Source organism: Melopsittacus undulatus, chromosome 3 (assembly GCF_012275295.1).
Source record: "Melopsittacus undulatus isolate bMelUnd1 chromosome 3, bMelUnd1.mat.Z, whole genome shotgun sequence".
Lineage (NCBI taxonomy): Eukaryota > Metazoa > Chordata > Aves > Psittaciformes > Psittaculidae > Melopsittacus > Melopsittacus undulatus.
In genome coordinates this window covers 66447500-66735857 of record NC_047529.1, presented here as the reverse complement: position 1 = coordinate 66735857, position 288358 = coordinate 66447500, and the positions used below count along the sequence as shown (strand labels likewise).

The 288358-nt window shown below is 36.8% G+C and overlaps 1 protein-coding gene across 1 annotated transcript; it reads left to right on the top strand.

Annotated features, from left to right (window-relative positions):
* The first annotated feature begins 45113 nt into the window (after positions 1 to 45113).
* On the top strand, positions 45114 to 272031 carry TRDN (triadin). Its single transcript, XM_034060756.1, has 16 exons — positions 45114 to 45330; positions 74071 to 74280; positions 80291 to 80332; positions 86868 to 87005; positions 88902 to 88928; positions 101610 to 101660; positions 108963 to 109022; positions 111616 to 111675; positions 113037 to 113096; positions 116269 to 116328; positions 117708 to 117902; positions 123246 to 123305; positions 139519 to 139590; positions 150611 to 150673; positions 151466 to 151528; positions 271496 to 272031. Exons 1-16 carry the CDS (start codon positions 45309 to 45311, stop codon positions 272029 to 272031), a joined length of 1719 nt encoding a protein of 572 aa, XP_033916647.1. The 5' UTR covers positions 45114 to 45308.
* The last annotated feature ends 16327 nt before the right edge of the window (positions 272032 to 288358 follow it).

Genomic DNA, 288358 nt, shown 5'->3' with positions numbered 1-288358 from the left:
ACCTCCTCACTGATTTTGTAAATGAAGATCAAGATGAATTCAGAAAGTCACTTTGATATGTAAGAGTGAAAGATTTGATGCTTTAAAGAAACAGCCCTTCAGTCAAAAGTCAAAGGAACGCAGTAATGTTTTCAACATTTTTTTCCAGTTATAACTATATTGAGCAATGGGTTATTATTAGACAGATTGAGGTAATCCTGAGAGTCATCTGACAAAAAAGGATATCTGACAAAACCTCATACAGGATCTCTGCACTCAACAGAGACCCGGCAATTACAATGAAAAGAATCTATCGATTCACTTCCTCCTCAAGTAGACTCCACGTTGACTACACAGACTTGCTTTGTCTGTGTAGTTTGTTTAAAGTGAATGTTTCATATATAGATGTATACATTGTGGGCAGTTAAACTTTGGGTCAGGGAAAGATGCTGAATGTGAGAAGACAGATTTACTGACTAGTGGTAATGTATATGGGATAAAGACAGCCTTTTTCATGTTCTCTTCTTTAAAGCTATGGAAACAAAATGTCAGGAGAGAAATCACAGGGAAATTGTCATGAATATAAATGCCTTTCAGTCAGTAGAGCATCAATGGAACTAATATAGGAGCTTGGATGTTTTCCTTTCAGGTCAATTGGCTACAAACTGGCTTCACTCAACTTCTCTCTGTGTGCTAAGATCAGGTATTTTCCTCTCTGAATAGGCTTAAATCAGTCTTGTGGCTTTACTGTATTGCAAGGATATACAATGACACACCTTTGAATCACACTATTCATAGAACTGTAGAATGTTTTGGGTTGGAAGGGACCTTAAAGATCACCTAGTTCCAACCTTCCTGCTGTGGGCAGGGACACTTTCCACTAGACCAGGTTGTTCAAAACCCCATCCAACCTGGTCTTGAACACTGCCAGGGATGGGGCAGCCACAGCTTCTCTAGGTAACCTGTAACAGTGCCTCACCACCTTCTCAGTAAAGAATTTCCTCCTAATATCTAATCTTAATCTACTGTTTTTCATCTTAAAGCCATTCCCCCTTGTTCTATCACTATATGTCTTCGTAAAACGTCCCTGTGTGGCTTTCCTGGAAGCTACCATCAGATACTAGAAGGCTGCTATGAGGTCTCCACGCAGCCTTCTCTTCTTGAGACTGAAAAGCCCCAACTTTTTCAGCCTGTCTTCATACGGGAGGTGCTCCAGTTCCCTGATCATTGTCATGGCCCTCCTCTGGACTTGTTCCAACAGTTCCATGTCCTTCTTATGTTGAGAACACCAGAACTGTACACAATACTCCAGGTGAAGTTTCACAGGAGCAAAGTAGAGGGGCAGAATCACCCTCTTTCAAGCTGCTGGTCACGCTCCTTTTGATGCATCCCAGGATACGGTTGGCTTCCTGGGCTGTGAGTGCACACTGCTGGCTCATGTTGAGCTTCTCATTGACCAGCAGCCCCAAATCCTTCTCTTCAGGGCTGCTCTGAATCCATTCTCTACCCAACCTGTAGCTGCACCTGCTATTGCCCCAGTCCATGTGTAGGACCTTGCACTTGGCTTGGTTGAACTTCAGGAGGTTTGTGCTGGCCCATCTCTCATGCATGTCAAGGTCCTCTGTATGGCACCCCTTCCCTCCAGCATATCAGGAAAACCACATAACTTAGTGTTGTTGGCAAACTTGCTGAGGACACACTCAATCCCACTGTCAATGTTGCAAACAAAGATGTTGAACAGTGCCAGTCCTGATGCTGATCACTGAGGAACACCACTTGTCACTTGGTCTTTACTTGGACATCAAGCAGTTGACCAAAACTCTTTGAGTGCAACCATCCAGGCAAATCTTTATTTGCCAAGTGAATCCGTCAAATATGTGATCTATGTCTCTCCAGTTCAGAGACAAGGATTCCATGCAGGACCTTGTTGAATGCTTTGCACAAATCCAGGTAGATGATGTCATGTAATAGCTGTGGCAGGTGCAGGAAAAATTGCTTGTACAGGTCATATTTACTCAGATGCATTGCCAAGCCTTGTAGTATTCATGAGCCTGTAATATAGTCCAGAAGAAAATGTCTCCTTCTTGAGAAAGGAGTAGGCTTTGCAGAAGCCAAATTGTAAAAGCCTTGCAGGGGTTTTGAGCCCAAAATCTGGAAATATCAAAATTAAGCTGGAACAGATAACTAAATAAGTAAATAAGTTATGCCATGATGGCCCATTAGAGTTTAACAATATGTTGTCTTTTAGATAACTTTCAGTTTGCTAATTTAAAAATTGCAACCATATGAAAGCTTTCAGAGTGACAGCACATTTGTTTGTAGTTCAGTATTTGAATATGCCAAATATTGATTCTATTAAGCTATTATAAAGCTTAACATCTACATCAGACACATTTTCTCTTTGCATGAACACAAAGGCATAATGTTCTATGTTTTGCTGATATCTGCATGATTAACTACATTTGTTTTCTATTTACCACAGAAAGCTGTGCTCTGAGAAACTTATTTGAAACATTCAAACTTTCACTTGGGGACCTTTCTCACAATGCAATGACCAAAGAGCAGTAGATCTCAGTAATCAGAAATCTCCAAGGACCCCAATTCTTACAGCCTCATTAGTAGTGTCTTAATTAGTTGTCACCCAGACAAAGATGGGTGACATTCCATCTGAGCATAACAAGCATTGACTTGTTAAACTCATAGGGAATGGGCTGAAGAGCAGCTAATGTGCTCTCAAAATGTCGCATTCTGTATGCAGGCTCTATTATATGGTACTTTTGTTTAAAAAGGTTAGTCTAAGTAAAAGACAAGTGGTCTTCTGACCTCTTTTAGCTCTCTTAGTAGGCTCTGTGGCTTTGCATTTATTTCAGGAGGATAAGAATATTGTTTCAGAATATTTCATGTAAGCATATTCCTTTTTATAAGTGCAATTTCTGCTATATATGTATATTTACACATGCTTTTGTATGTCTTTCCAAATGAAACACATTATCTTTATATGTGGTATTTATATAATTATGCATGTAGAGAGAAATGTGTATATGTTAAAAAGGCAACTGAAAAGTGGTGTTGCTTAGTGTACACAACTGCAAGCTACTAAATTACTTAACATGAATGTGAGTCTTTTTCATAGCTGTCCTGATGCTAATAAAAATGAATAATTTGCTGTTTCTAGTTTAAGTAGTGAATGTACATCTGTCTTGAGCAGGGAGGCTGGGTAAGATGATCTCCAAAGGTCTCTTCCAATCTAAATTATTTTGTGTCCCTTGTTACACACAGATAATTGTGCTCACATGCACACACACATTTCCCAAGAAAAATTGGATTACAAAAATGTGTTGATGATAAATAATTGCATATTTACATGTCCAGGTGTCTTGATAAAATAGAGATTAAAAATACACTCATTTAAAGGGAAGATAGATACAAGTGGTATATATACAGCAGGGTTAGGATCAAACTTTCTGGTACTTGGAGAGATGGTGCCTTTTGTGATTATGAACTTTGGTGTCCGTAGTTTGGAAGAAGAAACTTTTTCACAGAGTAAGGTGTTCCAAAAATCTGTACAAGAGAAGGAACAAACTGTTTTACTTCAAATGCTTGTTCAACATCTTTGTCAGTGACATGGACAGTGGGATTGAATGTGCCCTCAGCAAGCATACCGATGACACCAAGCTGTGTGGTTCAGTTGATATGCTGGAGGGAAGGAATGTCATCCAGAGGGACCTTGACATGCTTGTGAAGTGGGCTGATGCCAACCTCATGAAGTTTAACCATGACAAGTGCAAGGTCCTACACCTGGGTCAAAGAAATCCCAGGCACAACTACAGGTTGGACAGAGAAGAGATTCAGAGCTGCCCTGCAGAGAAGGACTTGGGGGTGTTCTCTTCTCAGCCTGGAGAAGAGAAGGCTGTGTGAGACCTCATAGCAGCCTTCCAGTATCTGAAGGGGGCCTACAGGGTTGCTGGTGAGAGACTATTCATTAGGGACTGTAGTGATAGGACAAGGGGTAACCGGCTCAGACTTAAACAGGGGAAGTTTAGATTGGATATAAGGAAGAAATTCTTTACTGTTAGGGTGGTGAGGCACTTGGAATGGGTTGCCCAGGGAGGTAGTGAATGCTCCATCCCTGGCAGTGTTCAAGACCAGGTTAGATGAAGCCTTGGGTGATAGGGTTTAGTGTGAGGTGTCCCTGCCCATGGCAGGGTGTTGGAACTAGATGATCTTAAGGTCCTTTCCAACCCTAACTATTCTATGATTTTATGATTCGTATTAAAGTTATACACAAGTTTAATTATGATGATAATTATGGTATTATTGTTAGCATTATTATCATTATTATTAGTGTTATATCCTGTTAGACTTCTGAATGACTTCAGATCCTGATTTGCCTGCATTGGCAGGAATCTCTGTGTCCCTATGAATGGATGAGGAATTTGTCCAAAAAAAGAAGTCAATTTTTATAAATAATTTAGAGCAACTAAAATGATAGAATCTCAAAGATTTTTCTAAAGGTTGCTACAAATTTGATCCTTATATGTTTACAGGGCTGTGTTGAAAGGTTTTATTTTTGATTGTTTTTTCTAAATGATATTTGAACCTCACTGATACAAAATTTCCCCTATGTATTTTCTGACTGTTCCACAGCTACCCCTGAGATAGACTGGCCATACATTCCTTTAAACCCTTTAACCAGTATGGTAAAATTACCTATGAGATGAAAAAGCTATGCTTCTTCAGACAATAAAATAGCTCAGACTATTATCAGCGCATGACTCACACAAAAATGTGTTATTGTCATCTTCACTAGTTTGTCAAATGTACTGAATGAGGTAGGTTACTGAAGCAAGGGAGAGAATTTCTCAATGAGAGAAAAGGTAAAGAATAAATTAAACCGTACTTGAAAGAAACGAGTAGAAGAGCCCTTCACCTGCTCCATCATCATCTGCTGGACTGACACATTGGGTGATAACCCTCAGTAATCAAAAGTGTCTCCTGGGTTGTTGATCTTTTAGGCAGAATAGTAGCTTGCACTAAAACATACATTTCTAGTAAAGAAGATTTTTTTTTTCTTTCATGGAGAATACAGTGATGTGTTTCAGAATCCCATAATCACATAATATCTGAGGTTGGAATGGACCACTGTAGGTCATCTAGTCCAACCTCCCTGCTCAAGAAGGGTCACCTAGAGCATATTGCTTAGGATTGTGTGCAGTTGGCTCTTAAATATCTGCAAGGAAGTAGACTTTAGAACCTTTCTGGGCAACCTATTTGAATGCTCAGTCACCCTCACAATAAAAAAATTCTTCCTCATGTTCGGGTGGAACTTCCTGTGTTGCCTCTCATGCTATTGCCTGGCACCACCAAGAAGAGTCTGGCCCTATGCTCTTGACATACTTCCTTCAGACACTTGTAGCTGTGTCGTCAATATCTTGAAGGCATTCCACTCTAAAATATGCTCCTTACTCTCATAATTTCTTTCGGTAAGGATTTGCATTAAGGAGAGTAAAGGCAAGGTAGCTAAGGTACAGGAGCTTATTTGCTTGCTTAAGCAGAAATACTTTATTAGAAAAAATAGCAAAAGAAAGAAGGAACTCACTACGTGACAAATACCTAAGCAACACTGGGATTGAAATTGTTTGTCATATGCCTTTTTCCTGAAAACACCTCTCATACATTTATCTTGTATATCAGTTGTCAGCTGGTATGGTTTAAAAGGTCAGGTGTGTTAGGACAATTGTTAGTACAATAAATCAAGATCTATTTGGAAATGAGAGGCAAACAAAAAAAATATTCTGTTGTTCCACAGTAGTGATCTGAGTCTGGGGTGCAACAGGTTTCTCTTTTCCTGCACGATGTCACAATCAAGTAATTTTATACATTGTGCCCTGCAAATGAAAACACCTCATTATTACTTCCGCATTAAACAAACATTTCTATGTGTAATGGTTCGGCTCTTATTTTGTGGACCCAGATAACAAATCTTGAGGTAAACCTCTTCTTGCCTTTTCAGATCACAAAAGGATGACCAGCTACCAGAAGAGCATTTGCAGCCTTGCACACTCAAACTCGTTTCTGCTGTTGCTATGGATTTTTCAGCAACTATTTCAACAAGATTTCTAAATCTAGCTGACTTCCAGGGCAGGATGAACTCTTGCACTCACTCCTGCATATAGTCCTTTTAGCCTTCTTTTACAGTCATAAATTCAGCTAAGCAAACTGTAGTGAAATATTTACTGAGAGTTGATGCTATTTTATAGCTTACTTAGTCCAGTTAATTATATTCAGTAATTATACTGTTCTGTTTTTATAAACATGAAGATTGTATTATGTGTAGTCAGATCTACTATAGAATATAAGCTAATTGTTATTTCCTTGTGACAACTTCTTTTTTTTTCCATTTTTAAGGCAATAGACCATCAATAGATAATAGATATTGGTGGTAATTTCCTGTGTTGACACACTTTTCATCCATATTTATACAGGCTCTGTCCTTTGAGATTCATTATTCCATTCATCTTTTTACTGGAGGTGAATATGCTCATTTTTTGAGTGTTTTGCATGGTCTCTTAAATCCCATATGGGAATCCAGAATTGTGAAATAATTACATAGTATGAGGAATTTTATTTACTCACCTGCTTAAAGATTAATAAATGCAAGAACTGTTGAGCAGATGACTGGGGTTTTACTATGTCAATGTCCTGTTAAAACAGTCTTTTTGTACATTATGTAGAGAAGGGGTTTTTATGCTCAAATGTACAAATTAATGTGCATGCTACTTTCATAAAAGATGTTGCAAAAACTAATCAACTTTTAAAGTTATCTTTTATTTTATTAGTAGAAAAGTCATGGTTTTGCATCTAAATGCATGCTGATAAATATACCAGCATAAAAATGCCTTCCTGAAAGAATCTCAGTATATGAATATGAATTTGATTTAAGTTTGGGAGTAAATTTTAATTATGAAGTTCTACAAATTCAGCTGATATTTTTGATTGCTATTTTATCTCTATTCTCTTGATGATTTTGATCATGATGAGGTTTTTAATTTCATGACTATATAGCATTAGTGAATAAGGCACCTTATTATTCAATGAGAATTTATTTTTAAAGAAATGCGGCTTCTCCAAAATCTTATAAAACTGAATTCGTCTCATATACTATGTAATCTTTTAAGAGAAGATATTATGATAATGTACATTGATATAGTCACATAAATGGATTAACCATTCATAGAAATTTTATTAACATAATAAAGATAATATAGGATAAAAATCGACAAAAAATTGTAAGCAGATTTACAGAGTGGCTTTATACCAAAGTTTGGTACACAGGTTTGCTGTAGTACTGCTTCTGTACTGCCATTGCTCATAATACTTCAACCTTTTACATTTTCATACCTCTGAAGACACCAAATTTCAACATCTAAAGCAAAAAAGAAAATAAGAAATCTCTATCATGAAAGACAAGAAATGTTAAAATTGTGGACTTCTAGGTCTTTCTTGAAACTCTTTTGATGTTCTTATGCCAGCACAGCCCATCAAATGTTCTATAACCAGGTACAGAGGAGAGTACATACTACAGAGGAAGTTCCAGTCTTCATGGTGGGAATGTAAAAACATTAAGCAATGCCCATTGTGGTTCATTATAGTTGGGTTTTTTTGTCTTAAGACAGTCTTCACTACAATATATTCACTACAATACTGCTTGGGAAAGGAGCTTGGTGGATGGAGACATGAAATTGGACAATGAGCTCTGTTAAATGTAGTTAAGATTTAACAAATACCATGCTCGAGAATTTCTGACTTCTTCCCTGATAACCCTTGTGTTTATCAGGTAGAGATGAAGATGTTTTTAACTTGGTATCCGTATTTTAAAAAATTTTTACTCTTCTCTCCTTTCCATCCATTTTATAATACATTAATTCATGATGTAGAAGTTTGTTGGCCTTTTTTTTTTTTTGGTTGTTGCTTTTTGGTTTTGTTTTTTCATTCTTTCTTTCAGAGAGGATGTTGCATTAAAACATATTGATTCTGACACAATCAATGTCAGGAATAGTTACAAGTTAGGGGAGCTTTTAGAAAATAATGAGTCTTATAGAATAAAAGGTCCATGTCATTCCACACACTGTGTCTACACAGAATTAATATTTTAGCATGAAAATCATGACAAAGTAGATGCCAAGATTTTCCTTGCATCATCTGGGACAAGATGATGTTTAATTCATACCTAATGACCTGCTAATTTCTCTGTTTATGGCCACAAAGAAGTAATTCAGCAGATTGGGTTGTGTTTTTATTTTCCTCTAGATTAACTGTAATTCTATAAATCATTAGATAGGTATGTGGGTAGATACAGAGATATGTGCATCCATATATCTACAGAAAATTACTATTAGTGCAGAATAAGATTGATCATCTGTGGTACAGATGCACCTGAACTGACCTAATGGAAAACAGGTGATGTTTGGCATGATCAATCAGCTGACACAGCTTCTGCAGCCTTGTCCTCAAAAACCTGGGAATTGATGGCAAGGAAAAAAAAATTGTCTACTCTGTAAGAAACAAGCTCTAATTAGGAAGTTCTAATCAACTTCATTTTTTTGCAGACCCTCCCAGACCCATATGATCTCATTGGACCTATTTATATATCACAGTCCTTAGCTGGTTTTGTGCTGGGAAGGAGTACCAGCTTGAGAACTTTGCTATGCATAGGGCAGATTGTTTCTGGACCCAAGGTATCCATACTTAGAAGCCATCCCATAAACTGAAACAGACAGGAGGATGGTATCGAGTTTGTGGAAGAGCAAGAAACAGTAAGCTTGTGACTTCCACTGTCAGGGACTTTCTACCATGCTGTGTTTTCCAACATGCCATTGTTGCAAAATAAAAATGGCATTGACTAGTCAGAGCAAATTCAACTGAGGACCACCACCATGATGATTAAAAGCTGGAAAATGTAATGTATGAGAGGAGGTTGAAACAACTGTGTTCTAAGGAGGGATCTTACTGCTGTCTTCAACCACCTAATGAGGGTGTGTAGAAAAAAGAGAGCCACACTGTTCTTGGAAGTCAGCAGTGAAAGGACAAGAAACAGCAGGGCCAGTGGAGGAAATTCTGCATATATATTAGAAAGAATAAGATCAGAGTAAGTGCAATCAAACACTAGAACAGGTTTCCCAGAAAGGCCGTGAAATTTTGTCCTGAACAACTTGCTTTAAGCTGCTTGTACTTTAACCAAGTTTGACCTTCAGAGGTGGAAATCCAAGTGCAGAAATGTTTAAGTATGTGTAGCAGATGACAGTTCCACCAAAGTGCTCTGCTTTTAAGTAGATCTTTATCAGCACCATAACAGATACTTCATTGGCTAGAACGTTATTGAAACTTATGAGTTTAATGCTTTATTTTTTTTTTTCCAAGAATGTTAGTGGGAATGCTTCCAGAGGAGACAGCTGAGAAAATAGGAGTTTCCAAATCCCCAAAACAAAGCACCCATTTCCAACCAGGTCAAAAATAAGAGAACATTGCTGACTATTTTCTTGAATACATACATATATGCATGTGTATGTGTGTGTGTGTTTGAGAGAGAGAAAGAGATGGAGTAACAGAACAATAGGAAAAGTAAATAGCAAAATTAAAAAGGGGTGGGACTTCCCAGTACTGCAAGTCTGCTGAAAAAGAAAGCTATAAAGTCAGGACAGTAGCTGAAAAACGCCTCGGGACTGTGAACAAATAAAATTTGTGGTGGTTTAATTCTTTATATAAACAAGGTAACATGATGATTGCATTCATATTAATAGGATATAATGAAAAATACTTGATTTCATCAGTACAGCATCCTCTGAATTCGAGCTACCCGCTAAATCATTATTTTATGGATATTTAGGGGGGAAGTAATAATGGGTATTTATTAGAACTGAGAGAAAATATCTCCATACCCTAAATTGTGCATCCAGCTGTTTCCTCTGATCCCGCTTGGACAAGTGAATCCTGTCATTTTTTATTCAAGCTTCCTAATTTTAAGATGCTCACAGTATTTATCTAAAAAGTGTTTCTTTTAACCACACTTACAAAAGCAGTTGTGAGGCAGTGGCCTAGATTGTGCATCTGCCTTGGCAGACAGCTCTGAGCTGTTGAATTCCAGCTGCAGAGGGAAAAATGTAAGTTGCCAAAAATATTAACCTGTCTTTATGGGAAAAAAAAAAAAAAAGAAAAATTACATTTTTTTTAGATGAATGCTTTTCTTTCTCTGTTTTCTCAGCTAATGCTCTTAAGCTGGGAGGGAAAGATAGCATGAGAGTGACTGCAGAAGAAAAGGAATAATATTCCTTTTTTGTAGTTCTTTCTGACTCACAGTACAAATCAGCCAAATCTGGAAACTATTGTTCTACTGTTCTCCCAAATCTCGAGAATCTAGTCTAACAAGAATTCCTGTAAACATGGAATTTGGCCTTAATTAAGCATTTGTTTAATTTCAAATATGTGAGAAGTCTTACAAGATAAAAAACTTTTCTAGACCAGTTTTTTTTTGCAGATTTTTGTAGGCTTTCGTCCTCAACAAAAAAACATTCCTATTTTTAGCACAACCCTTTGCAACAAGGAAGCCATTTGAATTCTAAGATGACTGATATCAGTATACCTTTTTCTCTTAAGTGGTGAAATCTTTTGCCCTTCAAGTTTTCCATTTCAAAGCAGAATCAGTAGTCAGGTCCTTTACTCTTGAAGGATTCTATCTGATTATTAAGGGAAGCAGGATTTCACCTTCTGTCATACAAAAGAGCTCATACATACATTTACTGGCTGCTATATTGCACTTCAGATGTAAGAAATGAGTCTCAGCAGTACATGTGCATAAAAGATATTTCTCTAAGAGAGCATTACTCTTATGTCCATAACCATCCATCCTCTCCAAGACTACAGGTCTTTTCTAGTTGTTGTAACACTTTAAATTTTAAAATAAAATATGAAATATAGACAATGAGTCATATCTAAGCAGACTAACAGAAAAATGGAATAGTTCTTGTCTTCCTCTCCTTTTCCACAGAGGGTTTGACCAGATAATCTTTTCAGGTCCCTTCCTCCAGTATTCTGTGATTCTGTGACTTTCAGTTACCCCTTAAAAACTACAGGTGTCCTTTTATTGCAAAATTCCGATTGAAGTCAAAAGGAATAGGACAAGGTCTGAAAGTTATAAAAATACATTTCCAGACAGAACAGAATGGAAATTTAGGTAATGATTTGGAACTTCTGCAATTGTAGGTTAAGCCTTCAAAACAACTGATTCCTTCTGAAAGTCATTGTAGGTGAACATGAAAATTACTCTTACAAGTATAGCAAGTTGACATCACGAAAGCATAAGTAATGACTTGTACACCAAAGAAAAAAACCATCTTCTGTTTTTTCTCTAGAGAAAAAACACAAAAACAAACAGAGGGCAGTCAGGTTTGTCTAGGTGAGCTATGAATCAAAGTTTATTTTGATATACTTCATTTTTTTTTTGCAACTGATTCTTTGATCCAAAAAAAAAAACCCTAAAGAAAACTTAATCAGACTTTTTTAGAATAGTATGCAAAAACTACACCAAAGGCAGGTTGATTTTAGCAATTAAGAATTTCTTTCAAAATTAAGAATATAGTAACCCTGAATCCAGATCATCCTTTATTTTCTTCTTCTCTTTACAGCTTCATCATAAAAAAAGAAAGCAACCATTGAGAGGAATAGTTATGTCTGAATTATCCTATCTGCCCTTAGAAGTGAAAGTGAATGTGAAATCATCAACCTGAATTTATCAGAAGTAGGAGCATAGAGGTTACTATACTGGAAAAAACAATTTGTCCATCAAGTCCTATAAAGTATATCTGCCTCAGCCCAGTAACTGAAACACAGAAAGAGGAATGTAGAGACATGGAATATTCAAATAGATAATGTTTTCCTTATTTCTGTCTATGCATGGTTTATTTTAAATATATTTTATTTATTTATTTATTTATTTATAATTGTGGTGCTTTGAGTTTGCCACTTAATATATTACAATAATCATTTGCTGAAGAAGCCAGCTGCTTTCACAAGCAGCAGTCATAGCAACCAATCTCTTCCTATGTTGAAAGCCAATTTCCACAATTTATAGGTAATTCTGTGGGGTTTTTTTTCCTGTATTATAAAGCCAGTAGAGCCATTCAGCAAAATCTTAAACTTCAGAAATATACATTTTCCTTTGCTAAGGGAATTGATACCATTTATACAGAAAGGAAATTCTGAATCAATAATTTCATTTAGCAGTGATCGTCTTCTGTTGTGCTTCTCAGTCTTGCAAAAGTTTGAAGATGGAATCTGGTTAAGATTATTATCAAAAGTGCATGGAAGACATCAGTAAAGTTTGTAAATGACGAGTTTGGGTCAGGAATCTGTGTGACTAATGTCCACTTCAGTAAAAATGAAAAGTGTTCAATCAAAGGCTGAATTGGATTTCTAAGCATCATATATAGTAGATGTCTGATGTGATGTTCAAGACAACAGGATCATTACTTTGCTAAATAGTACTGGCCAAAGAGCATGTTGTGACAATTCTTCATTTAATATTGCATTACCAAGTTAATAGCTGTTAGGGGAAACGTCTACATGTGGAGAAAATCACTTGTTTTCCCTCGAAATCTTGGTGCAGTGAAATCTTTTTTTTCCCCCCACTAATCCTCAGACAGCTCAGATATGCCTTAGGGAGAGAATAATTTGAGGGGAAAAAAAAAAAAAAGAAAAAGAAAAAAGAGGTGACTGTGTCATTTTTGAAAGTCTACTGTTAAAGGGTAATATACAACATTATTACAAGTATCAATCAGGTAAATTTATCTCAAGCAGTGGTGCCAAAAATCTCAATGCTGTTGATGAATTTGGATCAAATGATCACTGTGAAGATGCAGGTTCATGACTCCTGAGAAGAAGCTGTCCTTGACCATCTATTATATTGTGTTCTGAGGCAGGGGGGCAATACTCTGACTCATTTACTTCCATTTGCTTAGTATGAATTGAAACTTTGCCTAGATATTTGAATCTGGAAACAGGATCACCAAACCTCACAGTTGCAGAATATTTCTTTTAATCTTCCTTTCGTAGTTTCTGCTAGGTTTGTAAGGCTGGTAAAGAATTTGCATAATAATGTAGGCCGATTTCTAGTAAGTTATTATCACAGAGGGCAAGTCAAATCTAGACTTTCACTCAAGTAAGTCATTAGCAAAGATCTCTGAATCATATCAAGATGACTGGAATGTTTATATCTATGATAGCCCCACTTTACATGAACAATTACTTTAATAAGTGTCTGTGATAAAGCATACATTAATTTAATTAAGAGATTATATGAATTGAAAAGAACATTGTCACAGGATTATAGTCTCTGGCTTCTATATGAATACTAGGGCAATGGAATAAATGGTAAATGCACACAGAAACATTTCAAGAAGAGATGCTTTTCGTTATGTGGTTCTTGCTACTTGGTTATAAACATTTCTACCAATATTTTTATGTAAATCTGAAGCTTGAGCTACATCTAGGATAATTTGATGTTTGCAAAATAAGGCATTTAACCCTACTATTTTGCTTAGACAGAAACCAGAGAATGTTTGCCTCAAGTGAACTCCAAGTTCTCATTTTTTCAAAAAGCTATTTCCCACTTTTTCCTTAATTTTCCCCACTTGCAGAAATGACTCACTTGGGTCATTTCTATCTAATAAATGTGGTAATAGCCTCATCTCACTGATTCTGAACTTACCTGACTCTAGCAGATTTACTGAAATTTTCTAGGTAAGACATTACCATAATTTAATCTTTTCCCTAAATAGCTCTCTTTAAATGTCAATGTTACTTTGTTGTTATTTCTATCGTGTTAGTTGTATTGGATTCAGATTCTTTGCTGTGTCCAGACATATAGTGAGAAGTTAATTGCTGCTTGAAGCTTAAGTATATAATGATAAATAGCAGGCCAACTGAACAGTTGACAGGAGGGTTTGGAGTTCTTTGTTTGCTTGTTTGATTTTTGTTTTGTTTTTTTTTTTTTTTTGGTGGGGTTTGGTTGGCTTTTTGGTGTTTGTTGTTTTTTGGTTTTTTTTTGTTTTTGTTTGTTTTTTTGTTTTAGAGGATTTTTTGTTTTTTTGTTTGTTTGGGCTTTTTTTCACTTTCAGATCACTTCCCAGGATATGAAACTATCAATCAAGCAACTGCCCTCTTGGATTTCTGATGTTCCAGTGTAAAATGGATTATTTTTATGGGCCACATGCTGAGCCTTTTGGAATCCTGCTCTTGAGATGGTTAGGTAGCTTCTTATCTCCAGCTTGAACTAATTCCTCACCAATGTACACTTTTTTTTCATTTTTTTTTTATGCTAGCTCTTTCTTTCACTGTAAATTGCTCTTACTCTTTTCTTGTATTTACCCTGTGAGAGAACAATCAACTCTTTTCTCAGTCTCATGATTTTAACGGCATTTATTCTTTACTTATGTCTAGAAAATAAGGATTTCCTGTAAACTATTTCAGGAATTTTGCCATTATTTTAATAGTACAGAGCTCTCTAATGGAGATAGATCATACCCGTAAAACCTTTTAAAACACCGCTTAAAGAAATTTGACTCATGTTGATTCTTTTGTCTGTTTTTGTCCTGCTTATTTCTCTGCAGTCTCCCATAGCTTTAGCATCCCCTGTGGTCCCCTGTTACCTGCCTTTATTTCAATCTTTTCTGGTCGGTCTATAACCTGCAGTGCCTCTGCTCCACCACATTTATATAACACTCAGCCTTGTGTCAACAAGTATTAGCAGGATATTGTGATGACACAAGCACTGTAGTTCAGTAACTAACCTCTCATTTGAGAGATGTTTTTTTTAGGAATTAAAAAAAAAAACCCAAACAATGCAATTGGTTGACTCAGGGTGTTCTTCCTGTAGATGAAGTATGCACAGGGGAAAGTACAGCAGTGAGTGAGGACAATTGGATTAATAGTTAAAGAAAGGTGACATTATGGGTCTAAATTCTGTGTAGAATTGCCCTACAGATGGTGTTAATCTACATCTGTTCAGTTTGTAGGTATACATTAGCTCATAATTGCTCTTTGCACAAAATTCCTACCAGGAATTTCTAGATAGGACTTTCAAAGGCATTTTTAGTGGGACTTTAACATCTAAATATCCAGACAGTTTCTGAAAATACAAACCAGCGTATCTGGCAGGAAGCTTTAGTAGTGTCCTGGGTTCAGCAGTAGCAGTCATTTTTTTCCTTCTTGGTAACTGGTGCAGTGCTGTGTTTTTGACTTTTGGGCTGGAAACGGTGATAGCAAGTATGTTTTGAGTTACTGCTCAAATGTTTGGTTTGTCCAAGGCCTTTTTCTGAGCCTCATGCTCTGCCAGGGAGGAGGGGAGGCCGGGAGAAAGCAGAGACAGGACACTTGACCCAAACTAGCCAAAGAAGTATTCCATACCATAGCACATCATGCCCAGGATGTAACCGAGAGTTACCCGGGAGGGCTGGGGCGCTGCGGGATTGGAGGAGGTATCGGTCAGTGCTTGGTTGGGCAGGGTGGGGTGAGTTATGGGTCAGTGGCTGGTGAGGTGTTGTATTCTATTCACTTGTTATTTCCTTTATCATTATTATTATTATTATTATTATTGGTAGTAGCAGGAGTGATTTGTGTTATACCTTAGTTATTAAACTGTTCTTATCTCAACCCATGGTAGCTACATTCTTTGGATTCTCCTTCCCAACTCTCCAGGAGTTGGGGGAGCAAGGGGGGGAGTGAGTGCACGAGCTGTGTGCAGTTTGGTTTAAACCACGACAAGTAGAAAACTAAAAGAGATCGTTTCTAACACTTCCCTCTTTTACTTTATATTATTCTTCCATACTCTAGAAGATTTATGTAATTACTTGGTATTGTTATGTGAAATGTACAATTTTTATTTTATTTTATTTTATTTTATTTATTTTGACATTTTATGACCTTTTCCTTTATTCTTGTTCTTTTTAAAGCATCTTATTCTTTATTGTATTATGTCACTTTAAAATTCAGAATTGTCCAACAGTCATCTAGTGGAACTGTCATATTATCTTAGTACCAGAGGCCAGACAAATGACAAATCAATGTCTAAAATGCTTCAGATCTGATATGCAAAAATCAGCATGTAGAATGCAAATAACTCAAAAATAATCTTTGTAGGATTACTGTACTGCTAGAGAATATTATACATGAAGGAGCTGCATTTTAGAAATTGGGAGAAACAAAGATACTTCACCACTTAAAATCTAGAGCAATACAGAATGATCAAAATAGTAGTTTACTACTCTAACTGGAGAAAAGCAGTTCCTGACACAGCATCAATTTTCCATTTCTGCAGCTTATCAGTCAGCTGCTGAATTGATTCTTTATGCTTTGGGTGATGCCCAGCCAGGGAATAGATAAATGCTGTGGTACAGTTGCAAGAATGTCATTCTTCTTTCTCTTCTACTCCCTCATCAAATATCCTGGGTAGCAAATTGACCATGTATGTTGGGGTACGCAAACACACACACACAGGAATATACCAGCTAGGTTCACTTCATGTGTGCAGAAGTAACCCCAAAGAACTCTTTGAAAAACATGGATTAGCTGCTCATCTCGGCTTTACTGGTAAAATGTGAGATTAACTCAGTTATCATCATCAGATTTAAGATAGTCTACATCACTGTGATAGAGATCTATACTTTGGATTCTTTCAGTCCAAAAATGTACTATTACATTATGCTATAACTGGTATGGACCACAAATATTGTCAGAAAGGCTTTGGTTATGACTTAAATCTGTCTGTGTGTAAAGAAGTGTGAAGTACATAACATAGGCTAAATGAAGTTAAAAATAAAATAAAAAATGTTATTCTCCTCCTTCCTCCATGCACACAGTAGATGAAGAAAACACAGATAATTCTGATTTAATGTCAGCTCCTTCAAGCATTTGTGTTATTCAATTACAAGTCATTGAGCAATAAAATATACATAGCATACACATGCCATGTACAATAAAAGTATCTAAATAGGCTAATTGGAAACTTAGCTATTACAATGACAAATGGTTCCATCTCTTGCTTTAAATTCATATACCATTATATATCAATAGGGACTATTTTGTAAAATGCCTCACAGGCTTTGATTGACACTAACCGACTGGCTAGCTGTAGCTGCCTTAATGTCTTAAAAAAGACATTTGCAACAGTCTCAGGGGTAAAAGATCAGCATTATACAACTTTTGCTATAGCTCTTGCTTGCATGTTTGAGTCTTTAAAATATAATATTACAGCCATGGAATTTAATGCAGATTACCGTTCTCTTCCCAACTCGTATGTCATTTGAAAGGTTCATTTTTGTCAGAAATATTTAACCTCATTATCATTAAAGGCATTTTCTTCAAACATAGGTTCTTCAATTAATGGTTTTGGTTTGTCAATGTTATTATTGCAATTGGTTTACTATGCAAATTCTATGAATTTCTGAATTCATCTTATACATAGATTGTTTAACCAGTATTATACTGACTGTGCCAAGCTGTTTTTTCTTCCAAAACAAAACAAAATTAAAAAAAAAAAAAAGAATTACCACAAAATTATCCATGGAGAACTGTGCTAAGATCATATATGACAGAAAAGAATGTGGGACCAAAAACTACTACACTTTACTTGTTGGATAAATAAAGCTAATAGGATATTCCTACCATCATAAACATTTTTTTTTTACTGAAAGAACTGAAATCTTTGGGGTTCCATTGTAACGCCCAAAACATCCATTGTGGGAAATGCCCTGAACCATGCCAGATGGAGACAAGTGCAAATGCCAGCTTCACAGTATGAGCTAAAGCTCTAATACCACCAGTTGTTCCCTCACATTTCTTTTAATCTCCTTTCTCTTTTTCTGATTTTCTTTTTTTCTCTCTTGGCCTTCTGTATAAAAAAGAGCCTGGTTTTGCCAGCCACAGCTTCATCTCATAGGGGATGCTAAAGAAATGTTATGAAATAATCTGCTGCTCATAGAGATTTTCTGAACTGCACATGGAGATTAACTATCTGGTGAACAAATACTTCCTCCTCTTCTGGCAGACAAAAGTAACCTCTTAGGACAGCACAGCTGTGAGCACAAAAGTATTTGTGCCTCTGGTAGGGTGACCAAACATCATGGATTAGCTAAGGCAGCCTCTCAGCTCTGTCTTTATCCAAATAATAATGATTTTGAGGAACATTCATATTTTAGAAGGTTCACATAACTTCTCTGAAGGGCAGGTTAGAACAACATGACCTCTGTCCAGAGCACAGGATTCTCTTCTCATTATGGGCAAAGAAACTTACTCATTGTCAAACATCTTGGAAAAAAAAAAAAATAGGGAAGGGAAGCCCCAACCTGAGCCTTGAGTCTTGCACTGGGTCATGCATGCTCAGAGAAGGAATGTGCCCTTTCAGGTAAGCCAAAAGGAGATCATGGCCTTCATCACAATTAAAAAGTTGTTAAGCTCTAGTCCATAATTCAAAAGTGAAGCTCAGAAGCAGAAGCTGCATTTTTCTTTCTTTCTTCCTCCCCCCCCCCCCTCCCTGGTCCTTTTATCTTCTTTTTGTCAGTGTTTATCTTCTTTTGTTCTGAAGGACACAGATTGCAACAACAGGATCTATCTAAACACCTTTTTCGTTTTGTTTTTTTCTATTCCAAATGGACAGCTATTACCATCTAAAAGCAGTAATATAAGAAGTCTGTTTCTTAGAGCTTTATTGAAAAAGCAGAGAGTAATAGAAAAAAAAAAAGCCCAAACGTGTTTAAAATTAGCCTTGTTTAGTTCCGTATATGTCATACAGTTCCACTGCTTTCTCCTGATGTCTCTATATATTTAATAAAAGTTAAAAAAAATATTTTGGATAGCTTTCATTATCACGGTACTCAAATTCTGAACTTTATCTGTAAAAGATATAAAAAGCTGTTCACAATATTATAAAGTAACAAGGTTATGAGAACAACTTCATAAAGCCCAGCCAACCCGTTCCATCTGAATTAATGCCGCACTAGTAGCACTAGTAGCTAGGTTTTCTATTAGCACCTGTCATTGTACTATCCAAGCTCTTAAACAGACTTTTTAGGAAAAGAATACCATTAAATGACTTTAATAGCATGCTAGATATAAATTAACCTTATAAAATGGGTATTTTAAGGTTTTCAAATTGTAATGTTCTCTCTGCTTTCAGAATTGTCTTAATATATGTCTTCTCTTACCTCCCCTATGTAAGATTTAAAATTAATTCCTCCCTTAAAAAATACATTTATTTCAATCCCCCTGTCTGCATCTCTTTTTCCACCATAGAAGAAAGGGTTTGGATTAGGTAGATGCACACCTGTCTTTTTCACGTATCCACTTTTTATCTCCAGAACTGATTTTCAGAAAGTAAAATTATGATTTTAGGAAAGTTTCATTCTTTGAAAGCATTTATCTAACATAAACTAAACTCAGTTATGCTCAGAAAGATTAACCACTAGAAAGATACAGAAAGGATGTTATACTCTGAAAACCGTGGAGCTGTTTCCTTTCATAGACATTATTTATGGCTCAGTCTGCTGGTTGTTTTTTGTTTGCTGGGTTGGGTTTTGTGTGTGTGTGTGTTTGGTCTCAAAAAGTTAAATTCTAATGAGAAACATACTTCTTCAGCCACTGCTCCCAGCAGGACAACAGTGGCTCAAGGTCTTGCCCAGCTCATCTCAAGGGGAATAAAACCCCAAAATCAGGAATGGTATAACCTGGCTGTTTGTGATGGCTTTTAAAATTAGATAGACAAGGTTTGGGCATTTTGTCTGCAGTTAGATGAATATTAAAGTGCTTGATGTGAAACACCATGTTATGCATAGCATGAAGACTGAAAACTTCCCATATTGTTTTCTTTTACTTGACTTCAATATAGGTTAACAAAGTAAATTCTGTTATCCTACTGTTAACAATGAACATAATTAATAACAAATAGTATTATTTCCCTGAAATGCATTTCTTTTGTGTTTCTTTTTGATTTAATGAAATTTAATTTTAATTTCTTACATTCATTTTCTGCAAAGTTGAAGTGGAAAAACCTTCTTATTTCACAACTCTCATTTTTCCATCCCAACCTCCCCATAGCCACCTTAATAGAGCAACCTGGTAAATATGCAGAAAGGAAGATATTGACTGGAATGTAATCATTAAGAGAACAATTAGATCTTAAATAAGTATGCTCTAATTTAAGACCATTAATCTTTCTGGACTTCCATTTATGGGAATAGATTTTAACAAGAATTCAAAACATGAACTCAAAAAAATGTTCTTTTTGTAACGTGACTAGTAGTAAAAGAGCATTCATTTATTATGTAAGTATTTAAAGGAGGAATGTGGCTCTTGGGAGGGCAATAAGAAGATGAGAAGAGTACCTCAGCAAAAGCTATTAACACTTTGAATACTCTTAAGTGCTAGAATAACAGAAAACTTCAAAGTCTGCATGAAAGAAGGAGCGCTACTCAGAGACAGCAAGCATTAATAAAATGAATGGATACATTTAGTCATATGAAGACTGTACATTCACAAGGCTCTCAGGAGATACAGCAGGAGAAACCTTATATATCCAAACTTCAGATCTCAGATATACCAAGACTCGAAACTTGAAGAAGTGTTGGGACAAAATTTAAAGGTTTTCTCAATGCCAGATAAATCAGTATACTGGGCCATGTTTAATAAGAATGGCTCCTAAAGCTTAGAAGGTTGTAAGGTCAATGTAACAAATATGTAAACCAGTAATTTAAGATTTTAACAGCCAACAGGAAGTTGCTTCTCTGAAAGAAATAATTACAAAGAAGTATTTTTCATGTCTTTTAACTACTGAGGCAGCAAACTCTTGGTGAAAACTCAAATTTAGCAAATAAGCTAGAGCAATGGGATGCAATAGGTATCCCAAGTGGCTACTTTTTGGAAAAAGAGCATCAGGTTTTCACACAGCAATACTGCCCTGGTGTCTAAACACACCTTGCTTCCTTGTCCTAATACAAAACTGGGTGCTTTATTTGTCATTGCAGGCCCATAGAAACACTAGAGGCAATGCAGGCAAAGTTATTTGGAATTTACCTGTAAATGTTCTCGCTAAGGAGCACTCTATGACAACCATATATATGCATGTATGAGTGTAAGTATCTGGATATTCTTTTGTTCATTGTATATTTTGTGTGAGTTTCAGGGAGGACAGGGAACAGGAATGCTAAATATTTCCAGTCACAGAAAGGAAAAAAAGAAAACCAGCACAGAACTATTTCCAATAATTTGAAGTATTTTGTGTCATTTCTGTAACTCCTTAACAAAGATTCAATTTTTACTGCTTAACAAAGATTCATTTTTTACTTCTTGAAGATAATAATGGATAACAGAAACGCATTTGTAGAGTGTTTTTGATAAAAGTCTGGGAAGCATTTACATTGCAATCTAACTAGGATTTCATATGAACCAGAACTGATTTAAAACCAGCTAGTTCAGAGGCCAACACTTCTGTAATGTAGGAACACTCCTGAGTTTGGTCTAGCAGCATGACTCTAACTTAGAAGTTATTTTACATAGTTGTTTTGTTTTTTTTTTTCAACCTGTGCTTACTCTTTCCTGTAGAGTGGTGCACTGTATTACAGCAAACTGAATAATGGAGAACATGATTTTGTATGAGTTCTAATGCCTTCGCTGGAAGTTTTCTTTCAAACAAACAGTTTTCACTACCGTGGCAACCCTCAGCCCTGGTGGGCAGCTCAGCCCAAGCCTGCCACTTGCTCTTTCTCTCCCTGGTGGGAACTGAAAGGGTAAAAGTGAGAAAGCTCACAGGTAGAGATACAGACATAAGACAAAAACTGTGTATACAAGCAAAGCAAACCAAGGAATTCATTCACTCTTTCCCATTAGCAGGCAGGTCTTCAGCCATCTCCAGGAAAGTGAAGGCTCCATCACACATAATCATTATTTGGGAAGACAAAATGCCTTCAGCCTGAACATCCCCCACTTGCTTCTTCACACAGCTTTTTTTGGTGAGCACAACATCATATGGTTTGGAATATCCCTTTGGTCAGTTGGAATCAGCAGTCCCACCTGTGTCCCATCCTAACTTTCTGTGCACTCTCAGCCTGCTCACTGGTGAGTCAGCATGAGAAACAGAAAAGGCCTTGACTGTGCAAGCACTGTAGAGCAATAGCTAAAACACCTCTGTGTTATCAGCGCTGTTTGCATCACAAATCCAAAATACAGCATCATACAAGCTACCACAAAGAAAATTAACTCTATACCATCCAAAAAGAGGACAATTATCAGATGGAATTGAGAAGGAATATGGCAGTTGCTATGTGCCTATTTCTGGGAATGAAAAAGATGGAAATTTCATAAGCAAGCTAACCTAGAATTTCAGTAAATGTTTCTCTCCAGAAGACCAACCTTGCTCTAATGCTTCATTTTGAAAGGTAGGGAAAATTTCTTGCTGCAGTCCTAATGAAAACCAAAGACTGTAATTGAGTAATTCAAAAGAGAAAGCAATCATCTAGGAACTTGTAGTTAAGTCTTTTTCTTTATGAAATGACACATGTAACTGGAATTCAATGCCATCTTTAATAAAGATTATGTAATTGAGATCAGAAACATACACAAAAGATATACGTATGAAATCTGTGGTCTTGATCAAAATATTCAGGAAAGGGGTGATGAAAAATAAATGAATTAACTAAATAATCTTAAGTTTTAGAGAAGGTTTGCATGGGTCCTAGTAATATTAATGAAACATTCATTCTTGATTATTTGAACATTTTCAAATCTGAAGGATGGATTTAGGAATTGGACAGTAGAAATCAGTGTAATTTCTGCTTAAGTCAGTCCTAGCATTTTTCTAGAAATTGCACTAAAAATAGCTAACATTTGACACTAAAGTTTAAAAATTTAACTTTAAGCCTATTAGAAATGCTGAGTAAATGTATATAATAAGGGTTTAAAAAACTTTTTGGGTTTAGCAATATTCAAGTATTAATTTTGAACTTGGAGTTACCAGAACAGCAGCTTTTCATAAGGCTTATTGCCAAAATTGCCATGGCTTACTGTCACAAATGCAGAAGCACAGGGCAATTGCTTAAATAAGAAATTATGCAGTCTTAAGCCTACAATGTTTTCCAGGTCTGGAACATTTCCAATTAGGAGCCAATGAATATAGGTTTCCATGGTGATTAGCTAAAATGTGGAATGAACTTCATTTCAGGATAATTGCTACATATTTACAGCTGAAGTGCATCTTTCAGTTTCAGCCTAAGGTTTTTCAGGCCCTAATCACAGCTCTGGATCTAAATCTACTGATGAAACCTATAATAAAATGCAGGGATATCCTGCATTTGTTTGTGAGGCAGGAGGCTTTACAAGAGACTGAATGTAATTTTCATTAATTCATTTAATTCTTTTGACTTTCGTTTGGTTGTGTAATCTTTAAAGAAGCAGTACATATTCTGCTTTCAAAAAATAGAGAAGCACTTCTTACAACACTTGTGAAAGCAGCCAGTACTTTGATTATCTGTCAATAACACAGAGCTGCATGTTCCTGTTACATTTTTCTCAAAGCTTATATGTATCTACAGTAACTGAATTTCACTATAGCTCTTTCATACCCTATACTTCCACGTTTTACATCACAATACACTTGCGAGCAAAAAGTAACAGCTTACTCTGTCACAATTTTATGGCATTGAGAATGTGCAGCAATTAGACTGTAATAATAGATGTCAAATGCTTCTTTAACAGCAATTCTGAAAGCCATCTTTTCTTGGTGGAATGAATGACTATTTACAAATCCATTTATCTTACAATTTCTAGTAGAAATTGAAGAGAAAGATTGACCTGCTTAATTAGACCCTCCACCTGTTTCAAAGTTAAAGGGACTACTTTTCTGTTGAAGGAAGCTGACATACTCCTTCATAGTAGAAGTATGTACTCCTAGTTCATATCCAATTCTGGACAAAAACCTAGTTACTTTTTCCACTAGTCTCTGAGCTGTGTAGCTGATCATATAGAAAAAAAATGCTATTTCTTTCAGCAACTAAAAATTTTTCCCTGAACAAGCACATCTAGTAAGCATTAATATCAGGGAATTCTTCAGTGACCCATTCATTGTCATGCTAAATCTGATTTCTGTAAATGAAGGCACAGATCCATCCCTGGGGAAGTAAGAGACAGGCTGTCCCCACCTGTCTGTGGGGATGGCCCTTGAGAAGGACACCAGAGTCAGCTGCAGGGCTGCTGAGCCCCAAATGATTGCTCAGTATGCTTCAAAATGGCACAATAATTACTGCATGTGAATACCTAAAATGTTTTGTCATTATATTCTGAATTATGTTGGTACAGTATGAAGCTGACAGTATCTGGGAAGATAGGGTGGATTTTGCAAACTTCTGAATTTTTAAGCTCTGAAGTATTTGTCATTCACTAAATGATTAAGTTTTTTATAATTTGTCATTGTGTTATATGTGTGGAAGCTTCTAATATTTTTCACTCCTTCCTTTCTTCCTTCCTCCCTTTCTCCTTTCCTCCCTTCCTTCCTTCTTCCCTTACTTCTTCCCTTCATTTCTTCCTCCCTTACTTCCTCCCTTCTTACTGCTGAAGCGTAAAATACCCTTTATACAGAGATAAAAAAATTGCTAGACCAGATTGTTTAGAGCAATGACATTTTCGCAGGTTGAAAGGCAACAAAAGTGTGCTTGCAGTCGAAACCACAATGAACAATTTCTGAAACAAGCCTCTGGTACCCATTTTATCTGACTAATGTGTCACAATGATCAGTAAAAGGATGCACTAATGAAATAACAGCTCTCTTAATCACTTGATTAAAGTTGCAGTAGGACTCTGTGCATGGGGTTGTGAGCCAAATTAACATCTGGCATGTTATAAGAATAGAAAAAGAATAACTGAAGGTAAGTAGATGTCTTTGAAACAGGAAATTATGTTCCTCCTGTGATCTATTTTCTGAATACTTTTGAATTGTTTTTCCTTAAAACTTGCAAAAGAAAATAAGCATGTGTTTTGAGGAAAAACAGAAATGGAAATAATATGTAAATGAATTTGATCTGGTGACAAGCTTAGCACTACAATGAAATATCAAATGTACATAGTTTTTATCAGATATTCTGAACCATAGATGACAAAGTATTTCTATTAAATGTTTAATAGAGAGTATAAAGGTGATTAAAGAAATAACAAGAAACAGTGTGATGGCTTGAGACCAATGAAATCTGGGGTTTTTTTGCATTTGGTTTTCCAAATTCTCTTGTTTAGTAATGGATAACTTCAGTAAATATATATAAATATATATTCCTCTCTGTGTTTTTGTTTCTTGTGCCTAAAAGTGGCAAAAAATTTATCTCATAATGCAGAACTTTCCAAACAACCAATGAAAAGCAACCTGCAAATGACATATAAATTGTGACCAAAGTTTGCATATTTTCTACACTTTATTTTTTCTTAATCATGAAAGTTCAGTGTTATGTGCTGGCTGAAAATATGAAAAGTGTTTCGTTAAGTTATATACAGCTATATAGGAGTATTTTTTCTGAGTGGATTTCTGTTCTGGCACAAAATTACAATCTTAGAGCAGGAAAAAGTAGTTTCTTCTGGCATTTTTGCTGAAAGAAGAAACTTTAAACAAGTAAGTGGGGCTACTTTTCACATCTCCATGTAGGAGATACAAGTTGAAAAATTATAACAGGACCACTGGACACTGTCAAGCATTGTCTCTGAAAGCTACTGAGACTGTATATTTATTAGCATACATCAAGTTTAATCACACATGGTAAGCTGTGCCTCTAAGGAGGTCCAGTTTGTCATGATGCCTTCCCAGGATATATTTATGGCTGCTTTACCTTGTTATTTAACTTGAAAGTACTGAATTCATGGGTGGAAATACACATTGGTGAAAAGAACTAAAATACAGTTTGAATACTGTCTGAAAATCTGAAAATACTGTCTGAAATCTGCTTATCCAGTGGCAAATGATTCCTGTTCCTTCCAGCTATTAGAAACTTTTACTTTTTCTTACCATTTTTTTGTAAATTGATTGAAAACTCTCTAGCTTTTCCCGATTGAAGAACTCCCAAAGCTTATAGACAGCCTGGTGAACTACTGTTTAACACATTTTAAATCTATATTCTTTCCAACTGTCATGCAATGTTCTTTTGCAATCTGGGTACAAAATATAAACACTAATGGAAATATGATGATTATTATTAGAGTTTTGGTACTATAAATATGATTCAGAAATGAAAACACATTTTTATACTTGCATACAAAAGAAGGTGTGAGATTTTACATAATAGCAATTCCTTCTATTTCAAGAATAAAAAAAAAATTCCAAATATTTTTATTTCTAAAACCGGTTGCTCAGATCCCCATCTGAAATTCTGCTCATTTTACAGAAGGGCATAATAAACATTGTCAGGAATGTAGCCCTTAAGATTTGTGCAGTGATAATATGGAAAATGAATGCGAAACTCAGATGTTAGCATTTACTGTGATACTATTTCAGTTTTGGATTGAAAATGGCTGGGAAAGCCTGGGGGAATTATTATAATGGGATAATCAAATTCCTGTTGTATGTCATTGATTATTTTTGCTTTCTTGATATTTAAATGTATGGAAGTTTTCTATTTTTTTTTTCTTACATTCTTCTTTGGAGATTCCTGTATACATTCTGAGTTTTATATCTATTTTACCTTGTATTTTACTTGATCTGATGATAATAGACCGTGAGAATGGTTAATGCATTAATATATAAAAACATGAGACTGCTAATCTAACATAATGAATGATGACAAAAAGGGCATATTCCAATCTGAATATTATTTTATTTTTGTATTAAATGAAAAAAGAAAGCTAATTGAGGGAAACAGAGAAGAAAAGTAAGTCTTGGCTATTTGGCATGACCAGGACAATTGCTGTGACTCAGAAACTAAGGAAGACAGAAGCAGGCAGGCTTTTTACAAACTTCACACCAGTATGTTGGGGACAGAGGTAAATAGAGTATGGCAGGCATGTGATTGATCTGGGCCATCTCAGGGGACCACTGGAGGTGGACAGGCACCATTTTCAGCTTCTAGGAGCATCAAATGTGTTCAGGGATTTGTTATTAGCTATTACAAATCCTCAAATTAGTATGCAACTGGAAATAGAGTGAGACTGCACCTCCACAAAAGCTTTTAGACTTCTTTGGATTTTGTCATTCAGTCATTAATTCCATACTATTTCTAATAGCATTGGAAAGACTTTCAGAACGTACATACTAGTGCCTGTTCTTTTACACTGCATAATATGATTGCTGAGGGGAGAAATCCTCTGTGCTCAGGGTCCTGTAGCACTTCCTGGATCCCAATTCTTATTTCAACCAGGACGTCAGGAGACGCTGTTCTTTAAATTAAGTCAGTTGTTTCTGTTGTGGGGCTGACAAGAACCGCTCAATATCAAGGTACATGCTATGATTCCATAGTACTGACCCTCCTACTTGAGAATTACCACTCTAAGTTACACTTTTTCTTATCCTTGGCTCAAAAACAGGGAAATAAAGTGACCTATGCTTTTTTTTTTTTCTTTTTTTTTTTTTTCTCCTAGATTTCCCATGCACTGAGAACCTTTCTGGAAGGGCTCAGTCACAAGCTATGATGTGTATCTGAGAGTTTCTGGGAGCTGAAAATCCATTCCTCATTTTCTTTATGACTCATGTCCTGTGTGCAGGACAGTAAGCAAATGCTGCTGGCCAGCGATGACCACTTTGCCAGCACACGGTAAAATGACTTGGCAAGGAGGAGAAATAGTGAGCAACACAATTACTTATCCAGTGTGAGCGAATAAATACAGTCACTTACTTAATACTAATGTGTCTTCAATATGCTAGTCTTGAGCAGTAAATGAAAAATGTGCACAGTTTTGATCTAACGTGGAAGAAATGTTCAGTACTGATATATGCTTGGAGTTTGGAGCGCTGAAAAAAAACAAGTGGAGACATTTGTCTCATTTATAGAGAAATTCTCGTCCTTTCTTTTTCATGTGTAACCTTTTCTTTAGACAAATTCTGTTCCTTTGGAATTTAAGAACAAGGTTCTTACAGATGTGAAGCTACAGTTATTAATGAAAAATGATAGATCAACCATTACTTATGAAAGAAATAGCAAAAGAATAAAGTTCTGATACGGCAATATAGGATTTGGAAGGAAAAGATGAAAAATAAATCTCTATTTTATATCTGTTGTGATTACATACTCAAAAAGCAGTCACTCCTTCAAAGTTGCCAGGCTCAAATACATTTCAAATATATTTTAGTCAATGTGACATAAGGTATTTCCTAGTCTTTACTGCCTACGTAATACAGCATAAAAGTCTCTCCGTAGAATACTGACACTTATGCAGAACAAGTGAAATCTGGGTGCTTGAAGTTCTAAGAGGGGTTTTTTCATGTCTGCCATTGTTTTTCTTTGTCCAGCTGCCTAGAACTGAACATCTGTTTGTCTCTAACACATGAGATTAACCTCTTATTACTCAAGCTGTTATTTTCTGATACTAGAAAACCTAAAAATATCATAAAAAGTGTCAAGTGGAAAAAAGTTATAGACTGATAATAATAAATGCCATGAAGCACATGTGATGCTGCTGCTGCTTGATTTTCTCTAATCATAGAATCATAGAATAGTTACAGTTGAGAAAGACCTTAAGATCATCTAGTTCCAATGCACCTGCCATGGGCAGGGACACCTCACACTAAACCATGTCACCCAAGGCTCTGTCCAGCCTGGCCTTGAACACTGCTTCCCTGGACAACTGTCATGGGTTCAGCTGTGGCAGTAATTTTTTCTCCTTGTAGCTGGTGCAGTGCTGTGTTTTGACTTCTGGGCTGGGAATAGTTGCTTGATAGCGAGCATGTTTTGAGGGTGTTTTTGTTCAGGGCCTTTTCTGAGCATGTGCTCCAGCCAGGTGGAGGAGGGGAGGCCGGGAGGAAGGGGAGACAGGACACCTGACCCAGGCTAGCCACTGAGGTATTCCATACCATAGCACGTGGTGCCCAGGATGCATACTGGGAGAGAGAGAGCTGGAGGGGTGGAGCTCTAGAGGAAAATGGAGGAAGGAGCACGCGGTGCTTGGCTGGGCAGGGTGGAGTGAGTTATGGGTTGGTGGCTGGTGGGGTGTTGTATTCTTTTCGCTTGTTATTGCCTTTATCATTATTATTTGTAGTAATAATGGCAGTGGTGATTTGTGTTGTGCCTTAGCAATTAAACTGTTCTTATCTCAACCCGTGGGGGCTACATTCTTTGGATTTTCCTTCCTAACTCTCCGGGAGTTGGGGGACTTGGTTTAAACCACGACAATAACCCATTCCAGTGCCTTACCACCCTAACAGTAAAGAACTTCCTCCTTATATCCAATCTAAACTTCCCCTGTTTAAGTTTTAACCTGTTACCCCTTGTCCTATCACTACAGTCCCTAATGAAGAATCCCTCCCCATATATCCCTATAGGCCCCCTTCAGATACTGGAAGGCTGCTGTGAGGCAGCCTTCTCTTCTCCAGGCTGACCAGCCCCAACTTTCTCAGCCGGTCTCCATATGGGAGGTGCTCCAGTCCCCTGATCATCCTCGTGGCCCTCTTCTGGACTTGTTCCAACAGTTCCGTGTCCTTTTTGTGTTGAGGACACCAGAGCTGCACACAGTACTCCAAGTGAGGTCTCACGAGAGCAGAGTAGAGGTGTAGGACCACCTCCTTTGACCTGCTGGTCATGCTTCTTTTGATGTAGCCCAGGATATGGTTTGCCTTCTGGGCTGCGAGTGTACACTGCTGGCTCATGTTCATTTTCTCATCGACCAACACCTGCAAGTCCTTCTCCACAGGGCTGCACTGAATCTCTTCTCTGCCCAACCTGTAGCTGTGCCTGGGATTGCTCCCACCAAGGTGTAGGACCTTCCACTTGGCATGGTTAAGTTTCATGAGGTTGGCACCAGCCCACCTCACAAGTGTGTCAAGGTCCCTCTGAATGGCATTCCTTCCCTCCAGCGTATCAACCGAACCACACAACTTGGTGTCATTGGCAAACTTGCTGAGGGTGCACTCAATCCCACTGTCCATGTCACTGACAAAGGTGTTGAACAAGACCAATCCCAACACCAATCCCTGAGGGACACCACTCGTTACTGGTCTCCAGCCGGACATTGAGTCATTGACCACAACTCTTTGAGTGTGCCCGTCCAGCCAGTTCTTTATCCACTGAGTGGTCCACCTATCAAATTGATGACACTCCAATTTAGATGTTGTGTGGGACTGTGTCGAACACTTTGCACAAGTCCAGGTAGATGATATCAACTGCTTCACCTCTGTCCCTCAGTTCCATAGCCCCATCACAGAAGGCCACCAAATTGGTCAGGCAGGATTTCCCCTTAGTGAAGCCATGCTGGCTGTCACCAAACACCTTGTTGTTTTTCATGTGCCTTAGCATGCCTTCCAGGATAATCTGCTCCAAGATTTTGCCAAGAACAGAGGTGAGACTGACTGGTCTGTAATTCCGCAGGTCATCCATTTTCCCCTTCTTGAAAATGGGGGTTATATTGCTCTTTTTCCAGTCATCAGGAACTTCATGACTGTCATGATTTTTCAAATATGATGGACAGTGGCTTAGCAATTTCATTTGCTGGCTCATTCAGGACCCATGGACAGATTTCATCAGGTCCCATGGACTTGTGCACCTTCAAGTTCTGAAGACCTCCTCGAACCAGATCCTCTCCTACAGTGGGCCCAAGGTCTTCATTCTCACAGTCCTTGCATCTGCCTTCCAAGACTTGGGTGGTGTAGTCAGAGCCTTTGTCAGTGAAGACTGGGGCAACAAAGTCATCGAGAACCTCAGTCTTCTCCAAATCCTGTGTAGCCAGTTCTCCTGATAGCTTCCAGAGGGGGTCTGTGTTGTCCCTGGTCTGTCTTTTATTCGCTACATACCTATAGAATCCCTTCCTGTTATCCTTAATGTCCCTATCCAAGTGCTGCGGAATGGACTCAGTCAGAGATCAATATGATCATACAAAAAGCCATTTATTGCAAAGCATTAACTCCTTATATACTGTTGCTTACACACACCTACAGCAATTTGGCATATCATGATTGGATACTTGTCTTGAAGACCCTTAATAACTGGTTAAGCACAGGTGTGAGAACTTGACCTTGAAGGCTTGCCAACAGTCCACAGTTCTCATAACTCAGTGAATTCCAGCTTCTTCTTATCTTGCTTGCTTAAGCTTCCTTGGGCCTCTCACGGCCTTGCTGTATCTTTCAGAGTTATTCAGAGTTCATGTACCGAATATCCATTCTCCTGTGACAACACTGTCTCCACAGCCAAGTTTAATTCTAACTGGGCCTTAGCTTTCCTAACATGGTCCCTAGCTTCCCAGACAACATCACTGTATTCATCCCAGGCCACCTGTCCTTGCTTCAACCTTTTATAAGCCATTTTTTTTTCCTTTGAATTTTCCTCAGCAGCTCCTTATCCATCCATGGAGGTCTCCTGGCCCTCCTGATGCACTTCCTTCTAGTTGGGATGCCACACTCCTGAGCTTGTAGTAGGTGATCCTTAAATATCAACCAAGTCTTGTGCCCCCCTGCCCTCTAGGGCTATATCCCATGGAACCTTACTAAGCAAGTTCCTGAAGAGCCCCAAGTCTGCTCTCTCGAAGCCCAGGGCAGTGAGCTTGTGGCACACTCTTCTCACTGTCCTGAGGTTCTCGAACTCGATCATCTCATGATCACTGCAACCAAGGCTGCCCTGGAGCATCACATTTCCAATGAGCCCTTCCCTGTTGGTGAGCACGAGGTCAAGCATGGCACCTCTCCTTGTCAGCTCCTTTATTACTTGCAGAAGGAAGTTGTCTTCCATACCTGGATTGCTTGTGCCAGGCCATACCATCACTCCAACAGATATCAGGGTGGTTGAAGTCCCCCATGAGAACAAGGGCCTGCAAGCATGAGGCTGCTTCTGATTAGGAATGATTAGGAATGATTATAAATGTGTAGAAAGTATGCTGCCATTCCTGATACATTGAAATAAATGTTTTCTAACCTCTTTGAAGTCTTTAAATTCACGGAAGTCTAGTTGTGGAGTGTGGTGATGTGCTCTACAACTCAAAACTCTGATAAGCTCAGGGAAGGTCTATTACTCTTGATTTGTATCTAGCTCCTGTTAAGGTAAAGTGAAAACTGGTGTGTGCCATTTAAAATTAATTGATGAGCCAGCAGTTAGGAAGGCATATCATCATCTGCTAGGGTGGGATTCACAATTTCTGACGAACCATTTGAATAAGGATACAAATATCTATTTGTTTACTAGTGAAATGATCACATAAACTATCCTCCAAATCTAATACCAGACTCTTCAATAGAAATGTGAGCATGCTTGAGGACAGTGTCTTTTCACCAGCACAGTACCTTGCAATTCTTCTTGCTCAGCTCTCTCAGCTTACTTTTGTTATATTGTCCTGGTCCATAGGTAAATTTAGAAATTCCACTCTAAACCAGGATTCTAGCACTGGAGATTGCTTCAGTGAAACACATTTTAAAGTTACATTTTACTTTTTCCTGAGTAAATTTTATAGGTATATGCTATTTTTTTCTAGTTTTTTCTTTTCAGGGGATGAGAGTTTCCACAGTCTATTCCCTCTGTATTTCTCTCATCTTCTCTGAGAGGTCAGGTACAGAAATGAGGACTATTTTTGCAGTGTGGTAAAACCCACATTTTTTACCGTAATACTAAGCTCTGTCCTTCTGGATGTAGGTTTGGAGCAATACAAAGATTAAGAAAACAAGAACAAAAACACAAACAAAAAAATCCCGCACAACAAACAAAGCAAAATGTAAATCCCTTTCAGGTATTTAGGATTGAGCTACTCAATAGTGACTTGACAAGAGACTGCTAAAAACTAATCCTTTGCCTTCAAGTTTTCATCTTCATTCCAAGTAATTTTTTTAGTTCCTTTTTAGTTGCACTGTTATAATAAAAAAAATTAGATAATTATATATTAACTATAAGCCCAGTCAGCTTCTAACCACCAAGGACTTACATGGATAGTGGGTAAGATGAGTATCTAATGATTTAGTCTTTAGTCAGTGAAAATTAATAGGACTATTTATATTCAGTTCTCAGATATCCCAAGACATTTTCAGCCAAGTGGTTTGTGCATATTTAAAGCAGAGAGAGAGACCTTACATATTTTTATTTTAGGAAGAAATACAGCCGAAGTAAATTGAGTCATGAACTCTATCTTGGAGCAAAGAATGCATGTCAAGTTGAAATCTTCAGTGATTTCAGCAATAGACAAAATTATTACTACAACTTTTAAAAGGAACCTTGTCAGTATCGGAGTCATCTTCAGTATGCTCTGAGTCATAAGAATAATTTGAGTCAGGGGTAAGCTATGTGTAAGAATCTGCAGTCCTGAGAGAAGACTTAAATGAAGGACAAGGCCACAGGACTGGTTTTGAAGAGAATATTTCTATTTATCACAGTTCCCATGAAAGATTTTTTTTCCTCTTTGAAAAGTGTTAGGCTGCAATGAAGTGTGACATGGATAGATTAATACCACTACTCATCCACATTAAAGTTAAAACTTGGTATATGTCAGCTCCTTACAGTGAGAGCAAGAGTAGGTTCATAGGTCACTTTGGTCCTGATATGAAAGGTTAGACATTTTGTTACCTGACTGTATTAAAGTCTTTGCAATGAAAGACCAGCATAGCTCTGTACAGCCAATTAGTGGTGTTACAGCAAAAAACTTTTCCATGGAATTTTTTGCTAGTCTCCACCACTGACCATCAGGACTCCAACAGCTGCTTCAGAATGATAAATCTTCCCTTCTTATGCAAATTTTAATTTGATTTTTGACTTTGTCTTTCATTTAGTTTTTAGTCTCTACGTTAGATATATTTTGTGTTGTGCTGATCATCTTCTGTCTAAACAACCATGCCAAGGGTAACTGTATAGCTAATTTCTGATGGCCCTTGCAAGGCAAAGCAATCCACTGTTTTTCATCAGATTGTTTAAATTGAAATCCATCTTATTTCTATACACCTAAGGAATAGGTTTGTCTGGATAGTGGAGGGCTTTCACTGGGGCAACAGTATTCAAATGGTAGCAGTCTGGTAGTCTTCACAGGTAACAACTGCCACTGGATGCTCCCAAACAGGTAAGGCCAAAACAGAGGATGCAGATCTCTAGTATCAGTCAGAACAGCTTGCCAGCCTGTTCTGGTCCGTCTGTCCTTGCAACATACTCAAACTGCCAGAGGGCAGGGGCAACTGCATGAGAAATATCAGGGCAATATTTTGTTCCAGAATTTCTTTTGTGTCAGATGATTTATAAAGCTAAAGGAATAAATGGTAAGTTCAAGGGATTTTTAATAAAGACTTTGAGATAGACTAGTGAAATAAGGATAGAGACTAACTTCATCTCAAACTAAATGACAGAATCAATCTAACATTGTAAAGATTCAGGGGATGTTTAAAACTCTGGAAGACAAAAGATCTAATTTGTGAATACTAGGTTTTCCAGAGGGAAATAAGAAAAAAAAAGAGGCTGTCATTTTGTAAATAACTTTTAAAAGAAATCTTTGCAATCAAGTATGTGTGTTCCTGTTTCTGCAATAAAAAGGCAAATCCTTCTGCTGACAAGTCATCAACTGTAGTGATAGTAGATTTTCTGATCCTCCAAAATATGGTGAAGGTTTTAAAATTTCCCAGGAAAGGAATGTAGATTAGATATTGGCCCCTTGAAGTAGCTGGGGTTTATTGACACAATCTGACCAATGAACTGACATTTTGGCTATGGAATGATTTTTCTAGCAGCAGTAGAAAAACACCAGTCTGCTCACATCAAGTGTCCTTTTTTAACGCTGTTCTTTCAGTAATTCCTTGGTGGATATGGCCAGACAATTTGTTTCTGTGCTGTGCTAGATTCATGTGATAGATTTACTCCCCTTTTTATGAGGGTATTCTTGAGAATGTTCTCTCAAAATTAATTTATGAGTTTCACAGCAGCCAAAAGTTTAAAAAGCAGAGCAGGTGCACTTTTTCTGTTACCAGCTTGCCTTGGCAAATTTGGATCACAAGGACTTTCACACTAGATTATCTTAAATTTCAAATGATGCATTTTGTTTGTCCCTTTCTAAGTCATAAAGGATGGGAGAAAACTAAGTGTGCCACCCTTATCTTTTGTATACTGGTATATCATGTCCTTTTGGATTTGCATTTTGGCATTCAGGTTTTCTAAACATACTTCCTCTTACAACCAAGTTTGGTTCTTTCATTTTGAATAAGTATGAAATGCTGGACTATTTCTTAGCACTGATAAGGTGTGAGCAGCATCTGCTCTGACAACCAGCAAAATTACAATTGCCACTGGAGTTCCTCCACCTTAATGACATATTTCTTGCCCATGGCTAGAACTAGGTGATCTTTAATGTCTGTTCCAGCCCAAACCCTTCTACGATTCTATAATTCAATATCATGTGGCTGTCAGATGGCTCAGGTAGAGTATTCCCACCACCAGTGGCTCCTTCTGAACAGCTTCAAAATATGCTCCCTTATTCTGTGTATCTTAAGTATGAACAGTATAAAGACAAGGCATAGATATTTAGTTTTGCCCTGCTGGTTGTGAATGAGAAAATAACAGCTTGATTTGAAAGGGGAGCCTTAAAAGCTCTTTCAAGACTAAAGTGTTCATACAAATCACTATGTTAATTATATATCCTAAAAATTATGCAAATAATCTTTAGTGGTGAATTAATCAATGTTAATCACTTGAAAAATAGCTTTTAAGTGTTGGGTTTTTTTTTAATAAAAATCTGTCAAAGTATTTAAAATTCTCATGGTGAGCTTACATTTTAATAGTTCTATTTCTTTTCAATAGTGACAGATGGATACTCCCAATGTCATTTTGGTGTTGAGCAACAGACACAGTAGGTGATCACAGGTGTAAACTTCTCACAATGGGTTCCAGATTCTTGCAAAGGTTTATAAAATAATTACTTAGATTTCACATCTTAATGTTTTATTTTAGAAAACTATGGCACAACAAAAATCTTCCCAGTGGTGATGTAAAAAGTATATCAACTAAGTGAAACACATTCAGGTTAGGCACTTGACCTTTTCTTTAGAATTGTGGACATAAATTTTTGTCTAATTTGAAAATGTGGTAGAAAGCAGTACTCAAGACGAGGGCATGTAAACACATTTGGATAACTTTTTTTTCATAAATAATTTGGCATGCCCATATCTATTTACTGTGTCAAAGGTGTGTTTATTCCAAATACTTCCTCTGATGAAGGTTAGCATAAATGTAGAAAGTGAGATGGCTGGCTCTAGATCCTCACTGGACCTTTCTCCAGCTCTGCTGTAGCAGTAGACTCTGTGCTTTGAAACACTCCTAGACCCAGGAACCACAACATGGCTACTGTTCAAGCTGGGGCCACATATATTTCTGCATCTTGGCCCCTGTTTGAACTCCTGAGTCCCAAAATTTTCCAGTATTTTGACTTGGAATTTACATAACCACAATCTCACACATCTAGGCAGCCATTGCAGCCTCTCCCAGAACACATCCAGAAAGTGATGGCAGAAAGTTTTAGGCATCCTCTCAGCTCAAATTTTAACAGCAGGCTATTCTGACTAAAAGTTTAGGAAGATTTGGAGCAATGTGAAAGTTCTTATCCCACGGTAACACATGGCTTACGCATTGGTTATACACAGCACATCAGGATCTGGCCAAGACCTAAATGAAAATTATTAGTGTTGTATAACTGTAAAAAATGAATCCTTAGAAATTCTCTAGAAATCTATTTGATGTGTTTTTTTAGGAGTTTGTATTCAGTTCAGTTCACTGAGTTACTGCATTAGATACTATTGTTCTTCAGGACTCAGGCAAAAACTTTCTATTTTCTTGAAAGACTAACTTACCTATGCCACAGTCATTGGTGGTTAAAATAAATAGTTTATTTCTTTCTAAAATATTTTTTTATCTTCTCATACGAGATTCTGCTCAGGGAGGAGACTCCATACCTTTGTCTGATTCAACCCTCATCAAAAGGAACAATGTGAAGGAGTCTGTAGGTTGGGTTTTACATCTGAAAATGAAGGAGAGCTGGTAACCTCACAGAATCCTTTGCACTCAGGACTCAGAAATACTGATAAATGCTAGTGATAAAATCCAAACCACACCACAATGACTGACCCAGATGTTATTTTTGCAGACAAGAGTCTTATGGTACATGAAGCATTAGTCATGTCTTTTAAATAATTCAAGAGAATATTAATATCCTCCAACTGCCTTGTACTCAAGAGTGACAGGTGTGTTTAAATTAATCTCTCAAAAAACACCCGGACTATTCAAGACATGAGTTTACTTCAGGACCACCAAGTTTAAATGCCTGATCTTTTACTCCTTTTGACTCAGTGAAAGGGTTGATAGACCTTGCATGGCCAGATAAGCAAAAAGAGCTTTTGTTCTCTTACTAATATGTATTGATGGCAGTGTTTTAGGAGGAAGAGAGCAGGAACAAGTTTATTTCCCAGCTCACTTGTGTTAGTGTTGAGTGGAAGAACTGGTAATGTTACACTGAGTGGTTTAAAAATGCCATTAGGATTTAGTCTGCCCGTAGTGTTTGCCGGTCACTGTCAGGGCACTACAGTGACAAATGAAGGGTTGTTTTTTTAACTAAGAAAATAAATGTACTGATGGAGATAATGGGGTAAGAAAAACTCATGTGACAAATGCTGCAGAGAAAGCAGGACGGTGTCATTTTCAGAGCAGGTCTGTCAAGTCAAGAAGCAAATGAGGGGGGGATTGGGACCATAATCTTGCTTGTGGCATACACGTCTCACTACTTATGGTCTGCCTCTGTGGCTAACCTCCCCGTGGACTGTGCAACACCCTGATTTCTGTCAGGCATCTCTCTGCAGTATGTGAAACATAAATATGATTGTGAACATTAGCTCAAATTTGGTGATGTGTGAAAAATGCACAATATGGTTGGTTATATTCCCAGTCCTGTGTTTGAGTAGTTTCAATGTTGTATGGCCTTTTTTATTGCTGCAGCTGAACCAAAGGATTGCTTTATCCAACTGTCATGCTCTGCTTCTTATTTCTAGAACAGACAGATAACATTTTTTGTTGTTACCTGCAGTGTGGGGAATAGTAGTATCATTGTATCTGCCTTCCACAGAGATTAAGTAAAACCCTAGCTAACTTGTCTCTCTGAAACAAAACAGAACAAAACAAAAAGACCCAACTCTCCCTTCTCAATTATCTGTTACCTAAGTAACAAGAGACATGGCTTTTCCTTGTTCATTATAATGTACCATTGCTAAGTGAAGCAGAATACTAATATCTAGGTTATGTTTGCTTTGCCAGACTTTTTGCCAGGCATGAATTTGAGCAAAAGTCTGAACTGTCCAGGTAGCTCAGGAAAGGGTATGAAGAACAAGTGATAGGACAGAAAAATCTTTAAAGAACCAGGAATAAAAATTATTGCCAAATGACCACTTCAAAAAGTGTCCATGAATTTAAAATATACAAGTACAGTTACAGCTATTTCCAAGTACCCATAAAATTATCTCTAGCAAAAACCTTTATACTAGAGGCCAAATGCCCTGACACAGAAAATAATTGTGTCCCAGTCTGGATTGTTTGACAGTGGCACAACAGCTCAATGTGCTGCCTTGCCGAATCTGGCTACATGACCCCTTCACCCCACAGGGAACAACTGCCAACAGCTCCTTGGCAGCTGTAGTTGGTGCCCGTTGTGCTAGAGCTGCATGGTTTTCTCAGGCCCTGGGAATGCAGCTGGGAGCTTCCAAAAGTCCTCGATGTCCTTGCCTTGCCTTTCGAGCTCTGGGACGCAGCTCAGGATCTTCTACTCTGTAACTCCAGGGTAATACTTTTGTTTTCATTTAAAATGTGAATTTGAAAAAAAAAAAAAGTAATTGTTTAACTGTTCCTTAAGGATCATTGTAGTCCTCTGCATTTGGTCTGTGTTCTGCTCTTCAAGAGAGAGACAGGGGGAGGAATAAGGAAGATGTTGCAATTCTTTTCAGTAAATGCATTGCAGACAAATAGTCATTATGGTTTGCATTAGAAAGTTGACTTTGGACATGTTGGAGCTTGGACAGGAATCTAATGTGATCGACAGTGACAAATGGTGATGCATTATTCAAGAAAACTAGTATATATCTGCAAAGATAGGTGGTAAAGACCTTAATACTCAAATCTATTTCTCATTTTAAAAGATCCTTTATTTTTTAGACATACTTTTTCAGTGCAGTTGCAGCTGTCAGCAGTGACAAGGTTGAATTTACTAATTCGTATGTTCCACTTGCACTCTGTAAAGAAGCTAAATTGCTCAATGAAAAAGCTTCCCATTTAGATTTTCTATTTAAATAGAGATAATAATAATAATAAAGTGGGTTCCTCATCTGCAATTCTAGCTTTGATCTCTCCAAGATTGTGTTTAGAATGAGGAAGAAAGAAAGAGTAAACACAAAGAAAAATTATAGCTATTGTTGAAACAAACATACTTTTTTATAAATCTGCTTTCTCTCATGTAGTTTCTTTCTTATACCTCATAATTGCTGAAATATTTTGCCTGCTTTATATTTTTATCTCATTCCTTCTGTATCTGTCTCTCTGTGACAAATAACAGGTGCTAATTTTTCTTTAGTGTTTTGCATCATAGGTTTGTGTTATTGCTGAGTGGGAGACAGACATTGTGACACACAAAGGGTTAATTCCAGCTGTACACTTTTGTATTTCAGGAGTCAAAGAATAATTTATCCAGTGCTAGGAGCTGATATCTATCCCATATGTGGAAATGCATATAACTCAAGCAGGTCCTAATGTCCCATGGCAAACAGGAGCTCAGGAGTAAGAGAAAAAACCCCTTTTAAAAAAACCTAGAACACAAGAGACACACACTGTCTGCAGGAACACTCATAGAGATGCAACTGTATCACACACACAGGGATGTTGAGGACAAAAAAAACTGCTTAAACTTGCAAGAAAGGGCTAGGATGTATATAGCCTTCTATTGTCCAAGCCTATTTCCACATTCCTGTTGCATTTCCGAACAAAAGCCTCTTAGCTTGGAAACGGCTTTTAATTCACTGTGCCTAGATCCTGAATGTCACCTATAAGAAAAGCTAGGAAGGAGCCAAGATCCAGATGACCAAGTAGGTCATCTTGTGAAATCCTTGTTTCCTGGGAGCAGTTTTATAATCCGTGGGCCTGTTTGGATGTTAGAAATGGTTCTTTATTCAGTCATAACCAGACTGACATGACATCAGCAGTTTTGCAGTATGATGTCGAATTGGGAGTATTGTTAATGGAAAGTTGAATACTTGGCATCATAAATATTTTGTTTTATATCTGCTGGCTATTATGTAGCTTTGGAGTAATTTCTTTTTGTGAAATTTAACTTACCAAAAGCCCCTTAGTGAGCTCAGACTACCAAGGTGATGTGATTCCAGCTTGTCAGCTGTCCCCAGGCAGAGGCTTCTTTACATTCAGATCAATCTGCCTACAGAGACAGGGTTTCTTAAATACTTGTCAGTTCTTTGCATTAAATGTAAGACAGATCTACTGCAGAGTTAAACTAAATGTCTCTGACATATTAAAGAATAAATTGTTTAAAAGCACTATGTATGCAGCTCTTAACAAAAATATGATGCAGAATGATTTATGAGAATGTTGAAACATACACCAAGCTTTAACCCAGATCTGATGTGATACTTAGGCCTTGTTTACTTCTCTACTTTGGGTATACTTCACTATATCCAAAGTAAGCCCATAATTTGATCATATTGATTCAAAAAATATTGCAAGCATTATTCATAAAATATCAATTAGAAATGTAAAACAATTGCTTTAGAGTTGTGTAGTGGTCCATAGCAGGTCACAATTACATCCCTGATCAATCAGAACTTCAAGGACATCTGAATATAAATGCATGCTTCTACTCATACTGAAAAATACAGGGTTTTACCGCTGGGACTGGATGAAAACCTTATTTATTAGTAACAGTATTTCTAAACAAAGTCAAACAAAAAAAAAAAAGGAGTAGAAATGTCTGTTTCAATAGAAATCAGCTGATGTCTCAAACAAATAATAGTATTTTTCTTCATATGCACATCAAAGTCCAGTGACAGACTTCACTCTAATCCTCTATTTGCTTCTCTGTGTGTCTTTACTATTCACTGGATTGAGTACCATTCACCTTCTCTCTACCATTACACTTCCATCCTATATGTAGTTCTTATCAGTTGATTACCTTCTGTTTCTGATAATAGCATACTCCCAGAATGCATCAGATATATAGGAGTTAAGGTCAAGCTTCCTTTCCTTAACCCCACTGTGCTGCTGAGCATGGGCTGAGATACAAGGCCCTTTTATTTTTCTTAATTTGATTTCGTAGGACTGAACTCTGAGAATTCCTTAGTAATGTGTAAGCAGACAAGCTCAAACATTGTTCTGCATTTTGTTATTGGGCAACGGTTTTACTTAATTTCTCATATGCTTCTTTGCATCACTATGAAATTTTCTTCTCTCGTTATCTAGTAATTCAATGTGATCTATCGTCTTTCCCTTTTGCCTTTTTAATAATATCATTAAGGCAGCCCAGAAATCAGCTCATAAAGTATTTGTACATTTCTAATTTAATTATATGAACAGCACAACTTTTTATCTAAGAGCAGGAGTTTTTATTAAGGTCTGTAAAATAGTGTGATTCTGATAGTGGCCTAAAATAATATGTTCAAATAATGGCTTTTCTTTGATTCATCAGTTAAGATTCTTATTGAAATTATATGAGATCAAGGCATATGGTTACATGCAGACATCTGTAGCAGCATATAGTACTTCTTTGTCTCCTCTTCCTAAGTTTGCTGCTTTTTCCCTATCCAGGAAACTGTAAAGCAAAGAGAACCTTCATTTTATTTGTTCACTATTCATTTTCACTTCATTCACATTCACTTCATTCCCATTCACTTCACTATTCACCTTCATTTATTTTTTGACATAGACTTCTACATCTCAGGAATCTGGTGTGAGGAGGGACACGTAACCTGCTGCTACAACTCCTGCCATCACTCCTGAATGTGAGATCTGATCCCGGGACAGTTCATTTACAATATGGTCCCTGTGAGTGGGAAGAAAGTACCTAGTGCTAACTTGAGCAAAGAGCATTTTCACTTTGTGCCTGAGACCTGGTGGAAAGAAAATGAGAAAAAAATTGTGTGTGTCAAGATTTGGGTATCTCCTGCAAGAACCAAAGTAGTTTCAAATTTTTCAGTTTTGTTATTACTTGAAATATGAACAAGAAGAGAGAAAGGACATTTTACAAAAGAAGATTTCCAGTCAGGTTAAACAGACAGGGCTCCCACCAAAAACATTCTTGGTCAGGTTCAATATATAAGCTAGATCAGGGAATTATTGTTTCTTTATTGGATGAAGAAGAGCATAGATTTTGTGCTGGCCTTCTGCATAATTTGAATTTCACAGATTAGTGTAGAAGAAACTCCTAAACTTGGGCTAGGAACTAAACTTCAGATTTTAACAAAACTGCTAACCAGTACTAAACACAATTTTTCTTTTTCTTAGATTCCTAAAGAAGAAATTTGATTTTCTGTATAATTTTCAGATGGTAATGTTAATTTTTCAAAATAAACTTACCTGCACATACACAGTAACAGAACTTGGTTTACTTTAGTTCTGTGTGTTTTTGTAAAGGCCCTGATTATCTCCAGTAGATATGACACCCATCTCCTTTGACTTTGCCTCTCTTAAAGAAAGCAACTGTATAACTTCCAATACAGCTGCCTAGAGCTTTACTTGTTGTAAGATATTTGTGCATACGACAGCTTGATTTTGCTTTCCAGAATGTTTTGCATATACAAGGGATGCAGAGACTGCCAAGCAGTTCTCTTTCTGGCCACTAGGCTGATGTTGTGGAAAATTGATTTCCAGTTGAATTCTCCCACTTCCTCGGCCCTTATATTTTGGTTTTAGAATATAAGTCCATAATTGAAGGTGAACATAAATAGCAGCAAAGGAAATAAGGCATGGAGGCGAGAGGACAGGTGGTAGGAGCTAAAATGGAAACAGTGAGGGGCAGACAACCATACACATACAGTTATACAAATAGATGTCTGGGTATAGCCCACAGTCTCAGGATCTTGCTGCATAAACTAAAAACAAAATTCAGATGTGAATATTTTCCCCAGTTCTCTTTCCTTGTATACCCAAACTGAGACTTTGTCATTTTATTTCTGCTTGAATAGTAACACAAATGAAAGCAATCCTGACTTTGCAATATTGATGAACTCTGTGCTTCAGGTGTTTAGCTGAGATTTTCTCTCTTACATCACAAGCAAGTAACATAGCTGTCAAAATGTAGATGATCAAAAATATTTAACTGTTCCTTTAAAATGGAATTGCTTCAGCAGAAGAGAAAGAACTACTTAAGAAGTTCAACAGCTTTGCCTTAGTATCACACATCCCAGAACCCTTTACTAGCCACTGAGCTATTTGTGGGCAGCTATTTTGTTCATATAAATGTGATTCCAAGAACATTTTGGTATTCATGAAAAAGTATTTTTAAAGTAATAAAGTTTTGACTAAAATTAGTTTATCAGCCTTAGTGAGGATAATCTGAAAGACAGTCTAAAGGTCTTAGGAGGATAATCAGAAAAGCACTGACTACTGAGCATCAAGTAATCAAAACTTGTCAGTGGAAAAGATTTGGTTTTGGAAGAAAAAAATCTTTGGAGTAGACTTGAAGAAGAAAAGGGATGAGCACAGATTGTAAGCTTTGTCTACAAAAGGCTAACATTTTCAGACACGGGCAGGCTTGAAGGGTGTTAGAATAGAATGAAGAGTAGAATCCCAATGGTGAATGAAAGCTGTTCAGTTAACCTTCACTTCTGCATCTTGTGCACTGGATAAATAGATTCTTTTCCTTATACTTTGCCACAGAGCTAGGTGCTTGTATCTCCTGGGCCAGAAGATGAGAAGTGCAAATACAAGCCCATGTAGTAGAGACTACATGGTTCCCTAGTAGAAGAACAGTTCCCTAGTAAGAACAGTTTAAGATGGTTTCTGATTTCATGTGATGATGACATTTATGTAGAGGTATGCTGGCTCAAGGGCACATTTTCACTAATTTCATTTTCAAGCTCTTGCCCACATACGTAATTCCACAGCAGTGAAATGGCAAGCAGTGCAATAAAAAACATTGCTCAGGTTTTTAAATTATTATTCTTATTTAAACTGCTAATATTTTTGTTTTTCTAAATTGTTTTAAAAGCCTACTTGTCTTCAGCTCTATAAAATCTCGTTTAAAATCACAATTTTTGTTTCCACAAATCAGACCTAGTAAATAGCTGATCTTGACATATTTGCATATTACCTTCATACATTTAGACTATATAAAATACTATTTATATTTTTAACAACATTCCCTGATACTTAGATGAACTTTTCAGGTATGTGAGATTATTGCAAAAAAAACCTGAAGAGTACTAAAAAAATCCAAGCTGAAGAAGTTACCAATTTTATAGGTTTCAGATACTGTCTTAGTTGGCTCTGAACTGTGACTAAGAATCAAAGTGGAGAAAAATCACCTAAATTTACCCTCCCCCTTAGTCAGCAGTGAGCTTCATAGGACCCTCCCCAAACCAAATAAGGCCAGGAAGAATGTGCTAAGCACTGAGTGTGCTAAGAATAAAGTTGAGCTGGGATGGATAAGGTTACTTTGAACTCTATATTTCATGTTTTCTTACATACCCCCAAAGAACTGCAATTACGCTAGCAAGGCTGCAGGAGCATTGAACAGTTCTTTGCCAGTTCTTTTGCTTTTTGCTGCTGTGCATTCCTGTCCTGTTTATAGCTGGGACATTTTACTTTTTACTTGTAGTGTGCGTGGTTCTTAGGATATTAGGAAAAACATGCTGAAGATTCACCATAAAGCATGGCTATTTTTGTTAGAAGCTGATACTTTAAACTGAGCTTTAAGTGTTGCATCTGGAAGTCCTTAGTTTGCTCTGAGAAGGCAGGAGTCTGCAGAGGTGACAGAAAGTTCAGAGGGGCATAAAGAAGAAGAAACGGAATTAGAAAAAACAGAGGACCTTCCTCCTCCTCATTCTGCAGCTCCTGCAAGAGTCAGCAGCAGTTATATAAGCTTCCACAGTAGATCTTGACCTTTTAAACAGAGTATCTCTTACCATCATCATCATGGCCGAGATTACAGCAGAAGGTATGGTAACTACTTTTAAGTATAATTAACCAAAAATTATGCATATTTTGACAATGTAGATGATCAAATACAATTTGTTGCTCTTAGCAAATAACTCTTTTATTCCAAGATCATTTCATTTTGTTTGTTGGATTGCTTTCTACTTTTCTGTTGTTGCTTTTTTCTCTTTCATTCCTGTTGCCATTTACTGAAGCTAGATCTCCATACACCTCTAAAAATAGTGTTAGTCTCATTTGCAGAACAACACTGCTTAGACAGTTCTGTTAGAGTGGTATAAGAAGGGGAATGTCTGAACATCAGGTGATACTACCCTCAAGCCTTTGCGCAGGTAAAGCTGTGGTAGTTCTTTATAATTGGAGATTTGCCAGAGTTGAAATAGCTTAGTTTGGTTCCCCTGTTTTTTCCATAAAGAGCACAGACTGTGAACTCTACAGGATGTTACTGAAGGGTAAAAGATATCAACTCTGCAATTCTTATTCAGGTAAATGTCTAAAGGAGTCAGTGAAAGTTGTGCTGAATTAGTACCCCAGAGCTAGGCCTGCAAGAATGAAAAGCAATTGTATTAACTAGGAAATACATATTCTAAAATATTAATATTTAATATACTTTAATATTTTCTGACCATTCATATTTAAATAACATTTTAGATGCATAACAATATTTTATCAACCACAGTCAGACAGGGAATATATTTAAAATGCAGCCTTCTTTAAATTTAATACTGAATATTTTAGTTGAATTTTATTCCAACTCTTTTTTTTTGTCAGTGTTTACCAAAATTTAATAATGACACTACAAAAAAAAAAGAAAAAGAAAAAAGCTTTTAAACAGTCTTCTGAAAGTTATTTTATTCTGCTTGTCAAGGTTATATGGCATTTCAGTGTAGGAAAGTTATACTTTTCATCTTCCATTTTTCATTGTTATTATTCATAAGAAGATCTGCACTAAGTGCTATTAGAGACCGTTGTCTTCTAAAGGACTGATATTAGGACTATATCAAATTGTATGACAGTCCTGGCCTGATGTCTGATTAGCCACAAGAAGGTGATGCGAGTATGATTTTTGTAATCAGTGGCTGGATGGTTCTATAATTTGCTTCTGGCAGCAGCTACTGCCAGAACAGGTGGCTCAGGCGAACAGCCCTAACCAAAATGCTAGTACTTGATTATTTGGATATTCTTAACCTGGTTCAATGCAAACATTGCTTGTTTTGTAGCTGCTAGCAGGGAAATCTGTAAAATTCTATTTATCTTCTTGAGTGCATTAATACTATCAGCATCAGAGGAGCAGTACCTCTTGCAAGGTTGTTCAAGCAAAACAATCCCAAACTGGGAAGACTTTTAGTCCAAAATTAACAGCAAAAATTAAATTTTTAATTAGTTTGGAAATTAATTTTCAGTCATTTAGAGTCTGAAAGTGTTTTTTATAGTGCTTTTATAGTGTTTTTATGGGTGTTACTTAGCTGCAATATTGTGTGGTTTTCTCCTGTGTTTTTTTTTCTGTGCAAAGCAATAGGCTTCAGGTGATAATGGGCATCAGCTCCACAGTAATCTAACCTTCAGTATAACAGGTAAATAAGCCATATAATTAGTTTAGTTTATTTTGGTTGTGGGAGGGGGAGGTGTTATTTGTTTTTTTCTTACATTTGGAATGGACTTTGCTGATCTGCTGATTTTTAAAGTCTGGACCCACTAGATGGAGATTTTACTTATGACAGAACACTATGAATTCAACCAGGGCTAATGTTTCACTGCAGTTTATTTTCCTCTGGGGCTACTGCTGGTATACACAAGGCAGATTTAAACTTCAGCAACATATAGTTTAGACAAATAAAAAACAATTAAAATACCCCTTGCTTCACACAATTCCTTTTTTATTTTATTTTCTTCTATTCTATATCCCACCCCACGATTTATTGTCTTCATGAATTTATTAGAATTAAAGTGCATGCTCCTTGTGGTAGGTATTAACTGTATTTTAGCCACAGATCAGCTAAACTCTCTGGGTCCTTGCCTGTTGAGGTACCATGCTGACATGCCAGAGAGTACAGCACAACAGTGGTGCAGGTTTCAACACTGCCAATGCCAGTGTGGCTGCTGGTGTAGAGAGATGGTCCAGGTATCTTTTTCTAGCAGCCTATGTCAATGCCATGATCTATTCAGAGACAGACACATAAGGCTGATGGGGTGCTCTGGAAAGGTCAGCATCCTGGTAATGACAATGAGACTAAGTAGCTTGAAAATATAGCCACCAAGCAATGACCCTGGCCTGCCTACTTGCTTTGCAAGCCACATGCACTGCCTATTCATTTCCACAGCTACAATATTTAGTTGTGGACATACTGGTGAAGTGTACCTGGTGAGAAACAAAAGGGGACCTCTGAAGACAGCAATTTATAAATGTCCTTAGAAAATTGGCAGGACCTAGGTCTCCTGCTGACAAATATTTAGAAGATTCCAAAGCATTATCTTCAGCATCTTCATATTACATGTAATTGCAATCATAGAAATGTAGTATTAACATGTTTGGGTGACATGGTTTAGTGGGGAGGTGTCCCTGCCCATGGCAGGGGGGTTGGAACTAGATGATCTTAAGGTCCTTTCCAACCCTAACTATTCTATGATTCTATGAAAGACATTAAAACTGTATACAAAAAAAGTCTAAGTACAAAGTCCTCTGTCTTTGCAACAGGATCTTTTATTTTATTATCATTATTATTAGTAGTAGTAGTTGTTGTTACTGCTGCTGTTGTTACATTTCAGCTGTTACTGAGCACTCTGTAATGGCCAAGGACTTTACTGTGATTCACTTCAGAGCTTGTCTAAAAGCCGTGGGCACCTAACTATGCTACTCTGCTGTGTTTATGAACAAGGGGACTGGACTGGACTCAATGGCAGATGTAGTTTGAGCTGCCACCATTGAAATATGAATGCAAAAACCCTGACACCTCTGAGAAATGGCTTCTACAAAAGTACAGCTTAATTTGTATGTGCAGAAGATCTCCAGCAACAGCCCTGTAGTTGGCCTGTACTAGTCCCATCACTGCAGGTCGCAGTGCAAGGTTGATGGCTCTTCCCTAGCACTTTATGCTTCCTCACAGGGAAGAATGAGCAGAGACTTAGCTCTGCCTGCTGCAGTGCTCTAGAGACTGTGCACTGATCTAATCTGGGGAGGTGAGAAGAAGAGAAAGACAAGGTTTCTATGCCAGCTGTTTCTCTGCCACAATTTATTTCCCCAGTGGAGCAAGGGGGAAGCAGGAGTCAAACAGAAATGTGACAAGAAGTCACAATTTGGTCCTTATTTTGCTGCTGAGAGCTGTGCAACTACACATTTCCTTTGCCTCGGAGAAGGCTGCAAGGAGACAGGGTAGCCCTGAGGCCACACACAGCTTGTCAGTAACAAAATCAAAATTAGTTTCTAGGCTTCTGTGCTTTTTTCAGGCTATTTGGTAACTATGAAAAGTTTTAAGATATAAACCATTTCAAAAGGCAGATTTGACAAGATCTGTGTTCTTGAAGATTAATAGATGTGAAACTGATAATGTATGAGAAATAATGCACAAGAGCCAGAGAATAAAATCATAATGACTTCATGAGTGAGATGGCCAGAAGCTAACAGCAGTCTCCAGTTGGCAAAAACTTTAGTGAAGTCACACTATGGGCAGGAGGGAGATAGCTGCTTCTCATGGTAATTCATGAGTTGCTGCTTAAGGTGCTACATGTGCTGACTGAAAAAGGGGTCTAGATGAATAAATTAGATTAGATTATTCATTTTGATAGCTAAAGACATGTGAGCTGTTTTCTAGCATTCCGTTAGACTGCTACATAAGCACTGAGTTAGGATGCTTCTATAGAATTTATTTTCAACAAGCAAATTTGCAAAATGAAAAGATGTCTTATTTTTCTGGCTTTCAGTGTTGATGAGGAAGCAGATGGAATACCTTATACAGTAGGGTAGGGAAAAGACAATTTTGACACTGACTTTTTGAAGGAGTCAGTCTGCTCTTCTTTAGATGTCCCAGGTAATGTTAACAGCCTAATTACCTAGAGAGACAAAATGTCAGAAAACTCAGGACTGCCTGTAAAAAAGTAAGTGTCTGGGGGCAACAAATGCTCCAAATTCTCAATGAAATTCCTTAAAACTTGTATTCCTGTGTGCTTGTGGGCCTGGACAACTGAGCTGGTTAATTTGGCCACAGCCTGGCTGTTTTCTCATAGCATATTGAGTGTGGGGCCAAAATTGTTAGTTGAAGTTTTATGTTTAGGAATTTGTGGGCAATGTTACTCACAGCTGGTATGGCATCTATATGTTCAGTTGGTGCAGAGAAACTCTAATGTATTATTACTTTAGGTAGTCCCTAAGAAGATCGGCTAGGTATGGATAGCAGTAAGCCTTAAAACCTATAAATCAGAGGTTTAAGCTAATGAATTGTGTTGCTAGTCCATGACAGGCTAAAAGTATGTGGGTGCAATTATCTCATGTTTATGTGTATAGAAACAGCTGGACCATAGGTTTGATCATTTATTCACACTTTTTAAAAAAAGTTTGTGCCCATAAGTATCTGAAATGCATTTTAAGGTTACTTACATAATGAGTAGCATTTTCAAGTTACTGGGGTGATCAGTTCCCACTGATTTAGAAATTAAATCTATGCAGCCACTTAGATTCTCAAAAGTCCCAGTAGTTGCCTTCAGGTACCTAATCCTTGAAAAACATATAATCTATAAATATTTGAAGTGTGTTTAGCCATTGCCTACAGTGTAAACATTGAGTAAGAGGTGGATTCATGCTGCTCTTACTGTTCTGCCCTGAGAAGCAGAAACTGGCTTAGTTTAAAACATGTTTCATAATACAGGTTTGGCTTCAGTCCAGGACACAGTGATGACAGAGAAACCAGAGCTACCCTCTGAGTCAGGTCAGCTGTTAACAGAAATGGAGAAGCTCTCTTTTTCTTTCTGATACTGATGTTCCCTGTTTTCTGATATGTTTAGAAAGACTGATCAAGTCGACAGTGTTCATTTGCCGGCTTAAACCATATTTATAGTAGAGAGTGGATTGCTTTAAATAAAAAAGACTGAAAAAATATTTTAAAAATACTTTTAAATCACCAACTTTAATCAGGATTTAAACCAGCAAATAAGAAACCTGGATTTTGAAACAGCAATTTTAATGTGTTTTGCATATGTTTTCTATCATTCTTTCTCCCATATTAATGGGCATCCCCTGCACACCCTGATTACTTATACAGTGTCTGAATGAAACCTTTCTCATTAAATTTGTGAATTTTACACTTAGAGAGAATCTATTAAACAGCTCTAGGTTTCAGGAGCCATTTATCCAGATTCTTGGCTTTTACAGGTTTTTTGTTTGTTTTGGTTTTTATTTTTATGATAAAGAATGTTACATGATGCATTTCTTTTTTACTAGATAATAATTTTGTTTTTACTGTGACTTCTGTCAAGCTTCATTAGGATGGAAATTGGAATTCAATTAAAACATTTTAAAACTCTTTATCTGTGTATATAAGAAAAATCATAAATAGAACCTGTTTTGATAAGCTAAGTGATTTCTTAACCAAATATAATATTCTGTAATATTTCTATTGATTCATTGGGTGTCTTTTGTAATTTAGTCTCCATTCTACAAGAATATATAACTGATAGAGCTCATTTTCTTTCATGTAATATTCATTCAAATGTTAGTAAAACAAAACATATTTTCCATTTCTTTAGTCATAATTACTTCTTGACATAGAATAAGATAATAATTTAATTCAAATAGTAAAATAATTTGAAATTAAGATTATAGTCCTTGCATTCACAAAAAGGTTATACTCTCAAAAAACGTCTAGCTTAGTTCAACTCTGCCTGTTTTACCAGTGATTTCCAGTAGCTCAGTGATTTCTTTATCTTTCTTCACAACTGTAATAGCTTTTTGTTTAAATAAAAGTGATTTCTATAGACAGCAGTGTCAAAGTGTATTGAGGTGTAAAAGTGGAGTCCTTAGCACAGGTTTTCTTAATTTGTGATTTAATTTTCAAAAGATGTATTTTTAAAAGCATTTACAGAAAACTTCATTTTGTGATTCAAAAAGCACCAACAGTTATATTCCCTGCCTTTCCCCACTGCACCATCATTTGGGGCTTATACAGAATTATTAATGAATAAGATTGAAATATCTTCAATAGTTGGAGATGTATAGATAACTATAAAACAGCAGGACTTTTTTATACACTGTTTTCAAACCAATTCAAAGCATGGTCAAAGGGAACCTTACAGTGATGTGCAGACTTAATATTCTTATTGCTTTATACTGGCAGGTCAAACTGGTAACAGGAAAAACGAAGTAGCTAAGCAGATCTGAACTGTAAATTCACTGCATTTAAAGACTTAAAGCTATGGAAAACTAGTTATATTTCTTATCCATATGATCCCACTGCCATGTTTGATCCCACTGCCATGTTCTGTTGTTAGCCTTAAACATTTTTATTGGAAATTATGATTATTTCGTATTTTAGTCTTAACTGTTGTCGTGGTTTAAACCAAGTCCACACAGCTCGTTTACTCACTCCCCCCCTTTGCTCCCCCAACTCCCGGAGAGTTAGGAAGGAGAATCCAAAGAAAGTAGCCCCCACGGGCTGAGATAAAAACAGTTTAATAGCTAAGGTATAACACAAATCACTACTGCTACTACTACAAATAATAATGATAAAGCCAATAACAAGTGAAGAGAATACAACACCTCACCAGCCACCGACCCATAACTCACCCCACCCTGCCCGACAGAGCACTGACCAACACCTCCTCCATCCCCCCAGAGCTCCTCTTGCCCTTCCGGGTCTCTCCCGGTTACCTCCTGGGTATGACGTGCTATGGTATGGAATACCTCTTTGTCTAGCCTGGGTCAGGTGTCCTGTCTCTCCTTCCTCCCAGCCTCCCCTCCTCCCTGGCAGAGCATGAGGCTCAGAAAAAGGCCTTGGACAAACCAAACATTTGAGCAGTAACTAAAAACGTATTTGCTATCAGCAACCGTTCCCAGCCCGAAAGTCAAAACACAGCACTGCACCAGCTACCAAGAAGGAGAAAAATGACTGCTACTGCTCAAGCCAGGACAACTGTGAATCTTTTGATAAATATTTCCTTGGTGCACTGGAACATGACCATTCAGACTTTAGGTCCCTGAATGGGAATGTGTTTGAGCAGTATGTGCTCAAAAGAGATCAGTAAGATTTAGCTTCTGGTTTTGTTCCTAATATATGCCTACAGCACAGTTGAATTATGTAAGTTATTTCAAGAATTACAAAGCAAGTATATGGCTAGCAAATATTTGACTAATAGTAGAGAGAGTGACACCAATACGTGGCACAGATATGAGGTGGCACAGATATGAGATGGCACTGCCAACACATCTTGTCCTGTCCCACATTCTGTCCTTTTCTTCCTAGCTTCTGATGCTTTTTTCACTCTGTACAATTTTTCCTTTTTCTCTTCCTCTCCCAAGACTTCACAGATGATACAGCAGGTATTAACTTGTATTGTAACTTGGGTCCCTTCTCTGAATGCAAAACATAACTGGAAGAAGATTGTAAAACATACAGTAAGCAGCTATATTATTCTTCAGAGTCATTAGATTTTGAGGAAAATAGCTGAGCTGACAAAACAGACCATGTAACGTACAGAAACCTAAACAAAAAAGCTAAAGAGGATTCTAGTGTTGTTGTTTATGTTTGGCTTGGGGATTCTTTTGGTTTGTTTTTTTTTTTTTATCCCAAACTCTGTCAAATGCTAAAATTCACCTATGTTGCAATTTCAGTTAAATCATTTCAGTTGCTCAAAATCGTGGTCAGTGCTGGGTTTTGCCCTTAGAAATCAGAATGAAAAATCCATGGCTTTAAGTCCTGAATAAGCATCATTTGAGTCCTGCAGCTGATTTGGGTTTTCTTTTCCTTTTTTTAAAATCAGTCCTACAGCACAGCATGAACTTGTCTCTGGCCTAAAAGTTCTGCTTGGTGCCATATGAAGGCATTTACCATAAGAAAAGAAAACATAAAATGCCAAGCACAGAAAAACTTTCTCACTGGAGAAGTCTCCTCTTTCTATCTTCAAAGATAGTTTTAAATAATCCTTTACAAATATGTAATGAGTAAAGACCTGCTACTCCCCATATATGCTTATGTCCTCACAACTTCAAAAGTATCTCTGTACCTTTGCCTGGAGTCAAATTGTCAAAGACACAATGAATCTAAGCCTTTGTATCCTCCTTTGGTATGTAAATGAACCCAATTTTTTCCTATATTCCACTATGTAGACTGAAGTTGTGGCTCTCTGTGCATGTCAGGGAGGCTAAATCTTGTTCAGTCTTCACTAAGAAGTTATTCACAATTGACACAATTACCATAAATATAGTTTTCTGGTAATTATTTTACAGTTTTTAGAGACATAATTTAATATGTCTATTCAAATGTCAAGGTCCTCATTTTGCTTAGACATTTCCCTCCTCTAACAGGCAGGACATTAATTTGGCTTCAGGTCTACCTATGCAACTCTTGCTGGAGTCAATTGAATGGGTACATGAGCGTATATGATGAAGGATACAAGTTAACATAAAGAGGTGATATCATATGTATTTGATGCAGTTCAGGGTATGTACATTTCCTAGTTTTATAATGCAAATATTTAAACTGTAATCATAACATAAATTTAGTATGATTTCAATTGGTTTTCTTTTCTTAAGGGAAATCCTCAAACCCTCTTCTTTCTAAAGATTTTGTTGCATCATCATTCATGATAGGATTAAAAAACTGTGATAACTTCACAAGGAAATACCTAAAGTTAGGCTTATCCCTTTGATATTTACTGTTGTTAATTTTTGGCTTGTCTTAGTATTTTAAGAGGAGTATTGTTATAACATTAATTATAGTAAAAGGTATGTGATAGAGGTTAAATGTGAGCCTTATATGCCTGGGACAGCTACATGACTAGATGGCTGACCACATCCAATCACCTGGAGCAGAACCACTACATACTCTGCTCTTAATTTGTGCCACAACAACCTGTAAAGCTGAGGAAGATGTTATTTTGGTAGTACAGAATGAATTCTGAGGATAAAAGGATTTCTCCTGCTTCAAAAATGAAGGGCTCAAAAAGCTTATTTTGTGTGTTTTTTAAACCGTAACTACATTTGGTAAATTTATCACTTTAGTAAGAGGCATGCCAACTCAAAATTAAATAAAAGTTGGTTTTTTGTTTTTTTTTTTTTTCACAGAAAAAGTAGTCCTGTTATCAGATGCTCAAACAGAATTAATCCATATGAAATACAATTATCTTAAAATCCATCTCTTGTTCTAGACATTGTAATTTTGTATTGATTACATAAAAGCCACCTGAAGTTCTCTGGAGAATGTAATGCTCTATTCTGCTGATAGTAAACCAAATGAAGTGATGAATTTCCAGATCAGTAACCTCCAAAACTCTTTTTTGTTAGCCTACTATATCTCTTCCTTCCCCTTTCAGACACAAGGGCAACAGGGCCCTCTGCCCAGAGACATGACTCCATGCCTGTTTCCTTCATTTATCACAAGTGAGAAAACCATAGATTTTCTAATACAAACTCATTATATTTTGTCTGCAAGTTGCTATTAAACTAGAGATTTCCAGTGATTTGTAGTTATTTTCTTTTAGTGATCTATACAATGCTGATGGCAGAAAGATCACAAAGGAAACTTTACTAGATGGCTGACATTTTGGAAAGAAGGGAACTTGTTAACTTTGGAAATTATGAAGAAGACAACTACAGATATGTGAGAATGCAATTTCAGGAAGGCCTTTTGCTTTGCAGGGTTAGCTGCAAATACTGATGTGGCTTCAACACACATTTAAAATCAAATGCGATTTAAATGTGCATATGCAGATATTAGTGCATCAGGGTAGGGAGGCAATGTGCAATTTTGCCCAAGTTAATGAATTAAGATAATTTCAACTATACAGAAGAAAAACAATGATAAGAACTAGGTTTTTGTCTTAAAAACTAATTATCAGGAATCTTCTTTTAAGAATATATTTGCTAGCATTTCATTTGGCACCCAGTTTAAGCTAATGCATTTCACACTGTGAAGTGCTAAAGGCAGTGTCAAAGGAGATACAAATGCCTAAGTGAGTTTTACAACACGGTTGCTATCTGCTCTTCACTGTGTAAAAAAGTGTAGAAAAACAGAAATAATACTGCGTCTGCAGAGGCTACAAGAAATATAAAGACTCACATCCTCATGTGCAGGGAGCAAGGCGGGTGAGCTCCCCTGAGGCACACACTTCTCCAACCCACCTTCATTCGTCTCTCCAATTTTGGATTCTCCTCAATCTTCTCATCTATTGATTTCTTAGTTCTGCTCTCTCAAATCACCACTACTCCAAATGAGACAGGCAGGAGTAGTATTTTTTGGTTCTTGTACTTTTTCACCACAGCAAAAATGAGTCTTTAAATAAGTGTTTTCCCAAATGTGAACACAATTTTAAGTTCCAGTTGTTCCTTCTTTCCCTGAAGATACCCAGGTAGACAGATATGGATTGTATCTTCTCTTGATAATAGATGTACATCTATTGCGTTAGAGCAACTCCAGCATTAAACATATCCCACTGGAAGACGTACCTGTTTTTCAGGTGATGCTATTTAACTAGCAACAAAAAAATCTTATAATGCTATTATGTGTCTGTTTTCTAGCCCAGCAATCTCATTTTCAGGAAATTACACCTCCCTATTTTTCAATGTTTATGAGAATAGGCAGGAAAGGAGACCTTTGCACTTGTCCTGTAGGATATCTATAGAAAGTTGTGCAGAAATCTGAATTCCTGGTCATGTGGGCACACAGGACATAACAAATGGTTCTGATTAATATTAGATTCTTGTGTTAAGAATTAGAAAGGAACAGTGAAATAAAGCTTGCATTGGTATGTCCTTACAAAATTCCCTCAATCTTCCCACCCTACACTACTCATTTTCTCACATACGGATGAAAATCCTGTAGTTCGGCATGTAATCTGGAGATCAATCTCTAATCATAAATCCCCCAACCAACCAAAATACCAAAGACTTTTTCTTTTTCCCGCAACAATAGGTATTAAAACAAACAAAGAAAATGTGTAATGTATGCTAAAAAAAAAAAGAGTGTTTACAAAAGCCCGTGAAGTCCTGGTTTTGCACTGTGTTCCTCTTTCTCCTCTCAGTTCTCATCTTTGAATGTAAGTGATAACAGAGGTATGTACATTCTCTTTTTAGAATGTGCATTATTTAAGTGAATATAAACTAAACAAGAGATACAACATTATGCTTTAAAGTAGAATATTCTGTGTATTCCACAGACAGAGAAATGGAGGTGTTAAAATCTTCAGGCTTAGTGCACTTCACAAAGAACTGCACCCTGTCTTAAAGTCTGTGGTTTTCCAGAATGATATTGTAAACTTCATAGACTTCAACACACTTTTGAAAGTAGGTTTCATTATTTTTATACTTGTGTCAATAGTTTCTTCACTAAAACAATTTTAGTCAGCTGTCCCTAAGGAATACACAAACAAAAACAACTTTCCCACAGATTCACTTATTCAAGTTACTGTAAATGAAAACCCAGGTAATGTGTTCATGCTTTTACAGGAAGGATTCTCTACACTCATATGCTTGAAGATATCATTCCACCTTTTACTCTGTCTGAGTCCTATTTTTATTCTACTTTTTGTATTTACTGTAAACTTTATCTCTTTTACATTTGTGCACTCACTGACTATGTCAATACATTTGAAATTACTATTGTTGCTATTACTACTAACACAGTCCTTGTTGTCCTTCAGTTTTTTGTTAAGAATCATGTCACTATGTCTAATTGAATAATTCTAAGTCTTCAGAAATCAGATACAATTTCTTAGGTCTTAATGAAAATTACCTACATAAAGTTTGCTAATATCTGAATTTGGTTTTGGTAAAGATTCCCTTACTTTCAGCTACAGTCAGGACTTCATATCTATGTTTGCTTTCAATCTTTGTTCTTCTTTTATGTCTTTCATTCTTTGAATTAGAAGAATCAGAATTTTTGCTTTCACTAAATATAGAAATATTACCTTTTATTCTCACAGTGATTGGAAAGAATAATTTTCAGTGGTTTTGAATAAAAGTAGAACTACGTTAGTGTCTCATCAGCTGAAAAATAAAAGCACATGTTCTATGTGAAAGCGCATATACTTTAGTCTTTTATTATCAGTTAACAAGTTGCTGATTTACTTTTGGTTGCAGAAATATTTTTTTTTTGTATTGCAACCTTGCTTAGATGCAAGGGCAATTAAGTGGGAAGATAAGGAAATAATAAATTATTCTTTTCTTCATTGATTTTATAATCAGCATTTCATGAACACTTTTTTGGACGTTGTTATGAATAATATGAACTTCCCAACACACAGCCTATTAATTTTCTGCAGATGTCTCATACAAAAAAACATTTTAATGTCTTCTATGCTTCCAAAAGTATAATCTGAATTTATTCTTTGTAGAAATTACCAGCCCAAATTTCCAATATACGAATTTACAAGTGCTGCAACACTCTAACTCTTTTTAATCTATACTTCTTTCTGCAGAAAATAAGCTTCTCACTAAAGGTGATGTGGATTGAAATATCACTGCTGATGATACAAATCTTGGCAGTGTTCTTCTATGACAAGTAGATCTTACACTTTCTTATACTTGCAGACTTACTATCAACATTTTCAGCACTTGATCACAGAACAGTGACTTTAACAAGCCCCTGATGTTTAATGGTCTTCCAAGTTAATTTTGTAAGTGGTTTCCTAGAGAATAGCACCCCCTTAGGAATGAATACCTGAGGGATTCTTTCAGGTTGTAGTCCACCAGGTTTGAGTGTTTCTGGAAACAGAGGGAAGAAAATCTAACTTGCATGTGTCCATTTGGTGACAAGGAAAATGTTTTAGCTCTCTCCCAGAACAGGTATCTCCTTATGTCTTTTAAATGCTAACAATTCCACTCCTGCCCTGATGGGCGGGATGTTGATCGCACTTGGAAACAGGTTCAGCTGTAAATCGTATTTGACAGATTAGGTGGTGCAAACCTTTCGTTCACAGTTCTAAATGGTGGAAGAACTGTAGACACTTTAGCTTTTCCCCACATACCTGTCAAGAATTGCCTGCCTGTGCAGGTCTTGGGGAGAACATGGGATGCTGTGCAGTATGTAGATAAACTTGTTTAAGAGCATCATCCTATAGAGTTTCTTTCAGACTTCTACGTGGCATCTGGCCTAAGGTTTAAATAAAACACTACCTTACATAAAAGCCATTATAATTTCTAATAATTTATAACAAGTGTACTACAATGTCTTACATCCTACTTTTATTTCATATTATGAATGTTATTCGTTATTAGTCATACAATCATTTCAGATACATTTTGTGTCTATTCTTGTCTTCCACCATAATACTTCTAATAGCATTCTGTATGTACTGTACTTATTGGGGGATGAATTTTGTTAGTGAATGAAAGATTATGAATTACGTGACCATAAGAATATAGTCAATGTAAGATGTAAGGCTGAAATATCAACTCTAACGTAAATCTTCCTCTTCAATAAAACTGAAAGTATTCATTTTTTATTTATTAGCACTTATCTAATTACAGCGGAGGCTGCATTCTATTGATACAATAGAAAAGGAAATTAATAACGAAAGGTTAGATGATGAATATGCCTTTGACCAGAATAGAACAGCCAGCAAAATCTTTAAAGATGTATATAGAATAACTAAGTATTTCTCAAAAGCTTTCTTAAAAATTTAGAAGAGACTATCAACTTCTACATCTACAGAGGACATCTCTAACTCTTCATTATACCAACAAAGCTACGAGTTGAGACTGCTGTATTAATATTAAAAGAACTTCAGAGACTTGGTTTAAAGTTTACTGAAATGAGAAAGTGGCATTTTAAGAATAACAAAAGTATTCCAAAAATCCAAGATGGAAAGATTTCAAGAAAATTTATTCACATGTTGAACGTGTATAAATGGCTTGAGAAGATGTGCATAGATGATGATCAGCTACACTCAGAAGATGGCTATGGAATATTTGGCTTAACCATTACACGTTGTAGAGAAACAATGAACCAGGAGCTAGAACAGGATACCTGGTTTAAGCTCTGTCTCCTGCCAGACCTCCAGTATTGTCTTTGCTCTTCACTTAATCTCTTTCTTCTGAATGAAAATAGTATGGCCTTACATCAGAGTGCAACTTCGAGGGAAGATAAATGTTAGAAGACTAGGAGCAAAAAACATCAGATTTGAAGATCTATAAAAATAGTCAGAACAGAATTGCACGTTTTGAATATAACCTGAGACAATGTAAATGTTTAATAAATAGGAAAAATTGTGTTTATATGGATGTATGTTTATGTGTATATATGTTTGAGCATCAATAGAATATTTGTGAAAACAGCACAGGCAGTTTGGAAAGCAGTACTAGGCTGAAAAATGTCCTTTCAGCTGTTGTCTCTATTTCATTGACATGGAACAAAAAGATTTTTCAGTTGGATGGAAAACATGAGAAAAGACTTCATTATGCTAAGGGTGACAGGGCACTGAAACAGGCTGCCCAGGGAGGTTGTATACACAGGACAAGTTTCTGCATACCCTTCTCTTGGTGGCCCTGCCTTGACAGGGGGCTGGACTAGATGATCTCCAAAGGTCCCTTCCAACCCTAATGATTCTGTGGAATTGGAACAAATGTACATAGATATACTTTTCAGGCACCCTAACCCTAGAGTTAGAGTTATGCAATTTTGTTCTTCTCTTTCCCTATCACCATGAGGGTCAGTGAGCAAAGCACAAAACAACAAAAGCTAGTCTGAGATTCCAGGAGCATTATAGAGATCCTGCAAGTGTCTCATGTGCACACAAGGCACTCAACCTAAGTGCAAACTTTGCAGCACCTGCTGTTACTTGTGGGCAGTACTAGCAATATCAGAACTCCTAATATATGGATCTGCTATTACAGAGAATGTGTGGAGTTGTTAGAACTTGTGAATGAGAACTGAATAGTATTGCGATTACTTTGTGCATGCTTACAGCAGATGCTAAAGATTATTTAATTTAGAATCCATGGAAGGAAATAAGGAAACTATCATTCCAACCATGACAAATTTTTTCCCTAGTGTAGCTCATTTTCCCTTCTAGTTAGCAATAACAACATGGAAGGACTACCACTAGATGGAGGGGTTTTTTTTAACTGAGAATAATATATTGAGGCAAGACTTTAACACTACGAATGCTTTTTGAACTGATTGGTTAGGGTTGCTCAAAGTATCAGTGTCAGAAATGGCAACAAAAGTTTGGGGTAATTTTTGTTTTGTTTTGAATTAGTAGAAATTATCGCATTTATAACCAGGATAAATAGATACCAGTTTGAATTTCATATCTGTGTGGTCAGTTGAAGTCTTTATTATTTTATTTCACCTATTCAGAGTTCTGAAGAGGTGTGGTAAGAAGATTTAAATTGTAGGTCCATTTCCAGTGCCTCACAATAGAAGAAGATGGTCTGGGTCTTGGTTTCCAGGTCACATAATCAAGAGTCCCTAAGCCAATCTATATGCTCTTCATTGTGCTGTCAAGCAACTCTACTGGGTTTGTTTGTTCAGAATGTGATAGTGTGAAAATTAGATATATTAGAACTCCTCCAGACTTAGGTATGGCTACAAGACAGACTCACTAACAGTTTCCCTTGCTGTTAACTTATGTGTGGGTAAAAGTCAGGTCTCGCTAATGATTTCTAACACCTGGTGACAACCTTGTTGTCCTGACAGGTGTTAACTGATTTGGACTGGCAGGAGGAAGGATACAGAGAATGGATGTGATTACTGAAGCGATTTTATTTTTTGCTTGGGTAACCTTCAAGGAATCAGAAATCTTGTTTTTCTCTTCTTTTCAATGTGTAGATAGGGCACTACAAAAATATTGACATAGGGAGAAAAAGAGAAAAGAAAATAAAATACCCAAGACTGTACCTCTGCATGAATATTATGTAGTGATTTTCTCATCAAAGTTGAATTGACAAGTTTTTCCACACATTCCAAATCTTGGCCAGGGTATAATCCTGAATAAAATTGATTAAGACATGGCTAAGTGATGATAGCTTATGCAGGAATGAGTGAGTAAGTGAGGACACAGTGACTTTTTTCTACTTGGTCAAAGACTTTGCTAGTTAGAATGGATTTCAGTAGTCTCAAAAACATTCAATTTTCTCCATATTAATTAATACTCATTTGAAATAAGTTTTTCTTCTAAGATCTGAATATCTGGTGTAAGCTTCTATTAAGTAAATCTTTATTATATAGTGTAAAGATTTCCCAGCTCCTGAGACTTTTAGAACAAATTTTAGGTGACAGAGGAGTTGTGAATATGTACTCTCAACAAAGATCAACTATCCTCACTGTGACCTTGTATCCTATGTGTCTCAGCTGCCCCTAGAGATCACATCTCTTTCCAAATAAAGATCAGACATGAATGATGATATTAATTTAGTTTATAAAGTTTAAATTCAACTTCAGATTACCATTTTTTAAATCATTATCAAAAAAAACCAACCCCCCCAAAAAAAACATTAACTTTTATCTAAATACTGAGTTCTATTTCTTGGTGTCTGTTCAAAAGCCCTCTCGTCCCCCTAAAACTGAAGGGATATTTTCCAAAGAATTCTTTGAGACAAAAAAAAAGAGAAGAAAAGAAAAAACAAACCAAAAACCTTTAGAGGAAGCATTACTATCATGACTAGCACTGCTTCCTAGAATTCTTTTTTTATAGGAACACAAACTGAATAGTAATAGCATATCAGAAAGCATTTTGAGTGGTATATTTTGATAGCTCCATAAGTTCCAAAGCAGTTTCAGAAAACATTGTTTCCCTGGTATTTTAGGTGCCTATTAAAGTGGACTTGCCTTTAGCTATTCTCAAAGTTTGCAGGTGAAGCACTCTCATATTTGTTAGAAAATAACTTCCTGATCAGCCTTGGTTTAGAAGTCCCTGTTTATTACAGCTAAATCTTTCTCCCAGACAGCATGACCTGTGACACAGTTTCATAGTAAATTGCCATTTACAGATGAAATATATCAGTGACATAGATGACTGACTTGCCATGAGCCCTTATTTTAGTTTCCCCCTTCATATATATTTATATATTACTGCATAACTTTTAGTATAGCAATTTCCTTATTCGTGTTGACTAAAAATGCTTTTTTCTTCTCTCTTTGGTAAGACAGCTTGGAGCAAGTTTCTTCAATATGACTTATGCATATATACGTTCAAACTATGCATGTGGTGATCTCCATATTTGAGTGCTGTAATGACCGAATAGCTCCATATGGAGGACTTGGCAGACTTGTGATGTGAGATAAAGCTTGCACTGTAAGTTGTGGAGAGTATATTGAATTATTTCTAGAAGTACTTTAATTTTCAGTCTGTAGATATCAGTCCATTAAGACATACAAAGGAGATCCTTCCTCTACTGTCAGGTTAGATTAACATAAATGAAATCAAGCAAATCATCTTATTAATCATTCCCTGATGCACTTATTTGAGAGAAAACGGTAGTTCTATCAGAGAAAACACACATCTGGAATTATCTTTACAGAATTTCTTTACACTGGCACACTTGTCTAGAGTAAAGACAGAGACATTTGTAAACTACTATTTATCCTGGTGACTTTTAGTATCTGTTATGACTATCATTATTTTACAGATAGAAACTGATTTTTTTTTTAAAGAAAGGTCAGTGTTTTTCTCTAATCCCCTCAGGTTTCAGGAATGTGTAGAGCCAAGATTCCATAAACAAAAAACAAGGGGAATGCATACAGTGCTCTTGCTTCAGAAGATTTCATGCTATTTAAAGATAAATGATAATCATTTTCCTCCAACCTTCATTTTGACATTTTAAAAGATAAGATGTACCTCTCAGCTTATATTAACTCACAAGTATGTCTAAATATCCTTTTGGCATCTTTCTAAGATGAACAGGAAGGTAAAACTTCTTTTTACTGTTTTAGAACACCAATTTGTTTCCAAAGAATGGGATGTATTACTGATCAATAAGAAAATTCAGGTGTGGAACCAAACTGGATTTTTCAGGGTGCTGAGAGTTTAAGATGGAGTGTTCAGAACTGAGTTACAGTGCATACTGTAAGATAGAAATTAAACATTTGCTTTTGAACAGGTCTGAACATTTCTAAAAGGAAGTGTGAAAAACATATCAACCTGAAGAGTTATTTAAAAGAGACAAAATTAAATGCTCAACTTCCAGATCATGAAGAAGTGAAGTCTACAGCATTTTGGAAAAGGAGCAACTCAATCCCTTTGACATGCTTGTTTGCTGGTGCTAAGTGCACTAAATTTCTCTTTTCTTGTCTTATCAACTGTAATTCCAGCAGTTTTGATTTTATAGAAGTAATTTATTCTGTGTTTATTATTGTTAACCCCCGTGGTCTCCTAAGTTTTCAAGAAATTACTACACATATATATAGCTATATGGAAAACGATCTATAACATTTCCCAATAAAACCTGCAATCTTTTAAAAGTGCTCCTTAGGGCTTCCCTTACTTTTCTTTCCGAATTCACTTCGTCTATGGTTTACTGCAGAGAGGTTTGCAGCAATCAGTCATCTAACACTATTTCAGCAGGCTCAGCAACACAGAACATCTTTTAACTAACCACTAATCCCTTTTGTGTCTGCTGTACTTGAATAATCAGAATAATGTAAAAGCTCTTTGAAATATACACACACAAAAGAAACAACTGCACAGACAGAAGGTTAAGGGTTGTATCACTGTAATGTTCTTTACAAATAGTTTTGGAATTAAGGTATTTTTTACACTTCTGTGCAAAGATATATGAGACAAATTCTCCTCCACTTAATTTGAAGTATCAACAAGTGCCTCACTGGAGTATGAAATTCAAGCATGTAAGAAGAGATGGAAATTTGTTTCCAAACCACTGGAGTTCAACTTTTCAAGTGATTTAGGCCTCATCTTATATGTATTTGCAATGGGATGTGGGCTTCTAAATCCTGCCAATATCTGCTAACCTAGCTGGGCAGCCTGAAGTCAAAGGCTAGAAGTAAGTCAGATGAGAGGAAGTTAACTTATTTTACTGCTGATAGTATTTCAAAGCATGGTGCAATTGAGGTTGACAAGTTTCCACTTCTCCTCTTTGAATTTCTCAGATTGCTTCAAGATCTAATACTAAAGCTCATAACGTGGCCTTTTCCAGAAAAAGTAATAGCTTGTTCGTATTCTTTCAACAGGATCCAAAGATGCATTCCCCCAAATGCAGATGCTGCCTTTTGGGCTCAAGCATCAACAATTTTGTTTTTTAATTTTTTTTGCAATGATTGGGGGAAAAAGTGTCTGTTAAGAGTTTTGTTCCCGCTCTTGTCTGCAGGGGAAATATGCCTGGAGCAGAGACCTCTTCTCAGTTGTTTATTAATTTTCAAAATCTGAAGATCTCTTTCCTCAGTTAAACTTGCTGCTAGAGGAAATTGAATCTCCCATCTGTAGAAGACTTCTTTCCTCACTATCCTCTTCCATGCTCTGAGCTGTTCTAGACAAGCCATCCTTAATTGCTACTGCTTGGATTTCCTTCTTTGATCAGGAGGACTCCAGTGGGGGCAAAGTCCTGGTTATCCTCAGGGGATTCTGACTCCTTACATAGAACGATGGTGTAAATCCATCATTTGAATCTGCATAGTAAGGAATTAACCACATATGGCAACTTGTTCCAATCTTTTATATATACAAAAATATCTTTAAAGTAATCTTTGTAGCTGTCAGAAAAAATACAAAATTAGATACAGACATTCACATAATTCTAGCTATGTGGAAAATGTGGGGTTTGTGGACACTGTAGCTTGTTATTCTTCAAGTATGATGAACTGCTGTTCTTCACCTGACTAATTATCTCAAAAAATGATTTATACCAGGTATACAATGGATTGTATATGGAAGATCAAAATATAGTAAGAAAATTATTTTAAAATATTGGACCTACTTGCTGAGTTTTTCCACATTTCTTTTGTTTAGTCACTAGCACTTCACAGCAGGTTTTGAAAAATTGTTCTATGTAGAAAAAATCTGCCCAAATATTTTATATTCCTCCTTTCTATTGCAAAGTGTATTTACATAAAAATACTAAATTTGTTTCTTTTATTTTCTCTTGCTTCTTCCTCCCATTTAGAAGCATTAGAGATTGACATGGAAATGGTTGCAATACCACAATGGAAGAATTATGATTGCAAGTAGGGTATAAGAAGCAGGTTCTTAAAGTGAAAAGATCCTGTTTCATAAGAGTGTCATTGCAAATAAAGAACTATAGTGAAGCAAGAACAGAAATAAAATATTATTAAAATTGATTTTTCTTTGACTTTAATATTTATTTTTTATTATTTAACAAAACTAAGGTCAACAAGCACAGGTGGATAGACAGTGGGAGTTGAAGTCAGTTCATCCCACTCCAGAAAGAAAAGAGGGCCTGGGAGATGGTGTTTTAATATTTGGTTTTATTTCTCATTATCTGGCTTTGATTTGATTTGTAATATATTAAACTAATTTCCCAGAGTTGAATCTGTTTGCCTGTGTCAGTAACTGGAAAGTAATCTCTCCCTGTCCTTATCTTGACCCATGAGCCTTTAGCTATATTTTCTCTCCCCTGTCCAGCTGAGGAGTGGAGTGACAGTGCAGTTTTGGTGGGCACCTGATGTCCAGTCAGGGTCAGCCCACCAGAGTACCCTAAGATAATTCATTATTACAACCAAAAAAATATATATTAAACCTTAGAATATAGCATTAACAACTTTCAGTTTTCACTTTATAGTGTTTATTATTAGTAGTACTACTGTTTGTTAGTATTACTTATCAGTACTGTATGAAGTACGCTTTTTCTTTGAACTTGATAATGAAATGGCTTGATAAGATGTATCTTTTATTCTCAAAGCTCCTTAGTGAAATTGATGAGATCAAAAGACTGGTGTACATAATTTCTTAGAGAATGAATGGAAAGGATTAATACAATTCACTTCTTTAAATTATCACATACTGTGTATTGATCAAAATAGAACCAATACAGATATAATAACAGAAAAGGAAATTAAAAAATTACACAGCACCATGTGTGATTAGAAGTGCCTTTTCTGACTTCAATCATTCAGTTAATTTTCATGCATCATACTCTCCATATTCCAGTCTCTATTTCTTTTGTCATGCAGAATTGGTTTCTGCATAATCTCCAAACTTATTTTCCACATTTCATAAAGAATATTACATTTTTACAACTATCAGCTACCAATAAATCTGCAAATGTTTCATTGCAGACAGTACCAGGCACAGTTTTCTAAGCCTTTAGTGTGCAGAAATACTACCTGTTAATTTTGAGAAGTCTGCTGATATACACATTATATGTGTAGAGGTCTTTCTCTTTGCACTTTAGTTACATAAACTGTGCAGCAACACTTCAATACTCTGCAATGAATTTAGAAGTCTGTAAATTCTTGTATGAGTTGTGCAAATCTTTATTTATTATTCCCTTTTAATTATTCCAGTTGCATTCATTCATACGTAAAGGGATGTAAAATGATACAAAAGGAAAGAAAAGGATGAATGTCAGCCGTCTGAAGATTTATGCTGCAGCTATAAATAAATTGGCTTTTCTTAAAGAGGACACATTTCTGCTCAGAAATTTGCAGAAGTTCCTTCAAAATCAGAAGACCTACTCTAAGTGCCTGCCACTCATTTCTGGGCTGAGCTGTATATCACTGCCCTACTCAGAGTCTGTTGCAGAAAATGGTAAAAAGGAGTTTTCAAAGACAAGCTGAATTTGCCTGTTTAATTTGTCTTTCCCTGTTTTCATCTGCCTCTCTATCAGTGTTAGGAAGAGCCTTTATATTACCATGTATGTCCAGTAGAAAACATAATGTTCAGCAACGCAAAGTGCAAGGGCCTACACCTGGGTCAGAGCAATCCCAGGCACACCTATAAGCTGGGCCCAGCTCTGGGATTCAGAGCAGCCCTGCGGAGGACTTGGGGGTGTTGATTGATGGGAAACTGAACATGAGCTGGCTTCAGTGTGTGCTTGCAGCCCAGAAAGCCAACCATATCCTGGGCTGCATCAAAAGGAGCGTGACCAGCAGGTCGAAGGAGGTGATCCTGCCCCTCTACTCTGCTCTTGTGAGACCTCACTTGGAGTACTGTGTGCAGTTCTGGTGTCCTCAACATAAAAAGGACATGGAACTGTTGGAACAAGTCCAGAGAAGGGCCATGGTGGTGATCAGGGGGTTGGAGCACCTCCTGTATGAAGACAGGCTGAGAAAGTTGGGGCTGTTCAGCCTGGAGAAGAGAAGGCTGCATGGAGACCTCATAGCAGCCTTCCAGTATCTGAAGAGGGCTTATGAGGATGCCAGAAAGCGACTTTTCATTAAGGACTATAGTGATAGAACAAAAGGTAATGGGTTTAAACTTAAACCGGTGTAGTTCAGGTTAAGTGTAAGGAAGAAGTTCTTTATTGTGAGCTTGGTGAGGCACTGGAATAGTCTGCCCAAAGAACTGGTGAATGCTCTGTCCCTATCAGTGTTCAAGGACAGGTTGGACAGAACCTTTGCAGCATCATCTAGTGTGAGGCATCCCTGCCCATGGCAGGGGGGTTGAACTAGATGATCTTAAGGTCCTTTCCAACTGTAACCCTTCTATGATTTTATGATCCAAACTTTTAAATCTAACTAGGTTTCTAACCCATTGAAGTTTACCAGGACTGCAGATCCACCATAGTAAGCGGTTTTAAACCCACTGTAATTGTGCTTTAGCAGCATTTGGAGAATACTAAATGGTTTTGTTTGTTGTTCTGTACTCTCTTACCATCCCAATCTGCATCTCCTGGCCTCTGGTGCTGGCCAGGTAAGAGGGTGGAGGCTCTCTGAGGATCTCTACTCTCTGCTCAGTATTTTTTTCCCACATGGATGTATGTAAAAGGCAAAAAGCAGGAGTTCAGTGAAGTGTTTTCAACAACCTGTGCCTATGGAAATGCTTGTAAATTGGCTACATGCTCATGATGCAGCAGAAGCTTTCTGGACCACTTCGGGAAAGAATGCAGTTACTGATATTTTATTGCAAGCCACAGCAGAAATTCTGCATTTTCCTTTCCATTTGTGTAACACAAGAGTGCAGAAACCATAGAAAAGAGATGAAAACTGGAGGATGCCACAGTGAAACATAAGTATCACTTGAACAATGGATGTAGGTATTGTCTTTTCCTGTGATGGAAAGCATTTTGCCCACATGGGAAAAGAGTGATTAATGTGAGAGTTGCAGAGGTCTGTGCACTCACTAAGAGTGATGTGCTGGACATGAAAAAATGTAGCAGATTATCATATATCCATTGTCCAGTCCTTCATTGAAAGGTTCTAATCCCTTGTCCTCTTTTCCCTGTGGTACCCTCCTCGTAAACCGAGACTTCTGCCTCCCTGATCACAACAGTGGTGGATTGGTAAGGTCACCAGGTTAAAGCCCAAGGCTCGAGCTGGTGCTTAACGTACAGTGTCAATTTATACAGTCATGCTTTCTCTTTTCTGCTCCCTTAATTAGTATTTAAATATTCCAAATGAAGTGGAATAGGTCAAACAGGAGCCATTAATGACCTGAATACAGAATACTCTGTATTTATTGGAGTGTTCAGCTGGGGAGTGGAACAGACGAATTAAAATCTACCACCTCTCATTTAGAGCAGACAGCACTGAGCTGAATTGCCCTAGCAACACTATTATTATTTAAAAGACAACGACCTTTTTTTTTTAGTAGCATGACTGGAACACCTCCCATATGAAGATAGGCTGAGAAAGTTGGGGCTGTTCAGCCTGGAGAAGAGAAGGCTGCATGGAGACCTCATAGCAGCCTTCCAGTATCTGAAGGGGTCCTACAGGGATGCTGGGGAGGGACTATTCATTAGGGACTGTAGTGATAGGACAAGGGCTAATGGGTTGAAACTTAAACAGCAGAGGTTTAGACTGGATATAAGGAAGAAATTCTTTACTGTGAGTGTGGTGAGGTACTGGAATGGGTTGGCCAGGGAAGCTGTGAATGCTCCATCCCTGGTGGTGTTCAAGGCCAGGTTGGACAGAGCCTTGGGTGATATGGTTTAGGGTGAGGTGTCCCTGCTCATGGCATGGGGTTTGGAACTATATGATCTTAAGGTCCTTTCCAACCCTAACTATTCTATGATTCTATGGTTCTATGGCTAGCCCTTTGTTTTTAATATGCTCAGCATATTAAAAATGCATTGCATATTGAATATTTTACGTGATGTATTTATTTTGGTTTTGCTGCTATTGGCAGAACTAGGGCTGTTATACAAAATAAACAAAACAGAACAAAATAAAACCTATAACATAAATACAGAAAATTGCTTCTTTATGTTCAAAGAGTCTGAATGGAGTAGGGGTATTTTTTGTTTTATTTCCTCTTTGGTTTTACTTCTGGGGTATTGGAAGGTATAGTTGTTGAACTGTAAAATCAAGTGCCCATTCTTAACCATGGATTCCTTATGCCTTAAGGGAGCTCAACAAGTGCAACGAGTATTTTATCTAAGCTACTAGGGCTACAAGCTCACTCTGGATGCTGAAAGTCACATGGTGTTCATCTTAAAGTTGTCACCAGTTGTCAAGGTTTATTTATACTTACGAGACCTTATGAGTCTTCAGATTATATCCTAAGTGACAATTCTGAAACCACAGGAGTAGTTAGAATCTCAGAGTTTTAGCTGTTTGGAATTTAGCAAATCAGTCCATTGATGTAAATGTGACATTTGTGACCTGATGGGATAGTTTTGTGTGCATGGGAAACTGCGGAGTTAGAGGTGCATATCCCCAGAATAATCATTTTATAAAAATGTATGCATAATTGTTTTTAAGCTCCCATCCTCATTGCAAATCAATAGCAATCACAATCCAAAACACCAGGAGGCTCTAGCAGACATGGTGCTGGACTAGAATTGTATGGGTGAAATTGTAACAGCCTCCAGTGCACACTCCACTCCTGTGATGGATTTTGCCTCCCCCAGAACAGGGACAGCTGATATGGTCATGAATTTCTTGATCCAATGCAGTGTTCATTTAAAGTTAACTGACTTGGATTCTGGTTGGATGTAATACAGAGTGAAAATTGTCTTGGAAGAGAAAATATGTATTATATGGGCAGCAAGGATGTCTGGAAAACTTCAGTAATCTGATTTTAACCTGTTGCTGAATAACCCTTCTCAGTTGCAGAAGTAAAACTCTCTAGGCTCCATCAAATTATCTTAAAGCAGCAGAAATACCTGATTCTCATTCCCCCATGGGGCACCTGAAGACCCACTGACAATTCGGGCAGGAGCTCTGCTTAACTATGGAAGTGCTGGCTGAACTGTTGGAAACATTGCGTGTGTGTACGTCCCCTCTTTCTCTACTGGTCTTGTGTAAATAGCACTGCTGCAGGTTTGGGGAGATTAGCACTGGAAGAAAATGGACAAAAATGTATGCAACACCTGGACACTTCAAAGCAAGGAACAGGTTGAGAAAGGCATTAGGATAGTACCAAGCAATAACAGAATGGTTTTAGGGGGAAAGGCAGTCATCTTGGACTTTTTGGAATCAATCCCCCCATGAGATTGTGTAGCAGCAATATCAATATCTTCCCTGGGAGTTCTCAGATAAACTCCTTCAGCCAGTATTGTTTATATTAGTATCTATGGACATAAAAATCTAGTTTCTATTTTCAGTGGTTTAGGATATTCTGTCTGTGTTCTTACAGGAGATTCAGAAGTTAGTGTGCTATAGATGATGCCTGCCAGTCCTGTATGCCTCTAATATCGTGAAGCATCTTTAACAGCACTAGAGAACTTTCTTAGGTCTCCTGAATCATACTGCAAGCACTTGCATCAGCAAGCTCTGGCAGCATAACAGCATTTGTCTTAGCTTGACTTCTAGTTAATAGTTGTTCACTCCCACTTCAATGAATGTGATGGTGGTGATTTTGTTGTATAACATCCTGAGTTTTTAAGGAGAAATCAGCAGCCAAAAGCATGCAAAAGATAATTTTCCAGGATACTTGAGCTTTGTCACTATAGCATTGCTCAGACTGATAAATTATAGGAAGCTGTTTTCTTTATCAAAGAAGGCATATAGCAGTCTGGATTTGAAAGATTAGGTATACCAAACAGGAAAGAACAATTTTTACATAGCAACAAACCTGGAGGAATGGTCCTTTGAATGGTAATTTTAAGTCTTTATCTATATACACACATAGAGTTTTAATTGCTTGTATATTATAACTGTGCAAATATTTATCATTAGTATGCCCTTGGAGATGTGCTGTGGTAGTAATCAGATAGTCAAAATGAGACAGTGCCTTTCTATTCTCTCTTACATATCATAAACTCTGACTGATATCCCCAAGAGAAAAAAAATGCATTATGTGTTGTTTATGACCTGTTGCATGCAAAAATTACTAGCATTTTGTATGCAGTAGAATAACAAAATGCTGTTGATTTTGAATTTGACTCTTGGAATCAGATCTTTATTGCTAGTTGTCACTTGGCAGGTTTTTCCTCCTGCTGTGAAATGTTTGATCTAAAATTTATGTTTGAAGAAATGGAAATAGTGATGGTTTTATAATATTTTTTCTAAAACTGTGTATAAATTCTCTCCTAGTAGATAGACATTATTCATAAACAGAATAAACATTCTATAAATAAGACTAGATTTCAAATAAGTAACAGAAACATGCAATATGCCAGTCTTGTTCTGCTTTTACAACACTGCTATGTAGCAGAACAGCTTTTCAGTGCTTAAAGCAAGGCACCGATCAGTGTCAGGATGCTTGTGCAGAAGGAAGCTTAAAAGGTACAGCTAAGGGAAGAACACACAAATTCAATTCACTACATAACAAATAAAAGAATTGTAGAATAGTTAGGGTTATGAATTTGAACACCCTATGGATATGACAGATTTCGAGTTAGGGAGCCTCTGATACCAGAATTGTCTTTCGCAGTTCTACAGATATATGTGAGATACATTAAGGTCATTTCAGTAACACATTAGGTTACTGTTCTCACTTTCTACAGAAAAACAATATTCATTAGCATAAGGATTGGAAGACTTGTTATGCCTTTTTTTTTTTCTTTTTAGGGATTAATATACATACCTACTGGTAATGTCAAAGGTAATATCAAGGAACTAATCCTTCCTTCCTTTATTTATTTAAGAATATCAATATAGTGATTCTTAAATAGAGGCTACACAGATGTTGTGATGGCAAATATCTGAAAGTCCTCAACAGCCTTGTACCTTAACTCTTGTAATGGTTTCCAAATGAATATTTGCCATTTTCTATGTGAAAATTGAAACAAAATCTGCTTATCTGTGTATAAAGCAGGTCTGTCACCTTCCTTACCTCATAATCCTAGAAATTTATCAGCTTTATAAATTTTATCAGCTGTGACAGAAGATAGGTGATCTCAGTGCAAGAAGCAAAGCTATGAGCACAACAGGCAGCATCCGATTCTTTGAAATTTCACACCTGTGTTTGGCAAGGGTACCTGAAATCATTGGCGTTAATTTAAGACAGTTGGTATCATCAACCAGACCAGGAGTATATTTACTATATCTTTGAATACTTTATCATCAGCACACACACATATATTGTAAACCTAACTAAGTATAGATACTGTGCTCTTTGAGTTTTTGGCTGTGGAGTTATGTATGTTTTTACTACTGTTATTGTATATGCTGGAAAACAAATACCAGCCGTGATTCTTTAAGTCATCACTTTCTTTTGTGAAGAAGAGTAATTTGAGAAGTTTCAAATGTGGTCAGGTTTCCATAACCATAATTTTGGCTTGTGTCCTGAATTAACTTTTCTTAATACTTCAGGAAGAAACAGATTAAGTCACTATTGTTAACTGTTCATTAAACAGTTAATGTCACCTGTTTTCTTAGCTAGTGTATGGAAATAGCTTCTTACCAGCTTTCTAGCACAAACCTGTGTTTACTGGAATTCAGTCTGCTTTGGCACTGTTATTTTTGTTTCTTAGGAGACTTTATCATTAAGTCAGAAATAACACAAATATATTTAAAAATCAACTACAAGCCGTTTGGAAACTTGTAAGGATACTGGACATGTAAATAATTTGTGTTCATATTAGATAAAATGGAGTATATACGTTCCTATTGCTATTGATATGTGTCATTGACAGCAGAATTCCAGCCAAACCTCCAGTGGCATAGGCACATTAGCTCCATTACAGTCGATGGAAATACACTTAATCACATCACCTGAGAATCTGGCCTACAGCCCATAACAAGACAGCCCTTTGGAGAGTAATAATATTTTATGCTTTCATCAATCACTCTCCCAGGTCTGTAGCTATTCATGGCAGACTAAAAAATATCATCTTATAATCAAAAAGGCTGGTCGTGGCTGTTTCATTATCATTTCACTATTTCCAGAATTAACTTTACTAAAAGTGGCCCCAGTTCAGGAAAAACTCCTTCCAGAAAACACAATTGCCTGCCTTTAATAATACAATATTACATCTATGCTAAATATTCTGATTACAGATTGATTTCAGAACAACAATGATATTCTCAGTTTTTAGGCTCCAAGTGTTATATTCTATTTTCCTCTGATTTGTCTTTTTACCTAGGACATATGTCTACAACCACGACAATAATAGATGGTAAGAACGAATCTGTTCCTTCATCATCCATGAAAGTGGGCAAGAAATCTGTTACGGAGGACTTTGTGACAACGTTCAGCTCACCAGCAGTATGGCTTCTTGTCGTTGCTCTGATTGTTACCTGGTCAGCAGTAGCCATTGTAATGTTTGACTTGGTGGATTACAAAGCCTTTGCAGGTAAAATTCAGCATAATCTGTTTGACACTGTGTATATTGAAATTAAAAAAAAAAATATTAAGGAGCATGTATTATGTAAATATGCACATCCTTTACATTCTTGGAGACAGCACAGTGTCTCTGCTGAGTTTACCAAGAGAAGAGATACTATGGGAAAAGTCGGAACATACTAGTTTACACCCATACATTTTTATGATTTAAATGTCTTCATTTGCAGCTCATTGTCATCTTGGAAAATGTGTATGTTGACAGTAATATAATATGCATATGAGCACATATGGTCAGATTTCTGTTTTGCAATCTCTATATAAAAATATTTCAAGAAGAATAAAATAATTCACATTTTCTGTAATATATTTTAAAAACTTCATAGCTGCCTTGAGTATTCTGACATGCTTGTATATCTCAGTGGCAAGAAAAGTGCAAAAGATAATTTCTAAACATGGTAACCCTAAATTCATCTTAAAAAAAACATAAGCACAGAGGACCAGATTCTTAATATTAGCTAAGTTATGCCCTTGTTTTCAATAAGGCCATAATTCTAGCCTAGTTTAAGACTTGGCAAATTGACTGAAGATCAACTTTTGGGGTACATATTGGTTACTGAAGTTAAAGATGAAAATGAAGTGGGTGGCTCAAGGAATATGATCATGGTTGAGAAAAGAGAAGAAAGGAGGGAGAAGAGAAATTACCTCACTGATACATGATTTTTATGCGTTGTATCTGGCAATAATATCTAGTGAAAAGCAAAATAAATTGACTACCTATGTTTGTAAAGGGTGCATAGTCTTCAGCAAGCTAAACTTCTGTGAGGTAAACAGCCTGTAATGACTAGGAAACGTATGTACAACAGAAAACAAATGGTTATGGGTGTTTTGTTTTTTAAATAAGATCTCCAGGTCTAAAGTTATCACATCTGTAACAACAATTTGCTAGGAATTGAAATTAAAACTTCAGCCTTTTAATTCAAAACAAATTGAGTTGATGTTTCAAAGTTAATTTCCTGGACTTTATTCGTTTACTGATAAATCCATAGAATTTTGTCCTTCTATATATCAATATTGCCTCAAGATTTACTTAAAATGGTTTTGAGACAGATCTTGAAAGAAACCAACCTATCCTGTATCAATGGGTGACACAGAAGCTTGAAATATGGAGAAAACATATCATATACCTCTCATTTTTTTTTGCTTCTTATCTGTCTTCATTTTCAGAAGGAAGTCACTTGAGTCCCAGCAAAATATAAAGTTATTTTTGAACAATCCTCCCAAAACAGGCATCAGATTTTAATTATGGCACCACATGCTTAATGCTACAGCACAGGCAGATAAAAACCAAGAGACATCACCATATTCTGCTTTTAAATTTCCATATGAACTATCAGTCAATCAATCAATCAACCAATCAATCAAGTTCTTAACATTTTTTCAATGAGCAGTCAAGAGCCAGGGCACAAACTCTTACAGTAAGCAATTCTTGAACTGTCTGTGAGCTCAAACATGCTCAATACACTAGTAAGGGTACTGCTAAGCAATGAGAATCTGAATTTGTACTGCAGACTGTGGAAATTTTCTAAGCAGATGGAAATCTGATGTCCATGTTGTATTGGTTAAATGAGTTTAAATCCCACAGGTGTTGATGGCAACTGATATTTTCAGACCAAGCTGTAGACATAAAATAATGTAAAATTTAATCTGCAGGGTGAGTTTGTATTTTGTGGAGTTTTCTGCGAGATGATACTCTAGTATTTTGAGTTTGAATTCATGAGTTTGTTTCTTTTCCTCCCCAAAGATATTTCTGTTCCTAAGTGATAAATTAAGCTACCTTTTAAATTGGGTCTTAATGGTGAAATGTTAAGAGGAGAAACTGCTGTGCTCCTCTAGACCAGGATTCATTTCACTGTTATTTGTATTTACATACCAACAACAGCTACACAGTTCTTATCATGACCCTTGCTTTTCTACTCCTGAGTTCCTACTCAGTCTGTTATTTCTAGTTTAAACCCACTAACTTATAAAAAGTCAATGGACATAGCTGAAGATTTCACATAGGAGCACCTGTCAGGCGTTACTGACACTAAATGATTTTCACCCTCTTGGGAGTTTGGCCTTTTGTGTCCGTTGAAGGTAATCCTATCTTTTCATATAGAAAGCAAAATCTGAAGTGTATTTTTCAGGGACTCATTAATTCTAAAATCCAGTGAAATTTTCTCTTGGGTTTGTCACTGTTCTTTGAACAACCAGACCTGCATTAAAAAAGTGAATGATTATTTTCAGGACTGTAAGTTTAGTTTTGCAAGCATGATTAAAATTAATTTCCTAGTTTTCAAATGTAAATGAAGGGTAACAAAGACATAATATTCAACTGTACATTTTTAATCTATAAAACACAGAATATTCAGTGTATTTTTCCTTAAATAATACTTTCAGAATTCAGTGCATTCAGTTTCTGTCCCATTTCTTTACCTGAAGTTCCATGAAGTCCAAGTTTAGAAAGTATGCATAGCATATGAATGAAGCAAGCTGAGAGAGATAAACTTGCTCAGCCTAGAGAAGAGAAAACTGAGAGGTGACCTAGGAGCATCCTGCAACTTTTTAAAGAGCGGTTACAAAGATGACAGGGGACTTCAACCTACAGGCTGCTACCAGAAACTTTCACCACATTTCTGTGCAAGAAATGACTGTCTCCACAGCAGAGCTGCTAGTAGTGACTGTACTACACAGGACTGACTTCGCCAGAAAATAGGAGAGGCTTGACATAGCAAACCAGGCTAGGAACCTTGTGTCTGAGGAATATACAGTTTTGTTCCTCCTGATTACACTACAGAGCTGTTAGCCTCTGGCCAATAAAGGAAGTGAATGTCCTAAGTTATGGGTTACCCAGATACACAGATATTCATGGAGCTAAGTAGAAACACATCAGCAGAGTAGAAAGTAGTTTAGACTTGAACTCAAGCATTGTTTTCTTATTTCAACAATCAACAATATTGCTGTCATTACCTTTTAACAATCAACAATATTGCTCTTGTTACCTTAAAGGGAATTAATTCAAAATAGACATAAAGTATAAGTATATATATTTTACTTCTTATGTATTCTTTTAATTTATCAGTATAAACTTCAAGTTGCTTCTATGGTTAGAGTGCCACAACATAAATTTTTCTTCTCGATTACTATGGTTTTACATTCTTTCAGAAGTAAACTAGCAAGTTTGGGAATTTTGACAGTTTATATAAGATGAAATTTGTACCAGGAGTAACTATATGAAAATGAGGTGTTTGTTTTCATTGTAAAATAGATGTGCTAAATTAATTTTGGGGGGGGGCCCTCTCTATTTGGTATTTGAAAGGGAGCCGTTAGAACTGAGGTAAGATAAGGTATTAGGTAGCTGAAGTTACATTACCTGAATTCAAGTTCCACTCATAGAAAGATTTAAGGTATATTTTGTGCAATTTTACACATCCAGAACATGCTGACTGTAATTTCTGTAGTGCTCTGTAGTATTCAGGAGGTGCTGATTATGATGTAAAATATTGCAGGAGGACCCTGTGTTATGGGTTGCATGTGTAAAGTGGGGCCTCCTTGGTGGTTATGTGTCAGTTTGCTCAGAGGTTAGAACAGAGATAGGATGTGCAAATCAACTTTGGCAGTAGATTTTGAGGAGATCATGAGACAAGAATTAGATCAGTGCTGAAAGATTTGCTTTTGTTCTATCTACCCAGAAGGAAATTAATTTTTGCAGTGTTTCACTTTATTATGCCCATTCCTTTGAGGAAAGAAATGAAAGCTTGCATTCCTACCATGTTGAATTGTACAACTATAAACATGACTGAAATATTTCTAATGTGATATGAAGGTGACATGCATTACAGAAGTCTGAGATAAGAAACTAGGAATCTCATGAAGCATGTAGTGTGTATGAATAAGCAGCATTGGAAGATCTCATACATTCTCAGTGTTTTCAGAAATGCAGAAAATGATTCATTTTGGTTTGATGTGAGTTTTGCAACAGTTTGTTATTACTACCATCCTTTGTGTTTAGAAAATACATCTTAATTGGTTTCATAATTCAGGAATGTATTTCATGCATTTCTTGTACACATAACTGGATTATATATTTTAATTGGTAAATGTAACTAAATAATTTATTTCAATCCTGAAGATTGATTGCCCAGGAATCCACATTTGCTAATGGGCTAATAAAGTGTTCAGAATTCTCTGCCATCTCTGTGACCAATTACAGCTAATTAACACAGCCCTAATTTCAGATCCAGAGCTTTCAATATTCAGAGTAAATGGATAGTGATTTAGCCAGTCACCTGAAGGCTGAACTATATCAAACCTAATAAAACTCACTAAATCTATACAACCCAAGCCTATCCACAAAATAATCTAAGTGAAATTAGCAGACACACATAGCATGGTGAACTTGCCATTTTGTGGTGACTGCTTTCTTAAAAGAAAAAGGAACAGATTCTTTATGGTGGATAATTCCTTTTGCTTAGCCATAAAGAGGCTTTTTAGAGACCTGTAATGATGGCAGATCTCTATGGGGGCAATGCCTGTCAATGACAGAAGTGGAAGTCAACAAAATACAGCTATCCTACTGGGGTTTTTTGTTGTTGGGTTTTTTTGTTGGGTTTTTTTTTCTTTTTGGTGAGATAATAATTATTAGGAATGTATACATCCATTTTTCTCCCAGAGTGTCATCACTCTGTGGTCTTTCTGTTGAACTCGTAATCACTGGAAACTTTTAACAATTGCAAAAATAAGATGGTACTTATATTTACTATTGTATTTGTAACGGTATATCCAAAAACTGATACTACCTTTGCACTTATACAGGAGAAAGAATAAACTTCCAGCTTAGTTTAAAGCACCAGAAAACTTAATGGAACAAATAATTTTGTCTCTTGGTTGAAGAGGTGTTTCAAAGTCTCACCAATTTGAAATAACTGGTAAAAAAGGCATTGACCCTTACTGTGCTTGCCTTGGAATTTATCAAAACAGTGCTATAATCTTTTGAAATACAATTTTTACTGTATTTAAAGTTGTCAATCCATAGCATGAATAAAGAGTTTATACATTGCAAAGTTCTTAATGAGATTTTTAATTGAATTATATGGTACTTCAAATAATGCACTCAAACCTACAAAACAATTTGTTTTTCACTGTCTTCCATAATGATAAAACATAATGATATACCAATTAAAGGGATTTAAACCCTATTCTAGTTTAAAGAAGGGCTGCCCAGATGACATCTTATTTTCCGTGATTCACACTGCAGTAAATCTCACAGCTGAGCTATAAACCCCCAGAAGATTAAATTATGCTGGAAAGAATTACAGTCTATGAAGTACTGCAGTGCTGCAAGTACTGTGTTTATCCCAAATGGTCTAGCATATATAAGATGAAAAACTCTGATAGATCAAACTTCACGAGGTCATGAAGTTGAAAATATGACATTTCAGAAACTGTCTCAATAAATAGGGAAGGATCTAAGAAGAGAAAGTCCTTGTATGTTTAAGTTCACATCATGGGATACAAAACACAACTCAAATTTATGGTCCATAATGGTATCTGTGAAATTTCTAATTTTAAACAAACAAAACCAGTAATTCATTTCAGTAACAATTGCAGTAGTGTAATTCTTTGGTTACTTGCTGATGAAGAAATCTAAATAATTTAACTAAAATCCACTCTATGTCATATATTCTTTTTCAGCAGTAGAATGTTTGTAGTTTGTGAAAATACCTATGCCCTATTTAGCCATGTTTTACATTGCTCTCTTACTGTATTATTTCACATCTACAGTGTATTGTTTTCTTTGTAATGAACTCCAATTTCTGCTTCATAAAAGCAGACCCACAGAAATTAAATAATTCCTCACTTCACTTCTTAACTGCTTCCTTTAGTCAAGTGACAGCTGAGGATGTTCATTATCACTAACAGTGTTTCTCCCTTTTTTTCATTGGCCTTTCTGGGTTTCATCCTGTTGCCATCCGCTATAGCCACCTATTCACAACATTGTGATGATCCCTGTTTACCACCTGGTAAAGACTTTCTGCCTGCAGTGCTCTCAATATGCGTGTGTGCGTGCAGTCTGATAGACAGCAATAACAAAGCATGGGCACTAGTGGAGTGCCAGGATGTGGCACCACTGCTTCTCCACTAACCCCAACGCTGGCTCGCTGGGGCTTCAAAGTTCTTTGCAATAGCCTCCTCCCCATTTCCATACATGCTTGAAATAGATCTGTCAGCTAAGAGATGCTCTTAGTCAGGAGACTCCCAGGAAACGGTGACAAGCTGAGAGATACCCAATTTACCCTCCTAATTGCGCTTTAAAAATGCTCTTGTACAATTTTTTAACTGCAATGCTTTTTTAATCTAAAGTTGAGATCTGTGTTCTTAGAGAATTGAATACTTACAATGATGAAGAATAAATCTTCAGATTACTTTAGATAAAATGTCTTCCTGTTTCAGAAAACACAACCTTATTAGGGTCTGATCCATCAAACCAAGTCTTTGAGCTGATTTCAAATCAAGCTATCTACAACAATGTGTGACTATATCAAAAGTACCTGGTATTAACTGATAGATTGTGACCCTTTGTGAATTTCTTTCTGAAGTTTGGCAACTAGATTCTAGTTATAGCTACTTTGTTTTCATTTGGCTGATATTAGAGACAGAAAAGATTTACTCTACAAACTGCAGTCTTCATATTTACAACTTAAGTACCTATATAATGGAAATTACTGGGTAATATTGAGTCTGAGGGGGGTTTGGCATAGTTTTTGTATTTACAATTCAATATAATTAATTTTATATATTTATGCTTATAATTCAATGATATCCAATAGAGTCTGTCCTGCAGATTAGTGTCGTAAGCATGCCAGATGTTAGTATATGAAATAAGTAGATAATAGTTAAGGACAACTATGTTGGTAAACTACAATATTAATAATGGAAGACTTTATGTATCAATTGAATTTTATATGTTATTACCCTTCAGAAGATCACAGAGTAGAAACAAGATGCTACTACTAGGAACAAATATTAAAAATACATATAAAGTTTCAAATTAAAATACAGGTCTCTATAACAGAATATTTTACTAAAGTTGGATATGTTTTATTATTACAAATTAGTGTTACACTTTTGTATTTTATCAAACATGACAGAAATTCTCTGTCTTCATCAGCTGTACCTTGTCAATATCAATGTATTAGATTATATCTCATAGATCAGTCTTTACACCAGATAATTACCATAATTTATAATTTAATTGCATTCAATTCACTGGAGTCAAAATATGTAATTGATGAAAATCCAACAATTAAGTAACTCACTGTAATTCATTATACCCCCCTCCCCCCAACTTTTAAAAGAGATTGAACTCTGAGTATGTTTTTAACTATTTGACAAGCAAAACAGATTGATAGGAGACTACAATCATATCAGAGTTATTAAGACAGGAATAATGAATAAAGTGATTTGCACAGGTAAATCAATTAGTCACTTTTTGTTGTGCACTTCACAGGAATAAATGACACAAACCATGAAACACAACCAAATTGCTTGAGGTGCTACCATGTAATTAATTCCTGTTTCCAAAAGCCACTGATAAAGGACCCATTATCAGTCCTGATGAAAAAAAGGTTTCTTCTGTTCACAAAATACCTCAGTTTTACTGAAGTTGAAGTGACTTTGTCAGTTTACGATAATTGTCTTATGTCTCAAGAATGCACCTAATACTGATTGAAGGGCCTTTGAAGTCTGTCATTGGTTGATTTCATAAAGCTGTGTTAAGTGTGAGTTGTTAATTACTATAAAAGGGGCAAATTCAATTTTCAAATCAATTGAAGTGAAAATAATGATCCAAGCAGAGCTCAGAACTGAAGAAATCAGTTGGTTAGAATTTTTGTTGTCACATTTTAAATAAAATTATTGTTTTGAACCAATAATGCTGGAGAACTAAAAAGAATTGTAGTAGTTTAATTTTGATTTAATGATCATGACAGCCAGTTTCAAAATACATAAGGAGTTTTCATAAGTATGTACTACCTAAAAAATATCTGAAAGCCTTTCTTAAAGAAGTTTTAACCAAATTCGCATATGTTTCATAAAGAAAATTCAAACAAGCTTCGAAATTTTCTCACGGATATCTGTAACAAGTAGCAAACATTCCCAACAAAATTCAATTGGGTTTTCCTACAGCAAAGTTTTTTGAAAGGTAGTATGCAAAGTAAGTCACTCAATTTGGTGGGGATTCTTTCTCTGTAGCTTTAACTCTTCCAAATTTCAGCATTTACCAAAAAGTTTTTGAGAAAATAATTGGGGGGGGGAAGAAAAAAAAGGGCAAAACTTCATTATTCTCATAGCAATGAAAGTGCCAGCAAAGTAGTGCTGAACTTTTACTGAACTTTTTACGGAAAAACGTCTCTTATACTGTACCAAGTAATAAGAAAACATAACAAAACAAAATGTTATAGTAATTCATTGTTGGTGATACCAGTGTTGGTTTGGAATGCAAATGGTTTATCAAGGTAAATAGTCATATCAATTATGAATGCAAAGATACAAATGTAAGTGCCTAGCAAAAGTGCACAGTGAAAAGGATTCAAATATGAAGCAGCACTACTAGTAGGATCTATGTCACACATCTCAGTCACAGGAAAATGAACTGTCATATCTGTGCTAATTTTTCAGGTTTCCTTTCCTTACTAGTCAATGGAAAGGAACAGACATCTTTGGAAATTAATTAATATAACCCTAAAAATATGTCAGAGGAAAGCAAGAGTGGAATTCTGAAGGTCACAGTATGTCTTTCTGCACTGGTTTTTAAGGAGTCTAGAAACCACTAGGGAAACACCTGGCTTTAAGGTACATCTGGCAGATAGATAAGATAATCTGAATTTAAGGTGCGATTAAATGAAATTACATACTGACAGAAAAATTATTCAATATTAATTGCATGTTTCATCCCTGAGTTTAACCTGCTGTGCAATCATCTACTTCCTTCCCCTCCTTCCTCCTTCGACAGACATTTAGTTTTTTTCTACTACATTATCTAAGAGGAACTGGTTCAGTCCTTATTTACAAGTTCAGCAAAAGGTAGAACTTTACAGCATGTATCTATCTATCTGAGAAATACTCTGCATTCATAATTGCTGTTTACAGTTTAAATTCAAGATCCTGCCCCTTCTACTCCCAGCACAAAAGATTATATATGAGATTAAATATACAATGTATCTATCATACATTGTATACCATGCATAAAATATTAGAGCTTATAATTACATGTTAGGAACAAATGATATATTACATACTATGTAATGTGTTCTCACAAGAGAAGTATATTGTTAACTTAGTTTTGCAATAAATGATGTTCTGAGATCTGCCAAGAAATGAAAAGTCAGACAGAAGACAGTTAATCCAGTCTGAATGTGTGGAATCCAAGGATATTCTAAAGAAATTTTCCATACTGTACCATTGCTGGACATTTGTAAATTAAAAAAAAAATTAAATTACATCCAAATATCAAACTCAAACTTTGTTCACTCTTGAAGTAAGAGTATGCAAATCCTTTGAAAATAGTTATCTTTGCATGTGTGTGAAGTGACATCTTTCTCTTTACTTGTTACACCCTGAATTGCTTTATTTCCTTTGTTTCTTGTGTGTTTCGTTCTACTAGGAAAAGAACCTGCTATTGTCAAAGTTTTGGGGAGAGCTAGAAGCATGGATTTGACCAGTAATAGTTTTCACTTCAGCATTTCCTGGTGTGATGTTATTAAGCATTTTAGGACACATTGTTACTGTTGGCACTACTTTTTAAAAATTTAGGAAATACAACTGAAGTCAGACAGAAGATCTATGCACAAAGAGACAACTTTCCAGGCCTGTGCATTAAATTGCAAGTGGATCTTACAGTATCTGTTTGTATGCAAAATTTAATTTTGCAAATACCACTGAAGTGTCCTCTACCCAGCCCCCAGTTTCCAAAACTTTCTATGTTAAACAGGATTTGCAGCTTGGGCCCGTTAGTGTAGGTGTAGCTGGAGAATTTTTCCTCTGGACACTTACAATTTCTAATCCCTTTTCACAGTTTGCTATGAAGATGTCATGAATTAAAGACCAGGATAAGATGTTGAGGGCTCTGATTCACCAGCAAAGATGGCTTGCCTTGGGGTGGTTGGAATAATTTCCTCTGCTCTTGATCTTGCTCTTCTCTGAGCACTTCCTTTGCCTGCCCAAGGGGGACAGCTCTGCTATCTATGAAGAGGTTCTTGAACTGCTAGTTGATAGACCAGTACATTAAAATAAATTGACATCAATTCTTGACTAGTTTACAGCTGTAGTCCCTGCAGCTCTAAAAGCCTGTGGCTGTAAAAGTAACTGAGCCATCCCTATGCAATCAGTGGGTAAAGGGTAGGTGGAAAGCTAGAAAGAAAATCAAGGCATCTGTCAAAAGTTAAACCATTCGTACTTGTGAATCAAACCCTTGGTTATGCTAAGATCCCTCTGGTAATGCCCATTCTATTAGTCCCCTTGGATTCCTTAGCACCTCTAGATTAGAATAAAATGCAATAACATCAGGGGTCGGGTTTCAGAGTTATTTTTAATAACGTAAATATAACTATTCATTCTTCCTGTAAACAGTTGAGGAAAGTATTTCTGGCAAATCAGTTGAAAAAATAAAATTTCTACATCTCAATGCATGAGGCCAATGAAAATAAAATGCCTCATGAAAAGCAGAGTGCACATGCACTGTTATACTACTCAATCATTCTGAACACAATAGTGCAAACAATAGTAGATTAAATTAAGAGATCACACATATTTCTTTGCAATTATGTCATTTCATCATGGCACTTGATTAATTTATTTGATGTGCCTGATTGTTTAGTAGAATATATCTGTATAATACAACCTTCAAGAAAATATTAATAAAAATATTTCTTTGGTATACATCATTACTAAACAGATGCAAAATAATAGAAAGTCAGCCTGGTCTTTTGTGCTTCAGATTAACTAATTAGAAATAAATGGAATTATTTAGTGATACATTTGTATTTCAAATAAAGTTACTTGTATATTTCATTATAGCACTTTTAGAAAACAACTGTTCATACTGCTGCCATTAAAGAAGTTGCTTCAAGCCTGCACTTTGCCTGTCTTTGTAACCTGCAAGTCCATGTAAGAATACTTCTGATTACTGCTAAGATTTGGCTTGTAATCAGAATACTGCAACCAGAAGTAGTTCTGGAGAGACTTGTGTTTAACTTCCTACTAAAACATTTGCATACAGAAAGATAGTGGTAAACAGAGATACAGCTGCCATCTTACTACTGAGCATGCATTTCCATTGAAATGCCTAGAAAAAAAGATGAGGTGAATGATTCAAATCACATTTGTGATTTTTGTGATTGCTTACATTTGTGGGAAACCTTCACACAGATGGGGCAATCATTCAGGCTGCCTTTTCAAGCACAGTGAACAGTAACATGAACTGAGTGAGAGTTGTCCTTTTTCCTAAGCAGTGGTTGGTACAGATTTCAAGAAAATAAAAGTTTACTGGACAGAAAGGTCAGAAGATATACTCTGTCAGAGGCTGGAAAGTTCCTCTGGAACATGGTAGGGGGAAATCTGGTGAAATCACAACTGGAAAAGCCTTCTGCTGGTAATACCCACTGATGGTGGCTCTCCTTGGGTGTGGATACAGTAGGGAGCAGGGGCCTTAATTCCATTGGAGGTGCCACAAAGGTGAAGCACCTAGAACCTCACAGCTTCCTTGTTTGCCATCTTACTTGCCTGCAGCAGCAGTAGCACCAGACCTGGTTAAATATGCAAATGTGCACAAATGTGCATGAAAGAAACTCTGGAAGAGTTGTAAGAAAGAGAAGAACCACATACGCAGTAGTACGTGTTTGGAAGTAGCTGACCCTGTGTCACAATTGAATTTGTATTCCCCTTTATTCTGGACTCAGGTTTATCTTAGCCTGATTATACATAGCTTCCTTCTTCCCATCCTTTACATGTACTCCATGGCAATGATACGACCTGTCTGTGTGGTTAGCCAAGTCATTGTGGTTAGCAATTTCATCAGCCAGGACTTGTGTAAAGGAGGAGGCTCAAGGGGACATGAGAAATGAGGAGTGGGACACAGACTGCAGTGAATCCTAAACAGTCCTCAAGAGGCAGATGGCCTGAGCCAGAGTGAAAAAACTGGGCTGAAAGGAAGAGATTATCTAAATGGATGAAAAAGAGGTAGAATCAAATCTATATTTATACTTTGCCCAACCAAGCCTCATAAGAAGAGCCAGAACTTGGAGTGCAGTGTCAGCTCAAATTATCCACTGGGTCCCTAATCACTCTGCAAATAGCAAATATAGTAGGATACAGTTTATACCAGTCCTGGACAAGAAGGAGAGATGTCCTCAATTAATAAAAATTAACATTCACAATCTTTGTTTCTGTTAAAGGAGATAGTATAAGTAGTCCTGTATAAAATGAAGATGAACTTTAATCTCTGAAGGAGTATTCTTTATTTTTTTTTCAAATGGCTTTTGTTTTAAACTCTGCACTCAGGAAGATCTGTTCACAAGCTCAGCACAGAACCACTGAGAATCATTCATGAGACACTGGAAGAATCCACTGATTGGCTTTATGGCTTTTTTTCTTTACTGTCTGACCTCGTATGGAGTGATGATGACGACAGTGATGAAGGTATTTGTAATGTAAAGATTTCTGTAACTGCTCTAACTGCTGTTTTACATGCATTATGTTGGCTTACTCAGCTTTTAACCTCACAGACAAGAAGGTCAAACAAAATGAAAAGTGAACATTGTTGCTAATAAAGCATCTACTGGCTATTCCAACCAGTAAATTGATCTCCTTGTTAGCTTTCATTTCATGTTTAATGTACCATTACAGGAAAGCTGTCAGAACGTACTATTACCATTAGTACATCTTAAAGTAAAGAGCACTAATTTATACATACTTCAAAGCCACAACCAAAATATGCATCAGGATATTGCTTCAGAGAACGGCAGTAGCCACTTTCTTTTAATTGGCAAGAATTTAAAGAATTCCAATAAACATACAAGATAGACCAAGAAACTTACAACTTTTTAATTTGACATATTTATGACAGAAGAATATGTTGAATAAAAAAAGAAAGAAAAGACAAAGAAAAAAATAGCATTTTGGCTGAATTGACCAGATTTTGGATGGCATATTGCAAATAATTCAGTTTACTAGAAGCTATACTTCTGCATTATAGTAACATTCTTCATCTGACATCATCTGATAAATGAATATAAATTGCCAACCTTTCAAATTTGGAAATAAGTAGCCTTCTGTCATAAATAAAAATAGCTCCCTGGTATAAGTAGAGCAGTAGTGGATCATAAAGTCACATCGTATTGGTCATTTTGACAAGTTACGAGTGTAGGAGACACATCTTCATTTCATGGTAGTTTATTTTATATTCTGTTTGGCTATATCAGGATATAATTAAAAAACACATGTACTGAACATGACTTTGCCAGTTTGTTCATAAACTTCAGGTATTATCAAATTTCTACCTTTTAAAGGTGTGCATGAGCTTTTTATATTAGCACAATATATGAATACTAATAGATAGGCTGCTACATGTAAGCCTATGAACTGGGCATCCTATTCTGAGATATAATTTGCAGCTAGCAGAAAGCCAGTCTCTCATACAGCTGAGAAACAGAAAAGGTGAAATATGGCAAGCTTGCTAAAATTTGAACAGTTCATTTTTATCATTTCATAACTCCCAAAGAACCAGCAAACTTTCAAATGCTCCAGTGGGTAAGTGTTAATGCAAGTAGGAAAGGTCATAAAATACCTAAGATACCAAAATTCAAGATATGAATGCTCAGAGTATTTGAAAACCTCAGCCCTACCAGCCTTTGGCCCAAGTGGAATTTCATCAGTATCAGAAAGGAGTGTGAAAAGACAGCAGGCAACTTTCTGCATTGTATTATAAAAAGCAAGTTCGTGTGAACTCCCTGTCTGCTGTTGACTGGAGTCAGTGCAGCTGAGGCTGCACACTTGCCACAGTCGTTCAGGCTAACTCCTTTAAATTTGATGTCCTGCATGGAGGTTGAATACACACTGCAGCAATCAAGTGCTCATATTTCCACTGAAATTGATTTTTTTTTGCCTTGGATTTCACTGGAAGAGCTGCTAGATTTACAACCTTGCTAACCTGCATCTACATTTTATCATTTGGAGCTAAAACGGAAACACTCACTGGACCTTTCCTTAAAACAGGGGAACATGCATAAAATCAAGCAAATTGTAAATTGTAGTCACAAGTTAACATTCAGAAGAACAAACACAGATTTTGATGTTTCCTTGGTTACTACTGCACATTGAATTTATCTACCCTAAACCCAGGAAAACCTCTATGGTGAGATACATTATGAAAAATACAAAATCTCAGAATAGAGTGCTTGTCATTTTTCATATAAAGAATAGTTCATTGTTTTCTTTTTTTTTTTTTTACTAAAATGAGCCCACATGAGAAAAAAAAGTGATTTTTTTAAATGATGATACCTCTTCTCTGACATCTGTTCTTTTCTCTTGTCTTAGGTGAAGTGGAACCTTCCCTGACAAAAGGTTGGTCACTTGTTTTACTCTAGAGGGCAAATATTTTGCAACCATTATAAGAATTAACTAATATATTTGTGATATAGATCCTGTCATTAGTTACATGTCAGTCTACTAACCTTGTGAGTTTTTAAAAACTTGTTAAATGAGAAACTCTAGTAATAATACTAGCTGTACTGTTTTCTGCTCTGTGAGAATTCTTGATAGTTTCATTATTATCCAAAAAATCTGAAAAATGTTCATTAAAAAAATAGAATTGCAGAATATTGTCTATACCCCTGCCCTGCATGTGGGATTCTTATTAATGCTGATATGAGTTAGGTGTATGTCTGGATTAAAATAATGTTTAGAAATAACAATATAGAAAGGATATTTGGTGAGAAATAAAGGCGAGGTGTCTAAAAGCATTTTGCCTTGTGCCAAGACAGCAACCTAAAAGAAAAACTAAAAGGAGAACTACTGAATCTGTTGAAAAAGTTACTTAGCTATTGAAGTTTTTAAACAGACAAGTAGAGCAAGTAGGATTTACTATATACATCTTTTCAAACATTAAAATTGTTATGTTGAAACATAAAACTTAAGCTCAACTTCTATAATGTGAAAATGAAAATATATTTAAAAACTTGAGATATTGATGATAGGATGCAAAGCTTTTCGAAGCAAGGCTATGTTTATTTCTCCAAATCGAGCAAAGCTTGGTAAGAGCAAGATGTGTAACCAGCTGTATGTGACCTGAAATTGGTATCCATCAAATTCTCAGTAGGTAAATGCCTGTATTGAAGAATCTATCACCCCAACTGGTGCTGACATTACAATCCAGTTTTCTCTGAAGTTAATTGGAACTGGATCAGGCTTCTGTTTAATGAAACATTTTGTCAGTCTCAATAGAGAATTCAAAGAATTAATGGGCTTGAAGACCAGGGCCATTCATCTTTCTGTGGATGATCCTTCATGTTCGGATTGAAGACAATTTATAAACAGTGCAGGAGAACATTCTATGTCTTTATTCCACCAGTAAGAATCACAAAAGGTTCAGCATTGCTCTGTCTCTTCTCTCAAAGAGAGAAACACATTGTTAATTTTACAGTGGGTGTAAAGAGTCTAAAGATGTAGTGCTTTGTTGGCAGGGATGCTGGGTACATGGGCAGAAGTTGTCTATTCACCATGGGCCACTGTAGCTGACCAGGCTGGGAGTACTGTGGGATACTTCACTGTTTGGAAGGCTTAATCCATACAAATATTCTGGACAATACCATGTTCAGCATTGCAATGCCTGCTTCTTTGGAAATCAGTGACATACCTTACACTTTGCATTGGGGCACTAGGCAATAGAATAGAATCCAGCTGGAAAATACTCAAATTAGTCAGTTGGAAGAGATGAGGTGAATGTTCCGGCCTAAAAGTCCTCCATCTGAGAAGCTGAGTACCTAATTGCCAGCTTGAAATGTTTTCCAGAGTATTCAAAATTCTCAGACCTGCTCTGGAGATAAATGCTTGAGAAAGTCTTCTGTCTTTGGTGTGAATAAAATGGACAGGGAGCTGGTAATTCCTTTGGATTTACTATCTTACAGGGTAACTCAGCCACATGGATGTGAAAAGGCTCAAATTCTAACATATTTAATGAGCAGTAAAACAGATTTTGAATGGTTTTCTCTACTTCCTGGACCTGCACTCAAGATTTTTCTCTTTATCTTTCAGGGGACAAGGAGTCCCATCCTAGTCGACAGCTTTTCTGCTTAGGCACAGTGAGGTTAACTCCCGGGGCTGAAGCTCATAGGGTGCAAAAGGCAGTCCTGGGAAGTGAAGGCTCAGACAAGCTCATGCAAGTAGGACATACCTGTGGCATTTGGATATCCTAAACAAAATATTACCCAGACTGTGCAGAACACTAGTGATCTCTCCAGAAGATGAACAGTTTAATGGTTTGCACTTATTTACAGAAATTATCTTTCAAATTTCACTCTGGAAATGTACATTGTAGTTGCTGTGCCTGATTTTTAACTATTTGTGTTGGATCACATCCACAGTTATTGTGGTACACATGAATAGGATGAAAGTTTTTAAAAAATCTCCATAGCTGGTTTTGGTGTATGGACAAGACTTCACTCTTCTGCTTTGCTGACTAGGAGATATTGTGAATGCTAAAATATTAGCACAAAATTTACTTTACAATGGAATATAGTAACTGAAAAAAATAAGAAGACACAGTAGAACTACATATTGGAAAAACTTCAAGGGGAGTAGTAAGGACACTATAAGGATGAAGGAAGAAAAGTGTAATGATAATTACAAACCCAGGGAAAGCAAAGATCACCTTCCTAGAGATGTAAATCAAAAGCAAAGATAATAAAAGTACATGTAATGACAATAGGCTTGCACATTCAACAGGACTAATGTCAGTTTCAGAATCCTTTTGCAAGGATGAAAATTCCTCTCCAGTGCCTTTCTTATTACAATTATTTTTGCTAGTCCAAGTCTTATCACTAATATTTATCTTTAATAGTTGGAAAAGACTGAATATTTGATATTGTCTGAAGAAAAAAAAAAGTGTTCTCTGGTGGAGGTAGTAAAAGAATATCCTGTAGAGGACTTTGAAGTCTTTAACAATGGGCATTCTCGTCATGCTAAATCTGCAGAGCATTTTCACAAAAGATATTGAGAACCCTAATAACTGTTTCTTGCAGCCTTAATAAACTGTTGGCTTTATTTCTTTCTATAACAATTTTTATGACTGATAGTCTAGTTCATTTTTTTTGGGGTTAGTTTTATGTTTAGAGACAAATTCAATTATTTGACAGCTGTATGTTTTCTTACATTTTGTCCTTTTTACTAGAAATTATTTTTATACAAAAAAGATAAATATCATTTTTGATGGATATTACTGATATCAGTTGAAAGTTTGTGAAAGAGTTGAGAAACCTGGTGCACAAATTTAGAAATAATGATCTGTAAAATATAAGCAAGTGCAGACACTTCAGCATTGTCATCCATGGCTAATAATGTAATTATTAAACTATTCTGGAACTTCTCTCCAGTTTACATATGGATATCTGACAATTTAAAGTCTGAACATGGATTCCTCATTTAGGTAGTCAGGATACACCTGAAAAAAACTGCACACATAACAGTGGGGGTTTTTTGTATGTTAAAGTCAATGCATTCTGGCTGGGAAACATGAATTTGATATGTGGCCTTATGAGTAAGTTGCTGGAAACCTTTGGAAAATATTCTAAGGTCAGAATTATTTAGTTTTTTTTACTCTATTCTTCAAAGATTAAGAAATTGTTGTAAGACATCCTTGATTTTATATTTTTACTTAGATTAAATCCTCTGTCTTTCTTGAACTCACTTTCACACACACAAACATATGAGTAGGTCACTATGTAAGTAATTTTCATTTCAATAAATACAATTAATTTAGAAAACACAGTAAGAAATCAACCACCTTCATGATTCTGTTAACCACATCTGTATTACCAAATAGTTTCTTTATTGGCATAAGATTATTCTATATCAAAAATAAAAAGAAAGAATTTCCTTGAAGTAGGGATGGATTGCTAAATTTCTGTGAGTTAAGTTACGTATGAGGTAGAAAGATGTATGAAATAGTTCTATGAAATGATCCTTTTTTTACTTGGATATAAATTATTTTGTTTTAGAACAATGCAGTTTAAAAAATCATAGATTAAAACAAGAAACCACAAAACCACAGAAATTTCTGTTAAAGCTTGCAAGAAATTTTGTTAATTATAAATAAACTGTTCAGCAAAGCACCTTATTTTTCTGTTTTCAGTCTTCTATTTATTTAGCACAACAGCACAAACTACTTATTCATTCAGATCTGAATATTAATCTGCACCAACAACCACCAAAATGCTCCCAAAAGGAAGGATTCTGAGACCAGATCATTTCTCATGTCTCCTTTTAAGAGTAATCAACAGACTTATATGACAGCTTTCCCTGGGAAAGGGGAGAGGTAGGAACCATCTGCTTAGATAGCCTAGTGCTAAACTGAGTTTGATAGTGTTTTTTTAGCCTGTAAATACCTGAAAAGGCCTGGTTTAGGAATTCAGATAGGGTAGTTAAAAACATACAAATATTTAGGGTCCTGCAATTTAAAATGTGTGTCAGATAATTTTTATCTATTAAATACATAAAAACAGCTTTGTGGGATCAGACCAAAAGTCAAACTGACCCAGTGGATGGGACAGAAGTCCAGATTCTTATATATAAAATTCTTTGCTACAAGGGTTTTCTAAAGTTTAAAATAACTATAAGCTATAAATAAATATTTCTTATAGCTGATCTCAGAAGAACATCTGGAAAAATTCACATGGCTAGCTAAAATGGTAACTATATTTCTGTGCAGAATACTGAAATTCAAACATTGTTTTTATAATTTAGAAGTCTTTTTTCTATACAGTAACAAATCTGGAAAAATAAAACAAATGGGTTTTCTGGAGGTAATATTCATGTTCATAAAACAGTTTTCAAACAAAAAAATTACTAAAGTTCAGAATACCAAAGATGCAACCTAAAAACTGAGTTGCCAATATGGTTGTTATATGTGTCTTAGAAATTAATTATGCAGTTCCATTCAGCCCTAAAGTATATACCTGTTTGCACTGTCAATGCCTTCTGAATTCAGTTTCTTTTATGTTGCCATATGGTAATGTTCACTTTTCTGTGTATGAGTTGCTATAATAGGTCTCTCTAAAAGGCTTTCACTGTCTCCCTAGGCTACACTTTACTACAAAGCATTTTGCATATCTTTGTGTAAAGTACACCCTGTGTTAAAAGATGAAAATCATTGATAGGTTCAATTCTCAGATGTTAAACTGCTTTCCAGATACATATTTTTTGCATTTTTGTGGCACCCATTTCTGTTATTAATGTTCTTTTAACAATCTTATCTTGTTTTACTTACTCTGATCAATACAATAATAGCATACACATGAAAAATCAGCATTTTATAATGGGAAGAAACTATCTTCCATATTCTCCAGATGAAACAAAACTATATGCCACTAGGGAACAGGGAAGTTCAATTATAGTTCTTTGCCTACTGAAGAAGAGTGAGTATGTGTCAGCTTGAGCTTAAACATTTTAATCCAGACTTGCTAGCTACCTTTCAAAAGATACAGAATTTTGAGCCATAAGGCTAGTAGAGATCCTTGAAAGTGTAGCAGCACAAAGGCTTGCAGCTGTTTAAGCTATCCTCTTAAATCAGGGAAAACACTAAGCAAAACTATCCATGTTACCTTTGTGGAAAACATTTGTGACCCAGCAATGAAGCACTGAGGAGTTTATGACTCCCAGAGAAGATGCCTCCCTGGCTGGGAGCCTAGTGTGTCTGAGACAGGGTAAATACCTGAACTGGGAAGTGAGGGGGCCTTCCAAAACTAGTTAAATCCACAGCACCAAAACTGGAGGTTCCCAGTGTTTCTAAGTGAACTCAGATCCCCTCACAGCAACTGCTATGCCAAGCAGAGGATATGAAAAGTGGAGCCCCATGTTCACGACCCATAGAAACAGTATCTCTGCATGCCAGATCCCTAAAAACCACTCAAAAAAACCCACAGTTGGCTCTAGAAGTGATTGGATTTATATAGGAATATGTATTTGAAGACTAATTCATTAAAGTGGGATATGCAGTTAACAATTTTTAAAGCTGAGCAAAGGAACTGTGGTTAGTCTTGTGATTTCTTTTTTCTTGTTTTCCCTCCTTCCACAAAACCACCCCTATTGAATAGATTTATATGGGGAAAAATTTATTTGATGCTAATCAAGATTAGAGATTTTATGTATTACTGTATATATCATTTTACTCTACTTCTAGTCTACAAGTTTTGTCTGCATTTTTTGGGGCACAAAATAACATTCAGTTAAATGCAGACTCAGATAAAATTGATTATGAAAAACGTCATTTAAAACTGGTCCAATAACATCTTTGCATGTTGGAATCCATAAAAAGAAACATTTCAAGAAAATTTGACTTTCTACAGAAGGAAAAGAAAAGCCTGGTTTTGATCACATGGCTCTTATCTCTGATTTGTTTGGGTTAGGAGGTTTGTGGTTATTTTTTGTTTTGCTTTCTTTTAGTCAAAGTGCAATTAGCGTTCTTTTTACATTTCAGAACCAAGATACAGAACTGAAGTGTGGGAATGAGAAAAACATTTTTAACATATTTATATACTTGGAATAAAAATTGCCGCCATGTAAAAATTGTTTAGAGTTGAAAACCATTTAATATCTTCCACTTTTAATTCCTTCATACTTTCCTTCACAGCTTTTCAGGAAAAATAAATATTTTTCTATTTTGCTAAAAGACAATTCTGTATTAAAAGATGTAGTGGGATTAAGTTTTTAAGTAGACTTAGTAGGTACACAAAATTCCCAAACATATAAAAACAAAGGCAGAAGGTCAATGACACAATGACACAACAACAAAGGGAAATCACAACAATCAGTAATTTTCTGATAAAATAAGTATATAGTTAGATTATGATATATGCCTACTCACCTTTAATTGCTAGAGCTGTTTTATTCTATAAGAAGAGGAACGTTATTTCAAACATAGAAATAAGGAAAAGTACGTATATATTTAATTGTCTTTAACATAATGAGAAAAGGAGTGGAATAAGTTCAGTTTAGAAAATTTGAGATTATGGAAGACTGGCTTGTAATAAAATCTTTACAGGGACTGGGATGTTTTGCTGTTATGAAAATAACATGCAAACTGTTCTGAAAATGTCTTCCTTGTAATGCATCTCCTTTGATGTCTGTCTTGTAAAAATAAAAATAAGATAACACCACACTGGAATAAAAGCACATCTCAGCATTGATGATGATGCCAGCAGGTCATCTACAGTGAATTTTTATTATAGAGTAATGAAATTACAATAGCATGGGAACAATTGAATACCTGTTGAACTGGAATCTAATCTATTTCTTTTTGTCCTCTTCTGGCTTTACAAAGGAAGCTTAACCTGTATCTGGAAGGCCATGTTAAATCTCTGCATTCTTGAGGGAACATAAAACCTGCTTTTTTGCTGTATGCTGCTCAAGATAAGTAAATTGTCCAGAAAAATCTGAAGGTCATGTTCTTGATTATCTCCGATAGCTGTTTAGGGATGTCAAAGAAAGTATCAAGTGAAGGGAATAAAAACAGCTAAGGTGGAGTAGCTGAGCTTTTGCTGAACAAGTTTAGGAAAACCAACATCACTTCACAGCAACTTTTACAGTTTGGAACAACATGTTGTTTGAGGTAAATATACACCAAAGTGGAGGGCCTTGCACCAAGAAGAATGAGAAATAGTATTCTGTGATCTCTGTCAAAATCAGTCTTATAGAGCAAATGAAAGAAACACTATAATTTGGCAAAATTTGAAAAAAAAAAGAAACCTACATTCTCACTTTAAATTGTAGTTGTGATTTCCAAAAGAGACGGATAAATAATTTTGAAACCATATTTAAAAGGCATTGTGGCCCATTATCTCACACAGTGGATGAGCACACAAACTGTTCAGCATTTTCATTGGTAAGAGGCAATTCTTTCCCCATAACATTTTCAAGAAAGATCATATGACACATGACTTCAGGAAAAGTTGTTCTGCACCGCAGTGTGAAGCTGCCATGAATCCTCAGAACAGGGCAAGATCTAAGAAAACACTGGTGATAAGACTGTGCTGCCAGCAAGCTAGTAGGGAAGTAACCTAAATTGGTCATATGTGTCACTCAGTTTCCAACACTGAATGCTGGTACCTAAATCCTTCTGTTACACTGTCTTTTGTTGCTGGATATAGGCATAATATAGCAATCTAATTCCCCAGTTAAATATAGCCTGTTCTTTTGGGTTTGGTTTTGTTTTTTTTTTGTTCCTCCCTTTTTTTTTCCTGTTGCAAAACTTGTTTTGTTTTTTCTTTCCTAGAGTACAGCTACTCAATATATTACTAGATAGCTAGAAGTTGCTCTACTGTACAACTTCCTTTATTCTCCTCCCAGCCCCACAAGGATAACTGTCATCTTCACCAGCTGGTGTCATCTAGATTCAACATACACATCAGCTGCACAATTGCAAATTTCTCCAGAGGATACCAGCAGCAGGAGAGTTGACTACAATTCTTCATACAGACAGCATCTAGAAGCACATTAGAAATTACATCCTTCTCATCTTCTAAAGCTCTTAACATCACTCACACCTTGCCCTCAGTATCTATTTCCACCAACTTTTCAGGATAATCAGCTGCCTGCTACCAATTAGTCTTGATAAACTAGCAAGGATATCACCCCATTAAATTGCTGGCAATAGCTGTAACGGTTTTAACTGCTCAGGAGCAAATTATTAACCTCTGGTTCACCAGGACTCTAAATAGACTCATTTTCCTTTTCACACTTGGATGTTTGTAAGAGAAAGAATGTCAAAACACTGATGGTATATATTGCTGTGTTACCTGCAAGAGACTATGAAAAAAAGATGACCAACTGGTAACATTTTCTTAGAACAATATATTATAATTTCAAGTGAAATTCTATCTGTTCAGTTATACCATTAAAAGATACACTAAACTGATATTCCATCCTCACTACAGTATTTAAGTAGAAACAGGATGGCTTTAAGAATAGGGGGATAGTATTGAATTTCAAGAATCAGAGTTAAATTCCCAGTTCCTTTGCTGACTTTTTGTGTTGACTTGAGTGAAGCATTTTTGAGTTTCAGATGGGGACAATAATCCTTTACTTTTTTCACTTTGCCTTTCATACCATTGACACTTTTTGTTTGGTTTACTGTTTGGCTGTTGTGGTCTTTTTTTTTTTTTGTCTTTTTTTGTCTTTTTTTTGTTTAGTTTTGTTTTGTTGTTGTGGGGATTTGGGGGAGGAAGGGTGTTTTTTTCTTTTTAAGGTATATTTCACCATTAAGATGACAAGTCAGCAGAGGGTGAGGTCTAGGAGCTGTTTTAGCAATGCCAGATTGCTACACACCACTTCATCCTCTTAATGAAGCAAGATGCAGGCTGGGCTTTCCCAGTAAAAGAAGAAACGTTCCCCTCTTAAAGTTTCAACTCCTGTGTTAAGGAGATAGGATATTATATCATTTTATAAGTCCATGTAGTACCAAAAGCAATTTATGTAGGCTGAGTCTGATAGGTGCTATCATAACACTATACAATTAAAACGGCTAAGAATAAGGCAATATATTTTATTATACCAAAAAAAGGAAATAACAAAAAAATCAAAATGAGAAACACAAGAACAGATGAAGAAGGGAACTGTTCCAGGAACCAGGAACCTCATGCTATACCATGAGGTGCTGTGCTCTTCCTTCATACTGATGTAAACCTGCACAGTGCTGCATCATTAACTCACAGATTCAGTGAACTGTATTTTTTTTCTCTTTCTCCCACCCTGATCTTCCCACAGCTGGGGCTTTGTAACATGCAGCCAGTTTTGGGCTGTCATTAGACACTGTGAACTTCTGTTAATGAAGATTAGCTGGGTAAGGGGTGGGGGAAGCTAGTACACTAACTGAATGTTCAACAGCTATTTCAGTAAAGCTGCCTGTGATGCTGATCATCAGCTGATTGTGAGGGCCTGCTTTGGATCAACAGTACATAAATATACGGGCCTTCTAACAATATGGTCAAATATATCTCCTTTCAGTATCTTGAAATGGTCACTGAGGAGACTGCTAGCTTCCTTTCTTGGCATTATTTCATCAATCTGCATGTTCTGTATATCTGCACAAGACCTGCAGTCTAGAGAAGTCAGTGCCAAGCAATATCCATATGTAAGGAAATAAAAAACCCATTCAAAATCCAAGGAATGCAAGGGGAAAGATTATTTTTCATGTCTGCTTGATAACTGAAGAAAAGAAACAGTGAAATACAGCTTTTAAAATACATACTCCCTTGCAATAATTTTATAAACCATGCTGCCATCTCATAAAGTATCAGAATGGTTGCCGTGGTGACAAAGATTATCCTTGCTGCTGCTTGATTCTGTCATTTTTCTAAACACAAATTCGTAATATTTAGGATTTATTAACAATGTGTCACATTGATAGAGATAAATTACATGCTTTAAACTGGCCCTGTAAGTATTCTATGGTATTATAGCTGCTTTGTCAACTCAGCAATAAGATACGATGTGATTACTAGAAAATTAAAGCTATTTGTCATTAAAGATGAAACAAAGAGTATCAAAATTCTCAGAACAGAAAAAAACCCCTCCAATAATCTAATGTGTTTCCTTATTTTAAATATTTTAGAGTTATCAAAGAGTCACTATTTTCTATTTTGTAAATTGATCAAGATCAGAATATATTGAGACTAGATCTGTTTGTGCTGGGAAAATTTAGCTTATAAGGTATCGGAATTGATGTGTTCCTAGCTGCAATTTTTTATGATGGCTCAAACTATAATAGGAAGCTTATGAAGAGATCTTATTGATGCCCTACTTCGCGATATATTAAAACATATATGCACACACTGTATTTCACTTTAAGGAACTTGTGCAGGACTTTATATGATGTGTAGCATCCTAATTGTAGCAGCAAGTTAGATGAGATTCTCAGTGCAACTGTCTAGAAAGTGACATTTTTGTGTACCTTACTGAAGCATTTGTCTCAAGTAAGCTTCACTGCTGGCAGAATGTGAGACTGATTTAAATGGCCAACTCTACAATCATTGTTCCATACTATTTTGCAGTCAAATTAGCAGTGAGAATTTCTCTAAATCCTTAGCAAATTTAAAGACCTTTGTTTTTTTTCATTTCAAAAGAACAAAAGTTTATACTTATTTTTTTTTTTCAATAAAGAGAGGCCTGTTTTCTGTAGTGAGACACATGGGATGTGTGGGAACTCAGAAAATTTGAGGCATCTTAAGGCATTAAGGAACATGTGTCTGTGTAGATGACAGCATGAAGAATGTGATTTATCACTTAGTGAGCCATGTTCACTTCTGTGTGTAGGATGACCTCCTGAGCTGGGTAAGATATGTCTCTACTGCATGTTCCAACGCAGTGGAAGTGACAAGAAGAAACTTCAGAAAAGGATTTTCTATCAACTGATTTCTCTCAGTTGATAGAAAAAGAATCCTCACACAGCTGCATAAAGAAAAATAATCCAGGCTAAGATGAAATACAGTTAATCAATATGGCATGATTTCTTCCTAATCACAACCTTTGAGGTTTATATAACAATAAATAAACTACATACCCAGGATGCAAGGAACAAGATGAAATCTGAATAAAAAGTCCTTTAGCTTAATGTCATCATATAATCAGCTTAGTTTTGCTGCCATACATTAGTAGCTAACAGTATTTTGGACAATATTGCACTTTAGCTCAGTGAAATAGTATTCTCTTTATCTGAAGACAACATAGGCTGATATCATAGAATAGGCAAGTTTCCTGCAAACAAGACAATCGGTATTTCAGATGGCAAATACTATCCAATAAAAACATTCTGTATTTATTTTCAAGAACCTATACTAAGATCAGAACTGTGGGAAGTGAAAGTACCATTGCCTGGATCTCTTAAATAACTAAGGGTATAAGTGGAAAATTTCAGTTTTCTTCAAAAAGCATTAAAATAGCTCTTTAGAGTTGAGATGTAATATGCATAATATTTTCTTTGTTGGATTAATTCTGGGGTCAGTGTTCCTTGCTAATTAGACACTACAGGCCAAATCTAACCCTAAAATACAGAACCATCTCCACAGAGTCTGTTTGTCATGTGCTTTTGTCAAAGATGAATTTGATCCAGTATTTTATACCAGTTTCCTACTGCAGGAAATATATGCATAATCAGATAAACCTGGCACTCTGTATTGTCTTAATAACTTTATTGAGCACCTCTAATAAATGGCCTTTAAATTTCTACCACTGTATGCAAACAGTGCTATGCAAGCTTGATTTAATTCTGGTCTGTTTTTTCTCAAATTCAACACTGTGCATTTTCAATGTTATCCTTTTGTTTGCACAGTAGGCAAAAAAAATCAGTTGCAGAGGTATATAGTAGTAATTTAATATCAATGTCATAAGTGAGGAATTTTGTTTAAAAGAGATAGTGTAGCAACAGAAGGTAAATACTGTACCACTTCCTCTTCTAACAATACAGTACTCAATGCTTTGGTATATAGCAAATGAATCATTCTCCAAGACAATGATCCCTAACCTGGGAACTTTTATTTCTGTAATCTGTATACAGTATTGAATCTCTGCTTGTGTGCTGGAGTTATCAGTTCAGCATGTGAGCTCTAAAAATTTTAGTAAATGCAGTAAAAAGAACATTTTTTTTTGTTTTGAAGGTAATTTGGAAAACAAAATACTGGTAACTCAAGACACATTAAAAAAAATGTTTAGTAAAAGCACGGGTTTTTCTGATTCATGACCAACACATGTTACTGTATAGCTGTTGCAGACCAGCAAAACATATTTTTGACTTTAAAATTGCTCAGTTAAATCCAAAGTAATTATTAAGTCATTTAATGTTACTATTTTTTTGCCCATATATACCTATGTATATAAAATTGAACTATATTGTATATAATTCTGAATAAGCAGATGATAAAGACATGCCTCTCCTATAATATTTAAAGAACTTAAATGTTTTTATTATGAAAATGCATCTGATATTTTGTGTGTGAAGCTTATTATAATATTGCTAAATTTACATTGCATTGTTTTCAGAAATTCCCAAACAGAAGCTGGAGAGACATGAAAAGCAAACACCACCAAAAGGTAACTTTATACTTCTGTCTGATTATCTACTTATATATATATATAGATGCAATATACAGTGTATTTGTTAACTACATATGTTATCACTTTTATATTATAGAAGCATTCAAGCTGTAAATTATCACAGAATTATCTATACCTTAACAGTAGCAAATAGTGTCATTTTGTTTGTTTGGCTATATTGTCAGTGGGGAGTCATAAAAAAATATTTTCCCATCCAAACTTATCCAGAAATCTTTTTTTGTAGCAAAGGTGCAAGAAAGTAGAGTGCGGATGATCTTCCTATGGTACAAAAAGCATGAAGTGTGTTGGGCAAGTTAAAAAGCAAATTTATAGGCCAGCGGGTGCCAACCAAGTTATGAAGTCCTAGTTAACAGTGAGACAGGTGTGTATCAGAGATAAGAAAAGCCTCCATTTTAAGCACCTACTCTTTTTCAGATAGCTCAATCTTTTCTAACTGGCACTTTCTAAAAATCCACAGAGGAACTGGTTTGGACTGGGTTTCAAAGGTCAGGTAAACAAAGGAATTTCCTGGGATATGTGCAGATTTTTTGCCTAAGAAAACCTCCTCTGTAAAGGCTAGTTTGCATAAAATTTGATGCACATCTCTCTGATGCACCAGTGCTATGCTTAGTTATGACAGGAGGAAGCAAGAAGGGAGCTTATTAAAAGTAGTATCTATATACACACGTGCTTCTTCACATAATTATATTAGTTCTGTTCCTATTCCTAGCTTTCCAGTCTGCTAATCACGGTCATCTGGAGTGTCTAGACCTGCTTCCCAACTACTTAATGAATCATGTTGTATGAAAATGAGCTTTTCTAGGTTATCAGTGGTCCAGCCAGGCAATAATGCAAGGGATCCCAGTTAAGGTCTTTTCACACACAGTATTCTAAAAGCACAAATGAAGTTGCAGCCTTGACCAAAACAGCCTCTTGTGTACCATTTTATCTACACAGAAATTCATTGATTTACATAGAAGAACACAAGCTTTGCAGAAATGATTACTAAAATTTTATGAAATGCCGGAAAAAAGCATTCATGGGTCATAGAGCTAAGCCACTTTATGCATATGCCTGATAATGCTGTCTTTAATTATGCAATCACTTACTGAAGCACAGGACAGATTCTTTCTGGTTTTTGTTTTCATATTTAGTTCCAAAAATGCATCTTGTACATAGGAACAAAAATTGTAAGAAACCATTCCATCTGGCCTCAAGCTAGAGTATAATAAAGGCATGAATCTTAAGGGAGTTTTACTGTTACCTTCTAAAGTACCTCCAGAAAGTATGTGCAACTATATTTTATTGTTTTTAATAGGAAAAATACAGAGGTAAAATGGATGTTTTTAATAAATGCAAACACCACCCCAAAATATTACACTAGAGTTCTAAAAATAATTTTAAGTACATTTTTTGAATAGTCAGCCTTCCTGACTCAAAGTCCTAAGATTTACAAGGGATTTCCACCCACAAGCCTAATTTTGAAAAGATTTTACTGAAATAACAGGAATAGATATAATTACTGAAAACTCCAGATGGAAGTGGCTGAAATTATAAGAAAGATTCTTATGGCATTAAAAGCCAGAAAAACCTGTGCCCTAAAATTTGCTTTGAAATAAATATTTTGATAAAGTGCTAGTAATACTTCAATTATTGTACTTTTCAATTGTTGTACTTAGTCAATTTGATCCCGAAAGGAAGAAATACTATGAGAAATGATTCACCAAAGCATTTTCTCCTGCTTAAGAGCACTGAAATTATTTCACAATTATGTACACACATAAGCACAAAGTCACTATGAAATAGGGTCTTTCCAATTTGGTATTTGATTTATCAGTACTTTCACAAGGGCAAATGGGACCCTGGACTGTATGAGCTCAGCCCATCAGTAGCAGTAAGGTATTAATTATCCCCCTGTACTCATCTCTCAGGAAACCTCAGCTAGATGCTGTGTCCAATTCTGCGCTTCCCAGTTCAGGAAAGCCATTAGTAAACTGTATTGAGTTTGGCTTGAGGCCACTGTGATGGTCAGGGCTGGAGCAGTTGCCCCAGGAGAAAAGGCCAAGGGATAGGGCTTTCTCAGCCTGGAACAGCTGTCCTGTGAGTTTGTCATTTTGTGACATAAAACTCTAAGCTGTTGCTGAAGGCTGTTTAAGTAGCAGGTGTCATAATTGTTATTACTATTACTATCAATACAATATAACTATGCAATACTTTGTAAACAGGGAAGAACAATGATAAAATATATCAATATAAAAGTACATGTAAGTAGCTTCTCTAATGGAAGGTTCAATGGTAATCCAGATGGACTGATCGTTTCTGATTTTTATGGAAAACTAATTTTAACATTGAAATTAATTGTCCTGCATTTCTGGGAAATATATCTTATTACAACAGACATTAAGAAGGAACTGGAAAAGGCTGATCTACAGTGTGGCTTTTCCCAAATACACTTCACTAATACATTGCTGTTGGAGTGAGGGAGGGAAAAAGACAATGTGATGATTAAATATTACCTGTGGCAACCATATATTAAATCCCAGTGGTTATAGGACAGATACTTGTTTGCCTGCAAATTAACACTGATCTCCCTCTTTTGCTGCAGAAAGTATCTCTGAATTTAGCCTGATTTGACAAACAGATTCCAGGCCCTCCAGAACTATTTCATTTACTATGCATACCACATATTTGTCCCTCTTGCCTCTATTAAGTAATCAATAGGGCAGTACTGATAATCATAGAATCATAGAATAATGGAATGGTTGGGATGGAAAGACTTTAAGATTATCTATTTCCAATCCCATGACATGGACAGGCAGACCTCACACTACACCGTGTCTCCCAAGGCTCTGTCCAACCTGGCCTTGAACACTGCCAGGGGTTAGAGCATTTACCACTTCTTTGGACAGATTTTAAAGATCACAGAATAAAGGTGTCTATATTTTGGCACATGGATGAATTACAAGTTTATAAAGACAAGTATAATATGACCCCATAATTGAATTTGCTATAACTGGAAGACAAGGTATTTGAGACAGCTAAAAAGATAAATAGACCTGGACTATACAAATCCGCAGTACACTAGAAACACATGTAAACTGACAAAATTAGCAAATTAAATGGCATATTCATGTTTGACACAAGGCTGCATAATTCCTGGAGGTATGGCTACAGAGATACATGAGTTAACTTTGAACTAGTTAACATGGTACAGATAGCAGTGTAGTTATAGTGGTTAAGATACAACTGTCAAGTATTCATGTAGCTGTATGGGTTTACAGCAGCCTAGGATGGAGCCAGTGCTGTGGGAAGGTTGACTACCACCAATAGTTGTTAAACCTAAATCTCATTTCGGATGGATGTAACACTTTTTGACTGCTACAATTAAATCTAATTTTAAATTATATAAACATGTAACTCATGAGACCTTGTCTCGCTCTTATATAGGCATTTACATTCAGTGTTGCAAGGCTAAATCCAGCACAGGGTTAGGCACTGCAGTAAAAAAAGTGTGCATGCCTAGTGCCAGCTGTTGAGGACCTGAGCAAAGTCAGAGGCAAGCTTCTTGCACCTCCTCAGGTAATTGAGGTGATTTAGAGCGAGTGCAGGTGCTTTCATAGTCCATTAATTGCTGTGATTTTCTTAGATTATTGTTTTGGACCTGGAAGCCTGTGTCCCTTACCTTTTCTCTCTCTCTGTTTTTTGGGTTTTGGTTGTTTTTTTTTTTTGATTATTGAAGAAGAATTAACTTATAGCATCTAAGGTTACTACTAAGGTTACTTTACTTCCCAATAAAAGCATCTACACAGAGACTTAATGGTCTCTGACTAATGCACTCGAACTTCATTGTATTAGTTCATTTATCTTAACTTTCTGAGTGTTGCTGTATAAACGAGCACTTAGTAAGTTAGCTGGAGCAAGCAATATCTGCTTTGTGCATATCGTGCTCATCACCTACTTTTATACTAAGCATCAGACTTCAGACTTACTCAGCTGGAAACTTTTTACTTCCCTTAGGTAAATAAATAGTGCCTCCTTATTACATCTCTTCGCACTTGTTTGCTTTTTGTGGTGAGGATATCAAATACTTTAATGAGGAAAAGCTAAATTATATCCTACTTCACTGCCTTCCACTTGTTGCAAATCAAATATACTATTAGATGACTGAAATTTAGAAAAACGTGTTACATATATGCTACTTCTTGCTTTTAATTTTATGTGAATTAGATAACAGTATTCTTATACAATTAAGTTTGGAATATGTTGATAAATTACCTTTAAATTTTCTGTTGTAAACTCCTATTTTAGAGTATTTATAAATATACCACACCCTTGTCACTGAGAATAAAACTTTTCATACTCATATTTTTGCTTCAAGCTGATTTTCATTCAAAGTAGTATAAAAATGCTTCAGTGATTTTCAAAACCTATGGTGCGAAAATCATTTTGGGGTGTTTTATTTTTTTCAAAGCTACTAACAGTTCAGTCAGAGCTTATAATTTTTAAGTATTTGCAAGGAAGTCCAAGAAAAATTCTTTATGTTGTGGGAAAGATTTAGCTTACACAATTGTCATAACACTAATTTCAGTTACTCACTGTTTTTTTTTTTTTGATAAATCCATCATCCTCTTTTGAGTGATCTTTTAATTACAAAGTGTATCATAAAGCAAATCAAATGGTTGGAGTTGAATGAGCAGTTTCAGTGCCAGCATTTTTCAGCTGAGGAGTGCTTCACTTAGCAGCCTTAAAAACATTTTTCTGTGCTTTCTCTTTGGTTTTTTATATGCAAAAGAAAATCTTATTAACTCTGGTTTGTTTAACACAAACATGGGAATATGGCCAGCCTGATTTACTTATAAAACCTAATACTTGCACCTAAGTTCTGTGGGCTTGAAAAAGGACATGTATTAAATCCTTTACAAAGAAACAGATATCCACATGTCTAAACCTGGTAAAGATCTGCAGACAGTGAAGTATTATCTATGACAGAGATTTGAGGACTACGTATGAAGCTGAACATGAAAACCTTTCAGGAGATGGGGAAAGCAGAGTTAAAATGCAAAAGAAAGATCTTATTCAAGTTTGTCAGATCAAAAACTTCAGGATTTTGGTGACCTGTCTGAACTGTGATGGTAGAGTCAAAAATGTGCAGTCATCATAGCCCTGAAAAATGAGCCTTCTAATTTTTGGCAGCATCTGCCCTTCCCAGATAAGTTTCTACCCAAATGCCATAACTTTGACAGCGTCCATAAGAGGTAATGGCAAACATTACAATCTGAGATTAGCAAACTCTGAGACTGTGGGATATCAACATACAGAATAGGGCTCTTGAACTAGCCAGAGATGGCCTTCAACCTATCACAGTGAAAAGAAAAATAGCTTATGCTTATGCCAGGCTGGTCTTTGCTTATCCACATTCCAGGCTCCATGCCCAGATATATCAAGTTACTTTTATTTCTCAAGACAGAGTCAAGTGGTCCCTTCTCCATGTTTCTAACTTGGAGTTCACACAAATTCCCTTCTTTTTATCCCCTTAATACCATTTCGATAACATGAAGGAACTTTAATTAGATTTTTCTGTCCACTTTAAGGTCTGCTGACACTCAATTCAGTTAACATCCTTCAAAGCTCATTTTTGTTTGATGTATTTTTTGTTTTGTTTTATGTTTTGTGGGTTTTTTTTTCTAAAGCACAAAATAGGGAAATGTCATGGAGAAACTAGAATAAATTTAAAAACAAAGCAAAGCAAAACAAAACAGAAAACCTCACAACAGTCTCCCTTATACAAATAAGATGCTCTGTGGCTGAAAGCAAGCTTTCTGATTGCCACTCCATTCTGCATAGTTCAGCTATGATTTTTGGCATAGAGACTACAAATGCTTTTGTCTGGTGTGCAGAATCTCAAGTTTCACTGCCACTGACCATCACAGAGCTATTGTTTGCAAAACTGTGGTATTATCCTATCCAAAACTGACAATAGGCTAGCTCAAAATGTTTTGTACAAAGCTAGCACCTGCTAATACAAATGTAAGATGTAAAAGCATGCTGCAGTTTCTGCAGAAATGTTCAGTCTAGGTTCTTCATGAGATAGGCAGAGGGGAGATGCCTTTCCCTTCGTAAGTTACTAGATATCCCAAAGCAATTGAATGAATTACAGCCTCTAATTCATTCAGTAATACATTGCTGGTGCTGCTGCATTCTTCACAGCCTGTTTTTTTACTTTAAATTGGCTGTCCATATTCCTTAAAGGCCTCAAAAAATCCCACTTCAATCTCTTTCTACTATATTGCAAATTGTTATCAACAATAATTTACCTGTTATGACTGGAAATGTATTTGGATAATGTGAACACATGCAAGACATAATGAAATTACTAAATGCTTATAATGATGTTTCTTGAAGACATGGTCCTATTTTCTAATGAGGAAATATTTAACTGACAAAAAAACGTTTGCACCTCTGTGAAATGACATTTGCTTCAAAGCTTGTGAGATGAAACTATGCAAAACCATTACTGTGCTTGTGTAAAAAGCTCACAGTTGTCTTCTAATTGAAGTTGTATTTTCTGTGATTTACTTGTTGATGGAAACTTGAGCATTGCAAAGAAAATGTTTTGCCCCTGAAATTACAATATGCTAGCCTTTTAGTAGTAGAGGTTGACATGGGAAGTTTTTGTCATCTAAATCATTAGGATGTGGAGCATAGTCTTGTCCAAATATGGACTGAAAGTTGGGTGGGCAATAGTCCCTAAGGATTCATGTTTGCCTGTTTCTGGTCAGACATGTATTTTGTTGTGGTTTGAACAGCTGCTCTTCCTGAGGTTATGCTCTGATTAAAAGAGATGTGGTTGTTTTAATCTTTTTTAAGTAACAGCTAAAAATACATTAAAAACAGCATGGAAAGAAATATAGCGATATTTAAGCTTTCTTTTCTTTTTTAAGAATAAAAATCTGTGCTCTCAAAGACTGAAAATAATTCCCTTTGTCAGAAATTTTAGAGTCAGGGTGCTTCTATAGTGAGACCAAAAGAGATCTCACAGATTAGATTAAGGTCGCTGAATAATTACTTATTTTACTGAAATAGAGTCTAACATCTGAAGTCTTACTCAATGAAAAATATTTCTCTTGGACCTGGAGATATCAAAGAGGTCTATACATTATCTAGTACCTGCGACTCAGAGCTAAAACCCATTATTTGAATTTACAAATATTTTTCCTCTATTGCCTTAGTGTAATAAGTGTACATAATTCCTCCAGATTACTGATTAATTATGTGATATTTTTATATATGTATCTCTAGTAATTCAGGGAGACAAACCTGAGAAACCAGAAAAAACTGAGAGGAAGGAACCCCCGAAGGGTACGTATTCAGTATGTTCCTTGTCTTTTTGCCAGTGGTTCAAAATGATATAATGTATTGACTTTTAGACCTTTCTTGTAAACCCAATTACGTTTAAGGATGGAGGAGGTGTGAAAGCCAGTTGGTAGGAGAATTAGTACTTTAAAATCACTTTGAATTCATTGCTGAGAAAAAGGCAAAAATTATATTCAGAGATTTATGAATAAGTTTTATTGTATTATTAACTTATGTAAAAGATGCCGAGAGCATAATTAAGTATCTTTTTCAGTCTTCTTGAATAAATCCAAGCATAATGTTCATGTTTGGGAATAATTCTAAGCAAAATGTAATGAGCAAACTGTAACATAGAGGGCATGGTCCCCGGAGGTCTTCTGCTCCTGATACCTGCCTTTGAAAAAAAATTTCCCCAAGCTCATTTCAGAGATGATTTACTAATTTGCTGTTAATGTGTGCCAGCAACAAATTACAGATCCAGCTGTTATAGGAGTCAGAATCAGATACCACTTCCTCCCCACCCACAACTCATGAGTTAGCTCTAGGCTCCAAAGGCCACCATCTAGTTTGCCTCTTGAGAGGGATGTTTTGGCAAAATGGCATTTGTTAAAATATACCTACTTGTCAAAACACTTTAAGCCTCCTAAGAACATGTCATTTACATAAAAATGTGATTAATGAAGTCTCAGGCTGGAGGAAGAAGCCCATTCTGGAAGAACAAATAGGCCAATGGTCATAATAAATCACCCCCAAAAAAGGAAGACCCAATATCCAGCAGTGGCTGATTTATTTCAGACCAAGAACACAAGTCTCACAACCCAGGTGAGCATACACCTTCCCAAAATTTGCACTTGACTAGGCTTTCCTAATGGTCTTTGACTGGAGATTCCCATTTTATATAAATAATTCAAAATACATTGAGCTAGCAAATGGACTCTAGAGGTTAATGGCAGGCACAGAAGTTCAGGTTTGTATTAGAATTAATATTTATTACTAGAAAATAGAATGATGGTGACAAGAGGAATTTATTTCTGAGATTTGGAAAAATAACAGAACAAACACAATAGTGTCCCATTTTAAAATATGAATGTGTCATTAAGACTTCTCTGTTATGGAAAATTTCAGAAACTCTTCAATTTGATTTGATAGGAGAACTATATTTAATGTTTTTAAAAGCTAATAACGAATGAAAGCCAATCTCAGATAGCCAATGAAGAAGAATAAGTATTATTATACTGTCTTAACATGTCAGAAGTCCCACTAATTTTCTGTTTTATCTTTAAGTGAATGTATTAGTTTTGTTTAGTGAACTATCACTACAGTTGCTACTAAACCAGTACTGCATATAGAGATTATCTGCATTTACAATACTAAGAAACATTGCTTTCACACTGTACTTTGTATTTTAAAACTATGACTATGGATACATGTTTTTTTAAAGCCCATTTCATTGTAGTGTGACTGGGAGACTCCAAAGTTTCACTGCATCCCTGTATTTTAACTGCTCATTTTCCACTTTATATACATTTTCTTCTCAAGATTTAGGTAACAGAGAGTTAATAACATACTATTCTAATTTCTAATCAGCTTGTACGATGAAGTTTAAGAAAGTTATCTAATGACACAGAACAATTAAAAGTGTCTCAGTCACAAGTGACTCAGTCAGCTATGTCAGGAGCTCATTCTTATACATCATTATATTTCTAAAAAAATGTAAAAGCCTGGACATTTCCTACCCTTCTTCTTTTGCTTCAATTAGATATGGAATTCACTGTAGTGTTAAAGAACTTCCTTATTTTCTTTTTTGCAAAGGGAGTTTTACCAAATTTGGATGCACTCTCTGCAGGAATAAAAGTTAAAGCTAGCTTGTAGTTTCACAGCTCATTTTTCTGAATTGCTCTAAAATCCACATGATTATTTCCCATTGTCTGGAAAATTATTGTGTAAAATTCTAAGAAAAGTGAGTGGAAAATGTTATTTGAATAACTGGGTAGCATAATACATTTTCCACTGTCGTCATGTTAGTTTTTACTTTGCACATACTGGTCATCTAATTATGGCTCTGACATCATCATTGCCAGGGCCTAATCTCAGCTAGTGTGCATTACAAGCTGTCTGTATCCATTACTGGTTATCCATTTCAAGCCAGCTGGCAAGTGACAGATGCGTCATGTGTGCATGTGATGCTCTTTTGCTCCAGCATTGATTCCAGGGTTTTCATATGCCTCTGCCTGACAGTATGGGGAGGTGCAGGTGGTGTCCCCATCCTAGTGCAGGCAGCAACATTTAGTGTGAGCTCTGCTTTAGTCCTTGACAGTTTTCTGAAAATCTCTCTTCAGGATTGGACAGACAATTGCAAGCGATGTTATTACTGTAGTAAACAGCTAAGGCATGTTACGGTGGCTTGGATGGTAATAGGTAACTTCCTATCCAGAGTTTTCTGATCACACCAGTGTAGTATGATGTGTAGTTATGCACTTGACAGCTCAAGAGTAAAGTAGTCTGCCATTTTGTCTCCTAAGGCTTATCTTGGTAGAATTATTTTTATGTTTTTCCACAGTATTTTTTAACATATATGAACACATTTCTTCTTTCCTAGTGACACATAAAGACAAACTGGAAAGACAAGACAAACCTGAAAAAAAGGAAAAGCATGCAGGTAATGATTTAATGACAGAATTTATTTTACATTTTGAGGTACACCAGAACTAATTGTCTACTCAATTTCCATTCATGTTTCACCTTGACTGGAAAAAATGTCATAGAACTTTATTAATTAAATTCATTACATCATGTAAAGGTCTGCAGACATATAGCCTGAGTAACACTTCCTATTCCATCTGTATAGTTTTTGGTTTTTTGTCTGAGGAAGGGAGATAATCTCACAGTAATCTCTGAGTATTTCCAGCACTCACAGTAATTATGGCTGCTAAAAGAGTATGGTCATCATGGAAAAATACCTGACAACCTGTAAAAAAGGTAATGAGGTAGGCTATGTGAAAAAAATAACATTTTAAATATAATCCTGGGTAGGGTGGTTGCATAGATATAGAATAAGGCAGGACTAAATCTTTAAGCAGTTGAAATAAATAAATATCTAGCACTGCTTTATCTTCCAGAACTTTTACTTTCTTTTGAAGCACCAACACAAGGCTGAAGAGAACATAGTAATGCTCATGCGTACATTTTTTTTGTTCTTAATGTAAACTCAAATGCTGGAGTGAAAAAGGCAGCTGAGTGCTTTTACATGCTTGATAGCTGTAGGGTACCTCAGGAGAGATGATCACATATAAATATCAGTTCTGCACAGACATGAACACGTTATTTTGTAAACATCAGTCACAAAAAATTGGCAAATCAGGACCCGTATAGGAGAATATTCTAGACTACCACAGCTCAGTGACTACTGCACAACTCGGGTGCATTCTGAAACCTGAGCCAGAAATCTAGTAACTACAGTGTATTTTATTTCAATTTGTAAAGTGGAAATTAAAAGCAAACAAAAAGCCCCAAAGAGCATTAGTTATAATGCCATTGCAATTAGATCTGTAATTAATTATAGTGTTTAATCATTCATAGCTAGGAAAACTGTTAGTTGTTATGTGGAGTTTAGAAAATCCTTCAGAAATGAACCAAAGTCATAAACAAGAAAGCTCAAAAATAATAAACCAAAATAAACAATAAATGACAGTGTAAACAAAACAAACAACAACAACAAAAGAACCAGTAAACAACATCAGTAAGCTTGTCTCTTCTTGACTAACTTCTGTCATGGGATTACAGTCGTGCCAGAAAAGCCATTCCTCTGCCAGCTGATGGTAGAAACCTCAGGGATCATAGACAAGTTTTTGAAAGTTCAAATCACGTGTTTTGGCATCAACAGCAGCTGAATCAATATTTCTGGTTCTGTGTATGGATAGCTGTGGTGCCTAGTTGTGTTTCTTGACCTTCTCACTTGTATTCCTTGAAAAGCAACATTTCTGTCTTTTAATAACCATTAATGTTGTTATGTATTTCTAGCTATTCAGAAAGAGAAACCCGAAAAGCCAGAAAAGCATGAAAAGAAAGCACCTTCTAAAGGTAATGGTGATTTTTATTAGATTTTGCAAAATTATAGATTTTCAGTGCTTTTATAGTTTGGGAGACCATGGAGATGAGTATTTAAAGTATAAAGCTCTTCTAGTTCAAGGTGTGCATTTTTTGGATGCTCTGATTTTTGCTTGACTAGGTCTTGATCATCCCGAGTAAACTCTTGCTCAGCACATACTTCTTGCTTAGTTCTCTTGTTTTGATGCAGAGAGATAATTATGAATCATTCTTGTGCAGCTAAAGAAATAAGCCTATGACTATAATATTTGCATTCCTTGATGTCTTTTCCTTCACAATGGGATTCAGTAATTTACTTGCAAAGAAGGCTTTCTCTTGTGTATCAGTTTTCAGTCTGGGACAGACCTAACACAGGAGTGTTTACTGTCTCTCAGTCTGGATCTTCTATCACATCCAAAAATAGATTTTCATTTTCCTGCTTTTATTTTTTTTTTTGCAATAACATTTTCATTTCAGTATATGATTTATATTGTCCTCCATGGCTTTGATTAAGATTTACATATCTACTAATTATCATATATATTCTAAAGCAATATCATGTGTGAGATGTGATTTTCAGCATTCTTTTGACTGATAATGCCATCTTTAACCATGATTTGGACGGGGGGATTTAAATATCCAATAAATTTGCCCTGTTTTGCCATTTTTTAAAGATTAACTTTTTTTATTGTTTGGCATTTGAATGCATTTGCTGTGAGATTTTCTTTTCTTTTTTTTCTTTAATGCGCATTGCTTTTCTGAAGCCAGGTATTTCTGTAATGAACTTAGGTTTCAGTCATTGCCTCTTACTTTTATTCAGCTAAGCTTTGAAAAAATATATAATGCAATACATCACAGTAACAAAGTAACAATCTGTTATGGAGTTTAGATTAATCTCATGATGATGGGATGCATGAATTTAATACGTTTAATTTGAATCTGCTCAGACAATATAGATTCAAATGTATAAATCAGTCTTTATTGGAGCTGACCTTACTCTTGAAGACAAATGCAAAACAGAAGATAGGAGTGAAGAAAGAGATTACAGAAAATTACAGAAAAGTAGAATGAAGACAAAACTCTAAAAACTTTGAAAGGTAGCCATTGTACAGTCTCTTTTAAGAGGATATTTGGCCATTTTTCTACTTTCAGTGTCTAACTTGAAAGTGTATGTTTTTTTTAATAAAGTGAAATCACATTGTAGTTATCCAGAGAAAATAAAAGCCCATAGTGTCCGTGTAGATTTGAAAAGCAAATAACTTCCAAGAATCACTGAGATATTCCTAATGAGCAGCCAGCCTGCTTACCCATTTATCTTCAGCTAGCTAACCAAATAATCACTTAGAGCTTTAATGTGCTTAATAACAGCCATGACTCTAGTCACTGGCTGGAAAATTTTATGAAGAATTTGGCCATTTTGTAGCTAAGTAGATTTGCTGCAGTGGTGTGACATACAGACCTTCTACACTCTCTTGAGTGCTTCCATGCCATGCAAGTCCCTATGGGTAGACTTAGTGCACTAGGGCACTCGTTGCCCCAGTGCTTCTAAAGGCACATTTCTACTGGCAGTGTGCTGCTGAGCTATATCTATTCCCAAGCTCACTCCCTTTTGTCTGGTGTCTGCTCTAAACTGGATCAGTTACCACGGATGCTGAGGGCCTATTTCAACCACTTTGCAGTCCATAAAAGATGAGGATGCTCAGGTCCAGGCCAGTTTAAGGGAACAGGAGTACTGAAAATCTGGTGGTTACTCCCCCGGCAGTCACTTTTTGTTCAGTGAAATGCGAGGGTACTTCTCCAGCCCCTGTTAAAGGCTGCAGAAAGCATCTGTGATATGAATGCTATTTAAACACACCATCTAAGCAACAGCTATCTGTCAAGGTTTAAGCCCAGTAGCCAACTCAGCCACACAGCCACTCACTCACTCCCTCCACTTCCTCCACGCCCCTCCCAGAGGGACGGAGAGGAGAGTTGAAAGAATGTAATTTCCACAGGCTGAGATAAGAACAGTCCAGTAACTAAGGTATAACACAGAACCACTACTGTTACCACCAATAATAATAATGATAAGGGAAATAACAAGAGAAGACAATACAACTGCTCACCACCCACCGACCGATACCCAGCCTGACCCCAGCAGTGATCAAACCCTTTCGGGTAACTGTCCCCAGTTTATATGATGGGCATGACATGCTGTGGTATGGAATACCTCTTTGGCTAGTCTGGGTCAGGTGTCCTGTCTCTGCTTCCTCCTGGCTTCCCCTCCTCCCTGGCAGAGCATGAGACTCAGAAAGTCCTTGGTCAGAGTAAACATTACTGAGCAGCAATTAAAAACATCGGTGTTATCAGAGCTGTTCCCAGGCTGAAAGTCAACACCATAGCACTGCACCAACTACTTAGGTGAAAAATGACTGCCACTGCTGAACCCAGGACACTATCTTAAAAAAAAAAAAAAGAAAAAAGAAAAAGAAAAACAAGATTAAATATCAATCATGGTTTATACAGGCAGCTATTCCAGTCTCGAATTCAGTTAGAGAGGATGTTGCTGCTATGTAGTTATCTCTTGAAAGAAGTGTAATTAGCTCTCAAGGCTGTTTCGTTCCAGCTATGTGTCTGGATGGCAACCAAGAGAGGAAAGATAAGAGTCTCTGCACAAAATTTTGACAGCCTTTCTGGGACATAGCAGTGTGTGTTTACACAGTGTATCCTGTGCAGACATGAACTCAGTCTAGCTGGGCTCTGAAGTGAGTACCAGGATTGTGGTGGTGTTTTTATGATAGTGAGCCCAAGCTAAGAAGAACACCTTTTGGCAAGATGAATGTAGCCACACAGCTTCCTGTTAGCTGGAGCACAAAAAGATCAAGCCCATGGCTGCTCAGAGCTTGAGCTGAGCAAATCTGTGTTATCTAGAATGTGCAGTGTAAACATTCCCTACAAATCTTCAGATCTGTGTAACCTACTTGTCTTCTCATTAGTGAGTCTCAATAGATATTTTGAAGGCTTTTACCCCAGTGTGTGAACCTGAATAAAATAAGAAAGGATTTTGCAAAGCAAAAAAGAGGAATCAGGAAGAAGTGTGAAACATCCCAGGATTTTGTTATGTTTTGCAATATTTTTGTATTCTTTGTGATTTTTTTCCCTAATGAACAATTGTACTCATTTCTAGTAATTCAAAAAGACAAACCTGAAAGACATGAAAAAGCTGAAAAGAAACCTCCTCCCAAAGGTATTTATTTGTTTATTTATACTACATTTTTTACCAGAATTTACATTAAAAACAATAAACTTTCTTTTACTGAAGCAGATAATACAATATGTGTGAAAAATCAGCTACATAATACTATAATGAAATTAAAATATAATTTGAAATAAAATGTCTCTAGAACATTCTGGAGTTAGTTCTATGCATAATCCTTCTAAAATCTCTTAAAATTTCAAAGATGAGAATTAAAGGTATGAACTTTTACTGGAAAAAGAAGTATGCCTAATTATAAGTGATCTGATATGTACATTTTCACTGTAACTAGTTAAGCAAATTCTTTCTTCATTAGCCATCAATTCTTAGTCATGCTACTGCTTTGTTTGGAAGTAGGAATGCCCTCATATAAATATCTGTATTCTGGTTTAGAATAGGTAGAACGATTCAGTTCACATATTGATAAAACTGCTCTAGTCAACCCAGTGGCTTAATAGAAATAGAAGTCTAGAGCCTTACAAAAGACAGATTTTTAGGCATACGAGTTTTGCTTGTGTAGTTAAAGCTACGAAGAAAACAGGAGTGTGAACATCATGCTAAAAAGATTAGTTTAAACCATATTCAGTGGCATTTTAAACTACTATTGGAAGTTCCACTGAAGTAAACTAGAAAAACACATATTGTCAACATTCATGTCTCAGATGAGACAAAGCTTCCAATACGGGTGAGAAGAAGAAATACTTCTGGTGTCACCAACTCCTGTGTAGCTTCAGACGCTGGTATTTACAATTTAGTAATTCTCCTTGGAAACTTTCCACTCTGCTGCAAGGTGCAATATAAATTGGACTGCCTCAGACTAGTCTTTCAGCCTGGGGTATTGGTGTAGAAACTCAAGAACTCAAGATTTTTTCAGCAGAGAAGTAGAACCAGTGCATAAAAGTGACCCTTACAAACAGCCACACTTTAAATCCACTACTTTTGCAGCTTACAGCTGTTTAGCTCTGATCTCTGAAGTCTAAAGTTACTCAGATTTACCCTGGAGGTACCTTACATATCTTTTTTTTTTCACAATGAACCACCTTTGCCTCCCTAGCTTATACTATGAAAGTTACCAGAAAGTCATTAGAAACATTTTATATATTTTACCATAGTTTACTGTATTTAGTATCTGTCAAATACTTGCTACAGGACCAAAGACAATAAAAATGCTTGCGTCTCATGTTTCTGTCCAAGTCTGTCTGGTCTGGGGGATTATACTTTTCATCAGGTCTGTTAATAATGAAGAAGTACTCAGTAGTGAAAGCGCAAGGTAAAATAAGTGCTATTGGATATTACTGGTGTGGGGAGGGAGGAAGTCTGGGAAGGGGAGGAAAGAATGACACTGAAAGCTTTTTCTTTTTCATCTGCAGAGGAGAAGAAAGTAAAGAGCACTAAAGTGGAATCAAAAGTTAAAAAGGACTTGAAGGATGGAAAAGGAGAAGCAAAGATAGCTGAGAAAGTCAAGCAGGCAGAGACTAAAACAACAGAAGTTGGGCTAATAAAGGCCAAACCGAAGGTTAAGGAGGAGAAAGCTCTTCAGACTGTAACTAAATCTGAAAAGAAAGGTAAAAAAACCCAGGAGGAAACAGATGAAGATCTTAAAAAGGTAGTAGGGAGGAAGCAGAGAGAATGGAGCTAAAGATGTCAAGGACCAAAGTCCACCCATGAAAAACAAAAATGCAGTATAAATAAATTCCAGATGAATCTCACACTGCTATGAGACTAGCGAGAATAAAATAAGTTTAATATATACCCAGAATGTTCTGTTTATCATGGCTAAAGATTTATTTTAGTTTAAATCCTTCTTTACCAAGGACCAATTTCTCCTCAGATAGTCTTCATGGATTTGTCAGTAACATTTATGTAGTGTATTTCTAGCAGAGTTATTTTGGAAAATATAGACTGTCCAATGACCTGCTGAGAATTTTGGTTTGCTTCTACATCTGCATATGTTTACCATAACAATAAAGAAAGTAGCAACAGAGGAAAGTAAATGTAATAGCTTTTTTACAACACATTATGTGAGGCATTGTCACCTTGTCAGGTAATGTATGACAAAGTGATACACCTGCTTGATGTAACTTCATGTGAATGGCTTCCAAATGTCTCCTAAAAAGGAAAGACATGTGATTACCCTGGTGAAAGGTAGAAATTAAGTGATAAAAAAAAAAATAACATGCATCATGGTCAGAGATGTTAACTATATGCTTCTCTTTGTCAGAGCTAGGCTGAATTCTTCCATTCCCAAGATACACTGACTAGTTCCTGATTTCCCTTTGGCATTCCCATGGCTTTAGGTACAATTTTGTATGAATGAAGGCATCAGGACCTGGCTCCCTGTATGAACTGCTACACTGCAAGCACAGGATTATTCTGACATTAATAGAGGGAGCTCAGCATTCCATGATGCACCTATTTGATCCTTTCAGGTGATAACTACGAATAAATTGTTATGCCAGAACACAAAAGCAGCCATCCCTGCCTGGATATTTGAATCTGCCTTGGCAGATTCTCTCAGAATTTCATAAACATCAGCTCTGGACACCTTGGGAGTTGCCTAAATTATACATTTCAGAAATCTGAGAGATGCCCCCTTTCTGACATGCATAGTGTGCTGAACTAGTAGTTTTGTTGTGTTCTAGTGAATTTGGAAGTTTACTTCAAATATTGAAGCCTTTGAGGCATAGAATCAAAGCAACATTTTTCATGCTGATTCCTGTGACCAAGCTGAAAATTCAGAAAATTGTCAAGCCCCTTTGGGAAGTACAAATCTCTTTCAGTTTTTGTTTGCTCTGACAGGGTTTCAATGCTCAGTGGGATCCATTCCATACTGTTCAGGATAAGGCTCTCAAAAAGCAATGGTGTGCAGATGAGGCACTTTACTCCCTGGCAGCAAAATATTTTAAGCAAGCTGGGGTTCGGGGTTACAGACAGCAACAGAGAATGGGTGATATAATTTTACTTATTGGTTTTGTTAGGGTTTTGTTTTGTTGTTTTGGTTTGTTTTTTTTGTGGGATTCCCCCTTTAGTTGATGAATGTTAGCAAAATTATCCATCTTCAAACCAAACATTAACAGACCACTTTGTATGTCTGTTTTAGAGTGTGATCCCAGTGACTGTGCAATGAACCCTGGCAGGTGGAGTGGAGGAAGGAAGAAGCCTCTTCAACTGCCCTTATCACTAGAGATAGGGCTACACACTTCCAATGAAAGCTACTTTTTCTACTTTCGTCCTTCCTTCTCCCACCATAATCCACTGTTGCCCAGCTGGATACTCTCAATTCTATATTTCAGTCCCACTGTGACCCAAGGTGAATATAATTTTGAAGTCAAAACAGTTTCACCAAGATTTTGTGAACCTGCAATCCTTACTTTTCCTTGCTCAGGGGTCTAGTTCTGCCAGCTTTTCTGCAACAAGGTAAAAAATATAATAGTAGTCACAGAAGAGCTGTCACAATTTCCCTCCTGTTTCACAATTCCCTACCCAAATTAAAATTTAAAAAGATAGGTCATCCCACAGGGTAAAGCAAATGGGGTCTACTGACAGAAATATCTGTAACTGTATTTATCAATAAGATTCTAGTCACAAACTTTGATGTGATTTATTACTACTCAGATGAATATTTGTGCCGCTATTAGAGTCATAAGGTGACAGCTATAGTTTGTTGTGTTTTTTTTAAACAAGGCAGTTTAAATTAAAATGAATTTTTAGCCATGAAGAGACATCTGGAAAACTGAATTAATTTAAAATTCCTTAGTTTTCGATCTTTGCTGATTGACAGAATTCCTGTGAACTTCAATGGGATGTTATAGTGCACCTTATTATATCACATATTGTAGAAATGCTGTTTTTGTTGTTCAGGGTTTAACATCCCGTCCTTTTTTTTTTATTTAAACAAAAAACAAAACAAAAAAAACCCCAACACAAACAAACAAATGAGACCACCAAAGCACAAAAAACCAACCAAAAAAAAACCCCAAAACCCAACTAAACTCAGACACCACACTCTATTTTAACTGTTGTCTGCATTAGTATGTTTAGGAAATGGACTATTTCAATATTTCAAGGCTGTGTGGAGACCTCATATCAACCTTAGAGTGTCTGAAGGAGGCCTACAAAGATTTTGGAAAGGGACTCTTCGTCTGTGACTGTAGTGTTAAGACAAGGCATAATGAGTTTAAACTTAAACAGAGGAAGTTCAGGCATGACCAGTAGGTCGAAGGAGGTGATCCTGTCCCTCTACTCTGCTCTCGTGAGACCTCACTTGGAGTATTGTGTACAGTTCTGGTGTCTTCAACACAAAGAGGACATGGAACTGTTGGAACAAGTCCAGAGGAGGATCCTGAGGACAATAAGGGGGCTGGAGTACCTGTCATACAAAGACAGGCTGAGAAAAGTGCAGCTGTTCAACCTGGAGAAGAGAAGGCTGCATGGAAACCTCATAGCAGCCTTTCAGTATCTGAAAGGGGCCTACGGAGCTGTCAAAGAGGGACTCTTCATTAGGGACTATAGTGATAGGACAAGGGGCAATAGGTTTAAACAGGGAAAGTTTAGATTAGGTATAAGGATGAAGTTCTTTACTGTGGGGGTGGTGAGGAACTGGAACAGGCTGCCCAAAAAAGTGGTAAATGTTCCATCCCTGGCAGTCTTCAAGGCCAGGATGGACAGAGCCTTGGGAAACACAGTCTAGTGCGAGGCATCCCTGCCCGTGGCAGGGGAGTTGGAAATAAATTATCTTAAAGTCCTTTTCAACCCTAACCATTCTGTGATTCTACGGATATTACTGAAATGGTGTGAATCGCTAGACTTTATGTCTATGTCACAACCTAAATAGAGCCACCACAGGCTTGTGCTCTGTCCTGTGATTGCCTATACATTTTATGTCCCCTGACACGGTTTTGCCCCATGCCATATAGCAGTCTTTTATACAAGCCCTCAAGACAGTCCAAGGTCTCTTCCCAACGGACAGCATGGATAAAGGCAATGGTTTTGGCAAAAGAGGCATAAGGAAAAGTCAGCTTTGTAGGCAAGAATTACGTCTTGCCATTTGCTTGCTGGGCTAAAGTATACGAATTGGTCCATTTTATTTATTAACACTTGCTGAGGCCCTATTTGCGAGCTCACTGAAGTCATTGCAAACACTGTAGTGGCTTTAGACAGGCTTACTGAGAGTGTAGATTTGTACACACTTGTTTTCTTACACATATGTTGCTACTTTTTTTTTCAGAAAATTAGCACATAGACTTAGTACAGATACTGCAGCCAGATTCTTTAGAATTCCATTCCTTAAGGATGGAATCCAAAGCTTGAAGCAGCCAGAATGATAAATTTGAATTCCTAAATACAAAAGTAGAAACTCTTATGAATAGTAATGAAACATTTTAAAAGCAGTGTTTAGAGCCACAACCCTCTGTATCTCTTGAAAGGTTTGCCCTGGATTCTACAGCACTGTTTAGTATCATTCATGCAATCTCAGTAACAGGAAATCACTGCATGGTCTCCTATCAACTAGTAGAAACAATTACATATTTGCTGAGCTTGTAAACCTAATTTCTACAACTGTATTGGAAATCTTACTTTGAAAGCTAAAGTTTTACACCCAAGGACTTCTATGGCAGTCAACATTATAAAGCAGCAATTGTATAAATGCCTCATCAACTAATACTGATGTTCATGTGAACTGTGTGAGAAAGAAAATAATATGGTGAATGTTATATACTTGTGAATATCATTTTGCATTTAAATTTCATTGTGGCTGCCAATCTTTAAATTTTAAATATTACAGTTTGCATAATTTTATTTTGAATTTTGCAAAGAGAAGGTAAGAAGCTTTGTAGGTGAACAGAAGAGAGATTAAACAGGAGATGAAAAGAGGATGAGATGTAACTTCTGTAGTTTAAGGACTGTGCTAGAACAGTCTAGGACAGACAGATGAATATGTCTAGCTCAAAGAGAGCTGGGAACTTACTAGCTAAACAGAGTTGGCATTTAGTTGTCAGCATTAACTTTCAAAGTTAATGTCCCTTAGAGTCCAGTCAGGCAACATGGATTTTTTTTTGGTCAAATGGGGAATCCAGAAATAATATTACTGGATATAATTTTTCTTAATTCAGTTACAACTGGTAACTTTTCTTCACTATTCTTAATATTAGAAATTTTTTTAAGGTCTTCAGCTCTGCATATGTAGGAGAAATCAATAGACATTCAACATATCTGAAATCAGAGTTTCATTTAGAGTCAAAAGCCTTAATTTCTCAACAGTGTAAATATACAGATATACAGACTCAATATACACATATATGCTTGTAAAGATTAGTGTTTCGAAAAAGTTCTGTAGTGAAATGATAAAATTCTGTGGAAAATTTCATTGCTACAGGAGTGTAAGTACAAAGAGTTCTCTTTATATCTCCTTTCACTAAATGGATGTATTGATTATACTGCTAAAACACTATTAACAAAACACTGTGATATAAAACTTTAATGAATTTTTCCGTAACCTGGCTGCGACTATTTGAAATGGATCTTTAAGGATACAAAAAGTCTTTGGGACCTGAGGCTAGGCAGCAGTTTGCACAGTACTTGTGAATGGGATCAGGATGTATGTCAAAGCTGAGGCTGTACACTGCTGGGGTATGCACTGCATGCTGCAGCCTCAAAAAAGAGTTGGTAGCTCTGGGGCACTGGTAGCTCTGAAGTGTTTTACTAGGAGGTTCAAATTACATCTGGACAATAAATTGTCTCTTCCTGAACATGTGAATTGTTGAAGGCCAAGAAAAAAAACAAACATCTAAGTAAAATTATCCCTGAAATGTGTCTTTGCACTGCCAAGCTTTATCTCACTGTTAAATAGAAACAACATTTTAAATGTGCTTTCTTCATTACTCTTCTTTTTCCTTTTGCTCTGTTAGATCAATATGCATTCTGTCGCTATGTGATTGACATGTTTGCGCAAGGGGATTTTTATCCAGGTACTTTCCTACGTCATTGAACTCTGCTCTAATATTCTTGTTTCTCTGAGAGTTTCTGCTCCTTTACGTATTAAAAGTGTGTTTTGTATTGTTGAAAGGTCTCACAAGTGCGACAAAGAGTGTGCAAATAGTTTTAATAAAGCATAAGAGCTAATGGCTGTATTATTAAAGCTTTTAGTTTTCTGTCTACAATGCATGAATTAAAATTAAGGTTATGTTAAAGAAAGTCAATGTAAGGCTATAAAAATTGCTGGTTTTCCATGCTTTTGTCAGCTGAAATGCAAGAGGAAAGAGGTCATTGTTTATAGCTTTTTTTGTTTGTTTGTTTTGGTTTTTTTTTGCTACAAACAGCAAAAATTAACCCCAGAATGCTTCGGAAATAGAGCTGCTATTGTTGTTCTTAGTATATAAAATATCTTTGCTGATCCACAACTTCTGTGCTTTATCTTCTATCTTCCCAAATTTCCAAGTTCATCTGTTCTAACACAGGCACTTCATACTTAGCCAAAAAAAGAAGCTAGAGCTACCAATGATGACCAAGCATCATCTTGTAATATAAAATCAATCTACCCTTACCTTAATTAATGGGTATTCTTTCTTCTGAAATCCAGTGCAAGAGGGCATACTATAGAGAAGAATTAACCATAGGAATGATAAGCAAAGATGTTATGAAAAGAGACAATGGTAGAATATTTAAGGGCCAACTAAGCTTTGCAGGCTTTGTTTAGTCAGTTATTTTCTCAAGAAGCTCTCCACTAGTACTTTTCTGAGTTGACGTGTTTTCTTATCTCTACCTGTGGCTTAGGTGCTCTCTTGACATGCTGTCGTCATTCAAACCCAGTGAGTAACTAAGTTAGCCACACAGCTGCTCACCCAGCTTTCCCTTCCCCCCTCCCTGGGTGGGATGGAGAGAAGAATTGAAAGAATATAAAACCTGTGGGTTAAGACAAGAACAGTTTAATAACTACAATTAAATAAAACATAATACTAACACTACTATGACGGCTACTGTTAATAAGGAATATAACAAGAAGGAAGATGTAAAACTAAATGGGGAAAGGGAAGAAAACCAACAATAAACTGCCATGCTGCACAGTACAGGTCTCACCATCCACTGAAAAATACCCAACCCATCCCTGATCAGGAATTGTTTCCTTTCAGATAAGTCCCCCCAGTTTATATACTGGGCATGGTGTGCTGTGGTATAGAATATCCCTTTGGTTAGTTTGGGTCAGATATCCTCTCCCTGCTCTCTCCTAGCTTCTTGGGCCCCTCCTTGTTGGCAGATCATGAGAGACTGAAAAGTCCTTGATCAGGGTAAGCGTTACTGAGCAAAAACTAAAACATTGGTGTGTTATCAGCACTGTTTTTAGATTAAAGCCAAAACACAGCACTGCACCAGCTGCTAGGGAGAAAATTAACTCTATCTCAGCTGAAACCAGGACACATGCCCAGGTCCAGTCAGAGTTGGGAAGTCCTGAAATGATGTACCTGAGAAACAGAGACTCTCAAACTAGGAAGAGGAAGGACAAAGATTTTTTTGGAGAGAAAATAAAGCTTGGGATCTTAGAGGGAGAACATTTCATGGCCTGCTCTCAAATAGTGATGTAGAGAGATTAGGGGCTCTATTAAAAGAGAGCACACTATTATATTGCCTCGAGAACTTTTAAACACAGACAGCTGTAAATAGAGGGACTGATCTAGGCTCAGACTGGGAGAAAGGTTAGCAAAATCCTCGTGACCTTCAGTTAAACTTTGATTTTAAAAATATTTCCCTGTAACCAGATGTGATTCCCCCAGTATGTGGCTTTACACAGCTGTAGCATTAATAAATCACAACACAGAAACTTGTATGGAGATCTTCAAGATCTCTCACATTTCTCCTGACATTTGCAAGTAGCTTTGGCACATATCTGAGCCTTTTTTTTCAGACAGCTCCCTGGACTGTTTGACATCTCCAAAGACAGAGCAGACAAGCTGTGGAAAGGGAGTTTTGGAGAATATTGCTTTTCAGTTTTGACCTTTCCAGTTAGGAGGAAACTGGGAAGACCGTGAAGGGAAGCAGGCAGATAGAGAGGGAAATCTTCAGTGACTTGAATTTCAGAAGATAAAAGACATACCTGTCTGCTCTTACTTCCCAGCGTTTTGCCTTGTGTCCTTTCAGTGTACTATGACAGAGTCATGCTAAGAAACCGCATCTTAAACAGAGGAAAATTGCTTAGTGGTCATTGGGTGGTCAGCCGGTCTTACAAGTGAACAGCTAGGGTGACAGCATGAGACCCCAGAAAGTAGAAATAAGTAATAAAGCAGCTTAAATAATCTGATTTGTAGGTCAAAATGAAAAGGACTGCCCCTTAACTCCGCGTTTCCTAAAGTCTACCTGTGGCTTCACCTGTAAAGAAACTGCTTTTTGAACTCCTAAGCTGTTTGCCAGAATCCGAAGTTAAATTATGTGAATGGCTGTTGTCATGGAGCCTCATACATTTGTGTGGGAGGTAAAATAATGCATTGCCTTCAAAACAAGCTTTAGTCAACCTGCAAGCCATAAAAGGCAATGCTAAAAACTCCACACCATTTCTCTGAGAAGCAAGGTAAAGGCCTTGTACACCCAGCTCTGTGGTCTTTATAGAAATCATTAAGAAGACTGCCACCAACCACTGCATAGTTAGTAATTTTTACTGCCTTTCTCAGGCAATGTACTCATTTCACACTGGCCTTCATGGACTGAAATATTACTGTAATTAATTTTCTTGAATAGATAAATGTGGGGGAAGCACCAGCATACTAAATCTCTCTATTAACCATAATATTCAATTAGCTTTAAAATCTGCTATATTTTATCCTTTTATCAGTTTATATATCTTATAGTAAATTACTTTGTCTAAACAAAGAGATCTGAATGCAGTTCAGTTAAGGAATTTAATTACAGTCATCCTGACACCAGAATACTCTGAAGCTAGGAAGCTAGGTATTATTTCTGTCAGTCCTAATATTGCACTTGTGAAAGAGAAAAAAAATAAAACAAAACAAAACAAAAAACAACACAACATTTTTCTCACAGAAAATTCCTTCACAGAAGTATATTGGCTTTTTGTAAGGTTGTTTACACCAAACATGAATTTCTGTCTTAAATTTGTAAAAGTAGTATTAATGCTCTTGCATTGATTTTAACAGAAGAGGCTGAAATGCGGTTTACTTACTCAAAGTTTTGTCATGTCTCTGTAGTCTTAGCTATAAGAAATTAATGAAATATATGTAAACTCAATGCAGTGAATTAATACGAATCCATAGAAGAGAGAATTCTTGCTATGATGCTTCATAAAGAGCTAGATGTTTTTTTGTTTCTTTGGCCAGCATTTGTCCCTGATTCTGGCTAGATTCATGCAGACATCCTGTAAATTTCAATAATTATCTTAATATCAGTTAACTTCCAAGACTTCTATTTTACTTTTTAGAAAAGCCATTTACAATAGATATCAGTGGAGTTTTAGGTATAAACTTAGACAGGTTTTCCTAAACCAGAATTCCATCTCATGAATATGACTGCAACAGGGACCTCCTCTGGATTCTACTGAGCCCTCTTGAGCTCTGTCATATACAGTATAAAAAATTGCTTTCTGATTTTATCTGATGAAGTATGTAGCTTGAGAATACTTTTTACTTTCAGTCTAACATGCATGTGATAAATGACAGTTTCTCAGAGGGGCTGCTGAACCACCCTTCCTTTAAAGCATAGATTTTCTTACTTTGTTTATCCCTAGACTAAAGCTTCTCATCCAAGAATGGGAAGTACTGTCTAACAAATCACTCTGTTCCAAATTGCTTTGTACTACTTTTGGCTGCCTGTAAATAAAAAATTAATATGCATTCCTTCCAGGGTTAATTTTCCAAGTTTTACTTCAAAAACTTTAGAACCTGAAGAGGAGAGCTTGTTTTTAAGAGATGCTGGGTGCATTTGTTCTGACTAGCACCTCTGTTCTTCTGCTGATACTGGTATATCTGAGGTTCAAGATAGACTTTTTGATACAGAAGGCCACTAATTTTCTTTTGTCTAGTTTCATGGCTATAATCTGTAAAATGTATTTGATAATTTATTTAATATTTCTGAATTTTATTCTGACTAATATTTGTATTTTTTTATTATTGCCCTTAGAGACTTTAAAATCCTTACCCATGTGGATGATTTTCAGGGACACAAATTGGTCACTCTTTAAGCACTTAGCACATGCTTTTCTAAATTAACTGGATCACCTCTATTTTATTTCTGCTGTGCCATACTCCTGTTTTACCATTCCTCCCCTCTTTCCTCACAATGTTTTCCAGCTTGCTTTACATTTACATTTCCTGAGCTACTCTGGCAGATCAAGGAGCTATTCCAGTGAAATGCCTTTTTTATTTTGCGGCTACCTGAAGTGCATTTTTGTGTGTCTGTCTTTTTGCATGCCTTCTTCAGCATGTGGTTTTGCATGCTGTGTACTGCTGAATTAAGAGTGATAAGCACCTCATGGGCATATGGTTGTCACATGGCATACTTGTTTCTCATGGGGATACTGTGTACTCATGGTCAGATTTTGTTTTCATTGCACTCACTTGGAAGTTTATTTTATGTGTATAACTTTACCATGCACGTTTTGGCTATATGACTTGCAATTTAGAGTGCACCTGACTCACTACTGGATGGTATCTTTGTAGTTACCTAATGACAATGAAGACTGTGAGAGCACAGATGTGATATTATTGTCTATTTAGCCTATCTAAAATCTTTGCACTGAAGAACCCAATTACCCTATGGAGCTTATCCCACCACATGTTTCCAGCAATACCTAGACTGCAAAGAATGTGGCCATACCATTTCCTTCCATCAATCTGCCATCACATGTTTACTGCGTATTTCCATGCCAGGGTCCAAAAACCAAAGAGATGTAGATGATTTTGCTAATCTTGTACTGTTAAGAAAATATTTGCCTTGGATAATTTCATCAGGATTTCTAGAACGTTTAAATGGCAAGAGTGTGTCCTATAAGGTAAAACAGTCATCTCACCTTGCCAGTTAAAAATTATCAAAGCCACCATTTGCCCATATACTCATAAAAAATAATAATAATAACGAAATTACATAGTTAACAAATCCAGGCAAAATGTGGCAAGAGTCCATAGGGAACCCGACAGTCTACTTGGTTGTGAAAGAAGTGGCAGATTGAATATCTTTTATGTCTACAATGTTCTTCCAAGATTTGTCACTTCTTTTGCACTGTGCAAAAAGTACTTAGTGAAACGTGTAGGAATTACTGTTATAACACAGTGTGGCAGGAGAATTCCAAGACATTGTCAGTATGACACTTGCCTTTTAATATCCAAAAATAGTTATGGAGATACTGCTATGAAAATACATCAATTTTGCAAGATCATGGAGCATATTACTGAAAAAAAAAACCAAGAGCATTAGGTGCCTAATTTTGACAGTAAAAATCCCTGAATTTGCTGTGGGTGGGCTGTAGCACTGGAGTTAAATTCTTGCCCTCTGCTGTTCAGATAGCAAAGCCCTTTAGGCTCTTGAACTGTTTTTAAGTGTCACTCCTACTTGATTAAATACTAGGATGTGTTGTGGATATCTCAATGACAGGGTGCAACTTTTCACCTTGTTACATTACATTTACATGGAGAAAACTTTAATACCAGTGTTGTTTCTGTGGGGATATATTTAATGTAGTGCAACAGAAAAATCAGTCATAATAAATAAGAAAGTAAAATGTTATTTATTTCTTGTTTGGAGAAATTCAGCATGAAACACTGGACTAAGTTTTAGGCTTTCACATTTGAGATAGAGCTTTAGAGATTTTTTTTTTTTCCTGTGGAGAGATGATTTCTACTCCATGGCCCCTTCCCCTACAGTAGGAAACAAGCAAACCAGGTCTGATGAAATGCTAAAGAAAGAGTTTGACAACTGTGATACTTATAGTTTTACAGTTACATTAGGAAAGATGATTCCTAAGAACTAACATGTCCCCTCCCTCTGAGGGCAGTGCTGTACTCCGAAATTTGCACTTATCTGGATACATCTACAGTAGTAGTTAATTGTCCACCAGTTTATAAAAACTTGTTCATAAGATGAAACACTTGTCAACAAATTTGTTTTCTTGTAACGTCATAAATGGAGATGATTGAATGACAAAAGCGTTTATTCCTCTAGTAATCTCCTGGAAGAGTTCTGAATACTTTTTAAACAGTTTGAAAGGAAAGAAGTAATGAAGAGTAATTTTAAATATACGTATGACAAACTGAAAATTAATTTTTAATTATTGAAAATTTTCTAAATAATTTATTAATGTCTAACTCTTGCAATAGTTTCAGCTGTGATTTGGAGTCTAAATATTGCTTCTTTGCATTCCAGTTATATGACACTATGAGAAGACATTTGCTGATGACATTAATTGAGATTCTTTTCTATGACTCCCTTCTCACCCAAAAAGCTGTGTCTATTTGGTCAAAATGAAATTACGAAGATCTCTTAATGGGGATGTTATCAGCACAAAATCCTGACACCATCCCACAGAGTCAAACCAGCTATCCATTGTTCCTTGTTTATATCATCCCACCATGAATCAGAGCCAGATGCTGGCACAAAAAGCTGCATCTGTCAACACTCTTATGTCACTTTATTGTAAGTTTGCCAAAAAAATTTCAAAAGACTTTCACTCTCTCAGAAGCATCTACCCAGGGAATGTGTGGTATTCTGCTTCTGTAGAGAGGAATGGATCTCTTTCTTTGATAGCTCATCGCAAGCCATTCTAAGGATGCGATACAAAGAAAAGCAAAAAATTTTGCTGATTTAAATGAGTCTAAATCCTTGATTTTAATGGAAATAAACCAAACTAATCTGTGAAACAAGGGAGATTAGACTAAAAAAGTGTCCACACACTTGTATGATAGTTATTACTATTTCATATTATAGCTATTTCATATATTTCAATATTCAAGTTTAAAAATCACGAGTAATCTCAAAAAGTTCATTAACAATGTCTAAAAAAAAAGCTAGCTGTGTTGTGGAGGACCATCAAAACAATCAACCACCTCAGGCTTGAAAAGTAAGTTGTTTAGAAAGTAAAGGCAAAAATTAAATGGGGTAAAGGGCTAATAATAAACAAATTCAGTTTAATATTAAAAAGGTACTAATAAGTTTAACCAGTGACCTTGTAAAATAATGATTACATTTAATGACTCATTGCCATAATTGATTCCCAGTTGGTATTATTGCAACAAATACTGGTGGAATTTCAAGTAAGTTAGAAAATGGGAAGCATTAGAGAGCTACAAAACCCTTCTTCAGTGTTCAATATCATTGTCAGAAGTAAATTCAATATGAAAAATATTTGTAGAAAATTATTTAAGACAGAAGCAGTTTTATCCATATTTTTGAGGTATAGTTGGCAAGGAAACAACTCAGAAACCTAAAACCCACAAATTCCAAATGTCAGCCTATAAGAGCATATGTTTCTTTCTCAGTGATTAGATAGCTTCAAGTAAGGAGAAAAACACAATTCCCAAAAGAAAGGCTCTCCTTTTCAAGCCTAGATTTATTAGGTTTTAAAAATCAGTATATTGCAGAAGAACTCCAACAATGATGATATTGTAGATTTTGCTGTCTATTTCTATTTGGAGCATACATAGGATTAGTAATTTAAAGGGATGGAGTGCAATTGTTGATAGATCTGAGATCACATTATAAGCAATGAAGACTAAGTCAGCTACATCTAGCTCTGACAAACTTCAGCTGGTAGGGTTCAAAAGATATTTTTCTTCCAGTAAAGACTATTAGTTGAGGCAAAACATTTCTGCCTTTTCCAACACTTGAAAAGATATTCTGTCTCCTTCAGTCTTTCCCATTCAAATGTCCAAGTTTCCAAGTGTTCTTATACTAGCTAAAATGGGACTGGGACTTGCTAAAGGGCTTGATTTGTTTCTTTTACAGGTTGGAACATCTGCTCACCAGCATCCTTTTAGCAAATAATATAGTTAAAAAGAGTTTAGAATTAACTACATGGATACATGTATATGTGCCTCTTGTTTCTGTCATTTTCTAATGCTGGAGAGTAAGCTTGACCTGTAGAAAGATTTAGATATTGTAACACTGAGTACTACATAATCTATATTTTAAACACTTCATCAACCTACTAGTCTCTGAAGACCTTAGCTAGTTGCTTAATCTCGTTATACAATGCCTGAGAAACCATAAAGGCCATCATGGAGTTGCCTAAGCTAACCAAGGCAGCCAAGTACATCTTAAATGCCAGCCACTTCAGGAAACAAGGAACCTTTCATGGGTTGCAAGCAAACATGTCTTTGATGAGACATGACAACCTGTCATTTTCTCCTTCAGCTAATTGTATAAGCCCAGGTTATATATCTCTACAGTATATATATATATATATTTTTTTTTTTTTCAAAATTATAAGTAACCTAGTAAATCTTTACCTTGAGAATATACTCCTGAAATTGTATTAGGGAAATTAACAATGAGTTTACAATGAGTTTCTCCCAACCTTAATAGACAGGAATATAGTTGACATCTATGCAAATGTGCCTTTAAACACTTCCTATTGATGAATGCATAGAAACATCATGAAGAAGGAAAAAAGCATACAGAAAGGCTTCCAGTTTTCTGTTGAATTTTTCATTAACAAGACAAAATATATAGCTCTATTGTGGGACTGAGAGAAGTTACTCTCCTTACCCAAATGTAGATTTGCTCTTGTCTCTGCTGCAAATTGAAGATCAGTCTTAACAACAGAAATGATACCTGGTCACCATACCACACAGATATGGAGAACATAAACAGTATCTACAAATGCTTTGAAAAATAAATACTATCATGAAGCATTTCCAACTTAGCAATGACTTCTCACCTCTTCTGTTGTGAGAGCATGCAATGCAGAGGACAAAGAAGTGTGGCCTAAGGAGTATGAGTTCTCCCAGCCTTGCTTATGTCCACTTCTTTCGGCATCTAGTCCACAGCCACTGTGACAGTTAGCTGCTTCAGATCCATTCCTTTTGCCATTCTCTGCTCAAGCACTTCTTTCTTTTGCCATCCACTTTCAGCATGTACCTGCTTTGTTAAAAAAGGCAGCTTATGGACATATAACTAAAACAAGTCAAGACTAATTTGTCTTTTCTTCATCAGGAAACATTTTTCTTCCTTCAGATACTTAGCTTTCTTTCCACTAGTTTCACTTTGTCCTTCAATGAGCTCAGTATTTATCTGACAGAGTAAACAACACATAGAGTTCAAAAGGTGCTCAATGCCAATGCACGTTAAACCTAAACTATGCTGTTATCTCTTTTTTTTTTTTTTTAGTTAAGCTTGATAACAGATTCCTTTCTTTCTTCGTGATACTCATTCACATAATTGCTGTGGTGCTGGGGAACATTGTGTTACTAGGCTGTAGTTACAGTGTGAAAAATCAAGCACAGCTCCTGATTTTAGTCCTGGAACATTTTGGTGGCATATGTAGTGTCATCTTTATATAGAACTGTAAAATGAGATGTTTGCAATAAGTTGCACCTCACTTAGATAGCCAGAAGTTAATTGCTAAACTTTAACTTTCAGTTGTCTTTATAGATAATAGTATGAAATGGTAGTCCCACAGAGGACAATTTCAACCTAAAAAAGATGTGTAAATTAGGGAAGATGAATCACCCTTTGAAGGTACCAGTTTCTCTCCATTGACTATAAATGGATCCCTCAGGTGACTTATCTAGGTTTAACTATCAAAAGGTTAACTTTTACATGTTTGGTTGAGAAAGAGCCTACATACATTCAAGAAGTATGCTACAAACATGTAAGCAAGGATTTTGCTTAAATGAAGACTTGAAATGACAAGTTTTCTCTAAGAATTCAAATGGTATTATCAGGAACAGCTGTTGGCTCAGCCAAGAAACCAGCAGTGTCACCCTTAAAAGTATGAATAACAATAATAGCATTACTATAGGATTTATTTCTAGGTAGAATAGAAAGGCATGGTAAGTTAAGGCAGTTTTCACAAAATTACAGAGGAGGCCTTGATCACAAAGGCTAGAACTCATGACAGTGAATCCTGTGACTCTATCCTAAAAATAACCTCTTTATTAGAAACAGGATCTTTCCCAGGAGAAAGAAAAGGAAGAAAGAATCAGAAGTTACCAAAATGTGGTTAAACAAATCATTATCCCAACTATTACCATTTTTTGTTCCAGTATTTCTCGTAATTCTTACCCTTTACACAAAATCAGCAGCTTTAGTTGAAATTGTTTCAGGCTGAAACAGCTCAGGCCATGTATTCTGTCTTGCTCTAGACATGACAGCTGCTGAGGAGTACTGCATCAAACCTAGCATCGCCATAGTTTTTAAAGCATGTAAATTTTAGCCTCTAATTTCAGTATTTATTTTTTTATTGTCCCTATGTCATAATCATGTAATTCCGAAAATATTCTAGTGGAAACACTCTTAGAAGAAAGAGAAAGCTCTGTGAGTTTCTTAATTACATAGAGCCTAACCTTCAAAAGTATTAGGTACTTAACACTACCCTAATACTTAGCTGTCCTTGATTTCAGTGGGTGTGAGAAAAAGGATTTAGTAGCCAACACCTCTCTGTTTTTGGACCCTACTCCTGATGTTTGATCTAATAAAATCTCTTAGTTCTCTTCCTTTTAACTTCAAGCTGCATTATTGAAATTCTTACTTCAGAAAAAGTGTGATAGACTCATTCTATTAAGCAATTGTCAAACGCAGACAAGACAGGTAACATAATCATTAGCTTCTTGTTTCTCTTATTCTACCAAAAAGATTCAGAGAGGTGACAAACTTCTTGACTTGTAGTCACAGCTATTTGGATTCTACTGGGCTTCCAGTGATTTCTATGTTAAATATAATCATAATCTACAAAAAAGGAGATTATAGTATCTGTAATTTGATTTTATCAATGCTAGGCTGTTTTTGTTTAGTTAAGTCCTGCCATATGCCCTCTTTCTTGAAGATAACGTAAAGTTTTAGTGTTCTAGAAGTAATGTCTAGGTAGCTTTTCTGACTTTAGCACTGAATGTTTCCAAGATGTAGCTGGACTAATGGCAGTTGAAACGATACTATTTACAAATAAACCAGATACAAATAAATCATCAATTACTGAGCAGTGATCCCATGGCATATGCAGTGTTTATTACCTTTCATCATAACAGCTTATCAGTCCCCTCCATTCTGTTTAATTATTAACAGCAAGTATTTAATTTCAGTGTTTTCTTTTCTCTGTTTTAATTATTTTCTTGTGGATACTTCATATTGTGAAAAAATATGTATTTATACCAACTCCTGCTATTCATATTAATTATGTTATGTATCACTGTATATGATACCAATTTATTAAGTTTATTTGGGGAGACAGAGGAAGGATGAGTATGTCTTCTCATTTTATAAGCTGCTTTTACCATCCTTTTGCACTCTAGTATGAATAACTACAATAACCCATCATTCCCACACAATAATCCCTCATTTTCACTGTCCTAGGATTTAGTTCTTTGAGATCCTATATTTCTATAGGAATATTTCCAAACATAACATGCAGGATTATTTTTACCTTCTAAATGCATGTGATAAATAATAGGAGGAAGTGGAGACAATTCAATTTCATTTTCAATTCAATTTTCTTTAAATGTCAAGAAAGGCTGTGTAACTTTTTACTAATGTGTAATGATAAAACTCTTAAAACCTACCTTTTAACTCCTTAATGGCTTCAATCTTATGAACACAAAAATTAGGACACCTTTCACAAGATATAAGTTGAGCTAAAGAAGGTTTTTGTGGTAAAAATTTCTGGGAAAGAATTCTCAACAGATATCTTGTTTTAAATGGGTTTAACTGCTCAGCTCTGTTAAGCAGCTAAGACACATTTCTGATTGAGACCAATAGCATCAGCTGCAGGTTAAAACAGAAAAAAAAAAAATCAAAACCCACTCATAGTTTTACCCATAACTCTCTTGCCTGCCTAATTCATTCCTTCCTCAAAATGAGAATTTCATTGTTCAAAACAGTTACACAATCTTACCTCTTGATCCTCACCTGTTCCTTCTTAACAAAAAAACCCAGTTTGCTCATAGTTTTTATGTGGAAGCATTAAATGGAGAAATCATTCCTCAGAAGAGTGACAGTCTAATGTCTGAAGAGCAGACTGACAACAAGAGAGAGGGTCGTCTTTAAGTTCAAGCCTGAATAGAATGGTGAGACTCCATTAAGATTTCAATCCCCTAAAAGTGTATTTGGCAGTCTTACTTCATTCTGCGGATCCATGCATTGTTCCAAGGCTCATGAAACATTTGATTTTAATTTACTTTTCACAAGAAATGACTCCATGAAGAGCACACTTACTTTATTTCAATTATCTCTACTATCATTAGGGAAATATGTCATATCTGGACAGAATGAGATTTATCTGAAGGCATTTTGCTGCATTGTTTGAGGGACACTGGAACAAAGTGTTAGTACTCTTGGATTACAGGCTTCCTGCTGTTCAGATAACAGGTATGTGGATATAAGAAAGTACACAATCATAGGAATCGTATGTGTTTCCACATATTGCATTCTGTGGTGGCATTAATTCTCCCCATGTCAAATTGGAATATTCAGCTCTCTACAGTACCTTCAGTTGTACAATAATAACAGTGCTTTAGAGTAATTTTTTACACTTAGAAGTGTTTTCTTTTATCCCATGACCTTTTGATTTAGAAAGATATATTTGGACACTTTATCTATGATAATGAAGGTCACTGCAGACAAATTGAACTGGGCAGATCAGAGAAGAAAGAAAACCCACACGATTTGCTGTTATCATAAGAAATCAGTTTATCCTCAGTGCTCAGACATGACATTTTTGACATATGAAAAAAGACGCTTCCTAGATTGATAAAAGTAAGGTAATTAAAGTTTGTCTTGTATTACTTATCATGTAATATAAAATCTAAAATATTCATTAAAAAAGTCAGAATTAATTTCTTCATGATATCTCTAGTGATTCAACAAACACTGATGGCAGAAGTTTTACAGAGCTTGAGGACTGTAGCTTATTTTCAATGAAGTATTCATGTTACCATCTAGTGTCTAAAACTCCTATTCATCTGGGCAACATATTTCTTTCTTTTCAGGCAGTAGAGGAAGCTACTCATGTCTTAACATGACACTTTCTCTCCTGGTGAGCACATTCCCATGGGCTTAAAGTCAAAACATTTCATTATTTTGGTTTCCATTGGCTGTAATTTGTTGTCAGCTGTTCACAATATCATCTAAGAAGAAGGTATCTGTAAAAAAACTGCATAGACAGATTAGGCATAAAAATATTGTAGCACAACTACATGGACAGATTAGGCACAGAAATACATGCATATATTTGTGTTTGCAATTATGCCTTCTGGAGAAATCAAACCATAATTTAAAAAAATCAAATCAAATGAACCTTTTCATCTTATTTCATAGTAGAAAACTAAATTCTACATTTGAAATGAGAAGCAAATAAATAAGCAGACACTAAATTTCAGTGCTCTTCTGTGGCTACATTTTTAAAGCATCAGGATAACTGTATGTCCAATAATAATAGTGGTAATCTGGATAATGACTTCTCATGATTCGTAGACTAATCTGATTGTCCACAGAGATCATTGAAAATATCCTGCCTTCCTCTCATTTACATCATGGATATATGTCCAACTGGCCACTGCTGGAGTCAAAATAGTAGTCACCACTAATCCAAATGATTTGATCTGCTGAGGCCAGTTTGTCATTTCTATTTATGAATTCTCTGTACTGCAGAAAACCACTTCTGCTTTATAATTTACAGGGAAGAAAAAAAGGAAGAGAAAGGAAATTTGACTTAGGATATCCCCTTTAATATATTTCATCAAAAGAATGGATAAAATATTTATTCAGCTACTGTCCTTTGCATTCCCTTCAAAGTGAATAGAGAGACAGTTAATAACACATGGAAACATTAAAGAAGCCTTTTATCAGAGTAGATGGGAACCTGCTTAGAACAAACATTCTGGCCTAAGGGAAAGTTTTTGATCTGTGAAGCTTAAGCTTCTGGTGCTTAAAACACTCTCATATAGGATCATGTGGTTAATTTGCATGAAATAAATTATTTGCTTAAAACTTGTAAAACTATAAAATAGAACTTGACAAGTCATTAGCAGTAAGCGGTAATGTGCTGGCATTATACTAACTAACACTGGTGCAATCATTAGAAAATTGCTGCTACAGCAAAGAACAGGAAGATAATGGGGCCAGCCTATACTTTGACCTAGAGGTGTTAGATCATTGCCACATTGCCAAATTGCCACACTGCAGTCCAAATTATTGACTATCCTTCTTCATTACTGATATACTCAATTTCTTGAGCCACTGCCCTTTACCATCTTTCACATAAAACAGTAAGTTATAAAATCTGTCACTTTTTCTATCCAGGGGCAGGTGATATAGCTTAGGCAAAAAAAAAAAAAAGGAAAAAAAAACCCAAACAAACTTTACTTCAGGACTCTAATGAAAACTAGCAGAAAGAAAAAGTTCACTTATCCATTTTTCATTAATTTGCATGTTGTTTTTAATTCTGAACTAGGAATTCAGTTAAGTTTCTGTATGTTAATAGAAGTTATGCATATAATTTATCTATTCTTGTTGGCAGCAAATGATATACAGCATCTCATTAGCTCAGTTTGCAATTTCAAGATTACTTTTTTAAGACATAAAATGCTTGTAAAAATGTGGATAGACATCTGTATTCCTGAATTTTGCCTACTGTTCATTTTAAGGCTAAAGTCATTCTGTGATGAGATTGGTAAATATCCACTTATGTTTATTGCTAAGGTAGGAAGTATGTCTAAAACTAGATTTTTACCATTTCTTGCACAGAACCTTCAATATATTGATTTAATCAATGTGTAAACAGTTCATCAGTGGCTCAGGCACATGAGTCAAGTTTGAGCAGCTCTGTGTGTGATATTTCATATAAATTACTGGATGAACTAAACTACATGCTTGCAAATTATTTGCCTGCAATCATACAGATGCTAATGAGATGCAATAACATTAAGACTATGGTGCTCAAATCCCACTGTTGTCTTCAAGATGTTGTTTTTTTCATGCATTCCACATGAGTACATATACCATTGTAAAATGAAAGAGGTAAGTATGATACTTTGATTTCCAAGGCTCATTAAGATCTTAATTTCTCTTTGGAGTCTATCACCAGGCATGAAGAATGGCTCTGAGTTTGTGGTGTTGAGCCGGAGCTGAGATTTAACAGCCTCGTTGCATGGGGACTCTGGTGCAGTGAATGAATGCTGGTGCATATGAATCAGTATTATATTTAACTACTTAATTTTATCTCACAAGCCACAACAAATTGTGTTTTCCAAATGACAATGATATAATAGCTACTGAACATAAATGTCAAAGAAAGAAATTAAAAGGAAATGAGACTGAAAACAGGTGTTATAAACCAGAAAAGAAGCATATGTAATATGAGTGTGATAAATCTGTGAATCTTTGATGAAATGAAGCTAAATGTATTTTGAATAAAGCATGGTATCTACACATAGGCTAAGACAGTACAGCAAGTCCTAGTTCAATACAATGAGAGAGAGTACAGTTCATTGCTCTAAGAGCAAAGAGGTATTTCAGTCAGCAGTTGGAATCAGAACCTCATCAGTGTTTACAGTCCATGACCTGGTTGGTACTGGCTAATTAAGAATAATCCTTAAGGATGAGAAACATAATAATTTTTACTGGTGTTTCAAGAAGTTCATAATAAGTGGACCTGAGGGAACAACTGAAGATCATTTGTTTGACAGAAGAAAATAAGCTTTTACTGTAGAAGAGGCATTATGAATATGTAACCTTATTATCATAGATTTATTCTTCAGAGTTTTTTAGCCTAATGAAATAAAATAGAACTGTAAGCATTTCAGCATTTGTTTGATTCACTTGGACTTCACTAATTCAAAATGTATATTCAAAAGAAGTTCCTTTATTTGTTGAGAAATATATTTCCTCCTAGTGTTGTCTGGAAAATAGTACCTTTTATGCTCCGAGTAAAACTTTAAAAATGAACAATTCTGAAGGGAGCTCAGCCTTCCAATAAATCTGCTCAGCCTGTTAGTGAATACATTTTCTGTGCTTCCTAACCTCTGTACTCATGTGCAGGACATAAGGAAATGGTACCACCTCGTCTTCTTCTAGAACATAGTCCAAGAAAGAAACCAGCAACTATTGAAGGCAAGTTTGAGTTTTTTTTCTAATTTATTGACTTTTGGTCATTAACTTGACTCTCTGTTTAATGGATTTTGTTTATATTACAAAACTGATCAAGTTATTAGGCCTGGGACATGAATGGCACAATCATATTTACATGACAAGACCTTATATTCATTATAGTAGTCCCACAGATGGCTCATGGGATTTCCCGAGTTAAATAGATTTCAGGATAAAGACTTAATCTGTAAGATGCTATGGATGGTTTTCAGCCGTAAGATGCCGTCTAATTGTATACATAATCAACATTATCCTCTTAATATACTTTGGATTACTCTTGCAGCTATCATTATTCAGTAATATTTCTGTATATTTTCTGCAATAATGAGCATAATATTTCTGGCTCTGCATTTATCAACGTTAGTGTTAAAAGCACAGAAAGAAAAATACAGTCAGATCTTACCTTCAGAAGAATAAAACATAATCCTTACAATAAAATTATATTGTTTACACTCTACTAATATGCGTAAAACATTTGAAACATGCATTTTAATTTTAAAATGGACTATGTCCAAGGACTTAGCACTACTACTGTAACATACATTCCTGGTCTCTACACCATACAATTTAATAGTACAAAATATGTGAGTCTTTTCATGTAATTATATAGCAGTTTTTCTGTAATACTTTAGAGACATTCAGTCACACCATGGCACTTGCTAATCTCTCTCATAGAAGTCCTAGTTCTATGTTATCCAGAAAGCAATTGCAGTCTGAGAGAAAAACAGATGGGATAGCAGCAGAATAAGTAACAAGAGCTACAAGATTTGCCTGCATTTGGAATCAGAAAATGAGTTAGATTTTGGCAGAACCTCTCACTAAAACAAAGAGTTAAATTAGGTATTTCCATAATGTGATTTATTATCTCTTTCCCCAAAATCTCTTTTACCTCAGATGAATATTTGTTTCTAACCATACTGTTTAGAGGAGAATAAAACTCTGGGTATTGCAACACAATATAGTATATAAATAGATTTGCAGTCCTGCTTGGTTTAGGGAAATATTTGATCCCTGCTTATCAGCAAGAAGAAGTCCCTGCAATGTTAAACACTGTTATCCACCAATTAACCATAGTGGAAAAGAGACGCAATAGAAGACTGTTGCATTTGCTGAGTGATAAACTTAATCTTTAAATATAACTGTTATACAACATGAGTTAGCATCAAATTAACATTAAGTTCTTGATTTTCAAAATTATGAGCAGCTTGCAATTACTGCAATTGCACATGGAAATTACTATTTATGACCAGTTACATGTTTGTGTGTTTCATTAGCTCATTTATGCATGCAATTGAGGTAATTGTGAATGTAAATTAGACACCCATTTGGCAAACAAATTGGGGGGCAGATTATCTGCTCAGAATCATACAACTTAATTCACTTTAAGGCTCAAGGCCAGTCACTAGGATGCAATAATGCACAATATTGTTCATGCAAGTGTTTTGGAGAAACTGATGAAGAATTACTTATAAAAATGCTGCTCTGAAAAGCTGTTATATTGTGCTATTCTGTGGTTTCCACATATGAGAAAATACCCTAAAGGAACCCTAAGCTGTGAAGTTTTATCCCACCCTTGGGAAAAATACTGAAGTAATTTATGGTAATACTTGGCACAATGTCAGAACAGAAAAAGAGGACTAGGCAGGGAAATTTGGATCTCTGAAATAGCTGAAGAAACATCTGTCTGTGACTTTCAAGTGCTTACATACCTATATCACTTATACATGATTAAATATCACTGATCAGGTGAAAAGACAGATTGAAACAAAAGATCCTCCTTATCATAAATCTAGTTGAAGGTAGTATAATTTCTCAGAATAGGGAACAATTACGAGCATTTGTTAATTGAGAAATGTATTTTATAGAACATGAAAGGACTAGCCCAGTGCTTGACAGAAGCAACCAGCTCTGAAAAAAGGTAAAACCATAAGAAAAAACAGAATGGTTGTCATGCAGAATATTTACTAAACCAATCTATTTAGACACTAGGCTTTCCAACTCACTGATATTCAGACACTAGATATGAAAGCATGTAGCTGGTAAAGACTGAAAAGGTTCTATTCTTTTTCTGGATTGAGAAGTTTTCCCTATTGCCCTATTTTGCCACTGCTTTCTTGTGTAATCTTGGACCATCCTTGATTTCTGATAAGGTAAAAATACTGGCAATATATGTGCTAGATGTTTCTAACGTTTCTAAATTATTTGATGCTTTCAAATAGAAAGTTTTCCTGGATAGTATACAGTGTCCAGTAGAAACTATGCTCTGCTGTATTCATGAGGTCTTAGGAAAACAGCAAATTGATCTATTAAATCTCAGCTTTTCTCTTCTTGTCATTACAATTTTGTCTTCCTGTAATTCCACAGTAAATCTTTTGCTGAAGGGGTGATTGTGTAAAAAATGTCAATTTGTGCACTATATTCTAGTAGTATGCAATAAATTTCATTGAAGTGCGTGCATGTGAATTGATCTTTCATATATTTTTGAAAACAAAAGGCTTTGTACTCATCTGGTAAGAAGGAAAAGAACAGATCATTGCTCTCTTATTTCATGGTGATTTTGCTCTTTCCAAAAAGCACTACTGTTTTGTGATCTTCCACTCAAATTTCAATTAAGAGAATGAAGTTTCAGGCCATCAACAGAAGAAAATAACAAAACAAAACAAAAGATCCTGTAACAACAAATAAAAGAAAAAGGAAAATGGAATTTGTGAAGAGAAAGACATTGATACATAGCTTTTACTTGTGTTCCAATTTGGAAACCTTGTTTGGCAAACCATGAAGTAAAATAACTAATTTTAAATTTTTTATCTTATCTTTTTCTGGAACTTTCACAAAGACTTGGAAGCAGCCCTCAGTTTGGCTGACACTGATGTAGCCATTTAGGGAGGACACTGGGCCTGACTGTGATTTGAACAGATCTGCTGTCCATGGCTATCTGAACTTTGACTTTAATATGCTTCTTTCCTTGACCACAGTCTTCATCACCTCTTCTAACTCTAGCTTTCTTGTGTTTTGTTATCACTGGCAACTTAAAACTGCTCTGCAGTGTACACTGATTCTCTGTGAATATCTCTCTCAGGTCTTGACTTTTTTGCACAGCTCACATACCTTTTAGCTTCCTCCATTTCCCCATTTGCCTGAGGACTCTCCCTTCTGATAGTCCTCCCATGTTATGCTCTCTGACATGGCAGTGGAATTTCTCAAGAAGACTGCAGTGAGACAAAAAATGTTGAAACTAAGCTCAGGGGCTTGTTAGTTATTGGTAAGTTATTGGATTCATGTTAATTGTTCTAGAATAACGTGTCTTTGTTTCTCACAAGATCATAATACCTTTATGGAAAGCCTGCATCAAAATCCTTCTCTTAGTGGTAGGCATCTTAATGTATATCATGTGTGATCTCAAACAGACAATATACTTTGTCCCACTTTGAAGAGCATTATATAAAAAAAAAACAAAACCAAACCCCCCAAAAACACCTTAGAACAGCATCTGATCTGAGTATAATTTTCCAGGTTGTATTGTCCTAGAAACCTGTGCTGGTATGTTTGAGTGCTAAAGCACTTATCACAGAACAGTCATCAACAGAACCATTCTGATCTGCGGATAAATGGTGACAGGCTCTGAAATTTTTCTTTCCTTTGCCTGATATATACTGGCTGTTCTTTGCCATCTTGCTGGCATTTGTGGTGTTAAATGAGGTAAAAAAAAAAAAAAATCTATAATGGTCTCAGAGGATCTCTGAAGAAAAAAAAAACATCTTTTTTCTAGATCACTATTTGGAATCTCTAATTAGAGATTTTGCGGAATGTAGTAAAATGAGTTGTGAAATATGTTTAACTTCCTCCAAAACTCCTGTGGAGGTTAAATTGGCACTGAAATAGAAATCTGTACCTTTGTTGTTGTATGTAAGGTATGCTATATGACAATCTTAAGAATTTCTAGTCCATTCTTCATTTCATGAATATAACATTAGCGGATATTGCAAAGAGTATCTAAATTACTAGAGACAATACAAAATTTGAAAAAGCTCCATTGATGTATAGAAGTGTAAAAATCTTATACAAATCGCTCTGACTCTGTACAGTCTGTCAATGACCTTCTCTTCCATACACAGACTTTCTAGAAAAAAACTTTTGTATTATAAAATCAATGACCCATAAAGAAAAAACTTCTAGAGGCAGCAATTCAAGATACAGAGGAAGCCTTTTAAAAGTGCAGAATTTTAATGCTTTATCCAAACTTAGAATGTTTTTAATAACAGTGACATGATCTGCAAATGAAAATGCATTTTCTGAAAAAATTAAATTCAGGAGAGAATAAAAAAATATAAGAATTTTTTTTTTTGTCAGAAATATCACAGTATTTTGGGCTAAGCTTTAATTCAGTTTATTTGAAGGAACAGTTTAGGTAGCTGTAACAGGGTACTGTATCTACAGCATAAAAACAAGGGGTGTTTGAGAAATATGGGCCCTACATCTCCATGAGTCTGTAGTGAATACAGCAAAACCCTTGAAATGAACTGCAAAAGGTTTCAAAGTGAGTTATTTCATTATTTAGATTAGTCATTTAAGCAGTAAACTCTAATGATTGAGCTATGATGAAAAAAGCTTAAATCTTCACTGTTTCAGAAAGCCCTTGACATTTTACTTAATGATATAAGGCTCTTCTGTACTACTTCTATTCTAGCATAAGACAGAACAAAATTAAACAGACATTGGGGAAAAAAATATGTATTAAGATATTAATATTTTGATTAGACATATTACTATGTCTTTCCATTATTATTAATAATAACCTATTTTACAATATTATATTATGCATTAAAAAAATATTCACCAAAATCTACTCAATAAAACAAAACCAAATAACTCTAAAGATTACTTTAAATTTTTTAAATGGTTTTAACTGTTACAAAAAAGCAATAATCTTTTGCATATGTTGCACCTGCAAGTGGGAAATAGTGACTTAGATTAAGATTCTCTGGTCTTTCAAAAGTAGATATTCCATGTTTCTTTGGAAAGAAAAAAAATATCATTGGAGAAGATGTGCTACATAGCCTACTCATCCCATTTTTCTAAAACTCAGACATTCTTGCTCAAATGCATGCCCATCAAAAGCACCCTCCAAACCCTTCCCAGCACTGGTAACACAATTGGTGCTGACATCGATTTGTGTTGCTTAGTAAGAATGTCAGTTATAGAGGAAAGAAGGCTAACCCTGCTGTCTACGGTGTGTTGGTTTGGCTCTTGCTAGGGAAGGGTGTCCCATGAGAAGTCAGGGCTCCCCTGACAATTTAATTCTTCATCATAATCATATTTGCCATTGTCTATTGTCCAATGGATTTTCTATTGCTTTTCTTGTCATGGAAGTTGGCATGCAATCTCTTTTTTTCCCTTGGCATGCATACTTCAGCTTCATTATACTGGTGTTTGTACTCCTTTGATCCCCACTGTGTTGTTTAGTGAGGGCAACATATGGCCCTATGCTATTAACAAACAGTTTTGGTGCTTAACTCAACAGCCAGGAAGAGAGAGCCTATAATAACTACAGGAAGAAATAAGGAACACTTATGTGGATCACATGTAAGCATTAGGAATTTCAAGCACAATATTGCTAATACGTACTTTCTGCAGACCTCAAAAATACCTCCGTAAGCAATCTTCAAAGCTACCAAATAGGGTTTCAGAGGGGGATTTGAAAACAGTGAAGCAGTTTCAAAGCATAAAATCAGGCCGGAGAGATTGCCTAGGCCTTCAGGGTGGCCTATACCTCCAATGGCCTGTATGCCACCGTAGTCTTTCACTTGCCCTGTATGAGAACAAATTGTATTGCATTACTCTGCTGAAATGAAATGGTGCGGTTTAAACAGAGTTTTTCGAAAATGCACTTAATTTTGGCGTAAGCATTCACATGTGAGCTATAGCGAGTATGTGAGAGTGTGTGTGTGCATGCACGCCTATATGTGTTTGTGAATAGAAGCAAGGTTACTTTGATCATTCTTGACTTTTCAGTAGTTTGTCTGAGACAAGACAGGTTTTTTTTCTCATAGAAAAGATAACTGGACCAACAAGGACATTCTAACTCAGAAAGGGTTTGTGTTCTTTTTCAAAGAGACAGCTGAGGTAAATTTTTACTTGAAATTTTTAGATTTAATTTTTAAAGTATGCGTTTCCATGGCATTCCAAACTAAGTAGAGTTATTTCTTTGGGTTTTTTGCAGTTGGTTGGTTCGTTGGTTGGTTTGGTTATTTCTTTAGAAATTTTTGTAAATCTAAAGCAACCTTACTGTTTGAATGTGTGTGAAATCATTTAGAATCAGAAGTGCAACTGTCCAGTCATTGTCAGTCTCCACCCTAAGCAACATGCAAAGTCATAATTTCAGTCATCAGTGAAAACAAAGAAGAACAACCATAATCTCTTAAAAATTAGCAAGGGAATACAATTTTTAAAATACAGCTATTTTTTTTTATGGTCTTTTAAAATTATTCCAGTGCCAGCTTTTTTTTTGCAGAAAAAATAAATTAAGTTTTACCTGAAATGAAGTTGTGTTCAGTCTGTGTTCAGTCAGTGCTCAGTTTCTCAAGAAAATGTTTGTTTTGTTCTTTTTTGTAAGTGAATATATGCGTATCTCTGCCACTCCTCATTTCTGTCATGACCAGAATCAGTAGGCAAGAAAAGCTCTTGTAGTATTTCACAAAGCCAGACAATATCCAAAGTCTCTCACAAGAACTGTTCTCCTGAGATTTCCTTTCAAAGGGTTTTAGATAAATGCAGACAAGCCTTCTTAAGTCTCTGAACTTTAGAAAGCTTATCTGAAACAAAACATTTTCTAACTTCTGTCATTCAGTACTACTAGCTAGTGTTTGTTATATGCATGCTTCTCTGTAAGAAGGTAGAGCTGGCTTTATTTTGTTGCCCTCCTTACCTCAGTTTCTCAGAGGGGATGGTGTGAGCTGACAGTTCCTTCCAGAGTCAGTGTTTCCATAAGCACATGGAGCATCTGGAACAACATGGAAAAGAAACCCTTAGAGCACCTTCCTCTTCCAGTTCTCAGGAGGCATTCCCATGACACTACGCCCAGTAAATCATGTGCATCCCTAAATTTAGATTCCACTCAGCACTGACACAGTAGCACACTGGTTTTACCAGGCTTATTTTTAAGTGCTGCATTACTAGCATGTTTCTGTTATCTCCCCTCCCCCTCTTGTCCAAGAATTAGTTGATGTCCTATGAACATAACATAAAGACATTGTCAAGGATGACAAAGACAATTCAGATTGAAACACCTCTTTCTTGGTCTCTGTTGAGTTTTACTTGGTTTTCCACTGGTGTTATCGGTCTCTCACCCCTTATTCAGAAATAAATAATTTCATCTCAGGAGTTTCTTTCTTTAGGGCTGTTCTCTTTGCTCCAGTCACTTTCCAATAAAACTATTTTTTGCTTTTTTTCACTCACAGAAAAAAAAATTAGCTGAATTTCCCATTCAGTAGTACATCACTATAATTCACACACTTCTCATGCTCACTGGATTGCTCCTTGTACTAGGTAAAGTTCCACTTCTGCGTAGAGCCTATGGAAAAAATTACTAAATACAAAGTCTGTTGCTTGTCTTGTTGACTGACTGTCATCTCATATTCTGCCATCTGCATATATACCTATTTCATTCTCATAAGGTCATTGCAGACTTCTGAAGGTGAGGTCTTTTTGTACACATGCATCCTACATTTTGTACATAAAATGTGGTACACGATTAGCGCTCCTGGTGAAAAAAGCATAGTTAAATTATCAAAATTATTAAAAATTATCAAAACCCAGTAAAAATAACACTATTTTATCAATAGTCAATTGCACTTGAATTGCTTAATGTAGTCAACCCTGAATCATCAAAACCACCTTGTATTTCTTTGTGTAAGCCACTGATCCCTCTTTAAGCAGCTGATCCATGAATATTTATAGGCTTTTTACTGTTCCTAAATAAAAAAACAAGTACTTTCAATCAAAAAATGGGGTTCATATTTCACAGTGCAAAAGACCTGCATAAGTTCCTATGTAATTATTTGCTCTGCCTCTTAATTTAGCTGTGTACAAATCTGTAGAATACCTACTGAATTTACTGCTTCAGAAATTACAATTTTGCTGGTGTTAAATATATGCTTAATATGCAACAATCTAAATGTGAGCTACTCAGTTTGAAAGGAAATAAATTTATTCAAGAAATGGGATTACTTCCTGAAATCAGAAATAGCATTTTCATTATAACTATTTACCAAGTTCATTGCTCTAATTTATGTATATTTTTGTCAGTAGTAGCTGTGAGGGACATCAATGGGGCTAGATGCAACCAAGATGTGATTGGAAACCCTGTGATTGTTTTTCTCAGACTTTACCAAGAGTGCATACCTTGCATTGGGCGGTGCTAATGCGATAGCTTTAATACCTGTATGTAATCCATGTAATCATCCTCAAGAAAATTCATAACGAATATACATGTCTCTAGGCTCCCTGGACACTCCGAGTATTGCAGCTTGAGTTCTCGATGGAAGAAGAATTAATTGGCGTAATGACTTGGCAACAAAAACTCTGCAGCCAGGGATGTAGTCTCCTTGTGCTTTAGGTTGTTTGCTGTAAAAAAATCTGCTGTTTTTTTGTACAGCATCAATACATAGCTCCATTTCTCAAAGCTCCATGTCATGTTCATGTTACGTCATTCTCAGCTCATGGCTCTCAAGACACATATGACTCTGAAATTTGCTATGAAACTTGGAGTGGATGCCGTGTGTCTTTGCTGGGCCACAGAAGCATGTAAAATGTTATAGATTCAGAGGCAAAAATGTTCTCTGGTTAAAGGGAATCTTGTTTGTAAGGATCTTGTCTTAAGAATAATGCCTGTGCATCACCTAGCACTTCCTTCTATAAGGAAGAAAAATCTGGAAGCATGGAGCTGTAACTGCTCCACCAAAACTGAGGCACTAAGAAAAAACAATAGAAATCATAGAAGTACCAGCAGCATTTCAGTCTCTAGTAACTAGGAGGGAAAGCTAGTGGAAGGAAGACAGAAGGACTCTTCTTCCTGACAGTGACTGATAGACTTAGTATGTTCAAAAGTTTCAGTCAAATCAGGTAGAGTAACCAAAAAAGTTAAACCACATTTTAGAAATTAGGAGAGTTGTACATTGCATGTGGAAACTAAACACTGAAGATTCATAGGTGGCACAGAAAAGTAAAGCTGTGTAACAGCTGGTGTGTAATCGGAGGCTGAAAACTCCACCTTTGAGAAGGCAGTCACAGAGCATGAGCCTCTGGAGCAACATGTCAGAGAGACTCTTAGGAGCCCTAGAGGTAGACAATAACAAAAATATTAACATTTACAAGAAAATTAAGCTCCAAACAAGCTTGTGGAGGATGTGCATTACTTTGGTGCTCTATACATGCTTAGGAAGCCTGAATATCAGAAAACACGCCCATGACACAAAGCAATTTGTAGCTTCAGGGCCAGTACTTTCAGGATCTCAGCAGGGAGAATTAAGCACATAGAACACTGAGAGAAACATTCTGTAAAATACATGCAAGGATTTTCTGGTTCATTTTGTCAAGATAGTATCAAGGGAAACTCATTAAACAAATCTGTTTAAAACAAGAACTAGAAAACGTCAAGATGAAGCTTAACGTTGAACACTATTGTCAGAAAATCAGCAGAAATATGACTTGAGGAGACCCTGAATATTGGTAAATAAATACATTGCCCCACCTTAGGCAAAATAATTACTTATGAAACCACCATGACCAGACTGCAGAATTCATGTACTGTATGAAAATATAATTTTTTCTATCAAACTTATATATATTTGGGTTTGGTTTAGAAGCATGCTGTGCAGTATTTCAATCAATCTTTGTTTTCATTCACTGTTTATATATATGTTTTCATGCAGAAGAAAAGTCTATTGTGGTAGCTAAAGGAGTAAAAAGTAAGTGTCTTCATTTTTTCTTTATCTTCATGTTAATTTATGCACAGGATAATATAATATTTGCCTATTGTATCTGCTGGTTTCAGAAAATATTCTTATACCTTAATTTTTAAAGGAATGAAAAGACTCTTTGCTTAAAGACTTATGGCGATATGTTTGTGCCATTTTGCATGGTAATAAAACCTGGTTTCTTATCCACATTCATAACAGCAAAACATCACAAAGAGAAAACTATATTTCCACTAACTACATCAACACCCACAGCCATGCAGCACAAACAGAAGGAAACAAATGTGGCTTTTTGTGGATGAGCAGTTAAAAAAACAATTAGAGTAGCTTTTCTTGTATTCATGTATTCTTTCCCATCAAAATGGGGACTCATTTCCCAAAAGAGAAATAATAATTATAACTTCTTCATTTCCTCTACTGAACTCTCAATGTTCTAACTAATAACATTCATGGAATAGGTAATTAAATTGTTGTAGCTTTTTGTAATAAAAGCAAAAACATTATCCTTATTTCTACTGTTATCCAATTAATTGACAAAATAGAGGTTTTAAAAGAACAAGTCATGTTCTTTTACAGATGATGTTTTAACTGCAATTCTCCAAGAATTACAGGAGTGCTGTAATTACAGTTTCAAAGTTTCAATTCCTTAAAAGTATTGTAAAACATATATATGCAGGCCTTTCATGGCATTATGCACTTAATCTCAGGTACAACTTTTGTGGTAGTTTTGCTGGTAATCAGTCAGATTTTATTAAAAAAACAGAATAGGTGAATGGTTACTGAATCACCACACTAACTTTTAGTTACACCAGGTTAATGAGCATAATTGTTTGAATTAGTAATTACTTAAGTCATTATCTGCTGTACATACTGGTTTCCGTTTTATTTTTAGTACCACATTCACTCTGAGTTTCAAGTTGTATTTGTGCATTTGTGTATTTTATGTGTGTTTGTGTGCACATATATATCTATGTAAAATTAGTCATCTGAACTTCTCTTTCCTCTTTTAGAGAGAAAAGATGAAAAGAAAAAGACTGATGTAAAGAGGGCTATGACTGAAACTAAGAAGAAAGGTACGGTTTGGAAATATTTCTTTCTGGCTTCATTCAGTTTTCATTTCCACTCTTGGCTCAAATACTATTGTTTTGGTTTTTTTTTTTTTTAGGTTAAGCCTAATCTGATGTCTGATGTGTTCTGTGTCCAATATTTTCTAAATCCTTTTCCTGACAAATAAAAAGTTCTATTTGTTGCCCATCTATGGGCTTTTTTAAAAAAATAATGAAGTCCCTAGATATAGCAGGACATAGTGATACTGCCATACACAAAACTTATCAGAGAGACACTCTGTTCATGGCACATGAGTTTCTGAATGTGAGGTAGCAGTATTTATTTATTTATTTAATAGAATTACAACCAAAACTTGCAGTGACTAAACTGCAAAGCCTGGATATCCATCTGAATCAGAATTTGGATCATTCCTTCCCAGGAAGTACCAAAAATCCACTAAGGTCTTGCTTTCATGGGAAAATATTTATGTCATTCATTAGTTTTTAATGACCTCATTGCTACTCAAGCTTAAGCTTAAAGATAGCACATTCACGCACTGATGATTTTCACAGAGCTTTTGATGAATTATTAAGGGTTCAAATCATCCATAGTTGATGCATAATGATTAATTTTCATTTTCAGTTATTGCTCTGTGGCTATTTGGGTGCAAGTGCTAGAAGGGAATAATCTGAATTAAACTCCCAAATAAGTCACTATTTTTTTTCAGCATTTGCCCACCAGGACTTGGCTGAATGCATATTTGAGTGCATCATTCAGAATTCTAGCATATCAAATTATTTTCTTTAATTAAATCTTAGAAAAAGAAGGAAAAAAAGAGAAAGCTCATGAGAAGACAGATGTCCCTGAAAGTAAAAAAGCAGGTAAGAAATTGAAGTCGTGCTTTCTATGCAATAGCTATCTGACTATTTAGTGTGAGCACTTTCAGGTTTTAAGTACTTGAGATAGGGGCATATGTAATTTATTATTATGTAAGTATCCAAGCTGGAGATAAATATCAAAGTATATTTATATATATGCGTGTGTGTGTGCACGTGTGTAATGTTTTTAGTGGTTTATGCATTTTATATGCATATATGCATTTGTGTATATATAATACATGTAGTTTTCAACTCTGTGATCCTGGGATTTTTGCAAACACATAAGAAACACTGCTTTATCTTATATGCTAAATCAATCAGGAACATAAGTAGTTTCAAAGGGTGTATAGCATGAGAGGCCTGAATGGAGCTCATAGATTTTTTTGATTAAGTATTTCACAAATTCAGCTCATTTTAAGTAGTAAATGGTAATATCAACATATCAAACCTCTTAATGTGGTATAAACCAGATATCTGTCTGAGGCTTTGCCCATGCCCAGAAAATTTTGGGTTATTTTCAATTTTAAAATAAAGTTATTAAATGTCCTGAGCCTAATTAGTTGTGTTTCATGCTATTTAGCATAAAAATATATTTTTTTCAAATATATTAGAAATTAACTTTTGTGTCTTGTTTACACTAAAATTGTTGCAACTTTTCTGTCCTGTTATTTCAGTATATTTGCAAGTATATTTAATGTATAAAAACCAAACATATCTCCAGTAAGTGACACAGCCTGTGAAACTGTTTCATTAAAATGAAGCCTCATTAAAATCGAGGAGAAACAAGATGGTCTAGCAGTTTGGTCATGATCTTAATGCCTAGAAGCACTGGTCCTACTTGCTACCTTGTCTGCAAGCTGTCAGTTACTCAGATGAACCTTTCAGTAGACTAGAGTAATGCCTAAAACCTTGGGAAGAGATTTAATATAGGATTGAAAGATTCAGAAACATAGTTTCTATGTCCTCAAGACAAGCCTTGTGCTCTGTTATCTGTTTATTAGAATCTGCTGAATTTTGTCAAAAGCTGAATGGATATATGTCCCATTATTTACTAACACCATGGATTAGATATGCAAATTTCAATATGCAACTGGCTCCTTTGCCATCAAATTGTATGTGGTCTACATAAACTTTCCTATTCAAGCATTTATGGCTGGTAAGAAAATGTTAATTTATGTTTGGTGCAATATAAAAATACAGAGAATGACACAGAATACCTTGGAGTACTGTCCTGACAGCACCATATTTAAGTGTGTTTCAGTCTTTTATAGCAGGGAGAGGGAAAGGCACTGGGGAGGAAAGGCATGGGGAGGAAAGGAAATACTCTTTTCCAAGTTAAGTTGCATATTTAAATGTACAAGCACAGATATAAAAGGAAAATATACTGACAACTCAAATATCTTTCCTAATTTTGTTCTGGTACTAAGCTTGTATTTCACTTGAAAATATAGAATTGTAAAGATTACATTTCATGGCAGAGCTGCAACATAAAGTTATTAATATGCTCATCTTCACAAGCTGTTGCTAAATCCAATGAGTCATCCTACCAGTACTAGAAAAACACAAATTAGACAAACCAAGACATCCGCACATTTCTGTCCCTTTTATTAGCTCTGTAGGTTGCTGCATTTTGAAGAGTTTACTAGCCTTTGTGTAAGAGGATGGTAATCCATAATATATTCTAGCTACACATGTTGCTGTTATTCCTCATTCAGCTTGATCTTTGAATGCATGTATACTTTCTAGCTTTGATTGGCAGCACCTATTGTTATCCCTAAAAGGTTTTAAGCCTGAAATAATTGCCACATTTGATCAACAGAATAGCAGTGCATAGTCCAGTTTTGAAATGAGGCTCCTTAATGTCTGATAGTATTTATATGCTTTGGCCAGACACAGCAAATGAACCTCAGCTTAAATCAGCAGTGTAGATAAGCATCCAAAAGCAAGACTTTAGGAACAGCTTCCAATTTTCTTACCTTTTCCAGTTAAAAGGCTAGGCAACTGTATTAAAATTCTCACCCTGTTTTTTTAATCCTCCCATTACCACTGGATGCCTCTGATTTTTGTCTCATTTTCGTTCCCCTAAACTTCGGCATACCTGAAGCCAAGGTGCACATGCACCATGCTGCCTCCTCACTACCACCAGCACCCACCACCATGCCACCATCTGCCACAAGCTGGCTGCCTGGCACCCCAGTCCCACTTCTGCTCCTCACTCTCACATACCTCCTCCCAGAAGACTCACCTCTGACAGGAGGTCTATTAACCAGGTTTTCCCCAGGGAAGAATGGTGATGTATACAGACTAAAACACAAAAGAGAGAGAGAAGATGCTCCAAAACTATGAGGTGATAAAAACATCTTCAAAATAATGCTCTGAGAGTAGCACTTTCCTCTATTCCTCTCCATCCTTATTCCTTTAATAAGAAATGCTTATGATTGCAAATACAGACTATTTTTGCTGATTAATATTTTAGATTATCCTTATTGCCCAAGAGAAAATTTTATCTCTGGTATTACAAGAATGGAGCTTTTTACGGCTCTCCATTAACTGCATCCCTGTGATGCTAGCTCACTTTCCTCTGTAACTCTCTTCCTCCATTCCTCTCTCTCTCTCTCTCTCTCTCTTTTGGCTGCTGCAGAGGAGCAAGAGTCATCTAACGTGAAATGTTCTCAGTCTTTAGTACAGAGTGAACTGTATGATTCTTAATTAGTTTTTAAAAATGCATTGTAGATAAAGCCACATTAATCTTCTGACCTTCAGCTCATACAGAAACATTGTTTAATTGTCCTGAAAAATAGATAATTCCATTGTTACAAACTCAGATATCTTGCTTAAACAAACATTATTGCTAGACACAAGGGTCTGGCACAGTCACACTTCAAAACATTTTACAAAAATTTGTCTAGCACTCTGGATAAAGAGCGAGCTACATTTTTAAATCTCCACGAAGGGAATTGCTGAGCCTTGGCAGAGACAACCTCTTGCCAGGACAAAGCTCCCAGTGGCTGGGACACATCATCTTGGAGGGGTCCAGCCTGCAACCTGATAAAGAAGACCCTCTCTGTCAAAGCTTCGGTGCCCAGCCTTACATGAAAATAAATATGCGGAGACTGGTATTCTCACGTACTTATAGGTTGTTTGCAGACTGTTTCCTGATGGTCCCTTTCTCAGAGTCTCAACAGTTTGGAGGTTCTCTGCTCCTTTTTGTAACAGCTTTCCTAAAAATTCATGAAACTCACACACATCCCGTGTGTTTAAGTTTGATTGCTGCAGACTCCTTTCCCACTTTGTTTCAGTTCTCATAACAAATAACATAGGTAATAAATGAGCTTATGAAGCAATGAAAATGTTACGCTTAATCATCACACCATTTCCTAACTAAAGCTCTGTTCAGATTTCGTAGATGATCTTGCCTTCCTGTTATTGCTGTATAATTTCAAATAATAATGTTAGTAAAAATACCTAGGTCTTGTGCAGCATTTTTTGATAATACGACATATAATGACTTTAGGAAGATAGTCGGTGCCTTTTCCTCCACTTTCTACACAAGGCAATTTAGGTACAGGCATGTCTACCAGGCCATTTGTTCATAAGGCTAGCTGGATTAAAGATCCCAAACTTTTATATACTTTCATTATGTCCCTAATACAAACCCAAGACACCAACCAGTGCAAATGATGTTTAGGAAGAAAACAATTTTGATTAAAAACATAAGGCCTGATCAGCTGGACAGTTGTTCAAGAATCCCAACATGCTGACCCTCTGCGACAAACGTTTTAATGGTGACAAACCCAGGTACCTCCCCAGCCAGTTCTGCCTAGCAGACATAAAACAGATCAAGGCCCTAGCAGATCCACTGACCACAGATCAGGGAGAATGATTTGACTTGTATTTTGTTGTGTTGGTACAGGCATGCTCTCAGCAAAACATCCAAGCCTTTCTGAGGACCATTGAAATCCCTATCTAAATCAGGAAGATAGGTTGTAGTGGTTGCACATCCACTTTGTTGTGGATGCATCTTTCATACAATCATAGAATCATAGCATCATTTATGTTGGAAAAGATCTTTAAGATAGAGGCCAACCGTGAATGTAGCACTGCTGGGATCACCACTAAATCATGTCCCTAAGCACAACATCTACAAGTCTTTTAAATACCTTCAAGGATAGTGAATCCGCCACTTCCCTGGGAGCTTGTTCCAGTGCATGACAACCTTTTTGGTGAAGAGATTTTTCTTAATATCCAATCTAAACCTCCCCTGGCACAACTTGAGGCCATTTCCTCTTGTCCTATCACTCGCTGCTTGAGAAAAGAGACCAACCCCCACCTCGCTACAACCTCCCTTCAGACAGTTGAAGAGAGTGATAAGGTCTCCCCTCAGGTTTCTTTTCTCCAGCTAAACAACCCCAGTTCCCTCAACTGTTGCTCATAAGAGTTATTCTCCAGACCCTTCACCAACTTCATTGCCCTTCAATGCTATGCACTCCAGCACCTCAATGTCTTTCTTGCAGTGAGGGGCCCAGAACTGAACACAGGATTCAAGGTGCGGCCTCACCAGTGCTGGGATGATGACTGCCCTGGCCCTGCTGGCCACACCATTTCTGATACTAGTCAGGATGCCGTTGGCCTTCTTGGCTGCCTGGGCACAAGCTGGGTCATGTTCAACCAGGTGCTGACCAACACCCCCAGATCCTTTTCTGCTGAGCAGCTTTCCAGACACTTCCCCAAGCCTGGAGCATTGCATGGGGTTGTTGTGGCCCAAATGCAGGACCTGGCACTTTGCCTTGTTGGACCTCATACCACTGGCCTTGGCCTAGTCTGTCCAGATCCCTCTGCAGAGTGTTTCTACCCTCACAGAGATCAACATATCCAACTTGGTATTGATTACAAACTTACTGGGGGTGTAATCAATCCCCTCATCCAAATCTTTGATGAAGATAGGACTATGATGAAGATAGGACTATGATAAAGATATATCTATGATGCATAATAGCATGTTATATGTTTTATAACATGCAGTGTTAGCAGAGAATGAGAGTGGTGATGCCTCTTTAGCTATCAAAGAAAACCTTTGCCTCCTGATTAGGAAAAGTCTCTGGGGGTTAAAGTTATAAACACTGATGTACACTGTAATGTTGTCACTGTAATAATAACAAAAAAATAAGCTAAACATTAATCTTAGGTATAAAAATTGAAAACAGTACTTTATGACTACCACAGAACTAGGTTAACCAGGTTATTCTTGCTATACTGTCACCCAGTGAGATCATGTAGCTAGAAGGAAAATTTATGTTCAATCCCATTTTAGAGAAGGTACTTTATAGTACTAGGTAGGCAAAGGAGAGTGGAGGTGATCAGGCAATGGCAAATAAGACCTACAAGGTTCCAGTCATTTTTTTGCATGGGTTGGTCACAGATGCAATGATTTAATATGAAATTGAGGAAAAAGACCATTTCATGAGCCAACTGTGTATTCTTTGTTATTGTGCTCAAATTATGATGATCATTTTTTAATTCCTAGTCTGAACAACAACAAAAAATACTAATTTAATTTTGTGACTTCCTTGGCTCAACCATTACTTGACATAGTCTTTATATCAATTCTTCCATTACAATAAAAGAACAACTACTGACACCTGGTGGCCAGTTACCTTTTTCTTTTATTCTATACACGTAGTATTTTGTTTGCTTTTAAATGTGGCAATCTAAAGAGTTTGATGATGAGATGATGATCCTGCTACTTATTTCCTCACACTCCTTTCCTATTGCTTTCATGGCTAATAAGACAGAGTGTCATCCAAATGTGACACTATTCTCAGAAGAAACATTTTGGAATAACAGTATTTTCAGCACTGTCAGAAAAGTCAAAATTAATTAAAATATACCTTATGACATAAATTTATAATAAAAAAAAATCTTGGCATACCCACTGATCTAGACTAGATATACACCACGCTGCCTGAAATGTTTTGGGTTGATCTGTCTGTAATAGATTGACTGCTTCATCTGGGATCCCAGTGTTAATCCCAGATCTTTTTCTGAGGAGCAAATGGGTTGTGTTTGCACATATTTGTAGGAAGGCATCTCTCTTGTCTCTCAAGAGCAGGGTTTGGAACTCTTCACCCTGCCCTGCCCACTCCCAGGAGTGTATTTCCAGCTAGGAAATAACTGAAGTGCTGACAGCTTTCAGCAGCCCAGCTTGGGCACTACCATGTGTCTCATGCTCCCTTAATGTGAGAGATGTCACACGATAGATGTCAGCAGATGGGAGTGTGATGGGTACTTTCAGGAGAATCCATTGTCAGACCTGAAAGGGCTAAGCAGGTGTAGAGGACGTTTCAATTTAGGCTGCTTACAACAGCAAATTGAACTTGTGAAGCCAGACCAAGAGAGCCAATGGTATTTTGGAAGTCACTGGTCACATACAGAAAACAAAATATGTTTACTCTTTAATTTTCTTGTGGCTTATTAGAAAAAAATAATAATATAAAATAATATAAAAATAAGAAGAAAAGAGAAAAAATGGAAGCCTGTTTTTAGGGTGACTGCCTCAATATGTATGAGGTAGGAGTTTTCAGGGGTAGAACCCTTTGTCACTGTTTCTTTGGTTATTGCAAAAAAAGACTCTGTATTGGGTTGACCCTGGCCAGCAGCTGAACACCCACACAGACTCTCATTCGTTCTCCACCCACCAGTGGAACGGGGGAGAGAAAAGGGAGAGCAAAAGTGAGAAAACTTGTGGGTTGAGACAAAGCTTAAGAAGTGAAAGAAAGAGGAGAAAATAAAGTTATGCAGTTGCAATGGCTCATCAGCTCTCACAAGCAGACCAGTTCCCAGCCAGTGTGAGCAACATCCACTCTTCCTCTCTACCCTCAGTCTTTATTTCTGAGCTTGACATCATATGATAGGGAATATCCCTCCCGCAAACTTGGGTCAGATGTCCCAGCTGTGTCCTCTTCTAACCTCTTCTCAGCTTGGTGGGGGCAGATAGGGTACAAAAAAAGAAAAAGCCTTGGTGGTGCATAAGCACTCTTCAGCAATAACCAAAACTGATATTTTAACAATTTTAGAGCCCTGAATCCAAAGCACAGCACCATACAGGCTGCTATGCAGAAAGTTAACTCCATTCCAGCCAGTACAGGAACCTGTAATTCATGTTTATTTGCATCTAGCTTTAGAAAGGTTAGAAGTTTAGTAGCAGAAATAATAAGCAATGAGTTGCCTAGAGATTCCTCATACAGACAATGTAGAAGAACAATAATTAAGGGAGCATAGTGTGTTATGAGTAGAGAGCAAATTCAGGAACAAATCATATTAAAGCGCACACAAAAAAAAGGGAAAATCCAGTTATGGACTCTATGATCTAGGGTTTTACTTATCAATATTCTTTTTACATCTTTCGCTGCTAGGCTTTTAATTCACTTGTACATTTGGCTTGCAGTTTGTACAACTGTTAGCAAAGACCCTGGCTCTGGTCTCATCCTAACCATTATTTCAATTAGCAATATGATTCTATGAATCAATGCCCATACACCAAAGCCTGGAAAACACATTTAGTTTTCCCAGCTGGCTGAATAGAGCTTCAGATTTCTTCTCTTGTACTACAGTCTGACTCATTCCTGACTAATCTTGCTCATGACACTATTATGCGTGTCAGATCCAACCTGATTTTTTCTTTCCTACTCCTCCTCTCCTGGATCCTATTCATGAGAACACAGTTACTAGCAGCTGATGTTACTCACTCTTCTTTCTCTGACACAAACAGGTTTAGACTTGACTTTGAGAACAATTTCCTGTTTGTTGGGCTTTGTATAACAAAATCACAGAAAGTGGAGATGGAAATTACCTACTAGGTCATCTAATCCTTCCTTCTGGCAATGCAGGATAATTCCTTACAGAATATCTTCAAGTGTTTTATCCAGTTGAGTTTTAAATGTCTGATGCAACCAGGCCTCCATCAATTCCCACAGAAGATTATTCTACAACTTAATAGATCTCACAGTTAAGAAGTGTTTCATTCCATTCTGCCTAAATGTTCCTTTGCTTAATTTTATCCCATTACTCAGATATATTCTCTTCTGACACTCAGATACAGTCTTTCTAACCTCAGGGCCCAATTCCCTACTGCCTCATGTGTTATATTGTCACTTACATTTACATCTGTAAAGTAGCTTTAAAATTGACAAGGTGAATGGCAAGTTCATATTTTTTTCATACAGCCATAAAATCATAAACCTAGCAACAGGGAACACAGATCATGACCATGTTTCACCTGGGTACAAGGCACTGGAGTGACTAGGACAGGCATATAAATACAGTGTCCAAATAAGAGAAAGAACAGAAAAAACTAACTCGAATTCTTTACAAATTAAGGATTTTATTCACAGAGAAGAATAGAGTATTCTATTCATCTCATCAGAAAGAGGTGACTTTATTATTGTGGATACTAAGTACCTTCACAGGGGAAAACAAACAAACCCTACAAAAACCAAACCCCAAACAAAACAAAAAAAAAAATGTTCCTGCCTACTATAGCTCCCTTTAACCTAATAGGGAAATAACATGAATGAATGTCTGGGAGCTGAATTGAATCCAGACTGAAAATGAGATACTAAGAGTGATAAACTACCACAGCACAAGGGTGTATATTGCTTTCCCTGGTGTCTGCAGATGATTGGAAGGATAATGGAAGATACACATCTGCTGAAAAGGTGCCTAGTTGAAATACAGGAGTCTTTGACAACAGTATTGAGCTAGATAACCCAATGGTGTGTTCTAGCCTTGGACATTATGAAGGCATATCCTCAGAGATGCACAAGATCAGCTAAAAGAGGATGCTGTGGAGAGTTGGTGAAGAAATGCAGCTTGAGACAGCTGTCATGCAAGTTTGTTGGAAAAATAGAAATCCCTTTCTGTATTATTTTTATAAGCCTTTGTAGGCAAGCATATGACTGGTGATCATCCTCTAAGTGTTCTGTCTTCCATGGAAAATAGAAAGCCTGCTTTTCTAGTTGATATTTCTAGGAATAATTAAGAGGCAGATATTGCTACTTAGTAAAAATTAATTTGTACCTCCTGAAACTGATAAAACAGGTAAAACCAGAATAAAAACAGGGTCACAGCAAGGAACAAGGGAAAAATTCAGAAAAGTAGAGATGCAAACACAGCAGAAAAGCAATTCCCATGGTCTCCATGTGACTGGCTGTTAAGGGAGTCTGCTCCTGAAACAAGACAAAAGGCAGCTCAAATATGTCCTATACTGAAAGTTTCAAAGCACTCAGTGGAATTCGAATTCTATGTCCCAACATCATCAGTGATTGACAACATGATTTCAAAGATATTTAGATGCCTAAATATGTAGCATGGCACCTGGTGGGATTTACAAGCAAGTCAAAGTAGGCCAGGCACATAACTGCCATTGATTTTCTACGAGAACTGAGCTCCTAAACAGCTCTACCACTTTTGAAAATGTACAGAGGCCGCAAGGTCACAGTGCTGTTTCCGAAAATATTGACCATTATTGCCTGTAGAAAGAGTTCTTCAGCTGGGAATGGTAACATCATTTATACCAAGACCAAATCAAACACTTATGCCCTTTTAGGACATGGTTAGGGTTCAGTGTTCAAGAGATAGAAATTAGGTAAAATGCAAAGAGGTAAACGACTAGAAACAAGTTTTTCCTGATTTCCTTCTGTCTCTCACTTCACCTGAACAGCTGACTGATTGTAAGACAAACTCTTCATTGCACTTGATGTTGCAACTCTGGGGTAAAAGACTGACCTCCTCTTTCATTTAGTATGAATCTGTTTTAGAGGAAACTCTGTCTCCCTTCCCATCCTTGTTCAGTTCTATGTGTTGTGCAAAGAAAACTCTAGAAGAGGAGGTAGTGAATATTCCCTGAGGTGCCTGCTCTATACATGAAATGTTAGCAGCAGATTAATAAGCTTTAAGCAAATTCTAGTGTTCCCTTTGCTAACTATTGTGAGTTGAGCGCTTTCAAGACTATGCTGAGTATTACTCAGGCCAGGCCTGCTTCTTTGTGTTCATTCTTTTCCATCTTTGCAAAAAGCATGAGTGATGTGTGAAAGGCAAATGGTGAATGACAGTGGTAAAATATGACTGCCAAAGAACTAGAAATGTCAACTCTTTAATAAATACAGAGAAAAGGGAGGAGGCTTGGGTTTGTACTACAAAGTCCCTTTTTGATGAGGTGGCAAGAGAATCTTCTTTGAACAAAGCACAGAAGTCAGTGTCTGACAGGCAATCCCTTCTGACACTGCATTGCCACTCTTGTAAAGAACTTTTTAGAGAAGTGTGATACTAGAAATAACCAAGTTTGAAGGTGATATATATTCTATCTAAAGTACACAAGGTAACCAAATAATCAGTTTGCATTTGGACTTTCAGATATACAGAATGAAATACCTGTGCTGTGCAACCAGCTGGGTGGCATAGCTTTAATTAAAGAATCCAATTTATTTCAGCAATCCTGTTTATGTTGTCTGGGGATTAATGTAATGTTTATTTTTCCAGTCACATCCAGAAATAACAGGATTAGAATATGCTTATGCATCTAACAACACAAAGTTAATCTTTTTAAGGAAGGAAAACAGTTTTGTGCCCTCAAAATAAGATGTATATCTGAGTCAGTAGGCCTGATATTCGGGATAATTATTCTATGTGAAACATCCATCTACAGGCACATCAGCCAGGCTGTGATGACATATCTAGGCAGTGCTATGTATTTTCTGCTGTCACCCAGTAAACAAGTTCAAGGCTTGACCCACAGCTAAATAAAGTTAGTAGTAATCTTAGGAGTTTGGGATCAGACTGATGTTCTTTCATTTATTTCCTTTATACTTAAAAAGAAAAGGCAAATTTTCCCTTAACTTTGAACTGAAGTTTTAGAAGTTTTTTACTAAGTTTTAATGAATACACAGTTGATAAAGACTTCCATGTCACTTATTTGAAAGTATACTTCAGTCTCTTGGACGCCTTTGCCCTAGAAAGCTTCATAGACCAGAGGCATTCCTGACTTATAATAGGGCATCCTTTACACTTCATTCTTAGTTAAATTGTTTAAACTTTCAGTAATAGCCATACTTTTTTTTTTTTTCTATTTTTCAAGAAGCAGAGCCAACTTTGTGGCTTCGGTATATGTAACTGAGATATACTGTCAGATGAAGTATTATTGAATGATTAGCATAATAGAATGGGCAGCTGTTCTTAAGCAGAAAACCCATGCATAGCTGTGGTTATAACTGCATTGATTTTCAGCTTAGTTGCAGTAGGTACTGCATGAGGTTGCTTGCTTATAGATTTTGCTTCACTTATGAGAGTGTGTGTCACCTATAAAGATGAACGGATGGATATTACATTATTCAAGATCTCCATTTTAACAGAGTGAGAAATCTGACTGCATCTGAGTTCAGAAGAACAGGAAGTATCTTCATCCTAGTGATAATGTCTACAGATGCCATCTGTACATCCTTCTCTTTAACAGAAAGAAATTGATACATGTTGAGAAATACAGAAAGAGATATCAAGGGATGCATGGCATGCATACACTTAACAAAGCCTATTCTGACTATGAAAAAAAAATCTTATGCTTCATTCAACAAGTATTGGTGCTGAGCTTTCTTAAGAAATATGTAGATACTATATCCCCCATAATTTTTCAAGAAAAGGCAAAAATGATGAAGCAACCTTTCAGCTGTTATATTTATGCTAATACAAGGGACAGTTTATTTCAGAAAAATACTTGATGCTTAAATTTTAGGAATTTATGTTATTTCCTGCACTTACAACACAGAAAAGCATTACCTTTTTCCTGAACAACTGCAGCTTGTGTAATTACCTGCACTTGGAGCTTCCTCTATATGGATGACTGTGATATCGCATTGTGCTTGAAAGTTTTGTTTTTTTAAACCACTCCTGATGAATGCAGAAGGCAATGGAACGTGTTTCCACCTGCTCTGCAGTGGGGGAGACTGAATCCATTTCAGCAATTACAAAGTAGAAAGGAGAAATCACTAATTAGTGAAACTATGAATCACTGATACAGTTGAAATTAGCCATTCCCAAAGTGCAGGCTGTTTCTTACAAGTGTAGCTGAATCACTTGTTTGCTCACATCCCTCTCTACTCACTTTTTTTTTTACTCTATTGAACTTTTTTTAATGATCTTGGGAAATCTGTTTGAGATAACATTTATTATTTCAGTCACACACATTGCCACTCAACTTTCTGGAAACCTCCGCTGGCTTTAGGCTACTACCTGCCTCTGCTGCTCTGCTGCTCAGGGCTTACAGGCCATCTATGGCAGCACATAATATAATGCTCCCTTGTAAACATGATGGACATAGTAGAGGCAGCACAGTGGGGAAGCAACACACGCAAGGGCTGATGTTGATAAGGGACTTGAAGATGCCAAAGAAATGAAAAAATTATAAAAAAGCTTGTGAGTAGGAAGAAAATAGAGACAATGTGAGGAGAAAGGACACCCTTCACGGAAAGTAAAAGGAAATGCTTGAATATTTTTCCTGCTTCATTGGAAAATCTGTCAAAATTTTAGAATACTATCACCAATTGAATATTGTAATAATAACAGAAGAATGTTAGTTAGCTAGTTTTTCATAGTCCTAAATCCTTATAACGTCTTTATATCCCACATTGGTTATCAGCACCTTTTGAGACTTGTTCGTTATAGTCCAGTCTCATGTTGCTTGAAGAAATTTGATTTTACCTCCCAGAAGCTCCACTTTCTTCCACTTTCACCCAGAAACAGTAATGCCATCTGCAGTTTCCCTTCACTTCATGTCCTATAGCCTGGAGAGATTTCATCACAAAACCTGCAATCTGGGATTCAAGGCTTACTGGCCTCTGCCAATAAATTTCCCTGTTTTGCCCAATTGACTCTCAAATGAAGTTAGATAAACTCTGGTCAAGGGATTTATTGCTGTCACCAAATGGGTCAAGGGAACAGCTCTGAAGCAGCAGTGGCACAGTACATTGCTTTTCCTTGTGCACATCTTCACTAGTTCAGTGCGAAGCCTTTTTAATGCTCACTAAGAAGTGATATTTTGGAAAGGCAAAAGGAGTTTTGTCAGTAGTTGTCACAGAACATATGGCAATATTGTGCTCAATGATTAAGACAAGGAATAAAATCAAGTGTTGTTCCAAACACAGAATTATCCATGTGGGAGATATGCTGTTATTTCTGAACAGCTCTTTAATGCCAATGTCAAATTTTAGGGTTTAGGGAAAATATGTTAAAAAGTAAACCTTACATTAGTATGAACGATTTTGATAGAGCCTTCCTAGATTCTACGCTCAATGAAAAGAACAATATTGTTTTAATTCCCTGTAATATGACATTTTTAAGATTTTAATTGTAAAATGGAAACATTACAATAGAAATTGTAGACATTCTGAAAAAATGCACCTATATGTGGGCATCTGCTGTTTCAGAAGAGTCTGAAATAAAAATAAAAAATATTCCCAAAAGCCTTGAGATGTGGTAAGATGACAGTTATTTCAGTAATGCCACACAGTTAGTGTGAAATTATCAAAAATAGTATAAATGGACACATTCTTAAAGACAGTTTTGAACTGAACCCTTCTCAGAATGGTGGAATATTAGCTGAAATCAATATAGTTCTGTGGAAATAAGTTTTAACAACTCCAGGTAAATAACAATAATAATAATAAAAAGGATGTTATTGCACAGTATATTTCAATAGAGCTTGAAAATGGTTGTTTAATTATTATATGTTCAACAGCAGTTCGTTTTTCGTAATGCTTAGCTGTCTGGGGTGTCCTGCTTTTTTACCACTGTAAATCACATTAGCTGCAAATCTTGCTACTTAATAAATTGTTTTTAAATTCTGGTACATCTGCTAGCTTGGGAGCAGACTGTACTGAGACTGGTCTCTAGGCGACTTTAATTATGTTTTTCATCCACATGATGGAAGTTCTCAGCCATCATATGCCACCTGCTATCATTTTTTTTTCCACTCATACTTGTAAAGGTACATTGTCTTAAAAGCTCTGTAGTTGTATTTCATTTACAGAGCCAGAAGTGAAACCCGTTTTCTGTTGTGCTTTGGTCAGTAATAACAACCAGAAGCCCCTTTCTTTTCTGGACAGCCAGCACAATTTTTAATTCAAGATACTGGAATAATATAATTTTAACTTTAAACATAATTCTTTCCGGTTCTTCATTTTTCTGCCCTCTTTTCCTCCCATTTTTATTTAAAAGAAGAACTAAAACCTAAGTCAAAATACGTAGTAAGAGCCAAACTATGACACAAGATTTGTGTAAGTCTTCTTAGAAACATTTTTCTTTTAGTCAGCTAGTAGAGCTATGGTCAGATTGTGTGAGGCATCTTCATCATGCAACTTCTTTTCTATGGGTCTGCGTAGATCATCAGACAATGGGTAGGGTTTGGTTAAGTCCCTTCTAGTATGTGATCACCAGCTACAGGTAGAGAAGATAGATGGCCAGCGCAAGCTGAGGTTTAGGATGAGAATTTCTCATTTAGTAACTGCTTAACACTTTAAATTTCTCTTTGGTTTATGATTCCATGAATCATATCTTTCAGAGGCATCTAGTAATTTCTTAGGGTCCTGTTGCTTAGTCCAGATCAGGCAGTACAGAGGAATCTTGCATCATTAGCACCCTCAAACTTAGCTATTAGCTTACACAACTTTTTATTAGGATATTAACTACCATTCAGCTCAGACACTGTAGTTGCCAGCTGAAACTGAAATTAGTTTTTGTTTGTAATTTTGGTATTGCCATCATGCTCTTTGGTAAGCTTCCAAAGAGAAAGGTTGTTTTAGATGCAACGTAAAAAAATTATGCTTCCAACAGTGACAGTGGGTTTAGGCAGCTATTTTGAACAGTTCATCCTTAACAGAGCCATCAGTATATTGTCTCTGAAATATTCACTTATCTGACTAACACTTCTAATTTAAGATTTTTTTTATATACTTACACATATTTGAGTGAGTGCTTTCTAGGAAGAAAAAAGCTCTCAAGAGAGTACAATATGAACGTTTTTTAATATAAAAAATAGGTTGTATGGAGCAGCTGAAGATCTGCTGTTCTCAGATGTACAATGTACACTGCATTCTAAATCCGTTGCTAAAAAAGGTGTAAAAATTTTGTGAACTTCAGATCTAGAATTCATTTCAGAGCAATGTTTGAAATACTACACTTTGGAAGTTTGTTTAAACTCAACCACACTCTATACTAGAAAACTGAGGCATCCTTATGTAATGGCTTATTACCAACTTCCTAGGGACTCACTGGCATGAAAGGCACTATATAAGCTTAGAGGGATTTTTTTTTCTTGCCCCATGTGTAGTTTAGATGTCCTTTGCGGTTACTGTGTATTGCTAGTTTACTTCAAAAGAATGCTGATAGAGGCCTGAGGAAAAGATCAAGCTATGTGCTGAAAAGAGGTGAGAGAATAAAGTACTTAGCTGTTTTACTGAGATACATCTGTGCTGGTTGCCAAATACTCATTCCTAGTTTGAATTCAAAATTGATTCTTTTAGCCTGTAGAAATAAGAACAAAGTTAGATCACGTTTGTTTAAATATTTGGTGGTTTTAATAGAATAATTTAAAAAGGTTTTACTTTCATCATTTTCAGTAGTCAGAAAAAGAAAAATCTGTTCATTCACCTGGGAAGAGGGGAGCTTGTACAACCATCTTTGCTTTTTGAGAATACAGACCAGAATACAACTGTTTTCAAATATCTCCTGAGACTAACTGTAAAAAGAAAAGGGTGCTTCACAGTCCTTCACAGCTGAAAAATTATTTTCTAAGCTATGGTGCTTTGCCTTTTAAAGTCTGTTACAGGTGCTTTCAAAATAATTAAAAAAAAAACAAACAAAGAAAAAAAAAAAACCACCACAAAACCAAAACAAAACCAAAAGCGAAACCAGCAGCATGGCTAAGATTGTCATACATAGCCAAAATCTTTTGATGGTTCAGTATCTGGGTGGTTTAAGCCCTTTAAGAAGACCTGAATATCAAACCTGTCCTCAACAACTTCTGAAAAATTGACTGCTTCAGATTTGGCATCAGATTACCAAACACATCATATTTGAAGTCTTATCTCCTGCAGTAAGTCTGCTAAAGTTTTGGGGGTCTTTTATTAGTTTACAATACCAAGAAGTGAGACTTTTCTTGAAAAGAAAATGCATTCCCTGTTGTTGAATATCAAATAGTTCTATCACCAAGACCAAGGACAGTCACAGTGCTTTTGTCTGTACTACTCTCCAAAGCTGCTAGAGTGCCCAGCCTGATGTTCAAGTGTTACATGGGTCCTAATGAAGTTACATGGCTTCCAAAAAGTGTAGTCACCATTCTTGTGTCATACACTTGCCTTCCCTGTTGCCAGAATTCAGATGTAAAGCTTTAAAGAGAAAAATAGCCTAAAGGTCTGGAGATTCTATTTCCTAAACTGATTGGCAAAGATGTGATTATGATGTTTATATGTTGCCTAACATTAGTGTTTGAAAAGTTAATTATTTCCTCAAATTCCAATTCTTAATTAACTTGAAAAAATACAGACCCACCAAGATGTCAGAGCGCTTGGTGGTGGTGGTTTTAAGAAAAATGTAATGACTGTAAAAACCCCATGTAATATACACTGTATTCTCAACCACCGTCATAGTTTGAAAGTTAAACCCTAGGCCTGTACAAAGCAAAAATGAATGAGGCAAAATACTCATTGACTTATATTACACTAGTATAATTAATTTTATAATTCAATTTTGGCATTATTTTCCTTTGAGTTGTTTAGTTATGTGTTATTTGTGATGTATAGCAGGTAAGTACATTTTGGGACTTCAGAAATTCAGGTCAGTTTTCCCTCCTTCTTTGAGTTTCCATCCTTCTGTTCAGTACTTTACAATTGTCATATGTTGCATTCAAGTGTGAGGTGCCTAGATGCAAATAGTATATAGCCTAGATGCAAATAGTATATAGCTTCAAAGGAACTTCCATAGTTCACGGCCCTGCAAAAACTCCTTTGGGGACCTTTCTGCAAATCATTACAGCCTAAGTATGGCTTTAGAAATCAAACTTTAAGCACCTTGTCTTGAAAGAAATAGCTTAAGCATAAAAATATTTGTATTTTCATATCAACATGTGTTATTGGAAACAACTGTTGGTAATTTTTTGCTCTTTAAAAACAAAACAAAAATGCAACAAACCCCCTTAAATTATAAGATTTTTTTTAATGCAAAAATGGTCCAGATATTTTAGTCAAAATTTACTATATGTTGTGTATTTCATATGATGGAAAAACACATTCATTATTTTAACATAAATTGTGGCTTTAGAATATATTAAAGTATGTTGTCCTAATAAATGATGCCTTCTATGAAAAAAAGAATGAAAGAACTTGAGGGCTTTATTTAGATTCAGTTTGTTATTGCAAATGATGCTGTGAATTTATTTATTTTTTTATAACCTTCAGCAAAAGAAAATTATTGTGATAAATGATCATATCACTGCAATATACACCCTTAAAAATTTCCATATCTGGCACCTAATAGGCACTTCTTGAAGGCTTCAGTAGGCTCCTTAGCCAGATAATGTGGCTGAAAGCTGCCTCATGATTAATTTCATCCAAATGTGGTAATTATCATACTTTGAAGTAATGCCTGCAAAACATGTTTCACAGAGAGTTAGTGGAAGCAGAGGATTAACCTAGAAATATTTCAGTTCAGAGCAGCATATCATCCAAATAGAAATGTATTTTCTTCTGAATTTTTCAAGACTTTTACTAGACTACTTGGCAGTCATTTTCATTACCTTATATCAAATTCTTCACAGCAGTTTAGAGAGCAACAGAAACTGAAGGAACTTTGTATTATTACCAGTAATGGAATGGTATTGGTTTTGCAGACTACTTATTTTGGCAGCATCTGCCCTGAAGTATTTTTTGTTTTAGTGTTTAAGAGCACTATTAATTTACCATCCACATATGTTGTAGGCAAAAGCATTATCCTGTCTATATTCTAGGCACACTATAGATTATTAGAGAGGATGTTCATTTCCTCATGGGCACCTATGGGAGTAACTTTTGCTATTGGTCTATGCATCTCTTTGTTTCCTATCTCACAGGACCTCCATGAACCTTTCTTAGTAGTACAGATGAGGCTACTGAAAAAGGCATGCAAGGCCTGAAGTATGGTTATAAAAATAGACAATTTTTGTACCCAGCTAAAAGCCCTGAGATAGAATAGCACCAAGAATTATAATGGAGAGAGAAGCTATCACTGAGTATTTCTGCCCACTTACATCTGTTTAGTAAAGATTCTAAATCTTCTCTCAGCAATCAGATAAAGTCCTACAAAAAATGGCACAAAAATGTCACCTTAACTGAAGATGAGACTGAACAGCCTAGTTAAGCATCTCTGATAAGCTGCCTGACCATGCTGTGATTTGAAATATCCACTTTATTTTAACCTTGTTTAGATCAACTGGGGATGGATATGAGTTACTTTTCACAAGCCTGAAAGTAATGCATTAGATTGAACTTTAACTGAACACTAGGAAAAGTTCACAGAAGCAGGGAACTTTTCTCCTGGCTGGTTTGTAGGAATGGCTTGGATTCTCTCTCTCTTCCCTTTTGCTGTAAATCTTCCATTTGTTTTGGTTTGTGGGAAGTATGTGGCAGTTGGAGTTTTGGCAAGGTGTTGTGTGACGCCTTCCAAACTAAGCCTCAATTGTATGGTTGTAAACAGTTGTAGGAAGATAATTCCTTTCATTACATGTCTTTATACTTCGGCTTCTAGTGACTTTTCCCTTGTGTTTCTGCAACCTGATAATGTGCACGTGATGAGCAGCCATGGCTCAGCTAGTACATGTCAGCCATGATAATTATATGTCGAAACTCACAGATTACTATACTGAAATTAAACAAAAATGTTTGCATTCACACAGGTGTTGGATTTACATTTAAGGTTAAATAAAACTATACCACAAAACAAACAGAAGCGATCTGATTTACTGCATCATTCAAATTCACTTCGTAGGAAATAAGCTGTTTCACTTTTAAAGCACACATTTCAGTTTTCTATCTACCTATAGCCTTCCTAGCTGGTTTTATGCATATGTGTTTTTTTATCTTACAGATCAAATGGAAGCTGCTGCACCCAAAGAACTAAAAAGTAAGATACTACTGTGTCACAGGTTATGATCTCTCTTATATGTCATGTAGTTTCAAACATCATGTTTCAATAGTACAAAATAATAGTTACTGAATTGTTGAAAATACAAAGAAGAAAGTATCTGCACCATTTATAATTAAAAAATGACATGTTTAGACTTCTGATGCCTCCTACTTTCTAAATCCATTCTTAACCTACTTCTAATTCCACACTCCTTTGTGACTGATAGTTCTGCCTTCCCCTCTCTTCTATCATTGTCTTCAAAAACCAAGGTTTCATGGGGAAGATGTCAAATGAGGTCTTAGCTAACTGTGCTCTCAGTGGCAGCAATTTTGGTAAATGGGCTAAGACTGAGAGTCCAACATGAGGACCACTGAATTTATCTTCACTAATGCAAAACAAGGGCCCTGCCTATTCAGTTACTTCAGATTCAGCCAGAGAGACTTCTGAGGCAGAAGAGAGGTAGGGGCTGGGCTGTTCTGTATAAATAACAAAAAAAAAAATACTGTGAGAAAATGATATTGTTAACAATGGAATTCTTAACATTCTTTTCCTACAAATTTCCAAGCATCAATGCCTCAACACAGAAATAGTAGGACAGTTTCACTGGTAGAACCTCATCTTAGATCTCTGTTCTGAAAGTGCAGTAGATAAGAAAAATTAGGAAAATTATGGGAATTCGAAATCTCATTCAAATTAGTGATTAAACAGTGCAGATTCCCATCTCCATATATGATCTTTCCTGACCTATATGGGAGTATAATCCCCACCATCCTCACTTTTTCAGGAATTTAAAGAAAGATTTCCTTTGATAATCAAGAAAAGCTTATACATTTATTTCCTACTCAAATTTTGCAGAAGCACTGAACAAAAATTCAATAGACTTACTCTGCAAGTAATGTCCTATTGGTGAAATAACTGCTTGCCTACAAGCAGGTCTTAAAGGATCTATTGATTTGGGCACATGATTCTACTTGTGGGAAAACTCCCCAGAAGCTGTCACAGCAAAACTTCCTAACTTTCACCAGGTTAAATTTTCAGGTGACACTTATTGATGCATAGTCATTAGCACTCAAACAATGTGTGAATTACAAACTAAAAAGCTTATGCTTGCAAAAGAAATTTTAAAACATTTTGAACTTTTGTTTTAACGCTACTGGAAAGTTAAATAAAAATTAAAAGGTTTTGGTTAAACATATCCTCCATCTTAAATTTTTACCTCAACAAAATCGTTTTAGTTGCTCAGAAATTAAATATTTCAAATTAAACCAAAAATCTTGGTAGAAAAAAGAATCTCGGCTTAATGTGTTTTCACAGATGCTACAAACTAAAAATTAAAAAAGTCTCACTGGACAACAAGCTCTAGCCAACAGCTCAGAAGGAAATAAATGCAGGAGTCCTGCAGTTTTTTAGTAAGTCCATCTTGTCATCTGTAGAACAAGTGTGCTGGATATCCTGCTTCTTCTACAAGAGCAGGCACTCAGGAAAGTAATATTAAGTAAATTCAAGGTCTTCTACATATTTCCCTGAAAGCTAGGTGAGCACCCCAAGTAATTACAGTGCTGTGATAATAAGTTAGGATATTATAGTCTGCTGTATGCTTTCAAATGGATGGAAGCAAAACAATTGCACACATGCAAAATATATTTTGTTTTCATTTTGTTCCACAAGACAATATGATGCATCTTTTATGAACTTCTCAAAAAACTGGAGGCAAAGAATTCAAAATTACATTCTCGATTTACCTATATCATTTTTCTTTGCAATAACACAGTGACAGATGTGAACAATTTCTTGACATATTTGTGGTATTCTGTAATTCAGGTTGTGATTAAAATGATTAATTATTTCCTCCAAAATATGGAAAGGTGAATTGTGAGTTAGAGGATCTTCTAGTTGATATAAGAAATTGATTATGAAAGTCAATGAGGTTTAGTTTATGGGTATTTGTTAAATTACTGTGATTTAAGTACAGTCTATTTTGGTAGTTGCTGAAGATCAAAGCAGTTAACTAAACACTAGTAAAGAGTAAAGAAATCCAGTAGGCTGGTTAGGTTCTTCTATCCAGGACTGAGATTCTCCAAGTCCCTTAGGGGATGCACATGCCCTTTATCATTTGGAGCTTCATTCTGCAAGGAAATGTCCTGCCTCAGCAAAGAGAAGGTAGTGCAAATGAAAAGACCAAGAACAGATGAACTACAGCTTAGGAGCCTGAAAAGTCCTGCTTCTCTGCTAGGAGAACTCAGCAGTTGCTTTTTCAAATGCACGATCACACATGAAGTTGTTGCCATAGGCTGGTTCATGGCCTTCTCCTCTCATAGCTGTAGGATCAAATGCAAATGCTCCCAGACCACAGCTGCTGCTTGAACAGCATGGCCATGCCCAAAACCCTAGGTACCTGCTTTGCTCTGCTTTGCCAGTAGATACTGAATTACTAGACAGAAAAGGCTAAAAGAAATTATTCAGTGCCTGATGGCAAGAGTTTGTTATCCCTTCAGATGGCTGTTTTGTTGATGTCTTTGAGCTTATTGAAAGCAATTCCGCTCTTTTCTCTTTGGGAAATATCTTTGTCTAACTCTTCAGTATAAAAAATGCTACAGACTGTACCTCATTGGAAGCCTTTCCTCAGATTTCTGTTTGAATTTTTGTTTGTTTATTTGTTTTTAAATATCACACTCTATAGTAATGGGTTTGATTTGTTCTCTTTTTTAAGAATCAGCAAAAGCTCCTGCAGCCAGATCAGCCACCAAAAAAGCAGCAGCACCAGGTAAAGGAGTAAAATGTTCATATTCAGTGTATTTCTTGTGTTCTTGAACCAGTTTATTGCATCATAGCACCATCTGCTGGATTATAAAAAAAACCACTGCTTTGGGGTGTTTTGTCTGTAAGTTACTGTGATAATTTGTGTGTGAAATCTCTGCTAAGAACAAAAGTATTTTGCACTGATCTCTAATGTTATGATTGATTCTTGTCCATTCATGGCAGCTATGAGGTGCCATATTTGGCCATTCTGCAGGGCTTGAGATGCAAAAAAGAATATGAATGTAAAAACTGATTTAAAAAGCAGTATTTACAGAAATGAGTTCCCATGTGAGGCTGTATTTGAGCACTTCAAGAAGGGAGTCTGTTTTTACAAAGTGCTGACCTCACGACAGGCTTTCAAAAATGGAGCTCTTAGATAATCATAAATGTGCACTGAAAAGACAAGCAAATGCTTTTTAAACAAAATAATGGCAATAAATCATATCTGAGTTTAGATTGGATTGTGTAAATCTGCTATTTTCAATTGATTTCTGATCTCATCTGCTACAAAGGCATCTTCAAAAATGTTGCATTTTTGGTTAATTTAGTAAAACACAATATAATGAATAACAACCTGAATATCAGGATATTTGTAGTTTTACTACATTTAAAATAACTGAGGAAAAAAAATGGGTGTTCTCATGTGAAAATGTACAATATAAAAACATAATATTTTTTTGAGACCTATTTATTTATCTAAGATTGTTTTCCAGCTGTCTTTCTCTAATTCAGAACTTCTTGGTGGTCTGCTTTTAGAGATTGCCTCCACCAAATAAAGGAATAACTTCCAATAGTAAGGGAGATGATTGAAAATTAGCCCAGGATGAATGTAAGCCAGGAACCTCTTTGCCTCTACCCCAAAAGGACTTGCAGCCTGGAACTGCAGTCACTACAGGCTATTGTAGGGCACGCAGTACAGCTGTACAATGTACTGTGTGAAGCTGGCCTAAGAAGCACCATTTCCCTGTAGATGCTCCCAATCCCTGTCTGCTGTGTTTGTTTGACACTATGTTCAGTTGTGCTAACACACTGGGAGAACAGTGTAAACCACGTCTTAGAGCTAAAAACTGCCCTACAAATATGTGTAAGTGTGTGTGTGTGTGTTTGTGGCAGGGTGTTCAGTCTGGATCGTATCAGTAAGTCTGTCTTCACATCTATAGCTGTGTAACTGATAATTTCTTAAAGCAGCTCTGTTGCCAAAATGTGTGATAGTTAGACCCCTAAATGTCTCGACAGCGCACTGCAGAAATCGTTATGTTAGAAACATATGCTTGAAATTAATTCATTCCACCTGCTTGCACCCAATATTTGTGTTCATTTTTGAAAAATATTCCAATGAGTCTGCTTGTTGGCAAGAATGGTGATGACAGTAATCTGCTTAAGATAAAAGAAAGGGGCAAAACTGGCATGGTTTTTATGGAAAAATAAAATGAGTTTGTCTGTTCTGACACATTTCTGAATATCTAGTTTGCCTTAAAAGTGATAAAAAGCAGCAGACTTTGACTTCTTGTTTTTGTTTCTCCTCTCCAAATGTCACTGCTCTCTGAAAATTAATTTACCCCCAGAATAACTCACCATAGCAAAATATTAAATATGCTTGTTTGGCAACACCATAACTAGACTGTTGCCTATTAGTACAGTAAATTAAATACATTATCCAATTTCATATTTAATTTCCTTCCACATATCTTATTACATTATGACCTGTATCCCAGAATGCCTAGAGCTGAAGGTTTAGTCCTATCAACAGACTGAACAGACTGAGGGCACAGCTGGTCACCTTCCAGGGCTTCTACATCACATATGTTCTGGTCTTAATGTCACTGGTGAAGCAAATCCTGCCTAATACACTGTGCACTATTTTAGCTCCATATATTTAGACAGATAAAGCAAAGAAAGTGAATGTGGAATTTGGAATTCTAAGAGAGATTTTGTGTCTGGAAACATGGCTGCTCTAGGAAACCAGCCTCAATTAATATCTGTTACTTGATTTTCAAAGGGGATATTTTCAAACATAGTATTTTCTCTAACTGGGAAAAAGTCCTTCTCTGGCAACCATCTGAAACTGTGCTGAAAAACATACTATTTGTCTCTAAAGCAGAATAGTTTCGTAGATATATGGAATTGATGTTATTCTGAAGGGAGAAAATGGAGTTGAAGATAATTCATGAGACTATTCTTCACTTACACTGTCTTATGTTGTCCTCATACTAAACCCCACTGCCATTTCCTCTTCTTTCAACACAGTGCTTTGCCTCCCTAGTTGTGCCATCAGGACAGAACTGAGAGTCACCTAGCCTTACAAAATCTCTTTTTTATTTTTTTATTGCTTTTCCCTGAGGAGGGATGCAAGTTTCTTTTCCCAGGTACTCTGTGTGGCCTGTGCCCAGTGTGCTCTCTGGACGGTTTCTCAGAGCTAAGAATGTATGCGCTGAACACCTGCATTATCTGCCATCTTTCTGGCATCTTTCCCTGTACCCCCACCCCCACGGAGCCCACCTGGGAAGAGGTCGCACACCATGTTACATATCACACCCTGCAGCTCCCACTAACTCAGTGGGCACAGACACATCACACCTCAGCTTGGTAAGTGTGCTGTCCTGTTTCAGCACCATGAGGAAAACAAGTGCATGGAAGTGCAGGACAGGGCAGGAAGCATAGGCTCAAACCACACAGGAACCATCTGCAGCTGAATTAGCAAAAAGATCACTGAGATCCCCAGTAGGCAGCAGGGAGCCTCAGTTACACTAAACTCCACACACTCCCTCTGCTATGGTCAGGGATGAGAACAGTTCTTGTGAGTCCTTCTTATGGGATAATCTCACATTATAGGCAACACTTCTACATCTTGTTTAAGCACCAGTGATAATGGTTATCCCTGATGATTTGCCTGATTTAAAAATCAAATTTAACTCTTTTTGACACTATAAAACTTGCAGCTTAGAATTTCCCTGAAATGGTCTTGCAATTTTTAATTTAATTTTACAGTATGTTTAACAGATTTTGGACTGACACTTAACTGCCTAATTACAGATTTTTAATGCCTAATTTTTCCCATCTTCCACTTGATGCACATGCAAAAAAAAAAAAAAAAAAAAAACCAAAAAAAACCCAAATTCATTGCTCCCTTCAGGTTCATAACAGAAACTCTTTTTGAGCACAATTTCCCCTTTGAAAATAAATTAAATTTCATTCAGGCCAAAAAAGAATAAAATAAGTATGACAGACAAGTAGCCAATTTCTAGGGCTTAGATGTCAGCTGCATCCAATTCTCAAACTGACTCTGTCAGTTGTGCTGAAATTGTTATTTTTCTATTATGCCTCTAATTTTCCCTCTGTTAGTTAGAAGAAAGAAAAAAAAGCAAAAAAAGGACATTATAGGAAATTACATAGGAAATGAGTTCATGAGGTAAGTACAGTATATTAGAACGCAGGCTATACCAAAAATCCTGGTCAGAGGATCATTTTGAAGAGGTTCAGGACACTCTGCCTAATACAGGAAGAACTGCTGGTTCTATTGGCAATGGGTAGTACTGACTTAACAGACAAACTATTTTAAATCTTGGTTCAAAGAGAAAAACAGCAACTAAAATGGCAACAAGGAAGAATCTTTGTATTTGCCATATGGTATAACCAGTGCTATTCTACTTAAAAAGGAAAAAATAATGCAAAGCTTATGAGACAGCAGATATGCTTTGAATAGAGGAAAGGTTAATTAAGGAGCTGAGCTTCATGGTTGTCTTCTTTTGATCACCTATAGGACACAAGTACATAGAAAGAATGCTAAATCCATGTACATGTTATGCATTCTTGTGCAAATATATCACCTAAGAGAAGAGACATCAAAACCTAGTGTAAATTGCATGTTACACACTCCCCATGGAAGTACTTTTAGGAAGATGAAAAGGAGATGAACAGTGTTTCTTTCTCTCTCATTGTATGTGGACATGGCGCTAGTATGTTATGTGCTCTGTTCAGTATGTTATGTGCTAGTACCTCTCAGTATGTTATGTGCCCTCAAATTTCTCTTTACAAACAGCCACTGCCCTTGGTTAACATCTCTGCATGTATTTCTCTGGTACAGGTGTTACCAAGACATTTTTTTCTGGTAGCTGGAAAAGTCCATTCAGTTTTCTAATCCCTGAAGTTAACCCATTCTCGGGGTTTATTTTCTGGGTTTACAGTTTAACTTTTCAGGGACAAATGATAGAGGTAGGTTATTAAGTGTATAAGGACAGGCTTTGCCATTTATTTCTGGACAAAATAAATCTTTATTCGGGTAGCAGGTGTTTATGTAGTGGTAAACAAAATAATGAAACCCTACCTGTATTAATCCTGCTGCTCAGGGTCCTTAGGTTTAGATCCAGGATCATTCTGTAGTCCTTTTGAATCAAAGAGGCTTTCTTTTCAGTCCCAGTTAGCATCATTCTTCCTCTCTGGGAAGTTAAACATCATACCTTCTCTGAGTTACTCAGTTTCTTTCTGGTTTTAAATGTAAAGTTGCAGACTTGTCAGTTTTTGCAGAGTAGGTGGAAATTATCCGATCTCAGTTCCCAACAACCTGCAGAAGGACAGGAGAAACTGGGTCCTGGTCTTCACCAGTTTATCTCAGGAAGCTTTCACTGGCCTTAGTGAAGCCTCACAGCTGCCTCTGTACCCTCAGCAGCTAAAACCTTGCTGCTACTGCAGTAGTCCCTCACTCAGATGCTTCTTAATATCTGCAGGAATCTATTATGTGGATGGAGACAAATTCCACAAATCACTCCAACCCACTGACATTTTCATCCCAGCTCAAGTCTGCAAAAATATTGCAGACTAAGAGGTCTTAAATTGTCTGCAGGATTATGTAAACAGGATCATTACCTAACTCTGAATGAGAAAGGAGAAATGAGTTCTTATATCACAATAAATGACCTCAAAGGGGATTTTCCAGTGTTAGAAGATTTTACTTTACAACCCTAAATTCTTTACATACAGGATTTACTTAAATGGAGCATGAAATAGCTTATTTTACACTAAGCTTTGTCATCTGAAATCCAGTATTTATTCACCAGATTTTAAAATCTTTTTGAGTAAATGGCCTAGAATTCGGGGTATTTTTGCTTCGTTTGCTAGGATGTTAAAATGCCCAGTCTCATAGCCTGGCAAACTACCGTTGCATTTATACATTCTTTACAGTACCTTCTGTTTCAGGATTATATCAAGTTAAAAGAATTTCCTATACTTCCTTTTACATTGTAGTGAACTGTGAAGACAGTTGTACCAAAACTGCTATCTTATTTTGTGATTTTTTAATTTTTTTTTATTACCAGTTACTATTAAATACCACAGGGCAATTTATGCAATGCAGCAAAGTGCTATCGCATTACTAACACAAAAAAATGGCATTTCTTCAAGAGTAAGCCAGGGGGAGCAAGTTAACTACGAAAAAGAAATTCTTTACTACATTAAAGTAACAATGAGAATAAAAGAGTGTCAAAATTAAATGCTCTTTAAATAAAAGCCAGAGCTAAAAGGATTGTTTATGGAAAAAGCATTTTAAGAGATTTTGTTCTGAGGCTAGCAATCTTTCATTGCCTTGAAGTTGTTTCATGATTTAAGTGCACTTTTGGCAAGAATTGGGCCCAATTTCAGCACAGCACTTAACATATCTTTATTTTGAGTCAGCAAAGCTTTTAAGTGTATACTTAAACTTTATTAGACTAGACTAACATATGCACTATGTATATGATTACTTTCCTAGGCATTAGACTTTTGGAAGAGGTACAACTTTCACTTTGTTAGAGAGGGAATAAATGGGCCTCATCTTAATAACTGAGATAATTATAAAAATGTGCTTGATTTTCAGGGGACCAGTGATGTGGACTAGAGTTTTCTATACCATAAATGGTTCTATTACACCTACAATTTACGATGTTCTTGAATATGGCAGTGCTATGTTTTAGAGTGAGAGCAAGTGGAAACACAGTATGCTTCACTATAATATTTCTTTAAATATAAATTTTCTTACATCATCATACAGGTCTACATCAAGTATAGATTTGCAAGTTTCTGTATGAAGAAGCTGTATCCCAGTATCACAACTAAAAAACAAGTGATTACCAATGCACAGTAGCACTTCAGTCTGCAGAGCACCACAAATAATCTGATGAATATTTTTGTCTCCTAAAACAACTGCTTGGATTGCCTGAATTTGTAATTTTACATATTTCAGAAATAGTGGTGACTGGGTTTATTTAATGCTTACAGTAAACTCCTCTTAGCTTATTGACTCTCTAGCTATACACTTCTCCTAGCACCTTCAATGATGTTTCTTCTTCAAATACCTCCCAAAGAAGTTGCTTGAAATGTCTGTTCAGACTCATACTCTCACTGGATTACAGAGCTTGAAAAAGAAATCCTTCCCTTCTCAAAAAACAGGTGGAATATGACTAGGTTAAATCATGAGCAAGTCATAATGGCTGAGCCCCATCCAAGCTATGAACACTCTCAGTGGATATGCTCTTGCTCTAAATCATTACAAAGTAATATGACTCAGTCTGCCTCACAGTGAGAGGCCATTAAGAAAACTGAATTACTTTTACCTGCTGTGGTCTATGAGCATGTGTACTACACCTGCTCTCATACTTAGTAATTTCTCATGTTCTTCTTTTGAGAAGTTTCACCTGGAGTGATGTAGCAATACCTCCCTTGGGGTGCTCCTGGTTCAAACTGTTGTGGTTCAACACAGGATTCTTTTAAATGCAATAGAGTGTCCTTCTATTGGGGATTCACTGGAAATACTTGCACCTCATCAGCTTAGTCATCTTAGTTCTGAAAGGGTGGAAGTTCCCCTCACTGCCATAATTTAAAGAAAATACAGGTTAAGATTTTTCACATGAGGAGATCTATAAGCAGATATCAGCTCTCTGTATTAAGAAAATTACACCATGTTTATAAATAAGGTTTTTTGCCACCTGATCCTTAACCTGAATACCCATGCCATATATCCTAAGGCTAGGGAAGTTAACTTGTTCTTAAAAAAATTACTTCCAATTATAGACATTAAGAATGGATCTTTTCACCAGGACTCTGTTCATAATGTGTAAGGATTTCAGAGAGAGTCCTTTTCAAGAGTGGTACATCTTTTTTAAACACAGAAAGTGCCCTAGTCAGAATTGTAAGATTAACCTAATTTCCTTTTTAAGGATTTAAATCAGAAAGATTTTTATTCCAATGGGGAATTTGGCATCTGTGTTCTATGAATACACCCACACTGTATTAGTTCTGCTCCTACTGATGGGAAAGCAGAAGACTCACACCTTCCCCTTCTCATATGACAAAAGTGATTAAAGTGTTGTTTTCCTAGGAGTGATCAAATATACTCTACATTTACATAAGCATGTGCTTCAAGAGTGTTGACCTGAGCAACTTGCATGTGATTTCAGTTCTTAGGGAGTGCTTTTTCTCCAACTGAGAGTTTTGCAAGGCTGGCAGGACAGACATCAGAAATCTGCATTCTTTCCATTTCCTCCTTATACTGGTTATTTTTCTCTTGATTATCCCAGTTTTTGCAGAAAATGATAGAGCATTTCAGGCATGGGAGAGGAAAATGTACCTATCTGTTTTTCTGAAAGACAGTTTTGTCTTTAGGCTTCACTATAATTATAATGGAGTTTTATGGAAAGAATGTGCTTCTCCTACCTCTGAGTTAATAGAACCTGATATTCTAAAAAGAGCTGGTAGACTTTCTGCCCACTCAAATATGGGAGGACAGATCCCATCAGCTTCAGAGAAGGATCTGGAATCTAAGAATGACCCCACTTTCTGAGATCCACATCCTAGGGGCAGTGCTCAATATATTTTGATCACCTCTTTTCATTTTTTCATTTTCTGTTTTTTCTTCCTCTCCCTTGCTAATGAGCAAGAAAATATGTACTAGACTTAAATGAAGGTTTCTGGCAATTTTTATTCAAGTATGTCCACATAACACAGAAGATAACATACTGTTACATTTTAACATCAAGATGGTTGTTTGGCTGTGTAAACCTTCTGAGGAAAAAGCAGAGCCTGCTGACTCAGAGATAAAGAGGGGTTTACCAAGGTATGACCAGTTTAGCCTCTTCCTCATAATGACTTTGGTACCAAAACTGATATATGGTCATATGGAAGGATTTTGAACATACAAGTGTCTAGCTTGCATTTCATGAGGACTTGACCACATCCACCCAAAATTAAGGACATTGTCCAATTTGATGGTATCTATCCCAGTGCTAGCTTCGTCTCTGAGCATCAGCCATGCATCCAAAATTATGCAGGACCTGTATTAAACAATAAATTAGCTGTATTAAAATGAAGCTATGGTAACTATTTAAAACAAACATTTGGATATGAGGCAGCAACTCCATCTCCTGCCTCCCAATTATGTATATATTATTTGTTTTGCCAAGCAAAATCACCAAAGAAAAAAAACCTAATCCTGACCCTCTAAAGAAAAGTCTTTAAGTTATTTTGGTGTCTTCTACCTTATTCATTTCTCCATAGTGAAGACTTCCATTGTCAGTTTTGATGCTGTTTGCTTTCTGCGTGTGAAGTGAAGCTACAGAGCCAATAGACTGGACTGAAAGGATTTGCATTTCATCCAGGCCTCTTTTCTTCCTTTTCTTTGCACTATGTTTTTCTGAAATACTTGTGATAAAAATTAAACAGTACAGAAAATGCCATTTTTATGCAGCTACTGAGTGCAAACAGAATGATGTTGGTTACTTAATGTGCTGCATACCACAGAACAGCACATTCGTTTGAAACTGCATTTATTTAAACTTCTACCAATCCTTGTGATTCCATTCACTTCTTTTTTTCTTTCTTTTTCTCTTTTTTTTTTTTCTGAATAGTTCCTGGACATGAATGCTGTATCTGAATTAGGAAATAACATATGTATAACACACATGTACACACATAGTTATGCAAATTAGGATGGGATATCAGTTGTTCTTTCCTGGTAAATGGCAGAAGGTCGCTGTCTGGGACTATCCATCCTGGTAGCAAAGTGCACCACAGCAAACGGTGCCCAGAAGCTTTTCAGCAGTGTTTGTGCTTTGGGGAATAGCTTCATGGCTTGGGAAAAAGCTGCAGAGGCAGGTTCAGGTTTTCTTCCACCTGCTACAGGCTCTAGGGGTATCTAGGCGTATGTCACTACAATAAAATAAAAAATACATGTTATACATTATGTTATCAATTTGCATAAAAAAAGAAAAGCCATTTGTTCAAAGCATCAGAGCTTATAAAGATGGTGAAATGTCAAACTAAATCAAATCTCAGTTCCATGTCTGGTAGAAGAATAGATATTACCAGCAAAATTTTCCTGGATAAAAGCTTGCTGTACAGTCAAAACATATAGGTATGCATAAATATAAGTATAAATATACATATACGTATAAAAATGGCTAAATATAAAAAGAATGACAAATGTCATGGCAAATGCCTAATGTGTCCACAGCCTGCAATACCTCTTCTTGTGTGATACTAACTATTGTTAGTAAATTACAAAAGAAAAGACATTGAAATTAAGCAATGCTAACTCGTAGCAGAAAGGAAAAATCTAGGCTTCTGACATTTCTGGTTCATGTAGTAAAAGGTTTCGGTTCATTCCATTAAAATATCAGAGCAGGGATCACTTGAAATTTCATATCATGACAGATTTTCCCAGAAATACTTGATGTCAAACTCTGTGTTAGTGTTTTTAAAGTTTATTTCTCAAGAGAAAGGATCTTATTTCATATTCTTCTGGAAGTAAAACTGTTATAAAAGAAGCTCTATAGAAGTTCCTTAATGGTTGCAGTTTTGAAAAACAGGAAATAAAGCTAAGTAAATGGAAAATTTTATAGTTTACAAAAACACTTGTTGAGTGTTTTTAATGTCATGCTGTTCCTTGATCTCATGAGAGCTGACAGATCTTAGAACAAGAGGGAAAAATAATTGCCTCAGAACCACTAAAGTCATAACTACATTTCCTTTGATTTCCAGGAAGCAGTCCCAGGCAGTAGCAAAATAGAAAACCCCATGAAATCAATCAAAAAACTAGGTTCCTGATTTCAGTCAACTAGTCTTGATGCTTTAAAGTTTATATTTTGGCTGAAAGAGACCTCTTATGAAATCCTGATGAAATTCCATCAATATTTTCAGAAAATACAGAAAAATAAAAAATCTGGGGTTTTTTAAATTGAAAAAACCCAAACCCTCAGAGCAAATCTTTATTTTAGAAACTACATTTTTCTTTAAAGTATATCTAAGCTAACTCCTCATCTAGATTTAAAAACTCAGACAAAAATGAATATTTTATTTCAGATAGAACTACACCTATTGCTTGCTACAAACGTACTAGGAATGGTAGTATGGAGCAACATCATATTTTATTTAAAACCTAGCAGTGTGGGGTTTTTTTATATTTCACATCAGCCTGCTATTTCTAATGCAAACTATTTTCATAGCTCTGTGTGGAGTATACCTGTTTCTGATGAATCAATATTTAATGTGAATATTACTCATATTAATATTATTGATCAACATATCTTAAAATAATTTTATTTTAATTTTAAATTTTTTTACTGGTTATTCTTGTTCGTTTTTACGTATTCATTTAAAGGATAGTTCAAATTTAAGGATAGTTTTGCTTTTAATAAGGGCATAATTTTCAGAATCACTTTGAAAATTGAACTTTATGCCTTGATTATAGAATGGAAACATTTTCAATACTAATATTTCTCAACTGTATACTACAGCATTAATACAAATATGTCCTAAAATAAGCATGGAGAAAATATTATCCTAGAATCATAGGATCACGGAATGGTTTGAGTTGGAAGGGGCCTTAAATATCATATAATTCCAGCCCCCCTGCCATGGGCAGGGACACCTTCCACTAGACCAGGTTGCTCAAGGCCTTCTTCAACCTGGCCTTAAACACTGCCAGTGATGGAGCATTTATCACTTCCTTGATCAACCTGTTCCAGTGCCTCACCACCCTCACAGTAAAGAATTTCTTCCTTATATCTAACCTAAAACTTCCCTGTTTAAGTTTGATCATGTCCCCTGTTTATCATCAGATACTGGTAAATGACAAGCATGTATTTAATATAAACTCTCTTTATCTTGTAATTAGTCAGCTCAAATACTCTTAAATACAGGTAATGTTCCTGCATGGATCCAAACCTGTGCAGCAGAGCTTTTCCATATGCTGTTTAAAAGCATCTGCAGACATCATCTCTAGACAGCAAAAGCTTATCTATTTTTTTGCTACCGTGAACATCAGCCCTGGCTGGTAGATCACGCTCAGTTTCTGAAACATGTTCAATCTATCCCTCTTCTCCCTGGTAGGTTACCTACTCCTTCTCTGAGGGGGTTTTGAAGCTTGTCATGGCAAGATGGAAAGAGCTGTTACAGAAATTACCATTAAAAATTTTAAATCCCAGTCATAGTTTGCTAGAGGGTGCAGAGTTTAAATGGATAAAGTTTTTGGCTTCAGGTTCCAGATGCTGTTTTGGTGATTAGTTCCTGTGAGCCATGGCTCCCACCACAATGTATATTTTTGTAAAAGAAGCCAGGGCCATCTATTTTTATCCCATGACTGTAGAGTGGCAGTGGCTGGACGAGGTACTCTGCTTATTCTTCAGCCTCTCTTGTAAAGAAAGGCAAGGACCATATCACAGGTATCCTGAGGCATATTCAGCTGGTTCACAGAACTCCATTTAGACCACCTGAAGTAAAAGTGTAGATATTTTAGCCTGCATTGTTTCTAGAATTTTCTTTTAACACTTTATTATAAGGTTAAATTCTTTGGTGTCCTTTACAAACTAGTTTGACCTTGTCTGGGTAGTATGAAAACCACTGAAGAGACTGATGGCAACTATAAAGGATTTACTTTGGCATGCAGAAAAGCAGGGAAAGGCTCACCTGAACTTAAGAGTTGAAAGAATATGACACAACAAACTTCTGCTAGGAACACAGAAATGATTGTCCAGAACAACTAAACAAAACATTATGTGAAAAGTATACTTAATTTTTTTTTTCTTTTTCAGAACAACACAAGAAAGAAAAAGTAATAGAAATTGGTGAATATTTTCCCCATGTTATCTTTCTTTTCAATTATGATTATGTTTTAAATTAATACATGCCAGAAGTAAATATTTATTTTTGTTTGTTTTTACACCCAAAACAGCAAAGAAAGTAGTAAAAGTACATGGTAAGTCCTGAAAGTCAGTAAGTTCTAGAGTCTTATTTATATTGTATTATTATTATTTATATTATATTTTTACTTGAGACAGGATTAGGTAAAATGACAAAAAACTGAAGCCAGAGATATATATTTGATCATAGTTACCTGAGCAAGTGCATGGCTGTGGAGCAGACATGCAGCCATTTGGTCTTCCAGAACTAAGATCTGATCAAATGGCACTGAGAAGAATGAGGGTGAGAATTTTTTTATTTCAGCTTTTAAAAGTTTTAGCTTTCTAAGGAAGGAGAATTGCTTTGAGGTTACAGGAAATGTTCTCCAGGATGGGAAACAAAACACAAGATAAAAGCTTCAGAGTGTGGAGAAGAGGAAAAATTTAGATTTTTTAGTTTGTATTTATTCCAAGTACCAAACATTTTATTGTTGTAACTAGGTGCTCTTATTCCTAACTGGAATCTACTTCTTCAGTTTATCCAAATTTGTGAGAGCATAAAGATTTTCAACTCCTTTTACAGCCAAGCTTAATGACTCATTCATCAGATGACTCCATTTTCTCAGACATAAATTCTGAGGAAAAAAAAACCCTACTGTAGACTGTCAATTTATAGAAAAATTATTCTGTCCTTTTCCATAGCAGAAAAATCTGTTACAGTGCTTCAGAATGAAGGTGTGAATAATGAAGAAAGAAAAATGTGGTAGTTCAAGTAATTTTGATTTAGTTAGTGCAATTATGAAGAATAATAAACAAATAAAATAAAAAAAATATATATCAAGGAAGACTACTAAAACTGGATATTCTGTTTTATCAATACTAGAAGAGCTCTGTGGTTTGAGTTTTCAATAAACTGAAAAGAAGAAAAACAAAATCCTTAACTTCCAAAAACTACCGGAATTGTTGAAAGATTTCTATTGCCTGCCCATGTTTGATATGTGCCTACTGTGAAACCTGCTTTTACTCCTTCTCTCAACCTCACTACTGAAAATTGTGGAGGTATTGAAGCTCCATATATAACTTACCTATCGACCTTGTTTTCCACTGCTTTTAGTCTTCAGGTTAATCAGTCATCTGCCATGAGACTATCCAAAAAAGCAACATATATGTGTGTCAGTTTTTCTCTGCATTAAAAAAAATGAATGCCTGCTCTGCATAGAAAGGTAGCATATTGACCAAAGGAAGAGATGTTAGGATCAATCATAATTTCTTTATGCATTTGCAAAATTTGTTTCCTGGAATGTTTTCTTTTATTTTACATCATCTGTGGAAACTCTGAAGTCAAAAGGTGGGTTACTTTATTTGTTTTTAAAATGGAAAGGGAAGAATGCTGTTGTTAATTCTACTGTTAATGAAGAAGCTTCTTGTGACAAAACTGCTGGCAGGTGTGAATTATCTAAAACAAAGTGGACCTTCTAAATTATATCAGCTCCTTCCTTGCAGGACCTCACAGCACCTCTAGAAAAAAAGGTGTCTTTTCTCTGAGTTGCCCATGGACTAAAAACCTGTAATCGTCTATATCAAACTCAGTTTCTAACCCTAACTCAAACTAAAAGGCGTTTGTTAAAGGCAGAAAGAAGAAGCAACCAACCTTCTAAAGAGACTGTCACTTCTTGCCAGTCCAGCTGCAGCACAAACTCAGTGACTGAATAGTTGTTTTCTTTACTGAGTCCAGGAATTTTACAATGAGGTTCAGTGAAAGAGTTTTTGTGTTCTTTTCATATAACTGCTGATGGTAGAAGGTGGGAGGTGTGGGAGCACCAGTGCTTGTTTCAAGGGTTGCTTGCTCCTTTCCAGAAGGCACAAGAAACTGGGACTAGGTGAGGAACATAGAATCATAGAATAGTTAGGGTTGGAAAGGACCTTAAGATCATCTAATTCCAACCCCCCTGCCATGGGCAGGGACACCTCATGCTAAACCATATCACCAAGGCTTCATCCAACCTGGCCTTGAACACAACCAGAGATGGAGAATTCACTACCTCCCTGGGCAACCCATTCCAGCACCTCACCACCCTAACAGTAAAGAATTTCTTCCTTATATCCAATCTAAACCTCCCCTGTCTAAGTTTCAACCTTGTTATCCCTTGTACTATCACTACAGTCCCTAATGAATAGTCCCTCACCAGCACCCCTGTAGGCCCTTTTCAGATACTGGAAGGCTGCCATGAGGTCTTCATACAGCCTTCTCTTCTCCAGGCTGAACAGCCCCAACTTTCTCAGCCTGTCTTCATATGGGACATCAGGGACTTAAGTCTGAGCTGAGCAAATGTTTATTTGTTCATGTCAGTGTCTAACTTCTACCATATACAATGCAAGATACTAGCTCTGAATTGCCTTCAAGAACTTTACAGATGTCACTTGTACCTTAGACACAAATGGAAAATAGAATGGCAAGTTACAAACTGCACTTCACTCTCAGTCCATATTTATTCGTATCAATGACCACCTTGCTTTATAAACGTTCCCTTTCAAACAAATGGGACTGCATGTACCAACTGCTTAGACTTGTGGGCTGTGGTCTCCAAGCTGTCTCTCACAAGTCAAATGCAGGGGAATCAGAATTACCAGTTTTTAATACCCTGCTATTTTTCAAGCACCTTCTACTTCAGAGTTTGTCTCTGAAGCTTCATTCACATTAGCCAGTAAATAAGTAGTCAGGCTGAATTGTGAGGCAGTGGAGTGCTCTTCTGGAGCATGAGAAAGAGATGCAAAATCACAGCTGTGGAGATTAATGTAAGGAAATCAAAGCTGATATATTTTTCCCTTTATTGGATATTTTAAGTTCCCTGCTTCATGGGCTAAATTCATAATGCTGTCATTGCTCTGCAGCTAATTGTATTGAGCAAAACAGAAAGCAGAATAATTTAGGCATTTCTTCTCTTTCTACTCCCACCAGACAAAACACAGAAACTGAAAGTGGGGGGAAACAAAAAGTATGTGGAGTTAAGCTTTTATATTTTTAGCAAATTCTTGACAGCCAAAGCTGAAAATAAAGGTAGTCTTGCTGCTATGGGTAATTGAATAAAGCTTTCACTTATTGTTTGAAGCCTCTGAATAAATCTTTTGAGGCATTATTATTTCTTTTGTAATGTTGTAGTATGCATATAAAGTCAACTTCTCAACATTTGTGAATCCATTTCTGCCAAGCCTATGTCCTTCAGGGCCTGAAAAAAAAATGAACTAATGAAGCACTTGTTTCTCAAAGAATTAAGTCCCTTTTTGCAAACTTTAGGTTTTCTTTGGCCACTACTGGGAAATATTGTCACATATCTTTTGAAATTATTATTTTCATGGATTGTATCTATAGTTTTAATAAGAGTTACTTTGTTTAGGTCACTTGTAAAGTTTAGAAACAGATTTAGCAGTGGGTTTGAAACTGCAGAGCTTTCACTTCTATGCTTTATTGCTCTGAGTAGCTTCAAATTTTTCTGATGAATGCCCTATTTCATATTTTATTAGATAAGAAGCAAACATTTGTACAGGTAGTAAGTCTTCATCATGTCTTCAGCATTTTGCAAGATGGAAGTGAACTCTTCCTTCTGAGGTATTGAATTAAGGAGCACTTGAACAAAAATTGTAGGAAGTTCATAGTTCATTAAGAATAAATAGAAATTTATCTATTATATAAAACAAGAATCATTCTGTTATTTCTGCTGTTAACAGAGCAGTCTCACAACTGAAAATTTTGGTCTTGGCAATCCATAGGATCAGTTGAATGTTGAACCTGAAAATATTCTCCAGTATTTAAGTAAATAACAACTTTTTTTTAATCAATCACCATTAAAGAGAAATAGCTGATGTTAGCTCTGAAATAATTGTTAATTTCTAGAAAAATTACGTGTTAACAAGTGATCTAATTTTCAACAGTAAGTTGCTAATTTTGAAACTCAGACATAGGCTGTACTCCAGGGGAAAAATAGTATTTATATTAAAATGTTACATCTGTTCTTTTTACCTCTTAGTAAGAATCACAATTATTTTCTTGTAAATATATATTTATGATTACAAATTCCAGTAGTGTTTAATAGCTAAGACTGAACAAAACCATTGCTTTTGAATCTCTATTTGTTCTTTAACGCTGCTCTTTATTTGCTTGTTTACCATTTTTTTTCTGTTATTAATCCATTTCCAGTAGCAACACTCTGGGTGCAACATGGTCTCCAATAAACTGTTGGCAAATTTTGAAACTTCTAAGCATATTCACAGAACACAAACAGTTCTGTTCTGAAACCAAACAAGGCTTTTGGTGAAATTTTCTTCTTTGGTAATTAAAAAAATTAACCTGCTCTCATGGAGGAGGCCTGGGCCATTCCCACTAACTTGTACTTCTGATGAATTATCAAGCTCATATTAAGCTCTGTTGCATTTTCTCATAAAAAGTTTCTGTAATGCCACTATGGCAGGGAAGTTTTTCATTTCTTCATGTACTAGAACAGTTCCTAAACCATAAAATACTCCTTAGGCTCATGATCTCTTGATATTAGTGATGTCATGATGAGAGGATCCTGTTTCTGACCTCAGGGTTCAGTTTGTGAAGTGTTTGTAGTCTCCAGTCAGAATGTTTTCTTTCAGCTTTCCTTCACACTGAGTAAACATCTCAAAAATAGCTTTAAAATCAGTGACATTTTGGAATGCATATTTTTGATGTGGATGTTAGTTACGCAACCTGACTCTTTTAGGATAAGAACATTCTGACAATTTGATTGTAGTCTACAACTATTGAGACTGCAAAAGTATTTGACTGATGAATTACTCTCCTGGCTACTTTGAGTACAAAACAATATATGCTAAGCTATCTCTCATTTGATTCTCAAGAGCTTATGGAATCAGAGAAACAGTCCTCATGGAAATCATCCAGTTGATCTACATTATGCCAAGTTGTCAAGAAATTTTACTGAGTAATGACAAAATATAAATGGGAGTCCAGACTCCATTTATGCATCTATTTTTTAAAACTATAATTTACTGAAAATATGGATCCCTAACAAATTTCTATCTTTCCCTTTATGTGAATTCATTTAACTTTTTATTATTTCAGGCAGGAGGGAGCAAGTGGTTTTGGTTTGGTTTTCTGGAGGTGCTTTTTTTAACATCCAATGTTCTTCTGCTGAGGAATAAATTATAAAATATCTGTTTTACTTATGTCATATGACTAAAGGACCAGTTTTTCAAACTGATGACACCTTCAGGGAGATCATTTGTTACAAACAGATCATCTTTCAAGGGGCAAGGGATGAAAATGGAATAAATGAAGCTCTGCCTCAGGTGAGGGATGCATCAAGAGCTTATGGGTAAGCATTAAGGGGCAGACTAAGATAGGTGGCACAGTTGTGCATTTTTACTTTGGGCTGCCTGATCAGGAAGAAGTTGTTGGACCTTCTACAGACAGTTGGAAGTAGCCTCACATTCACAGGCCCTGGTTCTCATGAGGGACTTCAGCTATGCTATCTGCTGGAAGGACAACACAGCTAGGCACACTGAAGTACCGTGTCCAGTTCTGGGCTCTCCAGTTCAAGAAAGATGAGGAACTACTGGAGATGGTCCAACAGAGGGCTATGAAGATGATTAGGGGACCAGAGCATCTCTTTTAACAGAAAAGTCTCAGAGAGTTGGGCCTGTTTAGCCTGGAGAAGAGATGACTCAGAAAGGATCTTAACAATGCCTACATCTGTCTTAAGGGTGGATGTCGTCATAGCTTGGGCCAGACTTTTCCACAGTGCTAAATGACAGGATAAGGGCCAGTGGGCACAAACTGAAACACAGGAAGTTCTATCTGAATATGATTAATAAATTCTTTACTTTAAAGGTTGCCAGAGCACTGGAACAAGCTGCCAGGCAGGAAGTGGAGTCTCCTTCACTAGAGATACTCAAAACCTTTTTTGGAGTCATATTCAAGACACCAACTTTATGTGCACAGGCTACCTATTTATACAGACTGTTAAAGTGACAGCTATTACTTTGATGATAAAAGACCTCTCAGCATTACCAAAGTAGCTCACACCTTCCTTCTCAAAAAACAAAGAGAATAATGCAATGTCCTATTTGTCCTTCCAGATACTTCTTTGTCATAACCAGATAACTAGTTTGCAGTTCCCAAAAGTTACTAAAGCCCTGATCTGTCTCAGCAAGTTCTTTACAGACTCACTTACAGAAGTGTTCTAGCATTACTGAATGCACTGCCAGCTAGAACACTATTAATAGTACTAGTTGTTATTTGTAAATAGCAGCTTCAGCATTTCTCAAGGATGACTGGTTCCTTTATCATAACTGCACTCATGGTCTACCACCACTGCATGATTTTGATGACTCTAAATACCTGATCTTCTCAGAATGTTGTATTGCTTTTCTACCCTGCAGTTCAGTATCCAGAAAATACTTTAATCTTTTATTCCATCAGCACCCTCGTTTTCAGAAATTGAACAAAACAAAACTGCTTTAGTATTAGCTAAAAAGGATAAACATGCTTTGGAGAAAACAACAGTTCTCAAGAATTCATTTTACTCTTAGCTTTTTGCAGCTTTAAACAGCCAAAGTATAGTTTGGAAAGCATACGGGATTGGTTTCCAGTGCTCCTTTTATATCCTTTTTTTTCATATTAAAATAAGCTTATTATTCAAGATGCTAACCACTTCAGTAAGCTCTGTGATACTGGTTTGTTCAGTGTCAGGGCTTCCCAGCTTCATCTAGGCATGTAGGTGTCTAGTTTCTTGCTGATTTAAGTAGCCTTACTGATGTGGGCCTAAATAACATGGATGTTAATAGCAGAGAACTACAATAAATATTAAGGGACTTTGCTCCTCTTTTACTTTCTCTATGTCCAGTAACACTAATATAAAGTTAGGTATTTGGATAGAAATGGAGTACTCACTTTTGGGGTTTTTTCCTGTGGATCCAGTCAGTCATTTTTTCGGCCTAGACTTGCTTTTCAGGAAAACTGAAGATTATAATTTTCAGTAAAACAAGTTACCTGAGGTAACTGAGGTGCAGAGGTGCAATATTTCACTTTCTTCATGGAGCCTGGTCACAAACACCCGCTCACCCCACAGTGTTCTGGGATAAGCAAAAGCAAGTGGCAAGGGAGTGATTGATGTATGTGAGCTGGTTCATCTCAAACAACATGAAGTAGTTCATATGTCCATACCTGACATTTCACTGAATCTCAGGAAAGATTTATTGCTGTGTACAGAAGATCCTTCTTTTGGCTCCAACCCACTTGCAGACATCGCAGACAGGCCATAGCTTACTAACTGAGCTGGTCTGATTGGGCCACCATGCCCAACAATTTCAGAAGGCTCAACTGCAGCTTGGTCAGCAAGCCTGGGCCCACCAGGACATCCCTCCAAGATCAGCGAGCATGACTGGAGGCACTTTATAGATCCTTCAAGTTCCCTGAATTTCTCAGCATAAATAATGATAACAGAACATGATCCTCAGTATTTACCTTGGCTCTAAAAGCCAAGGTCGTAATTTACAGCTGTGATTTTCTGCAGTAAAATAATAAATGCTGAAAATATTTCTGTGCTTGGCAGGTATTAAAAACAAGCTGAGGGGATGTTATGGGCTGATACTTTGTAGCTACAAAGCCATTTCCATATTATCATATGTAACTTAATTTCCACTGTCCACTTTACAACCTACCATTTATACTGATTGTTTATTCTTTGCACTACATTTAAGCAAGGCAATGACAGTGAAGCTTATTTTCTTAATGCCACATTTTTTGTCTCAAACACTGTGAGAAGATGACACCTTTTAAAGCTAAAGCCATGATTCTTTTTCATCATAATAATTATAATAAATTCTGGCTACAAAACCTTGGCTTTATAAAAGCTATGTGTGAGCAGTGCCAATTGCAGCTAAAAAATAACTTTACATATTTACAAGGCTTGACCCTGAATAATTTATTTAGATGAAAATATATATATGTTGTCCTAAATATATTCAACAATCTACAGGAAATCTTGTACAGTGCCAAACCTGCCATATAAACTATAACAGATTCACATATTTATGTAAGTTTCCTAAGAGAGAAAAGTTTGAAGGGATACCTTCCTGTACCTCCTCCTCTTAGATAATTTAATCCTTAGTGTGGAGCCATGAACAAATAACCTCTGTACCTTGCCTTTCAAGCTGCATAAATCAATTTAGGAACTGTGCAAGCTGAAGCTTGTGAATTATCAGTTCAATACGTCCAGTTGGCCTGACCTGGGCTGTTACAACTGCTTCCCCTGGCATCAGTAAAGGTCTATCAGCCCTTCAGAAGAACAAACCTTAAGTTCTCTCTTTCATGCAGAAATAGCAGTATCAACTGTGATACAGTTATCGCCTCTGTGCCTGGCAAAATCTTGGAGCAGATCCTCTTGGAAGGCATGCTAGGGCACATGAAAAACAAGGTGCTTGGTGACAGCCAGCATGGCTTCACTAAGGGGAAATCCTGCCTGACCAATTTGGTGGCCTTCTATGATGGGGTTATGGAAGTGATGGACAGGGGCAGAACAGTTGATGTCATCTACCTGGACTTGTGCAAACCTTTCAACACTGTCCCACACGACATCCTTGTCTCTAAATTGGAGAGACATCAATTTGATAGGTGGACCACTCAGTGGATAAAGAACTGGTTGGATGAGTGCACACAAAGAGTTGCAACCAATGGCTCAGCATCTGGCTGGAGACCAGTAACGAGTGGTATACCTCAGGGATTGGTGTTGGGACCGGTCTTGTTCAACATCTTTGTTCCTGACATGGACAGTGGGATTGAGTGCGCCCTCAGCAAGTTTGCCGATGACACCAAACTGTGTGGTTCGGTTGATATGCTGGAGGGAAGGAATGCCATCCAGAGGGACCTTGACACACTTGTGAAGTGGGCTGATGGCAACCTCATGAAGTTTAACCATGCCAAGTGCAAGGTCCTACACCTGGGTGGGAGCAATCCCAGGCACAGCTACAGGTTGGGCAGAGAATAGATTCAGAGCAGCCCTGTGGAGAAGGACTTGGGGGTGTTGGTCTATGAGAAAATGAACATGAGTCAGCTTCAGTGTTTGCTCGCAGCCCAGAAAGCCAACCATATCCTGGGCTGCATCAAAAGGAGTGTGACCAGTGCACCTCCCTTGTGAAGACAGGCTGAGAAAGTTGGGGCTGTTCAGCCTGGAGAAGAGAAGGCTGCGTGGAGACCTCATAGCAGCCTTCCAATATTTGAAGGGGGCCTACAGGGATGCTGGGGAGGGACTATCCATTAGGGACTGTAGTAATAGGACAAGGGGTAAGGGGTTCAAACTTAAACAGGGGAGGTTTAAATTGGATATAAGGACTGTTAGGGTGGTGAGGCACTGGAATGGGCTGCCCAGGGAAGTTGTGAATGCTTCATCCCTGGCAGTGTTCAAGACCAGGTTGGAAGAAGCCTTGGGTGATATTGTTTAGTGTGAGGTGTCCCTGCCCATGGCAGAGGGTTGGAAGTAGATGATCTTAAGGTCCTTTCCAACCCTAACTATTCTATGATTCTATGATTCTATGCACTTATAGAATATAATCTGGCTGTGGCCCACTGTCCTCTCTGAGACTAGCTACAGGGTTAAGATTATGGGAAGTATTTTGCTGTGTCAACGATGCAGAATATAGATTTCTGTAGTCCAAGCAGAAAATCATGTTTGCATGAGAAACTCTCACATAGCTGGGCAAGTAGATCTGCTTGCCTTGCTCTCTGTTATGTGATATGTACTGCAGTTTAGCTTCTGTTTCACCAGGGATCTAGAAGTCAGTGCTGCTATTCGTTTTCTGGAAAAAAAAATCTCTTGTTGCTTTTCCTCTTTTTAAAATAGGTAAAATATACTTGTAGTCAAATACTTATATAGGCATGTATGGGGTGTGGGGGAAGGGAGAAGGTATCTTACGGTTCCAAATCTTTGAAATCATTTGCCTTAAAGTAATCTGTAAACATTAAGAAAAAGCTTTGTCTGTCAGAGCAGCACTTCAATCTAGAAAATTTACTTAAACCTTATCTTTGTTTTGCAGGAGTACCTGAAAAGAAGGAAGAAAAAGCAACAAAAGCAGCAGAGCAAGGTAAAAAGAAAACAAAGTTTTTTGTTATTATCTCCCTTGGCCCAGAAACAAAAGCCTCAGATTCAGACAGCTATATGAGAACAGCCTTTAAATCCATTGTTCTGCTAAGTATTAGTCAGGACTTTGCTGTATTTATCAAACAGGGAATTTCCACTGGGAAACTGGCTTTGTCCCACTTCCACAAAACAACTCCCTCAAAAAGGGTGAATAGGCTGCCCATTTCCACTTAAAGATCCTGTGCTGGGACTTCGTGATCCACAGATCTTGTAAGAGGCTTTCTGCCCCTGTAGCTTGGGCATGCACCAGCCTTTAATATTCAGTCTTCAGAGTGACTTGCAATGAGATAAAGGGGCAGAAGACCCCTAAAGTCAGCTCAGCTTAACCCTAATGAAACATTAGCCCCATGAAGAGCCATGAAGATCCACTGCAGAAAAACTCAAAAGCTTTCAGAAGCAGAACTTGTAGATGTTTTTAGCAAAAAGCATAAGATTGATATGAATGAGGCATTAATGGGAACGTTTGGGAGTCAGATCAGCAGAAGAAAGGATACAAGAAACACATTTGTTAATAGCACATAGTTCAGAAGGTCATAAAGTCTATATAGTTTCCGAAGCCAACCAGAGCAGGAACACCAAGGATTGGTGTACACGCAGGCTAAACCAAAGCTTGAGCCACTGTGTGATGATAGTGAATAGAAAATGAGCCTTAAGGCATCTAGATAGCCTTCTAAATGTGCGTTTTCCCATGATATACAATTATATCTATTATTATTGTTGTTACTTTCAACATTTCCTTCATTCTTGCTTCTTGTTAAAAGCAATCCATACTTGATTTTAGGTTAGTATGGTAAGGAGCAAAGTAGAAAATATTGACAGAAATACTCAAAGCTTATCAGCCTTGGCTTCCTTTATAACAATACACATCATAATCTACTGTGCTTGTTACTAGCTGTCTACCAAGGTGATTTTCATATTTACTCATGCTCGAATTTGCAATTAAAGCCCTGATGATGAATTTGGCATTTTAGTCTTAACATGCTGGAATTTTTCCAAACTTGCCAGTAACCTTCAAAATAAAGTGTAACACATACTTACTAATGTAGTTTTGGGCAGTTGAGCTATTACCTCTTTCTTCAGTTTCCAAGCTTCAGCTTTACCCAGCATTACTTATGCCAGCACAGGCACCCTGCAGAAGCTGTCAGCTGCTTGTTAGTTGTGATGGAAAAGGTTATAATTAGGTGGGTCTTAGTCCAGATTTCAGTTATTGTCAGTCTGGGTGTCTCCATACTATTTTCCACTGCCATACAAGTGATCCTGCAGCCACCTGCACTGCTTCCCTTCTGTTTGGCTATCTCCTGCAGCAGTGAGGTTGTTTTTGCTTTAAGATTTGCTCCTTCTACAATGTGCCAACATTAGATGGGACTTTATTTGTAATATATTTCAACTGTGCCATAAAGTACACAGGCTCTCTTAAAAAGAGAGCTGTACAAACCATAGTTTCACATTTTGACATTGAGCAGGGATTTCTAAGCCCTTGGTTGTGATACCCACAGGGCTCAAAAAGGGGACATCAGGCAGCAGCAGCACTATCTCCCCATAATAGCAGCCATTTAGTTTCTTCAAGTCAAAGGCATAAGAGCAATCTATTGCAACTACTTCTGTAGCTACTTCCAGGTGCTGGCAGTAACTCAGTTCCTACGTTGCACAGAAGCAAACATAAATACTTTCAGACAGCAATTGCCTCTGATTCTCATATCTGTCCCTGTATGTATGGAGCTACTGCCAACACATTGATCACTCAAAGACAAATGAGGCAAAAAAGCTTTCAGAAAGTTTTTGGGTTTTTTAATATTAGCATGTACTTGTATTTCCCATGGAAGAGTAAAATGTAAGGTGATGGAAGTAGCTCTAAGTTATGTTTTGAGTGAAAACTGCACCTAATTCACCGATTCCAAGTGTCAGAAAGATCTGAAAAAAAGTGAGGACTCTTTGTTAATCAGGGATGTATGAATTCATCAGAAAATAGTTTTTGAACTTAAAGGTATTTTTAAGCCTTTTAGATTGAGAAATTAAATTATTTGTTCTGACAGCTACAGTCCATCAGGATACATTTTAAAAGTAGAGGGACTGAGAGCTGGTCAGAGCTAGGATTTGCAACTTAAGAAAAAAGCTAAATGCATGTATACTTGCAGGAAAATGTAGGATGCTCATGACTGCCTAGCAACTGGGGTGTAGCTTCATTGTTTCAAACTGGGAGGTTTTAGTGATCAAACATGCTATTACAATTTTGACCTCAAATCCCTGTGGTCTGGAAACAGACTAAATGTTGCTACACCATTTCAGTTCACTAACTTTTATTAGCAGTAAAACAAAGTTACATGTAACATTTTTAACAGTAAAAAGGAGAGCAAGAAGGCGGAGAACTGCCTGAAGTGTATAGGAAAACACAGTGCTTTAATTCTTTGTCCTATTTGAGAAAATGACACGAGCAACTGTCAGACGGTTGCCAGGGAGATACTGCCTGTTATTAAGGCAACTGAGAATTAATATTTAAAATAAATGAGGAAAAGGCAAAGATTTTTTATGAGATATCCAAGATTACTGAGAAAGGAATTAACTGCCATCAGTTAAAGCAGATCACGTGAGACTGGGGCTTTTTTATGCTTTTGTTGCATGTCTCCAAGGTACTAGGTGGGAACAATGAACTTTTTTCACATGCTCTGTCAAGCAACAATAGAATGGAAATCACTTTCAGGATATGTTTAAGCATTTTTGGACAACATATATTTAAATACGTTTTCATTAGCTACTGTATTAAATATAATTTTCTGTGTGAATATGTATTCTAATATTTCCTTTTTCTTTTCTCTTTTCATTTCTCCTTCCCCTCTTTTCTCTTTCCTCAGATAAACAAAAGACTAAGCAAGGAAGTAAGCTATCATTTTACATAATGCTTCTCCCTATAATTGATAAAGCAATATCAAATCTATAAATGAAAAAAGTATAGGAGCTCCTTCTGCTAGTCAAAATTGTAAATTATGGTTTATTAGAGTAAAACTGATACAACAAATCTAATAAATCTAATAATAAATTAATAATAATGGATATGTTAAGAAATTCTAGTCTGTTTGTGCCAAAGAAGTTTCATGCCAATACTGTATATTCTTCCTTGACAAAAGGAAGAGATGTGTAATGCCAGAACACAAAAAAAAAAAACCACCAAAAAAACCCAGAACAACCCACCAACCAAAAAAAGAAACAAGAAACGAACCCCAGCCATTTATAAAGTTTATCTTTATTATTTTGCACACAAAATTATTCTCTCCACACTTACTGGATTCACTGTAGATCTCAGTTATGTATTCTGATGTCAGTATAAGCTTAACATTGCAAATCAAGTATGAGCAAGTAACACAAGGCTCTTGTCATGGGATTTGTGCTACATGTTCTCATTTTGCTAGGTTATGGCAGACTGTCTAAGAGACCTCAGTAAATTCAGTCCTACAGAATATTGTCGGTGTTTATTTACAAATCAAATTCCCATTTTCACATCAGTCATGAATATTCTTTAAAATTCTTCAGCAGTATGTATGTTACATGCCATAGCATCCCAAAATACTTTTTTTTTTTTTTTCTCCTGGAGATAACAAATATCTCTGAAACACCTTTCCTAAGGTTTCTTTGTTTGGGGATCATATGGAACTTCAAGCTTCATCAGTAATGACTTAATCTTTCAGTCAGAACTGTTTAATGCTCTTTTGTTTAAAATGCATCACTGTGGTAACATCTGCAACAGTTTGGGTAACAATTTTCTTAATAATGGAGATGCACAACAACTTACAGTTCTTACAGGCAGGCTCTTGAAAGTAAGGAATTTATATTGTGCATTAAATTATCTATTTTGGTAAAGGCATAATGGTGCAGGTTTTAGTGGTGTTACTTGTATTTTGTATTAATCTCAAAATCATTTGAATCATGAATCACAAAAAAAAGACAAAAAAGAAAAAAGAAAGGTCGTGTCTTCCACTCTCTACTGGATTTTATAGAGACAATTGCACCAAGCATGGAATCTCTCTTAACAATTTTTTGTAACACATGAGCACAGAAGGACAGGTTTTTCAGTCTTCTCACTGAGTTTTATTTGTGTTAACATAGATTTAAAAATTGGTGTTGACTTTTTGTTAGGACTATTAGAAATTAGCTCCAGTATTAGTTTCACTATATGTGCTTGATAAACATCTGCAGTAAATTTTAAAAGTCATAATCCAGTGAGTACAAAACCTGGAGGCAGAAGAAGGAGAGAAGTGATAGCTTCTGAATGACAGGTGTCTGGGATGTAGTGAAGCTGGAAAGAGACACTTTATTACAATTAAATTACACTTTTGACCTTGTTCAACAAATACCTTTTCCAAGTCTTCTCCTTTAAAAATTTAATTGCCTGGAAGTATTGCCTTTTTAGAAGCACAAAGTAGAAGGAGAAAAGTAGTGAAACATTTATCCTGTGACATGAGCTCCAGCAGAACAGGAGTTTCAATGTCAACAGTACATTGATTTTTTTCTACTTGCTAGTTACTTCTACCATAAATGAAATTTTATTATTTCTGGATTCCTTCAATTCAGATTGCCTATTAGCTCAGTTCATCTTACATACAGCCAAATAGTAAAACATGAACAATAACCTTGATTGATACCATAATAAGCTATTGGACACTTTCTATGCTTTTGTAACAAAACCAACAACTTTTGAATCGTGTGTGTTTAAGACAGTAAACAATTATTACTGCAGCTACTCACCATAGCTACTGCAAGTTTCATATCTGTCTGCTAAACACAGCCTCCTCCTCATTAATTCTTGATCTTTCATCCTATGTGTAGAAACCAAGAGTCTTCTAACAGAGCTCTCTAAGACCTGGCACTGAATTCCTGCTGAGTTTCTCAATAGAAAGATTTTTTTTTCTTCATATGTGATGGAGAATATTATATTGTTCTTTCTTTTTTTTTTTCCCCAGAAAATACCTGTTAATTAGTATTTCTCAGAATGACATGTATATACCAGTGTTAGTTGATTTTACATATATCTATATATGTAAATCTATATACATATATATATATATAATGAGTAATCAGATGGTTAAAACACTCACTTAACATAAAAAAATTTCAAAATCCAAGTCTCTGGTCCTTCTGAATAGCCTGTTCTGGGACAGTCTCAACTGTCTTTTTCATTTAGGTTCCAAAAGCTTTGAAGACCTTGGTTTCATTAACCCAGAAAGGTGATCTCACATATTGTCTCAAACATAATTCTTGTTTTTCTGTCTAGTTCAAATTGTTTCTTATGCCTTTTAGAGGGAACTGCCCTTCCTCAGACAGTATCCATCAAGGATGGTGTGTTCCAGTCATCTTCACTACTTTCCTGAAGGCAGAATAAAAAGAGCTGTTTGTTCTCCTATTTGTCACTACTGTGTTGCTCTCTAAATTTGATACGCATCTGACCCTTAGAAAGAATATTTGCAAAAAGAGACCCTTGGACTTGCTCAGCAAGAATGGACAATCCCAGATGAGGACAGTAGATAACAGGATGCATTTATGAGTCAAAATTGGCCAAGGTCATTTTATCCTTTCTGGTTAAGAAACCTGACTACCATCTTAGGTTGAAGCTTGCAAATTTTAAAGGTTTCATAATCAAATCAATTAAAAACTTTTTGTGAACTGAACCCTCTGAATGGAAACAGGTGAATTTTGTACAACTATTCCAATCACTACATTTTTTGCTATTTCTTCTACTGTAATTATAGTCAACCATATGATCTAGGTGCTTCATTCTATCATATGATTAAATCTGATACTTTCACTCAATGATGGCTTCTGATTGTCACTTTATCAGTGTGAATACATCTTTTACAGATCCTGGAAAAGAGAAAGAGTCCAAATCTTCATCTGCTACAAAAAATAAAGGTAACATGGCAGGAAAAAAATATATAAAATCCTAAGATCTATGTGCATCAAGAAAAAAATCTTGCAATGCATGGGACATTTTGTTTTTATGGTATAGTTTAGTTAGGAATTTATCTACATAATAATATTTAACTAAGTTTATGATAAAACTTAATTTGCATTACCAGGATCAGAAGTGAAATAGAGCCTTTGTAATATGAAACATCTGTATGAAAACTTAGAATTCTAAACTCTGAACTTAGGAACACTTTGTTAATGTTTGGTATTAAAAGCTGCAAAGTGAAATAAGTTTTGAGTAATCTTTGTTCTTCCATCACACTTAAGAAAATTTTGTAGTTTCTCTTTGTGTGCAGGCTAAAACTGATGAAACAGTTTTGTGCTACGTTTAATTGGTATCATGGCTCTGTTAGACACCAACAATTATTCAGCCAGTCATTATCCCAGAGGTATTAGATGTTAATCTTTTATCACTCTAGCTTGAATAATAATAATAAAATTATTTTACAGAACATACTAAAGAAAAGGAAGGAAAGAATCCTACAGCTTTAAAAGATAAAGGTAAGAATAAATAATAGAATATAAAACTTACTGGAAAGCCACACAAGGTAGAATTAAAATAGTAATTTTACAATAAACATTATAAATCTTTCCCATTATAAATCTTAACCAATCAACATTTAATGGGTTAAAACATACTGCAGGATTTATGGCATGGAAAACGGGAGGATAGAAAGGACATGAATAGAATATGGTGAGCTGATACACATTCAGAAGTCTCAAAATGAGTTAAATAAATATCACAAAACCACTCTGAGTAATAGTTAAGAACCTTCTTAAGAAATTGCTTCCCTAAAGAATCAAAGATTTTGATAGGAGCCAGTAAACAAAGTCAGAACTGAATTCTTGGATAAATCTGTGGACATAGTAGCAATAAAGTAAAGTTTATGAGGATATGAGTGGATAATGTGTTTTCTGGACTCCGTAAAAGCTACACTTAAAACTCCCCCAGCTTCCTCCAGACCTCCACCTGGAACATGAGAGTTGGTCTGAATCTTTCTTTTATTCCATATTTTTTAACAGTTCCAATATCTTTTTAAATTTGGTCAGGGTAAATGGTTAACTCAGTTGAATTTCCTTTCATCCATTATTTTTTAGAGTGTTTTTTAGCCATTTTATACCTTCTTTCTTTTCCAGAGATAGCTGTATTTTAAATGAGAAGTGATCTATGGATAAATGTTATTTGACGTGTTCTTAAGGTTCTTCAGGATAAAAAAAAATCAATGTTATAGGCAGACAATATTTACTCTAAATGATAGCCATTATAACCTATTTCAAATAAAGAACTGAATGAAGAGCTTAGCTCAACTGCTATGGAAAACTGAAAAGAAAAACAAAACCCAACCAAACTCCTAAAACAAAAGAAGGAATAATTTTATTGTTAGACATATATTCAAAATCCTAGAAGCTGTGCTCATTCACTCTTTAGTTGGACAATCACTAATTAATCACTTCTTCATAAAAAAAATAATATTAAATTATAATAATCTGCTAATCCTGTGGTTCATGTATTGTTCTTCTCTGCATATCTGCTCCTAATGTACAGATGCTCCATTTACATGAACTTAGTTATCTGGACCAGAACTGTATATCCAAACTCTCCTAGGGTTGAGCGGCCCTCTACATGAACTGCTTGAATAATCTGTTGTTACCTGATGGGGCTGTGCCGAAAAATTGAAAGAGGCACTTGAGTGACAGCTCTGCCCCCTCCTCCTCTGCATGGAATAGGTATGCTAAGCCTGCTGCTCCTTTTAGAGTATTGCAGGGAGGAAAGGGGAGAAAAAGAAGGAGAGAGGAAACTCAAACACTTTTCATTTTTGTCAAGAGTTTCTTCAGAACTGATGGAAAGGGGCTTACCAGTCCTGAAAAAAGCTTCTGTAGCATGTCCTTCAGAGTGTCTCCAAAAGCACTGCTTTTAATTTCCTGGGCTCATGCTCAATAGATCAGTGACTTCAATCACTAAGTTATTAACGGGCCCTTCTAATATGGTAGAGGAAGTTAGACCATTTCCACCCACACTCCAGAAACGGGCAGGCAAGGTTTTTTTCTAAGTATCAAGTGCAGACCATGCTGTATCAGATTTCTTACATTTTAGGAAAACAAGGCAAATATATCTGTAAAAATCCCAACATACTATTCAAAGTTTTACCAAACAGAGCTTCAGGCTGCTTTCTTTACCTGCTGATTACAACCATGTAGCCCAATGCACTAGTGATGCTAACAGCAACATCTCAATCTACTGTTTGATGCCAAATACAGTTATAAATGCACCACAGGCTTCTGAACCCCTGCAGCACCATTAATGTCCGGCCCCTCAGATCTTGTGAGCACTTGCCAAATTGTTTCCTTTAATAGGGGTCAAACTTTCACAGTTCAGTGTCTGTGTCTAAAAATGCAGGTGCTGCTTAGTGAACTGATATCTCAGTTCAAAATATACTGTTAGCAAAGACCCTACAGGAAGAATTTGCAAAGCTGTGTGGGAGAAACCCATAGAAATCTTAGTGGCTTTCTGAGCTGTTGCATTCTGTATCACTCTGCTAAATAAACATATATTTAGCACTATAAATCCCCTAATTCATCACCATATTTACCCAAACTAGCTCATAAATTAATCAAAGCCATATTTGCATGCCACTCTTTCCTTTCTCCATCACCTCTTCAAGCCTCTTCAGTGAGCCTCTGTAAAGGTGGACTAGATTATTGGGGCCTTCTTTTCACCCTTCACAACTTTATGTCTTAAGATTTGTTTCTTAAAGTGGATGTTTCTAACAAATAAAAATATATTTTTGTGTGTAATAGAGGAAAGTAAGGGTTTTCAGGACTGCATATGTGTGCTAGTTATGTATCTTAGTAGTTTGTTACAGTTCATGTAAGACCAGATATTTTTAGACAAGGTGTTAAATTGTTTTTATGATTAATGTTTGCCTGGTACCTTATGCAATGAAACAGGCACCATCATACCCCATTCTATTCAAAGGATAGGCTAAGTTTGGATGAATAAGTATGATGTCCAGACCAGAAACCTTACCATAAAGTAGGCTATTTTTCATAAACCAGTGCATAGTGTTTTCATTTAAAGCAGTGACAGGAAAAATAGATCTCTGAATTTGGAGTTATCACTGGGATACTCTGTAGATTGCAACCTCAGAATGCTATCTTATTTTTTTATGATGTGAATAAAATGTCTTCAGTCTTTGAATCTAATTTTATTTGCAGTAATTAAGGAGAACAGTGGAAAAATATCCTTTCCATTGTCTTGTGAGAAAGTGCATCTCAAGACTCCTTCAAAATTCACAATTAGCTTTTCAGTTTTTTCCTGAAGAGTAAAGAAGCTCAATAATTGCTTTCATTACAATAACGAATATAAAAGCCGGGGGGGTGGGGGGTGGGTTTGTTGACATAAGCATATTCAAATAATGTGAGGCCACTGAAAAGCGAAGGTATAATTTGTCATGTGCTTTTTGGTAGATAGCTAATCAGAGTAGCAGTTCATTTATCCAGAGTCTCTAACAGTAGCACTAAAAACTCATGATATTTTATATATAACTCCTCACTGAGTTTTTCTAAGAAATTTGTTGGAATTGTATTATGTTGAGTTATTACAGTAACAGCATTTTTGCTGTATAGATAATGTAAATTCATTCTTACATTGTGTTCCACGATTTGTTTTCCAAACAAATGGTCCTTTTTCCCCTCTTATTTGCTTTTACCATGTTTTGGGATATCTTTGCATCTTTTCTCATGTCAGTTATGTGTGGATAATAAGCCTATTTATTTTTGTGCACAGATTGGTAGGGTAAATAAGTCCAGTAGTGTGTATTTCTTTCTTGCCATATACATAATAGCACATTGTCATTAAAGAAATAAATGTGCTGATTTGCACTTGCTATGCCACGCTTGTCCTTCCTTTAAAGTAAAACTAAAATGAAATAACATCTTGCCTTTAGCATTTTTTTTATCTTTTTTTCTTTAATAGCAGAGTAAGACTCAACTGCAGAAAACTGCTGACTCTTCAATTAATATTTACTCCAATTTCCATCTACTTGTTTCTTGTCATTTGCACAAGAACTAGATTTTTACCCTGAAAAGTTCACATACTATTGATGCTGTATCTTTCTATACCGTCTTCTTAACCTGACCCAGCTTCATCCCTGGAGTAGGATGCTGGAGGAAAGTAGCAAGTTGAAGGTTGGCTTTAAGCCAGCTGTATGTTTTTCCCCTTCCATGACCAGCAGTAAAGTTGGCAGTCAAGAGCAAGAGTTTAAAATCTTCAGTGAGTCCCTGTTCAAACTCCTGAAGATGAAAATGTGCTCCCTGGAGAGCAGGACTGGGGATCTCAGTAGCTTTGGCTCAGAGGGTGGGGAAGTCCTGCAGTGACAGCTACCTCCACCAGTTGTAAGAGCCAAAAGTGCTGAACCTGCTTTAGGTGCTACAGATTGTAGGAAATATCAGACTGAAACTTCAAATGGTTTCAGTCTTCATACAGGAAGTGAATATTCAATCCCCTGAAGGAGTCTACCTGCTCCCATGAAGACCAGGCTCCTAATTTAAGTACCTATCCCTGAACATCTGATTTTTCCAACAACTTCAGCCACCTTGGAAGTGAACTTTTTCTGTTACAACTCACGCTTAAAGCCAGATGGGTATGTGGGATCACTTCCTGCTACCATGGCAGCTAGGAGGATGATCAGAGTCAAATTTATTTTGGAAAGGATCTTCTTTCAGCTTTATCTGTTTTACTGAAGATTCGGTTAACTTTCATTTGGAATAAATGGCATGTTTTTTCTAGATGCTTAGGTGCTATATCCTGTCAGATGGAGTGCAATTTGGCCTACTCAGCATCTACACAGCATCCTTCAAGCTGTGACATCCTGTCACTCGAACCGCATATATTCATAAGACTATGAAATTACTTCCTCACTTTGGAAAAATGTATTTCCTCCTCATATTCCCTGATGCATACACTTAAGAGGTCAGAAGGCTATTACATAATAATAATAAAACAAAATTAGTTGTTTATGCAGTGTAATGTATGTTTTTTCCTGTGCTTGCTGACCCTGAATACATGGTCCCTGAAGGGCTAAGGTAAAAAATTTGGCTTCAGACCACCACAGAAAACATGATAATCCTTTCTGCCTTCATGAAGTTTTAGATGAAACCCTAAGAATTTGTAATCCTGTGTCACTACTTGCATTTTCCCCTTCTCCTTTCCAATTTCTCCTTCCTGTGAAAACTCTATGGACAGTGATCCACAGTAACTTCTATTCTTGCATTTTCTACTAACATTATTGCACCTTAAAATGTATAAGGTGTTATGCTCACAATTTTAGTTTTAATTTTTAAATATTTGTCTTTTTAAGTGTGAAAGGGCAGTCCTGTCTTCTAAGTCTCAAAAACTAAATTATCTCCCTACAGACTATTTGAAAGGAAAAAATCCCAAGAATCCAGATGGGTCAAAGGAAAAAGGTAAGTGAAGAAGTTAAGAAATTCAGACGTTAAGAGCATCAGAACAGCTATTCAGTGCTAGAAGGAGGTCTTGAGTAGGAATATACATGGGAATCAAACCCATCCTGGCTCATGTTTAGATTATTTTATCCATTATATTGGTTTTAACAACATTTGTGCTCTACAAATTCACATTAGGATTCCTAGTAACTACCTGGTCTTCTTTTACATGCAGAGATTTGAATTTGCATCCTGGGGGAAATACTAAAATCTATTTTTATACCATCTTTGTATGTTAATCTGTCAAAAGTGAATTGTCTAAAAAATTCACAGTGGGGACACTCCCACTATGAAGTAGGCTAAATCTGGTCATGTGGCTATGTCTCAAGAATACAGTTGACTGAGAATGAGACAGGCTGAGGTTACTGACAGATCCAGGTGCTTGAGCATGACTGATATGTCAGGGTTTTTTCCCAATTTGGTGGCTGCACAGATATATATGTCTCTAATTGTTTCTGTTGCAGAAGGTTGGCCTACAAGCTGTGCATGCAGAGGTCACTGATTCTTTGGTAGTGTGCATTTGGAGGAAACTATTTCTTTCAATGTGACGTGTTGAACAGTCTTTCTGGAGAATACTGGAACAGCTAAAAAATTTAAGGGAAACAGCAAAAGCTAACAGAACTGCCCACAGCTTCTGAAATATAAAGGCACATCTATAAAGGTCCCCATTGTGACAGAGTCCCATTTTTTTGGAAGCTGGAGATATTCCATAAAGTCCAGCTTATGGCTGGTATAGTGCAGAGTACTGAACAGACATGAAGCAGAATCTGATGCACTTCTGGGAGGAATGTATTACTCCTTGTGAAAACTCTGGGGAATGAAACCAGGGTGCCACTTGAGGCTCAGGATTCTTCTGTTTGTCACTGTTATCAGTCCATGCATCTCACCTGGACTTCATAACAATATTATAGTTTACCTTTATTTGTGCTTGGCCAACTTCTGGATTGTCTTTGGTCCTTGGATTCTGCCTTGTCATGTACAAGAAAGAAAGAACCAGAACATCTGTGTTTTTTCTCATCTCCTTTAATACTTTGTCATACAGTGCAGAAAAATTAAAGATACAATGATGTTCTTAAACTATTCATTGTGACATAAAATGTATGACTGTACATTCAAAGGATGAGCACTGCTCTTATTTTACAACCAGCTTGCCTGTGACTTTAAAAGGCTATATATGTGCAGGAAGTGAAATCCTCTTCACAGGCAATACCCATATGTTGTCTTTGATATTGAAAGAATAATGGAGTCCTGAATGAGTAACTAGTCCTTTTGTCACTCCTGAATAAAAAAACCTCCCACTTCACTTTATCAGGAGCCTCTGGCTTTCAAAAATAATGTTCCTAATATTTTAATTATATCAGCATGGATTACTTTTTTTCTTTGGGTTCAGCAAAAGAAAAATCCATTGATGCCAACTGCTCTATAGAATTGCTTTCCTCTTTCTAAGTTATTATTCTTCATCGCCTACTTAAAAGACAGATAAGCAATTTCCTCAAAATGTGAAGAAATTAATGACATATTGAAGAATTATTACTTTGCATTTCCAAGTCTAAAAAGATGAATGAATGACCTTGTTGTTTTGCCCTGTTCTTTATTTCCATGCTGTTAAATCCATTTAATTAACACATCCTTTTTGCTCTCTACATACCAAATTGTTTGACTTGTTTTCTTTTCAAATGTCATCTTATTTCTCTAACCTGACTTGTGATAAATGTTAAATGTTTCTTTCCAGAGACTGGTAAAAGAAAAGATGTGAAGCCTCCAGCAGCATTAAAAGAAAAGGGTAATGTCTTATCATTATGTGGATGGGAAATAACCAGTTGTCCTCATGAAAGGACCTGCTGGTATCTCAGTGCAGTTTTGATATATTTTGAATTACAGTCTTTTGGTGAAAAGGAACTAAACCTAGCTTCTACTCATTAAATCTGAAATATTGAAAGGAGCAGTGTCTGACATGAATCAGAAATACTAAAATCATAAGCCTTCCATGGTGTTCTTTAACCACTCTGACCTGCACAGCCAATATTGCAGTGGGAATGCTGGTCTATTCTGAATGAATTAGTAACAGAGCTGCTGCTGAATACACATGACAGGCTGAAATGATAGGCTGCACGGGAATGAATGCATGATTTGAATTGCAGAAACTTTGCCAGGCAATTTAGTAGGAATTATGTTTGGTTTGCTTTCAAATCTTTAGTTGAGGTTCTTATTAAACAGAAATCCTAATCCTTAATACTTACGTCTTTTGCATATTTGGTTGATCTGGTGTTACGCATGCTTGTTATAGTACTGATGGGCACAGTGTATACTATGCTATTTACTTTCTCCTTCCATTTTTGTGTTGGATATCTTTTCCAGACTCTTCAAAAGGAAAAGAAATGAAGGTTTCAACTATGGCTAAGGAAAAAGGTAACAATTCCAGGCTGTGTTAAGCCTTATCATAAGATACAGTTAAGAAAATAAGTCCACTGTGCAAGTATTCACAAATGAAATCCTAGTTTATTCACTTAGCCATACATAAATATCATGGAATGGCATCCTTTTCTTCTGGACATTCTTTTTACCTGGCTGATAAATGAGAGACACATATAGAATCATAGAATCATAGAATAGTTAGGATTGGAAAGTACCTCAAGGTCATCTGGTTCCAACCCCCTGACTAAACAAGCAAGTTGTAGCAACAGAATTTTATAGACCCCAAAGTTATGAGGACTTATTTTTTAATCTTAATTTTTGACTCATTTATTCTATTTAAAGATGTTATTTCAGATTGAATTTTAATTTTCTTCTGTAACACGTTGTTTGATTGTGCTTTGGTGTTTCTTCATAAGAAGAAACATCAGCAGTAGCCATCAAATAAAAATCAAATACAATTTGTAATATCTGTCAAATACTAGGCATTTTTTAGGAAATGATAAAACTGTAATTGCCCAACTACTTTCATGTTTATTTATTCATATCAACTAATTTCAAACAAAACTTAGTTTTCCTTTGACACAATTTGCATATTGATTAAACAGGACTTTCTCAACAAAAACAGTCTATCAGGTTGAGTGTGTTAATAATTTAACATCAGTAAGAATATGTAATAACTTGCAAACTAGTAACAGTCAGTTGAGTCATGGAAATATAGTAGTCAATGTTAAAAACTTCAAGTCAGTTTAGAATATATGTCAGACAATTGAATAATATTACTCCCTATCTTTAGATTTGCTCTAAGGATCACTGGAAATAAAGAGGCAATATTTTCTCTGACAAAGTTCTGAAAGATAACATCTGCAAGTTTTTAAGTGCAGTTTTTTCAATAGTGTATGCGGGTAGTATATAGCAGAATAGGAGAAATCTGCTATTACTTTGCACAGTTGTACCATTCAGAAACAAAGAGAATGCTTAAGTGTTACAAAATAAATAGGGCTTAAACAGACTGAAACTCTTTGTTATAGTCAAAGTAGATGAGCCTGGGTTGTCAGCCCAAGGTCAAGGACATTAGAAAACGGGACTTACTACTGTGCCGTTTCTTTCAGTTTACTTTAGTCAACAGGGAGTACTGTGTTGTTGTGTCTTCTTACAGTCTTATGGTTCCTTCTTTTCAAGACACAAAACCCAAGAGCTGAATGTTTAGTGCAGAGTATGCTGAATTTAACTCCACTGCAGTACAAGATTACATTAGAAACACCTGTGATTATTCTCATAAAGAATAATGGCTTGGATGAAGTCTGAACTAGAACTGATGGAGTTTTATAGCAGCAGCAGGATATTTGGATAAGCAATTCCATGATTTAGTGGTGACTATGCTGAGTCTGCACAGCCTTTACCAGCTTCCTACGAGATGCTCACTACTCTCTTCATTTTTTCCTAGTGACTGGTGTACAGCCTTGCATGTCTCCTGTAGATGTACTTGATGCCTTACACAGCTCACTGAGAGCAACTCATATCCCACAGCAGTGCAAGCATTTCTTTTGTACACTAGCTGGCTCTGTAAGAACTTAGAATGTTAGGATTAGATGTTCTCAGACACACAATCAGGCCAACTGCTTTCTCTTTTAAGTCTTGTATATCTTAGATCTGTAAAGTAACTGTTCTGAGCAGGACTGCAGATCTTTCAAGGCCCCTTGAGCAAGACTGCAACAGAAAAGTACAACTTGAACAGTAAGGTCTCAGTTTGCATACATGTGTATAGTGACGCCACCTTAGTGTCTGCAATAGGATTCAGTCATTTTCTAGTCACAGATGTCCATGACACAGCAAGTGTTACACAAGCTCACTTTGAAGGCAGTTAAGCTTAATGGCTGCAGGTTTTTAAAAGTTGGTTTTGTCTTTTCTGTTCCATGTGACAGATGTTCATGTGCTATTTCTTAGCTGATGGGATTCATACAAATGCAGCACATCCAAAAGCAAATACAACTCAGTGACACTGAATATGTATGACAAGACATTGACATTTTGTCAGAAGAGTGTAGTCCCAATGCGTAAAGTGGCTTTAAGCATCCATGTGGGATGCTGTGCTTCACTAAACTTCTCTTTTTTAACAATGTTAAGTGACATGTTGCATAGATCAGGCAGACAGTTTGAGAAAAGCCTCTGTAGGGAAAAGTGCTCTGGAAATTTTGTGGCTGTTGCCCTGTAAAGAAGTGCAAGCAGGAGGTCATGTTTATAAGCACTGGTTCTACTTTTTTTAACCAACTGAGAGTACACAGGAAGTTTCTTTAGTGGGCAACTCAGTATGAACTATCCAACCAAAACACACCTTAAGAAACAGCAGTGATTTGATTAGGACATGCCATTTTACAGAGATCTGTCAAATCCATTGTAAATTGCCTTTCTAGAAGTGGCTACTGTGTAACCCCTTTGTTAAGACAATATTTTTGAAATGTGAAAGTCAAATCCATGCAAGCTGGATATAGAATTACAACAGAAAATCTTAAGTAATAGAGAACCTAAATGTAAGGTAGATATAATATGTGTGTGAAAATTGCAGTATCAGCCTGTTCACAGTCTGTCCATTACAAAATATCATTGCTGAACACTGTCAACAAGAAATATTTCAAGAAAAAATCAGAGTTCTAAAAGTCAGACACTAAGATAATGACAGATACATAAGTACCAAGACTGAGTCATAGTGGGAGTTATAAAATTTCAATTGTGAGCCAGCACTCCTTTGTGAAAAATCTTCAATAAACATTAGAAAATAAGATAAAAAGAACAAACATAACACATGTAATATGAATGAATACCATTCTATAAAAGATAAGATTTTAATTACAGAAAGCAGTTTATATAAGCTAAAGATGAGGAATGTTTTACAAAATCTATGAAGTGTAACTCTCCCCTTTGATGTTGTTTTTTTCTTCTTTAAAGGAAAATCATAGAATCATAGAATAGTTAGGTTGGAAAGGATGTTAAGATCATCTAGTTCCAACCCCCCTGACATGGGCAGGGACACCTCACACTAAACCATATCACCCAAGGCTTTGTCCAGCCTGGGCTTGAACACTGCAGGGATGGAGAAATCACTACCTCCCTGGGCAGCCCATTCCAGTACTTCACCACCCTCACAGTAAAGAATTTCTTCCTTAGATCCAGTCTAAACCTCTGCTCTTTAAGCTTCAGCCCGTTACCCCTTGTCCTATCACTACAGTCCATAATGAATAGTCCCTCCCCAGCATCCCTGTAGGCCCCCTTCAGATACTGGAAGGCTGCTATGAGGTCTCCACGCAGCTTTCTCTTCTCCAGGCTGAACAGCCCCAACTTTCTCAGCCTGTCTTCATATGGGAGGTGCTCTAGTCCCCTGATCATCCTCGTGGCCCTCCTCTGGACTTGTTCTAACAGTTCCATGTCCTTTTTATGCTGAGGACACCAGAACTGCACACAATACTCCAAGTGAGGTCTCACGAGAGCAGAGTAGAGGGACAGGATCACCTCCTTCGACCTGCTGGTCACGCTCCTTTGGATGCAGCCCAGAATATGGTTGTCTTTCTGGGCTGCAAGTGCACATGGAAGCCTTCTCATGCTCATTTTCTCATAGACTAACACCCCCAAGTCCTTCTCTGCAGGGCTGCTCTGAATCTCTTCTCTGCCCAACCTGTAGCTGTGCCTGGGATTGCTCTGACCCAGGTGTAGGACCTTGCACTTGGCATGGTTAAACTTCATGAGGTTGGCACCAGCCCACCTCACAAGCGTGTCTAGGTCTCTCTGGATGGCATTCCTTCCCTCCAGCATATCAACCGAACCACACAGTTTGGTGTCATCGGCAAACTTGCTGAGGGCACACTCAATCCCACTGTCCATGTCAGGAACAAAGATGTTGAACAAGACCGGTCCCAACACCAATCCCTGAGGTATACCACTCGTTACTGGTCTCCAGCCAGATGCTGAGCCATTGATTACAACTCTTTGTGTGTACCCATCCAACCAATTCTTTATCCACCGCTTGGTCCACCTATCAAATTGATGTCTCTCCAATTTAGATACAAGGATGTCGTGTGGGACAGTGTTGAAAGGTTTGCACAAGTCCAGGTAGATGACATCAACTGTTCTGCCGCTGTCCATCACTTCCATAACCCCATCATAGAAGGCCACCAAATTGGTCAGGCAGGATTTCCCCTTAGTGAAGCTATGCTGGCTGTCACCAAACACCTTGTTGTTTTTCATGTGCCCTAGCATGCCTTCCAGGAGAATGTGCTCCAAGATTTTGCCAAGAACAGAGGTGAGACTGACTGGTCTGTAGTTCCCTGGGTCATCCATTTTCCCCTTCTTGAAAATGGGGGTTATATTTCCCTTTTTACAGTCATCGAGAACTTCACTTGACTGCCATGATTTTTCAAATATGATGGACAGCGGCTTAGCAACCTCCTTCACCAGCTCCTTCAGGACCCATGTATGGATTTCATCAGGTCCCATGGACTTGTGCACGTCCAAGTTCTGAAGACCTCCTCGAACCAGATCCTCTCCTACAGTGGGCCCAAGGTCTTCACTCTCACAGTCTGTATGTCTGCCTTCCAAGACTTGGGTGTTGTGGTCAGAGCCTTTGCCAGTGAAGACCGAGGCAAAGAAGCCATTCAGAACCTCAGCCTTCTCCAAATCCTGTGTAGCCAGTTCTCCTGAAAGCTTCCAGAGGGGGGCTGTGTTATCCCTTCTCTGTTTTTTTGCCACTACATACCTATAGAATCCATTCCTGTTATCTTTAACATCCCTAGCCAAGTTTAATTCTAACTTGGCTTTAGCTTTCCTAACCTGCTCCCTAGCTTCCCGGACAACATCCCTGTATTCATCCCAGGCTTCCAGTCCTTGCTTCCACCTTTTATAAGCCTCTTATTTCCTTTGAATTTTCCTCAGCAGCCCCTTATCCATCCAAGAAGGTCTCCTGGCACTCCTGATGCACTTCCTACTAGTTGGGATGCAACACTCCTGAGCCTGTAGCAGGTGATCCTTGAGTATCAACCAAGAGTCTTGGGCCCCCCTGCCCTCTAGGGCTATATCCCATGGAACCTTGCTAAGCAGGTTCCTGAAGAGCCCAAAGTCTGCTCTCTCAAAGCTCAGGGCAGTGAGCGTGCTGCATGCTCTTCTCACTGTCCTGAGGACCTCGAATTAGACCATCTCGTGATCACTGCATCCAAGGCTGCCCTGAGGGTCACATTTCCAACAAGCCCTTCCCTGTTGGTGAGCACGAGGTCAAGCTGGGGACCTCTATGAGAAAATGAACATGAGAAGGCTTCCATGTGCACTTGCAGCCCAGAAAGACAACCATATTCTGGGCTGCATCAGGAGGAGCGTGACCAGTAGGTCCAAGGAGGTGATGCTGCCCCTCTACTCTGCTCTCGTGAGACCTCACTTGGAGTATTGTGTGCAGTTCTGGTGTCCTCAATATAAAAAGGACATGGAGCTGTTGGAACAAGTTCAGAGGAGGGCCACGAGGATGATCAGGGGACTGGAGCACCTCCCATATGAAGACAGGCTGAGAAAGTTGGGGCTGTTCAGCCTGGAGAAGAGAAAGCTGCGTGGAGACCTCATAGCAGCCTTCCAGTATCTGAAGGGGGCCTACAGGGATGCTGGGGAGGGACTATTCATTATGGACTGTAGTGATAGGACAAGGGGTAACGGGCTGAAGCTTAAAGAGCAGAGGTTTAGACTGGATCTAAGGAAGAAATTCTTTACTGTGAGGGTGGTGAAGTACTGGAATGGGCTGCCCAGGGAGGTAGTGATTTCTCCATCCCTGCAGTGTTCAAGCCCAGGCTGGACAAAGCCTTGGGTGATATGGTTTAGTGTGAGGTGTCCCTGCCCATGTCAGGGGGGTTGGAAGTAAATGATCTTAAGGTCCTTTCCAACCCTAACTATTCTATGATTCTATGATTCTATAATAAGTAGCATCTGCATATATATGTAGAAATACACATTCAACAGTCAAAACAGGTTTGTAAATGAATGTTATTTCCTAGAGGCAGGGACTGTTACATGCTGGGACTTCTAGATCTCTATAACAGCAGTCTGAAAAGTCCTCTGAGTGCATATCTATGACTTTTTATTTATACAGGCTTACACAATAAATTGAAATTCTTGTTGCATAGTATTGTTTCACACAACATTTTAGATCAGAAACCAGGATTCTCTCTGACTGAAACAATGTGCTTCTCCACAGCTGACATAGTCAGGCTCCCTCTGGTTAACTGCCAAATGCACGTTTCTTTGCACAGACCTAGGGAAAAACTGTCCCTCTCAAAAAACATTTTGTACTTTGTGCACTCCCTCTGAAAAATTAGATTGTCACAGAGAGATTTGCACCCCTTGATGCAGCAGAGAGATCAGATCCCTGGGTAGTTCTACCCCACTCGTTGGCCTTTTGTGATATTTTCAGAGATTTGTGCCTGTCCTTGGGATTGTGCTTGGATTAATCCTCATACATTTTAGGTATCAGGTTTCAAGGACTCAAACAGGGATGGGAGAAGTCAGGTTTCTGCCAGTATTCAGTATGACTTAGTTGTCAATGAGAGGCTGGACCTGACTCCACACAAAAAGGTGACTTGCACAGTATCCACCCTCTCACCACCTCTAGCCAGTGACTTCACAGGGGGCCTGATAATCCATACAATGTGAATCCTGATAATCTGAAGCAGAGCTTGCACACTTGTATTGCTTTAATTCTAGATAATGTGCTTGTGTATTCTCATTAAGGCATTGCTGGTAATGAAAAACTGTAAACTTTTTTGGGGGTTATCTAGTGAATTACTAGGTCTGGCAGCTATATCTTACAAATTAGGATAAAAAGGATAGCTAGGTTGTGCAGGCTAATTTGACGGCAATATCTTCCTTGCCCACTAATAATAAAATGCATAAAGATAATTGAATAAGAATTTATTTCTCCAAGCCTGCTCATTAAAACCTGGTCCAAAGGATGAAAAGGGCAAGAAAGGTGTTTCCTGCCAATGAATGAGAATAATTCTAAACACACATGCTCCAACAAATTTAAAGGCTAATTTCTCTGTGTTGTTAAGTATACTGGTTCTTTTAACTGTGGCTTCTTAACATGATTAAAATATCTCTTGACATGGATAAGAGAAATTCTAAACTCAGAAAGACTGGAAGAGCAATATAAAATATCTGTTAGGAAGACCTGAGAAAGACACAGCATTTTATATAGTTCTTAAATATTTTAAACCACTATCTACTTCTCAGGCTATGAACAGATGGACAATTTATGGTGAGATGCACAAAGACAGTATCAACTTAATGAATGCCAGCTGCTTTGCTCTAGCTGTCTACATGAGGAGGTTTTCACTCCAGCTTAAAAGTATGCATATATATGAACAGCTATCACAGAGTACCTTAAGCAGGGAATGAGCCTGCTTTTGACCTTGTTTGACTGTAACTTACACATCTATAACCAAGTTAACGTAAGCAAAACTTCCACCAACTTCAGCCAAACAGGTATTCTCAAAGTGTGTCAAGGTAAATACTATATGTTAAATTACATGAGGGTTATTCAGAGATTTAAAATTGAGTCAGAAAAGTGGTGAAATCATAATTAAAATCAGAAAAAAATCCAAATATCTGGAAAATCACATTAAAGAGATATAGCCTGCATGGTGTCTGCAAAAAGAAATTACATCTTATTAACAAGTGTTTTAAATATATTAATAGAGTAATAAGCACAGCATTTATGGGATGGTTTAAATAGGTCTTTGGAAAGTTGCAGTATAGGAATTACTGCAGAAACTAAATAGCTGCTGTCTAAGAGGAACAGTATTGAAGGAAATAAATATCTGATTAGGAAGCAGAAGGTAATTGATTCATTTAAATCTTGCAACAAGTTTACAGAATTGGTTATGATTCCATGTCTGGACTCATGTTATATTCCTTAGTTAACAGACAAAGATAGAAATAGAAATGTAATGAAATTTTCAGGTGACATAGTATTAGTTAAAGAATCCAGGATCAGAAGGGGCTGTAATACACAGAATTTACCAGGTGAATGGACAGCATGATGGCAAAGAAAAAATTAATGTCAGAGGATGAAATGTAATATATACTAGAGAGAAAATATTAAAGAATAATTTATCTCTAAATTAAGAATGTAAATTCAGGGAAAGACCTCAATAGTAATGCAGACAAATGCAGTGAAAAACTTTTTTCCATATGTAGATATATTAGAAAAAACACCATTGCACACATCAAAAATGCACCTTGTCTGGAGTGTTGTTGACAAAGGTTATTTATCATGTAAGTGCTACAGTGGGCTAGGAAAGCACAATAAATGTCTCATAGAAAGGCAAATAGGAAAAATACAGATTACCCTTTAGATTAATTAGTATGATCATGATAAGATTGAAGATCACAAATCTAAGACAAGGGTTCTTCAAAAACACAGAGGAACTGGATATCTATATAAAATTGCAGTTCTCATAGTTCAAATTTTCATAATTAATTATTATAAGTTTAGAAAGGGAGTTAAATTTCATGTGTCAGGATGGAAAGTAATTGCTTGTTATAAGAAAATAACAGGAGAATTCCTGGAAGAAATCGCTTATTTGACAGTATTCAGACTAAATATCTGTTCCTGACTCCTGCTACATCACAAAGCTACATGGAAAAGGTTATTGTTGAGTAGGAAACAGTGTCTACAAGAATTTTGGTCTTTTCTAATTATTTTCAGTATTTCAGAAATGTTCCTGTTTGCTGGATAGCTTAAAAAAAAAAAAAAAGTCCCTCAGGATCATCACTGTCTATGGGATTAATGAACTTCTCGTGATCTAGTTTCAAGTTTCTGATAAAAGTTAAAAACAATAGAACCATCCTAAAACTGATTTTTCCGTGCCTCCCCATAAAAATACTTACCACTTGAGCAAGGTCCATCATGGTTCATAACAATTTTTTCTACCATTCCCAAAATATAAAGGATGATGGTGCTTACTTCCAGTTTCTGGAGCAGTTGTTAGTCTGGATTCATGATCTTTGAAAATGTGATATGTTTCCTTGATGTGCATATTTTGCTTTGTACCGTATCTATATTAAATGGAAGTGTACAACTGGATTTGGATAGTGCTAAGAAAGGAAGACTGTGATTTAAGGCCATTAATATAGTCCTCTTTGAACAGGTTTGTAGATACAAAATTCTAATTCAAGGATAAGATGATACCCCTCATCAATACAGTGCAAAAAATAAAATAGTTGACTTAAGAATTTCCTTTCTCAGAATAATCAAGGTAAAAAAAAACCACTGCCAAGAGCATCTCTCAGAGCATCACATTTTCTAGTTCATCATTCTACTTTATTTCATGTCCTTTCCTTCCCAGCTACTCACATTTGTTCTCAGCAGGTAATCCGGCTCTTTATCAGCTGTAGACCAAATTCTTCGGGTAATCTATCCATCTTTTTGCTACACTTTAGATATACTGCTCTGCTTCTGAAAGAGCAATGTAAAGGATGGCATTTTAGTATCTCAAGAATGTGCCCATTTCTCAAGAATGAAGAAAAAAAGGATGGCTCTTTTTCATTTATTCCCTGTCATCTTAAGTTTGGCTAACAGGATTTGATCAGAACAATGCTATTGGCAACAGTAGTCAGAAGAAGGTCTCTGTCTTTTAAGATTTGTTGAGTATTTACAATGCATTCCCTCAGAAAAAATGTGACCTAGGTGAAATTTCAAACAGATGTCACAAGAGGATATAATAGCATAATCATAGAAATCAGATAGACATAAGAGGAGTTGCAGGCCAGAAAGGACTTTGCTCTGCCTGTGCTTGCCTCAGGCTCAGAACCATGGTGAGCCACATCCCATAAGCTGGCAGGACAGAAATCAGGAGAAGCATAGAGGTGCACTTGCACGTTTGCTTATGAGCCCTACCCAGTCTTGACATTTGGGGTTTCTGCTGATTTGGGGATCCCTCTAATACACTTAAAGTGACAATGTAAGTATGCCTTTCTAAAACCATGGAGGGTTCTATACCAGCTTCTTGGGGGAAAAAGCACTAAATCTGTAGTAATGACAGTTTTGTGAATGGCATGCTTCACAGCTTTGATATGCAATATCATCTAGGAAATCAGAGGATCAGATCCTGGAAACCTTGTCTGGGTTTCACTAAGTCTAGGCAAGAAAACTTTTTTCTACTGCTGGGCACATTCCTGAGATACTAAAACTTTATTTTCATTCTCGCAGGTAATTCTCCCATTTTAGACACCTCAGTACCCACTGTAGATACATGTATTATTTGATTGGAATCCCAAGATGACTTCATGGGGGACTTATATTCTACCTCCAGAGTTTGAATACTGCTCACACAGCACAGCTTCCTCTGGGGAAACAATTCCCTGTTATTTAAGCTGGGGTTAAAGTTTAAAGCAGCAGTTTCCTTCCAGTCTCTTTTCAGTCTTCCTTTCCACAAAACTTATGCTGTAGAATTTGGAGATGGGATTGCAGTATAATCCTCATGTTAGGTAAAAGCTTAGAAACCTGAACATGATGTCAGGTGGTTTTTTACTCCTTATCTGTTTACCACCACAAGATTTAATAGCAAAAAAAAAGCACATATTTCTCTTAAACAGAGGATCTTCATAGCCTTCCTCTGAACTCTCCTTACACCTTCATGCCTTCCCATTCAAATTACTGGTTTTGAAATATTCACTCTGTGCCTCTATTTCCCAGTATTAGTGTCTGGGATGAAAAATGACTTTGTATCTAAAGAAGTATGAGAATATAGAAAGTTGGAATTTCCTCTCATCAATAGCAGAGCCAGGTGTCTGTGAGAAAACAGTGTTTCTGATTATCAGTTTCTTCATCTGGCAAAGAAATCTATTCTTATATTGCATAATCATGTATGGTTTGTGACATGCACACTATGTATGTGTGTGTGTTTGAATTATTTTCACTGATATTGTATGTTACTAAATTCAACTGTGAAAATACTGTATTTTTGTTTCAATTTCAGCTGCTGTGAAAAAGGATGGGGAGAAGAAAGGTAAATCAATTATTTTCCTTGACTGAAGTGTTTTTCAGACTGTGACTGCTGTGAGAAATGTTTCTTTTATTCAGTGATACAATTGTGATGACATACACCACCTCATGTGCTACCATCAGCCAGCTTTATCTACTCCTACTGTGATAACACAGTTGTCATTTCCAGTATTGTCAGCTCCTTTTTACCACAGGCCAACACAGCCCAGTATCAGACACTTCATCTTTCTGACTGGGAAGAAAATGAAAGCCCTTTGCTACCATGTTAGGATTTGTCAAAGAGGGCAAAACTGGCAATGCACCATGCATGCTGACCTGGCTGTTAGTTCTTTGCAGAAGACACTTTCCTAGGCACATTTAATTTCCTCTTTTCAGATATGCATGGAGCATGCATGTAATCTTTGCTGAAGTCTTTGTTTGGTTTTTTAACAGATTAGTAGAAAAAATTGCCCAGAATTGGAATATAAAACATTACTCAAAATGCTTAAAGAAAAATATACTGTATTTATCAGGCACTAATTATCTATATACATAGAATAAGACTTACCAAGTTGAAACTTTTCTGTAATTTGTCAATTTTATTTCAAAACCAAAAATAGTGAAACATTGGCATTAAGGCATTTTTCTTTAATCTATTCAACTTTATTGATTTTATTTTTTTTATAAGCCATACCTTGCTCACTAAACTGGGAATATTTCCAGAAATTTTCTATAGATTTCAGAGGATTATTTCATATTCAGCATTGAGTAAGTGAGAAAAAAAATGTCTCTTTGTTTCTAAAGTTTATTGATGGGGGGGCTAAGGAGGGGTGTCTCTTATTATTTCAGAAAGTTTTGGAAATTCTGTGATTCACATAGTTGAACAATGGAGCCAGCCTTTACCGTCTATACATAAAGATGTTTTCCATTCTGATAATTTATTATTTTTTCCATTATCCCTACTATAGAGCTGTTAATTGAACTGGAAAAAAAAAATTATAATCTCAACCGTTTTAACAGTTCGTGAGTGAAATCTTGGCTGTGCTGATGTTAGTGGCAAAATTCCCATCCATTCTACTGGAGCCAAAATTACATTTCATGTTTCTAACAGAATAATAAAGTTCATTTTTATAATCAAAACCAACATGCTTAATAGGAATCAGGCAGGATATTTTGTCCAAAGATTAATTTACAACTGAGGCATGAAAGGTAGCACACAAAGCAGGGAGAATCAGAAAACTGGCAACTGCACTTAGAGCCAGTGGTTTTCAGACATCAAAATGCCTTCTGTGTTCACAACCTTCAATTTATCACATGGACTGTTACATCCTTAATGGAAAGAAAGGAGTGAGGTAATTGTTAAAGGTGCTCCTTTAGTCAGGCTTGACACAGGTTATGGGTGCATTCATTTACAGAAGAACATCGAGGGAACTTGCTTGAAATACTTACTGCTTGGTTCATTTTTTTCAAGGGTTAGGATTTTTTTTTCTCCTTAACAATAATCTTCCCTAACAAAATTGATTAAAAAATTAATTTTTAATGTGCATGCTTTGAAGTTTAATAAATTTTTCCATTACATTTTCTTACTTATATATTTTCTGCAAAAACCAAAATAATAATTTCCTCTGATTTCTGATTTTATTGGAAGGATTTTACCAGCAAGTATATGTAGGATACTTTCAAGCACCTGGCTCAGGACAGGGTGTACCTCATCTTGAGATAATCACCAACTACTCCACAAAAGCATAGAGGTGCAGCCTGAAAGTCAGCTTTGGTCATTCTTAAGACATCATCATTTTATTTTTTTTGGAAGTAAACTCCTTCTGTTTTTTTGATATCATAAACTACATCGTCAGCAGGGGAGGTAGTTGTTCTAGTGAAAATCATGTTAGTCCAATGAAATTTTCCACTAAGGAAAACTAATTCGGGATGTTCTTGTCTTCAGTATATATATACTAAACTGGACAAATGGAGAGAAATAACAAAGCCTCCTCCAAAACCATGAACATGCCATGTTTTAGCTAGCTTCATACTCTCTGCAGGCCCAACATGGAAAGTACTGCTTATTATTACCTAATTTCTATTATGATCAGGTTTTATTTATTTCTGCTTATTCTGTTATGAGAAAAATTGCTCCAGGCTGCATGTATATTCCTCTGACTAGCAATAAAAAAGGTAATGATGTTTGCTGGTTTTGCTTAGGGATACAGTATTTTTGCCCAGTTGCAAAATAGGAGCCAGAGCTCCAAATTGACTGGCTTGTTATCCAAAATATGTTGCAGTAGTAGTATGCATAGTTCAAATGCCACTTTACCATTTCTCATGCGAATCACCATAAACACAGCATATAGGCACTGTACTGTATGAGAAGCTTTCTCCAATTATTCTTTTTCCAATACATACCCCTCCTCTAGAAAAACAATAATGAGCAATACAGTGACAAGCCACCACAGAAAGATAAGATGGAATGTCATTTTCTATCAATGGTACATTCTGTACATAGCACAAATCAGACACAGAGGAGTCTGAAGGACAAAGAAAGGACAAAATTAAGGTGGAGAAATCTTATGTACTTCCGTGATTCACCAAATATCAGTATACTAATAGGAGCCGTAATGCACAATTTATACATGAAATTTGCATATTTGTCCTTTCTATTTTAAAGGTTAGCTCTCTAAGACTTTGTGACTGAAGGCCTAAGACTTTGTGATCAAATCTTCAGCTTTCAGCATCTATTATGACTTCTTTCAATGTGTGTGGGAGAGAGGCCATGTCATAGGCATATGTAAAAAGTTGACAGTTCCTAAAGGGCAAGAGGTAGTAACTTTTTGCTTGAGTAAGGCAGTTGCTAAAATACCCAAGAGCAAATCTGGCTACCAGTACAGGAAAATTTTTAACCCTTTCTCATAATGCAAAGTGCTGCAAGCAGGGATTCAAGTGAATTACAATACTCACCTGTACTGGTGATTTGTGACAAAGCCCATCAGCCTCAGGCCATTTCCAAAAAAAACAATAAATAGAGCTGTAACACCAAAAAAAAATCAACACTTTTTCAGTTTCAAGTGCCCTTTTGAAACAAAAGGAATGTTAATATTTTTTAAATCAAACCAGTATTTTTGTATTTCAATAATATTTCAAAATTACAGAGAGCTTTGAAAACTCTTTGTGTGAAATGTAGCCAGATTAAAGCCAATTTCAAGATTTCTTAGTTCTGCATAAAATGGAATTTCTCATTTCAGTTCACAGCTCTTATACCTTATTGATATCTGACTAAAGAGGGCATGGACTAAGATGGAGATGTCAAGCAAGCAACCTTATTAAGTTCTCTCTCCAGGTCAGCTTTCCTTAAGATTCTTTGCTTCTGTGATTCTAATGAACCCATTTAACCATCGCAGAATCCTTGTGGATTGTGCATTCACATGCATATATGTAAGAACAGTCTCATTTTTTAAAGTGAATTATGAACTTCAGTTGCCAGGAAATTGGTTACTCCAGGCTCCCTGCAGTGAGATAGAGATCTTGTCTTGTTCCTGAGGGCAAGTCAGAATCCACCTCTAATTCAGGATAGTTGTCTTCTGGGAGTCCAATTTCCTATATAAACTACACAGAGTTAGATGTTATGAGTACTTGTAAGCTAGTTGGATGTAGAAGCGAGTTGCCTGTCGCTAACATGTCTCCTGCTCTGATTTTCAGCATTATTGCTTTGGCAGCTTGCCCTTCAATTTGTTTAATAGTTTTTTTTAAAAAAAAACACATTCATCTGAAAAGTTTCATCGATAATAATTTGACAGGAAGGAATGCAGGATCACACTTTAACCTTTTCCTAATATACACATCATGGTGTAAAAAACTGCATATAGTCTGAGTGTAGCTAATATCAAAAAATGCAGAAAACGAGCAAGGCATGTACATTCCAGCTCCAAACTACATATTCTTGCCAATCCAGAAAAGGACAATTTCTTTCAATTACGCCTGGTAATAATACCCTATCCATTGCTTGGCAACTGCTGCTATGCATACAGAGTGTGGTATAAACTGGTCAAGGCACAGCAGTGTCCTTTTTCAATGTATATAAAAATCAAGATGCTTTCCAAAGTAAAAGAGAACTGGGCAGTAGTGCATTTCAGAACTGCTTAGCTTTGGAGTTGACCAGAAAACTGGAAGACAGCCTTCTTAATCATAGAGAAAATGGTCATGGCAGGATGGGATTTCTGCTCAGCTGTGAATACCACCATTGTAACATGAAACACACTTTCACAGGTAGTTTTCTAATATGCCATTCTACAACTACAAATTGTATTACGCAGCCTGCTAAAAGAATGTGTACACCTAAAAAAAAAAAGGTAGAAGAGTATTTTCTTAAAATGGTGTCAAAATTACTGTATTATTAATGAGAAGACAATAAAACCAGTCGCATGATACTATGCTGTTTAAACTAGCAGTGCTATTTTGACTACAGTTAGGGTAGGCATCTCTCTCTCGAGGTTAAAGTTACTGAATTAACCACAAGATGGAGCCCAAAAGATCTACAAGCCAGTAGTTAACATTGCCTTCCTGAATCACATTAAGAGCTAAATGACGTTGGTTTACTGAAGAACACTTCACAGGAACCTTAAACTACACACAAGGTGTTCCTCAGTGTTAATCCGGTCCTACCTGAAGATTTTTTTCATTTAATAGATGACTGGCCATACATTAGTATATGACTTCCCAAGGTGAAGCAACAAAACCCTGGCATTTTAAAGGAATGATGATGTCTGGAGCATTTGCATGAAATGTGGAAGACGCTTTGAAAAGTCTGCATCACTTACCTGAAATTTGCTTTACCTCTGTTCACCTCATCTCAGCTGTCTTGGGGATTATAAATAATTTATGTTCATTTTACAGGGTTATGAGAGACTTACTGGTCTGTACAACCTCTGCTAAGCAAGGGCCAAATCTTGAGGGACCAGGCTCATGTACTTTCCATGTTGCAGATATTTCATTTAGGATAAGACATGACCAGAATACACCCTTCAGAGTACCCACTCAATATAAATAAAACGCAGGCAGAGGAATGGTGAGTGCAGTGGTCTCAAGACTTTTCACTGCATTCGTAAATTTAAAGAACTTTTTTAGATCCTCAGATAAATTTAATCATTAAGAAATTTTAACTCAAGCAAACATAGACATCTAAAATTAATCAGCTACATAAAAGCTATTCACTTTCACTTTAGAGTTAATGGAGAGAAATCTGCAGAGAGTGTTTCAACTGTTTCACATATCTGTCAGAATACAAAGAATTGCCCCATGGATATAACTATATTTTCGACTTGACAACAACAAGGAACACAGTTTAGTTAAGGCACATAAAAGTAATTATGCTAACTTGCATCAGTGTTGTTTTTTTCTTTAAATACTCACAAACTTATTCTCAATGCATTTTATTCTCAAAATATTTTATCTAAGCCTTGTCACTGGTTACACCTTTGTAATCCATTCAAGGTAAAATTGAGATTATACTTTTTTCATATCTTATGTAACAACAAACCTGCAAAATAATTCATACTGATAGACCTGGCATAGCATTTCAATTGCAGTTATGATTACAACTTGTGTTAATCATTCTTACTTGCCTTAAAGTACAACAGTAATTTATTCAGCCCCTGTTACCAATAAATGGAGACAGTTAAACTAGTATTTTAATTATTATGAAACAGCTGTGATTTCTGTAGAAAAAGTAATCTCTGTAATTGGTGGCCTCTGTTGCTACTGTAAGTTAGGTATAATATATGTATCTTGTCATAATGTCAGCAACACTCTCACCTGTCAATCAGCATAATATGCTTAAGCACCTGGATATCCATATAACACATGGTTAATTGACTAAAAATTTCCCCACAGGATAAACTATTACCTTATTTCTCTGAGTAAAGATGTCTGCAAATGAATGCTCAGAGGTGTTCTATTCAAATGAAATTCCAGAGTGAACAGTTTTTCCGGTGATAATCTACGTTTTCTTTTTTATCTGTGCAGACATCACTTTCAGAAATGTGCTCTTATAACGCTGCAATTAAAGCAAAACCAGTGATCAGCAGCATTTCATGAAGAATGATGATGCCTTAGGATGTTCTGTAGAAGCTAGTCTTTAACCCTCTCCTTTAATCATCAGATTAATTTCGGTAGCACACTGTTAAAAATCCGTCTTTTCAAAAGCTAGTCATTTTCTACTGTTATTCAGACCTAATATCAACTAATCTCTCCTCCAAAATTTTTATTTTCTAGATTTTCATGAGATCATCTTATTCTTCATAGAATCATAGAATAGTCAGTGTTGGAAGGGACATTGAGATCATCTAGTTCCACCCCCACTGCCATAGCCAGGGGACATCCATCACTAGACCAGATTGCTCAAAGCCCCATTCAACCTGGCCTTACATACTTCAAGAGATGGGGGTGGAATTCCAGGTATTCCAGGGGATTCTTGTCTCACTGGCAATTATTTTACATTTATTTAATAATATATGCAAATATCTACCCAGCCATGATTATGCTTTTACAAATCCAGTCATAGTTAAAAAAGAGCTCAACAAAGGAGTTTATATTGAGGTATTTGCATGGAGTCTGGCACCTTTTGCAAATAATAGGCATTATGAAATAGACTAAAGATTCAAATATTAATGAATATCAGTATCTGCAAGAGGTGTTTATTTTGGCTTCAATTGTTTATATGGAATGTTGAACACACTATTTCTGCTGAAAAAAGTCAATATTCAGAAAAAAAAGTCATCACTTTAACATCCAACATACCTCTGTCTGCCCGATTTTGCTCAGTTACCCTTTATGAATCAATAATTTGTGTTGCAATAGGGAATGGCCTGAGCTTGGCTATGGTTAGCCTTAGCTATATGCAAATGTAAAACTGGTATTTCTAAAAGTGAAAGCTTTTTAAGCATATTGTCCCTCATCTGTATGTTCCCATCCCACAATTTCAGGGAAGAGCACATGAAAACGCCAGAAGCTGAGGATGATATTGAGAGGAAGCTCTTCAGGTCTTTCGCCACACATGCCTAACGATGAATACATTCATGCAGCACATGTACCTCATCTACATTTGACTGAAATTTCATTCTTTCCAGCTCCATCGATGGAAGATTGGTCCTCCTGGGATTTTAAAACTTGTAGTACTTTAAAAGGCATTAGATTTCAGTGTAATCGTACAAGATTGCTGTTTCAACAAGACTTACATTTCCCAGTGCATTTCTATTGTTTAACAGACAAACTGGGAAACAGAGAAAGATTGGAATCATTACTGATGCTCCCTACAGGCATGCATCTCAGATTCAACTCGAACCAATTCCTCTCATTAAAAATAATTTTAAAATATCAGAAATGTCTGTACTTCTTTCCTACTTTTACCACATTTATGCCATACTAAAGTTTCTCCCTTCCCTTGTCTTTCTGAAATATTTCTTTTTTTTCCCCAGTTTGTATAAAATACTCTTGAATTACCAGTTAAAAAATAAGTCTTAAAAAACAAGTTGCTCTAGACAACAACAGCAAAATTCCCCAAAAATAAGAGTCAGCTCATTCTTCACTACTCACCCTCAAGGTATAAGGCAAGCCAAACAGCAAAGACATAAACATGCTAACTGTATGAAGGCATGTATCTTGGACCAGGCTACCCTGGTAATGGAAATAAAGCAGAAGAAACTGTGAGAGCAGCCTGACAGCTTTTTTGGTGAAAAGCAAAGATAGAAAGATCAGCCTGTTGCAAGTGAATACCCTACAGGCTGTAATAACAGTGGTTATTTATTAATATAATGGAGAACCATGGCATTTTAGGAAGGTTTGCTTTAATAATTTACCCTATTATCATCATTAGTCAGAAGACTCCCAATGAAACAGTGGTCCAAGGAAGTCTGTGGTGCTGCACAGACCTAGATGAGCACCCCCTGCTAATGAATGAGTGAGAGCACTACCTGGAACCTCAAGTTCTTTGTTTCCCTGCAAACCTTTCAGATAGCCTTAGGTAAATCACTTAGTATTTCATACCTGCCATGTTAATGTGGGATAATACTCCATGAACATATGGAAACCTCTACAGATATCCTGGAAACCAGTAGGTTTAAAGTAAACCAGAAATGTAAAATGAATGCTGTAGGGAATTAAGAGAACCTCTAAGGACAAGGCTTGCACAACATGCACTTTAATATAATTATACAAGTTCCTCTATTAACCACACCACCACATTCTTCTTGCTTGCTTTCTATGACCCATCCTTCTATTGGCCATACACTCTAACATAGAGCAGGTGTCAGGGTGAGCACAGGCCATTCTTTTTATTGGAAGCTTGCTGCAGCTGATCTGTTTTGTGAGGAGTCATTTTTTTTTACATATGCTCATTAGACTGTCTTGTTTTGCACAGCCTGACAGCTGCTCAGTCAGCCAGCAGGACTTGAGTAGGACACAGGCAGATATGAGAGATCAGGTCTGCTGACCTAGAAACCTTGTGGGAACATTTGACATCTCCTGTGAATGACAAAGGGTACAGACAATAACTTCACAAAGGCAGGGAGCTGCTTTTGGACAGGGATAAATCCTAATAATCCCCTTTTTTCCTGATATAATCTAAGACATTCTGAACCATCCCAGTGTAAAAATATGTTTTAATATGGATGACTTTTTTGATAATACAGTTGTTCCACAGTCTATAAAACCTAGCACTGACAATTTTATTCAACTTTAAATTAAAAACACAATGATGATTAGGCAGAGTGATGTGGCATCTTAAGTTCTTGCAGACTACAAAATGAATTTTAAAGAAGGAATACCCATTAGTTTGTGCAAGGGCCAAATTTTTTGTTTGTCTACAGCTTATTTTCAGAGAGAATGGACTAAATTAGCTTGAATAAGGAAAGCAAAGATTTATCCTTCGTCATGATGTATAAACTGGAAGGTTAAGGCACAAATCTTGGAAATTACATTAAAAGACTGCTATAGATCTTGATTCCTCTTTTGGCCTGCAATGTTGTTACAGATAAACATCATTGGTGTGTTCTTCTGATGCTGAGTCCAAATCCTGTTAAAGAGTTTGTGCTCTCTTTAATGAGAGATGATCCAGGCTCCTACTTAGCCTGATGGAAAGTAACTTTCTTACTTATACATGTAACTATCCAATTAGAAACAATTTTCTCAGCTACAGCATGTATTATTATTTTGTTAGTCTTCACTGAAAAATAATAACAAAAAAATAGTTCTGGCATTGCTTTAATTTCCTGTACAACATATTCTTTTCTTACAGAGTATGCACGCTCACAAATATATTTGCTGTCTGAACAGAAAATTACTGTTATCCAGATGGAAAATAGACGTGTTATAATCAAAAAGCATGTTCTGCTTTTAGCCTCACCAGTTTATGGTTCAATAAAACAGAGCATTTTGTTTCCAAATCCATACCAGAAACTAATTTACAAAACTACACCGTATATAATTAATACCTTTCTGGCATTCAGAATAGGATGGTAAGGTCAAAGAGTTTATAGAGAAAACAGCTGTACGGGGTAGTGCACCAATATTTGATACCATGCTCCACGCAAACAGGTGTGATAAACCTCCGCAGTTATCCAGGTGTTTCACTTCAGTGACTGTGGTGCTGCTGTTTATCTTTGATAATGTTTTGGTGACATGATTTAGTGGGAGGTGTCCCTGCCCATGGCAGGGGGGGTTGGAATTAGATAATCTTAAGGTCCCTTCCAACCTTAACTGTTCTATGATTCTATAGCAGGCACAAAGAAAGAGTCAAAGAAAATTTGAAGTGAATGTGAAAAGCAGCAAGATAATTACCAAGCCCTGATACCAAGATTAATTTAGATTGACACAAAAGAAATTTGAAAACATTTTGCTGAGGGTAGAACCAGATAATTTCATTGATCCAGCTCAGGTCTTATGTAGTTTCAAGTATTACATCAAACATCCATCCCAACCTGACCCTTTTCTTTCTCTAATATAGTTTAAGCATTAAACAAATGAATATAAAATACTTAAGAATGAATTTTCTAACATTGTTAAAAACAAACAGTTATTTACCCAACAGCTAGTCCTGATAATTAGTAACATCAGAACAGCTATTTGAAGTGAGACCAAGAGATGATCTAACCCAACACTCTCTCCACCAATGGCCAAACAAGCAAATACCTAGGGAAGAGTACAGGAATAAAACAGCCACACAGAGGTCATACTGTAACCTCCCAGGGTCCCAGGTCAGGAACTTCCTAAGCCAGAAATATTATCTTCATGTTTAAGAGCACTTGGTAAATTTTTCTCTAATTTGCCAAGTCACTTTTAAAAATCATTGAGATTTTCAACATCCATACATTTTGCAGCATGTGTCACGGATTATCTAGGCACTGTATAAAGAAATATTATTTAAATTCAAAATCTGAGTAGATGTGCTTTACTTTCCATGCAGGATACTACATGAAATGACTGAGAGTAGCAGAATGCAGCCTCTGATTTCTCACTCTCTAGGTTAAATACAAATATTGAATATATGGTTCAGTATGTTGGAAAGTCTGACTACACCACTGATATTTAGCTTCTATCTTCTTCCCATTTTCACTAAGTAGAATAAAAATCAGAGTAACTGTTATAGACGTGATACTGTAAAAATGAAAGTAAGGGTCTTCGAATTCAGGTTTTGGCTTTCTTCTTACTGTATTCATCTTTTGAATAACATCTTTGATGAGATAATATGACACATAAGAAGGATATGATTAATAGTGAATGGACTGAAATCATAATTAGCAGATTTGGCAAAACACAGATGTCTATCTTTACAGCCTAAAGACCATCTCAAAATTTCACTTTGTTCGGTTGTGGGTTGGTTTTTTTTTTCAATAAAATTTAGATATGTTGTAGAACAGCCAACTTATCCTGCAAAAACTTTTTATTTTAGAAGGTTTTCATTATTTCATCAAGATATGCAGCAGCAGTAGCTCTGAGTGTTACACAAGAGAAAAAGAAGCTTGGGCTTTTAGGAAAGTTCTGATAGCAATGATCTCAGTGTTCAGGCTCTGTCTGGATACTGACACTATACAAGTTTGGTTAATTAATACTTCCACAGAAATATGGAAAAGGGCAACACAAATAGGTTCCTGAACTTGTGAGGCCAGACATGGGTTGAGTTTCTGTAGTTTTAAACATCCTTCTGTGACTCATATTCACCAGCAGAAAAAGGGAAATATCTGCACTTGGCTTAGTAGAAAGCTCAAGCATAATGATTGTGATTTGATTTTAGTGTTTTAAAACAAATTGCATATATGACATAAAGATAGTGTAACAAAAGTTTGTTTGTAAAATTCATCAAGCAGTGACAGTAAAGATTCTTTAATATTGTTCACATGTGGTAATCTCTGGTCAGTTTTTGGTGGTCACTGAAAGTCTTATGTGACTCATATTCTGTGGTAGCTATGTAAGTCACTATATCAGCCCCTAACGTTCTGTTTGGGTTTTTTTTTACATATATTTGCCATGAATTTCCTTTTGCTAAGTGAAATTCATAGCTAGATGAGTATATATTGTTATGTGTTTTAACACAATACAAAACTATTTTCCTTTACAAATTTCAGGGATATTTCATGGATACTCAGTTACAACAGAATTTACCTAAGTTTAGATGTTTAGGGAAATATTTTTGTTAAGTTTCAGGTTGTTTAGACAAAACAACTGAGCCTAAATTTACAAAAGGGTTTTCTTAGGCATGTAAAGATAACAAATACAACTTTGTAATAGGATCCCTATTTTTCTGCTGTTTCTTATTTCTGACTTTTTACTTAGGAATAAGAAGATACACTTAACTTGTGTTTATAGTCTCTATGACCCCAAAAAGGTTTTGCTGTTTTTGCTTTGCTCTGCACACCATCTCCGGTTGCTGTCTCCTTAAACGCTCGGTAACAACTTGGATTAAACAGAGACCGGATATAAAATTGAAGTAGTTTTATACTGCAGGGAACACAAACAAAACAAAAACCCTCTTGCACAGCAGTTACTTTTTGCCCTCAGTGGAAGCTCAAGAGCTCAGTGATTCAGAGCCCAGGAGCTCAAAGCAGCAAAATCATTGCTTGTGTTGTGGGCCTGCAAAGGCATCTCATCCACTGCACTGCTGCATCTCTGATGCTCTTTCCCACACAGCAGAGTGCTACATGCAGCTGGTAGAGCCTTTATTTTCTTAAAAACAACAGCTGCCTTGCAAAAGCCAAGAAGAAAAATCCAGCTGGTGGGCTAGGTCTTGGCATTTCACTTCCTTCAGTAGAATCAAAAATGGCATTGGGTACAGCTCTCTGAGCTCTCGCTTTACCTGAAAAATGTTCTCTTAAGGTCCATGGAAAGCATTAGCTTGTTTTTCATTTTTATCTCATGTGGTTTTTTTTCTGGCAACATTTTTCACTGACCATTTACATGGCTACAAATGTAATTAAAAAAACATTAAATCCTGCATTACAAGCATACAAATAAATATTAAAATAAACCTCTTGTTTAATTCTAGCAACCTCAGAGAAACCTCATGAACACAGTAAGTATCAAGTTGATAAAGACTATTATTATCTCAGCTTTTAGGAGGTATTTATGTTGTTAAAGTTTTTGCAGTTAAACATGGGATTCATCAACACAAGCTCATAGGAAATGTTGATTTGGTTTGAAATTACTCTCTCTGTAATGCAGGGGCAGCTGTGTTTCATAGGACTCAGTTTACACGGAAACTATTTTCCGATTTGGGCTGAGATAGGACCTACCTGTGCCCTCTGCCTCCATGGCAGCTTTGCACTGGAAAAATAATCAAGGGGCAAAAAGAAAAGGAAGAGCCTGTGCAATTCCCTGGCTAGGACTCTGATCTAAGAAACAGAGAGATTTATCTCTTGGTATGCTGCAGCTGTAACCTGCTACACAATTTAGACATAGCTGCAAGAAATGAGAATTAAATATATTTTTAACATTCCTCTGAAATGCCATAGTTTTGTTTTATTCTGTCTCATAATGTTGAGGCTTGGCTATCACACTGATTTTAAATAGCAGAAAGTTGCATACAGCTTATATTTAGTACAGTATAGTATTTATTATTGTTTCTGCCTCACAATATGTCTGTGGATCCAGACTAACAGAGAAATATGGTAAATTCTTGTTTTTATGTATACTGTATACTGAACATTTTTTATGTTTACCGTATACTGAACATTTATATGTCTGTATGAAACAACCCCACTTCTGTTGTAGTAAAATGCTTTTATGATTTCATATTAATCACCAGGAGAAATTTTGTATATAGAAGATATGTCATAGCAATCAAAATTAGTAGAAGCATTTCACAATTTTAGAAACCTTATGATAAATAAAAAAAAACACAGAATGTATTTTTGTGATCCCTTAAACCACATTGAAATGTTAAAAGTATTCTTTGGCATTATTTTTTTTTTCTTTGGGGAAAAACAAATACGTTTTCTCAAAAGAGATATTTATAAAAAATTCTTCTGAAGCCTGGTCTGCATATGTATTGCAAAGTCATATTTTAAAATCATAATAGAAATCTTTCATTTTTAAAATCTAAAAACTTAAAAGCTTTCTAATGTAGGGGTTTTTCTTATTTGCAGAGCATGATCGTGTTAAACATGAAAAAGCTGACTCATCTCAGACTAAGCCAGGTGGGTTTGGTAATTTAATTTCAAGTTACTTCAGACTCCACTCAAATAAGGATATGTGGTGTTTGCGAAGTTTGGAGACTCCCTTGAGCTAGGTATTTGTTTTCACTTTGTTTCATTGGTTTTCTCAGAGTCTGGGAGAAGAACAAAAATATGGGTGAATTTTAACAAGAAGGATTGGACTTTCACAGTTTTTGACAGTTCCTGTGACTCTCTCTCTTGTAGTGTGGCTTATAAGGCATTAGTAAAACCTGATTTCCAGAGTTTGGGGAACGAGTTCTCTACTGACCTTCAGTACATCAAAGAGGAATAACCAGTTGTTACATGAAGTGTGCCTTCCCAAAAAGGAGTTCACTGAACTCACTGAGTTCATGATGCACTGAACAGAGGTAACCTCCAGTTTCTGACTCTAGGAGCAGAAGCTGAATAATGAAAATAAACAAACAAACAAAAAAGAAACACAAACAAATAAACAAAAACCCTACACAAAGCTAATTCTGGGCTGGCTATGCACTTTTGTAAGCTGCAAGTAATAACAAGAGACAACTGGCTGCGGTGATCAGGACGGGGTCTGTCTTTCAAACCAGGGCTTTGTATCTCATCAAGTTTTTTGAGGAGGAAGGCACTCAGAGATCCACAGCTGGGTCTGGCATGAAGAAACAAAACTAAGAGAGTAACTTCATAGAAAGCTTAATGACCAAATCATTGCTTCACTTACATTGCTCTTGAATGGTCTTATCAGATGCAGTGAGCACTGAAAAGCAAGTATCAGCCTCCCATCAACATTTGCTGGAAGTGCTGCTCTTTGAACTTCACATAAAAATGAACAGCTCATGAATAAGTGATTGGATAAACCACTTAAAACTGTATGTGTTCAATGAGAAGCAGTCAGACTTTGGTTTTTTTTTATTATACTTTTTTCCCTATTTTGTTTTCAAAAAAAACAATTTCTCCTACGTATTTGCTATTTTTCTTCTTTGCTACTATAATACAATATTCTATTTGTCAGTTAAATATTTCCATAGACATTTTGAGGTTTCCTACAAGCTTTGAACAGCTGATTAATAAAGTTGTATTGCTGGGTTTGAGACAACAGGGGAAAAAAGCAGTGTTTCTCACTCTAGCCTTCATGGACACATAGGCCAAGCTTTGGGTTTGTTGGGTTTTTTTTGCCTAATTGATCACTTTTTATGTATTAACATCTAGCAGAGACCATCAGCCAGCAGTTAGGTGCAGGTGGGCTCAGCCAAGGCAGGATTGCCCTGGCAAGCCTGGACTCTGTGAGACCTGGAAGGGGTCGGTGGTGGCCAAATTGTGGGTTGCCTGGGCAGATGGCATGATCACTCACCTTTCCTGCAAAATTAAATCAGTGCTCCTGCACAATCAGCCTGATCTCATCCAGATAGCAGCATAAGATAAATTTCCTTGGAAAAGCACTTGAAAACATCAGAGCATGATGTCACAAACCACTACATTTGCCTGATTAGGAGCTTACTTTAGCACAGTATATTCTAGACTAAAGCCCTAACAAAAAAAAAAAAAAAAAAAAAAAAAAGAAAAGAAAAAAACCTTCCTAAATTTCATTTACCATAAAGATCTATTCCCAGGTGATTAATGTTTCTTTTGGAGGGCAGTGGCTGTTTTGAGTTTTACTTGATGACTGGAAGTATTAACCTGCAAGCACCGGTGGTATCAGTGCTTCTGCCTGCTCTGTGTCAATGAGTGCTCTTGAGCTAGCAGGCTGAATTATAAAAGCCTCCTTCTGTACAAAGCAGTGGCCTCCTTCTTCACGTTGATTTAGATCAGCTTCAAATTATTATTCCTATGCCTCCTATCGGAAGACTCAGGTGTATCACATGACTGAGAAACTAGAGAACATCAGAAAATATATTGATCCTGCCAGCAAATGTTTAATATGTGTTTTGTGTAAGTGTGTGAGAGCAAGAAAAGCAAGAGAATTTGTTCCTTACGAAATTTTTTTGAAACTGCCTGCAATATACAGAGAAATGTTTACAGCTTTGTATTTTTCCATTTAAATTACATGCATCAGAGAAAAAAATTATATTAATGGTTGCAGTGCTGCAAAACTAGAGCTTTGCAGAGGACAGAATTCCCTCCAATGAAAAATTTCAGGATTTTCAACTTTGGGCTTATTCAAAATATTCACAAAATTTAAATTTTTCTGAAATATTCACAAAACAATATTTTGGACTTTTTGTAGCATTTGAGGTCATCAGTTGGGGTAGGGGAGGTGTTTCATCTTGTTTAATTTTTCTTTTTGCCAGACTCCTTATGGTATAGTAAATTAAAAGTACATAAGAAATGGGAAATATTATATTTTTTGCCAAAGTACTATGTATTATCCTAGAAACTCAGAGAAAAAGCCATAAGGAATGTATCAGGGTGCTCTCCCATAGAATCACCAGATCAGTACTTGCTGTGTGGATAGGTTTCAGAATAGTTAGGTGATAAATACCAGAGAATTACTGTATTTATTTTCAGATGAATGCAAATTCATTGGCCTGTCCAAGACATTCTGTTTTCATGTGTGAATTAATTTTGAAAAGAAAACCCTCCCATACTTTTAAATGGATCAGACATGCCATCGACCCTGAGACTTGATTGACTCCTAGAGTTATAAAGCAAACATTGCTGTGAATTCTCACCAGAACTAGAAAAAAACAGAAATATCTTTCTTAGTGTTGAAAAGAGCAGAGAGAATATCCAAAGAAAAAGAAGCTCCAGACATTCAGAGCTTTACTTGTCATTAATCCAATGGATTAACACAGTAGATTTTAGCAAAGGTACAGTACTGCATTCAGGTCTAGGGCCCCCAGCACAAGCAGGATATGCACCTGTTGAAGCCAGTCCAGAGGAGTTCCCTGAAGATGATCAGAGGGCTGAAGCACCTCTCCTATGTAGACAGGCTGAGGGAGCTGGGATTGTTCAATCTGGAGAATAGAATGTTCCAGGGAGACCTCATAACAGTCTTCCAATACCTAAAGGGGGCCTACAGGAAATCTGCAGAGGGACTTCTTACTAGGGCATGTAGTGATAGGAGAAGGGGGAATGGTTTTAAACTGAAGAGGGTAGATTTAGATTAGATTTAAGGAATAAATCCTTCACTGTGACAGTAGTGATACAGTGGAACGGGTTGCCCAGAGAAATTGTGGCTGCCCCATCCTTGGAAGTAAGTGTTCAAGGCCAGGTTGGATGGGGCTTTAAGCAACCTGGTTTAGTGGAATATGTCCCTGCCATGTCAGGGGAGTTGGAACTGGATGATCTTCAAGGTCCCTTCCAACCCAAACCACTCTACGATTCTATGATGGTACAGGGGCTATGTTTAAAGTCAGCATGCTTAGGGTTTTTGTGGGTTGGCATGTAGAAAACTTAATGACCAAATCTAAATTAGTGAAATGCACTGTTACATGCTAAAGCTCATCTAGGAGCAGAAAGAAGATACTTCATCTCAACAAGTTGCATCTTCTAGGTGTTGGTTGTTCTATAGAAAACACGTCTACCTTCACAGACAGCCTTGAAATGGACTTAAGATTTTTTAATTCACTGCTTTCATAAGAAGCTGACAACAACAATAGCTGAGTAAGGGGGGGCACAAAGGGGTTGGGGAGAAGTCCCTAAACTTAATACAAGCAAAGAGAAATGAAATTGCCACTTACTAGATGATAACTGAAAAGCATGGTAATGCAAGGCTACATTTTATTTCCAAAGAATAGAAAAGATCAGTAACCATGGAGCTTTATCCCTCCCTGTATGTTCCCCCATCACTGCTGATTTTCTTCCATAAACAAATAAAAGAAACCCAGACCAAACAAACAAACCCTAAAGCACAAATGCCGCATCTTTCATGTCCATATTTGCAGTGTAGTTTTTGCTGGATGCTGCTGTGTTAAGGAAGAGAAAAATGGCCTGTGCAAGAATGAGACTGTTTCTCCCTCTACTGATGCATGATAAATGTCTTTCTGGTCCTGTTTGGCAAGTGCACACCTATGAGGATCTGAGAGCCAAGTTAAAAAGAAATCAGCACAGAGAAGTAGATAAACCTGCTCTCTCTGCCCTCAGAAAAATAGCCCTCTGAAACTTACGTGCTAAATTCAAAGAAAACATCAAGTATCTTGAGATCACAAAACAGTCTGATGTTCAAAACACTGTGCTATCCAAGTGTTTAGTCAGAGCACATATTAGGATTTAGCAGCCAAATATGGGCATTTGCATTCCAGAGAAATAACCCCCAGAAAAAAGCAGCAGTTCTTGAGGTTGAGTTTTTGAGAGTATGGAGGTACAGTGATAGATAAACCAGGGATCTGATAATTCACAAGTTATTTTAGCCATCCATCCCCTTTGCATTACTTATCTCCATCATCTCATTTAAGAACAAGTTTGACTGCCAGGCTGGCGACATTTCTCATATTCAAGAGCCAAGCAGCTTTGTGCATGCACAAACCTGGGAGGGTTTCTAGAGAGCTAGTACTCAGCTGAATTGAATGGCTTTGGGGCACAAGACATCCTTGCCTGATTCAACCTCCACCCAGCATTGTCAGATTCAATCTGATGCATCACAGAGGTCTTGAGGAAAATGAAGGGGCCAGAGGCATATGGCTGCAAATTGATTACATCAGCAAGAGGAAGGGGAAATACCATTCTGAATGTGTCTTAAACATAATTAGAAGAAAAGTATTGATGTATGTGAATGGTGAAAGGTAGGGCTTAGGAGATAACTTTGAAGTCAGGTATGGGAAAAGAAAAAATGTGAGTAGAGCTATGAAAGGATTAGGGAGGGTGAAGTTCAAGTCAGATAAACTCGGCAGAGTAGAGATTTTTTTAAAAAACCATCCTAATTCCCACCTCACTGGACCATTGGGAAATTAAGACAAAGCACAAATGATCAGAAAGTGTAGGCCCACCTATGCCTCTGCCCAAAGTTTCATCCACCAGCTTACTTGGAGGAGAGGCAGCTCAGGTCCTATGATGTTGACAGGGGTCCATGTCATCGGAGAACTGCTGAATAAAGTCACATGCAGCTCAAGAGTACGTGAACTTGGGCAGCTTCTCTCATGAGATTAGCAGCAATTTAGGGCTGCTCTAAAATTTTGTGACAGATATCCAGTTGGGTCTAGGTAAGCTTGTCCATTGGCAGGTGGTATGAACTCACATTCAGACTGACACTCTTCCATGCGGATTTGCCTCTGTGAGTTGGCATGTGCTTGGAGGTCTCCATACCTTTCTCATCTTCAGAGCATAGACATGTAGATATGTCCATTCATATTTGTGGTTAGTATCTAAGCAGAAGTTCTCAATGTCGTATAATGCCAAACTGTTGAACTTAGACACCTAGGAAGGTGACGTTCACAACATTATAATAGTGGTATTATTAGCATATGATTTCTACCTGAGTGCCTGCCCAAAATACACTGCCGGATATATGGTTCTTTTCTGGAGGCTGAGACATTAGGCCCAGTGACTTATTTTTTTCCATGGAGTATGATATCACCATGCAGTTAGAAGTCACGCATGCTGTTTTACAGTGCTACAGTGGGATATTGATGCTAAATACATCCATTTATTTTATCATTGTAAACCATTTGTATAACGTATACATATAGAATCATAGAATAGTTAGGATTGGAAAGGACCTCAAGATCATCTATTTCCAACCCCCCTGCCATGGGCAGGGATACCTCACACTAAACCATATGTGTATAGAAATATTTTTCCAGTTATATGCTAACACAGTGTGAATTTTTAATTGTAATGCTGATTTCACAATACAGAGGAGAAAATTAAACAAAAGACAACTCCCAGTGAGAAGTCAGGTAAGAACATGTGATTTTCTGTTGATTTATGGAGGGGAAGGGGGAAGGGAGGGTTGTTAAACACTCTTTAGCAGTACATTTGCATTGCAATCGTTTTTTACAGTATTTTGAAATATCTGACTGATAACGCTTTTTTAGAGCTAGATCAGCAAAGGGGCAATTGTAGATAACATTCTAAGAACCAGTCTTTCCATGGACCAGTCAATGGAACGTCAAGACATTTCAGCTCTTGGGCTGTTTGTTCCTGCCTCCTTACCAGAGTTGGCTAATTAAGTGGGGTGTAGCTGTAAATCAAACCTCTGAAATGATCCCATGTACCCTTGTGGGGTCAGATCTTTCAAAAAACTGAATTTACAGCAAAAGACCAATGCTCACGTAAGGGGTAATGCAGCAGGATGAGACACCAGTTAGATTAAGAATTTGGATGGGTCTTAAATTGGCTTTATGATCTTGAAAACGGTTTTGGAACTAATCCCTGAGTCTCTGGGTCTTTACTATGACTTAGACCTTGTAGGTTTTGTAATAATAATGCTGACAGAAAAAAATCAAATAATAATGACTGTTACAGAAGGCCTGAAGGGTCATCCAAGGGATTAGAACATTCTCATCATCATTGACAGTCAATACAAAGCTGTTTTGAAGTATCTTTCTAGATCTGCCTCTTGATTATTACTGGAGGTAACCTTGATCCAAACAAAATGAAAGATTGACAAATCTTGGACAATGATGCCAACAGATTTTCATTTGATATGATGATGACGGTGATGATGATTAATATTTTCACTAAAATAAAATGCTGTTTTGTTTAAAACTGAAAGGTGCCTGTTACTACATAATTTTTATTCTTATATTGTATATGTATTTTTTTCTCTGCGGTAACAGAATAGATGTTGTACAGAATATTGTGGTTCTGTCTCTAATTGTGAACATTCATATAATTTGTCTGTTTATACTGCTTTCTATGAGACCTCTCGTGATAATCTATCATTTCACTATGAAGTGATATTTTACAGCACTCTATTTATCCAATAAAAAAATCTGTTTTGATATTTCTTATTGGATCATAAAGTGCTGTAGCTTGTTCAAAAGCATATAAATTGTGTTTCTGTTAATAGAAGTGGAGAGATTGCTGCAAAATATTTCAATATATTTCTAACCCAAACATTTAATGAGTTAGCATTCAACATCTTTGAGTTTACATGATTTTCACACCTAAATTTACAATTTTGTTTTTAGGGTCAGCTAACTTCCAGTTTAAGTTTGTGAGCAAAATCAGAAGGATCAAACAGTGACTTAGCAGTGGTTGGAAAAAAATGTGCCTAAAGTATTATCACTTGACCACTTTTTGTAAGATTTGTTAGAGTCATGTGCTTGATAAATCTTTTTCTTGTTTGTTGGAACCAAACTGAGAGCACAGTATTTCAGGTTGACCAATTTAACATAAGCTACTACAGAAATAACTTGTAAGTTTTCAGATCAATAGCTGTTGAGCTTGAAACAGGCAACTTCCAACATCGGGTAAGTCATCCCATCTTTATTCAACAAACATTTGTAAGTACACAGATTAGCCTCTGGAGAGGACTAGTGTTCTCCTGACTAAAACTGTATACAAATGTGTTCTTGATGTTGCAAATCAGTTGAATACCATCCAAAATTTCCACTAATCTGTTGACTGGTCTGGAGCTACTTCTGATTTACACTGTTGCACAGGGAGAAATGGTCCTGGAATACCCAAATGTGCTGCTGTGTTAAATGACCAAATACTGCATTATTTCAGCAGAAGCTGATAACTAGCCAGTGGCAGTTGCAAGGGTCTAAACATGTTAGAGTCTACCTACATTTGAGGGGCCCAAATGCTGTGCATCTTTGCATGAGTGGGGCAAGATAAGAACAAGTGAGAGCTGACTGTCATAAAAATATTTGAATGTGAAAAAGTAGAATCTCTTTTCTCTTTATATCTAAATATTACATTTTACCTTCTTTTGTCTTCTGTAGTCCAGGCAAAACCAGCAAGTACGTGGTACCTACCTTGATCAGAAAAATTCCTGTAAAATAGCTGGATATGTATGGCTTTTTTGACCTTAGCCTATGGAAACTCGGTCTTAGCAATTTCTAGTTTTACTTAAAATCATAATGTCTTTATCATCATGCTTTTCATTATTTTCATTTAACATACTGTCTTGTCTTTTAACATACCATATTGCCAAAGTTCATTTGATATAACCAACTGCTTCAGTATAGGAGTAAACTCATTCCCATACCACAAGTATCAACAAAAAATACTAAATCAGGAATGACAAGCTTTGTAAAAATCACTGTTAACAACCACTTGGGTCAATAAATACTCTTGCTGAATTAAAAAGAGAAGAAAAATTCATCACATTTTCTTCCTAATCATATATCGATTTAGTATAGCTGTCTAGAGCTTCTCTTAGTCAAAAGGAACTGAAGAAAGAGTCCATACATCAACTTGCCATGCAGCTTACTTGTTAACTTCCTATATCTTTCATATCTTCAGCGTGCAAGGTAAACTGCAAAAGCAAAAAAAGGTATTCAGTTAAGTATCCAAATGCTGCCATGCTCAAAAAAAGCCCAAATATGGGAAAAATATTGCTATTCACAGACATAAGTTTTAATTCACACCTCACAAAACTGTTTCCTGCTTGAAATTCCCTATCATGTCTTCATCTCAGCATTTTCTGGCATATATCTTCACCTGAAATCACAGTTCCTAGGACTTCAATTATTCATCCAAGTAGCAGAAAGGCTGAGGCATACTGCCCTTTTTTCAGAGGCTACACACATTTTCAACAGTTTCCACTTTACAGCCCACATTTACACCTTTGTTGCTCAAAAAGGAACTGATTAACAGTACTTTTAGCTGTGGGAAACATCACCTGGAAACAAGGCCATTATAACTGTCCATTGGTTTCTCAGCTCTAAAATGTATCGGCGGCCCTTATTTGCCTTCATTTGGCATAACTGCTACTATAATACAAAATCTGTGGTGAAGTTTTTTTCAATTCCTTTAAAACAGGTATGACTTTCGTATAAATTATGCAGTGCTAGACTTTGTTTTTAAAACAAAGCTTCTTCATCTGTTCCATTTCCAGCAACCTAACATAAATTCATATTTTTGCAGTAATAATTATGAAATAGAAAGGCAGCAAGGGAGAGAGGGAAACTGCCTACTAAGCATTGTTAGTTCTCTAATTTTCCATTTATTCATATGGAATAATTTGTTCATATGTAATAAGATGTATTCGAGACTTTGAGACTTCAGCCTAAGTAGCATTACTTGAATCATGAATTAGCAACATTAAGGCTGAGTGAATGGTAGCTCAGTTTACTCTGTACTTTTCTTACAAATAACAAAAAAAAAGAGAGTAGCTATAAATTACATTTCAGAATTTAAGGGGAGCCGCTACTAACTGACTTCTTCCTTAAAATGCATGCATAACTCTTACTAATATTGGTAGTTGCTGTATGCATGGAGCAATGTGCAGCACTACTGAACTTTATTATTTTGTGGCAGATCACTCAGCTGATAATATATTAGCAACTAGTCATGTGTCCTTTTCACAAAATAACAGCATGAACCAAAAGAAAATGAATGCTTATTCCTGAGAAATAGACATGCAATCCTTCCTAGCTATAAAAAAAAAAAAAAAAAAAAAAGGCATGCAAATAGTAACAGAAACATTATGGGAATTTTATTATGCTTTTTCTTTCATCTAGAGCATGAAGCAGTCAGACATGAAAAAGATGTTCTACCTACAAAACCAGGTGCGCACTCCTGCATTTTATTCATTCATTACTTTTTGAAACTGTTATTTAAAGAAATTGCAAAGTACAATTATATACGACAAATGCCAAAATCGTGGCCCTGTGGTCTATTTTGTTGTACAGATTGGCCTTGGCATGTCATACCATAGCAAAGGTAGCATAGCACATATTTCTATGCTGGTTGTCATATATATATCAAACGTCAAATTTTTGCATCTGTAATTCCACCAGTGCCAAAGAAGTTATGTCATCAAAGAATCTGAACCATTTTCTGAAAGTGCTACAAATGGCTTCATTTTGCTAATTATCTGTGGTGTCTGCCATTTATTTGGACTTCTCAGACTTCCTACATAAGTCAGCTTCTCAGAACCAGCAATAGCTTAATTTTTGTCCATAGCACATATTACATAATGTGCTATTCAGATCATGACATGGCAATGTTCATCATCTATGATGAATGTCTCTGTATGCCACAGCTCCTACACAGCCTCGCTTGTATAAGACAGAGCAAAATAACTACAAATATAGGAAGCAGCACTGTTCAGTTTCACTATGAGACAATCACCATGGATTTAAAAAATGTTGTCTCCATGTTTCTCCATGAAAGGAAATAAGTGAAGAATTAAAATTCTTATTATTGTTATTCATCCTTAACTCTAGCACAGCAATTATAATGTGTTGATGAGAACATCTCTACTATTATTATCCATCATTAGATTGTTATTAATTCCTAAGAGACTACTAAATATTATGTTTTGATATGCAGTAAAATAGAGCTAATAAAGCCGTTATTCACTGCAACAGTATTATGCTGTATCTGACTATTCTGCACCTGAATCTGTTCTGACTTTTTTCCTCTTTTTAATTCCCAGTCAAACTGAAAAACGCTGCGAGTATGTGTCATGTCTTGTTTTCTATGGAATACTAACATTTTTTCAGATGCATGTTTTCTCAATTTCCATTTTTGCAATTTTATAATGTTGGAAAATGGTACTTTCTTGCTTGCACTACAGATGCTTTTGTACTCCATCTGCTTGGTAACACTGAACACACACACACACACAAAGTAAATTTATAATTTCATATTGTGACTGCAACATTCAAACTCTGTTTGCTATTTTCACTTTCTATAAAAGCACACTAAAAGTGTAGACATATTACTTATCTTTATGAAAACATATTGTTTATTAGAAATAACAAAATGGCATGTAGCATAACTGAATTAGACAACTTTTTCGTTTACTTATTTTACCATTTGAAGATTACTTATTTTATTAATTCACTAAGCACATTCTTGGCCTTGTTTTAATACGTGCTTTTTATTCCTACTTTTATAAAAAACTAAATTAAATTAGAGAAAAGAATATTTCTAGTTTAGATGAGTTTTAAGGAGAATTCAAGGGGAATTTCTTTCATAACAAAGACTTTAATTGAAGTCATTGGATAATGTTCTTGTTAAGGTTATCTGAACAGATAAAGACAGGTCTATGCTTATTATGCTAAGTCATTGCATATTGCATACTGCAAATCATAATCAGACAATAATCAAAGAACAATAAATGTAAAGAATGTAAACACATTGCATGCTTTGGATTGTGAAAATGTTGAAGTACGGACCTTCACAAATTAGTTGTAGCCTTGTCAGCACAAGAGCTTTGTTTCCTTTTATGTACTATGCCTGGCACATCAAGACCAAACCATATGTTATTCTGATGTAAAGTAATCTACAAAAAGCATCCAAAACCAAGGCCAAGCCCCATGAGACACACACCTCTTCCTGCACCAGATCAGAAGCTGACAACAAGGCAAGGCAAAACGATCCAATTAAGATTCCTGAACTGGTCTCCTATGTCAGGTACTTGAAGTTAGATGAATACCCACATTTAAATACCTGTTAGAAGACATAGTGCTATTCTGAACCCCAGCTTCAAAGGGAAAGAAGGAACACAAAGGATATGAAATATGCCAGTACTGAAGGATATCCCTCAATCTTGAATTGCAGTTTTCAGTTCTCAAATTATTATTGCAAAATTATTACTTTCTTTGAAGTAATTGGTGGTTTATTTCCAATTTTGCCAGTATTTTAAGTAAATTTTCTTCTATTTGATTCCATTTTTCAGATTTGTTCAGTCTTGTGTTCACTGGATCTGTTCACTGACTTTTTGTCTTCTACATTGATTTGTCTGAGAAACCCACTGATGGCACTCTTTAGTATTAGAGAACCATTAGAGATTTAAGTGACTAATTCCTCATGCTTTCTGCAATAAGTAACATTTTAATCTAAAATCACTGTCTACGATGTTTTTTTGTCAAGAGCTATATTACTCTGGCATATTGTGAATATAAGGAACAGCCAAGATACTTTCCCTTGACCTTTGCCAGGGATGTTTGTATGACATTCTTGAGTTTATATCCTGCTGCTTGAGATGATTATAAAGGTTAACAGGTCCCTTAGAAAAATAAAAGAAAAAAAAAAGAAAAATTTAAAAACAGTAACAAGCAGACCTATGGTCATATACAAAAGTAATTCTGTTTACAATACCTATTTTGAGGTAACCACCTTTGAATAAATCTGGTCCAGGATTTTAAGCACCAGAGCCATCTATTTTAAATTACTTTTTGTCTACTCAAATAATGACACTTGGTTAGATCACTGCCTTCTTTTTATCTAGATCTGTATATAGCTTTGCTCTGTATATTTCCTAGCTAGGTGTAGGTTATACTTGTCATAACATGCACATAGATATAATGTAATCCAGTACGAGATGTAGCCGTGGACAAAATACTCACTGATTTTGCAGTTCAGGTCTAGTAGCAGGTAAAATAAATCCATACGTTAATTCATGACCAAATTGATTCACACATTGTACCCTGATGATTTGTACAGTAAAAGTAAATGAGGTTTAAATCAGTAGAGATATTTTATCATTAACTGTATGACATGTTAAAAACAGAAATAAAAGGTTGAGTTTGAAAAGTCCTCAAATTAACAACCAATATGTTTTTACAGTAACCTGTTTTCATGGTTTAACCTGGCAGGCAGGTAAACACCACATGCTGATTGCTCAATTAAAAAAGCAACTAGTAAGCTATCTTATTTTTTACTATTTCTGTTTTAGCACGCAGGAGGGTCTTTGAGATCAATTGGTCCTGTATCAAATTTGAACGTCTAATGAAACTCAGAATTTACTTCCTGCATACTGACTAAAGACTCTCAAATTGTGAGAGGTTACCTTGAACGGAGGACAAAAATGGTGCAATATCTTACTCATGCAAAAGTGTTATTAAACTATATTTTACAATCAAGAGGAAGAATATATAATCTGCTATTTTTAGAAAAAAAACTAAGCATTGGCTAAACTCTGTTCCCATTTAGTTCTATATGAATGTCCAATGATAGAGGTAAAACATTTCCCAAAGCCTTCAGGGTAAATGGAAGTTTGTTAATGCGTGGAGAGAAGAAATGACCCTTATACAAGTCAGAGGGTCAGACTAACACCCTTCAGGTCCACAGTCTTTCAGAACCTCACTGTCTAAGGAAATCAACCATTTATCCTTAATTAGGATATTAATATATGCATATAACTGGGCCAGTCCAGATCCCTTAGCCAGATAAACCCTCAGTTAAGGAATGATAACATGAATGCCTTTCCCAGGTTTAGTGCCTCAGACAAATCTCTCTTTTTTCTTCTGAAAAATGAGAATAGGTCACAATGGGTCACGGTGCAATAATGTATCAACTTTCAATAACTGTGAGCATCATCATAAGCAGAAATGCAAATATTAAACAACTTAAGCATATGGCTTTCAACAGAAGCAAAACTGGTCATTGCTGAATGCCTGTGATACCTAAATATTGAGCACTGGCATTTATGAGTCTCCTTATGAATGAAGATCTGAATGAAAGTTTCCTGGCATGTGTTAGTGAAAAATATGTTTTATTGTTCAGCCTTCCTGTTGAAAAAAGCATTTAATCATTTTCACCTTGGTGTGAGCTGCAGAAGTTCACATTCATCTGAAGCCAAAACTCAACATGAAGAAAATACAGATAATTTAATCAAAAGACACCCCAAGGGTTTTTTTTTTATCCAGCTCTAGGTTCAAGGAATAAAGGCTTTGCCTGACTAGTGAGGTTATTCTCTTCCTTTAAAATTTTATTCTAAAATATAACTGTGATTAGTGAACTAGTGATACATAAAAAAAACTTGAATTCTAAATCACAATTTAATTATTCCTTTAATTTAAAAAGAGTAATCGTGGTTTACACCAGAGAATTTCTATCCCATTGAATTAATCAATTATTGATTTTCAGTAGTTATTATGGGCATTATTATAGCACAGGAATATATTATACTTTTTTGCTAGGTGCTGTGCAAAGATGTAGACAAAATTTTTCTAGATCTCAAGAGCTTTTATTTTAAAAGGCAAGACAAACTGATAATGCAGGAAAAACAGTATAGAGGGGTGATTGCTGGGTATTCAAGGTCAGTGCCAGTCTTTGGTTGGGACATGTGGGTTATAAGAAGAGAGGTAACAATTAAACTGAATACATTTTGTGGAAAGTAACACAATTGGCTAAAACTTTAAATGCTCATTTAAAAATAACTAAATATTTGCTTGCTGGAAAGTTTTGCTTGGCACAGTGCATTTGCAGGAATCATTGCATGCTGGATTATAGTACTTCAAAGAGTGAGAATAAGCTTTCAGTGTGAAATTCTGTGTACATGTCCATTGTGAAGGCACATGTCTTTGAAAATTAATATACTGAAGAAAAGTTGCAGATTAAAGAGAAGTTATATTTAAACAGTTACTTGCCTTGAAAAAACATGGTATTCAACCTCATATTTTTTTCCTTTCCCCCTTCTTCTTTTCTGCTTATTTTCCTGGAGAGCCAACAAGTGAAATCCCAACAGCAGGTAAATACTACATTTCTCTGGTATTTTATGGAAAGAATTAATGAACATACCAGTACTGATTATTACATATTGTTCATCAACAATGAACAATGCTAATGTAAATCAGCACTGTTAAACTGACAGCATTGCAGCTGCACAGTTCTCTACCAAAGACTGTTCTGATTGGTTATTACATTATTTTACTGTTCATCTTCTGCAGCATGTTTTGGTGGGCTAGACACAGGTGATCAGCACTGAGTAAACTAGTGTTAATCAGATAACACATGCATCAGAACACACTGAACAAAGCATTATTACAACTGGTGGGAAGATATGAAGTGCAAATGAACAATACAAAGGCAGTCTGCCAGTTTTCTGCTGCAGTCAATAGGGAATACTGAAATGGGCTCAGATGCCTGAAGCAATACACCTTACTTAATTTCAATCTGCCTTGTTGAATGGAGTCACAGACCAAATGTCTGTGTTTGCAGGCTGGGGAAAAGGATGCCAAAAAGGATAAAAGCCATGTTCTAAGTGACTGTACAATCAGAGAAAAATAAACTAAATAAAGTAAATAAGAACCTACTGCTGCAGTACTTCAGAATGGTCACATTTGAAGCTTCTAAACATCCATCTAGCTCCATATCCTGGGGTGTGTGGGTGGGGATCTGTGGTTTTTTTTTTGTTTCAGATGACAGATTTCCCCAGGAAAGAATGTAAAAAGCAGATACCAAGCAGAAGGATCCTTACCTAACATATTTTGGCCACCAACAATTGGGGAATTCTGGCAGTTCTTAGGGAATTACAGAATTCTAGCACCTAAAGTGTTTATCAGGAGTTTCCAAAATACTCTGAAACCAGCAATATCCAAACAATTTCCTATGACTGTTCAGAAAGCATATAACTGCTACTGCCGCTAAGGGTAGCAGCCACTGTAGTAATATTAGATATCTTGTATACATGCCATGAGACACATTTACAACAGTTATTATTCCAGAGAAATTACTAAAGAGATCAGCTTTGTGCAATGTACTTATTGTAAGAGTCCCATATTTCTGATGATTGTCACCTAATGTTCTTTCCTTGCAAATCTTTCTAGCCACGAAAAAAACAAAGACAGATAAGGAAAAAGAAGGTATGAATTTACTCTGTGGGTGCGTACATATGTAGAAGATAACATTTAAAACAGTATGAGATTAAAACTTTATATGGATTATTATTTTAAACAAACCATATAAGGTCTGTGTTAATTTTCAAAGAATATTACTTGAAAACTCTAGGCAATAATCTGTTCCACAGTCAATTTACTAACCTTGAACTGTGCTACTTTTTTTCTTGCTAGAAAAAACAATTGAGAAGAAACATCTGAAACATGAAAAAAACAAAGGTAATAAAGAAATTAAAATCTCAGCAGATAACAATAGAAATGCAAACAGTTTTTTTCCATGGGATTGAAAAGAAGAGCTTTGTTGGTCTTTCTAAATACATGCAAGTAAACAAAAATGATGAAATTGTGCCTAAATCCCCAGTAGCTGAATGTCAGATGGCTTTTCAGCTGATTACATCAGCACATCCAATCTGGCTGCAGCGGTGCCCTGCCTGTGACCCTCCCAGGCTAGTACAGCATTAGCCTGTCTGCAGGGTCCTCCAGCACTTGTATTGACACACTAGTAGGATTAGTAGTCCCTACTTAGTCTGCTGTTATGCTCCTCAATGAGACAGTGCAAAGTTTATTTCCATAGCTTGTGTGATGCTTTAGATCACTAGCTTCATACTGTAGAATAACTACACTGATAACAAGTAGTGCTTTTTACACAAGATAGACTTCATGGTCACCTATATTCTGACTAACCTGTTGGATGCAGCACTGCTTTGATTGTTTCCCTGCAGTAATATGCAGACAGATAAATGGTTTCTGCTATACCTCTGAAGATAATTAATAGCAATAAATTACACAAATGTATTAAGTTAGTGGTCTAAGACATAAATGTCTTCTCTATATAGGTAAGAGACAGTGACTTCCATATAAAAAAGGACACCAATTAATTGTATTGGTGCAAATTTACTAAACTATCTAGAAGCAGGTTTTTTTATGTCTTTGCTAGACATAGAATTTCTATGTTTAAATAATTTACTACGAAAGCCATGCTTACAAAGAAGTCTGGTTTATAGAGATTCCTATCTGTAAGTTGATTCCAGGAAACTAGCGTGTTTTTGATTGAAATTTATCTAAATATTTTGGTGTGAAAATGAAGATTCATTTATCACCTATGCTTTGCTTTTTAGAAGTCCCACCAGTAAAAGAAGCTTCACGACATCACAACCTGACATCAGGTATATGATTTCCCCTTATTATAAGGGAACTTCCTTTTCCTTTCCAAAATTTTCTTTTTTTTTTTTTTTTTTTATTTTGGAGGAGGAGGAGGAGGGGGAGTTGGTTGTGGGGTTTTGAGTTTTTTTTGCAGAAGGAGATAACACAATCTTATCATATCTCTCATTCAAGTCTAGGGGATATGATGTAGGCAAGCCAGGTAGATCAAATCCCTAAATATTTTTCCTGTGGTGAATTATTTGCTCAAATGGTATTAGCTTACACCTTCCTAAACTTTTAAACATATATTCAGACAACTACTTTAGAAACAAAGTGGCCTGTAATTCATTTGGCAGTACATTATTTAAAACAAGCTCATGCTCCTCTTAGAAAATCTGTTCCATAACAAAACCACATAAGGAGAAGCATGTTCAGCTTATTTTCTCTCACATTTATAAATATTGTCTCCCATCATAGTGTGCCCTCAATCCCCCCACAAAAAAGATGAGCAAAGGTCAAACAGTTCAGGGGGAAATATTTCTGCATAGTGTTATAGGCTATATCCATGTTTTTTCCCTAGTTTATGGTAAAAATAAAAACATGTTCCATATTCTTGACTAGTACAAATTAAACCCTAGACCTTCAGTGAACTGTTTTGATTCATGACAGACAAGAATCAAAGTATTTAATCTTACTCAAGACGTTATGGTTTACACAGAAAATCTGAATTAAATATTAGTATGGATCCCCCCAGTACAACTTTGTCATCTTAAACTACTGAAGAATGAATTTAACCTGTAATCATGCAGACTACTTTACCGTATGAGTTTTTTACTTGAAGTAGAATCCTTTAGTGTCCTATGTACATGATATAAAATGTGTAATATGTATAGTTATATGTATCTGCATTTAGAAATATCTATTCATCCATACGTATAAACTTAAAATATTTGAATAATAATTAAGAAGTAGCTAAGTATAAAACAAGAACAATCTGACATGAAGGAAGAGAAAATGCAAATGAAAAGCTAAGATCAAGCATCCAAATGTTAGCATGTATATCTGCACACATGGCTCACAAGACTTTGTTGCATAGTCATAAACATAATACATAAACATAAATAAATTGCTTAGCTTTTTAATCTTTTGTATTTATTCAGTAATACAGATTCATAGTGTCACATATAGACTTTAATTCCTCTTGATTCTTTTTTTAGCTGATGGATGCAGAATGTAGAATCTATGCTAGCAAAAAAAAATTACTATTTTATTGATACAGAATTCATATCAATAAAGTAGTACTAATCACAAGAAATAATCAGTAAGATAAAACAAAGACTTCCCCAGAAATGATTTTTTTTTCTGGTGCAAAATCCCAAATTCAAGTATAAAACAGGGTTGTACTAAAAATTGTCTGCCAGTGGACTTTCTCCTGCACATCGCACTCCTGCAAACTTTACATCATTCAAAAGCTGTGTTACTATGGCTTTAATTTACAGTAATTGTTATGATTGGTTAATTTAATTGTACATTATCATCGTGCAATTATTCTTGACTGAATGTTCCCCACATCTTAAGCAGCTCTGTTCAAACAGTTCTTCAGAGCTGGCTTTTTCATAACTTACAGAAATATGTAAGTACTTCCAAACTATTCTTTGTCCACTGAAAAGAATAAGTTAGTTTTCAGACAATGGATGAAAGGTTTCCAGAAAAACATCAAAGTGGTTTCTCTTTATGAATGTTGTTCTTTCTTTGGTGTTTGTTCAACCCAAGAATTTAAAAGTTGAGACCAAATCGTAGCTCATGTACACTTGACTTGGAACTTGATGGCTTTCGCATGTTCTGTTTACAGACGAACCCAGTGAATTTTCCCTGCTGTGCTGAATACTAATACTTTTTGCTGATAAATGGAAGTAGAAAAGGTTTTACACATTCTGAGCAAATCTAAAAATTTAAATAGTAAATCTTCTTTCAGCCTTCAAAAGCTGCATAGAATAGATTCATGTGGCTTTAGATTTCTTACAACCTATCCCTGATATTAAAAGCAATCAGATAAAGAAAAACAAGCATTTTAGAAAGCTGTATATATCTTCAGTCTTAGGATGCTCGATTTAAAAAGAATTTTATGTTACTTGAACTCAGTTCAAAATCCACCTCCCCAGTAAAAAATAGTAAGTTTTCACAATTACCAATACAGTGACAATTAGGTTCAATTTCTATGAACTATCTAAATATTAACTACATGTTAACAGCATTTGAACTTTAATAGCTCAGTCTTCCAATTGCTGAGAACTTTATCTTATTACGTAAACCTTAGGTGTACAACCATGAACATGTTTTACAGACCCCATTGACAGACTCCCAGTTAAAATTCATAAGAGATAAATCCTGAAGATTAATGAGCAGAGAGAGTCCTTGCCAATTTACAGTGAAAACCACTGTTAAAAATATAAGGTCAGACCAAAACATTATTTTAGAATATTCTAATGTCCCAAGCAGTCTGTCAAAGAGATTCCATAAAGCTTAAGGTTTCTACATCTATAAGGCACCTTCCTATGCGAGCACAAAAATTTTTGACCCCTACATCCCTGTTTTTGAAACAGGGAAAACTGCTGGCCTAGTTCCCACTTCCTACAAAAATTCACTGGGTTCCAAAAACTTAATTAACAATTCCTGTCTACCACATATGCTTTGAGCACAACTAACCCATCAACATCAGATTCTTGACAAAATGCAGCTGTAATAAATTTGCTTTTAAAATGGTGGTGATGGTGATATTTTCTGTATACCGGTGTAGTCATTGTGTGTTCTTCAAGGGATTTAGATGACACTCTTCCAGAGTTCTCTTCATATAGAGAGATTCAACTTTGCAGCTTCTACTTCCCAGGAGGTCAGTAGAGCTACTTAGTTACAAAATAATATGGGTGGAGGGTGGGTGAAACATCAGCTGCCTGTTCCTGAATTTGCACAATTCCAGATCCATTAATACAAGACTCATTGGTACTGCAGGTTAATAAACAAGATTTGTCTATTTGATATAAATGACTGTTTCTGCTTCAGAAACTTTTTTACATAAAACACTTCAAAATGGTCACTGGATAAAATGTAGAAATAATTATGGACTAATTCTTATACTATCAGACACATGTTGTATCCAGCTAGTTTTTGTTTATCATGCACATGTGCAGCACTTAGCTTAATATCTGGAAAACTTTGCAGTCCATAATGGCAGGATATTTACTCTTATCATGGGGGAGCTGTCATTCTAAGTCTTAGTCCACAAACAGTATTAAACTACCTCAGTTACACTTGTCAATGTGCCCTCTGAGCTTGGGATGGTTGTTTACATCAAAAGGGAATGATCAAAATTCTAGCAGGGAATACACTAAGGGAAAATTCAGAGTCCAGGGAGATATCCCAGAAATAAAGAAGGATCTTTGGCAAAAAAATGAGATTCAAGATGAACAAAAGTTGACAATGGACAAGATATATAATAAAAAGTTGAGGTTTTTACAATTAATTCATTAATTGCTTACTTCTCATGTTAAGCCTAAAAACTATTTGCTTAACAAATAATTAGAGAAACACCTACAATTTCTATAGTTGTAGGGATAAATTGGTTCAACTAAACAACATATAATGGTCACAGCCTATGCGAAAAATAGTATGAAAAAAATATTATTTAGCATACTGGTTTAGATTCAGCAATGAGAATCTGATTTACCTAACTTTGCAAAATAAATCCAATTAGTGACATTATTTATGCCTGTTGTATAATTATTTCATTCCCTTCCTTTTAACTGGGTCAAAACATTTTGCTAAAATTAAACTAGGTGGCTCCAAGCATATATAAATGCACACTAAATTTGTGCCAAGTCAAATAATAATAATAAATGTATCTCAGTATAAGTCTCTGAATGATTTTGCCACAAATGAAATATCAGTATCTAGTATAAGTCTCTGAATGATTTTGCCACAAATATCAGTATCTAGTATCTTAATGATTCTCCTTCTTAAATGGTTTTACCCTTTAGTTTGACTTGTGTATCTTAGTAAATAACATGACAATAAAAGAGGAAAAAAGTATATATTATGTATTTCCATTACATATATCATGGAAGCAAATGTCAGTACAAAATTTAATTCTTCAACAGTTTTCTTAGTCTAAGATTGTTTGTTTCAGATGTTTATCTTTGTAAATGACCATTCCTTTAAGTCCTTTCAAAGTCATATTTCTTCTCATCTAATGGGGACATTGCTTAGAGGACAGAGCAACTCTCCTGCTTTTTCATCAACATAGATTTTGTTTTTAAATATTTATAAGCTGAAAACTCAGCATCCTGATGTAGTGAGTTCATGTTTCCAGATCTCATCAATATAGCCAAATCCAGCAGACAAATTATAATAATGTGATGCCATTCTTAATTAGTGAGACAAGAACTGACAGCAGATGCAGTGAAATATTTTAAAGAAGCCAGCCTATTGAATTCCAGTTTCTTTCTGTCTGAAACAGTTTCAAGCAGAAACAGAAACTATTCTTTCTATTGAAACAGTTTCTTTCTGCTTCTTTACGGTTTTCTGTGCAAATTCAAGGTGAGGAAGATGTTCTAATTTAGCTTCATCTTTCATTGAACTACAGACCAGTCAGTCCAGGGGACCTACAGACCGGGGAACTACAGACCAGTCAGTCTCACCTCTGTGCCTGGCAGGATCATGGAGCAGATTCTCTTGGGAAGCATGCTAAGGCACATGAAAAACAACAAGGTGGTTGGTGACAGCCAACATGGCCTCACCAAGGGCAAATCATACCTGACAAATTTGGTGGCTTTCAATGATGGGGCTACAGAACTGGTGGATAGGGGCAAAGCAGTTGACGGCATCTACCTGGACTCGTGCAAAGCATTCAACACTGTCCCACATGACATCCTTGTTTCTAAACTGGAGAGACATGAATTTGATGGATGGACCACTTGGTGGATAAAGAACTGGCTGGATGGCCACAAGAAGAGAGTTGCAGTCAATGGCTCAATGTCCAAATGGAGACCAGTAACGAGTGGTGTCCCGCAGGGGTCAATGTTGGGACTGATCTTGTTCAACATCTTTGTCGGCGACATGGACAGTAGGATTGCATGCACCCTCAGCAAGTTTGCTGACAACACTAAGTTATGTGGTTTGGTTGACACGCTGGAGGGAAGGGATGTCATCCAAAGGGACCTTGACACACTTGAGATGTGGGCCAATGCCACCCTTATGAAGTTTAACCATGCCAAGTGCAAGGTCCTACACCTGGGTAGGGGCAAGCCTGGGCACAGCTACAGGTTGGGTAGAGAAGAGATTCAGAGCAGCCCTGCAGAGAAGGATTTGGGGATGTTGGTCAGTTGGAAACTTAACATGAGTCAGCTTCAGTGTGCACTTGCAGCCCAGAAAGCCACCTTTATCCTGGGCCACATCAAAAGGAGCGTGATCAGCAGGTCGAAGGAGGTGATCCTGCCCCTCTACTCTGCTCTCATGAGACCCCACTTGGAGTATTGTGTGCAGTTCTGGTGTCCTCAACTTAAGAAGGACATGGAGCTGATGGAGTATGTCCCAAGGAGAGCCATGAGGATAAGGGGGCTGGAACACCTCCCATATGAAGACAGGCTGAGAAAGTTGGGGCTGTTCAGCCTGGAGAAGAGAAGGATGCATGGAGAGCTCATAGCAGCCTTCCAGTATCTGAAGGAGGCCTACAAGGATGCCAGAGAGGGACTCTTCGCTAGGGACTGCAGAAACAGGACAAGGGGGAATGAGTTTAGACTTGAATGGGAAGTTCAGGTTAGATATATGGAAGAAGTTTTTTACTGTGAGGGTGGTGAGGTACTACAACAGGTTGCCCAAGGAAGTGATAAATGCTCCATCCCTGGCAGTGTTCAAGACCAGGCTGGACAGAGCCTTGGGCAACATGATCTAGTATAAGGCATCCCTGCCCTTGGCAGGGGGGTAGAACTAGATCAATCAACTTTTACAATCCTAACCATTCTATGATCCTATGATTCTATGAATGCAAGTAGTACAAGGCATAGATCCCATCCTCTGAGTCATAAACACTTAAATTATTTGAATGCAATAAGTTGTAATAACATTATTTAACATGGCAATAGGAATGAGTTGACAGAGCCCATGTAACATCAACATGCATAAGGTATATGATTACCTTCCTGTCAAGATGCTGTCATTGTTTATTGAACAACAGCAACAAAATCCAATTCTGTATTGTTGCCCACCAAATACCACTGTAGTCTCATAATTACAACTGCAAACTGAAAAAATCCAACTGGTCTTACTGGACCTTAGATCAGACTTGTATTAATTTTCGGTCCCTCTTGAATATAGTTTCTTGAGTTTGCTCCTACATTTCACTAGTAAAACACGTAATGCCAGTACTTAGGCTCCTTTGAAAGCTCAATACTAGTGAAATTTTAAAGACTGCACTTGAATCACTTTTATGCTTTGTTGGAAGTGTCTGTATTACCACAAAGATGTCACACTGCTACGTCTTGCATTTTTTTACTGTGTAACAAAAGTAATTTTTTCTAAAGATACAGCTAATTTACCCATTAAGTCTTCTCATCAGACAATGTCTGTTTGCTAACTTGCCAGTTAGCAACATACACAGTATTTTGCTCCCTTAAATGACTGTTAGGTGTTGTATATCCCATTAAAGATAAAATTGCAGAAATTATTTTTCTTAGAACAAAGATGTCATTCACTGAGTTTTCTTGTTATGTTTCTAGAAAACCATTGACTTTGATAAGTAACAAATCATGCTTTTAACCGGTTCTGTCTTTAGATCTTGTATATACTTTTACTATGGTGATATTCCCCTCTAATGACAATAAATATGATCAGAATAACCTCTGTAACTATTGATTTGATACATTTAAAACTTATACCAAGAAAGTGTTATTAGAGACATATATTATTTGTACTGATACTGACAGAGCTCCTGCTAAAATTGTTATGAAAACACTGATGGTCTTTCTTTGCAAGGATAAGCAATTAGTTGCATCATATCACACTCTGAAAGTAGCTTTGAGAGCTAATTTCTGACCATTATTTATTTTCCTTCCTTATTTAAGTCACAAAATAAGATGCAAAAGAAGTACCCACATGTGACAATTTCTTTTTTTCCCTGTCCACACATTGTCTGTACAATGATAGAAAAATGTCATTTTAAGGGGATGTTTTACCATATATAGAATTGATTTACAGTGGTAGTGATATTTCTTGCTTAAGTGTGATGGACATATAAAAGTTTTCTCCTTTCTTTTACCCCTCCATCTTCCCATTAAGCATTGTACTTCTTAAGAATGGCAGTGGTGTCGCTGTACATCATGCTCAATATTAAGAAAGATCTTGAAAAGGATTTATCAAAAAAAAGATATATCAAATTTTTGAAACAAACCATGCTGTTTTCATTAGCCATGGACAATTAAGAGAACAGCATTTGTTTTCCAGCATGGGCCCTCAGCATTCAGCTTTGCTATTCAGAGAAATGGGATTTAATTAAATGTCATACAGCTCCACTAAGCTCAAAGACTTATATACTTGTATTAGAAAGTATGAAAGCAAAAATTTGTGATATTTATCAAGGATTCCACATGTCTTCCCTTCCCCATCTGTATCTCTGCTTCCTCTGGTCAGTTTGACATACTGTAATTTTACTGAAATATTAAGGCAAAGAGTCCAAAGTTTGTGACAGGCAAACAGAGCAAATGGGAAAATACCTGCTTCTGTTTCTTGCCCTACAGTAAGTGAGAAAAAAATAAATAAAATTCAGCTCTCCAGGCCATGGAAAAAGATGCTTTATGCTTCTGTGGTTCAGTATTGATTGCTGAACCAAAACATGGTCTGTGCATTCCTGAGAAGCAATCAGAAAGAAGTAAGTGCAATTGTTAGTACTTTCTTCTTACTTATAATTGCTTACTAATTAGTTGTTTCTAATGCTAAGATTGCCTGCAATGTTGAATTTTTTAATTCTATTAGGAAAGCCTCTAAATGAAGAAATATTATTCAAACTAGAAAATGCTAGAAATAAATTTTTGTTCTTCACACATTCTCTGTAATTTTTCCCTAATAACCAAACTGTTATCGCTGAAAGCTATTGCTTTTTAATTAATATTTTATTTGATGACTTGCATTAAAAACAGCTATCTCAGCCTCATTATGATATTATGTATCATAATGATCATTATGTATCATTACATAAATGGTCTTTAACCATTGTCAGACATAAGCAGGAACACCTTTATATTCTTTAGGATTAGTAAATTTAATTCCTCTCTGAATTTTCTGCCTCCTTTCCTTAGAAGATTAGTTTTCAAAAATACTATTGTGATTGTGAAAGAATGCATAATTTTATTTTTTGTTGTTTGGATCACCAAAACTCCCATTAATTGCTTGAGTAGACACTTGAACAGTAGTTTGGCACTTTGAATTGTAGTGTTTTTGAGATTCATAGAATCATAGAATCATTTAAGTTGGAATCATTTAAGATCATTGAGTTTATCTATTAACCTAAAAATTATACCCAATTATATTACCTGAGGAGAAGCTTTCATGAAAATTATCACAAGATCCTTGTTTTTCCCTCTTTAGCCACCTAATTATCAATTCCCAAACCAGACATGCTGCTTAAGTGGAGCTACAACCCATTATCCTTTAGAAACTCTGAATCAATGCATTGGAAGACAAACTCTTTCAGTGTCCCAGCACCTTAACTTTTAAGATTCATCACATCTCTAAGGATAGAGTGCCCTCATATTCATCAGTTTTCTTAAAGAACTATTTCAGCTAAATCAGCACAGAAACAATTCCAAAATAGACTACTTAAGATATAAGGGTTTACAAATGCAGAAATATGCAGGATGAAAATGAAAAAGTCAGTGCTTATCTAGCACTGACCTTTTACAGTGTCTCTTCCACTACAGAGTTCTTTTAATTAGCAGACAGACACTTAACAGTCTGTGTCCTAAAGACTGGGCTTCTCATGAAAATCTTTCCCCATTCTAATTTCTTACAGAATGGGATTCCTGATTGAGGACCCCTTTATTCCCTTTGTATGGAAAGTTGTTCTGGTGATCTATTAAGATTTAAAGCTTCTGTCTTCCCCAGTAATTCCATAATACTTCTCAGCAGCAAAAGATTTGGGATCTTATTGTCATTTCATCAGCGTCTGTTTTCTCATGCTTTGGAAATGTAAATGGCTGAGTGTGAATCTTTCTGCCCAGGCAGTAAATAAAGACTGTTAACTAATGTAAGCAACCATAAGGCAAAAAACTGTAACCACCTGTTAAGCAATATTCAAACCTGAGTGTTAAGCTTTCTTGTACATTGACTCTAATACTCTATACAGATTCATGTAAATTGATGATTTATGCCATACACATGTGGATTTAACTCTTCACTACTTTTACCTGGGATGAGACACAGAGTAATCTGTTTGGGGTTGTAAAGGACTTGTGGATGACACCATGAAAGTATTTATAAGGGCTATCATAGATGTGCATGCTTTGAAAGTTAGATCTAATTCTGTGAGCCTATCTGCTGGTTCTCAGCCAAGTCAATTCTGCTAGTATATTTGCCTTATGTGAATATGTGGAAATGGAACAGTATCTAATAACACCATTTAACTATTCCAACAATTTTATGGCTTTGGATTTTATTTGTTTTCAAGTGTTTAATCCTTTACTGAAACTTGTGTCAGCTAGCTGCCTTTTACCTGTTACCTTTACCATTCAATAGGGTTAATAAGAACAATCAACAATTAATAGTACATAATTTGTATTTTAGTTCTTTAAATGTTAACATAGAGCTTCAAAGCAAAATTAACAACCTTTGAACAATCATGGCAACTGGGAGTGGTGCCTGAGGACTGGAATAAAGCAAATGTTGCTCCTGTCTTCAAAAAGGGCAGGAAGGAGGACCCAAGGAAATACAGGTTGGTCAGCCTCAACTCTCTGGGAAGGTGATGGAGCAGCTAATCCTGGAAAACACTGTCAGATGCAGGAAGGACAAGAATTTGATTGGGAATAGTCAGAAAGGGGCAGTCAAGCTTGACCAATCTAATAACCTTCTACGACAAAATGACTGGCTTGGTAGACAAGGGGAGAGGAGTGGATATTGTCTACCTTGACATCAGAAAGGCTTTTGGCACTGTCTCCTATAGGATCCTCATAGACAAGCTGATGAAGCATGGGCTAGACGAGCAGTGAGGTGGACTGAAAGCTGCCTAAACTGCCAAGCCCAGAGGGTGGTGATCCGTGGCAGGAAGTCTAGCTAGAGGCCAGTTACTAGCAGGCTAATTCAGAGGTCAGTATTGGTTCCATTTACCATCTTCATTAATGATCTGGATGATGCAACAGATCATTAAAGTTTGCAGATGACACAATACTGGGGGGATATACAGAGGACCATCTTGCCATCCAGAAGGACATCAATAGGCTGGTTTTCTCCTGTCTGCTGAAGAACTGAAAGCACCTAGAAAGTGTTCTTGCAATATTACTCACATTTCTTGAAAGCAGCCCTCTGTATGAGATGCATGTCACTTAAAGATCAAGGGCACAAATTATACAAATATTCCAGGGCATCTTTGTATAATTTATTGGCTATTTATGAAATGTACTTAGAATTTCCTCTTCACCAGGCCTAAACAGCTTCACACAAACCTTGAATCCAGGGGGGTTTGTTTGTTTCTCTGCTTTCTGGAACTCATCTCAGCTGTTCTCACTCTCAACTCCCAGACAAAAATAATTTTGAAAGATCAAAAATGATTGAAAAGATTTCTCTCTTTTTGTGAGAGGAAAAAAGTGCCCATTCTTTTCAGAAAGTAAAAAACAAGGAAGCAAATACCCTTTCTCCAGCCCTTCAGAAGTTAATTAATTTTACATATCAGATATCCTTATATAACAGCATTAGTTTTAATTTGTTAAAAAAACCATTTTTATACTTTTTCAGCATTTTGTTTTTGGCTTTTTCCTCTGCATTGCTCATAAGGGAAATTTAAGTGATTACATGAAGACTCATAAACTACATCCTAAGTAAAAGAAGAATGCCAGATATAGGTCTCTATTTTGTCTCAGCTAAGCTGCTGAAAGATGTCTAGTGTTAAACCACATTTTGCTTCTGCTCTCTGCGAGGGAGGTGTAACATTTGCCCTGAAGGTATTCAATAACACATTCAAACTGAGAACCCTCTTCAGTTTAAAAAACACATTGTGTATTCTCCTTGAATGTAAGAATTAGAAAGTCAGAATGGGATGCATTTGTAGACTTATTTGCATGCCAAAATTCAAATTGTTCTCCTGACTACAGCTTATATCATAACACTACTGCAGACCCTGATACACAGTTCCAAAGATGTTGGTATTTTTTGAATGAAGTTCTTATCTGCATGTTTTGCAGATGAGGTTTGCTAGATAAAGCAGCCTGAGAAAGGCAGCATGAAAGGGAAATAGTGAAAAAGCCCACAGCAAAAAGCATATATCTGAAACCATTTCCTTCTGCATAGGTTTATATGGGCAGCTGACTAATTTTGATAAACAAGTTCAAATACACTAAAGACTGACCTTTGAGTTTACAAAAAGTGTAAATCTCATCAGCCATAAAGAAGAAATACAATATATGAGAGACTTACCATAAGGAGGGGTGGGGAGCGAGTAGAGAGGAACAAAACAAAACAATAAAAGGCCAAACAACCAAACTGCTGGGCATTTGCAACATGTCTACTTCAAAGTTCTGGTTGCTTGATTAGGTAAAATATAAAAGATACATCCCAGCAATGCACACTGGTAAAATTTGTATGCTGATGAAATTTTCCCTTATAAATGTGTAGGTTTGTACTGGAGAATTAATAAGAAGCAATCTACAAAGAGAGTATGAAAAAAAGAAACAACCCAACCAAAAACAAAAAAACCCCTCCTTCTTTAACAATTTGACTATCCAAAACCTGAACATGCTCTCTTTCTGTGTCTACATTTGGAAACATAACACCTTCCTTACTAAAGCCTGTATTCTGGTAACAGCAACTACTAGATCTCACACACCATACAATATTTCAAAACAGTTTAATCTTTTACCAGTGCTTTTGTCTGTTGGCTGACAGCAGAGTGGTTGTCCAAAACACTGGTTTTGGAAGACAGCATGCTGTAATATTCAAAAGTATTTGAGCCTTATACCTCTTAAACATTTCTCCTGTAAGAATTGTAACTGCTTTTTCCTCCTTATCTTAAAAATACTTGTACACATCCCGAATTTTCTAGCCCGCTTGTACTTATTCACATCCCATTTGCAGTGTTTATCCTGCAAATTTCAGTCTTAAGACTTTCCCCGCTCGAGTTTGTTCACAAAGTAACTCTGTTACTTCCCAACAAAAGCACATATTAGCCAAACAAACAGTCTCTCTTTACAAAAACTACAGGCATCTCAGAAATAACACAATCATGGTAATGTCTTTAGCAATAGACATTTCAAACATATATAAATTTTGGATTTTTCCAAATTATTATTTTCTGTGCCTATTTTTCAACTAAGTATTATGGCCCATATATTCTGTGGCTGTTGGCAAAGCTACAAAAGTCTGAAAGTTTGCCGTTTCCCTCCACAAATATAGTGGATTTTAACAATAAGCTGTGAATCAGGTTTTCACATGAAACAGTTGCAGTAGCTAGTACTACTAAGTGATTTTAGAATGATGATGATCTGATAACACCTCTGGAAAACACTATGGAGTCAGGCATGCTATATATAACCATCTTAAAAGTGCTTTTATGTATGCAAGCTAGTATGTATCAGGAATTTGTGAAAAAGAGCTAAATTTTTGCATTCTTCTTGGATGTGAAATACAGGTAAGTATATTTTTACATTGAAGTAAACTATTTATTGGTATTTATTTGGGCTAGAAAGTGCATGATGACCTATTTGCCTTCTTCAGAAAGTAGAAAGATTCATTTACTTTTTATTTTCTTTTTTATATTCATAAGAGGAATATGTAGAAATAATTCCATTTAAACAGTGAAAGATGAGTTTTTAATTGGCAGCTTCCTCCTGTAAGGTATTTCTCTTTATCAAACTGGCAAGCACTGTGATTAAATTTTAGGGGTATGTGTGTTTGCTGGTTTGTTTGTTGGTTTTCTGCTTTAATTTTTTTTTGTTTTGTTTTGTTTTGTTGGGTTTTTGGGGTTGAGAAATCTCTGACAGAGAGACACTGATTTAAATTATAAAAGGTTTAGTGGCAATATACTGCTTTTAGTTAGGTTTACTCGCAAGTTACCTTAGTTCAAAGCTAGAGTAAGTCTATTTGTTGAAACTATAACATATGTTGCCCCAGTATCTCCATAAAATGGCCAGTGGTAGAGGACATAGCACATCCACTCCATGCATGGCTTGTCAGGCCTCACAGGGAAACCCTGGTCTGTCACATTCCAGGAAAGTGGTAGAATCACTGTCTCCTGAAGCGTTCAAAAAACATGTAGGTGAGCCCCTCAGTGATGTGGTTTAGTGATGGTCTTGGTAGTTCTTGGCAGGTGGTGTAATGAATGGACTCGATATTAAAGGTCTTTTCCAACCTAGCTGATTTTGTGATTTGGCCTGTGAGTTCTAGTCAAGGGAGTTGTTTTTTTCTCTGTTTTCAGAAGAAGTCTCAGATCCATCTCACAGAAGAACAACAGAAGTATGGAAAATTTTGGGGAAAAGAATTGTTTCCATTCTTAGATTTAGTGGAAAAGCAGTAATTCTTTTGCAAAAGGATCTGATTTCCATCTCAATTTTCAAGTGTGCTTTTAGATAACAAAGACTTAACCTTTGAGTGAGTCAGGCAAGAATACCACAGAGGATAATAGAACTGGATTGAATATACTGGCATTTCTGACACATTGCTCTGCGCTCCACCATTTACTGTGACCTGGTAGTCAATAAATATACCCTGAACCTCAGTTTCTAGCACAGGGAGCCCTGGAGTCCATCTCAGTTTAGAACTGTCATGGGAAACAGCTAATTTTTTTTTTTTTTAATATGGAGTGAACAGCAGAGGAAAGAAAAAGTCATCAGAAAATCAACTGGATGAAAAGTAATTTGCTTCAGATACCAACATTCCTACAGTCATTTTCCCAAACACGTAACTGACTAATAGTTATCTTTTAAAATCTTGTCAATGTTAATATCAGAGTGCAAAACTCAGCTTTTGGAACAAATTAGGTCAATTCCACCTGTGTTAAATTATGTGTTCTTGAAAGCTTTTAAAATATAATGGAAGGAAGTGTAACTACACAGGCTAATGTTCAAAAATCAAAAAGGGATAAAACCTACCTGACTGTGAAAGTCTAGGAAAGAAGCAGTATCATTTATGATCCCTTATTCATAATAAAAGATAATCCATGTGATGCCTAATAAAATATGTCATTAACACTATTAGACATGAGACCTTCTGAAACTCCCAATGTATCTGAAAGTACCTGTGAAATATAAAATCAGAAAATATATGTAAGAATCTGGGGGACTGGTTCAGCTATCCCAAAATGCAAATATTCTTAGCGAAGTAGGACTATAACACTGACAGAAATAATAGAGTTAAATGTGAAATTGTTAACAATTTTTCATCTTGTGCTACAAAGATATCTTGTTGAGCCTTTTAGCTAAAATCTTGTTGATGTGTGGAACACAGCTTGTCATCACACTAGAGATTTGTGATAACTCACTTAATGAGAATGAAATTATACAGATGTTTTCTGAAAGAACATGGAATAGACTCAGAGCCCCAGTGTGGAAGCCATAAACACTAACCACCTCTTCCTTGTTTTCCTAGCTCCTGTCCGCTACTTTCAATGTGTCTTCATAGATGGACCTAATGGATTTGGACTGCAATTTCCCACTAATCTCTCTCCAAGCAAGGAAGAAACAACTCACTCAAAGACTTCCAAGAGGAAGGCAAGGAAACCAGGGCAGTAGAAAGTCTGAGTTGTGTGATTGCTCACATTTTGCACTTTATCTTTTCTGCTGAGGTCCACAGTAGTTACAGTGGTACTCATCATTGAAGGAATGATACACTTGGCCACATATACCTGGAAAGGTTTCCATAAGGCAGAAGCAAAAAAAGCAGTAATGAACTGTTTGACAAAGACAGAAATGTAAAACTGCCCTGTTTCTTATGGAAAAGCTGCAGTGTCAACAAAGTGTTGACCTGATTGTGTGTGTGATCGTGTGTGTGTGTGTGTTTTCTTGCCTCTTTTGCTCTTCTTGTTTTTCTTTATCTACCTGCTCAGCATTGAAGTGAGTCTGTTTTCCATTTAATCTTATGTAGGAAGTGAAAGGTTGAATGTAGCTCTTACATCAGCAAGATTGCAAGACTACCTACAATCCTAAATCATTTCTTAACATTCAATCAAATTGCTAACAGGAAAAAGCCTCACTAAATCATGAAAACTTGCTTTGTGACTGGTGCTATTTTTATGTCTCATTGACCAGTGTAGCCTGAAGCTCGCACTTACTTGGAGCAGCTTAATGTACTATCAGTAACTTGAATCTACAAGTCATGCTAATGACAAATATTTCTATAGAACCTGAAGCAGCAAAAGAATGGTCTGTTTGTGAAATACAAACTATTCACTTTCTAAAAACTAGAGTGAACACAGAAAGCGAAACAGCATGGCAAAAATGAGGAAAAACAGTGTTTACCAACATGAAGGTTCCAAGTAACAAATCATTTTAATCCTTCTACTTTTCTTCTGTGGATAAATCAGATTGACTTGCAGCAAAGACCATGTAAATGGACAAAATACTAGCCAACCATCTGCTATCAGCATATGTCAGATGAAAACCTATGATAAGGGATGCCCCTCCAAAAAACTAAAGTAATTTAATTTTCCAACAGGTAAACATGCCAATTTGATATATCTCAGATCAGTAGAGGGGACCCCAGGAGTCTATGAAATATCCATGTAGTTGACAGGGTTTCTCACAACAGAATACTGTTGATAACTTCATTGTGAATGCCTCCATAGTCACCTATGAAATCTGCTCTGGAGATGGAGCTGAGAGCAATGATTATTTAATGGTAAAATGTCAATCTTTAATTTTCTTTCAGTGGGCCTTTTTATATTTCTAGTGACATTTTTTCTTTCCCAATTTGTGATTTTGTATTTGTTATTAAGGATGTTATTGCCATAGGTTTTTACTCTGAAAGCTATCTTAAAATGAGATTATAACACTCTCAAAATCAGTTAAATTAAATCAAGACTTTATTTAATTCCAATAACCATAACAAATATACTATAATATACTATAAGCCATTACTTTTATTCAGCTTCTTTTGGTAAAATATATATTTTTTTTATTAATCCTTAATCCTTTCTTCCCATTTGAGTTGGATGATAGCAAGAATATGTTCCAGATCTTATTTCCACAATGTTTCAATTAGATATCTGAAAGCTTTGGTAATATAAATAATTAATATAATTGGATAAGTGATATAAAATCAGTCATTTATTGTTTCCTAATCTCAGTACCTGCCTTGAAGAACAGGAGATGTATGTCCACTCAAAGTGGCAAGCATTTTCCTCATTAAATTCAGCTGAAGACTTTACAAAAATTACTTGAATTGCACAGTTTTACTCAAATTACTCTGAAAAAGTGCAAAAATATGCTGATTGATACCCATTTGGGAAAATAAAGACTACAAACCTTGTTCTAGTGGCTGTGGTATGGTTTCCTGAGGATCCAAAACTGAAGGACAAGCATTTACATACATACATTTCCTATCAATATTAAATATATACAAAACTGAATAAAAAGACATGACATTTCTCACAATTAGCCTGAAAAAAAAAAGAAGAACCATTTGGCACTGTATTTATTCCTAATGAGCTTTTTGCAATACTGGTCTTAGCTAGTATTTGTACATACTTTGTGGGTTACACTCAGACATATGAAAAGCTAAATGGTTGCTGCAGTCATTAAGGATAGAACTTAATCTGTACCAAAATCACATATGTTCATCAAAATGGCTATTTAATATAAAACTGCATGCACAACCAATACAGACAAACCCACAATCTCCAATGACCAGTCTGTAGTCCAGACAATCAGGAAAATTACCAACAAGAAATTGAAAGAACAAGGGGCTGGTAAATGACAAAATAAGAGAAAATATAAAATGCCTTATAAGAGTTTCTGGGCAGGAACTACGCATAAAAGAAGAAGAATTTGTAAAGATTCAGTTTTGAGAATGTGGTATTTCTGCTGCCTTTTGTTCTCCAGATGGAAGAAGCCCAAAGACAAATAAAAATATGAAGCATGTATTATTTATACACCTGAAAAGGTCACTACATACTTAGCTTTCATACCTTCCATTTATCCTAAGTTCTCCAAAAATTCCCAATTAGCCAAACAGTTGAGGAGTCATATCACTCATCTGTGGGCAAAGCCTCCTTATACAGAATATACATCTCAATGCAGAAATCTTAGCCTTTCAATTAAACAATGTAATATGTCATTTTGTGGGGTTTTTTTTTCTCTTGGTTTATGGATTTCTGTATATGCTCACTTCTTGTGATACATCCTCCACACAACAATCTGTTCTACAGTACTTGTATCTCAAGAACTGTGTTAGTTGTTGCTATAAATACTTCTCAGGAGTTTTCTTCAATTTCCAGTCATATCTTTTAGTGTGATAGAAATGAGAAAAAAAAATGAAAGCACTTTTTTTTTTTTGCCTTGTCCAAAAGCCCAGCAACTTAATTTACTCAATTCTTCCTTTTGGAAAGCCACTGCAAAATATTCTCTTTCTCGATATTACTTATTATGTAAATGGAGGTTCTGTTCTACCAATACTCACTAGTAAACTTTGTTACAAACTAGAGCATGCTTTTTAGCATGAGTTGCTTATTTTCAAAGCAAAAAATATGTCCATGTTCACATGACCAGTGTGACCCCTGCTTTCCCTTTGTTTTGGTTCTTGTTCTCTGTCAAGAAAAAATCTAAATGGTCTCATTTTCTACAGATGCAAGGATGCTCTGCCCACAGACAAACTATTTTCTAGATTTTTTAAACTGAAACTTCCTGTTTATTTTCCAACAGAATATCTAATGGTAATAAACATGCCCATATCCTAAACTTTTCGGGTTTGCCTTAGTCACCAACACAAAATTATATGAGGTAATATTGTCTGGTGTCTGAACCAGCAAATCACTGTACGTTGCCAGGAGCAGAGCTAATAAGCAGCTTCCTCCTGATAAGTTTGATATTTGCTTTTATAATTCTAAAGTTTTCTCTATTTCTCTGCTAAATTTTGCTCAGGAATACATTTATTCTTCCATCTACTCCATTATAAGCTCCAGATAGCAGAAAAAAACAAACATTCTTTGAAATAAAATTACTGAACTGAAAAACTATGGTGATGTTAAGGGGTAGACAGGAACACTTTAATCAGCTGCTTTCTTATTCTGTAGAGGCCTATTACAATATGAAAGTCTGCTCAGTTTTGGACCTGACAAAGAAATTAGAAAATAAAGCTGCTAAAATTAACATTCCTACAATTTCCAGCTGAATTGCAAAGATATAAATGCACATTTGTTGTGCAATTCGCCTTCTGTGATTTTTTTTCTCGCAGAAAATAAACAATGTAAAGGAGTTGTCTTGAGTACCATGCTGTTAAATTAGATCTTAGATTAGTTGTAGCACTTCAGTGAAGAAAAGGCAACATGAAGACAACTTGATAAGAACCTTCCATATGTCTCTCTAAATATCTTATTTTCCTGTCAAAGGAATATGGTCAAAACAATTGAAACTCTTTGTTCTCTCCTTGACTTTGATGTGAGTGGATGTAAATCTGGCTTGTAAAAATTTGCATGAATCACTACTGCTTGGTGATTTTATAGAGTATGGAAGTCAATACAGTGTTCTGCTATGAATCTATCTACATGTGAATGTATACATGAATATACTATACTTGCATACCTACCACTTACATTTTAATTGAATATGTTCTCTCATAGATCAAATTAGTAAACCAGAACAAGAAAGCTTTCGGAATGAGGAGTCAAATTAACTGATACTTTTAAATTCAGGAAAAAATGAAAAAAAAAATTACAGATGTAGAAGATAAAAACTAATTAAAATATTTGCTTTTCCAAGAAGATTTTAAGACCTTAAATGTTTGAATCAGACAAATCTTCCTCCCTTTTAGTTAATTGTCAAGACAGCTTTTCCCATGAATTCCTTGCCAACTCATTTATCATCCCTGGGCACAAGAAAGAGAACTTAATAGAATGTATAGACTTTAAGGACATTTGGATCCAGCCCTGAATCTACTTTTTTAACTGATTGATAGTTTAGCTAATCATTTGGAAGCTTACTCAAAAAGTGGAAGAGAAAACTGAAGTACTAAAACATTTTTTTTTCACATATTTGTTTTCACTACAAAACCAGAATAGGCGCTTGGAAAATTTGTACTGATGACAGTGACATTATGAAATGCTAAATGTCATGAAAATTAAACTTCCGGGTGTTCCAGCTTCCAGGAAATAAAACCAACAGAGTACCTCTAATTTGCCTGAAACTTAATGATTTAGGGAAAAAATAGTCTAACATTTTCAGTTTACAGCAGTGTTGTTGATGACCTATAGCTTCAGTGGGTTATAATTAGTAAGAATAATAATAAATCCATGTAACCAAAGGCAAAAATATTGTAAAAGTAACCCAGGCATGGGAGCACAGTTCACATTTTTTAAAGGGATATATTACCAATCCATCTGTTTCTGGGCAGATGTAGCATAGATGGTAATGATTGGCACACTGTAATAAAAAGGGTTTCTGCAACATAGTGAATATCATAAACACTCTAAAAAAAATGCAGTAATAGAGCAATTAACAAGATTTAAACGTGACCCCACTTGACAGCTTTCATCCTTGTTGAGACCCATACTATGAAGGGCTTCTATCACATGCAACCATTGTCAGCTTTCTGCTTCCAAGAATGTACAATTCACTGATATCATTTAGTTGTATGTGCATTTTACTGTTTAAATCATACTCAAAGATTTGTCCTCTAATATTAATAACCTTTAAAAATAAAATCACTGGCTAAGACAAAAAGACATAGTTTAAGAATGGAGCTGAGTATTTTACCCTTGTGATGGAACTATCAGTTCTGTTCTTAATTTTTCTATCAGCCACTTCTTTTTTTTTCTCATATAAATGTCTTTACCAAACATTTTCAGTTAAAGTTATTGAAGTCATATTTCCGGAGGCGAGCGGCTGCAGAGAGGAGCCTCCAACCCCGGAGTGAGGGGAAACCCCACGTCCCGGAGCCTCAGTTCTGAGCAGCGAGAGCCACCGAGGGAGCCTCGAGCCCTCGCCAGGCCTTGCCCAGGAGCCGCAGCTCTGCCGGGGCGAGCAGGGACTCACAGGGGCGGAGCCAGTGGGGACGGCCCCGCCCTGAGCGAGGAAAGCCCGCCGCAGGGAGCGCGGGAGCAGCGCGTGCCGTGCCGGTTGGCGCCGGCAGCGCGAGCTGGGTGGGGAGCGCTCGCCTCATGCCCGGGGCCCGCTCTGGGAACTCCGCTCTGGGAACTCCGCTCTGGGAGCTCCGCTCTGGGAGCTCTGCTCTGGCTGCCCCGGCGGTGGCAGCGGCGGCACCAGAGAGAGCCGATGAGAGGGGAGGGTGCAGCGCGGAGCACGGGGGCAGAAAGTGCCTGCAGCGGTCTGGTGAGGGGAGGGGTGCACAACGGGCGGGGCTGCACTCGGTGCTCCCTGCTGGAGGCCTTCCTGCAGCAGAGCAGGGGCTGAGCTGCGGGGCACTGTCGGTAGCTGAAAGGTGTCAGGGGAGCTGAGAGGGAGCTGGGCTGCTTGCTCCAGGCCCGAGCTGTGCAGGGGCCACATGCGTCCACCATAGGGCACACAAAAAAGGAGGAGGGCACCAATCCAGGAAGCTGAGAGCTAGTAACAAAAAAAACCCACGTGTGAAAGTGAAAACCACGTGTGAACTGGTTTTTGAAACGTTTCTGTGTTCATCCAGTTTATTTGGGTGTCCACAGGATAGCAAATACCACATCTCTGACATCAGTGAGGCTCAAAGATCAAGCCCTCAGCCTGAAGCAGGATGTGCTCCTGAGCTAAATGGTTGCAAATCGTGCTTATGTGGGCAATACCTTCTCATTTCCTTGTGATTTCCACGCACTCCCAAGCCCACCCCTCTCCCACATGCTGGTGTTTAAAGATGCTGGAGTTGTTTCTTTTGGAGAAACAAAACACAAGAGCCTGAGAACAACAGCACTCCGCCAGGAGCCCGTCTGGCCCAATGTTCTCTCTCCAGTGGCACCCTGTACATGTCTAAAGGAGAGTATATGAGGATGCAGGTCTACTTCTGTTGGGATCCAGAGGGTGTTCCTAGGCCTCAATGCCCGGGACCGGCCTCCCTTGGGACCTGCACTGCAGATAGCCCCTCAGACCTGCGTCAGGGCTTGTCATGCAGAACTAACTATATGCATAACACATCATAGCTGTCCTGTTCTATTCTGTTCCGTTGCGTTCCACTCCGTTCTATTCCATTCCCTTCCCTGCAGTCACAATGAGTTGTATAATGATGAGACCACTATTTACCTGAAATGCCAAGGGGTTTTCAGCACCAAAACCACTTTCAAAGACACACATCAGTAGGGTTACAGGTGGAAAGAGTATTTTATTTATTTATTTATGAATAAAGTTATGTTAGTTTAGCTTAGTTTAGTTAATTTTAGTCTAGTTTTGTTTAGATTATATTTTATTTTTCTAAATCTTTCAGAGCGGTGCCGCGGTAGCACGAGAGCAGTGCAAGAAGCCAGCCAGAATGGGCCGGGGAAGACCTGACAGGGGGTGGTGCTCAATGCTATAGAGGACAGCAGTGAGTCCCGGGGCCACGCTGGGGGCCACCCTGGGAGCGCAGAAGGCTGCCTCCCCCCGGATGCGGGGCACGAGGGCCAGCTGCGTGGAGCACGAGCCGCTGCCTTTGGGCTACAGTAGCCCAAAGGAGCCCCATGAAGGGGCTGTGCTCGGCTGCGGAGGAGGCAAAAAACCCCAGGGACACTTGCTGGTCCACCCTGGGGAGAAAAAAGCCCTTCCCCCCCCAGCTGCAGGACACGAGGGCCACCGTCGTGGAGCATGAGCACCAGGCCATAACGCAGAGCACCAGGACCAGAGGAGCCCTGCCAAGGGGTCATGCTCAGTGCTCAGAGGAAGGCAAAAAACCCCCGGGGACCAGTGCCAATCTGCCCCGGGGGAAAATTCCTTCCTGACCCCAGCGCTGGCGATCGGCTACTCCCTGAGCATGTGAGCAAGACCGGCTCCTGGTCCTCGGGCTGGTTATGCCTCCAAGGGGACAAGGGGACTCTGGCACTGCCTTTTCTGCCTCCACCTGGAGCCATTTCAGGGACTTCCAACAACAGCAAAATGCCGCTGGCCCCATCAGCCCTAGGGACAAGAACCCTTCCTGTGCCTGGCAGTAGGAGCTCCAAAGCATGGGGGGAGGGCACCGGGCCATGAGTGGATCCCATTTCTTCTGGCCACTGCCACTATCTCCCCGAAAGATGAGAATGGCGATCTCCCCAAAGACTGATGCAGGATTTCCATCCATCCATCCATCCATCTATCCATCCATCCATCCATCCATCCATCCATCCATCCGATAAGCTGTGAGTGTGGCCTCTCCAGAAGCCGGAATTGCAGCAGAGAACCTCCAGCAGCTTCGGGCAGTCTTCCCTTCTCTGCCCCCCCAAGTAATTCCACTGGTGCCTCAAGGAATTCCTCTCGGCTGCCTGCAGGCTGCCAGCTCTGTCCTGGTGGCAAAGCCGGTCACTCTGGCAGCGGGACACGGGAGGACGCTGCCTTATACTGCCCCAGAGCATTGTGATGCTGTGTTGGCAGGTGGTGGCATTATGACATGGGGGTGACGGGGCCTCCACAGCCCTGCCCACCACAGCCCTGCTGCTGCCCCTTCGTGTTCCATCCCTTGAAGAAAAGCCTTTGGGATGCTGGCTCTGAGGCAGTGCTTGTGCCCGAGAGGCGCAGGAGGATGTCCCTGCCCATGGCAGCCACAGACCGGGCACTGCTGCGGGGTGTCCCTGTTAATGAATCTGTACTGTATCAGTAAAGGCTTTTATAGCACGTACAGCCTGTGTCAAAACCAGAGGTGAAAGAAAAGGGGGTTGGTTCCCTCTGCATGAACTTTGCAGAAATGTCGACAGCGTACAGGATTTCCTCACCATTCCTTACCAATGCACCAAGTGGCGATTGCTGCTGCGCTGCTTCTGGTGGGGTCTTCTTCTTGGAAAGGCGAATTTCAGAAATCTCTTCTGCGTTTGTTTCACCGGGTGTTTAGATATTTGCTTGTGTTTATCAACACTTTCATGTGTCGAGTTTGGGGGTTTACCTCTTGTATTACTACTTGAATGCAACACTTCACTGACTGCTGCCTAATTCCATGCTCCTGGTAGTTCAATATTTGTTCCCAAGTCAGTTTAAACCTTGTGGACTGCGCAGTTCTCCCCTGCAGCAGTCAGGAAAACAAAGTAACTGAGTCAGTTGTGTAGAACAGTTTTAAAACCCTCGGGTTATGTATCACGTAAGGGTACTGTATAGAGACTGGCAGAGATTTAGAGATTGGCAACAAATCCCCCCAGCACATTAGTTCATATCCTTGAAATGCAGAATGACTGGTGGTCACTCTCCCATAGGCTGGAGTGGTCTACTGGGGGGGACTGGCCTCCCTTGGGACTGCGGACAGCCCCTCAGACCTACGTCAGAGCTTGCCATGCAGAACTATATTCTACAGCCCCATCACAGAAGGCCACCAGATTGGTCAGACAGGGTTTCTCCTTAGTGAGGCCGTGCTGGCTGTCACCATCCACGCCGTTGTTTTCCATGTGCCTCAGCACGCTTTCCTGGAGAATGTGCTCCAGGACCTTGCCAGGCACGGAGGTGCCGAGGCGAGCGGCTGCAGAGAGGAGCCTCCAACCCCGGAGTGAGGGGAAACCCCACGTCCCGGAGCCTCAGTTCTGAGCAGCGAGAGCCACCGAGGGAGCCTCGAGCCCTCGCCAGGCCTTGCCCAGGAGCCGGCAGCTCCAGGCCCAACCTGCGCAGGGGCCACAAGCATCAACCATAGGTCATACAAAAAAGGAGGAGGACACCAATCCAGGAAGCTGAGAGCTAGTAACAAAAAAAAAAACCAAAGACTGAAACCTACGGAAACCAAAACAAGAGGAAAAATGAGGAAGAGGTATTGTCCTGCTGTTATCAGCGCTGGTGCAGGCTGACCTTGAGTACTGGGTGCAGTTCTAGGCCCCACCATTTAAGAAGAACATGATGGTCATTGAATGTGTCCCGAGGACGACCGCAAAGCTTGTCACAGGGGTGGAAGGCATGTCCTGTGAGGAACGGCTGAGGAGGCTGGATTTGTCTGGTCTGGAGAAAAGGAGGCTGAGGGGTGACCTCATTGCTCTCCACAGCTCTTCCCAAGGAGGCGAAACGGAGGGGGAGTTGCTGATCTCTTCTCACTGGCATCCATTGATAGGACATGTGGGAATGGTTCAGACCCCCGCCAGGGGTGATTTAGAGTTAGACATGAGGAAGCATTTCTTTACGTAGAGGGTGGCCAAAATCTGGAACAGGCTTCCTAGAGGGGTGACCAATGCCCTGTGCCCATCAGCATTTCAGAGACAGCACCCTTAATAACATGCTTTAACTTCTGGCCAGCCCTAAAGTGGTCGAGCAGTTGCACTTGATGATCATTTTGGGTCTCTTCCAACGTCCATTTTTTTTCTCTCTACCTCCTTGTTTTCCTAACACTACATGCTGAGCAAATTCTGGATGCCATTTATTCCCAGCCCTGCACTTGCAGGAGAGTATGGAACTTTTTCTGTGGACTCTTGATGAGTCAACAGAGAGCTTGTGGGTGAACATGAAATTGAGAATAGCTGTGGGGTACGTTACTCTGGGAATCATTACAGGCCACCCAATCAAGAGTACTGTGTGGGTGAAGTGCTCTATAGACAGGTAGGAACAGCCTCACGCTCGTAGGCCCTTGTCCTCATGGGGGAATTGTACCACCCTGGTATCTGTTGGAGGGTTGGTACAGCCAGGCACAAACACTTGAGGACGTTGCTCAATTGTGTGGAAGACAACTTCCTTTTGGAAGTAATAGTAGAGCCAAGAGAGAGAGTTGCCATTCTTAACCTCCTTCTTACCAGCAGGGATGGGCTGGTTGGAAATGTCACGCTCTGGGGCAGCCTTGTTTATAGTGATCATGAGATTTTTTAATTCAAGATCCTCAGGACAATGAGAAGAGTGTGCAGTAAGCTCACTGCCCTGGACTTCAAGAGAGCAGACTTTGACCTCTTCAGGAACCTGCTTGGTAAGGTTTCATGGGATAAATCCCTAGAGTGCAGGGAGGCCCAAGACTGTTGCTTTATACTCAAGGATCACCTGCTACTAGCTCAGGAGTGTTGCGTCCTGACTAGAAGGGAATGCAGCAGGAGGGCCAGGAGACCTTCGCAGATGGATAAGGAGCTGCTGAGGAAACTTAGAGGGGAAAAAATGAAGCTTATAAGAAGTGGAAGCAAGGGCAGGTGGTCTGGGAAGAATACAGGGATGTTGTCCAGGAAGCTGGGGCCCAGGTCAGGAAATCTAAGGCCCATTTAGAATGAAATCTGGCAAGTGACATGAAAGGTAACAGGAAGGGCTTCTCTAGGTATGTAGGAAACAAAAGACAGACTAGGAATAATGTCAGCGCTCTCCAGAAGCTATGAGGAGAATTAGCTACCCTGGATTTGGAGAAGGCTGAGGTTCTCTATGACTTCTTTGGCTTAGTCTTCACTGGCAAGTTCTCTTACCACTCAAGTCTTGGAAGGCAGATGCAGGCACTGTGAGAATTAAGACCTTAGGCTCACTATAGGAGAGGATCTGGTTTGAGACCATCTTAAGAACCTGAATGTGCACAGGTCCATGGGACCTGATGAAATCCACCCATGGGTCCTTAAGGAGCTTTTGAACAAAGTTGCCAAGCCCCTGGCCATCACATTTGGAAAATCATGGTAGTCAGATGAAGTTCCCAATGACTGGAAAAAGGGAAATACAACCCTCATTTTCAAGAAGGGAAAAGGGATGACCCAGGGAACTACAGACCAGTAAGTCTCACCTCTGTGCCTGACAAAATCTTGGAGCAGATACTCCTGGAAAGCATGAAAAACAACGAGGTGGTTCATGACAGCCAGCATGGCTTCACTGAGGGGAAATCCTGCCTGACCAATTTGGTGGCCTTCTATGATGGACCTACACAACTGATGGATTGTGCAGCAAAATCAGCAGCTGATTTCATCTACCTGGACTTGCACAAAGCATTCGACACTGTCCAGCACAACATCCTTGTCTCTAAACTGGAGAGATATCAACTTGATAGATGGACTACTTGGTAAATAAAGAATTGGCTGGATAGGCACACGAAAAGAGTTGTGGTCAAAGGCTCAGTGTCCAGTTGGAGACTAGTAATGGGTGATGTCCCTCAGGGACCAAGCTTGTTCAACATCTTTGTTGACGACATGGACAGTGGGATTGTGTGCTGTCCTGGTTTGAGCAGTAGCAGTCATTTTTTTTCCTTCTTGGTAGCTGGTGCAGTGTGTGTTTTGACTCTCAGGCTGGGAACGGTTGCTGACAGCAAGCATGTTTTGAGTTACTGCTCAAATGTTTGGTTTGTCCAAGGCCTTTTCTGAGCTCATGCTCTGCCAGGGAGGAGGGGAGGCTGGGAGGAAGGAGAGACAGGACACCTGACCCAGGCTAGCCAAAGAGGTATTCCATACCATAGCACGTCATACCCAGGAGGTAACCGGGAGAAACCCAGAAGGGCTGGAGCTCTGGGGGGATGGAGGAGGTATCGGTCGGTGCTCTGTCGGGCAGAGTGGGGTGAGTTATGGGTCGGTGGTTGGTGGGATGTTGTATTCTCTTCACTTGTTATTTGCTTTAGCATTATTGTTTGTAGTAGTAGTAGCAGGAGTGATTTGTGTTATGCCTTAGCTATTAAACTGTGCTTATCTCAACCCGTGGGGGCTACATTCTTTGGATTCTCCTTCCTAACTCTCCAGGAGTTGGGGGAGCAAAGGGCTGGAGTGAGTGAACGAGCTGTGCGGACTTGGGTTTAAACCATGACATGTGCGTTCTCAGGAAGTTTGTGGATGACATTAAGTTACGTGGTTGGGTTGATATGATGGAAGGAAGGGATGCCATCCACAGGGACCTTGTAACGTGGGCCAATGCCAACATGACATAGATGTTGTCTTCTGAAACCTCAGCACAGCTTTTCACACTGTGGATGACTTATAACCTGTTGATGGCTCAGATACCAATCACTTGAAAAGTACATTTAGTGGAGCTATGCCAACCCTATCAGCAATTTGAGGACATAGTTTTCACATTACTGCAAAACTAATATGCAAAGATGGATGAGAGTAAGTGTCTGTGTGTGTGTGGATGCAGCAAGGCACCTTTACTTTAAGGACATATGCATGCAGAGAGCACTCTCCATCTACACATGTTTGTAAATTCCCAGGATTTAAACCTGAAATAAGCCCTTATATTTCATCCTGTGGCCTTTTATATAAAGTCCAATAACTCAAGCTAGACTAAAGCACAAATGTTTGATGTCCATTTTGGATAAGCTATCAAAAGGTTTGTGTATTAAGCACTCTCTTTTCCCCATGCTGTATGCATTTATAAGAAGTCTTAGTCTCCAATGCTGTTCTGTCTCATCTTTTCACAAACACAACTACTGTCATTTTAGTAATGGTTTATGGTAGTGTTCTGCCACTGACATTGATGAAGCTATGTCAACTTATTGTTATATGTGACTCTCAAAATTGGATTTTGCCTACTGTGAAGACCCACAGGACACAGAGATCTGAACAAATCACTTCATTGTGGTTCATTGATGAAGCTATTCCAGTTACTGTGTTTTACCTTGAAAATCAGTTTTTTCCTACTGCGAAGACCTGTAGGAGACACAGATCTGAGCAAACCCCATCACTGGTATTCTCCACCAGTGGAAAAAGTAGAAAAGCTGTAAAGCTTTTCATTTTAGAGCACTGACATATTTACCTAGGACAGCAGCTTAGATTATATGAAATGTGCACACATCTGAATGTTAACATTTAATGTTTGTATATTATAATTAATGAATTAAATTGTTTTACCGTTTGAAAACATACTTTCTTTTAATGGCAACCTTCTAAAGTATCCAAACTTGTGACTGTTTTATGACATTAATTTTAGACTTGTGAGATAGAGGCGTGGGAGCAAACTAATAAGTGAAAAATCATATGTTTGAGATGAGTAAAAAACTGAGGGCACAAACATGAGTCCAAATGAGCAAATGAGATCTTTCCTTACTGAGGAAGACTTTCTTCCATTCTTTGACTCTCCAGCTGAGAGGATATACCAGATATGCAAGGAGTTAGCTACCCCAGGAAGACATGAGAAGCAAGAGGACAGTGAAAATAGATGAAAGCAAAATGAAGGCTCGAGAGACATGAGGCAATGGGCTATTTGGTGGATATGGAACTCAAGAAACCATAAGCTCACTGCTACAAAGTTAAATCTTATTACCCTGGTGCATTTTCTATTCTGCCCTCAGTAGCATTCAATTTTGCAAGTATTTCTGAGAAGCTGTCTTTGGCTGTACAGTGCTCATGTTCAGTTTTATGAACAGAGAAATCATCCATTTCCCTTGCAAACCACAGACAGGCTGTGTGTGCTTTTGTTTACTTTTTTTTTATAATAGCTTTGATGGATCTCAGTCCCTGAGCAAATCAGTTGGTGTAGCCAGCATAAATCTGCAGCTATGCAGCTCAAGCTGCTGGCCCTCTAAAAAATTAGCATTCTCTCTTCCTTCGTTTGTCTGGCAAGCACCCAAATATAACAAGCTGTCTCTACCATCTTCTACTGATGGACAAATATCACCCCAAACCACTTTGACTGTTAGTTCCTCTGGGGAGATGAGAATTGCCTCTTTACAGCATGATCCCAGTCCCATTTGGAAAACTGATGATCACGTGCTGGATAACTACTAGACAGCAAAGACCTGCTCCTGTGATGTGTTGGAAACCTAGACTCTTCCTGGGGACTGAACCACTGTCACCTCACAGGCAACGAATTAATTCACCCACTGGATACGGTCTTGAAAGCATTTACGGAGATGGGGCTTATCAGTGTGTGAACAGTTATTTGCTTCATGAGTTTGTCAGAGTCAGGGTAGCTACCCCCAGCTGGTACCAAACCAGCCATCCAGGCGTAGTGGTCCTGAACTCCTTTAGGCTGGATGCGCTGTTTATTGTCGCTATTAGTAACCACGATTTCCTGTATATTTGCACAGGACTTGGCATACAACATGAACACTAGCATCATAATAATATATATAAACAATTATATACTAAGATAATGACAATACAGCTAAAAAGACCCTTTGTCTTTAACCATCATGACTCCAATGCATATTACTATGTTAATACTTGCCTTAACCTGAAAATTGACAAAAGCAACAGTCACTATTAAGCTCATCTAATTTAAAAATAGAAAAATATTTGGGATCACCCATAAAATGTAATGAGTTCTATCCCCTTATTCAATTTCAGTGGGCAGTAATTTCTATTATACCCTCACAGATACAAGAAAGTAAAACAGAAGTCCCCAGATCTCATCACTGTGCCTGACAGAAAACCAATTGCTCATAACAGAGTTAATTAATTTTGTGCTTTTCCTTAATATGTCCAAAGGCATCTTCAGATGTTTATTTTTTTTCCATTGGAACAAGTGTAAGATACGCTTCTGTTCTTTATTGTTAAAAAAATAATCACTAATATCCCATGAGACAATGAGGTAGCTTAAATATAAGCTTAGGAAGAGACATACCAAACCTGATATCACATCAGTAAAACCTTTTCTTTCCCCATAGCTCCTGCCTTAGCCTTCCACAAGATTCTACAAAACATTTGTTCCACTGCCTGCTTCTACCAGTCACTCATGACAGAATAGAAAATAATTCAGTCTTTATAAACATTACATGTTCTTGCAAACCACAGCCCTGGGCTTAGTATTTCTGCCTTTATGCTGTACAAATTATAGCCCCATATAATAATACTGAGAATTCTCTACGTGAAACAAATATTCATATATAATAAATATTTTTTCCTGCGGAGTAGACACCATCTCTTCTAATCTATATGGTGTAGTGCTTTGACAAATGTGATCTGGTTGCTGACTAAAAATCCAGTGTGTGAGGATAAAAAGGAGAAAGTGTGCATACTCCTCTCACACACTCCAAATATCAGAAAAAATAGAAAGAATTAAACGTTTTGGTTAAATACTAAAACATCAGAAATCTGGTTGTAAAGATAGTTAGTGTAAAAATGGTAGACTCCACAGAATTTTCAGAACTTTTAAAGGCTAGATAAACATGTATCAGGACTCACACCACTATAGCTGATTCTGCCTAGAGGCAAAACTGATCGCGTCACAATGTCCATTCTAGTTGAATGTGCTATGGTTGAGCTGGTGTATATCCTTAACATTTTTCTTGATGTAGCAATAAATTCTGAAATGCCAAGAAAGTATATGATCCTCCCGAGCTTCCGAAACAGCATCCAGGTGCCTTTGTCAAAACATTTGTATTCTGAAATTCAATACTATGGCATATTTTTAAGTATATTTGAAAGTAGTAGGCTACATTAAACTTAACTTATTTCTGGTAATTCAGATGTCACTTCAGTAGTAAAACCTCTGTGAATCCCAGTTACATAACTTTCAGGAACATTGACTAGCACCAATATCTAGAAATTAAACCCTGTTATTTAAGATTCCTGCATCTGGACTAAGTTCTGCATCTGCAGTTGCCCTAATTTGTAAAACCATAGAGGAATGAGAAAAAAAAACCCCATCTGTATTATATATTTCTATTACTTTGGACTTTATGAGTATAAAACTATAAAATGAACTGTGAACAAACTCAAAGGCTATATTTCTGATTTCCCAGTAGGTCACAGTAAAGATGAACTGCTATACAAAAGGATAACAGCTAAAGCTCAGAGTGAATACAGAACTGTATCACTCAAATGAGACTTCGATGTGATTTGTCTCACTTTATCTCTGGTTTGTCCGGTGTCCAATGTGGTGTAGTTGCTATGTCAATGTTAAGTCTGTAGTTAATGAAGAGAGACTGGTAGCTCCTTATGACAGTTCACCTATTCTCCAATAAGTATCCAAGAGGTAGGATGAATCAGCCACGAGAGGAACACATCTTTCTTCATTTGCTATATTCTTAACTATCTTAGAGAAGACCTCTAGAGCTTTGATAAGGGTAAGGCAAGAGCTGTATGAAGTTCATCTATGATACTATTATACTGTGTGTCTAATATCAAAGCTAGAAATTGAAATGTTTCCAATACATAATTCCAATGTATGGAAAAAGTGCAACGCAGAACTTATGTTAGGTTTTAGTTGCCAAAAGTAAACATATTCATGTTAGATTTGGTGTATGAGTGTCTGTCATGGGTTCAGCCGTGGCAGTCATTTTTCTCCTTGTAGCTGGTGCAGTGCTGTGTTTTGACTTCTGGGCTGGGAATAGTTGCTTGATAGTGAGCATGTTTTGAGGGTGTTTTAGTTCAGGGCCTTTTTCTGAGCAGTGCTCCAGCCAGGTGGAGGAGGGGAGGCCGGGAGGAAGGAGAGACAGGACACCTGACCCAGGCTAGCCAATGAGGTATTCCATACCATAGCACGTGGTGCCCAGGATGCATACTGGGAGAGAGAGAGCAGGAGGGGTGGAGCACTGGAGGAAAATAGAGGAAGGAGCACGCGGTGCTCGGCCAGGCAGGGTGGAGTGAGTTATGGGTCAGTGGCTGGTGGGGTGTTGTATTCTTTTCGCTTGTTATTGGCTTTATCATTATTATTTGTAGTGGTAATGGCAGTAGTGATTCTGTGTTATGCTTTAGCAATTAAACCATTCTTATCTCAACCCGTGGGGGCTACATTCTTTGGATTCTCCTTCCTAACTCTCTGGGAGTTGGGGGACTTGGTTTAAACCATGACAGTGTCATTTCTCTTTTCTCACTCCCTCTCCTCTTTTAATTTCATGTCACCTACATGTCACAGAAGTTTCCACTAGACTATCTGGATTTTTTTTCTTACCAGTAGGTGACATTTCGCAGAGACTACCACTATCTACATGACTGTATTTAGCGAATTAATACGGTACAAGCATAACTTGGATTCGTGGAGTTTGGTTTTTTTTTTGTGGTGTATGAGGTGGGAGAATTACAATACAAGGGCTTACTGATGTTGAACATATGTACTTTTGTAACAGAGTTACTGCAGACCCAAACAAGGAAAAGCCATTCCTGAGTACCAATGCTGGCTACTAAGTCACTGATCTTATAAGCAATGGGCTGCTTTCTATTTCCATCCTCTTTTTCTCTTCCAGAATGAAAGAAATTAACATATGAAACAGTCTAGAAGAAAAAGCATATCCAACAGCCAGGTGGGATTCCAACATGAGCATAAATCAGCTCAAACCTTGAACAATATTTTTACAGTATCCCTTGACTGTCCCCAACCCTGCAAAACTATGTAGAATATACAGATTATTTGAATTGTTCAGGACATTATAAAAACCTACAAAGAAATTTCTATTGATACTGCTTGTCCAGGGGCTTTTCTTCCTTTGACTTACTACAGTTGTTTCAAATTTACAGAGGTGTAAAACACCCATTTCCTAATGAGTGATTCATTCCTCTGAAGAGACATTGCTGAAACTATGGCAGTGAATAATATTCCTGTTCAGGATTAAAACTTTGGCAAAGGCTTCCCTCTCAGCTTGAAAGCTGGAATTTACACTGCTAAAGTCAAGTGGAACATTTCCATTCTTCAAACAACTGGAAGGTCAAGTTCTTAAAGTCCATCTGCCAGTCAGGTGCAATATGAAAGGCAATGTGCCTCCCACCATGTGGATACAGAGCATTTGGCCCTGAATCTTTTCTCCCTCAATGGTGAGCTCCTGAACGACAGTGCTGCGGAGAAGAAGCCTATGCTGAGCTATACTTACTCAGTTGTTCATAGTGCAAGATGTTTCTGCTGTTTCAACTATGTACCAAACATGATAAATTTAGAACTCTGATTGCATGATTCTGTCATGCTTCCTACATCTTTAATGACAGTGAACATATTTTACTCCTACCTTAGCACATTGTAACATCTAGAATGATTTAAAAATATCATCTTCTCTGGTCTCTATTGGTATCAGTGCCAACACTATATTTTTAAATATATTTTGCTTCATTTAATGTTTCACCTGCACAATGCCCACTGGAGAAGTGAGCCCCAATTCTTTTCTTTAACATAAAAAATAAAAAGTATACCTGCTTTCATAGATATATCAGTCTGAGACAGATAGGCAAAGAGGGATCAAGAGCATGGAAAGTTGTGAGACAAAGGGAAATCTGAAGCCTGGACCCCAGTATTGCACATCCTTTTTTGTTATAAGGAGAGACAGCTGTTTGACTGTCCTTCAATATCCTGATGTAACAATAACCAGTTGATACTGAATGTGTACAGAATGGAGAAATAATATAATTCTCTATACAACATGTGGTAAAGATGATTATTCCAGCTGTTGAACCTGAAAGAAGGACCTAGATACATGAAAAAGGGTTTAGGAAAAATATAGATCCATAAATTAAAAACTCGTTAGATAGATACCTTCTTCTCTGATGTGATATCTTCACATACCTACAAATCCATTTTTGACAAGCGTAAGACTGTCTAAATTTATGTGAGGTATCTCATGGTCACCACAGCCAAATCAAGCTCCAAAAGACAGAGTAATACTGATGGCCGTCACAGGACCTAAACCAGCATGCATACTCAGAACATGGTTAACATCTAATAAAGCAAACAACAAAAAAAGACCCTCCTGAATTTTATTGTACTGAATAATCTATTACAACTCTCAGTGCTGTCTCTCACTGATATTATTGTTAATGTTTGCTAAGCATGTTTGAAGGAGGTCTGAAGGAATTGGCTTCCTCAAAGAAACCAGTTTAAATGTGAGGTCACACAGTATGTGTACTCTAAATGGATCTGCTAATCATCTCACCCCTAAATATTGCACCATGTTAGCGTGAATTCATGGAGACGTTATTTAGGCAGTTTGTCTGTAGAATACTAAATATGTCACTGATACTGAATATGTTACTGAATCCTGTATTTGCAAGTCTAAATATGTTACTTTATCAGGTTAAATCATCTTTCCATTCTAAAAGATTTTGGTATCAGTAATATTATTTTTGATATGAATTACAGCCTTTCAGAAGATCAAGCTGTAAAGATTTAAAGCCAATTGATAAAGAGAAAATAGGAAAATAAAATTGAAACATTTTATTTCTCTTCATTCACAGCTTTTTCCTCTTACTTTTCAATAGTTTTTTCCTTCACACTTTGTAGATAAACTTGAATTTGTACTAAGATCCCATGTGTTGGTAATTTCTGTCATAGAAAAAAAGTCATGAAGAGTAAAAACAATGTAGTTTCAGTTATTCATGATAAATGCATTTGTAGTTTTAAAGTTTGCCTTGCAGGTACTCTTTCCAAGTGATTAAGGTATAATAAAGATAGTGTAATACTGTTAAAAGATATCTGTCACTAATTATTTTTGTGCTTGAACTTGTTGATTAAATTAATTAAATGTTTGCTTAAATGAGATATTGTAATTGAAATCAATGACTAAGACTTCTTTAATATATCCAAAGACATTCTTATTTGGCATTTTTGTGCTGAAGATATGGAACGGATCCAAAGAAACACCAATTGATTAGTAAAAGGCAGGCAAGTGACACGTAATTTCTGAATCTTGTGTGCTTCATTTAGCATATGATAAATATTTTTATTATATAATTTTTTAATGTGTAGATATGAATAATGCTTAGTAATTTTTTTATAATGTATAGTCATGATAAGGCTCTCCATACACGCTTTACTTATGGGTACTTACATCCTGGGTTCAGCAGTAGCAGTCATTTTTTCTCCTTCTTAGTAGCTGGTGTAGAACTGTTTTTGACTTTCGGCCTGGGAACAGTGCTGATAACACCAATGTTTTTAGTGACTGCTCAAATGTTTAGACTGACCAAGGACTTTGTGAGTCTCATGGTCTGCCAGGGAGGAGTGGAAACTGGGAGGAAGCAGAGACAGGACACCTGACCCAAACTAATCAAAGAGGTATTCCATACCACAGCACATCAAGCCCAGGATGTAATTGAGAGTTACCTGGAAAGGCTAGTTCACTGCTGAGTGGGGTGAGTTATTGGTCGGCAGGTGGCGAGGTGTTGTATTTTCTTCCCTTGTTATTTCCTTTATCATTATTATTATTGGTGGCAGCAGTAGTGGTTTGTGTTATACCTTAGTTAGTTACTGGACTGTTCTTATCTCAACACATGGGAGTTACATTCTTTCGATTCTCCTCCCCAACCCTCCAGAAGCAGGGGGAGGGCAAGAAAGAGGGGGAAGTGAGAGAGTGACTGCATGATTTATGTCTGACAGGGTTTAGACCACAACAGAAGTATATTCAGAGGACCATGTATGTGAAGGGTTCTTGGTGTTGCATTTCACTCAATTATAGCATCTCTGAAAGGGCTGACTTCACACACAAGTTCTTCTATCACTTTGTGAAGTTCAGGGCTTAAATTTCTCATTATCCTGTCTCTAAAATTTTTCTTTGTCTTGTTTCTTTTCCTTGTATGTGTTTTAATAAAGAGCTATTCAGTGACTCAAAGGACAGGTCCAAATACATAATTGCTCCAAGGGCAACAGAAAAAGAGGAGGCAATTTGGTGAAAATTAAATATTCAGTAACTCTTTTCTTTTTCTGTTATGGAAGAAAAAAGGCCTGTCTAGCCAGTAGTATAATTTCAGCCACTACAAATTCTCCTTCCAACACAACCTCTATGATGTAGTGTGTCTTTTTTTCCACACCATTAAAATTCTTAACAACCTGGATGAGTCACTGTTGTTCCCATTTCCACGTGCTTTTCCACCAAAAGAATCACCAACACGGGCACCTCTCCTCTACAACTACCACCGAGGCAGCACTTCATGTTACATTTGCTGGAAGAAAATCAGTGTAAAAAATAACTTCTCTGCCAGACTTGGTTGAAATTTGCCTAACAATTCACAACTACATAAAGAAAACAGGCATGACAGACATAGAGTCTGATCAGCTCATTACGTTAAGAAATGGGTCTCAAAAAAGTGCTTAAACAACTCTCTCATGGAAGGCTTTCTAGTAGATAAGTTCTAGCTATCAAAATTACAAACCTGTGATTCAGTAATGATTCTGCCGCAAACTGGAAATTTTTGCTGACATATGTATTACTGTTATCTCATTGCTTTCACGATGTGTCTCTTCTGTGCATAGCTCTCTTTTGATTAGAATATTTTGTAAAAACCTGTAATGTAGGACAAGGTAAAGTACAGATGTGACTTGACTTGAACAATGACATGGCCCATGTTTCCTATCAGAATGGTTTAAATTTTTAATTCTTTAAGGAGGGTGACCTCTACTTTCCTGTACATCATTGAAGTAGAAATGCTTTATCCTTTGACATGCTGACATTTATTTGGGGCATTTGGTAAGTTACCAATTCTGATTGCATTATTTCATATCACCTTTACATTCTCTTTGTTTAGTCAGTTAATGCCAAATAAACTACAACCCTCCTCTAATTTAGGACAATAAAGCAAACTCTGCTATTTGTCAAAGGAAGCTTTCCCTTCTTTCCTCCCGTAATTCTGCATCTTATTTATACAGAGTGGTAAACTGACCATTTGTAGAGACATAAAGCTATTAGCTATATTGCTATAGCCCTTGATCTGACCTGAAAAAGCAGATCAAGCTTTTAGAAGCTTCATGAATCATGCTGAAAGAGCTGAATAACAAGCTCACATCCTGTTTGCATATGAGACAGTCTTTGTGTCCATAATGTCCTCTCAAATACAGCATGGGATCTAGCAGGGATTTTTCTTTAATGAACTGTTAGATTTTTGAAAAGGCTGCCAGT

Bases quoted from the DNA above. Each gene is read 5' to 3' on its own strand.
- TRDN (XM_034060756.1), top strand. From the start codon at position 45,309: ATGGCCGAGATTACAGCAGAAG. The intron at 80,333-86,867 runs GTAAAGACTTTC...CTCTGCACTCAG, and splicing joins TGATCCCTGTTTACCACCTG to GAAGATCTGTTCACAAGCTC. The intron at 150,674-151,465 runs GTACGGTTTGGA...ATTAAATCTTAG, and splicing joins GACTGAAACTAAGAAGAAAG to AAAAAGAAGGAAAAAAAGAG.